At 35.4% G+C, this 288,358-nt stretch overlaps 1 protein-coding gene and 1 pseudogene across 2 annotated transcripts; one reads left to right on the top strand and one right to left on the bottom strand.

Annotated features, from left to right (window-relative positions):
• The first annotated feature begins 58,913 nt into the window (after positions 1–58,913).
• On the top strand, positions 58,914–254,366 carry LOC149535348 (uncharacterized). 2 transcript variants are annotated; one of them, XM_089803948.1, is made up of 6 exons: positions 58,914–59,094; positions 103,750–104,173; positions 152,002–152,079; positions 176,823–176,922; positions 252,653–252,795; positions 253,909–254,366. In XM_089803948.1, exons 2-6 carry the CDS (start codon positions 103,817–103,819, stop codon positions 254,110–254,112), a joined length of 882 nt encoding a protein of 293 aa, XP_089660074.1. In that variant the 5' UTR covers positions 58,914–59,094; positions 103,750–103,816; the 3' UTR covers positions 254,113–254,366. The 2 variants fall into 2 exon arrangements, with proteins under 2 accessions (XP_089660074.1, XP_089660073.1); XM_089803947.1 differs by lacking the exon at positions 58,914–59,094 and adding an exon at positions 59,157–59,269.
• On the bottom strand, positions 220,292–220,423 carry LOC149535349 (U6atac minor spliceosomal RNA; annotated as a pseudogene).
• Positions 254,367–288,358: the final 33,992 nt, after the last annotated feature.

Below are 288,358 nucleotides of genomic sequence, written 5' to 3'. Positions count from 1 at the left end.
ATTGCATGAAAGGATTTAATTACATGTAATGTGATTTGCATAAGCAGTTGCATTTAACCCAATAATTTATCTTTTAGTTAGACTAGGTCAAAGTTGGTTGAGTTGGTCCCACTTTTTCCTCCATCTTTTTCTCAACTCCTTTGCCTATATAAAGGAGTTCCCCCTTATTGTAAAAATAATCTTATATTGTACACAAGAGAGCTCTGGAGAAATTGTGCAAGCATAACTTTGATTGTGCATAGCCTTTTTTAAAGAAAGTGAATATAGAGATTCAATTGAGACTTAACTTTGATTGAGTGAGATTGTTACTTGTGCAAGTTAGCAGCTTTGTCTACAATTTGCATATGCTATCTTTGGTTTATGTGATCTTGTGTTCTTGATAATTGAGTATAAAAAGAGTTAAGAAGTTGGAGCTTTGACTAGGAGCAATTGTAGAGATATATAGACTAGAAGCTTTGTCTATAGCTTATATCTCTTTCTTGATTCACAAAATAATTAGGATATCTTTACTTTTGGAAGTCTTTGTGCACTATTAGTAAAGCTTATTCATATAGAAATATGATCGGACTTAGAGTCAAACTGGTATGCTTTTAGCTAGCCTTTCAGTTAGTGTTGGTTTATCGGTATCACCATTTACAATTTTAGATAGAAGTTTAGTTAGAGATTTCACCCTACCCATTACTCACTCCATGGGTATGTGGATTCTTTCCTAAAATTTAAGAGGAAAGAATATTGGTAACACCCTTTTACAAAAAAAATCTCAAACTACTTCCTTAAATTGACTTCATCCAAGGAACGGTGAGAAGGGGGAGCCTTCCCTTTAAGGTAGGAGATACTTTGTCTCACACATTGTGGCTGGTCATCCTATTTTGAGACCAGATTTTACCCAAGATTGTTGGTTACAAAATATCCACCCAATAGTTTTTTGTGACTCTACTGGGGATCGAATGCATTTGGAAGCCTCTTACTTTCGTTTGAAGTTTAGTTCCTTGTTCGAATTGGCATTACAAGTTATCACACTAGAAATATTTGAGCATGTGTATTCAAGGAGAAAGAAGGGTGATAGTTCATCAAGTTATGTTGGATATTTTTGGGCACAACAAGCTCGTTTTGATTTTCTTACCAAAACTCCTTCTCTCTCTTGTACTACAAGTTATGCCCCATCTAAAAAGAAGATTGTTATACCGAGTGAAGATTCCTATTTTTTCCTCAAACACCTTGTTTCCACAACACAATTATATCTTGCTACTCATACTACTTATACTCTACTCATCAATATGGTTTTTGGTCCATGGGGAGCAACTTTTGGTTCATTAAATCTTGCAGCACCAGTGCATGCATTACCTCAAGGTTCTCGTAAGATTTTTTCCAAATTCGACAAGGATGGCAAGCAACACCCAGATGAACACATTAAATATTTCTACATTGTTGTATGAGTTTTTGGTGTTAAACATGAAGATATATCTGTAAGGATTTTTATTGAGACCTTACAAGGTATAGTAGCTGACTGGTTCTCTAATTTAGAACCTAATTCCATCATAGATTGGGTGTCTTTGCATACTAATTTTCTTGAAAGGTTCAAGCCTATAGACGATGAGCATGCTCTCCTAGCACAACTTACACAAATAAAGAAGGAAGAAAATGACAGAATGCAAGATTTTATTGTTAAATTCAATAAATTAGCTAATTGAATTCCTGCTACTTCTCCGCCCACTAACATGAATTTGAAGTATTTTTTCATTATCACTTAGCTTCCTAGAGTTAGATTTTGGTTGAGAAGAGTTGCTCTTATAATGTTTGCTCTCACAAAATCTTCGGTAATTGAGATTGAAGATGATCTGATTCTTGCGAGAAAGATTCGTAAAGATTCCAACTAATTTAAGAATAATTCCTTCCTATAATCTTCTTCATTGGTTACATATGATTCACTAGTTCAGAAGTTAGCAAATGAATTTCTTTCTCTTAAGAAGCAAATATCTCAAGGTTCATTTGTGGCACCATAGAAGGATGTTCCAAGGTGACCCTATCGTAATGTTACAAATAATTATGCAGCTAAAAATTAAAATAAGCTTCCTCCTCCTTAGGAGAGGCTTGCGCTTGAAGCACCACCAAGTAACACAACTACTATTTACTTTGAAGTTGATCTAATGAATGATAATCAAGATGAAAATCCTTCTGAGGATGTTGCTACCCTATATCATGATGATCATCAAGTAGTTGATGACTCTACTATTGGTTATGTACAATACAATGATCTAGATCATGAAATTAATTTTGCAAAAACTTATGCGGTTATGACATGTTCACAAACCAAGCTAGCTCAACAACAAGAAGAGGCTAATAAGAAATTGGATATTCCTCAAATTCCTGTGATCATTGCAAAGAGAGAAACAAAATTACCTAGCCTACCTAATGATCAAGCTAAAAATCAAGTAAGTGTTGATCAAACTACTCCTGCATCTAGTATTTTGAAATCTAGTATGCCTAATACTAATGTTAGAACCTAGGATGAAAATTTCAATTCTTCTTTAGCAACTTATTTCCAAGCTTTTCATATCATAGATCATGCTAAGAAGACTAAAATTTAGATGTATGATGTAGACTATCTACAGGCTTATTTGGATTAGCTGGATAGACTTACTAAATTTGTCAAAGAATCTTAGCCTACCCAAACTCATTTGGTTTCTTCTGAAGTTAAAAAAATTTCGAATAACCTAGTTACCATTCCATCCTCAGTTCAAGGAAAGATGAAAATTTATATCTTTCTCTTTTGATCAATGGTTTCAAGTTAAGAAATTGTGTCATAGATTCTAATGCCTATGATAATGTTATGCAAACCAAGGTTGCAGATGCTTTAGGGTTGAATTTAGCTAAGTATTTTGGTAGTTGCTATTCTATGGAAAACAAACAAGTGCCTCTGAAAGGACAAATCAAAGATGCTCAGTCTTCCTTTGCATCTTTCCCAGACAAAAAGATCGAGATGATCGTCTTAGTTTTTGATGTACCAAACTCCTATCGTATGTTTTTTATTAGGAAAATAGGTTTTACAGGGATCCTGAAACCCAAAGTTTTACAGCAAAAAACAACTTAAAGCAGAAAAGACAGAAAAAAGCTACCTCAAAAGGCCAGAAACAAAAGGGCCCGAAGCCTGAGAAACAAAGGCCAAGAACAGAGCCTGGCAGGCAGACTAGTGTCTCTTCTTTTCCATTGCCTACAGGGTTTCTACAGCGTCACTTTCCTTCTGTTTGGCCTCTTCCTCCTAGATCATGGGGAGGAAATGCATCTGGTCCCCCTGACTTTCTTGGATTCCGGTCTCTTTCTGAGGATCTTCCCAACTGGTTTTGTGCTCTGTACTCTGCTCCATGTTCCCTACAAGACCGACATTGGTCAGATAGTCCCCCAGATTAACAATGTTTTCATTCAAGGTATGGAGGGTATCCACAATCTGTTTAGTCACAATCTGGTGGATGAAATCCAGCCTTTGGACCTTCTGCTCGAGCCGGGTGATTCTGTCCTCCTGATTGTCTCTGGGGTCCTGGCTTCTATCTTTTTCCTAGTTGCCCACCTGGTCTTTACTACCTCTGGCCTCATGATCCTTGACATCCCACCTATTGTTGGTCTAGTTGGACTTGTCCTTCAGAGTTTCAATTTCCTAAAAAAGCCACTTAATGGAGCAAAAATTGTCAATCAGGTTGTTCTTTGCATTGTTGAGAAAGTTGAAACCTGTTTCACGAACATTTTTAGAGAGAACCAGAAGAGTCAGGTCAAGGAGCTCGTCATAGTGGGTGCTACTGTCAAGATCCCCCAACACCTGGATTTTAGTAGGTTCTCTGACAATGCCCATACTGACCCTATCCACATTGAAATTGCTCTAGGCTCTTCTCTTATTTTTCTTGATGGCCTCCCCCCCTTTTCAACCATGATTTCTATCATCTCTTCTAGGGGCGAAATGGGGACCTCCAAGGGGGAGGTGGGCGCAGTAGAGCTGGGGGGAAAATTAGCATGGTCACTGAGATGATCATGGGTTGGGGTCTAGTCCAATTTTCTTTTCTTGGGGTTATCTTGGGTTACCAAGGGGGTCACCTCCTTCTTGTCATTATCTTTCTCCTTGTAGTCTTCCCACTCACTTTCCTTCTTTGCCATCGAATCCGCCTCCTCCGACTCTGTATCCGACTCATCACTAGAATCCTTAGGATGAGGGGAAGGGGGGTTAGGGGGAGGGCACCTGGGGCTCTTCCTGCTAGGGAAGCAGGGAGAGGGATTGGCTTTTGGGGTTTCAGACTTGACAGATTTCACAATGCACACTTCCCCTGAGTCTGAGTTGGCGGTGTCCTTCGAGGAGCCACCCGAAACCCTAATGGACTTGACTCTTGTCTGAGTTTTTAGAAACTCAAAAATGAGGATTAGAAGACCTTCGTGAAGGGCAGGGTTCTTGATAGGACATTTCTTGTAACTCTCTATATTCTTAGTCATAGAAGTATAAATATAGAAAGGAAAGGAGATTTTCACTTTATCTCTAAAATGATTAAGCAGAACAAAATGATGGGTCCTGACTCTATCAAACCTGGGCTCCAAAGTGACATACTCTATGATGATCCTCAGAACATGCCCCCAGATCTTCTTGATGGATTCAATGTCATAGTAGGTGTCAATCTTTACCAGTTTTCTTTTCTCCTTGTCATTCTTGATGAAAGCGTTGACAGCATTAGCAGACATCTTCTTATCCCTAAAGAAGCTCGTGCCTTCCTGGGAGAAGCCTATCACCTCCGCAATGAGACCCTCTATGATTTGGTGGGAGACACAATCAATTTTTTTCCTTTCTGTTGTGCCAGGTTTCAACCATAATCTTGGTAACCCCCGCGTTGAAACCATGGAGCCTCTCCATGAAGCTGGTTATGCTGCCCTTCTAGAGTTTTTTACAAACCTTCCCTTTTTCTTTCTAGCTCTCTGTTTCTCCCCATGGCTCTCTTCTAATCCTTTCTCCCACCATTGGGATATTATGCCTCTCTAACCCTAAACCCTTAATAGAATTGCAGAGCTCAAAGATGAAAAATTGCTAAGGACGAGAGCTTTAATGCGCATGTTATTGGGTTTAACTCTGGCTTTCTTCTACTCGTGTAATCTGTACACGTTATTATGAAACGGTGGGGGTTCCGCATAACTCCAAATGATTCCCTTTTTAAAACATGATTTAGCATGTCTCATCATCATAAAAAAGATTTTGAGTTGGTACCTTGAATTTGCTCCTTTCAAATGAGCTCCATAGCCGCCGCCAGAAAATGATTATTGTTTCCCCATGTCATCACTGAATTGAATGTGACCACTACGTTTGCAAACCAATCAGCAACCATGTTAGCTTCACAGTAGACATGGCTAACGTGGTAATTTTTAAATTTTCTCAAATCCATTTTTAGGTCCTCAATTATGCTTTCAATGGTCCATGATGGTTCGGTAACTCCTAAAATACAATTTATTATATTTAGGGAGTCTCCTTCAAGCCACAGTTGTTCAATCCCTGAGTCCAGGGCCAGCTTAACAGTGAGTCTGGCCGCACTGGCTTCAGCCAAATGGTTGGTTTGGTGACCAATAGGGGAGGAGATAGCAGAAATTCCCCCTCCCAAGCTATTTCTTATGATTCCACCGCATCCAGCGGGACCAGGGTTTCCCTTAGCCGCCCCATCAAAAATTGGCTTTATGCCAGTTTTGGGGGGGGAAGGACCAAGTAGCCTACTTTCTTCTTTTGATCCTGTCTTCTTTCCTGGTCGTAATTTTCCCTCCATACTTTATGTTTCCATCTCTTGTTGTGGAATAGTTCTCTTTCATGAGGCCATCAATTTTCTTTGCTATAATACCCTCAGGAGCTTCTCTGTCTCTGAATATCCTATTGTTGCGCTCCTTCCAGTTTCCCCAGCAAAAGTGTGGGATAATCCAGGAACTCAAAATTTGGGAGTTTAGGCCTTTGTGGTTGCTACTCCACTGTATGAAGAATTCCTGGATACTGGCTGGTGGGCACCAGTAGAAGTTCATATTGGAACTCAAAAGACTCCACACTCTAGAGGAAAAGGGGCAGTGAATGAAAATGTGATTAACCGTTTCCAGGTCATGCTTACAGAGGCAACATCTACTTGGAATAATTTGGCCTCTCTTGGCTAAATTATCCAGGGTAAGGATTTTGTCTTGCAAGAAGAGCCAAAAGAAAATGTTGATTTTGGGTGTTAATCCAGGGGTCCAAGCCTTGGCCCAAATAGGTTTCTCCCCTGTGCCCACAAGGAAAAGATAGCCTGAGGCTACAGTATAATGGCCTCCGGAAGAGTCTCCCCAGACTAAGGCATCGCCTATCTAGTTGATGTTGATAGCATTCAAAAAGGCCATCAAAGGCTTGAGATCCTACGAAAGCTCTACTAGATTGTGCCATTCATTCCCATTTATGTAGTTCCTAACCAACATACCATATCTGCCTATTGCTTGATCAGCCCACCTGTCGAATGAAGGATGGTTATTGAGAGGTTCCTGAAAAAGCCAGCTGTCCTGCCAAAAAAGGATTTTATCTCCCATTCCAGCTTTCCATTTGGCCCTAGATTTAGTAAGGGGAAGGGCCTTCAAGATACCATTCCAAATGTTAGAACCCAATTGTAGCTCGGCCCCCTAGAAAATGGAGGAGAGAGACAGGCCTCCCAGGTACTTCTCAGCCAAGATGTCCCTCCAAACCCCTGTGCCATGAAAGATGAGCCAAGGGAGTTTAGCTAAGAGGGATTGATTGAGGTGAGAAATTTTTCTGATTCCAAGACCTCCTTGGCTTTTTGGCAAGCAAACCTGGTCCCAAGTTACTAGGTGGTATCTCTCATGGTCATCAGTTCCAGTCTAGAGAAAGTCCCTCTGAATCCTCTCCATTCTGTTTGCAAACTTAACCAGAATCCCAAAGAGACTGAGGGCATAAGTGGGGAGGTTCTGGAGAATCGAGTTAACTAGGGTGCATTTACCTGCCTGACTGAGGGTGGCCCCTTTCCAACTAGCAAGTTTCTTGATGAAGTTGTCGATAATGCTTGTCCAAAAGGAGTCTGGGGGTTTGGAGACTAGAGGAAGCCCAAGATAAGTCGTTGGTAGGGACCCAATGCCACAGCCCAGAATTCAAGCAATTTTCCTCTGCCTCTCCAGAGGAGTGTTGAGGAAGAAGACAGAGCTCTTGTCTAAGTTAATAGCTTGTCAAGTACCCCTGGTGTAGGAATTAAGAATGCTTTTGAAGGTCCTGGCCTCTCAAACTGAAGCTTCACCCCCCAAAATCATGTAATCCACAAATTGCTGATGAGTGAAAGTGGATGGACTCGAAGAAGGCCTTAAACCCACTAAATACCTATCCCTGATCTTCTTCTAGATGAGTCTGCCAAGGCATTCTGCCATGATAACAAACAGGACCGGAGAGATAGGGTCTCCTTGCCTTAGACCACTAGAGGGGGAGAAGAAAGGAGAGGGGTGGTCGTTGACTAGAACCAACAAAGAGGGTGAAGACACAAGCTGGGAGATGAGCTTGCAAACCTGATCATCGAGGCCAAAGGCATGAAGAATAGCAAAGAGGAACTTCCAATCAACCTTGTCGTAAGCTTTTGACAGGTCCAGCTTAAGAAGGAAGCCTTCCTTTTTGCTCGCCTCAAGAGAGTGGATAACCTCATGAACCAAAACAATTGAATCAAGGATCTGCCTGCCTGGGACAAAGCCGGTTTGCTGAGGAGAGATAATCAGAGGTAGAACTCTGAGGAGCTTGGAAGTGAGAACCTTGGCAATGATCTTATAGAAGGAATTGCAGAGGCTAATGGGCCTGAATTTATCAAGAGAATCAGCACTCGGGATTTTAGGGATGAGGACCAGAAAGGTAGCATTAAGTTCTTTAAGCAAATTCCTGGCTCCAAAGAACTCCTGAACCACTTTAACCACATCCTTTTTCACTACATTCCAAAAGATCTGAAAGAAAAAAGTTGGGAAACCATCCAGGCCAGGAGCTTTATCCCCCGGGAGAGAGAAGATGGCCTGATGGATTTCCTCCAAGGAGGGGATTGCCTTCAGCATGGAGTTGTGGTGAACTTGAAGAATGGGGGGAATGGTCACTAGGATTTCCTCTTGTTCAAACCCAGAGAGGGAAGGATCAACTGAGAGGAGATATGAGAAGTAGCAGACAACTTCCTTCTCAATTTCATCCTCTTTGGTAACCTGAACCTGGCCCTTAACAATGTTGGTTATTCTATTATTAGCCTGGTGCTTAAGGGTGGTCAGGTGAAAAAATCTAGTGTTGTGATCTCCTTCCTTCAACCAACTGACTCTTGATCTCCGTTTCCAGAAAAGCTCTTCCTTAGATATGATGTTGTGCAGATCTGAAAGGATGGCCTTTTCTTGCTGGCTATTATGAGCATTGTATCCTGAATACTGGATCTCATCCTGAATAGAAGAGAGCTGATTAGATATCTCGTCTTTCTCCTGGAAGATGTGGCCAAAGTCAGTTCTATTCCATGATTTGATGTTTCTTTTCACATTTTTCAGCTTCTAGGAAACTCTGTACATTGCAGTGCCTTCAACCTCAATGCTCCACCAATGGGAAATATTACCTTCCAGCGCAGGGTGTGAGAGCCACATTTTCTCAAAGTGGAAAGGGAAGGCCTTGTTGCTGGAAAGGGGGGAGGCAGAAAGAGAAATTGAGGATTGATCAGAGCCCACCCTGGGGAGGAGGGATAATCTATAGGAGTGGGAGAGGAGCCATTTGGGGGAGATGATGGCTCTATCAAGGCGAACCTGAATACTATCACCCTCGATTCTTCTTTTAGACCAAGTGAAGCTTCCACCTTGAAGGTCCAAATCCAGGAAGGTGAGATGCTGAATGAACGAAGCAAGGTCGCATTTACTATCTTGATCCGAGGCATGACCCCCCTTTTGTCTACATCAGATAGAGGCAAGTTGAAGTCCCCCATTATAATCCCTTTATTCAAGTTACAATTAGATAAGATGCCAAGGAGCTTGGTCTAGAAGCAGTTCCTTTCTTTCTTGGTATTGGGGGCATACAGGTTAAGGATTAACCAAGATTCATTGCTTTGGAAGTGAAAAACCTAACAAAGAAGAACATTAGTAGAGCTGAAAAGAGTAGTTAACTTGAAAGCTTTGGTGTTATACAAGGTTAGGACACCACATGAAGCTCCATCTGAATCAAAAGCTTCACAGCAAAAATTTTTACTGAAAGATATCCTTCTTACCAGGTCCCTTTTCATCTTAGTTTCCTATAACATCAGAAATTCGGGTCTTTGGTCTCTAATCATATTTCTAATGAGTTCCTGTTTGTGAGCCCCATTAAGGCCCCTTATGTTCCATGAGATAACTTTCATTTCTTACTTCCTGAGAAATCCTTGATGGACCTCTAGCTTCCATCTGCCAGGTTCCTTCTTGTTTCTTTTTGTAGAATCTAATTTAAGTCCTTTCTTCCTGCTCCCTTGGGGGGTGACCCAATATCAGCTTTAACCCTACTTCTGGTTGAAGCAGGAGATAAGGGGGGAAATTTTTTTTCTGGTTCTTCTTTTTCTTCTTGACCATGCACCAATCATCAAGGCTATCCGTCGCATTGTTATCTAACCTATCTTCCCATAGGGTGAGTTGTGTTGGGTCAGTGTTCTTAATGAGGAGATGAAGCTTGGCCTCAATTCCTATAGGGGTAGAAGGATCTCCCCCCTTGCCAATGATGACCCTCGGAGAAGCCAGAGTGTCCTCAAGGAGAAGACACTTAGCTTGACTATCCTTTTCCCGAGCCGGGGATTCCCATTCCAAGCGATTCAGCACTATTGCTCCCAAAAGAGGGACTTCCTCCACTGCGGGAGAAGACTGCACTATAGTTTCCAGAGGGAGATCCTGCTCCATAAGGGGACCCATGGCTATGGAGGGGGAGCTTACCTGCACCTTTGGGTCCTCCAACGGGTCTAATATTGTCTTTTCCAAAATAGGGCCCTGTTCAAGGGGGGAGGAACTAGCCTTCTCCTTGGGGGGATCCTTCTTAATAGTGTCCTTTGCTGTTGTGTCTTTTAGGCTAATAGCCTTTCTCCCCTGCACCATAGAAATTTTGTGCCTCCAGAGCAGCTTCATCTTTCCCTTTCTAGAAGGGCGTGTAGCAAGCTTCATGGTATGATCCGGGATGACTAGTTTCGTGATCTTCTTCTTTGCCTCATTGGGGCACTGGTGGGCCTTATGACCAGCCTTCAGGCAGAGGAAGCACGCAAAGGGGATCATTTCATAGATGATTTTCTGGTTGTGCACTCCAAGTTTGGAATGAAGTTCAACGAACTCAGGCATGTCTATTCCTTCTCTCACCCCAATGCAGATGCGTGCAAAATTGAGGCGACACTTGGAAGCAGTAATTGGATCCATTGAGAGGAGTTCCCCAAAGGTCCTAGCTATTCCACTAAAGACATCCTCATTCCAGTATTCAAGTGACAATTCTGGCAGTCTTTCCCACACAGGAGCTTGGGCGAAAAAAGAATCATTCAAGCTCATGCCAGGTGACCACTTCTGGAGCACAAGGGAAGAACGACCCATGGCCCATCGCCCTTCACTCAGAATGCTAGCAAGGTCTTCCGAGCATGTGAAATTGAAAGACATAAAGCCTTTCTCCATAGTCGTGACCGAGACCTGGCCCTTGAGAGCCCATTTTTGTTTTACGAGCTGCCTAACTTCGTCAATGCTCGGTCTAGGCCCCAAAAATTTCCCAACCAAAGTAGAAGCCATAGTCTGAATATTGTGGTCAACAATCTCATCTAGGATGGCTATCACACAAGAACCTTTCACCAAATCCTGAATAGTTTTAACAGGCGGGAAAGAGAACTTACCAGAAGGTTTTACCCCAAAAAGTGAGGACCATTTTGTATTTCCTTGCACATTTTTTTTGGAAACCAAAGGAACTCCTATGGTATGTTACTTGGTCACAATTTTTGCAAAGATGTGGGAGGAGAACTCAATATGGATATGACTAAAGATAGAATACCAGTTAAAGGTGTCATGCAAAAAGTTGTACCTTGAAAGAGAAATAAAGTATGTGGCAGTCAAGTCCAATAATCCACATTCTCAAATTCTTTTTGAGTCAGCCGGAATGGGTATTACTACCTACATGCCAATGAAGTATCCGAATTTTCCAAAGATTAGATTGATTCTGAAAGTTCTTCATCACTATCAAACACTAAAAGATTTGTTAATGCTCTTGAAATCATAGAAGAAGATGTTATTCCTAAGGAAGGAGTTGTTCTTGAAGATGATCCTATGGATTGTTTTAAAGATGAATAAATTCTTTCCAAAAGTGATTCTACTTATTCTCTTGAAGAGAAAATCATTCTGAATGATTCTGGAGCAAGTTTTAGTAGTTTTACTATATTTGAATTATGGAATTTGATGGTAGTTGTGCTTCTATGGGATCCAGTGTTGGAATTGTGCTTATTTCATTTGATGGTGAATCTTTCTCTTTTTCTTACAAGTTACAATTTCCTAACACCAATAACTCGACTGAATATGAAGCCTTGATATTGGGATTGAACATGGCGCAAGCTAGAGGAATTCAAAATTTGCATGTAAAAGGAGATGTTGAGTTGGTAATATGTCAAGTCAAGGGTCAATATCAAGCAAGAAATGATTCACTTAGACATTATTGTGATTTAGATTGGGATAACATCAAATTTTTCAATGCTTTCAATATTTCAGTGATTCCTAGGGAGTTGAATGATAGGGATGACTCGCTTGTTATTTCAGCTACTTTGTTAATTCCACACCAAGATTTTAAAGACTATATATATGACATACAATTGGCTTATCGACCAAATATTACAGATAATTATAAACATTGGCAAGTGTTCAATGATGATACTTAGATCATTAATTTCTTGAAAAAAATGAGGGTTTTGATGAGATGTACTTTGAAGGAAGTGAAAATGCCTTGAATGAAGTAATTTCTGAAATAGATCCTGAAACTGGCCATGAAGTTATTCAGCTTAAAGGAAATAAGATTCTTAAGGGTTTGGTTTCCTTGGAAAAGCTTTTTGACAAGCATGATAGATATGTTAAGGAACAAAAAAAGACAAGGATGAGATCTTTAGAACAGTATGAGAAATACAACATTGGGACTAAAGAAGATCCAAAGCTGGTTAACATTGGTAATTGGTGCACAGAGGAAGAGAAGGAAAAGTTTATCACCTTGTTTTGTGAATACAAAGATGTTCTAGCTTATTCTTATGAAGATCTCAATTCTTTTTGTCCAAAAGAAGTACAACATGATATTCCTCTTAAGTTTGATATAGTTCCTTTCTACCAAAAGCAGAGGTAATACAATCCCAAGATTTCAGGTATCATTTTGGGTGAAATTCAAAAGATGCTCAAAGAAGGTATTATTTTTTCCTATTCATCATTCATCTTCGGTAGCTAATATAGTTCCTATTGGGAAAAATAATGGAGAGATTTGCATAAGTGTGGATTTTCGTAATCTCAATCAGGCATCTCTCAAGGATAAATATCCACTACCAGTTATGGATCAAGTTTTACAAGTTGTTACTGGTTCCAAAATGTTATCTATGTTAGATGGATTTTTAGGTTATAAGCAAATTGAGGTTCATGAAGATTATTAGTATAAGACATCATTAACTACTGCATGGGGAAATTTTGCATATAGGCATATGCCTTTTGCTCTTATCAATGCTAGAGAAACTTTTCAACAAACAATGGGTGTCACTTTTGATGGTCTGATCAATGGCAGTATTGTCATATACGTAGATGATCTAACTATTTATTCCAAGAAACGTCAAGATGATTTCTTTCATCTCTGACAAGTTCTAGAAAGAAGCAGACAACATGGTGTGTCTTTGGTCCAATGGAGGGAAAACTCCTAGGACATATTGTGTCAAATAAAGGTATTAAGATTGATCTAAAAAGGGTACAAGCAATACAAAGTTTATCTTTACCATCAATTAAAACCATAGTTCATTCTTTCTTTAGAAAGGTAAATTTTCTGAGAAGGTCTATACCAGATTTTGTTGAATAGAGTTGTCATATTGTTGAAAAGATGAAAAGAATGAATGATTTCCATTGCAACCAAGAAGGAAGAAAATAATTTGCATAAATCAAGGATGTTGTAGCACATGCTCCTGTGTTGGTATGTCCTGATTATACAAAAAGCTTTATTAGATACAATTATGCTTCTAAACATACTCTTTTTTCCATTCTAATGCAAAGAAATGATGAAGGTATTGAGTCACCCATTTCATTCATGATTTATCCTCTGAAGGCTCATGAATTGAAATATAGTCAAATGGAGAAACATGCTTATGTTTTTGTTAAAGCAATAAAGTGTTTCATGTTCTATATTTTGAATTCTCATATCATTGCTCTAGTTCTAGATATGACTATCAAAACTATTTTGACTCCATAGGATTTTGGTACTAAAAGAGGAAATTGGATAGCTAAGATTCAAGAGTATGATATGGAGATATGACCTACCAAATTAGTTCATGGTAAAGGACTTTATCAGCTAATGGCTGAAAATGAACTCTTGTAGGTAGAAGATGAGAATTCATCTTCTCTTCCTACTGTCTTGTTCATTACTACTATTAATGATTGGTACTTTGATATGGAATATTATTTGAGTTATGGTAAATTTCCTCCATATTTGACATACAAAGAACAAAGGATTCTCAATTTAAAAGCTCTGAGTTTCATTCTTTGGGAAAATGGTCTTTACAAGTGAGCAATGGATGGAACATTTCTTAGATGTGTTGATAAAAGTTAGCAAGTGTGACTTTTGGATTCTTTTCATAATCAGGTATGTGGTGGACACTTATCAACACTTGTCACTATACATAAGATTTTGAGAGCACAATACTATTGGCCCACACTTTTTTAGGGTGCTTATCAATGGGTAAAGAAATGTGAATTATGTCAGCAATTTATTGGTAAGTAGAAACTTGTTGCTCTTTCATTAAAACTAGTTCTGATTGATGAGCCATTTTAACAATGGGGAATTGATTTATTGGTACTATTAATCCATCTTAATGCAAGGATCATACTCATATTTTGACAGCAATAGATTACTTCACCATGTGGGTCAAAGCAATTCCAGTGAAAGGTTCTACATCTAAAATAATTTGTGACTTTCTGAAGTAGAACATCATTTCACGCTTTAGTGTTCCAAATAAGATTTTTGCAGATAATGCAACTACTTTCTCTTCCAAGGAGGTCATTGAATTATTTTTCAATCATGGGATTACTTTGGCACATGCATCTGATTGTTATCCACAAGGCAATGGTCAAGCAAAATCAAACAACAAGAATCTAATAACTATCATTAAGAAGTTGGTTGATTCAAATCAAAGAACCTGGCAAAAGGCTTTGTTTAATGCTTTATGGGCAAATCAGATTACTCAAAAGTGAGCAATTGGAATGTCACATTTTCAGTTGCTATACAGGATCAATGCTGAGATTCAAATAATATTAGAGCTTCCATCTCTCAAATTGGTACGAGCCATTAAGGATAAAACTTATCCAGATGCACTAGATAAGAGGATTATGTTTCTTCAACAGTTGGATGAACAAAGGAAAGAAGTGGTTGACATGCTTGTTGCTCATCAGCAATAAGTAAAAGTTCTTTTTGATAAAAAGGCCAAGTATCAAGAATTTTAAATTGGTGATCTTGTTCAACTCTAGGACAAAGGTGAGAACCAAAAGGAATGCATGGAAATTTTGATTCTCTTTGGATAGGACCTTTTACAATTCATCAGATTGCCAGAAAAAATGGTTTCTGGCTTGCATATTGTAATGGGACACCAATGTCACTGCCTATAATGGACAACATCTGAAACATTAGTTTTAGTAATTATCAGATAAGTACCTCTTGTACATAGTTTTTTTTAGTTGTACTTTAGTTTTTGTTTTCTTTTGTCACTTGACTCTATTACGCAATGGAATGGATAAAGGCACTTAGAGAACTAGATTTTATGTCACTCTTTCTTTCCAAGAACAAATGAGTACCATTCCCCAGACAAAGCCAACAAAATAGTTTTTGGCTTGTATATCGTGATGGAACACCAATGTCATTGCCCTATAGTGGACAACATCTAAAACATTACTTTTAGTAATTATCAAATAAGTACTTCTTGTACATAATTTTTGTTTTTGAGTCGTAGTTTAGTTTTTGTTTTCTTTTGTCACCTAATAGTATTATCCAATTGAGTGGATAAAGGCACTTAGAGAAATGAATTCTATATCACTTTCTATTTTTGAGAACAAATGAGTACCATTCCCCAAATAGAGCCAGCTATTGTCCTGCATTTTGTCACCACAAAATGTAGGTAATAGTACGAAACTTTTTCAAACTAGTTTCACATTTCTCTTATTTGAATTTTTTATTCAATTGGTCAATATTGATCGATCAATCAACTCCAATTCATGTACCAAATTCTTTTATTGAAAGCTTTCTTCAAGTCTTTTTTGTTTTTCATTTTGTCAAGCCTATGCTTGATTTTTGAAGACTTTATCGTCCTTTCCTTCTTTTTTTAGTGTGTGTTTGTTGGTTTTTAGCCCTTTGGTTTTGCTCAAGTCATTTATTTTGGTTTTCCCTTTGATTTGATTTATCTTATGGCTTAATCAAAGTTGGCAATCAAAAGATATGGACCAATTTAGTTTTGAAAACAATTGACTAATTGTATATTATCTTTGATATTACACAAAATGTCATATCATTGCCAGTCAATGTATGCGGAGTTCACTCAGGTGATGAAGACAATTTCCTATGTCTACTAAGCATTCAAGAGTTTGCCAAGTTTGGAAGACAATGTCTATTGAGTTCATTCAGTCGTCAAAGGAAAATTTGTAGAAGTTGAGTGTTAACTGAGCTCACTCAGTTAATGAAGAAAAATGTTGGATGGAACCAATGTTAATCAAGCTTGCTCAGTTACCAAAGGAACTTTGTGAATATGCAGTGTTAACCAAGTTCACTTGGTTAACACAGAAAAATCATTTCTAAGTTAGTGTCTACCAAGCATGCTTGGCTAACGAAGGATTTTCTTGTTTTGGCATATTGAGTTCAATTGATTTAGTTATTGGTTCTAGCCAACTGAGGAGATGAATATTAAGTATTCTAAGTTTTCTTCAAGCTGAATTGACAATGTATAAGATATAAATATAAGGTCAAGTTGAGTATTGAATGTGTGGAACATAACACAAAATTTGATGATGCTTAAAGGTAGCGAATTAGAAGGATAAGCAGAATATTCTTATCGAGCTGCAAAGACACATTCGATCAAGAAGGATCAAGTATTCAAGCCATAATTGAGATTTGTAATAAAAAATTTAGTTGCATCAGAAATCAAATTATCTCATTGTTACTCTCTAACTATTGTAATAGTGAGCTAAATCTCTTAACAGAGTTGGCTTAACAGCTATTTGTAAATCCTCTAACAAGGTGGTATTTCTAGATTGAAGTGTCTAAAGACCTTTAAAAAGGTCATTCCTAATAGGGTAATTAAATCCTCTAATAGGGTCACACCTAATAATGTGTTTTGTAACCTTTAACAGGGTTGGCTCCTAACAAGGCTCACTTCAGAAAAGTGAAAATTAGTAACTAGTTACAATTGGTGGTTTTTTCCAAATTGGGTTTCCACGTTAAATCTTGGTGTCGCTTGTGTTCATGCTATTTATTTTATGTGTGTGCAACTAAGTTAATCTTAAGGTTAATCACATTAAGATTAGTATATTCACTTATTATCAAGTTACAGTATTTTCTAATGTAAACTGAGTGCATGTATGTTTGCCAAGTTACAACATAATACAATTTAATCGGAGTTTTGATTTGTATTGACATCTAAGGGAACTAGAAAAAAAATTGTAGTAACTAATTCTCCCCTCCCCTCTCATTTACTCCTCTTATATATATTTTGAATAATTGGTATCAAAGCTTTTGGTGCTTGCAGAAAAGGTTTCAAGGACCTAAGCTAAAGATCAGGATTGTCTTAGAGAAGGGAGATCCCAAAGCTGAACAGAGATAGCTTCAAGGCATGGCAAGAAATCATGATGCTACACTTGGAAACCATTGGAGATTCAGGGCTAAAGTATCTAGATGCCAAATATAAGGCTCCTATTGAACTATGACTGTTGAAGAAATTGCAGAGAAGAAGAGTCATAATATCATGATGATTGATATTGCTTCATCTCTCAACTATGTCAAATTTGATGAGGTCAAAGATTATGGAATTGTTTATGAAATGTGGATCAAGCTAAAAGCCATCTATGGAGGAGATGACAATGTAAGGAGAACCAAAGTATAAAGTCTTAGAGGATAGTTTGATCAAATGAAAATGAGAGAGGATGAAAACATTGCAAAATATGTTGAAAGAATCAAAGCCAGTGTCAATGCTATCAAAGCCTCTAGAGGAACAATTGAAGATGTAACAGTGGTAAGCAAGGTACTCAAAACCCTTCTTCATATCTATGCAATTGAAAGTATCTGCTATTCAAGACATTATATGTGATCCAAATAACAATATAAGTTTGGATGCTCTAGTTGGAAGATTGACAAAACTTGAACTAGATAACTATGACAATTATACTCCTAGTTCTAACAATCTTGAGTCTGCATTTGAAGCCAAGGTGTCACTCAAGAAGAAAGCTAAAAGATCTTAAAGGAAAAAATTTAAAAGTGAAGAGGAAGACAATTTTGACAGTGATCTTGAAGTTATTGAAGCATTGCTTGCAAGAAGGTATCCCAAAGGCAAAGAAAAGTATAAAGGTAAGATTCCTCTAATCTATTTCTCTTGTGAAGAAGTTGGACACATTAATGCAAGGTGGCCAAACAGAGAAAAAAAAGATGAAAAGAAGCACAAAAAGTACAAAGAAAAAGAAGGATTTCAAAAACTACAAAGACTACAAGGACAAAGGTAAGAAATATTGTTTTATGGCTAAAGATTCAGATAGCAGTGAAGATGATGAAATGGTTTATATTGTTGTAAAAGATGAATCTGATGATGAAGGAGATAAAATGACACTTATCTCTCATGTTAGCAAAAATGATACATGGATTATTCATAGTGCCTACTCACATTATATGACTAGTGATAAAACAAAATTTAAACACATGGAACACTATGATGGTGGTAGTGTGAGATTTGGAAACAATGAACCTTGTTGCATAAAGGGAAAAGGTTGTATGTCACTAACCAATGAACTTATATGTGAAAATTTTTATTGGGTTGAAGGACTAAAGCATAATCTACTAAGTGTGGCACAGTTGAATAACATTAGATTCAATGTGGAATTCATGAATGGGAAGGCCAAGCTATTGGATGGAAAAGGAAATCTGGTTGGGTCTGGAAAACAAACAAAAGGTAACCTATTCTATCTAGATCTCAATGAAATTTCATGTTTTATTGCTAAAGTAGAAGAAATATGGTTATGGCATAAAAGGTTGTGTCATGTGAACTTTGATAATCTGGTCAAGATAAGCAAAAATAGAAGTGTAAGAGGTATTCCTAGTCTGAGGAAACCTGATATGGGTCTATGCAAAAATTGACAAATCGGTAAGATGGGAAAGACAAGTTTCAAAAGAAAAGACTATCATTCAGAAGAAACCTTGGAGTTGGTTCATACAAACTTATGTGGACCTATTGGAATAGAGAGTTATAGTGAAGATAAGTATTCTATTCTATTTTGTGATGATTATTCTAGAATTATAGTTTCAAAAATATAAGTAGTATCTAGCAAGAGTAGAGAAAAAAACTGGAAAGAAGCTAAAGTATTTGAGATCAGACAGAGGTGGTGAATTCATTTCCAATGATTTCAATGAATTATGCATTGTAAAAAGAATTAAGAGACAGGTATCAACCCCTAGTACACCACAATAGAATGGTATAGCTGAAAGAAGGAACACATCCATCACGGATTGTGCAAGAACCTTAATGATAGAAAAGAGTGTTGCAATCAAATATTGGAAGGAAGCAATCAGTACTGCAGTGCATACCTTGAGCAGAGTACAGTTGAAAAAAGACTCAAATAAAACTCCTTATGAAATATGGTATGGCTACAAACTTAATGTAAGTTACTTGAAAGTATTTGGTAGCAAATGTTATATTTTGAAGGAATCTAGGAAAGGTAAATTTGATGTCATTCCTAGGATAATCCTATAGAAGTAAAGCATATAAATGTTTGAATATAACAACTCATATGATCATAGAAAGTGCACATGTGAGAAATGATGAATTTGTACAAAAGAGTGAAGAAGAAAGCAACAGAGAACCTAAGGATTACAGAAGGTTTGTTTATTATGAACCTAATACATTGCCAAATCTATTTGGAAGTTAGGAAAGCTCACCTCTTGAGTCCCCAAAATATTCAAAAGCTAACAAGTTGCAACTAATGCAACCCAAGTCATAGTCTGAAGGACCTGAATCATAGTTCGAAGCTATCGAGCTAGTGCCAAAATAAATCGAGTCTGATGGACCCAAGTCACAAACAGTGGGACCTGACTTGATATAAAAAATCATGAAGAGGTTTGGGGAACATATTCTAAATCCAAAGTGTCTGTGTTAGCAAGATATGTTAGAAGGCACCATGCACCTAATCAAATCATTGGAGACAAGTCAGATGGAACAATGACAAAAAATAAATTAAAAGGTACATGTTTGCTTGTTGAATTTGAACCTAGAAATGTTAAATATGCTTTGGATAATGAAAGTTGGAGTGAAGCTATGAATGAAGAAATAGAATAGATAGAGAATAATAAGACTTGGACTCTTGTTTCTAGACCCAACAATAAAAATGTAATTGGCACAAAGTGGGTATTCAGAAATAAGTTAAATAAAGATGCAAAAGTTTCAAGAAACAAAGCAAGGTTAACTTTTGTAAAGGTTATTCTCAAGAAGAAGGTATTGATTATGGTGAAACTTTTGGTCTTATTGTAAGATTAGAAGGTGTTAGAACTTTACTAGCATATGTTGCACACAGAGGATTTAAATTTTATCAAATGGATGTAAAATCTGCATTCTTGAATGGAATTCTTGATGAGGAAGTCTACATAGAACAACCTAAAGGTTTTGCAGATCTAGCAAAAGAGTTATGGTCTACAAATTACACAAAGCATTGATTGGTCTGAACCAAGCTCCTAGAGCTTAGTATGAAAGACTTCATAACTACTTGATAAAAATTGACTTTCAAAGAACAAATGATAACAACAGTTTGTATATCAAGGAAGGACCAAACAAGAAGATTGTGTTGGCAGAAATATTTGTGGATGACACTGTATTTACAGGAAATGATGACTTATGCAAGGCATTTTTAGAAGAGATGTGTAAAGAATTTGAGATGTCCATGTTTGGAGAGATAAAATTCTTTGTTGGATTGCAGATCCAACGGAAGAAAAATGGCATCTATATTACTCAATCCAAATATATCAAGGAGATACTAAAGAAGTTTGGAATGGAAGATTCAAAACCTATTGGAACACCTATGTTTACTGGACATAAGCTTTCCAAAAATGATGATTCCAAAAAGGTAGATCAAACCACATATAGATCAATGATTGGAAAATTGTAGTATGTAGTGCATAGAAGGCCTAATATTGCATTAGCAGTTGGTATGGTGGCAAGATTCTAAACAAATCTCAAAGAAAATCACATGATGGCAATCAAGAGAATCATGAGATATCTAAGAGGTACTAAAGACTATGGATTATGGTACAAAAAAGGAGGCAATTTGGGCTTGAAAGCATTCACAGATGTTGGTTGGGTAGGAAGTGTTGATGACAAAAAGAGCACAAGTGGTGGAGCATTCTTTCTTAGTAAAAGACTAGTATCTTGGACAAGCAAGAAGCATAATTGTATTTCTCAATCCACAACAAAAGTTGAATATGTGGCAGCAACAATTAATTGTTCCAAATTTTTTTGGTTCAATCTATTGAGATCTACTTGAAAAGGTCATTTTTGAGAGAGATTATTGAAAGAGGGAGATTGTTGAAGAAGACTATTTGTTTCAATCATTAATTTGTCACTGATGTCAAACCTACTATTTGTTGGTAAGATAACTGCTTATAAGATTCAAGTACTATCACTTAATTGATTGATGAAGAGGATTTGATTAATAAGATGTAACAAAAGCACCTAGAGGAAAGGTTGAGTTATGATTATGTAATAAAGTACAAGGATCAATTAAGACAACGATGACATGATGTATTGATAATCTACTTAAGGTTACAAAGGTTGGCTACACTAAAAAAATTTAGAACAAGTTACACAAAGTCTGCCAAGCTTGATCGAGTGAATAGTAGATGCCGAGAAAAGTCAGTGCAAGTCGAACAAAAAATCAGTTGGAGCTGAGTAAAAGCAAATTCTAGTGGATGTCAAGCAAGATTGTTGATGTCGAGTAAAGTTTAGTTAACGTCGAGCATTAGTAAACTTTAGTTGATGTTGACTGATTTTATAAAAGATGTCGAGCAATGCAGTATGTGTCGAGCATCAAAAGGTTGATAATGCCAAGCTGCTGCATTATTTTAAAGATTGAATCTAAGTCAACAAGTTTTTTTTTTCTTAAATTTTGTGAACCGGGTGGAAGATAAGGTTGATGAGCTTATGGCACATAATTTGAGGTAAACCATTTTTAGGCGAATTCAAATGGATTCTAAAAGAGATATGAGATATGGGGTAGATACATTGTATCCTACCTAATCCATCCAAACCCTAAATTTGGACAATGGAAAATGAGCAGGAAAATATCCTAATTTCCTATTTATAGGAATCTCTAGTCATGAAGCAAAGTTTGCATGTGCAAGAAACTAAGGAAGAGAAGGAGTCAAGGGTTTTGCTTCATCGAGTGACCTAAGAGAAGAGTCTGTAATGGTATGTTAAGAAAAAAGGCTTAAAGAGATGAAGGCTTGAAGGGTGAACAAGCTATTAGAGCTACAAAGTAAGAAGGTCAAGCATAATTGAGGACTGAATAGAGATTTGTAATCTACAAGAGAAGTTGTAAGTTGTATTAGATCAAAGCTCTACTATTACTCTCTAACAATTGTAGCAGTCTAGGTTAAATCCTTTGGATTAAGGTTGACCTAACAGTCATTTGTAAATCTTTTAACTGGGTGGCATTCCAAGTGAATGGCCTAAAGTCCTCTAACAAGGCTCACTCCTAACAAGGTGATTGAAATCCCTTAACCGGGTCATATTTAACAGTATGTATTGTAACATTTAATAGGGTTGGCCTTTCACAAGGCATCACTTCAAAAGAGTGAAAAGGAGTAGCATGTTACTAGTGGTTTTTCCCAAAATGGGTTTCCACATAAATCATTGTGTCAAGTGTGTTGATGAATCTATTATGTTTCATGCTTTACATTCCTACAAGTTGATTTGACAATAACCTACAAGTTTTAGTGATTGCATAATCTTTTGGATGCATGCATGGATATGAATATTTTATGGGTTCACTAAGTTGTGAAAACTTGTATTTATACATCTGGACCTTGGATAACTGATTCACCCCGTCCCCCCCCCCCTCAATTATTCTAAAAGTATTCCAACACAATCAACTATTGGCAAGTATGAAGATATAGATAAAAGATATAGTGGTTATCTTTTGTGATAACACTAGTGCAATTAATATATCCAAAAATTCTGTGGTGTATACCAAAACCAAGCACATTGTTATAAAATATCATTTTTTGAGAGAATTGGTACAAGATAAAGAGGTAAGATTCGAATATGTGAATACTAAAGAGCAAATTGTAGATATATTCATTAAGCCATTATCTAAGGATGCATTTTTTGTATCTAAGAGGTAAGTTAGGGGTCATTCCCCTATCTGAAGCTCACTAAATGCAATTTAGTGATGCATCAATCAGAGCATGTTGAAGATTAGACAGTTGATGCAGTATTGTCAAGGCACATTACAAATGAATTAGTACATGAGGTACATTGATATCAACTGAATATTGTCTTTGGCATGAGATGTCAAAGAGGGAGAAGTTTGATGTCATATCTCACAAAGTTTTTATTACTTTAGAGATGTCAAAGGAGAACTTGGTCTAATATAAAAGAAGGAAAGATTGATATCATAAGAAGATGTTGAAGTCAGAGTTTTGCTGACAAAGAGAGAAACTAAAGGTAGAGGGAGTTCACACTGATAAAGGGAGTTCTCATGAATGAGAATCAAAATGAAAACTAAGGATATGTTCCTTACTTCATTATTGCTCTAAAAATTTCATTGTATTATGACATGTTGTGTTGTCATCAATGCCAAAGAGGGAGATTGCTGAAAAAAATTGACTAATTGTGTATTGTCTTTGATGTTACACAAAATGTTATATCATTAACAGACAGTATATGTCGAGCTCACTTGGGAAATGAAGATAGTTTCCTATGTCTGTCGAGCATTCTAGAGTTTTCCAAGTTCAGAAGATAGTGTCTACCAAGTTCACTTGGTCATCAAAGGAAAATTTGCAGAAGTTGAGTGTTAACCAAGCTCACTTAGTTAATGAAGAAATGTTGGATGGAACTAGTGTTAACCGAGCTCACTTGGTTACGAAAGGAACATTTTGAATATGCAGTGTTAACCGAGTTCACTTGGTTAACATAGGAAAATTGTTTCTGATTTAGTGTCTACAGAGCATGGTCAACTAATGAAGGATTTTTTGTTTTGGCATATTGAGTTCAATTGATTTAGTTGTTGGTTCTAGCTGACTAAGGAGATGAATATTAAGTATTCTAAGATGTATTCAAGCCGACTTGGCAATGTGTAAGATATAAATATAAGGTCAAGTTGAGGATTGAAGTGTGGAACATAACAGAAGATTTGATGATGCTTAGAGGAAGTGAATTAGAAGGATAAGCAGAATATTCTTGTTGAGCTGCAAAGATACATTCGATCAGGAAGGACTATGTATTCAAGCTAGAATTGAGATCTGTAATCAACAATTCAATTGCATTAGAAATCAAGTCATCTCATTTGTACTCTCTAACCATTGTAACAATGATCTAAATCTCTTAACAGAGTTGGCTTACCAGTTATTTGTAAATCCTCTAACAAGGTGGCATTCCTAGAGTGAAGTGTCTAAAGACCTCTAATAAGGCCACTCCTAACAAAGTGATTAAATACTCTAACAGGGTCACACCTAACAGTTTGTTTTGTAACCTTTACAAGGGTTGGCTCCTAACAGAGCTCACTTCAAAAGAGTGAAAATTAGTAACTAGTTGCAATTGGTGGTTTTTCCCAAATTGAGTTTCCACGTTAAATCTTGGTGTCACTTGTGTTCATGTTATTTCTTTTATGTGTATGCAACTAAGTTAATCTTAAGGTTAATCACATTAAGATCAATATATTCAGTTATTTCCAAGTTACAATATTTTCTAGTGCAAACTGAGTGCATGTGTGTTTGCTGAGTTACAACAAAATACAACTTGATCAGAGTTTTGAATTGTATTGACATCTAAGGGATCTAGGATTTATTTTTGTAGTAACTAATTCACCCCTCCCCTCTCAGTTGCTCCTCTTATATTTCCAACATTTAGTGCCCAAAAAGTGAACCTTTTTAATGCAACTACATGAATTAAAAATATCATGTTATATTTTTAATTTGACTTTCACTTTGTGAAAAATATAACTTAAATTCACTTTATGTTATGTTTTTAAGTTACTTTATCATTTAAATTTTCACTAGAAGTAACTATAGTGCACTTTATCTTATATTTTTCAGTTTAGTTTTATTTTTAATTTTTCACTAAAGTGACTATATTAACTATATAATCCAATTTAATTTTTGGTTTTTAAATCAAATGCTCTAGAAAATATTACTCATTAGATGATATTTGTACATTGTATTTTTTATATAATAATGCAAATAGTATTTATGTCCCATTTGTGAGGCCTCACCCAATTCATCAGAGTACCAATGAGATAATTGCATTATGGTGATTTTAATCCTATGTTTGATACACTTTTAAGACTATAGGGTTATGTCATTTTAATATCTGCATTTTGATGATCCGCAATTACCTCTGTATATTATGACCTAATTGATGCATTTAATGATTCTATTTCATGTTGTAAGCTATTGACATTGCTTTAATAGAAATTGAATGGTAGAAAAGCTTGTAATATAAGAAGGTAATGTTGAAGTGGAAATTAGAGTTAAAAGATAATTTTTGTTATACATTGAGACCTAACCCGCATACCTAGGGATTCAATAGTTATGGATTCAGCATCTTGTCATAGAATATGAAGTTATTTAGAATATTAAATTGACCATTTTATGTTGATAAGTAAAGTTTAGTTTTATAGTATTTTGAACATTTTACATGGAAATTGTTAGAAGAAGTAATGTAATTATAAGGAATGAAGTATGGAACTCAAATGTCGAATGTGATATGTAAGTTTTGATATTTTAATATTTTGAAGGTTATATTTGAAATGATTAAGAAAGGGAAAGTTAATTTGAGACGATGAAATATATGCAAGTCTAATGTTGAATGAGATAATGATTTATTTTACATATGCTTATATGATTTTCTTGGACTACTGATGCTCGAGTTTAGTGTGCAGGAATTTGACCATGGGTTAAAGGGGAATTAAGGCTCAAACTACTACAAACATGACATAACCAAGGTTGAATAAGTGGAAAAGATTCAAACCTAATTGTAATGTGTTTTATTTCGTATATGTGAATTGTATGTGTGCATAGTAGCCTAGTTCATGTATTATTGTAAAACAAGTCATTTTTTTTAATATAATGTGTGTGTCACTTGACACTTGTGCTTGTTATGTGATATGACATGTTATTCGTCATTGGATCATGTGACCACCTTATTTCATGATAAATGCCTCAATTGAGGAAATTGATTATTGCCTTAGTCAGTAAAAGGACAAGGTCATCACCTTGGGGAATTTGAAGTTTAAATCACCTAGCTTTGGGAGGGTCATAAAGTAACTTTAAGGTAAGTTGGGATTAAAATTAACCCCACCCATGTTAGTACTATAGGCTAGGGAGCTATTAATGACCTCTAGGGTGTCTAGTGGACCTAGGAGACCCCATGAAAATGACATTCTTTATGGAATCCGAAAATGAGAAGGATATATATATAGAGGTATGGCTAAATGAGAAACCACTTGGCCACTCTCTAATTTTAGAGACAGTTAGGTTTTGGAGAAAGAGGAGGGGAGCTCTACTGCAACCATCCTTACCCTAGCTTGGACCAAGGTTGGTATCTCAAACTTGCTTCCTTTCCATTTTCTTTCTTTTAGCATGGTTAAGCCAATCTGCAAGTGTGGAGTTTATCAATGAGGTATGCATTGCATTGCATTGTGGAGTAGCATTCATGTGAGTGTTTGAATGGTGTTCATTCCATGTAGATTAGTGTGACACCATTGTGCATCTTGTTGTATTGTGTGGAGTATTGTGAGTATGAGGTTTGGATTTCCTCTATTTCCTTGTTGCATTATGGGTGTTGATATTGTGTTGTGATAATGTAATGTGCTCTTGAAAATCTATTGTTTTATTGCTACTTGGTTTTGTTTTCTTGTTGTGATTGAGTGTTCTTATGGGTGTGGGACTTTCACTCACCCTTTTGGGAAGGGAAGAGAAGTCCAGGGTGAACTGGCAGCAGTTGGATTGCATAGTTGAGGACCTTGGAGTATGGGCTCCATTGTATGCCATCGTCATATTCATATTTTGCCTTGGGGGAGGATAAGAACAAAAAAAAAGAAATGGTGAGGAAGGAAGTAATTGAAGTATGGGTTTGTAGGAAGCTAAAGCTGTTGGTTGTGTGTGGTGGAGGATGTTGTATTGGTAGTGTGTGTGGTGGAAGATATTTATGAAGCCCCGAAAGGGCCTTGTATTTTGTTGATTTAGCCCCAAAAGGGCATGAGTTTTATGGAAAATATTATATGAAATGGTAAACCTCCTTGTGTTTCCACCTTCACCCTATGTTCAAGGTTCCAATGGTGAGCCTTTGTGAAATACCCTTGGGATGGGATTTGTTGCAGTTTTGTTATGTGGTGTATATGTTTCTTACAAGTGTGTATGTGGATTTTGTTTGAGCCTTGTTCCCCTAGCGCGAGGGTGGTCTCTTTGAGGCCTATGGTTGGGTGGAAAGCACCCATGGTCCTTGTTGTTTTGTTGTGATGCATTTGCAGGTTCTTAGAGAAAGATCTTGGAAACTAGAGTCCTTGTTATCTTCCATGTGCGTAGGAGGAGGAGACAATATTGTATTGAGATGAGATAGGGAGAAAACTCCATCTTGTTATGTGAGCCTAAATGTATTGTAAGAGAAAGCTACTATCTTAGTTTGATTGTCTATGGAAAGGTTGTGAGTGCTCATGTGTAGTAAAAGTATTTCCATTGTGTATATTATGATGTGTTGATTTCACCACCTTTTGTGTATCATGAGAGTATCACTGAAGATAAATTCATTGTAATAATATTGTGGATTTATGGATAGTAACACCAATCAGGGACTCAAAATACTTGATGCTCTTAAGTGGAATGCAAAAGAAATTTGATATCATAGAAGAGATATATTGATAGGGATATTATCCTTGTCAAGTGTTATTATCATCTCAAGTTCTATAGCATATTAATTGAGTTCTAGTTAAATCTTGCATGAGAATACTCTAGTTGCTTGAAGTCTAGTGTTGAAATAAGCGTAGTTATAAAGTTGCAATTGGTAGAAATAGTTTTGAAGATAGCTTACTATCATGGAGATTGATGACATGAAGTATTTGATTAGTTGATATAATAAAATTCTAGAGATCCATTTTAAAATATGATTTCATTAGCAATATGGTGGTTTGATTTATGAAAGATTATTTATTAGATTAGGAAATGTTAATGTATGGTGCATTTATAAACCAACACCAATTCAATTTTTTTTAACAGTGATTGAGAATGCATGGAAAAAGCTAGTCAAATAGAAAAGTTTAAATGGAACCTGTAGGTGCATGTTTACATTCTGGAAAATGTATGGGCAACTTAAGAAAAGACTCTTTTGATTACAGACAATAAAAAAAAATAGACTTGAAATAAAATAATAAATTTGAATTGGCAAGCTAAAGAAAGGAAATCAATTTTTAAATCTTTCATAATAAATGAATGTCAGACTGGGTCCTGGTCCATGATATGACCCTATGTAAGAAATATATGCATATAATAATCAAGCAAAGAAAAAACAAAGTTACAAACTTCTAAATTAACCTAACCCAATAAATGGAAAAAAATTATATTTTATCCAAGCTATTACCTATTATCTAAGCTTTGGAGCTAATGAATAGAATAAATTCATTATTTAACCCACCTAGTCGTTCACTCCTTTCATCTACCACCAAGCAAGAAATGACTAAGACAAGAATATAATAAATAAAAAAAACACCTAGGTGATTATATGCCTTAGAAAACATATATAAACTATACCTATGCAAATCTCATCATGATTCAGACAAGTGTCAGAAAATACCCACCATGTACTATAGGCGCCTTGTCCTCATGCAATTTTCAACATGGTATTATTTATACTTTTTTTTTACCCATGATATCTCGCCTAGGCAAGAGCCCCAACTGCAGCAATTTATGAGTTTTTCTGGAAGTTGACTTGGATGGGAATTGGTGTAGTGTCTAAGTTGTACGAAATATCTATTTGTGTTGGCTTGAGAGGCTTGCGTGGATTTGAAAGGGTTTCTTGATGTCTCATCAACTCCAATCTGCACGTAACCCCAAACATGAAGTAATTCAAATGTCAGGGAGGGTAGACATGTTGCAAGGGGTTTTGTAATAAAGACTTTAATAAGTTAAGTCTTGTCATCACCTACATCTTCATAGGCACCTAGTATGAGCTAGGAATATGCTAAGGGAGGGCAGACATGTTGCAAGGGGTTTTGTAATAAAGACTTTAATAAGTTAAGTCTTGTCATCACCTACATCTTCATAGGTGCCTAGTATGAGCTACGAATATATATAGCATATTTGATAGATTTTCCCACCCACGCCTAGATATGTGTATAGGAATTAAGATAACATTTAGAGTTCAGGTTTAAGTTTAGTATAGGATTAGATTGGATAGGATATGGTAGTTATAATAATTGTGATAAGCAAAATTTTTAGCATTTGTATTTTTTTTAGGATATAGAAAGTAGAAGATATCTTTGTATATTGATTAAATATAGAATGGGTTTTGCCCCTTAGATATACCTATTGTAGATTAAATTCAATATTGAGTAATTTTAGAAGATAACATGTTCATAAGTGTGCCCTAGTATGGATTGTTATGCATAGGAATAATATGTATATATAAATATATTTGTCTTAGTAAATGCTTAAAAAGGTAATAACTATGGCTTAGGCTATGAGTCACATTTGATATTAATGTTAAGTGATGAATATTTCTATGGAATATGTCCAACTCATAATATTAGACGATTGAAGTTATATTAGAATATAGGTAGTTTTTCTGATGGAATTAAGATGGTTAGTTAGGATTTAACATACTTAAATGATAGGTAGTCAAAAAAAAATTGTGTGCATTTTTGTCCATATATTTTGGGCATGACACCATTTAATTGATATTTCATCAAAATTAAATTAACATGTGCTTGATTATAAACCACTTAAGTTGTGTCCAACATGTTTACATGTGAAATATGTAATCACCTCCAAAAGGAGCGATTTTGATGAAGAATACGTGTATTTGCAACTTAAATATGCAAAGACATCAAAAAGTTGAGATGTTTATGTCTTGTGCATTTGCACCCAAAAGGTGTGTTTTAGGCTTTATAACATGCAAATGCACCCAAAAGGTGTGTTCTGGCCTATGGATTACAAGTGAAAGTTTTAAATATATGTAATTATACCCAAAAGGTGTGTTTGGCCAATAAGACATACAAGTGCATCTCCTAAACCCGTTTTTCGGCAAAAGCATACTTTTGAAACATGCAATAGCACCCAAAAGGTGTGTTTTGGTGTTGGGAAAGCCCATTGCATGATTTTAAAACATGTAATGGCTTCTAAAATGTGTGTTTGGGTCTATGTTGCATATTTAAAACATGCAATCACACAAAAAAGGTTTGTTTTGCATTCAACTTCATACATTTTCCTCTCTAGAACTTGTTTTTGAAGATTGAGAGAAAAACTCCATGCAAGTTCTTCCTAAGAACACATTTTTGCATAGAAATCTTAGATTTCTTCATGAAATATCCCCCCAAATTGTCTCCTTTAGGGATGTTTTTGCAAATCCAATCTTCTCCATACAAAAATGTTGGATCTCTTTGCAAAAAACATGTGTTTTCAGCTCTATTTGAAGCCACATTTTGAGTGAAAATGCCCAAATATGGGCCTTCAAAATGCACATTTTCACCCAATAAGAAGTCATTTTGGAGTCTTGGCCATTATAGATGATATTGGAGGGTATGTTTTTGCATTCAAAGATGAAAATTGATTCATGTAATGCCCGTTTGGAATCACATTTTTATCAAAACTAGGTTTTCTTTCATCTTTTGTCAAAAATGTAGGAGTTAAGAGCAATTTTAGGGCACATTTTGGCCTCTTTTGCTGTTCATTGTGGATTGCTCATTGCAAGGTTGAAGAAATCCGAGTTTTTTTGAGAAATTTTCAACATTGGAGTTTCTTTCTCCTTCATATTTGGCACACAATCATCATCTAAGTGGACATTTTCCTTCTTACTAATTAATTTGTGCTTATCTTGTTGATTTTATGCATGTTTTAGCTTGATGATTTACATTTTTTGATTTTGATGTCATGGAAAGTGTATTTTTCCTTTGAAAATGATGAAATGGTTCATTTTCATATTTTTGGTTTTTTCCCAAACTCCAAATTTGAATTTGCATGTTGAAGTAGTTTTCTTGTTGACATGTTTGAGTCTTTTGCCAAAGGTACATTTATCTTTTGTGTTTGTGTTTTTCTTGTTTTCTTTTTAGTTTTTCTTCATTTTGAAGAAGTTGCAAGTTCTTTCCCAAGAACTTGAACATGTTTTATTTCACTCCACCTTCCATTTCAAGAACAAGGTCATCTTTCCATTTCACCTCCATCATTCCATGTCGTAATGCTTCACATCTCATTCTTCACATGTGATTACATGTATTTCTATCCATCATCTGTGCATACATGTAATCTCATTATCCATTTCCATTTTCACACATCTCACTCTCCACATCCAATCACATGTCATGATTACATGAAAATTCCTTACATGTAATTGCACCTTGAAAACCCTTTTTTGATTGAAAATTTACTTTTTTAAAGTCAAAAAATGTCATGTGCAAGCATTCTTATACACTTTGATTTCACCTTTCCTCAAAGATGTCTATAAAGCTCACTTTTCTTCAAGGCACATTGCATTCATTCCTTCCATATGCACTTACACCTCCATGAGAAAAATACATGTCATTCCATTTTCTATGTCATAATGCATTTCATCTCATCCTTCACACGCACTTACATGTAAGCTCATCCTCCAACCACATTTGCATATCATCTCACTTTTTGTTTCTCATTACATAAGCATATACATGAAATCCACTTTTCATGCAATGACATCATGAGAACCCATTGGCATGCATTCCCATGCACCTGACCTTCATTCCTCAAGGCATCTTTATAAGAAGTCATTCTTTTCCCATACCCATTTACATGTCATCCATCTTCCTAAGTCCCATTTTATCCCTCTGCATGTACTTTCCATATCACATCCAATTCATTACATATGTTCCATGAATATCTAATCAATACTCCACGTATATTGTTCCTTAGAGATCCATTTTGCCAATATTCTCATGGATTCAAAATCCATATCTTCCAATGATGGATTCAATCCCATTGAAACTTTCATGTTGCAGCAGTCAAGATATGCCATAATTCTATCAAGAATGAAGCAATCAAGTGAAGAAGACATGCTTTGGTTCTCAAGAAGTAGTAATTCATTTGATATTTATTTTCCTAATGGTTTTCTGAGAACCTGAGTTTGTGTGAGAATGTGCCAAGCACTTTGCTTCAAAGCTTAAAAAGAGAGAGTTAAAGATTTCAATGGAAAGTTATTCTGAGTTTACATCCAGACGTCATTGAGAAGGTTTTCAAAGTGTCAGAGACTCCAGTTTGTGTTGATCTACAAACGAGAATTTACAACTTGAACGAGAAAAAGCTTGATCGCATTAAGTTTTCAAATGAAAATGGACAATTCTTCAAAGAGAGTCAAAGGTTATCAAAAGACACATCATCATGATTATCAAGAAATATGTAGTGGCATGAAAGACGGTAACTCTCAATCCTATTATCATCTAGGATTGCATCGCTAAGTACAAGGTCCTTGAGAACAATCCCTAGAATTGTTTCAATTGTGTTATGTCTTTCTTCTTCTTCTTCTTCTTTCATGTTTGTAGTTGGAGAGGATGAATTACATGAAAGGATATAATTATATGTAATACGAGTTGCGTATGTTGTAGCATGGAACCCAATAATTTCTCTATTATTTAGACTAGGCCAAAGTTGGTTGAGTTGTTCCCACTTTCTCCTCCATATTTTTCTCAACTGCTTTGCCTATATAAAGGGGTTCCCCCTTATTGAAAAAATAATCTTTTATTGTATGCAAGAGAGCTTTGGAGAAATTGTGCAAGCATAACTTTGATTGTATAACACTTTTTTGAAAAAAAGTGAATACAAAGAATCCATTAAGACTTAACTTTGATTGAATGAGATTGTTACTTGTGCAAGTTAGCAGCTTTGTCTATGATTTGCATATGTTATCTTTGGTTTATGTGATCTTGTGTTCTTGATAATTGAGTATAAAAATATTTAAGAAGCAATTGGAGCCGAAGCTTTGACTAGGAGCAATTGTAGAGATATATAGAATAGAAGCTTTTTATGTAGCTTATATCTCTTTCTTGATTCACAAAATAATTAGGATATCTTACTTTTGGAAGTCTTTGTGCCCTATTAGTAAAGCTTATACATATATAATTATGACTAGACTTAGATCCAAACTGGTACGCTTTCAACTAGCCTTTGAGTTAGTGTTGGTTTATCGGTATCAATGTTAACAACTTTAGATAGAAGTGCAGTTAGAGATTTCACCCTGCCCATTACTTGCTCCACAGGTAAGTGGATTCTTTCCTGAAAGTTAAAAGAAAATAATATTTGTAACACCCGTTTACAAAAAATATCTCAAACTTCTTGCTTACCTTGACTTGATCCAAGGAACGGTGATAAGGGGGAGCCTTCCCTTTAATGTAGGAGAGACTTTATCTCACATGTTGTGGCTGGACATCGTATTTTGCAACTAGATTTTACCCAAAAATGTTTGTTGCAAAATATCCACCCAAAAAAATATAAATGTTAACTATTTGATTTCTGTCCATAACTGAAATATTCGATTGTGGTTGGTATTCTATTGTTGTTGCTGGTGGTTGCAAGACACCAGGCTCTCTCAACACTTGGTAGAATTCCTTTTCTATCTCTTCCCTTACCTCTTCATGAAGTCCACTAATTATTCTTATTACCCTCATTTTATCTCTCAAATATGGATTTAAATTATGTTTAATCGTTTCTAATTGTTCTTCATTATCTACTATACATCATTTGTTAATAGATAGCTCTCTTAAATTTTTCTCTTCCTTAATTGCCCTCGACCTTGATTTGTTTAATTTTTCATACATCTCATTAGGTAAAGTTCTTTGTAGACTAATTAGGGGTGTCTTAAACTTGATCAAGTATTTAATGACATGTACTTCTAAATTCCTCTTTTGCATAGCATCATAGTTGTCGTAAAATTTCTTTAACATTGCTCAGTTCCCACCATTCATGATCATTTCATTCATCTTACCAATTTATGGGTTCTATTCCCTCTTCTTACTACTACTTCCTTTATTTGTTACTTCCTTTCTTTGATTGATCTTCCTTCTTTGGATGTTGATATTTTCCCTCTTATTCTAGGTATCTCTATTGATCTAACATTTTCTTCACTCTGATTCTTTTCCCTTTGTAAATAGTTTCAATCTTTGATTTCTTCTTCAATACAGGTCTAGTTTCCATCTCTTTCACTCTCTTTGACCTTTTAGGTGCTTATTTTTCTTGTTTAACCTCTATCTTCACAATAACTAGTAGTTTCTCTACAAGTGAGGTCCTTGTAGACCTTCTAGTAGGTGAGGATGGTGTTAATTGAACACAAGTTATTCTTACTTCTTCTTTAGGTGGTATTTGTTCTTCTACTATTGTAGGTATCACTAATGCTACAACGATGCTAGGGGTGTCATCAATAGAAAGTGGTTTGACAAATAGAATCTTGGATTAACCACTAGCCCTCATTTCAAATGTTGTTTTCTTTCATCTTCAAACTCTTCCCCAAGCATTCCTAATTCTTTGAGCATTTGATGTACTTTCTTTTTAACTCTCTTCTTAATTTCTTTACTATAGAGTTTATCTCTAACTTCTACATAAGTTTGTTCATATGCCCCCCATCTAGGAAACTTCTCATCTTTTTCATACTCAAGAATCAACTTTTTATAGCCTTCGACTATTTATTTAGTAACTTCATATCACATAGGGTCTATATACTTCACTCTAGGTTCAACTGCCTCCGTGCAAGTGAAATATGTTTCTACCATAAAGAAATTGATGTCCTTGTATTTATTCACAACTAAAGTGGCTATCCACATTCATTTTTCATTTCAAATTGGAAGGATTTATCATTTTAGAATTGTCGCTAGTTATTCTCTCCATAGGATGCTTCCTAAAATAGTGAGTGATTAGTTCCATTGTGCGTTCAAAATTCCACTCAAATTTTGGCATACTAGGGAATCTTCCCAAAACTGGAAAGAAAAATGTATGAATACTTCAATTCAAATTTGAATAGTGTATACTTTCCTTTCTTTATCCTTTTAAAATATTGTCAATTAGTTGCTATCGGAATATTTCACACATTAACATTTTCTTTCTCAATTGTCATCTTGTAGGTTGCATGAATGAATCTAGCTAATACAGAGTTAGGTCTAGATCCATAATTCACTTTGTATCCAAATATCTTATTGATTAGCCTTACATATATCTTCTTAACTAGATTAACTCTCATGCCTCTACCATCCCATGTTGCTTTAGTGTTTGTTTCAAACCAAATTCTTAACTTTTTTTTCTCATTTATAGGCATGTTTCCTTCATTACTTAGATTAGTTAACTTGTGAATCATTTCATTTGTGATCATTACAAGAATATCACCAACCCAAAACATTTCATCATGAATTATGCTCAATATAACCCTAGTCCATTCATGTTGATCAAAATCCTCATAAAACATATGCTTTGAAATGTTCAATTATCCCAAATGTTCATACCCTTATCTGAATGATAGATCATTTTTGTACTCTTTACTCATATCCTCATGAATATCAAAGTCCCTATTTAAAAAAAAAAAAAAATCAATGTATATAAGCGTGGACATCCTCTACATGAAAAACCCTACAAGGAATTTGAGAAAATGCTCTTGTTAGATAATCTCCCAAAAACATGAAAGGATGCTTCTTGAATTTATACCTAGGCCTTTCTCTAACATCACATATTATTGGAATCACCATTGCACCAAATTAACATCAAATATACTTCAATATACAATTGCACAAATCTAATAGCTAGCTTTAGAAATCACAAATTAGGGCTTTCATGCAAATTCACTCAAATCTCATAAAAAATCTTTAAAATCACCTTTGAACTACTTTGCTAACTCTTTATAATCTTGAATCAATCAAATGGTTAACTTGAGTCTAACACTTAAAATCGTTTCAAAATTGCATCTACATTAATTGTGCAAGTACACATACTTTAAAAAAGTTGATATCAATCCAATAATCTTGATTTCCTCCATGAATTCACATATGAGCAAATTTCTTTTTGCAGACTTAACCATAGCTTCATCTTATCCATTCCAAGCTTGTATTAACTCCATATAACTTAATTATTCAATAAAAGGGTCTAATGTATATCTAATCTATTATCTCTTGTTTTAATCATGTAAAGTGATTGATTAAGTTGACAAGACGGATTTCAATTGTAATTATTGATTTCATCTTATTCTTTGATGTGTCTTTTACCTTTTTAATCCAAACCTTAGTGCTTGTAGGTGTTCCTTCTCAAACAATTTTTTTATTAAGACTATTACTAGCTTTCATTTTACACTTTCATTCCTTCTTGCATTTTTGTTCACATTTCTTCTAGGATTCATATTCTTTGTTCTCATGTTGTTCATTCTACAAAATCTTATTGTATATCCCAAATTGTTGTAATCGACATGCTATAACTTTATCCCACATCTAGGTACAAATTGATTAGTTTGTAGTTTGTGATCTCTAGCAATATGCCCAAAATTGTTGCATTGATAACACATAATTCCATTTCTTATGACATTTATTTCTCCCAAAGCATTACTAGATATAGGGTTAGTACTTCCATGCATTCTATTATCATTATTAAAATTAGGTTTCCTGAATTCATTAGATCAATATCCATAAATAAGGCAGTTATAACAATCACCAAAAAATGGTTTAGAATAATTACATGTGTAGTCCTTCTCCATGCTTCCAATTCAGTTACATGAAAAGAATCTTCCATTGAACTGTTTATTTTCATCTTTATATTATTTAGGTTGATTAGATACTTCTTTGTTCATATCTTCTTGTTGATTATGTTGTTGGTTTACTAGATCTTGTTCCTCTGTAACTTCATATCCTTTAGATGATTCTCCTTCAATATATCCAAACCCTATTTTATCTCCACAAAGTCTTTGTGCCATAATCTGCTCATCAAGATTCTCAGTGCTTGAATATAACTTCTCAAGCTATTTCTTTTTTTGCGTGAGTTCTTCTTTAATAATGATTTTATACTTCTCAAGTTTTGTATACTCTAACTTTGTAGTCTCAAGTTTAGGTGTCACCTTAGTAATTTTGGATTTTAGATCTACATTCTCAAATCTCAAATCTGACAAACTTTTCTTTTCTTCTTCCATCATACTCATCTTCAAATTTTGTAATTTTAAGTTCATGTTTCAGAATTTCATTCTCCTTCTTAACCCTTGAAAGTGCTTCATAATCCTTGATCTGATCACCTGACTCTTTCTTTTTTGATCTAAAGGTTTCAATTTTCTCTTTCAATTTTTGAATAAAATTTTGTGCACCTTTAAGTTTGATCTTTAGTTTATTTATTTCCTCTATAACTATATCAAATTTCTCAAGAGCTTCTCCAAGATTCTTTTGTAATTGTTCCATATCCATAGTGATCTACTCAAGATATTAGGCCTCCTCTGAGTAATTGTTCTTTGATACCAACTGTTAGAAATAAGAAACAATGACAGGGGGGGAATCAGTGTTCCACAAACTTTTGCCTAACTATGGATATTATTAATAATCTTCAAACTTGCATAGATGATCAAACTAAAAAGTAAGCATAATTATAACACAATGCAATTCGTAACACCATTATTTCTTAACTAGGAAAACCCTGGCCAAGGAAAAACCCTGATGGAGAAGGTACCCACAAAATGATTCACTAATCAAAAGTATCTTGTGAAAGATATTGACCCTATTAGGAGTCTATTACATCTGTATAATGTATAAGTCATTGTTAGAGGAAAAGACCTTATTAGAAGCCTCAACCCTATTAGGAGTTGTTATTACAATACAAAAGAGTGCAAGATGAGCCCATTGCTCAATCATACATATACAACTATACAATGTTATCAATAAAGATAGATACAAAAACCTTTTACAGTGTTGATTTCTTCAATATATGATCCATCTTTGTAGTTCATTCTTCAAAACTATGCACAACACCTGCTCTATTCTAGCATCAAATTCCCATCTATACCAATCACATAAAGTGTACATATAAACATTATATCATTACAATACAATGTCACACTCCACTTAACAAAGTTCCTTTCCTTTATACCAAATTTCTTAGTCCTGTTAGCCTTGTTGCTCGATACCTTGCTAAATATTTTGAATAATCTTTTTCCACATGTGGGTTAACATCTAGGATATTGTCCCAATTTTTTAAGTAATTTTTTTGGTAAACCAAAAGAATTCCTTAACCAAAAATCCATTATTCTGCATTTTACTCTATTTTTCCATGTTAACCACTTACTCGTAAATCCTTCATAACTCATACAAAACTAAGTATTATCTTCAATGGTCTTAGACATATGTCATGTGATATTTGTACTATCTTCCTTCAAGTGTATGAAACCTCATGTTCCTTCACTGAAGTTTACCAAACATAATAAGTCTTCTGAAGCCTATTTTAATACGTACTTAGTCAATTTTCTAAATATTGTGCCTCTAGTCTTCACCAAAAAAATTTCCATCTTCAAGTAGACTATATGTTACCATAAATGACAATCATAATACATTACCATACTGAATTTCCAACACTATCATCCTATGTTGGAGACACCTTATACTCTACATCTCACAGTGAATGAACACCATGCTCTACATCCCAAGCTATAGACACATAGTACTCGCAATATAAGAAGTTGAAGGAACACCATTAACAATTAAAGATGATGAGATTCCATCTTTAACATCTCAGTTCTAAGGCACATAATCTTTGGTTGAAGGTACTCAATCCATACCTATTATTATTTATGTTCATAATATTGTGTACACTCAATATTGAGAAAACCTAGAATTTAGTATAGAAGACCAAAATATTTGATACATATTGAACTATTAATTTCAAATCATTGTCTCATAAGATTCTCAAGAATACTTTTCAAAGATCATAGGGGCTTTACTTAGTGAGAATGAATCATAGCATGCGCACTCGTGGCATAATAAATAATCCCCCTATTTTCAAAAAAACATTTCCTCAAAACTCCTTTTTTTACTCAATGACCCAATACCCAACCAATAATTTACACACCCATTTACTTATATAAATCCCCACCCACCACCCCAAAATAGATCCCCTCCCCACTTTTTAGAAAATATGTTACCCCCTTTTTTGGCTCATTCTAAACCTTCCAAATATGAATTTATGTGATATTTTATTGCCTCTTTAATGAAGACCCCATGTGAAAGATATGCTAACCACATTTGGATATTAATCAATTGAGAATTTTAATGTGGCAAGAAGATGTTGACTATTTTTTGAACTAATGATAAATTTGAAATTTGGGCCCATCATGAATATTCATGGGCCAAAACTTATGGACGAGTCAAGTGAACAACATATTGTAAAGAATATAATAATTGTATATGAGAGTGTGGGTTCTACATTATTTACAAAATATAGTATTTTCACTTAAGATATACTAACATCAATGATAGTAAGAACTCAAATAAAGATATCTTGACTCATTAGGAAGACAAGTAAATAACCCTATAGAGTTGTGGTCATTGTCCAATAGAGTACCAAAAAAACATAAACTAGTATTTCAAGCTTTGAAATACTTGGTCATATTTTTTTTGAAGAATAACACAAAGGTATCTCCTAATTAAAGAGATGTTGTAAGGATGATTAGTAGTTGGTTATATGATCCATGTTCAAAACATTTTTTGGATTCAACTCATACATAATTCTTCACTGCATTTATAGAAATGTGTCCTCGAATCAAAAATATTCAATGATATTTTTAAATGGCTAAAACTTTTTATGTCAAGTTAAATCACACATCCAAAAATCCCTATTGTAAGATAAAAACTAAAATCCCATTCCTAAAAATTATGATGCTTATCAACAAATGCATAGATTTGCATTCTAACATTATTTGTAGGAGTGCAGCATAAAGGATCGACCTAGAGCTTTAAGGGATTTAATATCTACCATTTTATGTAAAAGAGTGCATGGTCAATAATTTCACAAGATCTCATTCTTTAATTAGACATGCATTAATACCAGTGACTTGTAATGTTTTCCAATTTATCAATACATGGAGAGTACACTTGTAATTGTGAATGGAATAGTGGAATTTGGAAAATTTAAAGTTTTTACAATCAATTTTAGGATTGAAAAGAACCAAAAGAATGTGATTTTCTAATTGAAAATATTCCAATGTTCAAGTTCTTTGACATTTTTCATGAGAAATATTCATGAGTTCACAACACATACACATAGATATTGATGGTGAGATTTGTAATTCAAGTTGTGTAAGGACACATTCCCACTTTATATAATCATTTCAATTGTGGAATCCACAAAGAAATGCACACTACAATCAAAAAATGAGATGCAAGAAAATTATTAAAGCTCTTAATAGTTTTCTATATTTTTTTATTTTTCATTCATGAATTCATGTGATAGTACAAAGGAGAATAGGAAGATATTGAGGGAATAGAATTTTTACATTAGTGATAATCACTTACATTCTACAAAGTTTTTACATGGTTCCAATATTTTTTTATGGTCATCTAACTAAAAGGGGTGTATCATACTATCATATGTCAGATAATTGTGCATCACAATTCAAGAATTATCATATATTTTATTGGTTGAATAAGATGAATAAAATTATTGATATTCATTAAATGTGGAATTTTATAGAGGATGAGGATTGAAAGGGGGAGCATTGTGATGCCCCACCCGAGAATCCTTGAAAACAAGGATAAAATAATATTTTAACATATTTTTTTATTAATTGAAGTATAAATACATACATATATTGATCAAACAATAGCAAGCGAAGGACTTAACCAACTCACCAAAGATTCTAAAGTGCTCCATTACTTTAAAAAAAAGCATACATTACTATCTAAGTGATTAATCATGCAAGGTTAGTGTCATTATCCAAGTTAGCATTAGATACAACATTCTTTTTAGAGCCCAAATATAAATTCCTAAATGATTAAGCATATAAGTTCATTTCTAGCTAAAATGCAAGAATAATGTAACAACCTTTCTAACCCACCCAAAGTGTTTGATAATCAACTATTCTTAGTTTGTCATGTATAGAGGAACTAACTGCTCATAGAATGAATTTCAATCTATATAGTAGATACAAATATTATACCAAAACTGACTTTATTGTTATCTTCAATATCTAATTAGTCCTTATGTGTTCCTCACATGTGATTGTACCCATGTAATATCAACTCACATCTAATTACCAAAACGTCAATATTTCAACATACATAATAAAGCTTACATAACATAATTATTGGACAATATTACTTTTAATATCCAAAATGCCTTCTTATATACCTTTATCTTTATCCTATCTAGTCGACCTGAATTAGAAAAATGTGTAAACACTTATCCAAAACTCATTATCAGAACATGTTAATTGATAGTTAAAATATAGGATGTCATCCCTACATTTCCAAGTAATTGAATCGTCAAGAAAATTCAATTCCTTACCCAAAATATCTAATCTCTACCTAATATTCTAACACTATGATAACAACCTGTTATCATTCTTTCCAATAGAAAATCATGCCAATTATTATACTGGTATTGGAAAACATGATTACATATTATAAAACCTTCATTCTAACATAATAGAAAATCATGGTTATTACTATTGATCTTGTGAAGTTCACTAGCTAAAATTGTACCTCTACTATTAGTAGTCCTCTATTATATATAGACAATTTTCTTATCAAACAAATCCAAAACTGAACTTAAACTTCATGCAACCTTACCTTATGATAGTATTTCCATAAATGAAAAAAATACATGCATTCATACTAGCCAACTTGCCAACAAGAGCGTAGTCTCTACTCTTTGAACCTAGAAGTATAGGCGTCAGGAAAGCCTTCAGTATCACTGACAACCTTAGTGAGATCTCTAGACCTATAGGGAAAGAGATATATTTTCCAACTCAAATAACTAGTAGGTAGTATATATTACTAGAAAAGGATCTTTGTTTAATTTTCATCTCTATCACCTCATAAAGGATCAATGGTATGACCTTGTCTAAGTCCAAAGCCTAATACTTAGCAGTCTGCAGGACATTAATGTTGGGCTCCTTACCATGGTTGTCTAGTTCAGAGAATATAGAATCCTCCTTTTTTGTGTCCTTATCGACATTAGTATTTACATCAATATTGTGTGTGTGTGTGTGAGAGAGAGAGAGAAGGAGGAAACCACCTCCCATTATATACTTCAACATGCTATCCCCACCCATCACATCTTTTAGTGCACTAACCTTGAGATCAATGTTGGGAGAGAGGGGAGCAGAAGGGCCAACTATATCCTTGAGGTTCAAATTCCCTAGGTTGAGAGGGGATCTGGGAGGGGAAGATGTGGTATGTGTGTATCATAGTTTGATATCTAGTTCTCCTAGCTAGGAGGTGGCCTTGTAAAAGTGTAGGTTGGGAGGTGAGCTTTCCATGGCATACTCTTTCTTCTTGTATTGCAGGTTTGGCTTGACAAGTCATTTTAAAGATTAGAAGGGAAGATTATAGTTGTTATTATTTTCTATTGTGTTGTAGTAATTTTCCTTCTCGTAACAAGTGTGGGAGAGTCTCCCAACTAATTTTATTCTCTTGTGTTTGTTATTAGTTTAAGGCAAGTTTAGATTTCAAAATGTTGAGAGAAAAATGCATTTTTACTTTCAATTCTATGTTCTGAAGAATAATTAAAAAGAAATTAGTTTGTAGAAGTTGCAGTTGTAAATGTAATTAAATAATGGCTCTATATTCAGTTTTAGAGTTGGATTGTTAAGATGTCATTTAAAATTTGACTGTTATATTTCCTTTTTCTCTATTTTATAGAAATAAAAATATACATAGTTTTTACCAAAGGATACAAATTGTATACCTAGTATTTATTTCTATAATGGAAAGGAAAAGACTAACATTGGTTTATAGCTATAGATTAATAATAGATTTGGTTACTAGCTGTATTTATAACTGAATAGAGATATTTTTAAAAAAGGTGGTTTTGGCAAAGAAAATATGGGCATGAGAATTAAGAATCATTCAACATCACTAACAAACCAAAGACCCTTCATTCATTCAAATGAGAGATGAGTTCTTGTGAACCACTACTCATAAATCATGGGTTAGTGATTTTGATTCAAAAGCTACACATTTATATCTTGCTAGAAACATCACAAACTAAAGGCCTATTGACAAAATCGTATCTAACATTATAACTATTTTCTTTTTGAATTTCCATATAACATAATGTTTATGATATTAAAAGTATCCAAAAACAAGGGGGTTGCCACTTTACACATACTACTAGGGTGTTGTTAGCAAACTACTATTACCAACGTATTCACATCAAAATGACAACCACCTAAATTTACCTCTATCAAAAATAACATAAGTTTTAACCATACTAATATCAACGTAAGTTAAACTATCAATACTATTAAGAGTCACAGTAATACTCAAAGTATGCCACATAGGGCTCTAATTATAGATATAGTCTGGAATAAACTATATAAACATATAAGAAATTAAAATAACTACTAAAGCCACAAAGGTCACCAAGCATAAAAAAATTATAAAAATGTGTATCGACCAATATTATCTTTTTTCTTTCTATTTCTAAGCTTAGAAAGCATCATCCTTGCCAGTCTTCAATAAGGAACTTAGAAGGTTCATTATAATCATCCTCTCACTAAGATTTCCCTTGTAATCCTCCTTCATTATCAAATAAAGGGAAATTGTGGAGGTGTACATGGATTTCAATGCAAATTGGGAAAACATTTGAATCCTCTTATCCAATGCAAAAACATCATGAACAATATTCTATAGTTTCACACCCAGATAGACCATGGAACTCTAAATAGCATCCAACTTGATATTTACCTCACCCTTCATTCTAAATTCCTCTTCCACAAGTTTCTTATTCAAACCCAAGGTAGGGGATGGATAATTGACTCTAGATGAGGGAGTAAGAGCAAGATTGATGAATTTTTTAGGCTTTCAGAGATCTATGAGAGGAAATTTGACATTGGTTGAGGAAACACCTCTCTTTGAGATCCCTTCCTCCCCCTCATCACTCTCTATCTCCTCCATGTCCACAAAAGAAAAGGGTTCCTTTAGGTTTATCTATTTGCCAACATATAAGTGACAAGTCAAATTGATCAATGGGGAGTATTGGGTTCATCGATAATTTCAACATCTTAGTCGATTTGTTGGATGTTGAATTTCAATTTTTTTGGCTTCATGAATTTAGGTTTCTTGGGGGGCTAGCTCTCTTCTTTTCTTTTCTTTTCTCTTATCAATTACTTAAGGTGGAGGGTTGGTGAGAAGGGTTGGGTCCAAGTTTGAGGGCACTTTTTTTAAGTTTTAGCTTCTTAGCATGCCTTGAGTTGAAAATTACACTATCAAAAGGGGGACTGATACTCTAGAGCATTTTAAATAGATATGGTATGGGGAGGGCATAATGAAAGATAGAAATTGTACACGTGCTAAATTAAACCTTGGTGAAGGATAGTGTAATTCTTCTATTGGTTCTTAGCTTCAACTATATCATTGACATTTGAGTCCATAGAATAAAAAATGAAGATTGGAATTAAAATGAGGTCCATATTTATATGATGATTAAGCAAGGGGAGACAATACTAATATTAAATTCCAAAGTAGTCCTCAAGAGTAAACTATTTCACTATCACAACAGAAAACTGGTCCCATGAAAACAATAATTTCTTGCAGTTAAATCTACTCCTTCGCTTGATAGACTACTTGTCACCATGAAATAACTAGATAAGGTTTGTAGTATTACAAATTTAGTTGATTTTCTTCTATTCCCTCTCATCCATTAAGGGGTCTATTACCTAGGATATGACCTCTTCATTCACCTTGAAGTAGATTCTGCCAACAAAAACCCTCCTACTTGTTGAGATAATGGGTGTTGCACACATTGCATGATATTGTTATATTGTATTATTTTATTTTATTATGTAATGTTGCACCTAGATGGATGTGCAACATGCAAAGATTCTCATGGGATATACTTAATGAGTTGTATTGTAACATTGTACTAATATTTCATGTAAGTATTTAATAGTGGGGAAAAGAATTAAATTTCTAATATTAAATGTGGGGTCAAGGGGTTAGGTAGCACATGGTTTATGTAATACCACTTGGTGGTTTTGTGGGACTTGCTACTATATAAGAAGCCATAAGGGTAGTTGTTGGTGTGAGAAGACAAAAGGGCAAAAAATAAGAGTCAAGTGGGACAAGGCTTGACAAGTTAGCCAAGGGAGCATTTGTTGAGGTTGGAAGCATGGCATGGGATGTGTGGATTCATGTTTGTTCACACGGCTTTGAAGGCTTCCATGGTTGTATTGCAATAGTGTTTTTGCTGAATAATACATGGAGATGGATGCTTTTGGAGGCTAGGTTTTTTGTCTCAATGAGGGTTTCCCAGGGTATATCTCGTGTCACAATTTTTATAAGTATGTTGTTTATTCTCTTGCACGTGGATTTCAATTGCATATTTATTTTAGATCTATTATGGATTATGTGGAAACAATTATATTCTTTGTTCCAAGTTTTCTTTCAAGTGGTATTAGAGCTATGGGTTTTATTATTGTAACCCTAGATTGAATCCATGTGAATGCATGAGAAGTTAAAAGAGAGGGCAAGATATATGAATTGTTTATTGTAGATCTGAGGGTTTTGGATTTGTTGTTATGATGAGATGTTGGTAGATTTTGGGCATGTGAAATTTTTGGACAAAAGGGTTTTTTCTAGATGTTTCATTTAAATGGGGTTTTAGGGGGAGCTTGCAGAAATGACCTCCTGGGTAAAAAAACCTCGCCATTGGATTCGGGTCAACGTTTCCATAAATTTTGATATATAATATGCCTTAGTTTGGCCATGTTCACAAGAAATGAAAGCATTTTTTTAGTTTCAACTCATGATGGCCGTCAAGTTTAATCCTGTCAGAAATTTTCATCACAAAAAAAAATCACAAGGAAAATGGTAAAAAGACTGTCTTAGTAAAACAACCATAACTTTCTCTCAGTATATTAGATTTCAGACTTCTTATAGGTGTTGGAAAGCTAATTCAAAGCACTATAACTTGATGTAGGTTTGATTCTATGATTTTGATATTTGTCAAGTTTTAAGGGCCCAAGAGTTGGATGTTATTTATTTTGAGCACAGATTATGACATAACTTGGGCATATAGAGTCAAATTTTGGACTTCGAATAGTTAATGGAAAGCTCTTGGAGAGCTCTACACATTAGTTCAGATTTGGTGTAGGTTTGGCATGGTTTATTTTGTGATATATTAATTTGAATAATTTATGATATAAATTGACTATGGTAACATTGTGAGTTTATGACATTGTCTATTTTGAAGATTTAAGATTTGATGTCATTGTATGCTCAGATCATCTTTTAGATTGGTCTCATGATGATATGGTTATCAGTATTTGGTTTGGATATGTATGATGACTTGTTAGGTCTACAAGTTATGCAATGTTGTAAGCGTTTTATACTTACATGTTGCATTTATGGCTTAGTTATGGGTTGTCTCTGCCCATTGATCTTTCATTTTTTATGCATATTTAGATTAGTGGCTTGGATTTGGGTTGTCTATGTACTAAGTCACATAATTTGCTAAATTTTTCTTCATGTAGAAGGGATGAGATATTATTATCAGGTATAGTCATGGTGGAGGATTGTGGTTGACTATTTTATGCTGACATGTTGGACACTTTGAGACTCAAATGCTCAGTTCATAGATGTGATCATGGTGCCATAGATTTTGGAATGACATGATTGGATATACAGGTACATCCTTGATGTTCATTGGTTTGGATTCCTGATTTGGTAACGGTGGTATATCTTCTTGGTTGAGGATCATGATTATTTGGTTTCTTTTGAGGAGCTCATGATGTGCACTTTGAGTTCTTTGATGGCTTGATGCCTTGGTTGATTCTCATGGTTAGAGGATGGTTTTTAATCATGATGTCATGGATAGCTTGGATACATATTTTAGTGGGAGCTTGTGATAGTGATGAAGTGACAATGTAGGATTAGTTCCTAGTTTGGTTTGGAGATCTTGGTTTCACTTGGTATTGACACTTTGGTTGTGTGAGTGGAGACCTAGAGGATCTTCATGTAGGAGATAGATTTTATGATGCCTTGGTACCATAGTTGAGTGGGAGTATTTTGACATTGATATATTTATTGAGTGTTTGCACATGTTGGAGGTTTGTCTTACATCCTATTGTTGTAGAAGCATCCTTGACATTTGCATGGTGCACTTGTTATCTTCATGGAATATGAAGATGATTAGATCTAGAGGACTCATGGGGTTCTTGGTTATCTTCATGGTGTGTGGAGATGGTTCTTCATGGTATGTGGAGATGATTTTCTTCATGGTGTGTGGAGATGGTTGCATCTAGAGGACTCATAGGGTTCTTGGTAAAGGTGTGGTTTATGCTTTCATTTGGCATGTTATCCTTGGTGTAAGGATGGTTTCATTATTATGTCATGGTATACTCTTGATACGCATTTAGAGTTTTGACATGTTATGGTATGTTCATATGGAACATGTTATCTCTTTAGTTGAGATGGTTTAGATCATGTTGTCATGTTTATGTTCCTGAGGCCATGGTTGGAACTTTGACATTGATCTTGGTTTAGTTTCTTGGTATTGAGTACATTGATCATTTTCTGGATACTTCATGGTATATTGCTATGTTGCATTTGGAGTTGGCATGGATTAATTGGTTAAATGTACTCATGGATACTTAGAGATGGTGGTGATACTTATTTCTCTTGGATTAGAGAAGTATTTGTTGGGATGGTTGATGATTTTAGCAGGAAGTTTGAGGGGCATTCACCTGATATGGACTTGAGAGGAGATTGTTCTTAGATGAGTCTTGGTTGGAGACTTGGATATCTTGATAAGCATTCTCATTCCCCACTCTTGGTCTACTTAGCAGATTGCTATTTGTGAGGTATGGCCACTTGTTTCTCTTAGGTGCATTATGTTTATGCGTGTCTTTCATGAATATGGATCTTGAGCTTCGATACATGAGTTAGTTCTAGAGGGTTCATTTGAGAGATGGTTTAGCATTTGTTATCTCCATTTGAATATGTTTTTATGCTGGTTGAGTTTGGGAGATAGGTTTATATTGGGCATATTCCTTATATTAGGAACAGTTATTCTTTGGTTTAGAAATGGTTTATGAGTTTGATCTTCTTGTGAGAGGCTTACATCCATGATTTGTTAAATGGTATGGTTTGGGTGTTTTTGGGGCTTCTTGGTTGGGGTTTTATGGAGGAGATCATACTTGCACAGTTTACATCTAGAGGTGTGTGTAGAAGGACATGATACAGGTTATCATTTGCATGGTTTCTCTTGGGTCTTAGTTATCTTCCTAGATGTTCAATTTTTCTTACATTTTTTTTTTTTGATGGAGGGTTCAGACCTGTGAGGCAGCCCAGTGAGGCACGAAGCTTGCGAGCTACCAACCAGCGAAGGCCATCATTAACTTTTAGGTACCCGATACGGGCCCACACGTGCTTGAATACTGAACACCTCTTTGGCTAAGAGCCAAGGACTGAGGAGCATCCATGCTGCCAAATTCGCCCGGGGCACGATCTCGGCCTCATCCCTTATGATGTCTATGGGCCTTGCACTTAGCAAGACTTGATCCCTGGTGGGCTCTTTGTGAGCCATTCAACTTCACCAATAGACCAAGGGCCCGTTGACATTTTTTTGTTGCTTACATTGGATTTGAGATTGGTTAGAGATTGTGATCACTAGTTTGTGCTCATGTATGTCATGTGAGAGATGACATGGTTATTCCTTTATCTCTTTCCTTTGTTGGTTGTTGAGAGCTTGGGAGATTGTTGGAGATTTTTTATGAGAGTTATTCTTGTAGGTTATTGGTTTATGTATTGTGGATGTCCTTGAGACTACATGGATTCACTTCTTTGAGATGTTGTGAGTGGATTGGTTATCGATTTGACATTATATTTTGCAGTGGGAGCTTCTTGGTATATATGTGTCAAGTATTGCTCTTGAGGCTTGTGATTGCAAGTTATAGATTGGATATGTTGATGATGTGAGATTCACTTGGTATACCTTTGGAGGTATGGATAGTTGGATGGGATGGCACTTACTGTGGGTGCTATTTGAACTATGGATATTTTGACAACTACAGATACATGTGATTACCTTTGGATCAGGTTTTTTGTGCTTGGCATTTCAGTTGGTACAAGATTTTATGGTCTTCTAATGCGACAGGTTGGGTGGTTTTCTCTTTGGATGGCTTCTATGCATGTTCAGTGATAGTGGCATAATAGGAGGTGCCTTCATTCATGTTTGAGATGTTGGATACTTTGATTTTGTTGTGGGTACTAGGATCAAACACTTCATGTACTTTGATCCATGATGGTGGATGTGCTAGGAGGGATTGTTCCCTTGTTCATTTATGTGGCTACAGATTGACCCTATGCAATGCATACAAGAAGTGGGAGATTGATGAGATAATGGGTGTTGCACACATTGCATAATATTTTTACAGTGTATTATTTTATTTTATTATGTAATGTTGCACCCAAATGAACATGCAACATGCAAAGATTCCCATGGGATATACTTGATGAGTTGTATTGTAACATTGTGATAGTATTTCATGTAATTATTTAATATTGGGGAAAAGAATTAAACTTTCAATATTAAATGTAGGGTCAAAGGGTTAGGTAACACATGGTTTTAGCACATGGTTTATGTAATACCACTTGGTGGTTTTGTGGGAATTGTTACTATATAAGCATCCACAAGGGTAGTTGTTGGTGTGAGAAGACAAAAGGGCAAAAATAAAGAGTCGAGCAGGACAAGGTTTGATAGGTTAGCCAAGGGAGCATTTGTGAAGGTCAGAAGCATGACATGGGATCCATGGATTGCTTGGTAGTGGCTATGGCTTTGAAGGCTTCCATGATTGTATTGTAATGGTGGTTTTTTGCTGAATAATACATGGAGATGGATGCTTTTGGAGGCTGGATTTTTTTTCCCTCAATGAGGGTTTCCTAGGGTATATCTCGTGTCACAATTTTTGTGGGTATGTTGTCTATTCTCTTGCATGTGGATTTCAATTGCATATTCATTTTCAATCTATTATGGGTTATGTGGAAACAATTATATTCTTTGTTGCAAGATTCCTTACACTATCCACCCAAGATGAGTCAAATTATATGGAGAACCTCTCATCAAATCTAGTCACGTTATCCATAAACTTGTCAATGCCACCCTGGAATGCTAAAGATAACAAAACAAATATATCTTTGGGAATTAGAAAAGAAAAGCTAAATAAAACATAGAATAGAAATGTCTAGATAAACACCCACAAATCTTCGCAAGATATCAAGGAAACACATATCATGATGGTTATAAGGAGTGCTTTCTCTAATCCACCATATCAAATAGATTTTTTTTATCTGTGTGATCCTTCTATCTCTCGTATAGAAAAAAGGCTATCAAAGCCTTTACAAGCACCATATATACTCAAAGGTTAACCTATTTGAGGTAACTATTACACTAAGTTCCAAACTGGGCAATTTGCGATAGGGGAAAACGATCTTGGAAATAGGCATGATGACTAGGATGAAATTGACCACGTGAAAAACCTTCCCTTGTGAACTTCAAATTTAAATCCAAAATTTCTAAAAAATCTCGCGATGTTATTTATCCCCAACACCTTAAAAATTTATCAATAGTGATAAAAATGACAAGTTTATCAATCATTATTAACCAAATTTCTTTTTTTTTTCCCTCTCAAGAATCACTATGATATTATTTAGCAACTGAGTGACACTTCTCTAGCATCACAAGACATCTTGCAACATACTATAAGTTTTTATTGAGTCAACAACAACATTCCCTTCTCTGTAAGTATGTCAAAGGGTGAAGTTGTCTAAACTAGCCAAGAGTAATTTGATATCCTTCAGAGTCAAGTCAAACTTCCCTTCCATTGAAATCATTCCACATGTTGCATCCATGACTAATTTAGAGTCACCCTTAATCTCCAAGTTTTTTATGCCAATTGTAAGAGAAAATTTAATTCCTCACAAAAAGAGTCATTCCTTAGGATTGATTGGCAATATGGTTTCCCAACTTGCTAGTGTAAGAAATGGTTAGTTTGTCATTGTGGTCCTTGATAACTCCCCTCTTGCTTGCCACACACTTTTTGTTGATTCATCAAAATTTAGATTGTCCCAAGATGAGCTTAGGACCTTCCACTTAGTATTTTATCTATTAAGATTTTTGGTGTTACTAAAGATCCTAAACTTTGTGGGGGGAGGGGTGGGGGTTCCATTGATCAATAATCCACTATTCAACAATAATAGGTGGGTTGGTGGGAGTTTTCTTCTTGGAAATAAAATTTTGTTCCAAGAGCAATTTGATGCAAGTGTTAAAGACATTTTCTATCGAGTTTTTTAAGTCCCTGAAAATTTGATTGTGTCTTTCCTTCTAGACCATCTAGCATATTTGAGGAGGTATTTGTATCCAAAGTTTTCATGATTAGGGGATGGTCAGTGGAGGCCAACTGGTAATAAATGACTGGATATCATTATTAAAACCCATCATAGGTTGGATTTATGTAGGACCTTATTCCATATATGGGAAGCAAAAGGGTAGTGAATGAAGAGGTGATGAATGGTTTCTTCCTCCATTTTACACAAGATACATGTCTTGGGTAGGTGGCATCCCCTCTTCTACAAATTATCTTGTGTTATCAATTTCCCATGCATAACCACCCACTAGAAAAAATAAATCTTTGGTAACAACTGTGGGTTCCAAAAAAATTCTAGAAATTCAAATCCCCATTAAATTTTATCAATTAATTATAGGTTGATTTAATAGTGAATTTACCAAATTGGGTCTTTAGTTGTCCTTGCAATCGAAAAAAAGAATTCTCATATCTTATAATAGGGATTGCAGTTGAGAAGCTTTAGGTGTAAGGGAAGTCACCAAGATATTATGTAATGCATTTCCACCTTCCTCAAGCCAACCTTTCATGATATTCATTAGTTGGTTGAAGTATCCCTCAATAAGGGGCTTATCCTCAATCCAAGAATCCTCCCAAAAACCAATTCTTCTACCATTTCTTAATTGTCATCTCAATCCTCCCCTTACAAGAGATCTATATTTAAGGATGTTATTTCAAATCATAGAACCAATAGGTAATCCTTTTAAGTCTAATTTGTTATAGAAATGTCCTTTCCCTAAGTATCTAGTTTGTATGATCTTACACCAATCAACTACACCAGTAACAAGGTTCCAACCATTCTTAGCAATTAGGGCTTATTCAAATTGGTTAACTTCCTAGTTCCAAGACCTTCCAGTCTTTGAAAGATTAATTAAATCCTAGTTGACCAAGGACAAACATTTTTTCTATTTCATCCTAGTCTAGAGGAGGTTTCTCTAGATTTTCTTCTGTTTGTCAGCCATAGTACTAGATGTTTTGAACAAAGAGAGGAATATGACTAGGAATCCTTGGAGGGAGGTCGCAAGGAATTGAAGTTTCTCAACGTTGCTTAAAATTTCTCCTTTCCACCCAGTCAATATTTTTTTGAATTCTTTACAAGATAGGTTCAGGAAGGTTGGGATCACATCTCTAACATTGAGGGGGAGTCCCAAGTAGGTCCTTGGGAGGCTAGCCAATTAAGAATCTTAGACTGTAGATCAACATGAGTGTTAAGGAAATATATTTTGCTTTTCATGTAATTTATGCATCATCCCAACACATTAGCATAACTAGTTAACATTCATTTCCATTGCTTGGCCCCAATCATAGAGGATTCTTTGAACAAAAATGTGTTATCCACCAACTATTGCAACACAGGGGAGATAGAGGAGGTTTTCCTTATTCCCCATTTTCTCCTGGTTGAGGCCAAATAAAAATATTTCCTTCTCAAAACCTCAACAATTGTTATAAAAAAAGTATGGGGAAGGGGATCCCCTGCATAATCCATATCTTTGTTTTGAAGAAGCCCCAAGGAAACTATTAATTAACTTATCATATGCTTTGGAGATGTCAAGCTTAAAGACCATAACTAGAGTTATGCTTTTGTCCATGGAATGAATAATCTTATGTGTAGCAATTAAAGCATCAAGGATTTATCTTCTTGGAATAAAACCTTTTTATTATTATTAGGGTTGATAAACTTGTCAAGTAAAGGCTTGATCCTATTCATCAAGACCTTCAAGAAGACCTTCTAAATTGTGTTACACAAGCTAATTGGCCTGCATGCACTTTAGGTGTTGGGATTTAGGAACAAGAACGAGATGAATGTTGTTCAACTTCTTCATTAGTTTGATAGTTCTAAAGAAATCTCTTACAACTTGTTGCCCCACTTTTTACCCTTGAACCATTTTGAAAAAGTGGAGAATTTTGTGTCTTAGTCAGGTTTAGGAATGTCTGAGTCTAGTTTAAGTTCCCTTAGGTAGAAGGAGTCTTCATCAGAATTTTCATCTTTCCCTTCCCCCACATCTCATAGCCAGGTGGTTTTCTTTTATGTTGTGAGTCTTGCGGGTAGCTCAGTACCTAATCTAATGAAGATCCTTGCAACATGCAATAATTATTCACAAGGCTGAGCTTGCTTGCGACTTATCATATTTTTAATGAAAAGGAGAAGCTCGCGGAAAATCGAGCATCACCTTCTCCTCGGTGGGTTTTCAACCCATGAAGGCGATTTCTCGTGAAGAGAAATAAACAATGCTTATGGATCCATGTAAGAAAATAATGAGATATCTTATGGAAAATTCCTATTTTCACTTTGATATACTACCTTGGGAAGCACTCAGGATTCATCACAATGCTCAGAATCATCTTAAGTGGAAAACTCAAAACTGAATTCTCCTTGGCGAGTTTTCAACCCATGAAGTCTGTTTTCCGCCAAAGGTAATTGTAAACGAAAAGAAGCGAGGAAGTGGGTCCCTTTCGACTTTCACAGTCCTTTTAAACTTCTCTGAAACCAAAGGAAATGTTCACTCAAAGGATAAAGCTTAAAAGAAAGCTTGGGCGGAGAATTGAAAACTGTCTTCTCCTCGATGGTTTTTAACCCATGAGGACAATTTTCTGCATTTAAAAGAAAATCAACTTTGTAAGCGGATTGGACCCACAAATTGTACAAAAAACATCTTAAGATGATAATGGAAACTATCTGACCATTGCAGGAAAGGTATATTGAGTAGAATTCAACTTGGCAAATATTTCCTTATGGGGTACTCTGTTCATAAATTTTCAAAACTTAAAGGGAAACAAAAAATAAAGTATGAAAGAATGGAAAGTTACCATTGGGCCAATGAAAATAGTGAAAAGACATTGAAAAATCAATTAGAGCTCCCACATTTACTATATCAATGGATTCATCCTATAATTCATTCGTATGGCATGAATCCTGAAGATCAATGGGTGAATTGAAGCTCCTACATAGATGGAAACATAACAGTTATTCAAACTACTGCTTTTCCTTGAACTATTATTCTGTTAAATTGCACAACTTTTTCAAATAGCCTATAATTGTGAATTCAATATCTTGTTCTTCTTCTAGATTCAAAATTTCAACTCATTTCATTTTCAGACAGAATGGCAACCTTGTGGGTTTTGATGGATTGAATGGAATCAAGTCCACATTGCAGAATTTCATGGACACTTCACTCCATTTTTATGATATGCAAGATTTTCAAAAGAGGCTGAAATTAGAGTCGATTCATCCCATAACTGAAAAGCTCTGAGGATGTGGATTAGTAGAAGTAGTTGGTTTCCTAGTGGCAGTCCAAGCTCCAATATTGATTTATGAATGCATAAATCATTATAATCTAGATACTAGATAGATTGTGTTATCAGATGATACAATATTGATCTCCATTAATAGGTAGACTGTGGTGAATTGCCTTCGAGTTCTAGAACGGGATGAGTTTTCAGATTTGATAGTGGGAGGAGTAGTTCCTAAGTTCTCTGCCAAGAAGATGGTATGGAGGAAGGAGATTATGCAGTCTTGGTTTGAAAAGCCACGGAGTGCCAAGAGTAAGGTCCCCAAAACTCTATTTGGTACTAATCTCAAACCCGAGATTGTAGACATTCTGGTTCTCCTACACAGATTGAAAGGTGAGGTAGAAGCTCTATATTTCATTGAAAAATATTTCTTTTGGGTACAAGTTATTTGTTCAGATACGCAATATATAGACTGGGCTCATGAGGTAAGTGAAAATCTTTCCAATGCTCTCAGTGCCACGAAGTTCTACAACACCTTCTATATTTCTTCCTTTCTGATTTACATGCTAGCATCTCTACAATTATGGCTGGGTCTGCCAAGGATAGAAAATTTTCTCGATGATGTGAAGTATTATGAGTTCTATCCATGTTTGCAATTACAAAATAGTTATACGGAGTATGTCAAAGTTAATGATGCATTCACTATGAGAATTTGCAGGGAGCTCCAAGGATGCCTAGAGAGGAGATTCAACCCAGAAGCAATGGTGGCTATTAGCTAGTTCAAAAGTTATTTTATCCAGTTCTCATCTTTCTCGTATTTGCGTCTTGCAACTTTCAATGGATTTCCCTTGAAGCTACCCAGATATCCAAGTGACATGATCGTGCTAATAGAGATCATGAGGTAGGCAATCCAAGTGAATGTGCTAAGTGGGAGCTTGAAGAAGAAGGGATATGAGTTCCCTATGAAAATAGGAGCTTTCAATTGTGAGTCTCGATCAGATGCAAAGAATATGCTTAAAGTGTTCGAGATGCAGTACAAATTGGAGATGTATGAGGTCCTAAGACCTATGTTTGATCTGAACAGATATGCTAGGGAGGTGTTGCAGATCGGGAGTGTGATCAAACACATTACCACTATTGAGGATTATTGGGTAGGTTGTAGAGATGAATTTGAAAGTCAAGATCGTGCTTTCGCCATGCTCATAGTGGAGCAAATAAAACATATAATATCAATTTTGATGTTGAATAACTGGAGGATGATGGGAAAAATATGTATAGTAATACATATCTGACTGAGTTAAGAAACACTCCTATCAATTTGGAGCCTTACAAGGATGCTGAGGAGTACTTAGATATCATGATGACCCGAATCATCAAAAGAACTAGAAAGTGGGTTGAATCGACTACTGCAAGGAGGAGTAGAAGTAAAAGCACATCAGCTCAAGCTTCTCCAACAGCTATAGCTCCTTCCTCCTCTCAAGGTGGCACAATAGGTGTAACCTTGGCTATTACTCAAGGACCAACTCAACCATAAGGGGGAGTTGACCAACCTCTAGACAAGAACATCCCCATAGATAAGACTTGTCATGATGGCTCTCTCCCAATTATTGGAACCCAAATTGAGGATGAGAAGAAGAAGACAGAGGAGCCAAAGGATAGTGTCGTCACCTCAGTTCCCTCTCCTCATACCACCCCAATTTCCTTCCCTCATGTCACTCCAGTTCCCTCACCTCATCATAGTCCAGTTCTACAAGTAAGTGCTACACTTCTGCAACCAAGTAGCTCCCCAGTGTAGATAGTGGATTTAGGAGATGGAAAGAGCAGTAGTAGTGAGTCTACTGAATCAGACAAGGCAACTAAGAAAACCTCAGAGGTGGAGAAAGGCCAAAACTTGTCCAAGCTCATTTCTCAGGCCTCGAAGAATCCCTTCTCTTTGACTACAGTGGCAATCACTCTAGTCAGGAAGAAGATGTTTAGCATAGACTCACTTGGCACGACCTCCAAGGTGATAGACACAGATTCCTGGTTGGAAGACACTTTGGAGAAGAAGAGGAAGAGGAAGGATGAAGGTGCTCCAAACAAAGATGTCTTATCTCTTGCAGTTCACTTTGGGTCTACTTTGAGTAAGGTTAAGAAGCAAAAGACTTTGTCTATCCTTGGACAAGATCCTGAAACCGGGCACTTAACAATGGAGATTGCAAAGTCCACCAAGGATGGACGAATGGAAGACATGACCGTAGATGATTTCACTTTATACTTGGTAGATCTTCGAGAGGCTAGACATGACACCAAGTTTGGCTTGTGGAAGTCAACCAATGAAGTAATTGAAGGACAACTAGAAAGCCTCAAGTTGTTAAAGGTTAGGATAAAGGTAGAGATAGAGGAACTAAATAGATTTATTAGACAATTGGTCAGTCCACTGGCAAGTATCTCCGAAATGTCAGTAACAAGTAATCCCATTATTGCCGAAGTTCAAGCCCTTATCTCTCAGCTTCAGGAAGATAGGCACTTTGGTCAAATTGGTAAGGATTGGACTGGGAAGCTCAAATTGGAGCGAGTCTTCATTATAGAACAAATTGGCAATGTTATCTTTAGATTAGAAACAAAGAAGGATAACATCTCAGCAAATAGAAATACTTTGGCCAAAGAAAGAGTGAAGAGTGATGATTGTATCTCTCTTCTGAAGATGATTATTCAGATGAAGGCAAAGGAAGCCGTTGAAGCAAAAATCTTGCCAAAGAGAGATGAATCTCTATTTGAATGGCTTCAGAGCATGTAGTTCAAATTAGAGATGATCCTGTTAGCAGAGAAAGGACTTAAGGAAACATAGGAGAAAGTAAAGAAGGACCAAGACAAAAGTTTTAAGCTCATGAGGGGACTGCATATGGATTCACAGACTAGCAGAACCGTCATGTAGGAGAATTTCTCCAAATTCATTGATAGTTTGATAGATGTATCCTTTGGTAATCAAAACAGAGTTGCAAAAATCCAAAAACTCAGCGGATGCATACATGTGGCCACAAAGGAACTGCAAGATCGATTGAATGTTGTGAAGGAGTTGGCTAGGGAGCATTCTAAGTGGCTCTTGAGATACATCAACATACACATGCCTAGGCATGAAGAGCTAATCCCAATCATTGTTGCTGCTAAGGCATATAGGGCAAAAGTTGAAAAGGGAAAGAAGGCGAAGTGATTCATATTCCGCCTCTTTATTTTCTGATGTAATAATTGTAATACGACAAACTAGTTTCTTGCCATTTGTCATTCTTTTGAGAAGATGAACCGATTGAACTTCTATTGTAATGGTCATCTCAGAATCCTATATGTATGAAATTGAAATATTAATAAAAGGTCGGCTAATTTTTGGCATGAAATACTTGATGTTGCAGAGTCAATTGAATGTTATCTTGTATCAATTATTCTTTGTTCCATTTCTGTTAGTTGTTAATTACATGTTTTCTCTTTAATCTAAGTTGAAGAAAGGAACAAACGAAGTTTCATTCCCTTGTTTTGAAGTAGTAAATGGATGTGATAAGTAGTGTCATGGCATGTTCAAAGAAAAACCTCTTAGATGTATTTCCTTCCAGTTAATTTTTCTTTCCTTGTAGCTTAGATTTGAATTGAATAAGATAATATTAGCTATTATAACATTTTTAGTTATTAAGCTTTGTGAGTTCATAGGATGTGTGCGTTCACGAACTTAACCAATTGTTTAGAAATTACTTCTTGCCTAAGTTAGATCCTGTTTAGGCTTGACTCAGTTTTACCTCTCCTGTTCTCAGGTCAAGAACACACCCCATATCAGTTTTAGGAACAAAACATAATTCATTGCAAATCCATAACAGGGAGTTGTAACTGCTAATTCAGAGAAAAGTTAGCCTTTTGAAGCAACTTTTCAACTATTAGTAATCAGATATTGTTCATAATTTGGGCATTTAAGAGTTAGAATAAAAAAGAACAATTTGTTTACCAACACAACTCTTGCAACATCAAAGTTGATCATGTCCCATAATTCATAGAAGAAGGCCATAGGGAATCCATGAGGAACTTTATAGGCACCCATAATAATAAAGACAAATTTGTGACAAACTATAGACATTGTTATTTTAAAAGCCAATATTTTCTGTTTTTAGAAAAAAATAAAAATAAGAATGGAAGTGCAAAAGGTCAATTTGCAAGTGTGACCCTCATTATTCACTATACATCACAGTTTTTAAAGGAAACACCCACCATTCCATGTGACATATATTTTCCCTTCATTAGGTGAAAAGCAAAATCATGAGGTCGAGGATTCTCGACATATCATCCAGACGGGAGACTCCGCTGCAGTGGCCTGTTATTCCACCGGCAACAGCCGGTAGCGCGCAGCTTTCAAGATATTTGCTTCCCGCTACGACTCTTCTATGGCGAAAATAGACAGCAAGTTCATCTTCGACAGTCGATTGTGCGTCGCTTTCATATCTTCCATTTGCGATATAAGTACTTGCTATTATCAAACACACATTTATGCCAGAGTTTTCTCTCGGAAATGTTTATGAATTAAATTTGTAGAGGCTCATAAGACTCACCAAATGGTTTCTATTCAAATTTTGCAATCCCAAATACAAGAGATTGACGACGTAAGGAGTTTGAATTGCATATAATCACTTCATGTTTCAATTTAGATTTTTTGATATTTATTTGAAAATTTGTCCAATTTCTCGTGTAGAAAGAAAATGTCATACTCTGAACAATTTGTATTTTCACTGACCAAATTTTGAATCATCAGGCTTCTTTTTAAACTTAGCACTTCATAGTCAATTGCCTGTTGCGTCTATCTAGGGTTTGTTATACTTTTGCCACGGAAAATATAGTTTCATTATGTATTATGCATTTTATAAGTGAGCTTTGAGTTTCTTTTTCTATTTTGATGCAAATTTATTGAATTCTAAGTAATTATTTTTTTAATAAGAAATGTGAAGGATAAATGTGGAAATTTGGAATTTTAAATATTGTTTTTGAAGAGTCGGAGCTAAATAATGTTATTTTCTATGATTTGGAGCGAATATCATCTGTTCTACAAATTGTAGTTAACTTGGCACATTATGAGGTCGTCTGAGCAATTTCAAAAAGATATTTGAAGATTCAGAGTTGCATACTATTTGTTCAAATGTGTTATAAATTTTAAACAATGCGAGGTTTTCTGAGGAATCTTAAAATATATTTTCAATAACCAGGCTTATTTTTGTGTTAAAACATTTTCAATAAATTTAGGAGTTAGATCCACATCACTTCCATCGGCTGCTGTGTTTCTCCAATTTTTGTGCATGGCATTATATCCCCGGATTTTATGGACTATGTGAATGGCCATTAAAATAACATGTAAAGTTAATAGCCCACACAGGTAGACGATTTGGCTTGAGGTTGTGCATATTTCCCCATGGTCTCGGCTTCAAATCTCTCGAGTTTAAGAGGTGAGACATCTTGGCAGTGGTTGATCTCACCCGTGGGGGACTAGTCTCACGCTAGCTTGCACGGTTCACTAGTCATTGGTTGCTGGGCTAGGTCGTGGGAATACTCCCATGTATTAAAACAAACATATAAGGTTAATGTTTGACTTCTTAAATTACAAATAAATCATAAATGCTTAAAATACCATCAAGAAACCTATAGAAGCTTAGAAAGAAGACTCCATAAATGTTTCACTTTCATCGGGTGGACTGACAATCTTAGACATAATATGAAATGTGAACTTTATTGAGAGATGCGAATCATGGTACAGGGGTATGTTGAACAACAAGCTTAGAAAGAAGACTCGATATTCAATTGATATCTTAAAAACTGCTTGTCTTTCTCTCTCTTCCCCTGTCTATTATTTTGGTTAATAGTAAATGACAATGGAGTCTCTTTGGGCTGGCTTTGGGGAACTCCCTTTTATAGTTTGATTAATTTTAGACTTAGAATGCTTCAAAGAATATGATATTCTTTATTTGTTTGATGTGGGAGGCTAACTCAATTCTTGGGGACAGCGATGAGATATTGGGAAGTCCCAACAATGGTCACAGGAATCTAGCAAGATCTAGAAAATCCCAATAAAAAGGTTGAGATCTACAAAACTTCACAGAAAGGGAGACGATTGGAGGCCTCTCCAAGTCCCTTAGACATCCGAGACATCATTGATCTAGAGGACATATACTTGTGAAACTTTGATCTGTACTATGTAGTCATGTGATAACTAGTTGTATGTAAGAACACCAATGCTACAGAAGCAACATACTAATTATACTGTAGATTCCGTTGCATTTGCATTTTAGAGAGAAGCCAACTCCTTTTGAGGGTGGGCCTGATATATTTTTTGCTCAGGGAGGAGGGAGAGGATGCCTTACCAGAAGTATGAGAGAGGGCAGGAAGCAGAACAATGCCAATGTTCAAAGGTTCTTTTTTAATGGAGAAACAAAGCCCTTTCATACCATCTATGTTTCCAAGCTCCTAACTCATCCTCAAGCTCAAGCCCATGACTATAAATTCTGAAGTAGTTATTTGCGGTAAGAGCCACAATTGTTGGGGTTGACTTAGGCAGGAAAATGTGGCAAAGAAGTTGAAGGCTGTAGGCATTTTAAATTTTTCCTTATGACTGAGATGCAGGGTAAAGGCCTCCTAGAGAGTCTTGGTGAGTAATACTATTTCAGAACAGCCTGACCCAAAATATATTGAATAATGCTTTGAGAATGAGAATTTGAACTTTCAATGCTTTGGGGACATCATTTGAAAATGAAGCATAAAGACAATATAAACCCCAAGCACATTAGAGGCAAAAGTAAAATGAATTGAAGAGACCCCATCTTTACATAGGCAAATCAGGTTTGAATAAGACATTGGCAAGATTAAAAATAGAATTGTAAAGTTTCTGAAGTGCTAGAAATTGTGAGAGTAGTTGCATGCGATAAAATTGAGCAAGTGCATGAGTGAAAAGACACACAAGTAATGAACACAAGGAATTACCTTAGAGAAATTGGGAAAAAAGCTGCAAGTTTAAGTCATGACTCTGACATCAACCAATCAGAAGAAGAAATACAAACCAATTGCTCCAATGGAGCCTCCCAATCCATTGTGGGACTATATTGGCACTATTGCAATGCAATTACAAGCTAGCCTTGTATGCAAATTACTTAAGACAAACTTTTTTGTTCCTAAACTTGGTTTTACAAGATTTAAAAAAAACTCTAGATCATTTTATATAAGCTCAATAGGTATATTTCTGCTTCAACATAAGTAGCCAGGAAACAGAAAAGTTCTACTTAGGAATAATTAGGCAGCACTTAATATGTCTGCTTGGTCCTCTTTGTTCCTTCTGTAAATGGGTAAAGGCCTCCTAGAGAGTCTCGGTGAGTAATACTATTGCAGAAAAGCCTGACCCAAAATATATTGAATAATGCTTTGAGAATGAGAGTTTGAACATTCAATGCTTTGGGGACATCATTTGAAGATGAAGCATAAAGACAATATAAACCCCAAGCACATTACAGGCAAAAATAAAATGAATGGAAGAGACCCCATCTTTACATAGGCAAATGAGGTTTGAATAAGACATTGGCAAGATTAAAAATAGAATTGTAAAGTTTCTGGAGTGCTAGAAATTGTGAGCGTAGTTGCATGTGATGAAATTGAGCAAGTGCATGAGTGAAAAGACACACAAGTAATGAACACAAGGAATTACCTTAGAGAATTTGGGAAAAAGCTGCAAGTTTAACTCATGACTTTGAGCATGCAATTTACTTAAGACAACTTTTTTTCGTTCGTAAACTTGGTCTTACAAGCTTTAAAAAAAACTCTAGATCATTTTATATAAGCTCAATAGGTATATTTCTGCTTCAACATAAGTAGCCAGGAAACAAAAAAGTTCTACTTAGGAATAATTAGGCACCCCTTATTGTCTGCTTGGTCCGCTTTGGTCCTGTAAATTGGATGTATTCTGCAGCGCTGATTATGTTTGTGTGATCTTTATTCCGTGTCTGCAACTACTATTGACCCTTAGGTATCTGGAGCACCTTAGATCCTTCTTGTTCTTTTCTGGTCAGTTCTCTGCACTTTCTATTGATCAACTTCTGTCCTACAAGTGTGGCTAGAAAAATGTCCCGAGTTCTGAATTGTTCAGACTTCAACAATTCACGAAGGAAGATGATTTATTGGCAAAAACTGTATTATAACAATTGTGAATGGTTCATCTGGGTTTGTAGTATGTACTGCACCGATATGAAGGATTTTTATCCCCAAAACCTTAAGGACTCTTGTGGCTCTCATTTTGTCTTTCGCATATCGCCTAGTTTATTATGGCAACTAGCTCTTCAATCCAATCTGCCAATTTTCCCACTCTCTCTTTCTTGTTTTCCTTGCTTCCTATTCAAGGTAAGATAATTCTCCAACTCGTATTTTACATTGGGTACAAAGTCTTGAAGAAGTCAACAATGGGTCTTGTTCTTCATCATTGAGCATGATTGGCTCAACATTCACAACTGAATACATTGCCATATAAAATGGCATTCCTAATCTAAATGCTTTATTTCCTCCTTGCTCAACAAGTCTAATGGGACCATGCTTAAGTGGTGGCATTTTCTCGCTTTGTGTTCTTTCAATCAATTTTTCCTGGCTCCCTTTTGGCTCTCTCATCGTAAAATTAAATAGATTAGGAAGAAAGCAACCAAAGGTATGTTTCAAAAGGATATTGTTTTGCAGAATTTTGCATTTTCCTATTGTATGACTGTTGAATAAATGCCAAATTATCATCCCCAGTCCGTGGAATACTTCCTATTGTACTCCCTTAAGACTTGCATCAATTTTGTGTATGCAACAAGATTTCGATCATCTTTTTGGGGATGGAAAGTAGCTGGCCTCCTCGTCAATCTTGTATCAATTCTCCTTGACTAAGGATCTGAAATCTGACCAAGAACATCACATACTGTCTGAAGTAATAGAACAAGACAAACCAAATGTATCCAAACATTAGTGAAAAATAAATAACTTCATTGACCTTTTTAAATTTCTTGTATGGAATTAGTGGAGACATTTTTCTGAATTTCACTCCCTTTGGTCTTTTTTATACAAAGGTGAATTGGTAAGCTATTCAACCATCATCTATTGCCAGGTCATAGGTTCAATTGTTGAGTGCTACTCCTATAAATCCTCCCACGCTTGGTGTAAATACAGCATGAAGTGGACTGCTAACCCCCAAGGGAATTAAACTGAGGTTGCCCAGTGATAAACACTCAGCTGTGAGCAATCAGCTTATGCACCAGGGACACCCCCTTATGAATTGAAAAACATGTAAAACCATCTTGCATTTTTTATGGTACACTTAACCATGCAGATATGCCACTGTATTTGCTATACCACCCCTTATGAACTGAGAAACATGAAACATCATCTTTTTTTGTTGGTGGTATACATAGCCATGCAAATACAGTACTGTACTTGCTACATCAAAGGGACATGCAACTTTGAGCTGTGTGCTTCTCTCACAAGCAGAATATTTTATTTCATCTGAACAGAAAGACTTCCCAACTTGTAGAGATGCCCATATTTGAGATGACAGTCTTCCTAATGCTTAATTTGTACTTTTTGTCCCTTTCAAGAGTGAAATTGTTCCTCCAAATATCCTTAATGTTCATAGTCTTCAGCATTTGCCTCATCTTGACAACAGATTAGCCAACTTGTACACCTTTTGTTAATTGACGATCAAATTAAATTATTGTATGAAATCCATCTATCTGTAATACCGTGTTGCTATATGTCTGATTCTTTTTACATATACTGAAGTAGTTAGTGACCCGTATAAAAATAGTTCCCATGCCCCATCAAATAGTAAACTGCCCCATGGAAAAGTCTAGATTGATAGCATTCTGGCTTTCTTTCAGTAGAATCACACTTACGGTGTGATCATCTGCATCTGCTAAATTTCAATCAATAGTTGCAAATTAGCTGCTGCGAAACTCATTGCTTTGCTGATTGCACATTTGAATTCTTGTAATCTACATTGTTGATAATTGCACCTAGTAAAAGGCTTAATACTTCGGTTATCAAATGCCAGGGTGCTTCAAATGTGGAGAATGGTTATATGAACTGCAAATCTGTTTGATAGCTCTTACAAAAACTTCTTGTCTTGCTTGGGTTGATAGCTAGCCCTCTTCATCCTTATCTTTGTATGGTTGATCATAACCTCTCCTCATCTAATCACATGTCCCAAGTAGAGTAGTGAATGTTGTACAAAATAACATGTCGTCTCATTTTGTGAAGCAGTTTGTTCTCCTTTAGTACTTGCAACTTGCAAAAATTGTCTTAATTGCATTTGATGCTCATCATATATATTGCCAAATGCAATTGCAGCCTTTGATCGTTAATCTCATGGAAGTCATAAGAGCAATAAAAAAATGAATGGGAAGTGAGCCATTCATATTGACCTCAGCTTGCCTTGGCAGTTGTTTTACCCATGTTTATATTTGTTGATACCTTACTTAAAGTTCATCTTAAGGAATCACTTGGAATGTTGGAGTTGATGTAACAAGTCTTCAATTGGTGGAAGACGATACTTTTTCTTGATGGTATATTGTTCAAGGGTCTACACCAAATACATGTTGTTTGTTTTGGTACCATGACAACGGGAGAATCACATGGAGATGTGCTAGGACAGATTATCCCCCGCCCTAATAAAAATTGAAGTTGTTTGTTTACCTCCTTTTCATCCATAATTGATAGACAATACAAGCCAAGGTTGGGAAGAGAGCAATTTTGTTCCAAATGGATCTCTTGCAGTACTACTCTCTCAGGTGGAAGTCCTCTGGGCTTTTGGTATACTTCTTTCAAGTGCTGAAACAACTTGCTTATAAGTATTTCTCTTTGCTGGCATATATGCTATAAGATGCCTTACTTGAACAAGCTCATTGTCTTGGTTACAAACTTACAAGTAAACTTTTCCATTCAATTTTACTTCAGCCACATCTTAAATAAATAAATTAAACCTCTCTCTTGCACAAACCATTTTTTAAAATTTAATTGTATTATCTTGGGTAGCATTTACTAAAGAGAGCTTGGATTTACTTTTATTGCATTAATGGTGAAATTATGGTTGGCCTTGACCAAGCAGTATTTGTCGTTTCTTTTCACAAAGATAGCATATCAGGTATACAAATGGGCTACCAATTGCTACACAATTATCTAGGGGAACAACATTGTTGATGGGGGTTTTGCACACCGCCAACAAAGAATAAAATCCACCGAGTTTATCCTACTCTCACTTGAACAAAGAACTCTCAAGTGCTTTTAGATATGATGAAATGAGATATCTCCAAGGTTCCTATTGTTAGTCTTGACTGTGCATGGATAGACTTAGTGGATATGATGTGATATTGCTGGAAATCATAAGGGGATTTATGTGAATTATTCCTGGAATGTGGTGGCAAATCTCTCTCATTGTGGATGATTCCACCTAATCTAACTTGATTGATTCAAAAGAAATAGCAAAAAGGATTAGGGTTCATAGAGACTAAAGTTGGAATTCCTAAGGACAATGACAATGATGGGTAATGGTTTAGACTGATGGATCCCACCAAACTGATTTCTTCTTAACTAGAATATCACAGTGCTGCAAAAATAGTGCAATCTTCTAGGGAGGCAAAGGATTTTCATAGTGCAAATATATATTCAAATACCCAACAATGGTGCAATTCAAACATGCATTTACAATTGAACTTAATGCTATAATTGTGTTCAATTTAACTGTGCACTGCACCTTACATCAGCAAGATGCAAATGGTATGTACTATAAACTAGAAACCCATCATGCATCTTTGCATATAACCATTAAAACCATTGAACTGCAATTAACTTTGAAGAATGAAAACCATGCAAACATTAAAGTAACACATAGAAGACACCATAACTTCAATGCTCAACTTGTATTAACTTCATATATCATGTATAACAATTTTTGTCCTTCAGCTCCTATAACATCAGCAGCTGCTTCTGCCAAAACTAACTACTTAACTGTACAAATGAGAGATGCGTTGCTTTTATAGAGAAGGCTTGCTAGATCAATGATGGAGAGTTGCTCAACACCAAGGGCTGAGATTTGCGTTCTATAAACATCTCAACATTAAAGTATTATATCTTTCACCTACTTTCACCTGAAGATGAAATTTCACATTTCCCAAGTAGAATAGGACAAAACTATGTGGCGGAATATTATTTGAGTTTTCTTCATTATATCTGCCTTGATTTTCATTAGGAATTTTCATTCCTTTTCAAAATATGTTTTCAAACATTTCGTCTAAGAAATATTCATTCCCCGACTGACATTCTCCTGATGTTATCTTAAATTTCCAGAAATTTTTAATGTACTTCTCGAATCTCTATGACGTTCTCCAGTGAGTTGGGGAGTTCATATGGCCTTGTCGTCTTGCTTTGTTTTGAGCATTCTTTTAAACTTCTTCCGATATTTGAATTTTCGTCCAACATTCCTTGTTCCATCCTGGGGCATTCTCCACATTCGTATGCTGGCATCTGCATAAACACATTACACAACTATTATTGTTCATAGTGCTATTGTCATAATCAAGAACATCCCAAAATCCAACCCATCACTATCATCAATTGTTGTAGCATCAGATCCTCCTCATCAATTGTGGACCAAGTTAATCAAGATCATGTGTGGATTGGCGTTAAAGTATATGTAACATCCCCTTTTTCCCAGCCTTAAACAACAACTATCATAAGTTTGAACACAGTCACTTTTTCATATTCATGAGCATTAGATGGCAGTTATAACAGCTATTTAGATGTTCATATGAAAGAGTTAAACAGCAATAGAAGATTATCCCAAAATCCAACCTCATCAGTATCATCAATTGTTGTAGCATCAGATCCTCCTCATCAATTGTGGATCAAGTTAATCAAGATCACGTGTGGATTGGCATTAAAGTATCTGTAACATCCCGTTTTTTCCCAGCCTTAACCAACAACTATCATAACATTGAACACAATCACTTTTTCATATTCATGAGCATGAGATGGCAGTTATAACAGCTATTTAGATGTTCACATGAAAGAGTTAAACAACAATAGCAGATTAAAGAAGCATTCAATGAACAAATATATATATATAACTGCCATCATAACTAACCATCACTGTAATAAGCTATTTTTTCATAACAATTTAAATATAGATAAAAGATACATTACTTTTCATAATCATATGAAGGACAATTATAACTATTACGATAATAGACAATCCTCTATTATTAGTTAATGGTAATCTATTGTAAATATCTAGTTAGTTATAGCTAGCTGTAGCTTTTTTACCTTTTTCAGCTAGAATAGAATGTTTCTATTCTTTACGATTGTTTTCTAAGGAAACATCATTTTATTCTTTTGTATATAATGACCTTTCGGTCTCTGTTAGTAACAAGCAAATATTTTTCAATTTCTTCGTAATATGGTATCAAAGCCAATACTCTAAATTTTTTTGGAAATAATTATAATTTCTTGGTTGAAATTATCTGCCTTTTATTTTTGAAATTATTTACATGCATATTTGCTTCCAACTCTCTCTGTAATTTGACTAGGGTTTCCGTTTAGAGAGATTTGAATTTGTCGACTTTTGGTTCGGATCTGCAACCCATTTTTGTCCAAATCCGTCTGTTTTTTTTGCACATTTCTGCCATTTTTTGTACTTTTTTTTGAATATTAAAAATGCTTAGCTACACAATCTAAGCAATCAGGTTCGCTGCCCAAAGTGATCAATGCAAAGCACACTGAGCAAATAGAGTCTGCCTTTTATGCCTTCATGGCTAAAAGACTTGCAGATCATGTGAAGTCGTCTGCCTAGTACATTGATTCAGGTGCCTCTTGTCATTTCACTCATTGCAGAGATTGGTTTGCTGACTACCAACCTTATTCAGACTCTTTTATTTTTGGTGGCGGAGAAGAGTACACAGTTGTCGACAAAGGCAACATTCATATTCAGTCTGCTGGGAGAAATCTCATTTTTCTCGATGTGTACTACGTTGCAGGGATGGAACTAAATCTACTCTCAGTCAGTTCGCTGTTGCGCCATTCTCTACACTTGGATGTCACCTTCAGTTCACATCAGTGCACCATCATTGATCGGGTGACATAGTCTACTGTTGCAATGGGTCTTGAGAATCATGGTCTTTTCAAACTTACTGATTTTGGTGATTCTCAAGACTTAGCTAAGGCTTGCTCGGCGGTCTTCTGTTAGCACACTTTGGCTTCAGCGATATGGACACTTGAATGTGTATTATCTCTCATAGCTTGCTCGGGATGAGCTTGTTCTTGGATTGGCAGAGATTCAGACTCAATAGCTTGGAGTTTGTGATGCATGCTAGGCTGGGAAGCAACATCGCACACCTTTCACCAATGGCGATTCATGACCCACTTCTCAAATACTTCAGCTTGTTCATGCCGATACCTGCAGGCCTATGGCCACTCCTATTCTTGGGTCCAAGTATTTTCTATTGTTTGTTGATGATTTCAGTAGAAAAATGTGGGTGTATTTCCTTAAAAAGAAATCAGATGCATTTTCTGTATTTTAGAAGTTTAAACCTTTAGTTGAAAAAGAGTCTAGGAAATCTATTATTACTCTTAGATCAGACAATGGGGGGGAACTTTGTTCTAATGTTTTCTCTAGCTTCTTGGATACACATGGCATCAAATGCTAGTTAACCACACCCCACATGCCACAATAGAACAATGTAGTTGACCGTTGAAATTAGATAATCACCGAGATGGCTCGATCCATGCTCGAATATAGACATGTTCCAAAGAAGTTTTGTGCAGAAGCAGTTAAAACTACAGATTATCTATTGAACTGATCATCCACAGTGGTAGTCAAATGTAAAACTCTGGAAGAGGCTTGGTTAGGTCGTAAGCCCAGAATTAGCCACTTGAAGGTTTTTGGCTCCCTTGCTTTTGTTTGGATCCCTGATGCATTACGCACCGAGTTGGATGCCAAGAGTCAGAAACTCATGCTTGCGGGATACAAACTCTTCACAAAGCCTACTGCGTGATCGATGTTGAGACATCTCGTCTCATCTATATTTGTGACGTAGTCTTTGATGAGCAACGATGACCATTCATGCATGTTTCTCCTGTTTCTGATCCAGTAGACCAGCCTATGAAGGCTTATGATTTGGGAGTTCGACTTCTATTAGGTCCTCTTGATGGGAGGGCTCCAGTACCTCTTATAGCTCCAGTTATACCAGTGATTGCTGTACAGAACCTCCAGCTTCTCCTTCAGGATCACCTCGATTTGTAGATGCTTCGCTTGAGTTTTATCCAGATTCTTCTGATGAGGAACCTGATCACCAAGCATCTCCTGATACTAATGTTGGTCATTGTCCTCTTCGGCCTAACTGGTGTGCTAAGACACATGTTGATCTTCATGATGATGAGCTCATTGATGGGAGAATTGCTCGGAAAAAGAGTAAATCTACAGAGTCTATTAACTTTGCTTTCATGGCCAACATCATAGTGTGTTTGAACCTCAAACATATTCCGAGGCTAAAGGAATTCCAGAGTGGGAGCTCATTTAGTTGCGAAGGGCTTTTCTCAACATTAGGGCATCGATTATGAGGAGACCTTTGCTCCTGTAAAGATGAGCACCATCAAATTAGTCCTAGCCATGATAACATAGTTTGGCTAGAAAGTCCATCAAATGGACATCAAGAGTGCTTTCTTAAATGACGATCTCCATGAAGAGGTCTACATAATGCAACCTCTTGGTTTGAAGGTTGCTGGTAAAGACCATCAGGTTCTCAAATTGGTAAAAGGTCTCTATGGCTTGAAGTAGGGCCCTCGGGCATAGTGCATAAAAAATGATAAGTACCTCAGTGATTAAGGCTTCAAGAAGCCAATAGTGGCATGTTGTGATGGTTAAGTTGTTGAGTTGTTATTCTTGCCATCAAAGTTCAAATCTAATGGGGATGAGGTCCCTCGTTTGTGGCCTCACTAGTTCATAGCTCCAGGTCAAAAGTGTTTACCCCTCTTTAAAAAAAAAAGGCTTTAAGAAGAGTTCTTCAGACTCAAATTTTTACATCAAGACTACTAACAACGACATCATCCTTCTAGTTATTTATGTGGATGATTTGGCCATCACTAGCAGTTTGACATCTTTGATTCAGGGAATCAAATAGAAATTATGCCAGTCTTTTGATATGACTGACCTTGGGCTCATGCATTATTGCCTAGGTGTTGAGGTTTGGTAACAGTCTTTTGGTATATTCATCTCTCAGTGCAACTATGCCAGGGCCTTGTTAGATAAATTTTGTATGCAAGATTGCAAGCTTGCATCTACACCTACGGAGAAAGGTCTCAAGTTATCCGCAAAGTCTGATTTTCCTTTCGTTGATGATATTACATACATGCAACTAGTAGGCAGCCTCATCTACCTCTCTCCTACTAGGCCTGATATCAGCTTCGCAGTAAGCTATATCTCACACTTTATGACAGCTCAAGGCTGATTATTGGATGGCAACAAAGCGTGTGCTTCATTATGTGAAGGGCACTTCCGATTATGGACTTATGTACTCTCGAAGTTCTAATCTTAAACTTAGTGGGTTCACCGATTCAGATTGGATAGGCTCGGTTGATGATAAAAAGTCAACTTTTGGATGTGTGTTCAGTTTGGGATTCGGTGTAGTCACATGGACCAGTACGAAGCAGCAGGCAGTTTCCCTCTCCTCTAGAGAGGCCGAATATAGAGGGATTGTTAAGGCATGATGTGAAGCTGTTTGGCTTCGTTAGATGGGATATGCAGATGTTACTAGTAGGATCGACAACTCTATTTGTTGATAATGAAGGCGTTATCACGTTAGCCTGAAATCTAGGCTTCCATGAACGAACCAAGCATGTGGACATTCACTATCACTACATACGCCAGCTAGTTGAAGACAGGATGATAGACTTGTAGTATGTTTCTACCACAGATCAGACTGCAAACATTCTCACTAAGCCTCTTGGTCCTGATAAGTTTTTCATATTCAGAGGACAGCTTGGTGTTCTAGATAGATTAACCATTAAGGGAGGGTATTACGATAATAGATAATTGTCTATTATTAGTTAATGGTAATCTATTGTAAATATCTAGTTAGTTGTAGCTTTTTTAGCTTTCTCAGCTAGAATAGAATGTTTGTATTCTTTACGATCGTTTCTTAAGGAAACATTGTTTTATTCTTTTGTATATAATGACCTTTCGGTCTCTGTTAATAACAAGCAAATATTTTCTAATTACTTCGTAATAATAACTACACATATTCCAATCATAGGGATCCACAGTTATAACAGATTAATTGAATCCTAGTCAATTGAAAAGAGAGTAGCTACTTTAATCATATGAACCATCTAAACATATCTTCAACTGAACTTGCAAGAACATAAAAGTAAAATACCCGTTAAAGAAGATAACTTGAATGCAAATAATGTCTCTGTCTTGTACAAGTCTTGGCATCTGGTGGAGAGGATAAGCATTGTCACGGGTTTAACCTTCCAATCGTGGACCCTTAACTATTCCCATACGGTCTCAACTAAGAAAGACCCTCCCTACTCGGGATTAGGCATGGGACACCGATGTCTTGCCATTGAGCATCCTAGTGTTAGAGTGTCAGCTAGGCTATGGAGTCCTTCTCATCAACCCATTTCCCAACAACTAAAAACCTTGCCTTGTAGTGATCACAGCAACAAGCATGCCACTAAACCTACCTTGGCCCAAAACAAGACTTATACCTATTGACCACCATGAGATGACTCAGTCTAAATTACTTACTTATGTTCAATGCATATTTGTTTAGTGCTGATTGTTCTTTTTGTCTTGCAGGTTCTTTCACATAATCTTAATTATTAGACCACACCCTTCATCTTGACCTTACTAGTCAACTTAGATGAATCTCGGTGGGGCTGTCCACTAAACTCTGACTTATAACAAATGTACGAAGGAGAAGTTCCTTGGTATTTTCATGTATCTTATCTTTATCTCAATGAGGATGTCCTCATTATCTCAGATGGCATATGGATAATGCCTTTGTATAAAATTAGCACAAAATTGTATTTTTCCTCTCTAATTTAACTTTTGAAAGTAACACTCATTTGTGTATAGCATTTAACTAAGTATAATTAATTTCTAGTACTTAAGGAAATCAGCTTGCAAATATGACATTCCATTTCGGATTCTTGTCCCTCTGACTCCAATTCATGACATTACCAATTGCTTATTCTACGTACTTAATCTCAGAATTAATAAACATAATTTAAGAACAGAAATGTGAAGAAGAAGGCACAACCTGATCTGCTAGTAGGTGTGATCACTTTCGATTGCTAGAAATGCTTGTACGGCTCCTTGATTGTAGTATATCAACCTCAGGTGATGTGGGAGCAATCACAGAGGGAAATAATCATGATATGAATGGAAACCACTGGTGGATATATCAGCAAGAGCATTGTAAACCTAGTTATGAACCATGGAAAAAATGAATACAATACTCAATATGATCAACGACAGTTTATATGTAATACTCAAATGGGCTCAATGGTAATATGAATGTAATTCTCAATACAAAAATGTGAATAAAATCTCAGAGACGACGATATGGAAACACAGATAGCAATTGATACTCAAAACATTGATGTGTGGAATGTTGTTGGTAAGAATGAAATCTCAATAAAAAAAAAGAAAATATCAAATAGGCCGCTGAAAATAAAGAGAGCCGATGACATGAAATAATATTATTAAATCATTGCCAAAGGTCAGAAATAATAATTTTACTCCCAATGTGTTAATATAATGATACCATCCTATATCTACTTATTCTTGTATATGCATGTACACATGTATATATGTGATATTCTAAGCATATGTATCTTGTGTGCTTCTTATTTTAAGTGGGCGTATACGTTCATGTATGTCTCATTTGAATTTATGCATATATATGTATATACATGTACAAGTACATGTAGGTACCATGGTACCGTTGTGTTAGGATATGGCAGTTATCACATGAAGCTCTGAGTTCAAAAATATATCTATATACAATTGTATTCCACTTTAATTATTTTGTCATCTTATTAGATGCGTAGACCAATTTAGCTCATGGTGATCACATGGTATACCCTTGCTTGCTTAGTCTAGTTTTCCCTTGACCAAGGTGGTTTAGGTTCCATACCTGTTAGCTCAATGGTAGAAGGTGCCCACATGCCCTTTTCCTTTTTTTGGCAATGCTTCTCCCCTTCTGTTGTGTTCCTGCAAAAGAAGTTTATCAAGGTAATAACGTATATCCAAGTTGTTTAGTCAAAATTAAATATCATATTAGCTAAACCACTTGCTATTCATATAACATCACAACGAAAACCATTATTTCAATTTCTCATGAAACATAACGATTATCCAACTCTTCAATTTTACATGAAGCCATAACGAATAACTGATTTTCACCAATCAATTCATGTTTGCATGAAGTCTCAACGACTATATAGAATATTTTAACATTGAGCAAAATAGGGGATGTAACATACCTCCATCTTGTGTTTCATCGTCCTTGATGAACTTTGCAATTTAAAATACTAAAGGATTTATAGGAACAACACCAAAACATCGGTCCATGGCATACTGTAACCCAATTCAAATATTAAATAATGTATCAAATCAAATATTTGTTCCTCAATGATTTTGCAAAATTAAATTGCATACAACCTTAAAATCACATGATAGCACACACATACGTGTGCTTAAGTACCATACTTTGGTATCACATGATTTTGACTCCACTAGTAGATACTTCATGTCTACTTCCTGTCATTCTCATACATATACACTCATAATACTTTTAGTGCATTCAAAATGTCAATAACTCAAGAAGATAATATTTCAATTTAATATCAAGAGTCAACATTTTTCTTTTAAACTTATGATTTATTAACTCATTTTTGATCGCATTGTGATCATGAGTAAAAAATAAATATAATCAGTCATACGTATCATCAAACATAGGGTTCTCTTTGGTAAGTATATCATCTAGGCATGCTTGCCAATTACTTTTATAGGTTAGGGAATCCACTTTTCCCATTCATATGACCTAGGTCCTCATGCCCATTTTGTCACAATAATATTTCGATAGAAGTTTTTAAGTCCTTTAAAACAATATATCCTTCGAGTCTTAATATGATTAAGCAATCAATGTAATACAAGTGTGCTCAATATATACATATGCATCCCATTACATCATGATAATTCATTACCATATGGAATCATTACAACATGTATATTATACATCTATAACATTGCATCCAAAAGTATAACCATAATACACTATGGAATATCACAACACATCCAATCAAGACCATCGAGGTCATAATATACATGGTACCATACTATCTTCATCCCAGTCTCCTAAGCCATTGGACTACATGTCCACATGCAAATCTTGTGATGGGACTGGAGCCCATATGCTTTGCATGTTCTATCCACAAATCATTCCTGTTGTGGCTCAGACCCTAGATCCAATCTTTCCTCAAAAAATTTCATTTCCTTGGGATTCTACCTCTAGAAAGCCTAGCCATAGGGTGGTTAGTTTCCCTCGCTTATCCATAATCAAGTTCATAATAATGTGCTTTGCTAAGAAACAGGTTTCATGCAATGTCTCTTATATAATCACTTGTATTAGTAATATTATAAAAAGTTTCACAGAGATGTATTTTCCACAAATTTCATCTTTCCATAATGATCCATCAAATGCTTCTCATAGCATCTGCTTTCCTATATCTTGTTCAATATGCATTATTTCGCATAATGCATTTCCAATTTATGCACCTACGTTCATACTAATTTAGTTCGATCATTTTATGACAATTGGGACATATGTAAAATAATATCTAATTGCAAAATCTCAACTACCATTTCATATGAACAAAAATGTAATTGCATAAAGCATAATACAAAAACTGAGATAATCATGCAACTAAAAGAAATATCTGTTTACTAACAAGGTTTTTATCACACCACATCAAGAGAAGTAGAAATTGGTTTGTATTGTGCAAGTCTAGGCATTTGGACCTAGTGTAATACCCACCCATTCTCTACTAAGAAAGACCCCACCTTGTAAGGAAAAAGATGTGTACACAATCTCATCTTGCCACCTGAGCATCCTAGTGTTAGAGTTGTCAACTACACATCCGACTAGACTGCGGGTACCTCCCAATAGTCCATCCATCCGACTATGAGTTATCCTGACCTCTAGTGATCATAGCAGCATCATTCACAACTAAACCTACCTTGGCTAGGGATTTTCGTGGGACACTATGTGCCTGATCACCCACTACTCGACTTGACAGATTGACTAGATTTCAATTATTTTATTTTTCATAGATTTGATTCATCTTATTGATTTTGCAGGTTTACCCAATTGTCCAATTCGTATGGATTACACTACTCATCTTAGCTCTTCTTGGCTATCCTTGGCGATCTTTGTTTTTTTTTTAAATCTTGCTTTATAAAATATTTGGTTATGTAAAGTAAATCGAACATAGCTCTTTAAGGAAAATCAGACACCTATCCCTGCACATCCTGTTCGTTTCCTTAGGCTTATCCTGCTCTTTACAAACAAGATTCATGATAAATCATTTGTGGATAAGTTTGTCTAGCATTCCAAGTTGTGATAAGTTGGGTTCTCATATTCGTTCTCCTGGCAGGAGTCTGTTAAGGTTGTAGCTTCAATCGGATTGATTCGATCTGAGATACATTATTGTTATTGATAAATCATCATTTCCTATATATACTTATCCATGTTAAATAGTATATTCTTGTATATAATATATATTTGTTATACTTATTTCTTTTTTTGTTAATATATTACTATTATTAAATGATGATTAACCCATAGAGACATGTCTCTCATATTTATATGAGATTCAAATCTGCATTTGGAACACACTTATAACAATGGTAATGTTAGCACATTTGCAGAATACGATCTTTGAACATCAACATGGTATCAGAGCCAAACTGCAAATGTACCATGAGAAATGAAGACAAATAATTTGATAGATCGAAGGGAAAAATACATACGATCCCAGGAAACTATATCAAGCAGATAAAATTCACGAAAGAGCAGGAGGAAGTGTTGGGAGCCATATGGAAGGAATTATAGTGTTGAAAACCTTTTACCATAAACAAACAAGCATCATCGTCATCAGCATTATAGTTGGGAAGGAGGCAATTGAAAATTGCAGGAGAAGAGGAATCGGGAAGTGGTTATTTGACTTGGTAAACCAGATACGAACATGGGACATAGAATAACTGCGAAGATTATTATATAAACCTATAATCATTAGTGCTAAGAAATCGATAGCAAAAGGAACATTACAGAGAGAGGTTGACAACATAGGCCAGACTAAATGGAACGAGACATTTCTGCACAGTCAGAGGAAGAGGAATATCGTCTCAGTGAAGGCAGTAGCTATGCATGCACAAGAAATTATATTATGGCAAAAGCATCAGCAATGTAGTCAGGGGAGATCCAAAAATATTACAAGGGTGGTGTTTTAATATGATGGAGAAACTGACGAGGAAGATTATAGTAAGGACTATGTCATGTCTGATAAACAAAGGTGGTGACCAAGCATTTCCAAAGATGTCAAATATGTAGTGAACAAATTATATATATATATCTGAATCCATCTCAACGCTAATACCATTTGACATAAACAATCAACAATTACAGATATCGAATCAGAAGGATGGATTAAGGAGAATCAAAACCAATAGAGTGGGCACCCAATATTTAGTATTTTATTCGGAAAGCCATACAAATATAGAGAATAAACAGTCAGTGAGCAATGCAATGGGATTATTATGAATGTTAAGAAATATAGATGTTCAGTACCTTATATCAGATAGACGAGAGATTGCAGATAGTAAACATAATTGGAAACTGGCAGTCAACAGATAAAAACAAAAGATATACAGGAATCCTTGACTGTGAATTTAGTATATTGAATACTTAACATACGACCACCTCATAAGTCTGTGCAGACCAGATGTACCAATATGAGAATGTATTGAATGTTACGATTATCGAGTTCAACTTTATAAGATATTAGAGGTTAATAATTGTATTTGAGATAGTAATTCCTCTTAGAGAATTCAAGGATTGTGAGTCACTTACTAGAGTGAAGATTACCGACAACTTCCATCTCTGTAGTATAAAACCAGATTTGCATATATTGAGGTTGTTAACACAACTCCAATAATAAAGAATTTGAAGAGAGATCAGTAATAATAAATAATCCATTGAGGAAAGTCGACACTAAACTCTACATCGGAAATATAAGAAATGCATGGTAAGGCAGAAAAAAAAGGAAATAAAAAGGAAGCATTATTCAGTTGGGGAATTCGAGGATTGTGAGTCACTTACTAGAGTGAAGATTAGTGACAACTTCCATCTCTGTAGTATAAAACCAGATTTGCATATATTGAGGTTGTTAGCACAACTCCAATAATAAAGAATGTGAAAAGAGATTAGTAATAATAAATAATCCGTTGAGGAAAGTTGACACTAAACTCTACATCAGAAATATAAGAAATGCATGGTAAGGCAGGAAAAAAAAGGAAAAAAAGAGGAGATCATTATTCAGTTGGAAACAAATAATTATAAATCACAACTGACACCATTGATTGTAAGTAAGGAAGACACATATCGGGCACAATAAAAAATTGAGTAGACAAAATCTGCAGACTTCGACAATGATTCTTTCCATATTAAATATGGAGTACCAGACGGAAATCTAGTCCAATGTGGAGTCATAGATAATAACAGATGAATCGCACCATATGGGGTGGAAGTCAGTGTTAACAGAACATGGTGATAGGAAGAAGATACACATAGGTAACAAAGACAGGAGAGTTAGTGATAGCAAATTAGATAAGAAGAGGAAGGTAGATATAACTGATGAGTATTATGCATCTACACATATGAGGGATGTTATCAATGCTAAAGGCATCAACTAGAATATTAACTAGTTGACTATATTAATCAATATCTTTGCCATGGATTCATTAGCAACAATAGATCAGAAACCTGTATATTGGATATCAATTAATGTTGGCAAATAGAAATATCTAAGAAGGATGAGACATGCTCACACAAATAAGAGGCAGTCATTCTAAGAGCTAGTGAAATGCCATTACACAGGCTTGTCAAAACTATCAATATTTTGCCTGTAGGTTGAAGCTTGCTTCGACACCATCAAAAACCTGTTTACACAATAAATATTTTGCTTGAACACCATCAATACCCTCGATTAGATAGTGAGACTGCTAAATATGTTTAGATGTGCTAAACCGAAGCTTGCGACTACTAGTTATAAGGATTTTGCTACGAATTGGAAGCTACTCCCACTACGCGGGTAGAAGGTTATCATTATTAATGTCTATTTGAATGATTGTCAATGAAAATAAAGACAGGGCTGCTAGCTTCTCTGAAGGCATTAGAAAGTTGTGCCCTTCCCTCCACACAACTTCCTAGTACAATTAATTTGACCGGGCATTATGAGTAAATGGTGGTTTATGCCCATGTCTTCACAACAAGACTGACACATGGAGCAGTTGATTAACATTATTCTCATTTGAAGAGATATTGATGATCCAAACCCACGTTTAGTAATGTTTGCATTCCAGTGTACAAGGTTGATTGAATTGCCACAACATTAGACACACACATCAGTGCAATCATGGACCTTGTCTATTATTCTATATGCATGTAGGAATATAATAGAGTTGTTCCTGAATACCTGCTGAATACACACAAGAGACAAAGATTGTATTAAACTAGATTAAACATGGTATATAATGTGATCCATATTGATATCGTCGCCTCCAATAATGTAGAGGCAACTCATGATGAATTGTGTGAAGTGGGCCACCATAAATTGTGGGTGTTAAAAGGAAGATATCAAATAATTCAAGTTTTGATAACACCTGTGAAATAATATTCTTTAATAAAAAGACTATAATTGGTGAATTACATACTTAGTGGCCTTCATTCGAAGGATAGGGAAGCATGTGACTAATACACGAGCTTAGAATGACATTTAAAGATTTAGTCTAGAGGCTTTGGAAATAGAATTCACAACTCCCTACTTTGACAAAATGGTGCAATTGTTGCAAAGACTCGTGCAAAGTTAAATTAATCAAGAGACGATCCAAAACATTCTTATAACCACATGGAAATCTAGAGTGGGAACATCACATTGTGGGGAGGGAAAATGATAAACAATGTTCCATTCCCACTTGAACCATCTTTAGAGGGGAGATGTTTCGTCTATCTATAGATAAGTATTTCATATCTTTGAGTATTATATTATCTATTTGTGTTTCTATACATACAATTAAGAGCTATTTGCCTTGATCTTTTCCTTTATGTCTAAGGTTGTTCTTGCAGGAAAAGAAGGATGGTACTTTACACATTCTACCAAAATATTGTGTAGACTTAGTCTTATGACAATAGCTCGAAAGAAGCTGCGATCTAGAATTCATTCGTCATTTGATGACCAAATTGGATAAAGTAAGGTTTTTGAAGTGAATATTCTTGATGATTGAGATTAAGAGTATTCTTCTACATAAAGAGGGATTATGACACTTATTCAAAGGCAACGCAGGAGCTTAGAAGATTGATACTTAGAGGGTGTTTAGAAATACATGTGTGTGACTGCTTGATGATTGGAATAATGAGTATTCTTCTACATTAAGAGGGAGTATGACACTTCTTCAAAGGCAACGTAGGAGCTTAGAAGATTGATACTTAGAGGGGGTCTAGAAATACATGACTGTGACTGCTTGAGATTATGAGCCTACTCTTGTGTACATCATGAGGAAGTTATGACTTATCACCAGAAAGTCAGGAAGATCGATATTAGATTCAGAGGGAGTTTGATAGGCATCCTTAGGCGAAGAGAGCTCTAAGGGAGTAACTAGAGGACTTGACTTCCCAAGATTGTTGGTTAGAGGGAGAAATTTGATGTGTGATCTCTTCTCTATAAGGGAAAAGTTCGAAGTGAAATTTGAAATTCCTTTTAATGCATTCTTCTCTGTGAGAGAGAATTGAGGTGAAAACCTTGTACCACCCTCTGACTTGGTTCATGGTGGGTACTATTTTTCGCATATGATATGTAATGAAAGATGACGATCTTTCATTGACATATATAAATAGAAGGTAACCATTGTAAGGTGACAATCTTATAAATAGTAGACCTGTTATCATGACAAACTTCATTAAGTTGTTGTCCCAGAGTGTTGGAAGTCATGATAACGAACGCATCATGATCGGATTTCATTAAGTTGTTGTCTCGGAGTGCCAGAGATCTTGATACTTGTCATGATAGAGACCATGACATTGTGGTTTCTTGTTAAGTTGTCCCAGAGTGTCTGTAATGTCCCTATTTTTGTCAATATCAAAGTTTGAGGGATTAGCCTATTATTGTGATCCTTTTAGGCGAATTATTGTAGATAGAGGGTCTTCTAAGGTAGTGGCTTGGCTTGGGAGGGTCTTATCTTCTCCACAATTTCAGTAAGCTATAGGTTGGTCTTTGTTTGGTTCTAATTGGACTTCGTTTGGGCGTAGTTTTGTGTACTTACTATTTGTGGTAAGATGGGTGTTGATAGAGATGGACCCTTTCTATTTTTGGAAAGTGCATATGGTCACATGGAGAAATAATAGGTATGACTCCTATTTCAAATGACATATTTAAATGATGAGTATTTTGTGAGTTATTATATTTGTAGTGGCCAAATTATTATTAATTTATTAAATGACTAATTATAAAGTTATAATTTAACTTTATAATTTTACTTAAGTTGAGGGTTGAGTTATCATTGGAAAGAGCCATTTATTAATTAGTTAAGCCTAGTGAAAGAATCTAATGGAAGCTTCTAATTAATGTTGTCTGGTAAAGCTTCTTGAGTGAAGCTACATTTTGGCAATAAAAAGAGCATCTGGAGGTTATAAATACAAAGCCCATTTGTTGAGAAAAGAATGCTTGAACATTTTATTTGCTTTTGTTGCCTTTGTGGCTTTTTTTGAGTTCTGATTTTTTGCGCCCTTGCTGAAGTATAAGGGTTTGTAGCTGATTGTGCATTCCACTGCTGAGGTATAGTGGTTTGATCGGAGGGTCTGGATTTAGAGCTTCCTCTTTCTAGAGCAATTGTGGTTGAGGAGTGATTGTCTATTGAAGGGATTTAGTGTCTTCTCTTACTGTATCAACTGTGGCTAAGAGGGCAAGCCCTTCCTGGAGAGATTTGATGTTCGAGGTGTTGGAAATTTACTGAGTCTCAATGCCAACTTGACCTCTTGGTTGACGTGGGGAATATTCAGAATTGTTGGCTTCTTGTTAACTAGTTTGGCAGGTCAAACAATTAGATTACATCAGGTTTGGATGTCCATTACTGTGGATGTGGCTGCTTGGGATTACTTGCTGAAGCACATTTGCTAGTATATTTCGAGCATATATAATTAGAGCTGCTGTAACTATGCTATGGGTGATTTACTGTCAGGTTCTTTCTTGTAATTAATAAAACCTTTGCAGCCTTATTGTAATCAAATAGGAACTCAGTATTATCAGTTTGAGAATACTTGCAACTCTGAATTTTAAATGGAAAATACACAAGGCATAATTCATGTGTTTGGTATTTGTCAAATGCAAATTTCTTGAAGTCTGATTTATTTGACAATTGTGAGTAGTTCACTACACTTCCTAGTATTGTGTTTAGAATTTAAAAACATCGTACATACAGTGATATCAGAATGCTTGCCAAGTGTTTGACGAAATGTCAAACCTTAATTATGAAAGAAACTAATGTTTGATTAAGCTATAACTTGGAACTGGGTTATTACAGTGTTGGAAATCAAATAACTCATATCCTTCTAGGATATAACATATTCTTTTGGTCGGCATCAAGGATTTGATGCCAGTGCACATACCAAAAGAATATACGTATGATGAATATCATATGATTGATATTTCTTGTTAAATCATACTTCCAATTATATTGAAAGATAACATCTAAGTTGATGGATTTATGTTGATAGCCTTAAATATTCCATTCCAAGAATATCATACTAAGATGACATCTCTTCATATACTTGACAGCATAATGTGTTCTAAATAATCCTCCCTAGCTTAGAGGGAGTGTTAAGGTCGTAGCTTTAGTCAGATTGATTCGATCTGAGATACATTATTGTTATTGGTAAATCATCATTTCCTATATATACTTATCCATGTTAAATAATGTATATTATTGTATATATATATCGTTATACATACTATTATTTTTGTTAATATATTATAATTATTAAATGATGATTAAACCTTAGAGACATGTTTCTTCATGAGACATGTCTCCTCTCATATTTATATCAGATTGAAATCTGCATTTGGAACACACCTATAACAATGGTAATGTTAGTACATTTGTAGAATACGATCTTTAAACATCAACAGAGTCCACCTGACTCTTTCCTTCTTGATCTAGAGTAAGGTGTGGGCTAGAGTTCCATCATCTTTAGGTACAAAACAATAGGAGTAATCATATTTTGGCATGTTCTTTATCAAAAAATAAATAATGGATGCCGGGGTTTCTTTTGGGGAGTAATTCAGGTGTGCATCTTGTTTCCATTTTAACATTAAATTTTCAATTTACTAAGCAAGACAATGATGAGCCCAAGGTTGAATGTCAAATCCAATGCTTTGATACCATATGTAACATCCCGTTTTTCCCAACCTTAACTAACAACTATCATAACATTGAACACAATTACTTTTTCATATTCGTGAGCATGAGAAGTTAGTTACATCAGCTATTTAGATGTTCATATGAAAGCATTTAATGACAATAGCAGATTAAAGAAGCATTCAATCAACAAATGCAATATATATAATTGCCATCATAACTAACCATCACTGTGACAAGCTATTTTTCCATAACAAAATATACATTACTTTTTATAATCATATGAAAGGCAATTATAACAACTACTTCACATAGTCAATGATAGGGATCCACGGCTATAATAGATTAACTAAATTCTAGTCAATTGAAAAGAGAGTAACTACTTCAACCATATTAACCAATTAAACATATCTTCAACTGAACTTGCAAGAACATAAAAGTAAAATACCTATTAAACAAGATAACTTGAATGCAGATCATGTCTTTGTCTTGTACAAGTGCTGGTGTCTGGTAGAGAGGAGAAGCATTGTTAGGGGCTTAACCTCCCAACTGTGGACCCTTAACTATCACCACACAATCTCAACTAGGGAAGGTCCTCCCTACTCGTGATTAGGCATGAGACACCCATGTCCTGCCATCGAGCATCTTGGTGTTAGAGTGTCGACTAGGCAGTTAGCTAGGCTATGGAGTCCTTCCCATCATCCCATCTCCCAATAGCTAGCAACCCTGACCTCTAGTGTTCACAGTGACAAGCATGCCACTAAATCTACCTTGGTCCAAAACAAGACTTTTAAGTTTTACCTATTGACCACCATGGGACGATTCAGTCTAAATTACTTGCTTATGTTCAATGCCAATTTGTTTAGTGTTGATTATTCTTTGTGTCTTGCTGGTTGTTTCACATGATCTTGATTATCATACCGCAACCCTCATCTCGACCTTACTGGTCATCCTGAATGAATCTCGGTGTGGCTATCCACTAAATTTTAGCTTATAACATATCTATAAAGGAGAAGTTCCTTCGTATTCTCATATACCTATTGACCACCATGGGACGATTCAGTCTAAATTACTTGCTTATATTCAATGCCAATTTGTTTAGTGTTGATTATTCTTTGTGTCTTGCTGGTTGTTTCACATGATCTTGATTATCATACCGCAACCCTCATCTCGACCTTACTGGTCATCTTGAATGAATCTCGGTGTGGCTATCCACTAAATTTTAGCTTATAACATATCTATAAAGGAGAAGTTCCTTCGTATTTTCATATATCTTATCTTAATCTCAATAAGGATGCCCTCCTTATCTCAGAGGACATATGGTTAATGCCTTTGTATAAGATTAGCACAAAACTGTATTCTTCCTCTTTAATTGAACTTCTGAAAGTAAGACTCATTTTTGTATAACAATTGAAGAAAACAAAATTAATTTCTTGTACTTAAGGAAATCAGCTTGCAGACATGACATTTCATTCCAGACTCTTGTCCGTCTAACTCCAATTTATGACATTATCAATTGCTTATTCTACGTTCTTAGTCTCATAATCAATAAACATAATTTAAGAATAGAATGTGCAGAAGAAGGCATGACTTGGTCTGCTAGCAGGAGTGATTAGTTTCGATTGTTGGAAATGCCTGTATGACTCCTTGGCTGTAGTGTATCAACCTTAGGTGATGTGGGAGCAATCATAGAGTAAAACAATGGCAATATGAATAGAAATCCGTGGTAGGTATATCGGCAAGAGGATTGCAAACCCAGTTATGAACCACGGGAAAAATGAATGCAATACTCAATATAATTAACGACAGTTAAGATGCAACACTTAAATGGGCTCAATGACAATATGAATGTAATTCTCAATATGACAGTATGAATAAAGTCTCTGAGATGACAATATGGAAACACAGATAGCAATTGATACTCAAAACACTGATGTGTGGAATGTTGTTGGTAAGTATGAAGTTGCAAATATAGAGTTTGTCTTGCTGCTCATATGCATGCTCGGTTACGACCAAGATGAAGAGAGGTGGCCATAAGATGAGTTACATTCAAGAGCCACTAAAAGATTGATAACACATGTGGCTATATAAAAAACAAAAATATCAAATAGGTCACTGGAAATAAAGAGGGCTGATGACATGAAATAATATTATTAAATCATTGCCAAAGGTTGGAAATAATAACTTTATTCACAATGTGTTAATATAAGGATACCATCCTATATCTACCTATACTTGTATATGCATGTACACATGTATATATGTGTGTGTGTGTGTGATATTCTAAGCATACGTATCTTGTGTAGATGTCTTATTTTAAGTGGGCGTATATGTTCATGTACGTCTCATTTGAATTTATGCATATATACATATATATGTATGTACATGTACAAGTACGTGTAGGTACCATGATATTGTTATATTAAGATATGGCAATCTTCATAGGAAGCTCTGAGTTCATTCCAATATATATATATATATTTTGTTCCACTTTAATTATTTTATCATCTTATTAAATGCGTAGACCAATTTAGCTCATGGTGATTACATGCTATACCCTTGCTTGCCTAATCCGGTTTTCCCTTGAGCAAGGTGGTTTACGTTTATACTTGTTAGCTCAATGGTAGGAGGTGCCCACATGCCCGTTCCTTTTTTCGACAATGCGTTGCTCGTCGCATTCCTACAAAATAAGTTTATCAAGGTAATAACATATATCCAAGTTTTTAAATTAAAATCAAATAATTATATTAGCTAAACCACTTGCCATTGATATAACATCATAACGAAAACCATTATTTTAAATTCTCATGAAACCACAATGAATAACCGATTTTCACCAATCAATTCATGTTCGCATGAAGTCTCAACGGTTATACAGAATATTTCAAATTGAGCAAAATAGGGGATGCAACAGTATCATTTCAGTTCTTGAAGAAATTTTAACTCACTATGAGGGAATACAGACTTGGATCAGGAATGTGGTTGTTCAGATCTTCCATTAGCTTAGGATTGGCATCACTTGCTCTTGCGATCCTAGGAATAGAAGTTTGATTTGAAACCAGATTATAGAAATTGGAAGTGGAATTTTGATTTTCAGACTCTTGGAATAGGAGATCCTCAATTTTTGATTTTGGCCCTCCGAATATGAAATTTGTATTCTGATTTTTATAGGATTTGGACTTGGAATGGGAATTCCATGATCAGACATTTGAATTTTCCTTCCTGATTTAGATCAGATTTCACATTTAGAACTCCAAATTTTGATTGCAATCTTTGAAATGAAAGTTCAGAATTAGAAGCCTGATTTGGGAAATTCAGAATTAGAACTTATGATATGGGGTTATTATTCTGAAACTAAATCTGATTTTGAATGAGAGTCTGAAATTTAGATCTAAAACTTGGAAATAGGAATCAGACCTTAAGTTTGGATTCTCGGATTGTTGAATCTGCAATTTGGATTTGGACTTCTGAATCCGCATCTTAAGATCAGGAGTTTTTTTTGCACTTGGAATTGGAATTTCACACTCTAAAAATTGAAATTCTGAATTGGCAACTTGGATTTGTGATTTGGATTGGGACTTCAGATTGGAAAGCCCAAGATTTGGACGAGGGAAGATGGCGGGATGAGAATAGCATTCTAGAGAATTCTGGCACACTTGATGGTATGAATTGGACTAAAGACAAAATTGAACTGCTTGAAGAGATGGCAGATCTAGGAGGGAAATTTGGAATTTTCCGATTTCATGCTTATCGCTGCTTCTGTGCTAAGTGTGTCATGTCTCATTTATACACTTTGGTGTTCATCATGATGTTGAGGCGCATATGGAGTGGTTTGCAGGAATGGTGCGTAGGAATGAATATTTGGAAATTCCTCATTTCAACCTTCTCCCTGCCATGGACTCATAGGCACCCTTCTTCTCTGCATTGTTCCATTTGCTTTGTTTGGAATTGAGGTGCAGTAGGACCAGTCGCATAGAGGGGTGTCTTTGAAATTTTTACATTTGTACCTACTTCTTGCCACATGTCCAAAGCCACCTCATTTTTGCTCATTTTCATTTTCCTTGACTGCTGTTCTGGGTGCATAGAAGCATGGCACATGGAGAAGAGAAACTTGAAATTTCCAAGTTGTGGCTCTTTGCCCACCATCATGTTTAGCGTGCCTCCTTTCTTTGATTTAACTTTTCTCTATCTTCTTTCCTTGCATTGTTGTCACTTGTCTTCAAGCGTTAGTATTCTTTCTTGACTTCTTTTATAGTTGCATCCTTCTCCACCATTCCTTGTAATCATTCTTTCACCATTCCGCACCAAGTCTCAGGAAATTGAACTCTAATGCATTCTGATTTCTCCTTTACTTTGGAATGATTTAGAAAAATCCCTAAAACTAACTTGAACACTCCACTTTCAGATTTGAATGATGTTTTCCTACTTTAAAGTCTGGGAATGGTCAACTGAACAAAGGAATTTGCTCTTCACCATGAAATTTTGCACTTCTTTATTGGAAGTCCATCTTGATTATGATTTAAATTTTCATCTCTGCTGAAATTTGCCAAGATTTACCTTGAATTTGTGCCTCCACTTGATGGAATGTCACACCTTTTGTGCTCTGATTAGATGTAAACTTGTACTTAGATCTGATCTGGTTTACATCTTTCTAATCTGATTTCACCTGAGAATCACACCACTGCCTTTCATTCATCTTGACTTCCTTGCTTCCTGCTAGAGTCTTCTCTACACGTGATGTAGTTTGCTTTAAACTAGGGAAGGAATAGGCCTTGGTTCGCTCTGATTTACACCTTTATTTAGAAATTTGGTCAGAAATCTCCTTGTTTGTGGAAATTCTCCTCTCCAAATCTGGCTTTCTGACCTGATTTCGATCTTGTTATCCTCAAGTTTGACATCACAAAATTGAGGCAACCCTGCACAATATTCTCATGAATTCATATGCTTTTCCTCTGATTTTTGGTGTTCTAAATGATGTCGCTATCCATTGAATTCTCTCGAGTTTAATTTCTACAGAACATTGTTTTGGAAGGTTTACGTCAAGCTTATCACCATTTTTCTTGTAAGAAAGAGTTTCTTTTCTCTGACTCAAAGCACTTGACTTTCAACAACCTTCAAGTCTTTTCTTAGTTTTTCTTTGTCATGTGCTTTGTTTTCACCATAGGATCATAGCATTTTCAATTGCGCTCATTTCAAGCTATCTTAGGTCTCAATTGGAGTTGCCTATCAAAATTTACTAAAGAATTAAGCATTCAGCAGGTGGACTTTTTAAGCCTAATTGCATGGCATTATTCTTTAATTAAAATCTTGCCTAAATGGACTTTTCCTTGATCATTGCATAACATGTTTGGTGTATTTACATGTAAAATGGAAATAAAACTCCATCTTCGTATGTTCACATAAAGATAGCTTTAAATGAGTTTCTAATGTTAAAGTGGGTTTTTAAACCCTGATTACATGTTATCTCTTTTAAAGTTTGCTTGTAAATACACATGAGATTGATCATAAGTGTTTAAAGGTGATAATTTCTGTGTCTATTACATGTCTTAAAATCATGTTTTTACATGTGTTTTATTTTAAAACCATTATAAATCATAAGTAGTGATTTTAAATACATTTACATGTATTTAAACACATGTAAATGGACGAAAACAGCTCATCATTAGTCTAAAGGTGGCGATTTTTCATCTCATTGCATATAAAAACATATTTATATGTATGCATTTTTCTTTTTAAGGTCCCGGTTAAATCAAAAGTGGCAATTTTTATAACCATTAGATGCTTTGATATACGTCCAAACATAGCATTGAATGATCCAAAATACGCTATGATATTAGGGCATGTAAAGTGTAGTTAAAACTTAAAATCTAATTTTTAATGTTGTTTTGACACAATATTGAAGGTGGCAATTTTTTTTATCACTTACACATTTTTGCCTTTGTATTGTATGCATTTGACAATATAAAGCATGTTATGACTTCAAATGCATGTAACGTGCCTCCTAAAGCTGGATTTTAGCTATTATATGCCAGGTTTCCTTACTAAACCCAAGGTCGCCGATTTTGAATGCCAATGCATGTCTTGCAAATGCCAAATTACATGTAGAATGCATACTAGAGCACGTTTTAAAGACATGTGTAGCTGCATTTCATCTTCTAAGTCCCACGACGACGATTTTTATAGCTATTGCATGGTCTAAAATACATGTAATCATATGTGATTGACATTGAGAAGTCTGTTTTAGGGCATTTTAATCAAAACGTGGGATATATGTATATGCGAAAGGCCTTCTAATGCATGTTCTGATCTATTATGAGGTTGCATTTGGTATGGTAAACCCATCTCAGACTAAAAATGATGATTTTTATGACTTTCACATTGGGGATTTCAAAGCCCAGTTTTAGCAGAAGACTCCATCAACAACAACATATTGATGAGTTCTTAACTTCAAGAAGCCTGTCATTATTCAGATTTTGGAGTAATCATCTGCATTTTAGAGTTAGAAGCTTGCCTAGGGGCAAAAATGACATTTTACAGCTTGTATTCATCATCCAAAGTTGTGTTTCTCTCCTCTAGGGCACCGTTTTTGTTTGCCATTGTATCTTCATTGCAATTCCCATCAAACACAAGTCTTTGCAGGCTTGAATCATTCTTCTTGTGCTATCTTTGTGCATTATAAAACAAAATTATAAATATTATAACACATGTTTTTTCTTAATAACATTTAATACATAAAATAATAATTTATTACTTTAATAAATATTAACTAGGTTAATAATATTATTAAGTGGTTAACTTATCACTTAATAAATATTACTAATATAGTTAACTATATTAATAATAATAATTTACGAAATATGTTATAAATATTCTTAATTCAGTAAAAATATTTAAAATTAAGCAAGAGCCTACAGCACAATGGTAAAGTTGTGAGCCTCTCATCTAGGAGCCCTTGGGTTCAAATCTACTCGAGCTTAACACATAATAATAATTAATCTTAACTTGTAATAATAATAAATAAATAACCTAGGCTTTGGCTCATTACCTATAAAAAAAGAAGAAAAATGTATTAAAAATCCAAATTCATTTATCTCTGGCATTGATTAGATAAGTGAATTACTGATTATTTGATATTTGTGATAAAAAATCAGATATTTATTTTTACCCTTAGAAAGTCAAGAAGGGGATATTTTGTTAAGAGTTATGACAAAGTACAAGGGTTATTGTGTTTGAAAGTCAGAAAGTTACTGCATTTCAAAGACTTTTTGTTGGATATTTTGAGAGATGAGAGTGCATCTATTAGGTGCTTTTGGGATGATATTTTGGGGCCATGACTTTTGGGTCACTATTACACTTTTTTGAAGACTTTTTAGGGGCTCAAAATTGACTTTGAAAGCTGAATTCAACCAAGGAGTTATGACTTGCATTAACGATGCAATTGGATAGAAAAAACATAAGTTCGAGCTGAATGTTCATTTCTAACGGGTTATGGTTTTATGCATATTTGGGACTTGTGATTTTTTCAGTCCTTTTCCTCATTTGTTGCATATTTCTTGTAACTCATTTTGAGATATGCAGATTTGTAACACCTTTGGGCAGTAATACATAGTTTGTGCCTTCTCAATTTTTCTGATATTGCGTATCTTTGTTAATACAAGTTCTTGTGATGTTTTGTGTCCTTGGAGTTGTATTGCTTGTTGGTGCCTTTATGTAGAAAGATACAGTTCTTTGTAGGTTGTGAGTTGGTTTGATCTTAAGAACAGTCTTAATTTGCGAGAAAGGATCTTTCAACCTTCTTACAAATTGTTTATGCAAAAATCAAGTTATTGGGTTGTGTACTAAGGTTCTTGTATTACTGGTTTCAGTTGTGTGTTGGTTATTTTTTGAGGCTCAATGTTTTGGTGCATCGCCATAGTTTTAGATTTCAATTATGTTATCCTCTTATCCCTTTTCCTCAAAAAAGTCTAGTTTTGGGACTTAAGGTGAAGTATCATATGGGAACTAGCCTAGAATTCAGAGATTCACTCCAATTTTGGGTAACCCATAGACCCAGGAGTGATTCCATGTTTCTTGAAGTGACCGAGCTCTTGGAACTTAATCAGGGTGCAACTTTTCGAGATAGCAATATGATGTAGGGGTTGGAGAAGTTCTGTGGAATAAGCAATTGATTCATGATCTTTTTGTGCAATTTTCTTGTTTTCAACATCTGTAGCATTTGTCTGTGCATTGTTTGATCTCTAGAACTAATAGTGTAAGCAAATAGACTGGGTTAACTTTCTTTTGCATGTGGTTCCATTGAATTTGGTTAAGAAACAAAGGAGGAATCATAGCTGATTTGGAGAGGATGAAGCTGAAGATGATGTGGAGAGGATACACTCAATCTTGGAAACACTTGTAGATCAAAAGGCATGTGTGAAAGAAATCAAGGATGAACATAGGAAAGGTATAGGAAAGTTCAATAGACCATGGAAAACTATTTTGACTACCAAGAAATGGAAGAACACAAGAAGGTCAGGTCAGCAAAAACCAAATTGAAAGACTCTGACTTGGTTTGGTGGAACTATCTGCAAAATGACAGGGAAAGACAAGGTAAGAATATAATTACCAAGTGGAGTAGGATGGTAACCTTATTGAAGGGTAAGTTCACACCCACAGACTAAAAAATACAGACAATCAAAAGGTATCATAACTAAATGCAAAAGGATATGGACGTGGCAACTTACACTGAAGAGTTCCATAGATTGAGCATAAGTGCCAAACAAAATGAGGATGAACAGGAGAAGGTAACCAAATATTTGAATGGATTGAGATATACCATTCAAATTGAGATAAGCATGGTGATACCCAAGACAATGCATGAATGTTTTTTGTTAGCCGCAACAACTGAGGAGAAAATTAGGAGATAAGATAATAATATTAATGTCCAACAAAAAACCACAAGGGTTTATGGGACTAAGCATACAAACAAAAGAGCCAACCAAAGTAGGAGCACCAAATGGTGTCTGAGAAGAAACAAAACAAGACATGAAACCGAAAAAATCAAGGCAAGGACTAGGGATCCTTCCTTGGTACAAAGAAATCGGTCATAGAAGGGTATAACTGTGGATGATCCAGAGTCTTAGATCATCACCAAGAACCGCTGGAGGAGTGTTGTTGCCTAGAAAGACTGGTGCAATGTGTGATCGATGTGGAGTGAGTGATACTGGATGGCTTTTTCGTGCCTCGTGGTGGAGACAGGGGGGAGAAAAAGGTGGTGATGAGCTGGTCTGAAATATGGCCCTGAGGTATGAGTGACTGCAGGGTATGCTCACGGAGCTGGCTGGAGTGCAAGGCAGCACTAGTCAATATAGTTGAAGAACACTGAAAGAGAAAAACAATCTCTGAATAGGCAATAAAATTCCCCCTCTGATTTCATAGTAGATAGGATAGCGAAATATAAAGTGAGTCTCAGTCTCAACCTTCACTAAAGTACACGGCCGACAAATCTGGTCCTCTCTATCCATATGGTGATCGATCTGGACCCGAAGATGGTGGGAGCCAACTCTGAAGGAGCCCAAAGAGAACCACAGGGCGTGACTCCAACACCGATAAAGATAAGCAGGGCAGGCAATAATACCATTCTGAATCTCAAGAAAATGCTCAGCATAAAAGACCATCTTTGGATGTAATCCACTTGGAGGATTAGGCCAGGTAGTGATAATGTACTGTCTACAGATATCTTGTTTGACATGCTCAAATTGGAAGATAAAGAGGTGCAAGAAACAATAGAGGAAGAGGTAGATTCTGGAGGGAGAGATTCATCAATCAAATTAGCTGAGTCAAATCATTAAGAATCTGTTGGAGATTAGAATACAAAGACGGAAGTTTCAGAGGAGGAAGGAGACCCAATGATAGAGGAAAGAATGGAGGAATAGCAAGAGGACCTAGTGTATTCATAGGAAGATGCTACAAGTGCAACCAAGTGAGACATACTAGTAGTAAATGTGCCTGAGAGGGCTACAAACTCTCATTGAGGGCAAAGCAAAAACAATTTGGTGATTGATGAAGATTGTTAGAGCATCAACATGCCTATGGGTAGTGTTGCTCTTGTCCTAAAAGGAGAGAGTATGATGATGAGAACTCTATTGAAGATACCTATGTATTAAGAACCACCTCAAAGGAAAAATTTGTTCAAAACCCAAGGTACGTCTCAAGGTAAATTGTGGAAGATTATAGTAGATTTTGCTTCCACTGAATGTGTTGTTTCAACTACAATGGTCAAAAAAATGAATTTGAAAAGATTACCCCATGTTAACCCTCATAAGATCTCATGGTTAAACAAAAGTCTGAATTTCATGATTAATGACCAAACTTGGGTAGATTTCAAGATTGGTGATTACGAAGATAGGATTTTGTGTGAAATCATCCCTATGGATGCTTGTCATCTCTTATTGGGTAGACCCCGACAATTTGATGTGAAAGCTCAACATGATGGAGAAAAGGACATATATGTGAGAACAAAAAATGGGAGAAAGTATAAGATGAACCCTTTACCTGAGAACATGGAGGATAAAGATGCAATGGTGAATGAAAATGAATTCTTGGAACTAATGAAGGAGGAGGGTGAACAAGGGTATGCCTTGGTGTTGAAGCCTTGTGATAACCCTGATTCCAAAGGCAAAGGAAAAAGGTGAAGTTCCTAGGCAAGTTCAAGAACTATTCCACAGCTTTAAGGGTATAATGGTGGAGGACGTGCCAAATACCTTGCCACCTGTGAGGGATATCCATCATTAAATAGATCTAATCCCTAGAGCTACCCTTCCTAACAAGCTTGCATACAAGATGACACCTCAATAAAATGAGGAGATAATAAAACAAGCCCAAGGACTTTTGGACAAGGGGTTAATAAGGAAAAGTCTTAGTCCCTGTGTTGTACCTAGCGTTTTTGCACCAAAGAAAGATGGTAAGTGGAGATTATGTACTAATTCAAGGGTAATTAACAAGATATTAATTAGGTATAGGTTCCCTATGCCTAGGATTGAAGATTTGATGGTTTGCTAGTAGGTTTATATTACTTTTCCAATATTTACTTGAAGTCAGACTACCATTAGATTAGGATCAAACAAGGGGATGAGTGGAAGACAACTTTCAAAACAAATGAGGGACTGTATGAATGACTAGTAACGCCATTTGGTCTGAGCAATGCCCCAAATACTTTTATGCACCTAATGAATGAGGTATTGGTTGACTTCACTAGGAAATTTGATGTTGTTTAGCTTGATGACATTTTGTTGTTTAGCAGGACCAAGGAGGAGCATATCAAGCATCTTGAACAGGTGTTGAAGAGATTGCATGAAGAAAAGTTGATGATCAACTTGGAAAAGTGTGAGTTTATGAAGATTGAATTGGTCTACCTTGGTTTTGTGGTGTCCAAAGGATGTTTGAAGATGGATCCCTTAAAGGTAGAAGCTATCCGTAACTGGCCTACACCTAAGTTTGTTGGTGATGTTAGGAGTTTTCATCATGGATTAGCTATTGTTTATAAAAGGGTTCAGTCATATATGTACACTCATACTTGATACCATAAAGGGGGGAATGAAGTGTTAGTTCGCTTAGACAAAGAAAACAAATAAAGGATTTGAATATCTGAAGAAAAAAGTGGTAGAGTTATCCACTTTTATACTCCTTGACTTCAATAAGTTGTTCACTGTTGAATGTCATGTTAGTAAACAAGCAATAGAGGCAGCTCCCAGTCAGGAGGGACACTTTCTAGCATTTTTCTTAGAAAGGTTGAATGAGGCCAAGTAGAATGGTTCAACCTATGACTTAGAGCTTTATGCAATGGTGTAAGCTCTCAAGAAATGGAGGCACCATTTGTTACCTAAGGAATTCATAGTGTTTACTGATAACCATGCTCCCAATTTCTTGAATGGGTAGGAGAAGTTGAACCATAAATGCTTAAAATGGGTGAAACAATTACAAGCATATATGTTCACTATTAAGTACAAGAAGGGAGTTACTCACAAGGTGGAAAATGCCTTGAGTAGGAGGGTTCTTACTCTTCAGGTAGTCCAATTGCAGAGTGTGGGAGTTGACTCTTTGAAGGAGATGTACAAGGATGATGTTGATTTTAAGGAGATTTATGATGTTTGTTCTAACCCGACTAACACTATTCATTTTGAGTATTCTGATTATGCGTTGCAGGAAGGACTATTATTCAACTGTAGTTTGTTGTGTATTTCTAAATGCTCAATGAAGGAAACCATCATCATGGAGAAACACAATGACACCTTAGGGGGTCATTTTGGACTTGATAAGACATTGGAGAAAGTGACTAGGTTTTATTATCAGCATAGGGTACAAATTGATGTTAGGAACTTTGTGGCAAGTTGTCCTATCTGTCAAAGGCCCAAGGGATTTTCAAGCAATGCAAGATTATACTAACCACTACCAATTCCTAATAGACCTTGAGAAATTGTGAGCATGGATTGTATACTTCGATTGCCAAAGCCATCTAGGGGATTTAATAATGTGTGTGATTGTGGACAAATTTAGTAAAATGACTCATTTTGTGCCATGCAAATGCATAAATGATGCATCACATACAACAAGGCTCTTTTTCAAGGAAGTTGTATAGATTCATGGCTTACTTTTGAATATTGTCACAGATAGAGACTCAAAATTTGTTGGGCTCTTCTGGAGGACCTAATGGAAGAAGCTTGGGACTTAGTTATCTTTCTGTTTAGCCTACCATCCTCTGATAGATGGTCAAATTGAAGTGGTTAATAGGTCTTTGGGAAACCTATTGTGATCTCTCACTAGACAACATTGTGTGGCTTGGGACTTGGTCATTAGACAAGCAAAATATGCTTACAACAATTCAGTAAACAAGAGTATAGGCAGAAGTCAGTTTGAGATAGTCTATGGGTTTCACCCCAGGGGTATACTGGAACTTAGAGATCTACATGGTTTGGAGAACAGAAGTGCACAAGGTGAATTTGCCATTACTATGAAGGAAGTTTTTGATAGTGTTAGGGCTACATTGGAGAAGAATGTGGCAAAGTATAAATAGAGAGCAGATCTAAAGAGGAGAGATGACTTATCTCAAGGAGGGATTGCCAAAAGGGCAGCCAACCAAGTTGTTCATGAAAAAGATTGGACCTTGAAGGATAGTGCACAAATTTGGTCCTAATCCATATGAGATTTAGCTACCATGTGATCTTGGTATCTCACCCATCTTCAATGTATCATATTTGTTTCCTTTTCGGAGTTCAGAGGCTATAGGTGACAATACACTTGATGGTGCTGTGGTGACAGAGGATACTTGGGTGCAAGATCTTCCTCCAAGCAAACCTTTACGGTTGGAATGCATCATTGACACCAAGGTGGTCAAGAAAACTAGGAAATGTACTTCAAGGAGTACTTGGTCAAATGGATAGGCTTACTGGACTCAGAGGCAACATGGATGTTTGAGAGTGATATCTTGAAGCATGATATCAATTTACAACAATTGGCAACTCAAGGGACTTGATTTTTGTTTGTCTTGGGGAGTATGGTATAGGGGCACCTATGAGGATGACCAACTTGTTCATATGGTCCTATTTATGTTTTGTTTTCATGGCCATGTAATAATGTCTTCTTAGACCAAGTGTTGTGTGAGTCTTTTGGTTTGATAGGGTTGTCAAATTAGAAGGCACAATGAGACCATGCTTGGTCAACATGTCTATGATTGTTGTTTTGGTGTTTAGGAACATATCTTCATGTTTCAAGGTCATACAAGTTGCAATAAAGATCTCCTATTGTCAAAATAATGTATCATCCTCATTTCACAAGAGAGAGCATAGGCTACTTGCAAAATATCAAAAGTTTCGTTCTTTCGCAAGGCTGCCAGAATGTACTTTGCCAATCTATGAAATGTTATTCCCCAATGGTCATTTGGTTCAAATGTCTGTTATGATTGGTTGGAATGTAGTTAGACACATGGGGTATGGCCTATATGGTCGATTGGTGTTTTCGGCAAATCATTCATAAGATCAAGCATTGAAGGGACGAACTGCATCAGTTTGAAACCTTTTGTTTGGATTTATAGAACAAACTGTAAGAAATCAGCAAGTTAAGTACAAGCAATATGAAACTCTGCAACAATGGGCAGCTAGCATCAAGGAAAGAGTTTCAGTTTAAAAGTATTAACAGCATATAAAGGGCAAAGTTTCTAAGCAAGTTGAGTATGGTAAATCAGAAGGGTTGAATTATAGCACAAGAATGAAATATTGAAAATTGCTGTATCCATACAACTCAAAGAGAAATGAAGACTCAACTGTGAAATAAAGTCATACAATATGGCAAATAAGCTTATATAAATTCTACAGGAGACAGATGGATGAATAGGAAGCATGGTACGAAATGACAAGGGGTTTTGCGAGAGCCAAGGGTTCCTGTTTTAAATAGATATCGAACATTTTGTTTATATTTGTGAACAGAGTTAGAACTTTGTGAGTAAATGATAGTTCAGAATCTAACTTTCTGTAAGATTGAAACAAGAATCTCTATGGGAGTTATACAGTAAGATGAAACAAGAAATGGGTTTACTCAGATAGTATCTTTGCATTTACAGTCATTTCCTACATGCAAAGTCATAAGGAGAAATATGATGCGAGGTCATAGATTCTTCAGTTTTACAAGGGAAATTGCAGGTAAAATCAGTAAGGAAAAAAAATGAATCAATTTCAGACAAAGGGTTCTCTGTAATGGTTATCCAACAAGCAAAAGAAGAGTAAGTCCAGTTGCAAAGAACATTGAGTTCGTTGTAACAGTAAAAGCCTTGTATTGGCAGCATATCATCAATGATCTCATGTTGCATAGTAAATATTTGCAAAATCAAAGTGATGGAGGCACAAGTGTGATGAGGAAAATTAAATGACAAGCTCTCAGAAGAAACCCGTGTTGTTGCATACCCAGTTCGGGTTGTGATATTCAACAAAGCACCCAGCATATTGATTGAAAATCAGAGAACCATAGTATAAAAGTAGTACAGAGGTAAAAGAGCCGGCTATTAGCAAGTTTTTTATGAAAACTGTATTCAGAAAATGACACCTGTTAGAAAAGTAAAAACCCTTGTAATAGCGCTCACAGATGTTTCAGAATGGAGACAAGAAATCTTGTAACCCGTCTTCAAATAGAAGTGAAGTAAGAGAGGAAAAATCAGGAATACCCAGATGCAATATCGCAAAGAGCAAATGTCAAAGTGAACAGCAAGTCACAAAAAGAGAAGCCGCTGGAGGAGACATGAGAGATCTACGCAAAAAAAAAAAAAAAAAAAAACTGTTCCAGCAAACACCCATGAATCCATAATCAAATATGAGAACCTCAAAATGAAGAATCACATTACTATTATACTCCATCAAAAGAAATGGCAATATCTACCCAGTTCACGGCATCAGCATCAGAAGAAATCAAAAGAAATGGCAAATCACTTGTATCTAAGCCACGGCTTGTTCCAGAAAGAAACTCATCCATAGCAGGCAAAAAGAACTTCAAAACGACTTCCAAAAATAAAGGAAAGTACCTTTGAAGTATTAGAACTCACACCATAAGAGCTTTCCCTTCATGTTGCCCAAGCAGCACTACAACAGACTCTAGGGCCACGGTTTGCAGAAAATGCAATATTCAAAAAACATGCCTAGAAATCTCACAAACACCTCATCCTTGGCGGCTCAGAGCAGAAAAATGACAGTAGAAAAGAGCAATGCTGTTACAAATGCTAATTAAACTCCAAATCCATCCATGAACTGAATACCAGAGAAGTATACAGAGAATGCCATGAAACTGTATGAATTAGCCGCAAGTATTCAAAGTTCAAAACCCTGCAAACGCCTCTTGTCTCTCAGTTTCGAGAGCATTCGATGAACAAAATGAATGCTTAGGGTTAAATTCAATGCCATATATGCTTTTAAACTAAAACATAATATGTTTGGAGTCCGATGCATTTTTGATGGGGTCATTGTTTTTCTAATATTTCCTTAAGCTGAAGCTTAATGTATGCTGTGAACTTGAGGAGGTTTTTAAGTTCTAAGTTTTTGAAACTTTTTATTTGCATAAGGTCTATATTGTAAAACAATATATATAAAACGGTATGTTATAAACCATTTAATATGTTTGTTATTTTCAAAAAATGAAAATGGAGGGAATTTAAGCATATTCTTATGGAATTTGACATGTGCCATAATACTTAGTCTTGAGAGTCATAGAGATATTATGAGGAGACTTAGTGTTGTAAATCAGTTGGAGTTATAAGGAGTGATTCTGGTAGCCAGTTTGGGTCGGATTTGACTTTGCCTAGTCAGTTTGGGGGCCTTTATGGCCAGTTTTGAGTATTATATGGACTGTTCAGCATGAGTCATTGGTTTCTTAATGACTTAGTGGTGGTTATGTAGTAGTTAGTCATCATTTTTGGTGATTATGACTCCTATTTCAGAGGCTCGTAGACTCTTATTGTTTTGGGCAGTTCTGATTATGCAGAGGATACATTTTGTGGCATTTCTTCGGTCTTGAGTGTGATTCTGAGATTATTCTGTAACTCATTTTTGAATTCTGAATTTATTTTGACTGGTTTTTGTGACAGAATTTCCCATGAAATCTGGCCTTCTTTTCTTTCTGCATCTTTGTGTAGATACATGATTGATGAAGTTAATTAAGTGAATATTATGATTCCTTATTATTTTGTCTCTTTTTTACCTAGTTGCACAAGTTTACTTTTGTTTGCGGGTTACAGTTCGTATCCCTCATTCTGAGATAGTTATGTGAATGGTTTTAATCTTTCCTTAACTCTCTTGTTCAGGACCCCACAGTGAAATATTTATGCAAACCTGTATAGGATTGAAGTGTTCTTGTCTACAAGGAGATATTTTACTAGTAAAGATCAGTTGTGTGTTCAATATTCACAAGATTTGGTGTATCACCTGTTAGTTCAAATTCAATTTAAGTATTTCTTTCTACATTTCTTCCCCTTTTCTGTCAAGTCCAGTTTGTTTCAGGAATCAGAGCTTAGGTGATTATCATAAGGAGCCGGTCTATAACCCGGAGATTCACTCAATTCAATAGGAAAATGCCACAACCTATGAGTGATTCAATGTTGACTGAATTTCCAGTTCAGTTTTGTGAATTTGGTTGGGTGCAAATTTCAGGCCCCAACAGGAAGGATTAAATTAAAAAATTAAAGCTGGCAGGTGGGGCCCATTTTTTGGCATCCATAGCCTTGGGCGCCTGTGGGTTTCCCCAAGGTTCTGCTTAGGTCCTTCCTGGGTGGCTGGGTTCCCTGTGGATCCTGTAGAGTAGTACCTATAGGAAGCGCGACTACCCAGGAGGGACCCTGCCAAAACCCAGCAAGAACACAGAAAGAACGAGGACCAGAATGGAACTGAAATTAAATTTTGGACCATTTTAGAAGAATCTGGTGTCTAGAATTTCTAAGTGTTATGCTGAAAAATAGAACTGTGCATAAATTGTGAAGCTACTTAAGTGCCTTAAATTGTGACAGCAGTTGTTTATAAAATTGAGCAAGTCAACAAGTGAGAGCACGCAAATGGATATAAACACAAGTAATTTACATGAAACCTATCAGGCGAAATTCCAGCAAGGTGGGGTTGCCTTTCCTTATGTCAACCAAAATCAGCAAGAATTACAAGGCTCCCATGATGCCTTCAAAAACACTTTTGAGATTATTTTGAGTTTCAACACAACTGCAATGTTGGATAATGAATGTTTCTGGATTTGACTGCGTAAATGCTTTTCATTGATGTTTTGGATCACATTCTGTGATTCATTATGAGGATGTAGAGACTAGGGAGCAAGATAAGAGATGTGATCCAAAATGCTGTTGGAAAAGTTTTATGCAGTCAAATCTAAAAGCATTCATTATCCAATATTATGGACTCTGGAAATTAAATATTTTTAATTATTGTAATGTCCTTACAATCTTTCTATGCCTGGCAACATGCTCAAACTTGCTCAAGATGGCTAGATGTTTTCCTACAACTTTAGATCATTTTACAAGAGACCGTTTAGTAGATTAATTGATGAAGATGAGTAGCCAGGTGATGCAAAAGGCTCAAACTGCTAATTTTCTCAACAGTTGGAAGGCGGAATGCCATGCTTCCTTTATGAGTGGTTGAGTTGTTGAGAGACGAATTTGGCAGTGAGGGATGTTTCTGTTTGGCTCTGTTTCCTGCTTCTGTAGATTGGTTGAGTATGGCATCGCTGGAAATGTTTGTCACAAGGGTATGATGAGATGATGAATTTTTTTCTTGTTCCTTATTTTTAAAATGGCTCCTGGCGCTAGGGTATCAGGCTTACCATGAAACTTCTTGATCTAGCTCTCCCTCCAGTTATTCCTTTGCACATTCTGTTTCTCCAGTTACTGCATTATTAACTGAGTGGAAACATGTCTTGAGCCTTCCATTTGGCATGTAAACCATTAGTGAGTCGATTTTTTGAAACAATTGTATCACAAGAGTTGTGAGTGATTCAATTTTGATAACACTTTGTAAGGTTTCACAAACAATTTTAAATGAACAGTTGATGATTTGGAAATAAGCTTGTGATTGATTTCATAAAATTAAATCAAATTAAGGATAGTAATTAAGAGCATTTAAAATTTAATGTTAGAAGATTTGTCTAATGTGAAATCTAGAGTAGTTATTTTTTCTTTAAATTATTTTGAAGTAAAATATGCAAGTGCAGTAATAATTTTGTGTTTATAAGGTAGTAATGGTAATTTGGGATTTGATTGTTTGCCTGCATTCTCTATGGAAATTTACACATTATGAGGTTATTTGAACAATTTCAAGGTTGAAGATCCGGTGTTGAAGCTTGCTTCTAATTGGAAAACGATGAAACTATGAAATAATAATAATGGATGTGATCTTGTGTATATTAAAGAATAGAAGGATTGTATTGAAGGTTCATAAACAATACATAGTCATGCATGGTTGTTGTCGGTAAAATGTATAGTGTAGCCGACGGGTAGAGTAGTATCCGAACGGGCGCGTGACGCTTGAGTCACCCCTTCGGAAAGGTATATGTACACGTCTGAGTTGGACTTTGGAAGGGGGAGTTATAATCGATAGATCATTGTAGTCATTGTAATCGGATTGTAATCCGCAAGTGCATACATGAATAAAGTATCTATTCTGAATTGAATCATGTTATACATGTGTTGAACTTCTTACCCTATGCGGTAAACATTTGGCGCCGTTGCCAGACGAACCTGGAACGAAGGAATGATATGAAGATTGATGCCGAATTTGCCAAACAAAGATCGGAATAAGGTGAAAGATAAGAATGAACTAAGTACAACAAAAGAAATTTTAATTTTAACACAGCAAGCAGAACGCAGACAGAGACTTCAGCAGATTGCCGAGGAGCACTGAAGGGGTGAAGAGGCACAGCCGGAGGGAGTGCACTCACCTAGTAGGCTGAGGAATGCCGAGGAATTGCCGGAAGAAACTTGACAATGCTTGAATTTGGTGGAGGAAACAAGGGAAGAATTCCTTAACCTGTATACGCCGAGGGGAGAGTGTCCGAACGGAAGGGAAGCAACTCGCATGGCTTGGAGTGCCGAGGGAGCACGAGTGTGGAGGGATCTCTTCGTTCCTGATACACCGGACGAACGGATATAGGCGGAGAATAAAACATCACTTGAAGACTTTTCACCAGACAATGCAGTTGTCGGGAACAAGACTGTTGTCCAAAACAGCGTGGAAGTTCAGAACAGATACTTTATTCATGTATGCACTTGCAGATTACAATCCGATTACAATGACTACAATGATCTATCGATTATAACTCCCCCTTCCAAAGTCCATCTCGGATGTGTACATATACCTTTCCAAAGGGGTGACTCAAGCGTCACGCGCCCGTTCGGATACTACTCTACCCGTCGGCTACACTACACTATGGAAATTTACACATTATGAGGTTTTTTGAACAATTTCAAGGTTGAAGTTCCGGTGTTGAAGCTTGCTTCTAATTGGAAAACGATGAAACTATGAAATAATAATAATGGATGTGATCTTGTGTATATTAAAGAATAGAAGGATTGTACTGAGGGTTCATAAACAATACATAGCCATGCATGGTGATAGATCATTGACTTTCTGGCAACTAAATTAAAAGTAATGTGATAGTGCGTAGTGGTTTTGTTTGCCTGCATTCTTTTGATAGCTGGAATAGTGCTGTTTTGGAAATTGTGTAATAAGTCCTTGCATCTATACATCATTTTATTTTCAAATGTTGATAATTGGTAGGCACTAAATGAATTCAACAGCATTCAAGCTTTCTAATATACATTACTCTGCTTTTTGGTAGGTTGAAGATACCTTCTTCAGGTATTTTTCTTATTAATTAAAAATCTGGCAGTCGAAAGTGTAATTCAATGGCATTGCCTGCAAAATTCTCAGGTGGAGTTTTGTGTGCTCTTCATAATCCAAGAGTTACAACTGCTATGCAACATAGTCCTCTGTTAACTGCATCAGTTTCTCATACTAAACGCAGTACCATTATAGTACGTGGTTCTCAGGATGGTTATGCCATCACAGGATCAAGTAAAAGTGTAAAATCCGGTTCATTGTCCAATATCCATACAGATAATACTGGCAAGGGCTCTGCTGTGGCGGACTCCAAAAGGTTTAAGTTCATTGAAAGTTTTAGATTGCCAGAATTCCTGTTACAAATTATATCTGGAGAATTACCCAAGGGTTTTGTTAGTCAGGCTGAACAATCAATTGAACGTGTAAGTTTCAGGCAGTGATGTTTTTCTTTGAAATTTCAATTTGGTGGTTCTGTGGATTATTTGATCTTGTTTCCATTACCAGTTTGTTAAATTTTTGAACTGGTTAATGATTCATTGTTTTTCATGTGTAGAAAGCTCTAGCATTTTGGGCTAGGTGATAGTTATGTGGATTATTTTATCCTGTTTTCATTACCTGTTTGTTAATTTTTTAACTGATTAATGATGTATTTTTTTTCATATGTAGGAAGCTGTACTATCTTAGGCTAGGTTACTAGAATATGATGTGCTTTAATCTTGTTTCACTTTCTCATCTATAAAAAGTTTACAGAGATGTCCAGTAAAGTTTGTATGTGTAGAAGTATCCTGATGAAGAGTGTATTTCTGCTATAATTACAAAAATAAAAAGCATTTCAAAGTGGGATATTTGTGCATTGGGTAAATAGAATCTTTAATAAGCCTACTAAATAGATAACTATAATGGATGGATCAACATTTTTCTCATAGTAATGGAAACAAAATACACTCATACATCAGATTTATAGATCTTGAGAATTCTATATCCATGTGTCTTGACTTATTGATGGTCGACAAAGTTTATACGAAATAGTGAGAACAAATGGGGAATTTAAAAGGGACATGCTCAATGTTCTGCATTGAGGCAATTTTTTAATGCTTTTGCCTTATTTGATTTACAACAATAGATGTCATATATCATCATTGTATGTTACATGTAGTGGAATGCTAGCCATGCCCTTCAAACTGCATAATTATTGGATTCTCCACATTGATGTATTGAGCATCCTGCAATTTCACATCCAATTTTTATTGGTACCTGCCATCAGTTTGGAGTCTTCTTTGTTTGTATACAAAGGCTGCTGCTACCAATATATCCTATCTTAGAAAGAACAAAAAGACCCAGATACCAGGGAAAGACACATGAAAAGCCAATTTTTCTGTGGGAGTTTTTGTTGAATTTTGAACCAGAAAACAAATATGAAAACTATCAAACAATTACCCTGGGAAAAACCCTCTTGGCAGATGTGATAACCCCAACTGGTTATAACTTCATCAAACACCAAATTCTTTTATAATTCAGTTGTTTGACATTTCGCCAAACACTTTACAAGCAAGCTCCGATGCAATTGTAATAATTCTGTTTGGTTATAGCTAAATCAAGTATCAATTTCTTTCACTTTTCAATTTTTTGACATTTTGTCAAACACTTGGCAAGCAACCCAATTACCACTGAATATATGATGTCTTAAATTTTCAAACACAATATCAGAATGTACAACAAACTGATCTCAAATTTATTTAATTTTGGCCTAATAAGTTTTGCATAAATAAATACCAAATGACAATAAACAATTCTGAAATGATTCACATCAGCCTCTTAATTCATTCATTGACAAACCATACACAATAATAATGAAAAGGGAATTTAGTTTTTGAGTGATTGCTATAAATTAGAATTTGAAGCCAGCTTGTTGTACTTTCAAACTATGTAATATAAAGTGGATTTTACAAATTAAGAACTTGGTCTTTGCTGTAGAATGTAATTGCAAAGTCAAACTAAAAGCTGCCTAGTCCAATTTCAATCTAGCGTTCATAGTCTACCCTTACAAATGCTGCCCAAAACTGATATAAAAATTACGTCAAATACAAGAACCTTTGGCATTCAAGCTGTAAATCTAACAAACTAAGTCTGATGCAAATCGAACAAATTGGGATATCTTGAATTACCAAACTCCAATTTGCACATTAAACCCTTGCCCAATAACAAAGAAATTATAATATTCAATTGTATAAATGCTCCTCAGCTCTAGTTAATACATAAAGAGGAGACTAAAACTCAAAAGTTCTCAATACCTCAGCTGTGGATTCTCAAAATTAAATCTACAATACTTCAGCAGTAGATCCCAAACCCTTATACTTCAGCAAGGGCACAAACTTCAGACTCAAAAATGTCACAAAGACAACAAGAGCAAAATAAGATAATCAAATAATTGGATGCTTTTTTATCAAATGTCGTCATATTTATAATCTTCAAATGGCACCAATTTTTCAAAGGACTCCACTTAGACAACATTAAAATATAATAAAGTGCCATTAATATAATTTATTAATTGCTTTTGGCTCCAAAAATGACCTTTTCCACCATAACTTAATATTTTGACACGCAAGGTCATTATTTCTTTTCTCATGAACCTTTCGTCCCTGTTCCAATGAGCTATGATATTTGAGGTGACCAACCAACAACACCAACAAAAATAGCAACCTTAGCGTATTTAGATGAATAATAATTCAACCGTCTTGCAAAAACAACTGAATAAGCATCAAAATCGAAATCTAATAACACCAAAGTGATCTTGATGATGAAAGATGATGAATGAACCTAACAAGGTGACTTACTATAAATATATGCTCCCTCCAAGATTCGTGGAGCCCAAACCAGAAGTTTTAAATAAAAACTAAGAGCATCACTCAACTCTTCTAACTCAACTGAGCTCATCAGAACCAACACATTGACTTACTATAAATAGTAAGTCCCTCAAATGGAGCCAAAACACACCATAGGTTATTAGAAAGCCTATAACCATACAACTGAGACCCTCAAATCCCATTGTCAGCTCACAAGGGTTGCGATGGTGAACTGACCTAGCCAACTGCAGGAGCCTGCTAAAAATGGGAACATTACAACAGAGGGAAACAACACATCTCACAAATTTTAAGACTTTATTGATTTAAAGAAAGATAACAGAGCTTCAAAACAAAGTTCTTTAATTCCAAAAGAATTGACTAAAACCAACACAAAGTTTTTGATTGATTATACAACCCAATCGATATAATTACAGAGAATTCAATGACTACTTGCAGGATGCATACTCAATGAACATTAAAACACAGAGAGCATCAAGACTCTGCCGCACATTAAAAACCTAAGACAGCTATTGTTGAGAATATTAGCTTCATGGAAATTGAAGCAAATATAATATGTGATTTTATATGACTGATAATAAATTTGTATATTAAAGTTTGATTATACACACACACACATATACATATATATACTTACATATATAAATATTCATATCTACATTCTTATACACTCACACATATACATTCTTATACACACACACACACACACACATATAAAACATCATAATATTATTATATCCTGAAGTTACCGATCATCTTAATTAATCTTTATATCTATACCGATCATTAGTATTGGGCATTATAAAGTGCTGAGTGCATTGTTTAAATGAATTGGTGATTACTTGAGTTTCACCGATGTTGTGTGTCGGTGTCTTCTTTAGACACATTACATATGCATTGAAGCATGACCACATAGGGTCATGCCCCTACGTGACCATGTTCCAATGCATATATAATGTGCATCTAAATCTGTTGAATGATATCAATAAAAATCTGCAATATCATCTCAGTCAAATAAAACAGAACTGCAATAATATACGTGAAGTAAATCTGCCCAATACATTAAACGAAGCTTGCACATATTTACAAGTTACTGTTATATATATATATATATATATATATATATATTTCTGAATCAGAGTTGTGAATCACTCAAGTGTTGAAAATAAAATTTATTTAGTCTCCTCCAATAAACGATCTTATAAACTTTACATGGTACCAGAGCCTAGTTGGTAGAGAGACTGCTAAAACTAAATTAAAAGAGACATCATGTCAAACAATGTTAGAGTCGAGGAAGGAGCAACAAACTTTTTCTCAAGAATTGAAATTAGAATCATTCATTAAATCAAATGTTTCAATACCTGAAGATGAGGCAGAAAAGGCCACTTGGAAAAGGCAAAATAATAAAGCTAGGAAAATCATTGTTGATTTAGAAAAGATCATATTTTTCCATCCATCTCAAATCTCAAGAATATTCATATTTTTATTATTATGAATATTTTTCATATTCAAAACAATTAAGGATACATTTGAGATCAACAACTCAAGTAGATTGATTACATTTAAAAAATCAACTGATGAATACAAAAATGAATAAAGGAGAGTCAATTTCATCCTACTTTGGAAGAATTTCCGAAATAAAGAATCAACTATCTTCTATTGGAAACAAAGTAGAAGACCAAGAATTATCCATAATAGCACTTAGAGGATTACTTATATCTTGGGAAGCATTCATCTAGGTCGTCAGCAAACCTTCAACACTAGCTTTTCATCAATTGAAAAATGACTGCGCATCAGAAGAATCAAGACTAATTTATAGAGGGATCATTTCAAATCAAGAGGGAGAAAATCAAGCTCTTTTCTTTGTCTCTAATAACAAAGGGAAGAAGAGGAAATTCAAAGGAAAGAAAAATGATAAAATAAAAGGAAATAATAATTACAAAAGAAATGATTTCTTCAAAGTTCAATGTTATAAGTGTGAGAAATTTGGACATACTTTCAGAAATTGTCCAAAAAGGGAAAATATCCTAGCTTCCTTAGCCGAAACAAAAAGGGATGAAAATCTATTATTCTACTCAGCTCTATCAAGTGAGATGAAATCCAACGAAAATGTGTGGATAATAGACAATGGTGCTTCCAGCCACATAACAAGATTCAAAGATAAGTTTGAAACTTTTGAAAATTATCTCACTGAAGGAGTCACCATTGGAGATAACTCCACCTATCCAGTAAAAGGAATTGGGACCTGTTCTATACAACTAAAAACTGGGGTTACTCTAAAATTAAAAGATGTTCTTTTCGTATCTGGCATAAAAAGAAATCCAGTATCCATCTCTGGAATTGTGATGAAGGGTACCAAGTCACCTTTAATGAAGACAAGGTGTTGTACTTGCCTAAAAACACTAATCTCAAGAATGCTATCACCATTGGGCCTAGAGATGGAACCCTATATAAATTATGTAACATTCAAAAGCAAGCCATAAGTCACGAAGTGACAAATCCTAATGAAATATGAAATAGAAGGCTCTGACATATTGGATTCAGTTCACTACCAAAAGTAGAAAAAATCACCACTGGAACACCTAACTTAAATTCAAACCGTATAGGCATTTGTAAAGGATGTGCTCTAGGAAAGAATATAAAAAGACCTTTTCCTCCTAGCGAACACAAGTCTAAATTAGTTATGGAACTAGTTTACTCTAATTTATGTGAACCTATGCCAACACTTTCTCTAGGAGGATTCTCATACTACATAATATTTATTGATGATTTCTCTAGGAAAACTTGGATCTATTTCCTAAAGGTAAAACAATCAAACGATGTCTCATCAAAATTTAAAGAGTTCAAAGAAATTGTGAAAAATCAAACATAAAAAAGAATAAAAACTCTAAGATTAGACAATGGAGGAGAATATACCTTTGAAAATTTCAAAGATTTTTGCACCTCTGTTGGGATTAAGAGGGAGTATATTGTACCTTATAATTCTCAACAAAATGGGGTAGCAAAAAGGAAAAATAGAACCATTGTTGAAGTAGCAAAAATCGTGCTTCATGATCATAATTTACACTTCTCATTCTGGGCGGAGGCCACTAATACTGTTGTATATATTCAAAATAGATGCCCATACTCAATCCTAGAAAACATAACTCCTGAAGAAGTCTTTACAAGAATTAAACCTGACTTAAGTCATCTCGGAATATTTGGTTGCCTTCTTTACATTCACATACCTAAAGAAAGGAGAACCAAGTTAGAACCATCTGAGAAGAAAGGGATATTTGTTGGGTACAGTGAGAACTTCAAAGGGTATAGAGTCTATGTACGTGGACAAAGATCAGTTGAAGTCAACAAAGATGTCATATTTGAAAAAAAAACTTCTTTAAAACTATCAACAAGTATAGAAGATGAGCCCATCGCAGACTTAGATGAAAATCTACAAACTAAAAAATCAGAGGGAGAACATATCAGAGGAGAATGTACCATTACCAGATTCAGAAAATAGAGACATCTCTAACATCAAGAAAATGCCATTATGGGCAAGGAAAATGATTGAAGAAAATAATGTTGAGCCAGATGAAATTTCCAGGGAGAGCAAGAAAACTAGAAATAAATCTTGTTATACTGCTCTAGTAATTGAGCTTACTAAATCTAAACCATCAATTGTTGAAGAAGCTCTAACTTGTCAAGCTTGGAAAGATACCATGGTCGAAGAATATCAATCCATATTACAAAATGATGTTTGGGATATTGTACCTAGGCCTAAAGACAAATCAGTTGTTTCATCAAAGTGGTTATACAAAATCAAATATGCTTCAGATGATAGTATTGAAAAACATAAAGCAAGATTTGTAGCTTGAGGCTTTTCCTAGAAGGCAGGTATTGATTATGAGGAAACCTTTGCTCCAATTGCTCGATACACTTATGTAAGAACAATTAATGGAATTGCAGCATCCAAAGGATGGAAGATACATCAAATGGATGTCAAGACCACATTTTTGAATGGTGTCATTAATGAAGAAGTATATATCGAACAACCTAAAGGGTTTGTTATGAAAGATAAGAATATATATATGTATGTAAACTAAAGAAAGTTCTTTATGGCCTCAAACAAGCACCACGAGCTTGGTATGAAAGAATAGATAGCTACCTCTCCAAACTAGGATACTCCAAAAATGAAGTTAATCTTAATATATATTTCAAAATCTCTAATGGTGACATGTAAATACTTGTTTGATATGTTCATGACCTATTGATAACAGGTGAAGATCACTTAATTGAACAATGCAAACAAGATCTTATAGCTGAATTTGAAATGAAGGATCTAGGCATACTACACTATTTTTTTTGGGTCTAGAAGTATGTCAAAAGAAATATCATATTTTTCTAAATCAAGGGAAGTACACGCTTGACATCTTGGCCAGATTTGGGATGATGGACAGAAAATCTCTAGGAACTCCGATGGAAACAAATCTACAAAGCTAAAAGAAGAAGCTATGAATTCAGAGGCTATTGACCCCACTCTCTATAGACAGATCATTGGATCTCTTATGTATCTAGTAAATACTAAGCCTGATACATGTTTTAAGTCATTTTATGTGTGAACCAAAGAAGATTCATTTGATGACTGCTAAACTTATTTTGAGATATCTACGTGGCACTATTGGTCTTGGTTTGAAGTACAAGAATGTTGATATTAAACTTGAAGGATATATTGATTCTGATTGGGCTGGTTGCTCCATAAACCGCAAGAGTACTACAGGATGTTGCTTCAATCGTGGGTCAACAATGATTTCATGATTCAGTAGCAAACAGCCTACAGGTGCCTTGAGTTCCACCGAAGCTGAATATATGGCAGCCTCCATGGGAGCTTGCGAAGAAGTATGGTTGAGAAAGCTATTATTTGGACTCTTTGGAAAACAACTAGGTCCCATAGTGATTCATTGTGATAACTAGAGCTATATCAAACTTTCTGCTAATCCTATCTTCCACAATTGATCAAAGCACATCGAGACTCCTTACCATTACATAAGAAACATGGTGGACAGAAATGTCATCAAGCTGATTTACATCATCACTAATGAGCAAAATGTTGACATTTTCACTAAGCCTCTTGCAAGGTTGAAAATAGAGTTCTTCAGAGATAAACTTGGTATGACAAATTTGTAAACACATTTGTAAGTTATGTATATTTATGAATAAATTGAAAAATTAGGTGTTTGCAAACTTGTGTTACGAAAGGTGACGATCTTTCATATGCGTAAGGTCACTATTGTAAGGTAATGGCCTTATCAATAGTTGATCTATCTTCTAGCACCAAAAGTGTTTGAAGCAAAGTGTTATAATTGTTCTTTGGGCAGGATTTTGCCGGACACCTTGATAACCATCATGGTTCTTCGGGCCGGACTTTGCCGAACACCATAACTTGATTAACCACATTTTATGTGGTGTTTAAATCTTGTATTATACATTCTTCAATTCCCTCCTTGCTAAAGAGGGAGTGTTGAGAATATTAGCTTAATGAAAATTGAAGCAAATATAATATATGTGATTTTATATGACTGATAATAAATTGTGATATTGCTATCTGGATTTAATTGTGTAATTTTGAGTCAAATTCATTGACCCATGTTTCATGATTAGTGATTCAACACGAATCCATCTCTCATGAGAATAAATGGAACACTTAGCACTCATTGGATCTAGGTGATGCTCACAAGGGTGAAGCATCGAGACTTCCTGGGAGGTCACCCATCCCAGTAATACTCCAGCCCGAGCGCGCTTAACTACGAAGTTTCCTCCATGGTTAAACCCAAAGCTTGCAACCCCATTTGCAAAACTTTCACCAAGTGTTGTGCCTTATGAACCATTCATTAGAAATCCCCTTAAGCTCATCAATTGATAAGTAGGAGATAATTTCCATAGCAAGTCAAATTGTGATATTGCTATCAAGATTTAACTGTGTAATTTTGAGTCAAAATCATTGACCCATGTTTCATGAGTAGTGATTCAACACGAATCCATCTGTCATGAGAATAAATGGAACACTTAGCACTCATTGGATCTAGGGTGATGTTCACAGGGGTGAAGCATCGAGACTTCTCGGGAGGTCACCCATCCCAGTACTACTCCAGCCTGAGTGCGCTTAACTACGGAGTTTCCTCCATGGTTAAACCCAAAGCTTGCAACCCCATTTGCAAAACCTTCACCAAGTGGGCTTTCTAATGAATGGTTCATAAGGCACAACACTTGGTGAAGGTTTTGCAAATGGGGTTGCAAGCTTTGGGTTTAGCCATGGAGGAAACTCCGTAGTTAAGCGCGCTCAGGTTGGAGTAGTACTGGGATGGGTGACCTCCAGGGAAGTCCCAGTGCTTCACCCCTGTGAACATCACTTAGATCCAATGAGTGCTAAGTGTTCCATTTATTCTCATGAGAGATGGATTCATGTTGAATCACTACCCATGAAACATGGGTCAATGAGTTTGACTCAAAATTACACAGTTAAATCTTGATAGCAATATCATAATTTGACTTGCTGTGGAAATTATCTCCTACTTATCAATTGATGAACTTAAGGGGCTTTCTAATGAATGGTTCATAAGGTACAACACTTGGTGAAGTTTTTGCAAATGGGTTGCAAGCCTTGGGTTTAACCTTGGAGGAAACTCCGTAGTTAAGCGCGCTCAAGCTGAAGTAGTACTAGGATGGGTGACCTCTCGGGAAGTCCCGGTGCTTCACCCCTGTGAGCATCACCTAGATCCAATGAGTGCTAAGTGTTCCATTTATTCTCATGAGGGATGGATTCGTGTTGAATCACTACTCATGAAACATGGGTCAATGAGTTTGACTCAAAATTACAATCTTGATAGCAATATCACAATTTGACTTGCTGTGGAAGTTATCTCCTACTGATAATAAATTTGTCTATTAAAGTTTGATTATACATACATACATACATACATATATATATATATTCATATCTACATTCTTATACATTCATATATATATATATATATATATATCATCATAATATTATTATATCCTAAGTTACCAATCATCTTTATATCAATACCGATTGTTAGTATCGGGCATTATAAAGTCTGGATTGCATTGTTTAAATGAATTGGTGATTACTTGAGTTTGACCGATGTTGTGAATCGGTGTCTTCTTTAGACACATTACATATGCATTGAAGCATGACCATGTAGGGTCATGCCCCTATGTAACCATGTTCCAATGCAAAAATAATGTGCATCTAAATCTGTTGAATGATATCAATAAAAATCGGCAATCTCATCTCAGTTAATAAAATAGAACTGTAATAATATACTTGAAGTAAATCTGCTCAATACATTAAAGAAAGTCTGAATATATTTACAAGTTACTGTTATCAATACAAAATACATATATATATATATATATATACACACGTATATAGAATTCAGAATCAGAGTTGTGAATCACTCAAGTATTGAAAATAAACTTTAGTTAGTCTCCTCCAGTAACCAATCTTATAAACTTTACAACTATTCAACGTGAATCTCATATTGTTCTAGACATGAGAGGAAAACAATGACCTGTCTCTTGAGAGATCTCGCGTGAATAATATAACTGGACACCATACCTTCTTTGAAGTAACTGAACCCCAGCTATATGTCTGAACAGAATGGAGCATAATACTTATTAACCAATTTGATATAGCGTTCCACTACAGTTAATCATTCTAAAACACAATGCCTTTTCCTAATACATGCCTCACAAACAATAGAATTGATTGTCCGTAAAAATAAAAAACAATAATAACATTTCTTGAACTTCCCTTCATCGTTTTTAATTTCCAGGCATTCAGTATAGAGAAATAATTGCCGTTCACTGTTCTCCTTCCAAACATCATGTCTCTTGATTTTGCGGTAACACAACTAAACTTACTACAGTTATGCATGGTGTCCATAACTGCCAAGTTGGTAATTTCACACCTAGAGGGACATATCAGATGCCAGCGTAGCAGTATAGTAGTGCTTGGGTTGCTATATATTAATCGAAGCATGCTTACTCCTGTATGATGCTATTGAATTGAAACTCAACATGAACAAAGTTCTAAGCCAAATAAAGCATTAGAGTTAATATCCAAATGTTCTGAAATAATAATTTAATCAACAGAGATAGCAACAATCTTATATATAAGTTCCATTAGTAAGAACTTAGCTTTAATACAAAGCTAACAAAATTTAACGCTCCCTCTTTAAAAATATGAAAATAGCTAAGTAGTCATGGACTCAATCAACATGACGACACAAGAAAGACTTTATTCATAATTTAAAATCATGGGATCACTCAACATGATAGCTTTGTAAGAATTACAGCCGAGCCTTTAATCACGGAATTGCTCAATGTGGACTGTCATGGAATCTCTCAACATGACATCCAGCTCCCATCACGGAATCTCTCAACGTAATGTCATCATGGACTCTCTCAACATGATGTTCACTCCTAGAGCGAAAGAGTTATCATAGCTGATTCTAACAATCTTATTCATTCACCCAAGAACAGAAATAAGCACAACAAAAATAGGACTTATTTCCATTTAAGCCTCAAGATTGACCACACCTAGTTTATCCGTAAAATAAGAGAATTTTACGATAAAGGCTTAGTGAGAATATCAGCTCTTATTTTACGATAAATGCTTAGTGAGAATATCAGTAGTCTGTTCATCAGTGCTCATATATTTCAGCTGCACAACCTTTCGTTGTACCATGTCCCTTAAGTAATGATACTTAATTTCTATATGCTTGGACTTGTCATGGAAGACATGATTTATAGAAATCTTTATGCAACTTTGATTATCACAAAGAATTATGGTAGGTTCAGAAGATGCTTCAAGTAATCCACTAAGAAGTTTTTGAAGCCAAACAGCCTCTTGTGCTGCTGTACAGGCTGCCACAGATTCAGCCTCTACTGTGATTTGAGCCACACATTTTTGCTTTCTGCTGTACCAAGAAAGCTTAGCAGATCCATTGCTGAAACAAAAACCTGAAGTACTCTTCCCATCCACAATGCATCCAGCCCAATCAGAATCTGTGAACCCACGAAGTTGAAGATTATTAGAACAAGAGAATTTCAATCCATACTATAAGGTCCCCTTTGGGATATCTTAGAATATGTATGGCAGCAATGATGAAATTTCCTTGCCTAACTCATAAATTGACTCAAGGTGTTAACAACATAGCATATGTCAGGCCTTGTGTTGACAAGGTACATGCCAGAACCAATCAACTGCCTATAAGGAGTACAATCAATCAATTCTGAATCAGCAACAACTTCTTGAAGTTTCTTCAGATTGTCCTCCGTAGGAGTCACATTTCGTTTACAATCAAGCATGCCAAATTTCTTACGTATATCTAGTGCATACTTACCTTGGCTAAGAATAATTTCATTAGACTTTTACCAAATTTCCAATCCAAGATAGTAATGCATTAAGCCAAGATCTTTAATCTCAAATTTAGAAGTCAAGTCTTTCTTACATTTGCTAATCTATTCATCATCACCCGTAATAAAAAGATCATCATCATAAAGAACTAGGATCCGCATAAGACCATTATACCTTTTGAGATAAAGATTTGGATCAGCTTCATTTTTCACAAAACCCAAGCTTAGGAGATAACCATCAATACGATCATGCCATGCTCGCGAAGCTTGTTTAAGGTCATTCAATGCCTTTTTCAGTTTACATACATGAGTTTCTTTGTCATGAATGATGAATCCATTAGACTGCTCTACATAAACTTTTTCATCAATAGCTCTATTAAGGAAGGCTGTTTTGACATCCATTTGATGTAACTTCCATCTTTTAACAGCAGCTATTGCAATGATGGTTCTAATAGAAGTGTATCTAGCTATGGGAGTGAAAGTTTCATCATTATCTACTTCCTTTTGACTGAAACCTCTTGCCACAAACCTAGCTTTGAATTTCTTTACACTCCCATCAACAACATGTTTTATCTTGTATAATCACTTAGAAGAGATGACTAATTTACCTTTTGGACGAGGAATGATTACCCAAACATCATTTTTCATTCATATTCCTTTAACATATCATCTTTCCAAACCTGCTGTTCTATTGTTGTTTCAAAACAAGAAGGTTCAGAGTCAATAATATTGCACATCAATGCAACATAACCATCAAATCTTTGAGGTCTTTTACTTTCCCGAAAGGTTCCACGAGGAGTTGAATAATTTTCAGCATCTTGCATGGTGTTCTTTGCCCACAATGGTTTTTTCTTAACATTCATTTGAACACTCGGACCTGCACTTGAACCAAACTGATTTTTAGGAAGACACATAGAAGGAAAATCTTCCCTCTCAGAGAGGCTAAAGACAATGGATCAGCAAGAGGAATATCTTGAGAGATTGCTGGAACTTCCAATTCAATATCTAGTGGGGGATCAACAGATCTTCTACATTCAATATTTTCTTTAAAGGAAACATCTCTACTTAGCTCAATCATCTTTTGACCCGTAATGTAAATCTTGTAAGCTTTCGATGATTCACTTTAACCAACAAAAATTCCCTTCTTACTTGAAGGTTCTCATTTCGATCTTATATCTTTAGGATCATGAATGAAAACTGAGAAACCAAAAACTTTAAGCTGACTTACGTCAGGTTTGGAACTAGAAAAGGTTTCTTCCGGGGTCATGTTATCTAGAATTTTGTGAGACTTCTGTTTTGAACATATACTGCTGTTCTGCAAGCCTCTGCCCAAAGGAAAATCTGCAAACCTTGATCATGTAGCATGGCTTTTGCAGCCTCAACTACTTCCCTCTTTTTCCTTTCAGCAACACCATTCTGTGAAGGATTGTAAGGGACACAAAACTCTCTCTTAATTCTTGCTTCCACACAAAAGGACTGAAATGTACTTGAGATGAACTCACCTCGATTATCAGATCTGAAAGTCCTAATTTTCTTCTCTGAAATGTTTTCAGCTAAAGCTTTAAACTCCTTGAACTTAGATAAAACTTCATTTGATTCTTTGGATTTAAGAAAGTAAATCCATGTCTTGCAAGAGAAATCATCAATAAATGTGACATAATACCAAAAATCATTTAAAGGAGATGAAGACATATGCCCACACAAATCAGAATGAATCAGCTCTAACACTTGCTTGGCCCTACTTTCATTGGAATGAAAAGGACTCTTAGAAAACTTTCCCAAGGCACAACCTTTGCAAATATTGTCATGTGCAGCACTGAGTTTAGGAAGACTTACAACCAAATTGTCCATAGAAGAAAGAGATTTGAAGTTGAGGCAACCAAACCTTTTATGCCATAACAAGTTATTATTGGAAGCATCATGATTTAAAACTTGAACTTGATTTGCTAACAGCTTATAAAGGCTTTCATGATGCACTCCAATCACTTGAGCAGAGCTGAAATCAGAATCTTTCTTCCAAGAAACCACTTTCTTATTAGTGAAAGCAACATTAAAATCTTTATCTATTAAGGCTGAAATGGAAATTAAATTCCTCTTGATTCCAGGGACAAATAAAACATTACTAAGATGAAGAGGGATATCGGAGTTTAAGTTGAAAGAAGTGTTACCAGCTCCTTTTACACAATAAGATGCATCGTCACCAATGATAACTTGGAGGTGGGAATCATTTTCAACCAGATTTGAGAGGTGCTGCTTATATCTTAAAATGTGACGAGAAGCACCACTATCTATCAACTAGGGATTGCAATCAGCTGGAACATTACTAGATAATGCTGAAATGAATAGGAACCCTTCTGATTGAATGTTAGAATCCTTGGATGGAGAAGTATATTTTACATATGAAACAATCACATGATGGTTAAGCTTTACTATACAATTTCTAGCAAAGTGACCAAACTTTTCACATTTGAAGCATTTTTTCCTTGAAAGATCTCTTTTCCTTTTAAAATCAGAAGGTGAGGAGGAAGGATTCTTATTATCAAATATTTTAATGTTCCTTTTCGTCCCTCTTTTACTATAAGAGTGAGTAGCAAGAACTTGGTCCTCCACATAATGTGATTTACGAGAGCTTCCTTCATCTACCAATCTGTATTCCTCTTGAATGCAGTCTGATTTCAATCTATCAAAGTTTGGTAGCTTGTTTCTCCCACAAATGCCTTGAATGAATGATTCCCATGAGTGTGGGAGACCATTCATGGCAAGCATGACAAGTTCTTTGTCATTAACAGACTCTCCAATCGCACTTAACTGATCCTTTAGCTCAGAACTTTAAGAAAAATGATACTGAGTCACCTTTACTCATTTTGATATGGAGAAGTTGCATACGAAGTGCTAAAGCGCTGCTAGTGTTATTGATCTCATACATGCTGTGAAAATAATCATGCATCTCCTTAACAGACTTTAGCTTAGAGATTCCAGGAACTAGATGGTCTTTCATTGAATCATTGATGATTCTTTTTGCCAAGATTTTATTCTTCCTCCAGGTTGTTTTCTTTGCATTGTCAGTTGGCTCTGAAACTTCAGATTTCATGCCGAGAAGATCATTTTCCTCAAGAACCAATAAGATTCTAGATTTCCAGGAAATGAAGTTTGAGGCTCCTTCCAACCTATCTTCAACCTTCAGACCAAGCACCATCATGAAGATTGATTGATTGCAGATAGTTAGATTCTGGTTCAAGTTTGAATTCACGAACTTGTCTCTGATACCATGTTGAGTTTTGAACGAGAAAAAAAAAAAGAAAATTGAACAAGCAATTACACTGAGAAAAACCCTCTTGGCAGAGGGAAACAATGGTGCCCACAAATTTATAGACTTAATTGATTTAAAGAAAGATAACATAGCTCCAAAACAGAGTTCTTCAATTCCAAAAGAATTGACTAAAACCAGTGCAAAGTATTCGATAGATTATATGATCCAATCGATATAATTACAGAGAATTTAATGACTACAAATTACTCCTCACTGTAGGATGCATACTCAATGAACATCAAAATAAAGACAGCATCAAGACTCTATTGTGCACATTAAAAACCTAAGATAACTATTCAGCATGAATCTCATATTTTTCTAGGACCAGTCTCTTGAAAGATCTTACGTGAAATAATATAATTCAATACCACACCTTCGAAGTATCTGAACCCCAGCTATATGTCTAAACAGAAGGGAGCATAATAATTATTAACTAATTCGATATAGTGTTCCACTGTCATCAATTATTCTAAAACACGATGCCTTTTCCCAATACATGCCTCATGAACAATAGAATTGACTGCCCATAAAAAAAAAAAAAACAATGATAACATTTCTTGAACTTTCGTTCATCATTTTTAATCTCGAGGCGTTCAATATAGAGAAATAATTGTTGTTCACTATAGAGAAATAGTTGGCATTTAGTATAGAGAAATATTCTTGAATTGTTGTTCATTGTTCTCCTTCCGAACATCATGTCTCTTGATTTTGTGGTCACACAATTAAACTTATTACAGTTACGCATAGTGTCCATAACTGCCAAGTCGGTAATTACACTTGGAGGGACACGCTAGATGCTAGCATAGCAGTAAAGTATCACTTGGGTTGCTATATTGTGATAGCCCTATCTGTAATCATTATTTATTAAATGTATTCGTAATAGTTCTTTATTACATGTATTTGTGATAATTATTTACAAATCAAACGATTAGTTAAATAGAAGTATATTGATTATTAGATAAATAAACATTTTAATTATATAAAAAAAGAATTATCAATACCCTATAAAAAAAGTTAAATAAATAAATAAAAAATCGAATCATACTTTAAAACACGGGAAACTAATCTAATATGTAACCTAGTCTTATATCTAACCCCTATCACCCAAGCGCAGCAAACAATGCACGGGCAAACTAAACAGTGGTGGGCCACCTTTACACGTGGCATGACATGACCTTAGGTAGGGTCGCGACCGGTCAGGTGAAGTAGGATATCAATACCTACCACACGGAGTACCAAGGGCATCGAAAAGAGTTTAATGAACAAAAATCGAATGCAAAGTTCATAAATAAATTGTACCGCGCACTAGAAGTGGAAAAGACCTTCGTTGGATATTCCTTGGTTGAGATCACGTGGCTAGGTTAGCATGACTGCCCAATCCACAATTGCAATGATAATGTACTGAATCATGCATGTTTTTATCATTATAAACATAGTGAAATTCATCACTGCCCATTTTGATAGTATATAATATAGTAATTATGAATGATTAAACATTTAAAAGTTAGTAAATATATAAATATAATCAGTCTTATGTTTTATGCTCCAAGATAAATTGTCAATACTATTTGCATTTAATTTAGGGAAAGGTAAGAGTACATTGTTACCAAGGAGGGGCTTGTGTAAGTTCAAGCAATTAGATCTTTGTCCCAAGATAGGGTAGGGGCTAGCGACTTGTGATCCTTCGGGACATGGGCTTGGACTTGTAAACTTTGAGGGAATCCATTTGCATATTTGGCATCTAGGCAACTTGGATAACAATACTTTCCGATCCCCAAATTAAATGATAATAATATTGACATATTAGAAGAATAATTATTCCTTACTTGAGGACAATTGATTATAAGAACCTAAATTGAAATAATTATCTTTAATCCTATCAGGGGATATTACATATATATTAATTGAACCATGCTTACCCCTGTATGATGCTATCGAATTGAAACTCAACATGAACAAAGGTCTAAGCCAAATAAAACATTGAGTTAATATCCTAATGTTCTGAAATGATAATTTAATCAATAGAGATAGCAACAAACTTATATATAAGTTCCATTAGTAAGAACTTAGCATTTCATATGAAGCTAACAGAATTCAACAGGTTCTTCATGTTGACTTTGATCGTCTACTTGTATATTGTTATTTAGGTTTGAAGCTTTTGACTTGGTGTTATTCGCTTATGTTCATTTGATGTCGGTCCCGAATTGTATGTGGATTTGTGATGCTCACTTTCGGATAATTTGGTGGGTTTTTGGTGTGTTGTTTGGGCTTATGGTTTCCTTTTTTAATAAAAAATAAAGGTAAGTGGGGTGAAAAGGTGGTCTTGAGGTAAACAAATGTAAAAACCCCAACATGGCTTCCAAATTACACTATTTAATGTTTTTGCAATTCTTTTAAAAGTTTTATAGTTTTCTGTATTTCTTCCCTTTGCAGACATAAATCAACAACCTCAAGACATTTAAATTGGAAATGTAGGAAATCAGACTGTGACGGAAAAGATATACTTCGCACTTTATTTGAACAAACATCAATCAAAGAACAAATTATTTTTCAATGGCACTTGGAAATGCAAGTATTTGGCTAGCCAACCATTCAATCTCCTCACTCTGAGAGGAATCACAACTCCCAACAATGCAGACTTCACAATAGTATTTAGCCCCAAAACACAAGTTGCAGATTCCACAGACTCGATTCCCCGTGTATTTCTCACTGCTAGGGAACAAGCTCACGACCGATCTGAATGCCACTCCAGGAGGGCGTTAAAAATTAATCTGCAATAGACATCTAGCTATAGCTCATGATCAGGAAACTGATTGGATTTAGACCCTGCCCAATGAGACATGGAAATACATGCCATAGATAGGTAAGGATGGGTGTTAGTGTTTAGACCAGCAGAGTCTCCTATCATGCCAATTTTCAGAAGGTAATGTTGTCACTTTCACACAACCATGCACTGATCTAATGCAATCCAATTATCGCTTATGAACAGAGATTTGGGTGCTCGATTCAGTATGAATATGCAGGGGAAAACAACACCCACGAACAAGAGATTTGGGATCTCCAAAAACCAGACATAAACTAGAACTCAAGTTCAAATGCAACCACCCAGACAATTAGACTTGTATACACCAGCTAGCACTTCAGATTTCAGAACTTCTCCACATACAATTTCTCCAATGCCTAAAATGCATACATATCCCTTGCTCGGAATAGCTTCTCAGACAAATAAAAATGAGAAGCTAATGCAGTGTTTGCATACAATTTCCAGAATTATCTTCAATCTCAGTAGCGACTGTAAAGAATCTTCAGGAATGGAATTCACAATACCTCAGCTGTGAATTACCCAAGACTTCTCAGAACTCCAGATCAAGATTAATCTCCTTGGCCATAGAAGATACAGTAGGAGAATGTTGGCCAATTGTATACTTCAGCACAATTGCTCAGAACTTCTTCAGCCGAGACCCTTATACTTCAGCAAGGGCTCACAATTCAGAAATCAGGGAAAAGCCACAAAGGCACAAAAGCAAATAAATATTCAAGCGTGCTTTTCCCAATGAAATGAGCTCTCATTTATAACCTTTCACTGGCCAAAGTTTCCTAAAAAACTCCACTTCAAAAATTGTGGAAGTTTCCCAAAAGAACTCAACACTAGAAACTTTCCAACATGCTTTTTAGAAATATCTTTTAAAGTCATTATTATTATAATAATATAAACATTATTATAATAATGCAACTCAATGAAAAATAATTAAATAAGAGCTCATGTAATTATTAACCCAATCAATTGCAGGTGACAACCAACTGCTAGAGCCACCCGCTGCATTGCCAAAAATAGCAACTGCAAAAAATAAACTTACTAAAGATAGTAAGTTCACAACTGGGACCCCCAAAACACCTTGTTAGCTCATGAGGGTCGTTGTGATGAGCTAACTCCATCAACTGCATAGATTTGCCAAAAACGGGGACATTACAACAAATGCCCAAAAGGTGTTCACAAACTTTGGATTATATTTTGTTTTAAGTAGGAATTGAATGAAGAAGGAAACTATTGTATCAAAAAGTATTGACAAACTCGAGGGGATAAGGTAATATCATTTTATTAATGCCCAACAAAAGACCAACAAGAGGGTCCAATGGACTACAGAAACATGACCAAGAAAAAGCCTACGACAAGATCACCAAATAATGTCTGGAGAAGGAAAATAGAACAACAAAAGCAAGAGCCTGCAAATTGAAAAGAAACCAGAACACCCTACTGGCTGCTCCAAGCAACCGAGGAGAAATCCATGATAGATGGATAGGCCTTAGTGATGCCGAGGTAAGGGTGGTGGATGATTAGCCCATGGTAAACTCACCAATTTTTGAAGGTTAACTAGCCTTCCCCCAACCCTCTATAAGGTAAAATAGTACTCAAACAACTCCAAGGCTTCCCTAATGTTTAGGATGGGTGACCTAGGCCAAAACAAGGTGGATTCAAAAGGTTTTAAACTATTTTTTGTCCTCAAGCACCTTCCAACACCTAAATCTTTTCAAATTGCCTTCTAGGCCTAGTTACCCCTATTAGGTCTCTGACAAGATAGAAGCTAGGACTACGCTCAATTTTTCCAAAGCACTAACCTAACTCTATAGGTTTTCAGACACACTTTTGGTCATACTACAACATATCAAAAGGATTCCATGGGTTACTTTGGACCATACCCTATTGTTACTATACCGTGGCTCTAAAATGCATAAAAAGAGGGCGATTTAACAAAGCAACTATAAGTTCCTTACACTCCCAAGACTCTAGACTCTAGACAATCTCTTCTCAGTTCAGAAATGTCACAAATGCAAGAGGAATTAAACCCAAAACTTCTGTAACACCAAAAGCCCCAAATTACTCCTCAAACCCTCTTAAACTAGGGCTTCCGAATTAAGTGCTGTCCCCACACTTCTGGGATCAAACAAGGGTGGATTCACCTTGTCCCCAACATACCCAATCACTTCCAATCATTAAACATTGACCTTGAATGGCTAGAACTTCTACTGCTGCTCCATAGCGATAAATTTAATGCCTTTTACTTGACAAACTTCATTGGTGATCACCAGTCCTTAGACTTCCCTGTCAAAACCTTATTAGATATGATTTTTACATACTGTTACAAGATCATTCCATGAGAATCAGACTCCTACATCCATGGAATGATCAACATTTCAAATAGAAACTCAAACTTGACAATGAAAACAATGAAATCCCTCAAAATAGCAACAACAAACTTGAAAGGAATGAGTTTCACATGTCTAAGTGTATTAGCAATTGATCAAACATCATGTAGATATGCTTAAGAGATCTCAAGACTACAAGAAATCAATGAGAATCAAACTACCATCCCTCAAATGCTTGAAAAATGAAGTTTTTATTGGCTTTCTTCGCACAGTTCGTACAAAATGATCAATCCCAGGTGCTTCTCTCCATACAATGCCTCAAACCTGACTTAATAACACCCCTTACAACTATCCCAACCAATTTGGATTGGTTTCCATGCTTAGTTATGCCTACAACTCCTTAAAACTAATTTCCCCCTGTTACTCAATTTTCACACATGTTCGAATGGAGTAAAGCATACATGTTTACCACTTTCAAGTCATACTCAGAATTGCATTAAAGGAGAGCATTTTATTCATATTGAAATAAGATACAATGTTTGTATGATGGAACAATTCATATTTATAAGTATGGAAGAAGATGCTGAAAGTAAATTTCTCCCACACATTTGGCTATGAGAGTAGTGTCTCTTTGCTGATTTATATCCGTACTCTACTGAAATGAATAACATGAAAGAAGAATAAAAAAGAGAAAAAGGTCATGGGCACCAGTCATTGCCTGTAATGACTGGTCAAGTTGTATCCATCTGCATCTATCTGTTTGCTGCCCCAAATCTTGTCCTTTCCATGCATCAAATTCCTGCATTCACAAAAAGATAGGTTAGATCCAGTGGATCTAAGCAATGTTGGTAACTCACTTCACCTCACATTCATCATCCTAACATGCTACTCATCTCAGCAAAATAAAGACGTACATCAGCGGATGGAGAAGCCAATCAGGAAAAGTAAAAGTATTAAAGGGACAAGTCACTTCAATTTGAAACCTTTTGCTGATAATAATTGGAGAAAACAAAATAAATGTAGCAAGTGGGATTGGTATGTATATCAGGATGAAGAAAATGAAATGTCAAAGGGACGAACTTAAAAGTTTTGAAACCTTTTGTTTCACATATTCAAAAAGAAAATGAAAGCTACAGGGGGAGTTACGTGACCAATAAACTACTGAATGCTACAGTGGAGGTATGGCAGAATAATGCAGTTTGAGAAGACAGATACAGCTATATTTATCAAAGGAAAAAGTCAATAGAACTTTTAGAGCAGCAGACTGGTTATATTCAAAACATCAGAACTGAATATGAGTACGATATATGTAGAACAGAGAAAGTAATCAGATCCATATGATAAATTTTCTCAAAGATTAATAAGACTGGAATACTGAAATGCAATGATATTGCAGATAAATAACCAATTTCAGCCTGCAGGGCTCACGAATTTTCTAGAACCAGTGACAAATATGTTTAATAAAGGTAGCAAATACCAGTCATAACAATGACAGAAACAAATAATGTTGATCAGTATCAGTTCATGAAGGAATTATCAGTCATAGCAAATAAGAAAATTCATAGCATTATATGGAGCTTTAAAAGTGACTTCTGAATGTGCAAGGAAAAGGCAGCAAGTTGGAGATAGCAAAGACATAACAGCTACTAGTAAAACCACAACAAGCATGAAGTAGATACAGGAAAGTCATGAATTTCATAGCAGTTATTATCAAAATTTTCTCATGAAAAAACTTTAAATCTGAAATAATGGTAACTCATGGTATTTACCCAGAAATAATGCAGATAGAAACATAATATCATACATCAGCAATTTTAAAAGCATACAGCAGTCACAGCTAGAGTGAGCAAAATTGATTGAAACCTGTGAGAAAATTTTCACTTCATGGCATCCAAATGATAACCGCTCAGTATGCAAGAAAATGGAGATATAGATAATAATGGCTAGTCGACATTTACCTGAAACTCCATAACGTAAGCTAAAGATGTAATGATGGCGTCCAAAACTCAGCTATAGGAGGAGCCACGAAATGATGAATAAAAGGAGTCGTACGGCTATAATCAAGACCCAAGAAAAAGACATGGAGAGCCTCAAAGAGGAGCCAACGCATTTACAGCTCAAAACAGTAAGAAAAACATTTAGCTCATGGCGTCCGAACAAGAGATCATGACAGTGATGGCGTCAAGTTATAACCCATAATGAAATATCAAGCTTGGCGTTCAAATTCCACAAATCTGCAAAGAAAAGAGCCAATAAGAGGAGATTCACGACTTCCAGCAAAATCACGACTTCTAGCAGAAGGCAAAGACAAGGAAATGGCGTCCACCATGATGGAGAAAGCAAAAAAAAAATAGTAGCAACAAACCTTCATGGTCACTAGGATTTCAAAGGAACTCTTCCCATGTTTTGTTTTTGAGAATAAAACACTCAAAATGGCCAAAAGACTCTTGCCGTTTCTTTTTATTCATTCCTTAAGCATCTTTTATAACATTTCGGTCCATGAAACAATAATAAGGATTGTGTTATAAGTTATATTTTATTAAATAAATAATTTAGATTTTATGCTTTTAAGGTCTATGTTATTATTTTAATAACTTATTATTATTGCATTTTAATTCAATTGTAAATATTATTGTTTTTAGTTGATAAATTATAAATCAACCACTTAATGATAATAATTTTAAATGCAATTAAATAATAAGTAATAAAAAAAAGGGAGAGTTTGAATTAAAAGAGAGTTTGCATTGTAATTTCAAGTTTAACTAGAAGTGTCAAACAGTTGAGAGGGGTTAACGTTTTTAATGCCAAATTTCAAGGGGGTGTCTCAGTTGCTATTTTTGGAAGCATAGTTCGGACTCAGGAGTTTGGAGTCAATTATGGAGCTATTTGTGACAGTTTTGGAGTCTTTTTTAGACTTTTTATATGCATGGGTGGTCAAGGCTCAGTTTGGGGTGTATGAGACATTATTTTGGAGTTGTTAGGCTATCTTTATAAACAGTTAACTCATAATTTCGACACTGACTTCTTGATTTTATCGAAGGTGGTGTTGTTTTTTGAGATTGTTATATACCCCTCTTGTTTATCAAGAAACAGGGAAGATTTTGAGAGAAGAGGGATGCGCATGTGATATTCGTCCTTAGTATCTTTTTTTCCATTATTCTGAGTTATTATGCAGAGATATTGTTATTTGGGCCTTTGATCGGAATATAGTCTTCATTGGAATGAGCTTTGGAGTAAAGGATTTGGTTGTATGCTTTGTGGTGATTGATGTTATTCAATCGTGTTTTATTGATAAACCTCTTAAATTATGTCTCATTTTGCATCTTCCATGTCTGATATCTGTTTTCATAGGTTTTGAGTTGTGTTTTCTTTATTGATATATTCGACTGTGATTGATTTTCTTTCGTATATATTTAAATTCTAACCTTCTCTTATAATATTGATATGAATTAGCAGTTCTTTCAAGTTGTGTTTTTTGTGATTATTTGTCAAAATCTTTCATTGTGTTTCAAGTATAGCAATGTTTTGCATTATCAATTCTGGTGTATCACCTTATTTTCCATCTATTAATTTTTCATGTTTAAGTTTAACTCTTTACCTTTTTGCATACAAGTTTTCACGTCTGCATTAGCATAGGTGAGGTATCAGATATATCAGATAGGAACCGGCCTAGAATTCAGAGGTTCAATCAGGTTACAGGTTACCCACAACCTCTGGTTGACCTAATGTTTTTCCAAAATCGTTGAGGGTTTCAGGACTTAAAGCAAATTAGGGTGCAGATTTTGGAGATAACAGTTTTTGGCATACTTGGTGGGACACTTGCCTTATATTTTAAGGAAGTTACTGCTGTTTTTGATATGCGAACAGTATGGTTTAATTATTGTTTGCTCAAGAAATTTAAATTCTGCATATCTTGCGACTTTTTGGGAAAGAAAAGTGTAGATCAATTCTGTTAATGAAAAAGGTACAAACTAGAAGCTCAAATACATTTGAATATTTGCAGCTTGAAACACCTAAAAGACGTGGGAGAACTCTTGCTAGGACAAAATCAGGAAAGAGAAATCAGAAATCAGCACAGGGTACTCGAGTTTATCAAAGGAAAAGTCGTACCAGGCTTTCAACAAGTCCCAATTGGAGAATTGAGCCTTTTGAATAAAAAATTTCTACCTTTTTTGCAAATACAATAGCACGCTCAAGTTCAACAACAAATTTGTTTTCAAAACCAGCTGTAGTTTCAATACATCAACAACAGATCAATTATTAGCCACTATTAATGCTTTTGTTCCCTTTAATCAGGGGAGTCCTTTAAATCTTCAACAACATAACGACATTCCTTTGGCAGCCTTAAAAGGAGTACCATATTTCACTGGAGAGGGCCAAACCACAGCTTTTGAGCATGTTAAAGATGTAGCAACTCTATGCAATGTTCATCATGTGACACAAAAAATGTAGCAATCAGATTATTCACAACTTCATTCAAAGGGAAAGCATTGGAATGGTTCAGAAGTTTACCGGTGGCTTCAATAAGCACATGGGATGAATTGGTTGATGCATTCACCAAGTTTTTTGAAGATAAGTCTGATCACTTATCATTGGTAGAACAATTGACAACTATAAAAAGGGCTCCATAAGAAAAAATCACTGATTTCAATACACGTTTTCAAAAGACGTGGGATAGGATACCTATTGTTGTTAGGCCAAGTGCTGATTACGCATTTTTGTATTAACTAAAGAGCTTGAACAACGATATTTTTGTCATGATTCAGTCTATGGGAGGTACTACGCTGCCACAATCATTTGCTATATCAGTAAGGGCAAAAAATAGCCTCATACAAGCAGGTAAAATTGCTCCTAGGCCTCTTATGCCTATTTTTCTGAATATACAGCCTAATATGCCTTTACAAATGCCATCATTCTATCCATTACCAGCTGCTTCTAGCCAAGAAATAGTGGTTGCAAGACCTTCTCAGGAGCTGCAAGAGATTAAAAAAGTCAGCTAAAGATCGAAAACTTAATGCAAACATTTGAGAATGAATTGATCAATCTCAAAAAAAGCAGTTTCAGCCAAGGCAACCTTTTCAAGCACAAAATTTTGATGCAAATCAAGGATATCAGCAGTAGAAGTAAGGTTATCAACAGTAGAATCAAGGTTATCAACAACAGAACCAAGGTCAGTCTCAGAATAGGGAAAATATTCAAGGTTATAATGCTGGAAATAAACAGAATATAAATCAGAGACCATACAGGGCTTACAATCTAGCACCCCTAAATGTTGCAAATCCGGTAAAGGATATGGTACCCGTACCTATGCAAAACAATATGGTTGCTGAATACGAGTGGTGTTTTCCATGCAATCAACTTCGTAGTCAAACTACATGTTCAAATGGTGTCATTAATCAAGCTTTGATGATACAAAACACTACAAGTATGTAGCATGCACCTGAGGCTGAAATAGAGCAACAACAAGATATACCTTCCGTGGACGCTTCATTCCTAAACTGGCAAGGGGATGAGTTCTGTGGTTATATGGTGATGATCCTAAGATTGCTGTTTATTCCAGAAACAAAAAGAGAGCTTTAGACAACCAAAATATTAGTAATAACAACAATTCAATTAATGCATCCATTGTCGGACCATCTAAGCCAACTAATCGACAAGTTCCATCAGCAACTCTTCCACATACCAACATGGAACAGCAACAACAAACACAACTTGCTGTTACAAACTCGTAACCTAAGGTACATACATCAATTCCTTTTAATGTGTTTGAAAATATGAAGAAAATTTGCATATCTATTAGTATGTGGATTCTTTGGCAATTCCTGGTCAAGTTGATATCTTGCAATCTGAATTATCAAAAAGGGGTAGTGCTGGTTAGCAAGTGCTGTATTTACAAATAATGAAGAAAATAATAGCAAACCAGCAATCCCAACTGTCTAACCTCCTCCTTTTTATATGTCATTGATTATAAGTAACAATTTGGTTCACGATTGCATGATTGATAGTGGAGCTACAAGCTTAGTTATGCCTAAAAAGGTAGTAGACCAGCTAGAACTGAAATATCAACCTTTGAAGAAAGGTGTGGTACAATTTAATGGGTCATCTGTCAGCACAATAGGTGTCATTAAGGATGCTAGTCTAACCTTGCATGCATGTCCAAAATTTTCAATACCTCAGGATGTTTACGTCATAGATCTTCCGCCACATTTTGCATTATGTTTATCTAGAGATTTCATAGCAAAGATTGGTGGTTATTTTTATCAGATTGGTCTCATATGCTCTTTAGGTCAAGATATGGTACAAAAATCACGATTAAGTCTGAAAAGTTAGCTAAAGACCATATAGATCCTTATGTCCTTGCTGCCATTAATGCAAATCTGATGTCATTTGATAGTGATGAATCTGATGTAATAGATTCTAAAACATGTCTCAATGGTATTCTGGATATTTTACTTGATGAATGGGCCGCCAAAAATGCATTTAATTATCCATGATGCTGGTTTTGGTAATTATATGATACTAGATCGAAGTTCTGAAATTCCAAATCTGGTCAAAGATACAAATCAGATTAGTGAGCAGAAAAAACAAGTGTGGAAGATGTATTTCGATGGTTCACGAAGTAAGAATGGTGCTGGTGGGGGTGTGATGCTAGTATCACCTCATGAGGATAAATATTTTGCTGCTTTTCTTTTTTCGTTTGCATGTTCTAACAATGTGGTTGGGTATGAAGGGCTAGTTCAAGGTTTGGAATGGGCAAGAAAGAGGAAAATAACGTGCTTACAGGTTTTTGGGGACAACGAGCTCATTGTGTACCAAGTTAGAGGTCTGATTTTTGTCAAAAATGATACTCTAAAGCTGTATAAAAATAGGGTATGGGATATTATCAAAGAATTCAAAGCTTTTAATATAATATCCATACCTAGAGCAAATAATCAGTTTGCTGATAGACTTGCAGCAGTAGGTGCATAGTTCGATATTATTGAAAATGTCACAAAAAAGAATGAACAACATCATGCGCAGGTGGTAGTTAGACCTTCAATACCAGATAACAACATAAATTGGCAGGTCTTTGATTTAGATGAGCAGATTTTGAACTTCTTATTACAAGAAGATGTGTTTTCAGCTTTTAATCAGGATAGATTCAATCAATAGTAAGGTGATCAGGTTATACAGCTGAAAACAAACAAGTTACCAAAAGGTTTGGTTACCCTAGAGACTATCTTTAATCCGGATGATCAAGTGAAGAAAGATAAAACCAGTTTACTCGTGAAGGAAGAACATTATGAAGAGCTGAAATTTTTTGAAAGAAAACGACTAAAGGTTGGTAAGGTAAACTCACCACAAAAAAAACAGTCTTTTATTGAATTATTTCAGGAGTTTAATGATGTTTTTGCATGGGATTATTCTGATCTGAAAGGTTTTGATCCTAAGTTAACCCAACATACTATCGAGCTTGAGCCAAACACTAAACCTATAAGACAATAACGGAGACCTGTGAATCCTAAGCTAGAATCTTTAATGCTAAAAGAGTTGAATAAGCTTTTAGAGGGAGGGATTGGTTTTCCTATAAAACATACTTCTTGGGTCTCTAACCTAGTCCCCATAAGGAAGAAAAATGGAGAGATACACTTGTGTATCGATTTTAGAGACTTAAACAGAGCTTCACTAAAAGATAGGCACCCCTTACCTTCCATGGAACAAATTTTACAGTATGTTTCAGGTTCTAAAAGGTTTTCTTTGTTGGATATTCTAGTTATAATCAGATTTTGGTAAAGGATGAGGATCAGTTCAAAACAACATTCACTAAGGATGCCTTTCGGATTAGCTAATGCTAGAGCTACGTTTCAGAAAGCTATGGATATGACATTTAGAAATTTAATGTATAAAATGGTGCTGGTATATTTAGATGATATTACTGTCTTCTGCAAGGAGGCTAAAGACCATATTTTTCATCTCAAACAAGTGCTAGAAAGATGCAGAGAATTCGGTATTTCCCTTAATCCAAAAAAATCTGTATTTGTTGTTCATGAAGGAAGGCTTCTTGGATATATTGTTTAAAAACATGGCACTACTATAGATTTGGAGAGAGTACAAGCAATTTTAGAATTACTGTTACCTAGCCATAAAAAGGCGCTGCAAAGTTTTATTGGTAGGATCAATTTTGTAAGGCGTTTCATACTTGATATTGCCAATTTTTTAAAGAAAAATATTGTTTTCTGTTGGACCAAAGAAGGGAAGCACTGTTTTGAAGCAATTAAAGAAGCCTTGTCCACTGCCCCTGCTTTGGTTAACCTAGATTTTACCAAAGATTTTATATTATATGCTTATGGCAGTTTGGGCACCATTTCAGCAATGCTGGTGCAAAAGAATGTTGAAAGATTTGAGCAACTTGTTGCATTTTTCAGCAAAGGTTTGCAAGATTATGAACAAAGGTACAACTTTTTTGAGAAGCATGTTTTTGCTGTTACTAAAAGTCTAAAAAAGTTCAAACACTTGCTTTTCTAACAGCTAGATTCATTTAATGGTAGCCCATCCAAGTGTGAAAGAATTTTTATTAAGCAAAGATTTAAATAAAAAAAGGGCAGGCTAGATAACTCGTGTCATGGAATATGACATTGATATCCATATCAACAAACTTGTTAGAGGTAAAGGATTATATGAACAGTTGATAGATGACAACATTCAGGAGGTGGAAAACAGTCAAAATTTGATGTTGTTTAATAATAATCAAGCTGGGAATGATCAACCAACATGTTGGTTGACTGAAATGAATCATTATTTGCGAACAGGGGAGTGTCCTTTGAGGTTGGATAGAGCAAAACGTAGGTATTTCAGACTTCAGTCAATTCCTTATGTTTTGGTTAATGATGTTTTGTTCAGAAAAGATCATAGTGATATATTATTGCGTTGTATAAGTGCTGATCAGACCAGCAAGATTCTGGAACAATTCCATGATGAAGGGGGTCACTTTTCCCCAAAGACAACAGCTTATAAAGTATTGAGGGCAGGATTCTATTGGCCTAATTTGTTCAAAAATGTTCGTACTTGGTCAAGAAAATGTCAAAAATGTGCGTTATTTGCCGGCAAAGAAAGGCCAGCAGCCTTACCTTTGCAACCAATCTTGGTTGAGTAACCATTCATGAAATGTGGAATTGATTTTGTGTGCCCCATCAATCCAAGCTCTAGTGCAGGTCACAAATGGATACTTACAACTACTAATTACTTTACATGATGGACTGAAGCAGTAGTGCTGAGAGAGGCAAATGAATCACCCGTACCAAATTTTTATGATGATTTAACCACAAGGTTTGGGATTCTTGATTCAATCATTTCTAATAATGCATTAACCTTTGTGGGAGCTAGAGTGACTGAATGGGCATTAAACAAAGGTATATAGCTGAATACCTCATCAAGTTATTACCTCCAAGGTAATTGTTTAGCGGAAAACACGAATTAAAATCTTTTAAGGATCATCAAAAGAAAACTAGAGGAGAACAAGCGAGATTGGCATTCAAAGTTAAAATCTGCCTTATGGTTGGATAGGACTACCTCTAAACGAATCATTGGAACATCTCCTTATGTTTTGGTATATGGGAAAGAGGCTAAATTGCCCATTACTACTGAATTTCCTTCCCTACAATTTGCTGATCAGCTGATATTATTTGAAGAACAGGATCCTCTCAAGCTAAGGTTTGCTAAATTGCTGTAGTTAGAAGAAGAAAGGAGCGAAGTGTTACAGAAAATGGAATATCAGCAGTTATAGATAAAAAAGACATTTGATAAAAAGGCAAAGGATCGTCATTTTAAAGAAAGAGATATGGTGCTGAAGTGGGATGTCCTTAAAAAAAGACCAGGGTAGCATGCTAAATTTGACCATTTTTGGGCATGCCCTTTTCAGATTATCGAATGCAAGGAACACAATGCGTTTCAACCTGCCACTCTTCAAGGAGATGTTCTACCAATTCCTGTTAACGGGATACACCTCAAGGCTTGCTTTGAGGAATGATTTTTCTTTATTTGTTTTTCTAGGATAGATTTCATGCTTTCAATAAATGCATTTGCATATTAGTTTAGGTTTTTCCTAAGTGCTGTCCAAGCGCATGTCGGTTTTTGTTTTCTTTCTTAGAGTAGTTTCCTGTTTTTGTTCCTTAAATTTTTAGTTTTGTCATGTTGTTAGTTTGAGTTGTTTAATTTCATTTCATACCCACTCATCTCACTCATACATATGAATGCATGGATTGAATGCATACATATAAGTCATTACACGCATGCATATGCATACACCTAGAATTGCAGTCTTTTCATGTCACACTATCAGTTTCACACTCTCATACATGGCTGTCAACCCTAACCATATGCATACACATATGTCTACTAACCACCTGCATCCATACAATTCATACATTTTCATGCATGTTCAAGATGGATAACTATGAAATTTCGACTTCTAGTTGATACTAAGGTCTGATCATGCATGAAAATCAGTCTAACAATAATTTTTTAGATCTCATTAGACTCATTTGCATACATCCCAAACCCAACCAGCAACTTTAGAAGTCGTGTTAGGTCTGGTCTAGGTCCAAAGGAATGCATAAATTTCAGACTCTTGTGCCTAATGGATGTTAACAGCCACTGATCAAGTGTCTAGCCAGCACACAATCAACAAAGGTCGCCAAAAATATTACTTAATTTTCACACATGTTCGAATGGAGTAAAGCATACATGTTTACCACTTTCAAGTCATATTCAGAATTGCATTAAAGGAAAGCATTTTATTCTTATTGGAATAAGATACAATGTTTGTATGATGGAACAATTCATATTTATAAGTATGGAAAGAAGATGCTGAAAGTAAATTTCTCCCACACATTTGACTGTGAGAGTAGTCTCTATTTGCTGATATACTCTACTAAAATGAATAACATGAAAGAAGAATAAAAAAGAGAAAAAGGTCATGGGCACCAGTCATTGCCTGTAATGACTGGTCAAGTTGTATCAATCCGTATCCATCTATTTGCTGCCCCAAATCTTGTCCTTTCCATGCATCAAATTCCTGCATTCACAAAAAGATAGGTTATATCCAATGGATCTAAGTAATGCTGGTAACTCACTTCATCTCACATTCATCATCCTAACATGCTACTCATCTAAGAAAAATGAAGACGTACATCAGCGGATAGAGAAGCCAATCACGAAAAGTAAAAGTATTAAAGGGACAAGTCACTTCAATTTGAAACCTTTTGCTGATAATAACTGGAGAAAATAGAATAAACGTAGCAAGTGGGATTGGTATGTATATGAGGATGAAGAAAATGAAATGTCAAAGGGACGAAATTAAAAGTTTTGAAACCTTTTGTTTCACATATGCAAAAGGAATGGAAGCTACAAGGGGAGTTATGCTATCAATAAACTACTGAATGCTACAGTGAAGGTATGGCAGAATAATGCAGTTTGAGAAGACAGATACAACTATATTTATCAAAGGAAAAAGTTAATAAAACTTTTAGAGCAGCATACTGGTTCTATTCAAAACATCAGAACCGAATATGAGTACGCTATATGTAGAACGAAGAAAGTAATCAGATCCATACGATAAATTTTCTTAAAGATTAATAAGACTGGAATACTAAAATGCAATGATATTGCAGATAAATAACCATTTTCAGCCTGCAGATGAGTCACGAATTTTCTAGAACCAATGACAAATATGCTTCATAAAGGTAGCAAATACCAGTCATAACAATGACAGAAACAAATAATGTTCATCTGTATCAGTTCATGAAGTAATTATCAGTCATAGCAAATAAGAAAATTCATAGCATTATATGGAGCTTTAAAAATGACTTCTGAATGTGCAAGGAAAAGGCAGCAAGTCGGAGATAGCAAAGACATAACAACTACTAGTGGAACCACAACAAGCATGAAGTAGATACAGGAAAGTCATGAATTTCATAGCAGTTATTATCAAAATTTTCTCATGAAAAACCTTAAATCTGAAATAATGGTAACTCATGGTATTCACCCAGAAATAATGTAGATAGAAACATAATATCATACATCAACAATTTTAAAAACATACAACAGTCAGAGCTAGAGGGAGCAAAATTGATTGAAACCCATGAGAAAATTTTCAGTTCATGGTGTCCAAATAATAAGCACTCAGTATGCAAGAAAATGGAGATATAGATAATAATGGCCAGTCGGCATTTACCTAAAACTCCATAATGTGAGCTAAAGATGTAATAATGACATCCAAAATGTAGTGTCCCATTTTTCTAGGACATTATAATTCTGTGCCTTGGCTCACTTTGCCTAGGTTTCAGGGGTGGAAAGGTTCTTTGCAGGGTTCAGTTCAAGGTTTGGCTTAGGCATTTCCAGTTTCAGACTCATCGGAGCAGTTTGGCAGGTTGTCTGGATACTTACTATTTTTAGTAAGTAAACAAAGCGCAATATTTACGGTACCTCAGTGTTGGTTTGAAAGCGTCTCGCCGAGAGCTTTCCAACGAGCTATTGCATGCGATTATCTGAGTTCATTTGGTCAGCTATTTTAATGCCTGATGATTATATGGTTTCCTGGCTAAGGGACTATTAAAGTCATTTAATTTGTCACTTTATTTTAAAAGTTACTATGTTCACTTAAGTGACTAAAGGACGAAAAAGGTGCTTTATCCCAGATTGCTTAAAAGAGCGTGCATCACTTTGGGAAAAGTTATAAAGGGACAACAAGCTCCACACGTGAGGATATATGAAGATTATAATATTCAAAGCAAATATTAATCTGGGAGCTGGAAACAATTGCTGGTTACTTCTTCTATGACGCAAACCCTTGAAGAAGCTTTTGGAGGTTGAACACAAACCTAACCTTCTAACAGGTTCAATTTATATTTCCAATCTGATTGTCTTTCTTGTTTATAAGATTGGATTATTGGGATTGTAGCATGTTATTGTATTGCTGTTGTATAATACAGTAACGTTACTGGGCAGTTATTTGTAGTAATCTGCTGGTTATGTATAAACTTCTTAATATTGGAGAAATAAATTAATCTCTTCTGAGTTTACTCGTATGCAAATGTGCTGGTTCGAAATCAGTTTAAATTCTGAAATTTATATTGGATGCTGATTTACTGTTCGGTTTTAAATCTACATTTTAAATATTACGGGTTTTTGGGGAAATATCCAGAAGGGGATATTATAGTGTTATTAGAGCTGGTGTATTTTGCCAGCCTGTAGGGTTATCAATTTACAGGTTATCCAGCTTGAAGAAATCCTCAGCCTTTCAGTCACAATATTTTACAGATAAATTTTGTGGGTTCCATGAGAGGGATTTTGAAAAGTATATACATAAGGATTGTTGAAATTCTGGAAGCTTGATAAATTGTTTACAAACATCTTTATAGGAAAGACATAGCTCAGCAAAATGAAACTATAGATGTCAATTAGGAGATTGAAATTAAAAATCAGTTCATAATAGAAAAGGCAGGAGTTAGAAGATTGTGGTGTTCACATGAATCAGTGAGTTCTGTTCTGTTTACTAATGTGAGCAGATTAGGACTGTGGAGTCGGGTTTTTGAATAAACGACAGGATAGTTGTTGGTTTGGCAGTGTTTGGAGTAGTGAATACCAGTGGTCGAGTTTTTGAACACAATCTGATTCTCTACAGGCAGTCGAGTTTATATGATAGTAGGATTATTGTCATTGGTTTGAGAAAGCAAGAGCTAGATTCTCTCCAATCTACGTTTCAGAGAAACATAACCAGCAAAGTATTCACGTATTATTATGGAGGGAAAATCGACTGGTGCAAACTAATGGTTGGACGTCAGTAACCAAGGGCCTTTCAAACGTTGATAGACATATATTTCTTTAGCTAAACGTCGCCATTATTGGAAAAAGCAAGGACACAGGAAGTCAGAGGTATCATTCAGAGAAGACGCGGGCAGTATTTAACTAGTGCTAGGTATAGCTGTGTGGGCACATCACCACGAATACCTCTCACGATGGTAGCATATCTACGTGGGTCTGGTTCCCGTCGGGGTCAAGGTTGTTGGAACATGAGCTGCAAACCACGACACCATTACAGGCGACATTACCTTTCCACAGGCAGGCAGATAATGGTTGAGTTGAGCTTGTTTTTGGCCAGTATGCATGACGCGAATGGTGGAAGGAGGTCTTCAAACGCGGAAAGACAAATGTGAGGAAGGCACAGTCGGAAGTGTAGCGTGAGTGACGCCATTTACCATTGCTTGCGAGTGGAGATCTATTCATATTACCTGCGCGCCGAACACATTCCTTCCACTCGAGTGTCCTTATTATCACTTTCAGGCACGGGAGTCAGGTGTTCAGCTCTCACGCGGCAGGGTGGATGTTAACGCGAAGAAGGTTGGGCCAGTTGGACGTCGGGTATAGGAGAAATAGCCTTTTGAGTGGATTGAAGTATCAAGGCAGCAGGCACTTGAATTATTTTTTGGAAATCCTTCTAAGGTTGAAATTATAAATAAATTGCCCGAAGATAAGACTATTATAGTTTATAGATGCGGGCCTTTGATTGACCTTTGTCGTGGTCCACACATTCCAAACAGATCTCATGTTAAGGCCTTTGCTTGTTTAAAGGCTTCATCATCGTATTGGAGAGGTAAATTTGATTGTGAAACCCTGCAAAGAGTTTATGGGATTTCCTATCCAGATTCAAAAAAAGCTTAAAGAATACCTTACCTAGTCAGAAGAAGCTATTCTGATGTTGGTGACAATGGGTTTTGATAGAAATCTTGCAACTCAAGCACTTCTTCAGGTCGACAATGACATCAATGTAGCAACCAATATACTAAGTGAGATGCAGTCCCATTGATGTTATTTACATCATAGCATTATGATTATTTCCACTATCACCAATTTGTGTACATTTCAAGCTTCAGTTTGGCAACGATATTATCAAAAATATGTATCCAATTTATAGGTCCATTTTTTCGGTGGGTAATTACTTCAGAGTAGATTCGGTTTTCTAAAACACGGCTGACAATTGATGACTAATATTAATGACATTTCAGGCTACGTAGAGTATGTTAGATTTCCGCGGGGAAACAATTTGAGTAGTATGTTGAATGAAGTTGTATTTTAGCCTTCCTAAAGATTCTGAGACGAGAAGAAGGTATAGGATAGTGGTAAGAGCTCAGTACAACATCCATAGTCACCAATAGTCCAGCATTAACTTTCAGGAAAGGCTATGATTGACTCTTGGAGTTCCCCATTTTGGAAGCCTGCAAACTGTTTGATAAATTGTCTCCGTATATAACAAAGGGAAAGCTAATCTCTCAGTAGGGGCAAAGAATTAAAATTTTGATAATAGCCAAGCAGGGGTCAATACAACGGTTTTAGCCAAGCAAGTGAGAGCAAATTTCCGTGTGGTTAATCTGACTCTAGTAATGATGCTTATGATGAGTTAAGTGCTTATGAGTTGGGGAATAATTTATTCACAGGGGCTGATTGTGGATGCTGATACGTACTATTGCAAGTAGATTTACTTTCTTTGGTCACCATTTGAAGCTGAGATTAAGTAGTTTGAGGGTTATTTCCTTCCTTACCAATCCAATTCATTCTTGTGTTCGGGTTGTAGTTAACATCTGCTAAACAAATTTGCAAATGGGGAAAATATATGGTGACAAAAAGGTCAAGAAAGACACTGTTAAGTCACAATAGCATTTAGCCCAAAATTTCTGATCTGATATGAGGATTGAAATAATGAGCATATATCATGAGTACAACAAATTCCCTCCACAGATTCAAAAAGAATTACCCTTCATGGAATATGTGGACTTTCAGCTAGAGTTGCAAAACAAAACGGATATGATGAGAAACAAATACCATGCATTGGCTCAAGATCTCCTTGCAGAGGACAGTTACAGAAATTTGCATAGGGCCGATATCAATCAACTTGACAATAGTACTAATGGCACAAAAATACTAACATGTTGGATACAATTGTTCAATTGTGTGTTGTCTTTGATGTCACACAAATGTCATATCAGTCATCAGATAGAGTCTACCGAGCTCAGAAGGTCAGCAAGGCAAAGGATAGAGTCTACCGAGCTCAGAAGGTCAGCAAGGCAAAAGGATAGAATCTACCGAGCCCAGGAGGTTAGTAAAGAAAACTTGTAGTATCTACCGAGTAAAGAGTTCTTACCGAGATAACTCGGTCATCAAAAGAAATGTGGCAAAAACAGTTCTTACCGAGCTCACTTGGTCATCAAAGGAAATGTGGCAGAAGCAGTTCTTACCGAGCTCTCATGAAGGAATTCAGTTCTTATCGAGTAAACTCGGCAGTCAAAAGATTTTACAGATATTGCAATGTTAACTGAGTCAAGAAGGTTAACTTAGGAAATTTCTGGAAGCAGTATTTATCGAGCAGGGTCGGCCAGTAAAGGATTTCATTGTTTTATGAAATAACGTTTATTTGTTTAGAGTAGTATTTGTAGCCGACTGATGTATGGTTTATTGGTAAATGTAACATGTAAATGGGCCGACTTGACAATCTGGATGGTATAATTAAGAGGTCAAGTTACGAATTCTAAGTGTGTGAGAAGTGTGTGGAATTAATGTAATATGAAGACTGATTATTGTGGAAGCGAATTGGAAGGATGATCGGAGATCATTGAGGAGCAGCAAAACCATACTTGATCAAGGAGGATCTAATAATGCTGAACAGAGACCTATAGTAAGCAAATTCAGTTGCATATTGCTCAGGTCAATTCATTGTTGCTTTCTAACCATTGTAGCAGTGATTTCAAATCTCTTAACAGAGTTGGTTTAATAGCCATTTTGTAAATCCTCTAACAAGGTGACAGTTCTGTTGAATTGTTCTAAAGACCTCTAGCAAGGCCACTCCTAATAGAGTGATTAAATCCTCTAATAGAGTCACACCTAACAGTGTGTATTGTAACTTTTAACAGGGTTGGCTTCTAACAGGGCTCACTTCGGAAGAGTGAAAAATTGGTGACTAGTTACTTGGTGGTTTTTCCCATATTGGGTTTTTACGTTAAATCTGGTGTCTCTTGTGTTCATTTTGTTTTCAGTTGCATGCATGTTTGCTTGAAGATAAGTAACAGTTTAATTTACCGAGTTACAACATTTTTGTTATGTTTACCGAGTATTAGCAGTAACTAGATCTTTAAGACATCTAAGGGATTTGTGGATTAATTTTTGTACGTAACTGATTCACCCCCCTCTTAGTTACTCTACCTTTAATTCCAACATAACAGGTATTGGGGAGACAAAAGTATCTTATGGAGTTGTTTACACTAGTCCTTCTGATGAGCAGGTTAATGGCCCAAGTAGTAGAGTTGACCAAACCTCCAATGTTGGCAACTCTAGCATCTTATTTGGTGACATGGAAATTAACTTGGATGAATTTTATGATGATACCAGGCTAGAAATTATGTCAAGTTTTGAGGGGGAGAAAATGGACCGCAATGTTGGCAGGATTGATAATCTAGCACACATCGAGTTATAGGGTATATCTAAAAAAGTTGTTTCCCCAGGTGATGAAAAATCAGAAAACTCTATGGAGAACAACCCATTTGTGTTTGAAGGAGATGGTCAAAAACCATTATCACTCCTTGACTTATTGGATATGCTTTTCATCAAAGAGGACAAGATTGTCCAAGTGTTGATGTAAGGAAACTCAGGTGCGGAAACAGCTTCCTACACTAATCTCATAAAGAAAGTATGATGCAAATCCTATTAAAATCTTCTACACTTACAGATTTAATATCATGTAAACAACAATATTGCAGCCAACCATGCATACCGAAAATAGACAGAGAAAGGAACACATAACACAAGGATTTGGCGGTGGGGAAAAACCTTTCGGTAAAACAACCCAACCCCTTCAGAACCTGCACAATGTATTATCTTCAACACGAGGTTACAATACACTTGCAATGCAAGTTCAACATCAACAACCGAAGACTTCAGTAGCTACTCGTAGTACCAACAATACACCCTTTTCGCATTGCATCTCTTTGCAACCCTAAAAAACGCTTATAACATGCGCTTCACTTTAGGGCTACTCCCAAAGGTAAACCGTATTAGGGTTTTACCATTCTCCGAGAAAATAGGAACCCCAAAATTTTTTTCGGGGCCCGAACCCCACTATTGGGGTAGAGTGTATAGTACTCAAATATCTTAGTTGCCACATGTTTTCACCTGTCATTGAATCTTCCTAACATAGCTCTTACGTGTCATAGAAATCCGTCATAACCGTTTTAGTCATGATCTCCTTACACACAATTCAAGATGTCGACACATCAACATTATTTGCAAGAAATACATTTTACAAAACAAATAATAAGAATATGAATTATACAAGGTTGAGACACCTTATTCCTAACAGTTGACGAGGTTGGATGATTCTTCCAATTTGATTGAGGATCTCTTGCGGAAGATTGTGATGGAAGAGAGGCATGGGAATGTTTGCGGTATCACAAGTCCTTTTTTACATACTATTTTTGAAACTTTGAAAATGATAAAATATGAGTATGTGCAACTACTAATGAATAGAGATCTAGCAATAAATTTTGGAAGAGACAAGGAGAGTGAGGTAGATGAGCTATGTCTTCAATTGAGCTTAACACATTATTCCATCCACAAAGCTGAAAATCAAGCAAGTGGGGCAGCCACTTATGAAGAAGATGACAATGGTTCAAGGGCACATGAAATCACACAAATCATTGAAGGAATTCATAAAGTGGGTAGATGTGAAGGCAAACAATGTGATTCAATCACGTGTTCCCTGTTTGAGATCTTCTATGGTGAAAATTTTTATGGATCAGCAATTTGATGAGTCTAAAAATTCTGAGTTTTATGACAGCAGCTATACATTTTCACAGGAGGACATGGTTAGTGATACAATAAGTGGAGATAATTCAGAGTTTTCAGCTAATGGTGAACCATCCTTTTATGAAGACCTTGACACGAGCGAGAGTACTTATGGTGAAGTGGGAAGTTCAGATTTATCCTTTGCATGCATTGAGGGATTTTTCAGCTTACCCAGAGTTTTATCACCTAGCTCTTATGAGATGGTCACGGGTACTTGTTGATTGGTGATTTCACTTGTTGGTATATTCCAGCTATTAGTGGTGTGCCTGTGTATGATGGTAGTATATCTGCTGATTCTATTTGGCCTTCAGGGGTCAATGAGTTATTTGTAGCTGTGTGGGGAGAGCATACATTACCCTACATACCACATGAGGTGTTTACCTTTTTTTTTCAGCAGTATACTGGAGACAGTGTTAGCATTCATGATGTTGGTGATTCACCAACCACTCTTTCCTTTACCCAGGATCATGTTGATTGGGTGATCGGGGAGCCAGGTGCTAATAGTATCTTACATCTGGTGGTTTATGCTGTGTTGTTACACAGTCACAGGGTTATGATCTGTGTGTTTCAGCCTTCTGACATATCAGAGATCCAGAGATCAGGATTACTTCGTTTTCACCTGGGTGGTATAGTGATTGAGTTAGATGGGCCGGATCTATCATTACCATTGGTACAGATATTGCAGAGGTGGTACAGTGGTACAATGGTGCAGATATTATAGGAGTTGGTTAGAGGTATCTCAAACAGCCTGCCAGTTCTCACTTGGGATCCAGGGGGAGCGTCCCTAGGTATTGCTTTTCATCGGGGAGCTAGGAGGAGAGTTTGGTTGTTATCATCTTGGGGTAGATATTGGTATATTGTTGAGCTCCAATCTTCACTTGACAGTCGATACTCGCAGAGTCACTCATGGAGTGAGGCCCTTATGTTGACTGAGGGTTTTGGCACACAAAGCAGCAGAACACGACAGTTGGTGTACCTTTATGGTGAGATTTGGGATCTTGGCACTCAGTTATTTGGCACATCGATTCCTATTATACTGCTTAGCCATTTGGGCATTGGGATGATGCATGCCAGGTTACATTGACTAAGGAGTAGAATCTCTTTCTCAAGGCGAGTATGGGATCCTGGCATTTGGTTTCTGCGGATGAGAAGATTGCTTGAGGGCAAGCAATCTTTGAGAGGAGAGGCTTTGTAATGTCCCATTTTTTTGGGACATTATAATTCTGTGCTCTGACTCGCTTTGCCTAGGTTTCAGGGGTGGAAAGGTTCTTTGTAGGGTTCAGTTCGAGGTTTGGCCTAGGCATTTCCAGTTTCAGACTCATCGGAGCAGTTTGGCAGATTGTCCGGATACTTACTATTTTTAGTAAGTAAACAAAGCGCAATATTTACTGTACCTCAGTGTTGGTTTGGAAGCGTCTCGCCGAGAGCTTTCCAACGAGCTATTGCATGCGATTATCTGAATTCATTTGGTCAGCTATTTTAATGCCTGATGATTATATGGTTTCCTGGCTAAAGGACTATTAAAGTCATTTAATTTGTCACTTTATTTTAAACGCTACTATGTTCACTTAAGTGACTAAAGGACGAAAAAGGTGCTTTATCCCAGATTGCTTAAAAGAGCGTGCATCACTTTGGGAAAAGTTATAAAGGGACAACAAGCTCCACACGTGAGGATATATGAAGATTATAATATTCAAAGCAAATATTAATTTGGGAGCTGGAAACAGTTGCTGGTTACTTCTTCTAGGACGCATACCCTTGAAGAAGCTTTTGGAGGTTGGACACAAACCTAGTCTTCTAACAGGTTCAATTTATATTTCCAATCTGATTGTCTTTCTTGTTTATAAGATTGGATTATTGGGATTGTAGCATGTTATTGTATTGCTGTTGTATAATACAGTAACGTTATTGGGTAGTTATTTGTAATAATCTGTTGGTTATGTATAAACTTCTAAATATTGGAGAAATAAATTAATCTCTTCTGAGTTTACTCGTATGCAAATGTGCTGGTTAGAAATTGGTTTAAATTCTGAAATTTATATTGGATGCTGGTTTACTGTTCGGTTTTAAATCTGCTCTTTAAATATTATGGGTTTTTGGGAAAATATTTGGAAGGAGATATCACACAAAACTCAGCTATAGGAGGAGCCACGAAATGATGAATAAAAGGAGTCATGCGGCTATAATCAAGACCCAAGAAAAAGACATGGAGAGCCTCAAAGAGGAGCCAACGCATTTACAGCTGAAACCAGTAAGAAAAATGTTCAGCTCATGGCGTCCGAACAAGAGATCATGACAGTAATGGTGTCAAGTTAAAACCCATAATGAAATATCAAGCTTGGCGTCCAAACTCCACAAATCTGCAAAGAAAAGAGCCAATAAGAGGAGATTCATGACTTCCAGCAAAATCACGACTTCCAGCAGAAGGGAAAGGCAAGGAAATGGCGTCCACCATGATGGAGAAAGCAAAAAAAAAATAGCAGCAACAAACCTTCATGGCGGCTAGGGTTTCAAAGGAACTCTTCTTGTGTTTTGTTTTCAGAATAAAACACTCAAAATGACCAAAAGACTCTTGCGGTTTCTTTTTATTCATTCCTTAAGCATCTTTTATAACATTTCAGGTCCATGAAACAATAATAAGAATTGTGTTATAAGTTATATTGTATTAAAATAATAATTTAGATTTTATTCTTTTAAGGTCTATGTTATTATTTTAATAACTTATTATTATTGCTTTTTAATTAAGTTGTAAATATTATTGATTTTAGTTGATAAATTATAAATCAACTACTTAATGATAATAATTTTAAATGCAATTACATAATAAGTAATAAATAAAAGGGAGAGTTTGAATTAAAAAAGAGTTTGCATTGTAATTTCAAGTTTAACTAGAAGTGTCAAACAGTTGAGAGGGGTTAATGTTTTTAATGCCAAATTTCAAGGGGGAGTCTTAGTTGCTATTTTTGGAAGCATAGTTCGGACTCTGGAGTTTGGAGTCAATTATGGAGCTATTTGTGACAGTTTTGGAGTCTTTTTTAGACTGTTTATATGCATGGGTGGTCAAGGCTCAGTTTGGGGTGTATGAGACATATTTTTGGAGTTGTTAGGCTATCTTTATAAACAGTTAACTCATAATTTTGACCTTGACTTCTTGATTTTATGGAAGGTGGTGTTGTTTTTTGAGATTGTTATATTACCCTCTTGTTTATCAAGAAATAGGGGAGATTTTGAGAGAAGAGGGATGCGCATGTGATATTCGTCCTTAGTATCTTTTTCTCCATTATTCTGAGCTATTATGCAGAGATATTGATATTTGGGCCTTTGATCGGAATACAGTTTTCATTGGAATCAGCTTTGGAGTAAAGGATTTGGTTGTATGCTTTGTGGTGATTGATGTTATTCAATTGTGTTTTATTGATAAACCTCTTGAATTATGTCTCGTTTTGCATCTTCTATGTCTGATATCTGTTTTCATAGGTTTTGAGTTGTGTTTTCTTTATTGATATATTCGATTGTGATTGATTTCCTTTTGTATATTTTCAAATTCTAGCCTTCTCTTAAAATATTGATGTGAATTAGCAATTCTTTGAAGCCGTGTTTTTTGTGACTATCTGTCAAAATCTTTCACTGTGTTTCAAGTATAGTAGTGTTTTGCATTATCAATTCTGGTGTATCACCTTATTTTCCATCTATTAATTTTTCATGTTTAAGTTTAAGTCTTTACCTTTTTCCATGCAAGTTTTCACCTCTCCATTAGCATAGGTGAGGTATCAGATATATTAGATAGGAACTGGCCTAGAATCTGGAGGTTTTTATTAGGTTATAGGTTACCCACAACCTGTGGTTGACCTAATGTTTTTCCAAAATCCCTGAGGGTTTCAGGACTTAAAGCAAATTAGGTTGCAGATTTTGGAGATAACACCCACCAAAATGGACTAATCGTCGGGATTCAAATATTTGAATTCACCAACTTACAAATTATTGCAAAGATCAACTATTTAACCCATTAAACTTTCCTAGTAGGTCCTCAAGACCAATTTAACCAATCCTAAATCTTCCTAAGACTCGTTAGGACTTATTTGAATGTATATTTCCTTTCTACACCTATTTCATAATTAAAGATCCTAAGGTCCTTAATAGGGCCTTTAGGGATTCATTACATTTTTAACATCCATAAAGCCTCCTAAGGCCATGATTGGCTTCAAAACATGCCAATTTATTGGTTCACACTCTTCCTCGCCTTTAACCCATCCTTTGTCTTCTTTGGGGATCCGTGCATGTCCTAATTCTCCTGCGTCATACTCCCTTCCTCCAATGAAACTCTTGTCTCAAGAGTTGATCTTCTTAGGCCAAGCATTGATCTTTGGTGACTTTTGGTATGTAGGGGTGATTTTTGGTTTCCTATTCTTTCATCTCTTTGCTTGAACACAATCCCACCATAGTAGAGCGTGTCCACTTTGCTATCTTCAAGTTTTGTACCCGTTCAATATCCTCACATTCAAAGAATTTCTTGATGGTATTAAACCAATCTATCAATTTCTCATCATCAATGTTTCCTCCAAACATAGGCAAATCTGCTCTTGCCCTTGTATCTCCACTCTTTATAACTTTTACAAACATAGCCTTCCTTATATCTTCGGGATCTAATTGTTCTTCCTCCTATGGTACTTCTTCCTCTTCTTCCATTTCTACTTCCTCATCCTGTCTTTTGCTTTTATCCCTTTTCTCTAATGCCAAGATTCTCTCCATCATAATCTCCAGTGTCTTATCCTTCTCATGGCTCTCCTTCTCTCTTTGTTCTAATGCTGCCTTCAACTTCTTGTTATTTGCCAACTGTTCTTTGTCTATCCTTGCTAACTCAGAGTTTTTCATCCTTGTGGGTAAATCTCCTTGCCCTTTAGACATGGTTCCTAATCTCCTTGACATGTTAGATCAACTCAAGTGCTTCTCCTCAATGGATACTTGAACTCTAAGGGCTAACTGAAATGTCCTTTTACTGGTTTTGTATGATATTTCCAACCTCTAATCAGATCTTTAAGATCAAACAACCAATATTTCAAAGATCCACCAATTTCTCAATAAACCCCAAATCGGGTATGCCAGAAATAGTGCCAAAAGCTTCACAACTTCACTTATTATTAATAAATCTGAAAGTGGACATTTTTACAGAAATTTGAGCAGCATAACAGCCTATAAAATGACATTTCCAGATCTGTATAACATGCACACAATAGATCCCAAGCGGAGGACAAAAACAATGCTCATCGGGCTCTCGAAAATAGCACAAAATAGCCCGGAATCACCACAAAAACTTAATAATCTATCACAAAAGTATAATCATATCCAAATACATATTTTCAGCTCTATTTTAACATTTAAAAGTCTGATATACAGCAGCAACCCAAACTGATATGAAATACTCAACTGGAAACACCAAACTCTTACAAAATATACACCCGAAAACCCACAAATCTGCACTGTTCAGCACAAAGGCAAACTTTGCATGAGCATGCACATGGAATGGCTTCAAACTCCCGTCCTTAGCCTTCCTGGAAACCTGCAAACTCCCGTTCTTGGGTCTCCTTCTCCACAAGTTTGGCAGCCTCTGAAGAATAACAAAGAAATGAGCAAAAATCAAGTTTTGGAATAAGCCCAAAATGCCTCCAAACCCCTTAAAAGAGGGCATAACCCTAACTCACGTTCAAGAGGGGTTAATAAAATATATTTTAATAATAATTTTCATTTATTAGTCCATTAGCTTCCAAAGATTATCCCCTTTTTCCGAAACTTCACCTTTTTGGGCCTGCCTGCCTTAGGAAAGATTATTATTTTTAATTATTTGAAAAAGGGACATGACACTAACTAAGGATCCAAACTATCAATGTTCTTAAGACCACTTCCCCAACTTCCAAAGGATTCTTACTATCCTCTGATTCCACTTGATGTAGAGGTAAGGGTGGTGGATGATTAGCCCCACCAATTTTCAAAGGTTAACTAGCCTTCCCCAAACCTTCTATAAGGAAAAATAGTACTCAAACAAATCCTAGGCTTCCCAAATGTTTAGGATGGGTGGCCTAGGCCAAAACAAGGTGGATTCAAAAGGTTTCAAACTATTTTTTGTCCTGAAGCACCTTCTAACACCTAAATCTTTTCAAACTGCCTTCTAGGCCTAGTTGTCCCTATTAGGTCTCCAGTGAGATACATGCTAGGATTACTCTCAATTTTTCCAAAGCACTAACCTAATAGGTTTTCAGATACCCTTTTGGCCATACTACAACATATCAAAAGAATTCCATGGGTTCCTTTGGACCATACCCTATTGTTCCTATACTGTGGCTCTAAAGTGCATAAAAAGAGGGCGATTTAAGAAAGCAACTATAAGTTCCTTACACTCCCAAGACTCTAGACTCTAGATAGTCTCTTCTCTGGTCAAAAATGTCACAAATCCAAGAGGAATTAAACCTAAAACTTCTATAACACCAAAAGCCCCAGATTTTTCCTCAAAACCCTTTTAAACTAGAGTAATATTGAAATTTGTAGAACAAGAAGATATTAGGTTTAGAAAACAAGGTTCTTTCTTTGTTTGCTTGAATTTTGAAGAGCTGCCTTCTAGGATTTCTTTTGATGAATCCATTTTCAATGTGGGTAATATATTGTGATATTGCTATCAACTATCAATATTCAATTGTGTAGTTTTTGAGTCAAAGGTTTACAAGAACCCATCTCTCGTTAGAATAAATGAACACTTAGCACTGATTGCATCCAAGTGCTTCTCATAGAGGTGAAGCACTGAGACTTCCAAGGAGGTCACCCATCCCATTATTACTCCAACAAAAGCACACTTCTATGGATTTTCCTTTATGGTTAAGCCCACTCTGCATGCAGCCCCATTTGCAAAACCTTTAACAAATGTTGTGCCTTATAAACAATTCATTAGAAAATCTGTTAAGTTCATCAATTAACTAATAGGAGATGTTTTCCACAACAAGCCCAATTGTCATGTTGCTATTAGGATTCTATTGTCTAGTTTTTGTGTCAAATTCATTGACCCATGTTTCATGAGTAGTGATTCACAAGAACCCATCTATCATGAGAATGAATGGAACACTTATCACTCATTGCATCTAGGTGATGCTTGTAGAGGTGAAGCATTGCGACTTTTTGGAAGGTCAACCACCCTAGTACTATCCAGCTCAGGTGCTTTTAACCACATAGTTTCTTCCATGGCTAATCCCACTTTGCTTGCAAATTCCATTTGCAAAAATCTGTAACAAGTGTTGTGCCTTATGAAACATTTATCAGAAATCTCCTTAAGCTCATCAATTGATAAGGAGGTAGCTTTTGAGTCAAACTCATTGACCCATGTTTCATAAGTAGTGATTCACAAGAACCCATCTCATGAGAATGAATGGGATAGTTAACACTCGTGTCTCCATAGATGCAATTATTGGACTTCTGTGTTTACTGATTAGTAGTTTAGTTATAGACTTTTAGTATGTTTTCTATTGTTTATGTCTTTTCATGCATAGAACTTGGAGCCTTTTGGGCATTTTCGCTATATGTAGGCATATTTTGACAATGAAAGCACTTTAATTTTGTTAATTTTCTATGTATTAAGCTTCACGGTGAATGGATTATCAATGTTATGCATATTTGAAATCTCTCTCTCTCTCTCTCTCTGTATATATATATATATATACTCCCTTATTTTTTTAATAGCAGTCCCCTAAGAATTGGCCTTAAACCCCACCCATTCTGAAAATATGACTGGTTGTCCCCTGCAGTCCCTATCCCAAGAACTCTGTGGAGCATAGTTTCTTACTATTTTCCGTGGCAAGGATATTTGGCAGTGTGTCTTAACCTCATAGAATGTTGTAATACTTTTCAATACTTATGCCTCCATAATTTTGGTTATTGTTGCTGCAGTTTATAAGGACTAAAGTGGTAGTCATAAGGTTCTATGTAATATATAAAATGATTTTCTAGGATTCCTAGGACTATGAAATACATGGTTCCTTAGTATTTTCTTAACACGAAAAACTATAAAACTTTGCTAGAATTTATCAGCACATTTTGTGGCATAATTATTCTTAAATACTCATCATAAAAATCTTGAGAAAGAAAAGTTCTCTTTTTATTGGAATCTTTTGAAGCAAACACTTTTTTTGATTAATGTTTCATTTAAACAGTCTAGGGAATACATTAATTAATGTAGTAAAATTTCTGTATCATCTGTGGAGTATTTTTTATAGCATAAAAATATTGAAATATTTTGTCACTCATATTTAAGAGGAAAAATATGTATTTTCAGTTATTCTGCAGTGAAATCCCTGCCTTTTATCTTATAACCTTTTTAAATCTTCTGAGCTGAAAATAATCCTATATGTTGAAGCTTTTTTGGAGAATATATGTTGGCAATGAAATTGTTGATTTTTGCGATTTGGGAGACATTTTCCTTAGCTGCAAATTTATCCTTTCAATAATGTGATTTCTTTTTTGTTCCAGGATACATGGTTCACTATCCACAATAATTTTGAATTTATTTTATTTCTTTCTTGAAAATTTAAATTGGTTGCTGCCTTGATTTTAAATATTCACTCCAGCGAACAATATTTTTTGACTTTGTTGTTTCTTGTTTGGTATGCAGGCTATATTTGACTTCAGGTTTCTAACTCTTCTAGCCATTGCTGGATCTCTTGCTGGTTCTCTTCTTTGTTTCTTAAATGTAAGTCTTTCTCTTATCTTGTCATTACTGATGTAAGGATCTTCAAATGGGAAGATTATATATATATATAAAATAATGCAATTATCTACATCGGCAATGGATTTGCAGATATCAAATGCAATGTAAGAGTTTATTTCAAATAGGGAATGATAAATTTTGTCATATCTCACTTAAAACTTGACAGTTACATAACACATTCAAGACAGATTCATGTCACACACGTGCTTAAAGGAAAGATTGCCCTGCTAGAATTACTGAATAAAACCATAACTATCAAATCCCTGATTGTGCAGTTCTCTGTAGCTGGCATCTTATAAAATCTTAATCATTTTCATGTAAAGTAATTGATTTTGTTTTATTTCCCTCATTTGCAGGTTGGTTTCTACTTTTGAATCAACTTAATTCCTAGTTATTCCTTTAGTCTAATATTTAAGCCACTCCTTCCAATTCATTTTTGTTGGAATGTGTAATTTCCCCTCAAATGAAATGCAAAGGCGTAATAGAGGATTCTAGAAATTGCTGGATTACCGAATAGGGTTAGGTAAAATTAATATTTAATTCTGTAAAGTTCTAGAAGTCATTTATGTGTAGATAGGTCTAGAAAAGTCTATTTGTATTATGTCGGTTAATTTAGATGTTTCCGGATACAATTGAAGACTTCTATAAAAGAGAGGCACAATGTAATGTTTTCTATCGATTAGGCAATGAAATGATTCTATAATTTCTATAAGCTCCTGTAGTGTGTATTTTGTGTTTAATTATCATTGTGGATCCAATCCATCCACCTCCTACAAATTTGGTATTAGAGCAGATTTAAGATCTTGGTCTACCTCCATCAGATTGGTATCAGAGCCGGTTGAACAGAATTGCTGACTGTGATAAAAGAGCAAGCAATATTTTGGTGCAGTCAACGTGTGAAGGTCATATAGTGAAGATCATATCTGCTGAAATAGAGAAATGTCGGATTGTTGTTTTCCGACAATGGGTCAGATCATGTGGAAGTTGTGAGTAGGAAAGATGTCAATTCAGATTTCATTGAAGAAAAGAAATGTATTGTGTATGTTTAAGGATATCATGTCACCTTCTTTGATAGAAGGAAGCTGATCAAAATTGCATCATTGGAGGGAGAAAGATCATTATTTTCTGCAGTAAGCAGACATGTGTATGGCATTCATTGATATTAGTTTTGACTAAGGAGTATTGACATCGCAGCTGAAGAATTGTTGGTGTATGGGAAGAAAGAGCGAGCATTGCTTTGGAGCCACCAGTTTGTGGAAGAGACCTTTGTTGTGAAGAAAGCATTGGAGTGTTTGCAGAGTGCATTGAGTCTAAGAAAAGGGATGACAGTAGCTGTCATTGAGGAGTGTCGATATGAATAATGGTAAGTATGAAATTTGATGTTGATAGTTGATGTTGACAAAGGTTTTCAGATTTGTGTTTTAAGAAGGGGCTTGGATTTTCATTTGATAGATTTGAGTTTATTAAAATGGGAAAACAAGGTAAAAGAGTGTTAAAGGAAAATATAAATTTGATTCTTGAGATGGATTGTATAAAAGAAAAATGATTAACACTAGAGATAGAAAAGTTTGCAATGATTAGAGAGAGGTCAGAAGAAAAATGTAGACTTTTAAATGAAATTAGTAAATATAAAGAGAGAATGAAAGAGTTAGAGGATAGGCTAAAAATCGTGGAAGAAGTGCATAATTGGCAAGTGAAGGAAACATGCAAACTTAGAGAGCAAAATAAAGAATTAGAAGAAAAGTTAAATTTGTTTGATGATGCTGAGAAAAAGAACAAAGTTTTAGCTGAAAATGTGAAGAAATTGGAAGAGGAAAATAGTATGTTAAAAAAGGAATTGTCTACTTTGAAACAAGAGAAAGAATGTTTGAATGTGAAACCATTTGTATGCAATGTATCATGTGACACAAATGATTTGAGTCATTATGGGATTGAGAAATGTGATCTTGCTAAAGTTGTTTGCAAAAAGGAGTGTAAAGATGAACATGAAAATTGTAATGACAATATTGGTTTGAAGATTATAGAAAGAATGGGTTTCAAAGGTAAAGGTCTAGGAAAGGATGAATAGGGATTAAAGAATTTGATTGAGACTACAGTCAGGTCGAAATATGCAGGTCTTGGATCTGATGTAGGCGGTGGAAAGATAAATAAAGGTTCAAGAGAATCAATTGAAGGCATAAAGATTGTGCAATGTTCACATTGTAACAGGAAAGGGCATACAAAGGATAGATGTTGGGATATACATCCTTGTTAGGTGAAGGAAACATGCAAGCTTAGAGAGCAAAATAAAGAATTAGAAGAAAAGTTAAATTTGTTTGATGATGTTGAGAAAAAGAACAAAGTTTTAGAAGAAAATGTGAAGAAATAAGAAGAGGAAAATAGTAAGTTAAAGAAGGAATTGTCTACTTTGAAACAAGAGAAAGAATGTTTGAATGTGAAACCATTTGTATGCGATGTATCATGTGACACAAATGATTTGAGTGATTATGGGATTGAGAAATGTGATTTTGCTAAAGTTCTTTGCAAAAAGGAGTGTAAAGATGAACATGAAAATTGTAATGACAATATTGGTTTGAAGATTATAGAAAGAATGGGTTTCAAAGGTAAAGGTCTAGGAAAGGATGAATAGGGATTAAGGGATCCAATTGAGACTATAGTCAAGCCAAAATATGTAGGTCTTGGATATGATGTAGGTAGTGGAAAGATGAATAAAGGTTCAAGAGAATTTATTGAAGGCAAAAAGATTCTGCAATGTTCACATTGTACCAAGAAAGGGCATACAAAGGATAGATTTTGGGATATACATCCTTGTAATATTTGTGGCTTGAAAAATCATTGTGATAAAAACATGTTGTAATAGAGATTGCAAAAAGGATTCTATGGCAGGTTGTATAAAAATGGATTCTGGATATGGATCAAATTGGCAAAGAATTTCAGAAATGATTAGAGCTTTATTCAGGTACAAATGTTCAAGTGTAAGAAGGAATGCAATAGCATTGGGAAACAGATTAGAGCAAGGCATCAAAGAGGCAAAAGGTTATTGGTAAACTTTGTGACAGATGAAGCAATCAAGGGTAGCTGAAAGAAGACATGAATTTGATCAAGGTTATTAGTGGATCCTGTCACCGGCATTTGTGACAGATGAGGCAAAATTATCAGTGGATCCTGTGAAAAGAGGAAATCGTTGGGAGCCAATTGCTTACAAAATGTTTGTAGAAATTAAAGGCTGCAGCCTTGGGAGACACTATTAATGGAGAAATTAATAGATACGAAGATTATCAGAAAATGACATTTTGACATTAGGCAAAAGAAAGGATTTGGATTTGGATACAACAACATTTGAGGTTGAAATTAGGGGGGAGTGTTCGAATGTGTAATTTCCCCTCAAATGAAATGTAAAGGCATAATAGAGGATTCTAAAAATTGATGGATTACCGAATAGGGTTAGGTAAAGTTAATATTTAATTTTGTAAAGTTCTAGAAGTCATTTATGTGTAGATAGCTCTAGAAAAGTCTATTTGTATCATGTCGGTTAATTTAGATGTTTTCGGATACAATTGAAGACCTCTATAAAAGAGAGGCACAATGTAATGTTTTCTATCGATCAGGCAATGAAATGATTCTATAATTTCTATAAGTGCCTGTAGTGTGTATTTTGTGTTTAATTATCATTGTGGATCCAATTCATCCACCTCCTACAATTTTCTACCACCCAAGAGATATTATATGATTCTTTGAACTCATGTTCTTTCTCCATGGTTGTCTCTATTGACGATGTGCTAGTTTTTATTGGAATACTTGATTTTGTTTTTTGTTATCTGATTCACCTTGGTTGTAAAACTTGGGAGATTAAATTGATAGTGCTTGAATTTTTTATTATGCTAAGTAATTGGTAAAATATTTGATGTATTAACAAACGATCGAAGAGATCATTAATGTTTTTAAATAAATGTACAAAATAGAAAGTTTCTAATAAGAAATTGAAGATCATAGAAAGTTACTGGAAACCATCTTATATATCTACTTTACATTATATACAAAAGATGACCTTTAAAGTAATAAAATAATAATATTCTAATACCCTCCCTTAATAGTCAATTTGTCCACAACACCAAGCTGTCCGTTGAACTTAGCAAACTTATATGAACCAAGAAGGTTGGTGAGAATCTATGTAGTCTGATTTGTTGTTGGAACATACACAAGTGCACTGTCCCATCTTCAACGAACTACCAAATGTAACGACAATGAATGTCCACATGTCTGGTCCTTTCATGGAAGACCAGGTCCTTGGCAAGTTTGAGAACTCTCTGATTATCATAGAGCAAGGGAGTCGGACCTACTTGAGATAAATGCATATCCGCAGGCATCTGGTGAAGCCAAACTACCTTGACAGCTCTGCGATACCTTTTCTTCTGTGGAGGAGAGTGAGACTGCATGTTGTTTCTTACAAGTCTAAGTGATTGCACCAGATCCCAAACTGAACACATCTAGAATTTGATGTCTTATCATGAACCAAACCTATCCAATCTAAATCTGTGAAGCCCCTGAGTTTGGAATAATGACTCCTAGTGTAAAGAAGTCCATAATTAGAGGTGCCCTTCACATAACGAAGAACACGCTTTGCTGCTACCCAATAATCGACCCTGGGGGCTGTTATGAAGAGTGAAATGTAGCTCATTGCAAAATTGAGATTAGGTCTAGTGCTAATGGGATAGATGAGATTGCCCACTAGTTGCCTGTAAGTGGTTTCATCAACAGGAGAAGCAGACTTGGTTGATAACTTCAATCCTTTCTCCAAAGGCGTGCAAGCAGACTTACAATCCTGTATACAAAACATGTCAAGCAAGTTCCTGCAATACATAGTCTGTGAAATAAAAATTCTACCATTAATTTGCCAAACTTCAACACCTAAACAATAATAAAGAAGCCCCGAATTTGTCATATCAAAATTCTTGCACGTCTTGTTTGATTTCTACAATCAAATGTGTTGAACGACCAATAATGATCAAGTCATCCAAATAGACAATAAGGAAGATAATATCATCACCAAAGCATTTGATATAGAAATTACCCCATCATAAGGATAACATTGAAAACCATGAGCAACCAAGTATTGATCAATCTTGATGTACCATGCTTGAGGGGTTTGTTTGAGTCCCTTGAGTGCTTTCTTGAGTTGACATACTTGGTGGTCTTTGCCAACAACCTTAAAACAAGGAGGCTGTGTTATGTAGACTTCTTCCTACAACTCACTATTGCGGAAGGACCTCTTAACATCCATTTGATGGACTTTCCATCCAAACTGAGTTGCAATGGCGAGAGGACGACGAATTGTACTCATCTTGGTAGTAGGAGCAAAAATCCCCACATAACCAATGCTCTCTCGTTGTGTGAACCCTCAAGCAACTAATCTGGCTTTGTATTTATCTAAGGTACTATTTGCATTATACTTGACCTTATACACCCATTTGTAGCTAATGGGCTTCTTTGTTGGAGGAAGATCAAAGAGAACCTAGGTGTTGTTCTTCATAATACTCTGGTATTCTGTATCCATAGCCTATTCCCACTCTAGAATCCCTTTGTTCTCTTTATATGTACAAGGCTAATAAATTCTATGAAGCTTGGCCATGAGAGAAAAGTTAATTGTATTTTGTTGCTTTCCCTTATTTGTAGAAGATCAACCCTCAATGAGTTCATCAGGACGAAGATCACTAATAGTCTAGGTCGAAGTGTAGATGTGCCTACATCATATGGAGTAATAACTAGAGCTAGAGGTGGAAGAGGATCTGCAATAGGTGGAAGATTAGCATCATGCGAAGGAAAGTTAGGTAGTGAATCATCAAATTCAAATTATGCATCATCCCTCCGAATCAGAGGCCTTCAAAGCTTGATCCTCATAATTTTTCTTAGACAAGGAAGAGAGAAACAACCATATTTTCTTTATCAAAGACAATATCTCGACTGAAGATAAGACGATCACTATCTACATCAATTAGTCGGTAAGCCTCATGGTTATCAATATATACTCTCAATATGAGCTTCTTACTCTTAGAATCCAACTTGGAGTGCTGGGCATCTAGAATCCAAACATATGCTAAAGAGCCAAAAACTTTCAGATGGCTGATCCTAGGTTTGCGACCAGTCCAGGCTGACTCGGGAGTCTTCCCCTTAATAGCATGTGTGGGAGATCGATGAAGGAGATGGAGCATAGTAAGCATTGCTTTTGACTAATAATTCTTAGGAACATTTTTGTGTTCCATCATGGATCTAGTCAACTCTACGATGTTGTTTTGTTGCGGGGTGTATGGTGTGGTTAATTGACATTTTATGCCATGTGTCTCACATAAATTGGAGAAAGTGATAGAGCCAAACTCCCACCCCCACCCCCCTCTCCCCCATTATCAAACCTAAGAGATATAATAGAACAAACTTTTTTTCTACTAAGGCCTTAAATTTCTGAAATACAAAAAGTACACCGACATCTTCTAAGGCCTTAAATTTCTGAAATACAGAAAGTACACCCACATTTTTTTGCTGAAATTATCAACAAAAACTAAGAAATATCTGTAGCCAGTAATAGGAGCATTCATTGGACTACATACATCAACATGGACCAACGATATTGCATTAGAGGCCCTCCTTGGGACACCATCATTAAACGACATCCTGTGTTGCTTTCCAATCTGACAAGCTCCACAAACTCGTTGATTCCGAGTTTGAATTTCAGGTAGGCCACGCATTAAATGATCTCGAACATGTTGAGCAAGATAGTGGATGTTCAGGTGACCATATCGTTGATGCTAGAGACGACTGCTAGAAGATGATTTTGTTGTAAAGTCATGCTCAAGAGAACCACTAGTATCCACAAGTCTAAATAGACAATGATCCTCAATGCCAATAACTACTATAGTGCGTGTCACATGATCAACAATTGAACACTTGTGTGTACTTAATACCACATCAAGTTGATGAGAATGTTGCATGGCCTAACTCACGATGAGTAGGTTTAGTTCCATGCCAGGAAAATAGTAATCATTTAGGAAAATGAGATTCCTTTACAAGACTATTTCTGAACGTTGCCCTTGCCGATGATAGTATACTCTCCACCTCCTCCAAATATAACTGAATTAGTAAAGGGAGAAAAAATCATAAACCAATCACGCTTGTGACTGAAATGTTGAGAAGCACCATATCTATATACCAAGTAGAAGATCTCACATGACTGTAGGTCTTTTAGCCGTGAAGGCGTAAAAGGAAGACATTTTCTTCGCTGTGTGCTTAGCAATATTCGCTCTAGGCTGAGACCCTCCTTTCTTTTGCTTTCAAAAGCTAACTCATTTCGACAATCCTTGAGCAAATGGCCATGTTACTAAAATTTTGCACGTGTAAAATTTAAGTATGAAGACAAGGAAAGTACATGAATGTCATTCATTTCGAAAAAGAATGTCCTTGTAATATTCATTTCTCGAATATACAACTGATATGTACAATTTTCAGTTTTACAAAGTATGAAATGAATAGAAAATGCTGGAAATGAAAAATCTCACACAAGCCGTGAGTCTAACTACTGTCTTTCATAGATATTGACAATGAGAAAAGCATAACACAGGAAGATAGAGTTAGAGGTAACCAGTCATTGCCTTTTCAGCATTTGACTAGTTATATAAGCTTCGATGCTGCTCTTGGTCCATCTCTCGATCTAACAGTTTCGGGTCTACGTCCTCCTACACAGGGAAAAAAGTGGGGTTAGATCTTAAAAAGATTTAAAGCAATGACTGATTACCTACAACTACATACCCACATGCAATCCTTTCTTATTCTGAATACATATCAAAAACAGTATTTTAAGTGCTCAGATGACAAAAGTTAACTATGATATGAAACCTTTCATTATAATCAAGTACAAGCAGCTGTTGATGTTGTTCAAAAGAGCAAGCTTCAAATTTGCATAAAAAAATCAATGTCCAAATCAGCAGAATTGATCAAGTTCAAACAATTTGATCGGGGCGAGTACCTTGCCAAAGAGGGCGAAGCAGATGATGGCGTTTATTTCATTTGAAACAGGAAGGCATGCATATCAAAGGAAGCTATATTAGACCCAACAGCAGTCTTTGCCATGTTATTTGAAAGTGAGTTGTTTGAAGATTACATAAGACAGCTTGCAATGGCCTTGTTGGCTTCATCTGAAATGAAGGAGAAGAAGTTGATATGAGGAAAGTACAGGAAAAGCTGAAGGTTGTTCGAAAGGAAAGAGAAGAAAAACTTGCTCCTATATTGAAGGGCTTTCTTAGACAGTACCGAAGAGGTGATAAGGAGGGTTTTATTTGTTGTGCTAAATGTGAAGCTCAGCGACTTTCCAAAGCAGACAAGCTTCCATATGATTATCTCATTCCATTACAAGCAGCTGTTGATGTTGTTCAAAAGAGTCTGCGCCCTACCATACCTAAAAGTACACATTCAAGACTTGCAGAGCTACTAGAAAAGTGCTGGCAGCAACATCCAACACTTAGGCCAGATTTTTGTGAAATCACTGAGATTCTTCAGCATATCCTCAAAAGTGGTTTAATATGTAGTTTATTTAATGAATTAGCTGTCATGGGACAGCTTACTTTTCTGAAGTTGCTATTTCAATGTCTTGCTGATTGTGCTATAGCCTTGATTATGCTTTCTTGCATAATCAACTGAAATATAAACAATGAAGAGGAAAAGTTTTTTTAGAAGAAAAGAGCCAGCCGGAAAGCTCCGCACAGCAAGATGAAATAAAACATGTCAAATGGTCATGCAAGATGGCGCACTCAAGAAAGGAAGAAAAACTTAACTTGGATCTTAATTAAAAAATTGAAATCGAGGGAGATTTGTTTGACATTCCTTCTCAAAGAGCCGCATATGATACGAACAGGAAGATATGCATGCATATCATGTAGTTTCTGCTCGCACAGGTATCAAAAAGACATTCATGTTATAAATTTGAAAATATATATGAACAGAGTAAGCGGCAGAAACATAACAACAATGAATTATTTACTGGTGAGAGAAAAGTCCAGGACCATAATCAGACAAGTGAAAATATAAGTACTTCAAAGAAGATACAAGATGGTAGTGATTTTAATGGAGTCAATTCATTAAGCTCCAGCTATTTGACACCACATCTGAAAAACAGTGCAAGCCATGTTCCAACAAAAACTCTCATCTTCTTTGTAGGTATGGACAAGGTGGATGCTTTCAAGGGTGTTATTAATAATGGTAAAATTTCAGCAAAAAAAAGCAGGAAGACCATTTAAATCAACAAGAACTATTTCAACAAAGTCGCAATTGCCAAATTTGAAGCTCTAGCTCGCACAATGGCGCCAACAAAGCAAAAATATCCAGCAACAGTAAAACCTTTTAAACAAAATGGCATACCTTTCATGTTCATGCATGGCGGCTTCAAGACTGTCGTTATTCAAATTCGAAGTTCCAGCAAATCTCCTTCACAATGGCGGCAAAAAACCAGAGGAAAAAAAAACTATGACTACCAGCTAGGGTTTCAAAAAAATTTCTTTCCCTTCTTCCTAGTTGCCATTTGAATGGCACAATGCCTTTTACCTTTGTTTTTATTTTGCCCCTTAATGATTTTGAAATCTCATATCGGGTCCGCCCATAAGGGTTTGTAAAAGGTATTTCATATTTATTAGCATATTTTGTATGTGTTATCAAATATGTTTTATTTTATTTTGTTGTATTTATTTCAAATTTGTAATTATTATTATTTAGTTGATATATTATAAATCAACTAAATAATAAAAAATTCTAATACAACAAAATAATGATTAGGAGGAAGATTTGAATTTAAAATCCAAATTAAATGCATCTTGTGAATATGATTTTTGTAAGGGGAAGTCAAATTTGTTTGAGGACAAGTGGAGGGAATCTAGGAGATAGTTGAGTCAATTTAGGAGTGGTTTTGACCCAGTTTGAAGACTTTAATGACATTTTAAAAAGCGTTCATGATGGATGATGAGGTTTCTGGACTTTGTCATCAAGCACATGTCTTTCGGAGTCATTTTAGGTGCTATTTTTGGGGCTATATTCTTGATTTCGACCAAGTTGGTTGAATTAGCATGTACTTAATGGGTTGGTTGCTCATTTGAAAAGGGAGTTCTGATTATGCATAGAAGTTTTTGTGACTGTTTTGAGTCCTTAACTTTTATTTGCAGAAGTTCGTAATTCACTGTGGAAGTTTAATACAGGTGACAACAGTTGTGTTTATGCTATTTTGTGTTTTTTTTTGAACCTTCTTTCTTTCTGCAATTCTATGTGTAGTATCAAAATGATTTGATAAATCAATTAGTGAATTGTTCTTGTTCCTTATTCTTTTGTCTCATTCCAGCACCTAGATGTAGAGGAGTAAGTCTATTTGCAGGTTGTAATTTGTGTTTCTAAAAGTGAAATTGGTAAGAGAGAGGCATCTGTATTCCTCTTTTTGCTTATTCATTCCTGAAACCTTATTGCAAATTATTTATGCAAATCTTTACAGAAAAGAAGTGTTCTGTTTGTACTTCAAGTAGCTGAATAGTCCTTCTTTGTCATTTGTCCCCAAACTTTCATATCACTTTTGGTGTATCACCCATCTCTTAGTTTAAACTATAGGTTTTAGGTTTATTTTCAGTAATTTCTCTCGTTTTTCCCACAAGTTTAGATTAGGTTTGTGGAAATGTTACTGAATATTCAATAGGAGCCGGCCTAGAAAATAGAGGTTTCACTTCAATTGCTTGTCCCACCAAGAAGTGATTCCCATGTTATGCCAGGATTACTAAACTTTTTTAGTTCAGTATTGGATGCAAATTTTGGTACTTAACAGGCCATATTTGTGACATTAGTTACAATGTACCTTCTTCTTTAAACCATCCTGAGACCAATTGGAGACCTTTTGCTAAGATGACTGAGGGTGTCGAGATTTTCCTTTATCATTGGGAAAGGATTTGGCTAAAAAAGCTTGCTCAGGACAAGGTGGCATTGCTACCAAATTGTTGTTTCCATCAATCCTTTTGTAGAAGTCTGGTGCATAATTTTGGAAATTTCAGATCAACATTAATGAAAGTAATATCGAGTCTCTATAATGTGTTCATAATATTTAGGTAGACTCTTGAAGTCGATGACTACCATATTTTCTTTCTCCATTTTCCGACCAATAGCTTCCAGCTGATCTGGAATGCTCTTAATTTTTGCAAGATGCTCCTATAAGGATGTGTTCATCCATTATGATGAAGAACAACTAGTTCTTTAGAAAGAACTCTCAACTATGGTTAGATGATTCATGCAACTCCTTCAGATGCTTCTAGAAAAGTGTTGTAGACTTGACAGAAGAAATTTGAGGCAACTAATCATTTGTTAGATTGCTTGAGAAGCATGACAGCTTCTTGATTTCAGTCATCAAACTTGTCCTGGTTCGCTTGGATTGTGGTAGGACCAGTCTCTACCCAAAAAAATTATATTAAGGTGGCGATATTCAAAGATTGTCAGCATGCACTACTTTCAGGTGTTATAATGTTTGTTTTGGAATATTTGATTGCCCTCCAACATGAAGTTGATCAATGACGCCGTCTTGTACGTTTCCCAATGCATAGAAAATGAAAAAATAAAGAAAAGGCAATAGCACAGATCTTGAATCACGAATCGTAATGGAAAAATTAAAGACAAATACATGTACAAACTTCAAATTTCAAGAAGAAATTCCAGTTGACCCAAAAAATTATGACAGACCCAGATGAGATCTCAAAAAACCCAGGAAGGATCTGAAATCAAACTAAAATTCTTATAACTCAATGGTTCAAGACATGGAAAATGAAGCACACAAAAAAGCTAATGATGACCTAGATGAGATCTCAGAAAACCCACAAGCAATCTACAATCAAAATACTTCTACGATTTGAAATAAAGGGTAAAAACCCTAGTTGAATTTGCAGAGCCCTAGGTAGCCATGAATGACCAAGGAAGCTTTATATAGGAAAAAACTAGTAAAAAATGAGTTGAAGATGGCATAAAAGAATTGATGACTGTCAGATTTGCAGAGGAGGCCGCCGATTTGGAGAAAAAATGAGCCAAAAAAATTGTAGAAGGGCCATCGTTTGCAAAAAAGGGGCCAATAAATGATGCAATTTACTGGATAAATGATCACAAAATGTGGAAAAACCCCCATAATTCTGTTAAAAGTCACGCAATTGTGCTGTTTAGTTTGTGAGAGTTGCAAACTTAAGCAAATTATTGCTTGAGGATTAGTCGTCGGAGCTTGAAAGCCCAGAAAGAAAGCCGCAAGCAGGATTATTTCCTAGAAAAAGCAATAGGAAATTCCTAGCCATGATCCTGCAAAAACAACCTAACAGATTTTTTTTTTCCAAATCTTAAAAAATTTAAAATATCAAAGTTTTTAGAAAATAATAAATTTCTTAATCCTCACGCTTTCATACCATATTACACTAAGTAATTGGTAAAATATTTGATTTATTAACAAATGATTGAATATCATTATAAAGAATTCTACAAATGTGCAAAATAGAAAGTTTCTAATAAGAAACTGAAGAAGATTGTAGAATTGATCTTATCTATCTAAATTACTTCATATACATATGATGACCATTAAATTAATAAAATAATAATATTCTAATATATTTTATACCATAGTTCTCAACTCTGTTATCCTTGCTTCTTTGTTTTATACTGTTTTTCTCCACATATTCACTAGACTGTTTGTCAGATTTCTTTTCTATATTACTTCCATATTTTCTAGCTTCATTACAGCCTTCATCTTCAATCATTTGAGGAGTTTAGGCAAGCTTTTTCCAGATGTCTATATACAGAGTAAAATTTGCAATGAGGTAGCATGTTCTCTTTCTCATTGCTCCTAAATAAGGGCCAAGGACTTTGATTTGTTTCAGACAAGAGATGTTTCTTCAGGTCAATATCCATGTGTACCTCATGATTCCACATTAGGTTACTGCCTTTGAGTTCACGACATGTCTAGACTAGGATTGCAATTAGGCTGCTAAATTTAACCATGATAAAGCTCCGTTTGTTAATTTTGTTAATAGTACTACGAACTGTGAAAAAAAATTCACAAAATTCCTATAGTAATTGCAAAGGAAAAATAAATCTCCCAATCTTGTCAAAGTCTTTGGAGGAGGCTAATCTAAGATCACTTGTGATTTTTGTTGGTCCATTTAGACACCTTGGGCATTGATGATAGTCCCCAAGTGCAAAATCTGTCATACAAAACTCGCTTGGATACCTTTGCGAAGAACAGGTGTTGTTCAAGAATGCCTTGTACTTTATGCAGTTTTCTTATGTGATATTATGAAGTTTTAACTAGGGCAAGTTTTGTCAATTGTTTGATGAATATTTTGCAATATCAGAAAGTGACAAGTGCATTTGTCAAGCTAAAGGGCATGACCCAAAATAAAACTAATAGTGCCACTAATGACATTTCATTACTATCTTGGGCACATCCTCTTCTCTTACTCTTATTTGATGGTACCCTGATTTGAGATCAATTTTGGAGAAGTATTCTTCCCCATGAAGGTCATTTATCAATTCATCAATCATAGAGAGGAGGCACCATTTTTTGATTTCCTTCTTGTTGAGGGCCTTGTAATCAATGTATGTCCTCATTGTGGCATCCTTTTCCTTACCTAGGATCATCAAAGAAGCAAAGAAACTAGAGGTCAGTTTGACTTGTCCCATATTCAAGAGCTTTGAGTAATTTCTCTTCTTTCTTGTGCCTTTTGTGACGATGATAAAGAGTAGTAATGATACGAACCTATCTCAAGCTCCACTATGTGCTGAAGTATCTATCACGGAGCTATCATTGAGGTATGTTACTAATCACCATACTTTGCTGATCCATAATAGACTATATTTCAACATGATAATATGATATTAACTGTATACTTTGCACACTCATACAAGAATATTTTATTAACATATAGTGTTAACAAACCTAACAAATACGTCAGTTATCACAACAACTCACCTCACCTCTAGTGCACAACACAAACTGAAACTATAATCACATAATTTTATGTCTGCATACTGCTATATGGATCCTGTTGCATATTATCATTTCCATATGAGAAGTTATCACACTTTCACTGGAGTGGACTTATCACTGACCGACCCCACTTCTAAGAAGTTTGACAATCAGAGGATCTCTATAGCCAGCCAGTCTTCGAAACAATTGTTTACAATATTGATGATGTCTATATTCTTCTTCTTTCAAATTTAACACTTTTAATTGCAGTAAGCCAAACTCTTGTGGCTCATAGTCTTTCAATGAAAAGAACCTCTCACTAATCTTTCGTGGTTTTCACATAACTTTACCACAAATCTGGATATGAACAGGAACACACTCATTCGTTCACCTCATGTGGTTTTCTGGATTACCACTAACCTTTTCAAGATCCATGAACTACATTACATTAGTTCTTTTGTTCATTACAATATTTTACAATAAGATTTTACATAAGGAACAAGGCATACATAAATATTAATAGCAACTCTTGTTTATTGTGCCACTTGATCTCCAATGACATAGGATATATTCATTGCCATTGGAGATGGAATATTGGTGTTATATTCCTCCCATGTTGTGGAATTCTACTATTAGAAAAATTGTAGCACACACCAGAATAGAAAACAAAATGCCATCAAAGTTGATAGGTGACCACATCATTGGTAGCTGACACATGGCTGATAGGACGATGCTGAGTGTCCTTACTCCATTGCTTCTTTCTTCCAAAATGTTGGCTACCTAGAAAATCTAGCTTTAAAGATTTATTTTAAGATGCCCCTCATAAGATGGACATCACAAGTAAGCCACAGTGCCTCAATTGTAACATCAATTTACAGTTGAAGCAATGTTTTGTTTTAGACATTTTTAAAATTTTAATAGGCATACTTTTTGATGACACAACAATAACTAAACATAAATAATACCAACCTATCAATACTGAATTTGGGACATGTAAGCAACTTTTGAAAAGATTAAAAGTTGAAGATACAAATATGGGCTCTATCACAAACGTACTCTGTAATTTTCTAGCAACTTCTATCTTTTCTATTGCATGCCTATTGCTCTGCAACATTCCCATTGAAAGACTATGTTTTCCTTTTGAAACGCATGTAAGTGGTGGTTCAAAAATTCAGGGACCTTCAAATAATCTACAATCCTTTTTAATGGGGTTGGCAAATTAATTTCAAATGCTTCAAACTCCTGTTTTGCTTAGAATGGCTATTCAATAAAGCCTTTCTCTAGTGGTCTTTTCAAACGAAAACTGCAAACAAAAGAAGACTGTTTTTCATTGGTATCATGCAGGTTGGAGTTTCAATATAGTGATCTCCCAAAATAAATGGTAGGTCTTACAGATTCCTTGTCGGCAGATTTTGATTTGGTAGGTTCTGCTGCCAATTTTTCTAGCCGGCAGTTACTTTTTCACAAACAACCTACCAAGAAGCACATCTGTTGCTTTCTTTGTTTCAATAACACCTTCATTTTTTTGAGGAATCTGGGCATGATTATCAGCAACATAAACCCAAAAATGCAAAGCCACAATGTTTCAATAGAAAATGATTGACAGCAGAAAATCACTCTCCTAAAAGCTTCACCTACTAACATCTTAGAGAGTACACTATATCTCACATACTTTTATCTTCCTGGGTATTCCAGTGAGGGAATTGTACTTTGTCTAGTTCTGATACCATATTAAATTTCAAAATGCTATCTTATAGCAGCAAATATTACACATCAATAATATTATATTTCATTTTAGTTTCATTCAATACATATTACATATTAATAGTTTTGGCATATATCAGGACAAAGATCCTATAGTAACTCTTTTATATAGAAGTCATTTTAGCAACTCAAATCCTTTTGAACACACAGAAGAATATTCTACCTAGACACGATATTTAACAAACCTTAACAAATCTATCAACACACCTAATGAATATGTTAGTTATTAGTACAACTGACCTTACCTCTAATACTTTGTTGGTAAACAGTTTGTCCCTCACCTTGATTTTGTTTTACACTGACTCCTTATGCCCAAAGTGATGAGAAACAAGCTATCTCTAACAGATTGGATTAGTGCACTCCTGTGTCACTAATCCCTGAATTGAAGGGTACAATTCCCCTATGTGTAAGATATACTTGGAATTATGTGATTAAAATGGTAACTAGGGGTATGCTCTTAACCTGAGAGCATAATAGGCTAACCAGGATGCTCATAGACATAAGCAACCTAGGTGAGGTTTTAGGTCTAACACTAACTCTACTCCTACTCTTAAATGCATCTAAGACTATGGGATGCAAGGGGATGCAATGGAAGAAGAACATCCATGGCCCTAAGTGGCTCTCTAACCAGTCAAGGTTTCCCAGTGGCAAACTCCTAGCACACTTTAATCCTAACTTAACATTACAGATGCAAAATGTTATGCACCTCTGGAAAAGAGCAGAAATACCTATGAAAGATAGCACTCTGACTATCCATACTACTAACACTGCACTGACACTCTAATTAGCCCAAATACTAGTAGCTTCACAAGCACTTGTCCTACAATTCTAGAAAGACTAACCTACATGCATGTTAGCTCGACAAACAAGAGACAATGATAGGAAAAACAGTCACCAGACATCATCAAATCCCTCCCTATAACCCTTTGAGTCACACTCAATAGTCTCTGCTATGGGGGAAGAATAGTAGTATGTGTCGATCCCTTCTATTGATTTTCCAAAGAATACATATAGAAACTAGAGATGGAGCGTTACAAAAAAAAACCGAATTGATTCATCTTCTTTACTAGAATGACCCACAACAAGAAGCCATTTATCGGTTACAAAACACAGCAACAACTGTTGGGCTGAACTCTGTGTTTGTTAATATGGACCTTTGTGTATCTCATGAGCCATTGAGGAAGACTTTGGCAACGTTCTTGGCTATATCTATCCGTTGCTACAGTTCTTCGACACCTCGGAATGTTGTTTGTTGAGCTCTGCCATCCTTTTATGATTTATATCAATTCATCTCTGAGCTTAAATGTTGAACACCGATCTTGTACAATGTGGCAACAAATCTCGGGTGATTGTTGAGGGTCTTCATGTTCTTGCTTGAAATCTCTTGAAATGAAAATAGTGTTTTGCTGGTTTATTGCTATAACACATAGCGATGTCTCATTTTCATCCCTCATCGCCACAACCTCTTACTACTCAATCTGGCCTTCGATAGGATCATCACTATAGGACATAGCGATACCCTCGCTTTTGTGTACTGCGAGCTCGATCTCCACATCGCTATGACCTATGTCGAAAACTTCATCGTCCATCGATATAATTAAGTTTTACTCATTTGACTTGTTGATGATCGCTGAAGGTTGTGGCAATGGACATTTCTCATCGCTCATCGGTGCAACTGAGTTTTGTCTCCTGCGCTTAGCGATAAGCTTGATCGCTAACACTTATGGCGATATTTCCTTTGCATTGTAAATAGCCTCCTTGCCGTCACCATATGACACATCGAAGCAACAACCTTCATTGTGGTAGCTATAGCGGTAAGAAGAAAAACTTAAAGTCATGCGTGATTGACCAATTTCTATGAGTTGCCAGGTATATTTCCAGCTTAGTGGACATTGCTTGATGCAAGAAACTATAATATGACAACAACTTGTGTACGTGGCTTCGCTGTTGACCTTTCAACTACTCCACGGTTTACATCTTCATGTAGAGCATCATCCGTCGATTGGAGCTTAAGTGGATGCTCGAGATGGATTGTCAGACTAAGCCCCTCCTCTGTAAGCCTGGGGAAATGTATGGCTCCCATCACGCAGTGAACATTATCTAATGAGCATCTTCCTTCGGGGGGATACGGGCACCGTCAGATCTGCAGGATCTTTAGCTTCACACTTAGGGCACTTTAAGTTAGATCTTTAAATCATATCCATCGATCTGCATCCCATCTGACGGTCCAGACTTAATCTCCAAGGGCAATTGACTTTTCAACCTATGACGTGGACCTCCAGAGGTATTCTGCGCCGTTGATTCGATTTCAACCTTCGTTCTTGCCACCTTTGACTAGGATATTCACCATTGTTAAACAAATTGAGCATTTCTAAAGGTTTACACTGCTTACTCTGCATTGATCGAATTTCTTTCACTTCAACTTGCTTCCATGGCCTTGTGTGTGATTCCAGTGAGCTTGGTTTTGTTTCCTTTAGTCTTAGAGATGAACTTGTTTGCTTAGATCGTGCCATTCTTGTGCCATATGCTTTTGCGTTAATGTGATCTTTCCTCCAACTAAACATGTTAGGATAAGAGTCTTTGAACATACATTGGAGCTTTATCAAATAGATGGTTTTCATCTCATGTGTGGGGTATGCTTAACACTTACCCACCCATCTAGACACACCTAGAAGACAAATAAGCATTGACTTCCTGCTTGGTTAAGCTCTGAACGGGGGGAGATGAGATAAAAAAGCCTTCCTAGCCATCACCTAGACATGAATATTGACTTGATTGGACTTGACTTGACAACAAATTGAAGCTTAAAACTAGGGAACTAAAAGTTTCTCTAACATACTTATCAAAATTAATATCTATTTCTAACATTGCTTCTTTCTTGAGACAACTCTTGTGGCTCCATTTGCAATGCTTCATAGCACTACTTCCATTCTTTGAGATTTGAACTTCAACTTCATAGTTTTGTGTTTTCGAGTAAATTTTGCACAAAGTAATGTAATTAGTGCACACTAAGATCATTTTTTGTGTCTGCTTGACCCACCGCATAGAAGTCAATATGCACCTGATGACTACCTAGTTCAATGCCAAGCTTTTATATCCTCTTGTTGCAAGCAATAATGAAGCCGTTGACTACAATGACATGGAATGCTTCAAAGTCATTCATTCCTATTTCTCTTTTGGCTTCCGATTCCTCATACACAAATTTGTATGTTTCCCTGCTATCAATCAACACTACAATCCTTTGCCATGTAGAACTCCATGAATTTTGAAAGGTTGATACTTGGGAGCACTAGAAAGTGTGGCAAGCCTCAAAGTTTCTTCTTGCTTTGTTTTAGGTTACATTCTTTTTCTGTAATCTCTAGTTCATGTTCGTTTATATTTTATTCCTTATTTGATATCACTTTAATTTCGACTTTGACAAAGATATTAGTGCATAGGTTCTCATGGCTTATTGTGGGAAGCACAGTCTCTTCCTTTTGAGCTTATTTTTGGTTTCTTATTTTTTACTTGATCTTTGTGGCATCTCTCTGATGAGATAACCACATAACTTTCCATGGTGTTATATTGCCTTAACCAAGCCAACTCCTTGAAATGAATCTTAAGTCAAACACATCAACTTTGGTCAAAATTAACTTTGGTCAAAATTATTTTGTGTTAATGAGATTGTACTCTTGGAGAATTTCTCCATGGTATCAGTAGTGATGAGCTACACCTGCAAGAAGCAACAGAGTGAATTTTATAGTTTCTTCTTCATACATAGGCTTTAGTGAAAATTGTGTAGGTAAATTTTGAACCTAAGCATGTGTTCGACATTTATTTGAACCATTAAAAGAAAAGAATCCTTAGCTTACTCAATTTGCACTTAGATCTTTGTGACGTTGATTTGCATTTTATCTTCTTTAATTCTTTTGCCCTCTCTTTATCTGTAGATTGCAATAAATGGTGTGAGACATTTTGTGATGACCCCTTCTACTAGGTTGGCTTAAAATGATCCCAAAAAGAATATGAGATTCTCTAGAAGTCAAATCGTGATATAATTAATCATATTTAAATCAACTTGTAAGTATTATCATTAAACTCTATTAGTAATTCTGGATCACGTTCATATTCCACATGTATTAGATCATGTAATGGATGGTAGATTTACAACTGCTCAAGTTCAGATACGATCTACATAGGCTTCTCTTGTCCCAACGTGATCAATTTACTCCTCCCCCTATGCATACTCCCTATCCATTACATAACTGATATAATGGTTCTTACAGACTTATCCATCATTTGTCATTATACTAGACTCCTTGCAAAAGAACAATTTATAGTCACATTAAAGAATAATCATTTTATCAATATGTACTTAGACTCATTTTGATTGTTATAATGATATTTCATAACAATGTTATAAATTATTATAATATTAAGGATTAGTTGATTATAATATGGCCCTTCTCAATAATAATCTAATCCTTCATCTCTTTATAAAATGAATAACCTAATTATGAAATGAAATAACAACATATAGAATTTAAATACACTTTCTCATGCCTTATAACTTCTGCGAGTGGTGTTACCCTTCACAATATGTAATTGAGGGTCAAATAGTCTTCATACCTTTTTAGTTTATGCTCAATTGGTGGGTATCACTCCCTTGGCTCCCACCGCATTTGTATTTACCTATGTGGATGGCCCGGTCAAAGTGATGCAGAAATACCTCTCGTGTAGGTACATTTCCCTTGTCACAGACCAACCAATCAAATCGACCTTTGATTTTTGCTCAGATTGAAGTTTGAACTTTCCTTCATTTATTAATTGTCTCGTATTCCAGGACCCTTTTCTAATGATGATTGGTAGTCAATGCATAGTCACTCATTTTTGACCCTTTACATTGATTGATCCTAATTGGTGTTTTTTCCTCCTAAATCACTGACATGATATTCACATTGCCTATAAATAGGGTAACATGGATATAGAAGACCACACCCATTCTTGCAGCAATCGTGACACTTGAGGGGGGGCGTCTATTAGTATTTCACTTAATTTAGGGATTTAGTAAATGATATTTAGTATTAATAGTTAATTCATTTATCGGTTATCTTTAGATGTTGTTATCTCTCATAAGTTATAACAATTATAGCATTGATTAAATATATATATTAATTATGATATTACATATTCTTCTAGACATTTGAACAACTATATATATATATATATATATTTGTGTAGGTATTTATATATCTACATTTATGTAGTTATATTGAATATATACATGGTCATCTCTCACCATATGGTTATTTTATTTATTAGTTAATGTGTATTTAATAAGTAATTAGTCATTCCAATTTACTTTATCAAATGCTTATCATAAGTAGAGTTGTTGATTATAATTTAATGGTCAATTTCCTCATTAGAGAAGTGGAGAAATATGTTTGTCTATTATTTGTTTATCTATTATATTGGGCTCATGACACATTTTTGCATAAAATTCAAGTCCAAGAATTCTATATCATTGAAAATAAGTTGCAAAGTTATATCCATTTTAATTTTTTTCTCAGTTTTCTACTTGTTTTTCTTCTCTTTGTAAAAATTTGGATTTGCAAGGCCTATATGGTGCTCCCTTAACTTGTAGGGGTTTTAATTGGCATTGGAATAGTTATATTCTACATTGTGTGTAATAATTTTCCCATGGAATTTGTCATTTGTTGTTGGCATTAACTTTTACTAATAATGGGATTATATTGGATTTCCTTCTTCCCTTCATCAATCAAAACCTTCTTACTATTTCCCCTCATCTCCATCTCTATTGTCTTCTTTGATTTAATAACTTACTTCATTTTCTCTAATTAAATTAAATTTCTATTTCACGGGTTTCTATTGAATATGTTACCTTTAACTCATAGGCTGTCAAGATCAAATGCTCTGACGCCACTCTAATGTCTCATTTTACATTATTCCTAAAATCTACATTTTTGTTGCGTTTCTTGACTCATGCAATGCTTGAATATTAAGGGATAGACTATAACATGCATGTAAAAACCAAAAACTAATAACTCAAACCCTTTGCACTTCAATCATACTATTGTAATGGCTGTAATATGAATATTTATAAAATACTGATGCGAAAAGTAATGCTACAGCTAGTTTCCAATTAAGACCATGATGCTTATAAAATATTGAAATGAACAGTAACATTCAATTCATATGAGCACTGATATCCCAGGAAAATCATATCCAATTACAGCAATCAACTTACAAGGCTGCAATTGGTAGATAGTGACATGGTGTGGCTGAAAGCATGTTGTAAAAGTTAAAACCATTGACCAAATGATGGCGTGGAAAGAAAATTTAACCCTAACTTGTATGGCCTGGTCAAAGACAGAAGTTGCAGACTTAGCAATTTGTAATTGCTGTAATTTGGATGTAGATTAATATGGAAGCTACTAGAGTTGGTACACCACTCACAAAAGGTACAACTGGGTATAGTCAGAAAGGTTACAATCGATGCATAGCAATAAATTCCTTGAGATATCAAGATAGTAAGATTGAAATCCACACAAAATTCGGAAATTGTTTTGCAATCTTTGACACAATTGGAACTTTTAAAAAACCAAATTGAGACTAGAATAACCTTCATTCTTTTAGCACCAATGTGATCCTTCAGTGGACAAGATGGTTTTTGTCCTGCAATGCTAATTAGAATTCAAAAGTTAAGAGTTTTCAATTTTTGGATTAAGTGAACAATTTTTTTTCATTAATGTTTTGTATCACACTACATGATATATCATTAGAATGATAAGAAAGAGAAGAGAATTGATAGTTATTTAGTAGTAGACTAGATGGCTAAATATGTGAGGGATGGGTGGCTCTAGAACCAAAACAATTAATTTGTTGGAAGACAATATAAAATTAGGTTCAATTATTAATTAGTGAGATATTGGAATGTTGAAATGTTAAAAACTTAAATTAATAAATATTAAGTAGCAATATAATAAAAGCAAGCAAATAGATAAAGAAGAATAACTAATGAAGAACAAAAATTGGGGAATATAAGGGATGATAATGTAGTAAAGGAATTTTCATGCTATAATATATAAACCCTTCTATTATTCCTTTTTTTCCTTTCTAATTTTCTAGTTGTTCTCCCTTCATTCATTATTCTTATTTTTTATATGCATTTTCACTTAGTTTAATATGGTTTCTTGATATTACTAATTTAGATTTTATGTTTTCACCATTTTCAAATCTCAATAATTTATAACTTAACCGAGTTTATACATTCTCCCAACAAAACAATTGCCCTGGCTTTAAAGACGTCCCCCCTCTCATCTATTTATATTGATGAAATTCTTATTTTTAGTTAGATTGTGGATGACCATTATAGTCATCTTAAAACATTTTATTATTTGGCTGGAATGGTTCTTATTTCTTTTTTAATATAAATCAAATAAATGGTGTAGTAGAAGCTATAATTTCTGGCATGACAGTGAACACTCATATCCTTGAGGTCAGCCTCGTATAAAGGATAAAGTGTGAGGATTTTAATGTCTTTCAGATTTGAAGAAACTTCAGGACTTCTTTGGAATGTTCAATTATGTCAATTGCTTCTATCCTGGATTAGGGTATTACATTTTACTTGAGAGCTTTCAAGTAGTTGTAAGAAAAATAAGTTCAACTTCAAATGGGATTAAGCTAATATTGAATAATACTGTTATATTTAGTTATAATGGTCAATTAAGTTGTTTTTGGTTAGGATAGATTTAAGGAATATTATTTATCCTTTCAGTTGTCCTATGGTTTTCTTAGTTGTCATCGGTTTCCTATGTTGGTTTAAAACTTCACAATGAATTTTGGTTTGGGTTGTATATTGGATCAATGTTATCTATAGTTAAGGGTTGAATTTTAATTAGTGGTATCTTTAGCTGAGGGTTGAGTCTTGAAGTAGTGGTATCTATATTTAGAGGATTGAATATTGAAGGAATGGTATCTATAACAAAGGATTTAATTAGTGGTAGATGTAGAGATAACACTAATTGAAGAATCAACCCATGTCAAGATGGTTAGGTAGTGGTGCATGTAGACATAGCGCTAATTGAAGATTAAAACCAAGCAAAGATGGGTACCCCTAGTGGCTAGCTAGGTCAAGCTAAATATTGATTAAACTTTAAAGTCTCATCAACAAGAAGTTGGGATGGGCAAATCATGAGATCAAAAGGAGGTAAGCATAAACTCTTCTACAAAGGCTGATATCTTAATGTCTTTAAAAACATCTTATTGCATATCTATTTTCTAGGGGTCCATGGATCCTCAATCATAGTTAATGTTAGTTTCTTGTTGTTGCCCTGGACTAGTTTCTTGGTATGGACTTGAGCAGCATTCTTAAACTTGGACATTTAATTCTTCCTAATGAATGAAAACTTTGTGACACTCTCAATGTGTGTTTTCACTATGGTCTCTGTCAAGTGGCTCTTTAAGTTTACTACTTGGAAGTTAAAGAAAACTTTAATTTGTAGGTTAAAAAAATCTAGGAAGAAGAACAAATACCTAATAAAATATCTGAAAGCTTAAGGTCTTTTTTGTTAATTTGCCTGTTTTTATATTTTATTACTGATAAATGGCATGTATGCTTTGCATTTGAGGCTCAACATTTTCCCAAAAAAGAAATCTCCTAGAAAAGACTGTCATTTTTTTTAAAGATATTCTATGTTTTTAGGGAAGACATTCCTTGTGACTTGTGGACTGATCTCAACATTTGTTTCCTAAAATAATGTAACTTGTATTTCTCAAAATGTAACTTCTATTTCTCAAAAAAAAAACTAAAAAAAAATAAAAATAGTTTGCATTCTTACCTATGAGACTTATTAATATTTGATTACACTTATTATGTCTGGTGATTGTTCGTGTATTGATAACTGATATGATTAAGGATAACAAGATTAGGATAATTAGTTATTGTGTGATGGAACAGGGTTGTGTGTACATTGTTGATTCATTCAAGGTTTATTGGGCAAACTGTGTCAAAGGAGTTCATACAGGACAAATGGTTTTGTGCCTGGTTGAAGCTGTTGGTAAGAATTATCTTTGAACCAAGTAACTCAGGTTCAAAAGCTTTTATTGTCTGTGTTTGCAGTGGTCTACTATTAATGAGCTATTTGATTTTTTCTCATGACAGCTATCTATTTTTCTTGTATATAATATAGCTTGACAAGTAACCACCCACAGTGGGTTTTATATCCATTATGAGACAAGTCACAATTATCAAAAGATAAGTTTTCTTAACTGCGTTGAGTAAATTGTTAGTTTTGTCAAGTGCAGGTGTTGGTTTGAATGTTTATAAAATACATGCAAAATAACTCAAGTTACTGCCCTTCCATTATTTTTGCCTCGATTTTGAAATAGTCAACTATAACTATTTACATTCTATTTGATATAAATTACATTCTCTTTGATGTCTTATATATTTCAAAAATATTTATTCATTTGGCTCTAATGTTGTCATTTGAATGGCTGAGTTGGAAATAGAAGACACAAACAGGATTTTTTTTTGTCATTATGGGCCTATTCATGTCCAGTGCAATTTGAGTGCATCGTGTGTTGCTCCCTCTTTCATGTTGTTCACCACGAAAATACATTGTTTATTTATTGCATATGGTGGCCTTGTAAACAGAGTCATGATAGTCCTCATGATGTAATGGAATAACAGATATTTGTATGTCGATATGTTTGAGAGTGAAGTGAGGATTATCAAAATGCTTTGCACAGGCATGCTTCCTATAGGGGAGGGGCCTCATAATTATAAGAAATTACCAAATTACAATAAACTTTGCTAGAATTGGCTTATGCCTTATAGATTTTTGACTATGTGAAACTGTAATGTCCCCAACTTTGTACCTTCTAAGCATCAATTATGTTCAGAGGTCAGCCTATTATTAGTGGTCCCCATAGGCTAGTGTGGTGATTTGGGGGGCCTTTGAGGGTGAGTCAGGGTTATTCAGCTAACCATTTGGGCATCAATTTCAGTAACTCCTCATCTCAATGCATTGGTTTATTGTGGTTTGCCTTCTATGTTGATGTTTAGCGTCAGAAGAAGCAAAACATGAATCTCTTATGTTACCACTATCTGCTATGCATCACAGAGATATAAGCATCAGAATCACAGAGATATAAGCATCAGAATCACAGAGATATAAGCATCAGAATTATGTTACCACTGTCTGCTATGCACCACAGAGATATAAACATACGTACATATATCCATATTGATGTATGCATACATATACGTATACTTACACCTCTGTCATGCATCAGAATTATTGATAGTGTAGAGAGCATATTATTGACCAACTTGTAATGGTCGGGCTTCATATTATCAGCAACTTTAATGTCTTGCTTGTATCGGGTTTCATACCCTTGTGCTTTGCCTTTATCATGTGTTGATCATTATCGAACCGTTGATTTATTATCGGGCGGTGGCTTATGAATTTATTTTGGTAGTTATTCTTAACTAACATGCCTCTGAAGAGGCATGTCTCTACGTGGCTCAAGAGCCACGTAGGGACATGCCTCTTCGGAGTCATGTCTTTCCACTGCCTATATATACTTGCTCACTGCCGCAGGGAAAAGCATCAATCTAAGGCATCCAAGTACCTGCAGAGAAACATCAGTATTGTTTAATATTATTGTTATCACCTTCATCTCTTTTGTTATACAGCGATCCAGCACATTAACCATTGCTGAAGGAGGAAGACTATCAAAGATTTTGCTGCAAGTCACAGTTAGAGATAAGTACTTATATTCTGCATAATTTAAATCAGAACTTATCTGCAAGCATTCTTTTGTAATTGTTTATCTAGCAGAGATCCACTATAATTAACATGGTATCAGAGCTGTTCTGATAAGAAAACTCTTACAAAATACTCATTCTAAACTGATTCAAAAGTTAAGGGAAGGAAAAGTTTTTTAAACAAAGCATTAAAATGGTGAATCGCATAAGAATAGAAGATAGGCTAGATGGAGCATCAAACTTCTCATATTGGAAAACCAGAGACTATTAATAGCTCTAAGAGAGATGAAATTAGAAAATTACATTGAAACAAATTTACCTATGCCTGAAAATGAATCCGAGAAAGTAACATGGAAAAGGCATAAAAATAAAGTAATGAAAATCATCATAGATTCAGTGAAGGATCATATACTTCCATCTATAGCTAATCTTAAAACTGCATTTGAAATGTTCTCCACCATTCAAAATACATTTGAAATTAACAATACAAGTAGATTATCAACTCTAAAACAAGATCTACTTCACATAAAGATGAAAAATGGAGAATCCATAACCTCTTACTTCCTAAGAATCACTGAATTAAAAGATCAACTTGCTACTATGCAAAGTCAATTGGATGATAAGGAACTAAGCATGATTGCTCTTAGAGGTCTTCCTCTGTCATTGGAAACCTTCGTACAAGGTTTAAGTTCACGCCCTGAACTTCCAAAATTTGATCAACTAAAGAATGAATGCACTCAAGATGTAATAACCTGCCTTGTTCTGCTATTTTAATGTCTATTTTCTTCCACTGGAATTTTGTCAAACAATTGGCTTGCAACTAATTTTTTAGTTTTCAGCTTGATGTTGATTAATGGTTTCTCAAGATTATGTGTGTTTCATATGAGATGCAAATAGGAGGCAACATAAAACCAAATGCAGCTAATAACATTGGCCATTCATTTATTTCTTTTTTCCAGATTTTTCGAAAGTTACAACTACCATAACAAGCATATCGTCTATTAAACTCAACACATTATATCAATTATAGAGTTCAATAATGGCCCATACCAATTGCGGCTACAACAATGTTAATAGTTTTTGAAGTTGCTACAGTAACTTGTAGCTACAGTGATCCGTACTGCTACAGTAACTTGCTGCTACAGTGACTTGCTGGTATAGGAACTCGTTGCTACAGTACCCCACTGCTACAGTAAACTCGCTGCTACAGTGCCGCGCTACAGTGACTCGATGCTACAGGAACTCGCTGCTACAGTACCCACTGCTATAGGAACTCGCTGCTAGAGGAACTCGCTGCTACAATAACTCGTTGCTACAGGAACTCACTGCTACAGTAACTCGCTGCTACAGGACCTTGCTGTTTCAATGTTTGAACCTCAAGACCATATCTTTCAATGACCTCAAGATTTTCAGCTTGAAGGGATTTCGTCCTTCAAACTATTGAGACATAATCTCCCGAATATAACCAAATTTCTTGATATTTCCAAGCATGCTTAAAAGAAGTTCTTCCATTTATTTTATAGTGTTCTCACAAGGGCTCCATCCTTCGTTTTCTCAATGTGGGATAAAACATAACTCCCTTTATGTAACTTATGTCTCCAATGTGTTATAAAATAAAGGGGACTCTTTTAATTTAAATATTTTCCACAAACTATAGTCTATGCATTAATAAAGTTAAATATTTAAATTTAACTTTATAAAATAGCTTTATCAATGCATAACAAATCTTATCAATGATAAACAAGTCTTCTTGTCGATTTTAAACAATTACCATCGACATACCGTTGCCACTGGATGTCCACCCAACTCCAAGATGACTTACTATGAATAGTAAGTATGCCCAAAGTTGCCTCAAAACCCCTCAGAAAGACTTGCAACTGAAACTATCTAGGCCAAATGGCCTCTAAGTCCCTTTAATGTCCTGGTTAGCCTACGAGACCGTGGGGAAATAAGTTAACGACAACATCATGCTATGAATGCTAAAAAAGGGACATTACACAAGAGGAGTCTAGGCTAGTTTCCAGAGGTCTAAGTTCAAATAAAAAAGGTGACATCCAAGCATTATATACCAAATCAAATAAGAAAAGAAAGTTCAAGAATAACAAGAAGGATTTCAACAAAAATCACAAATCTCACACACAACGTGACTGGTCCAAAGTAAGATGCTTTAAATGTGATAAACTTGGTCACTCCTATTATGTATGTCCAGAAAAATAGAAAATCCAAGCAGCTTTAGCAGAAGTTAAAGAAGAAAATAATGAGAAAATGGATAAAGAAAATTATGCATTTTTAGTAGCTCTCTCAAGCGAATTAAACACTAATCACAACACCTGGATCATAGATAGTGGAGCTTCTCATAATATCACCGGATTTAAGGATAAGTTTGAAACCTTCTCAAATCATGAATTAGAAGAAGTAACTATTGGAGATAATTCCTCTCACCCTATTAAAGGAATTGGAACTTGTTCTATTCAACTGAATTCTGGAATCACACTTCAACTCAAGAATGTCTTATATGTGGCAGGGATTAAAAGAAATCTTGTCTCCATCTCCGGACTTGCTGATCAAGGGTACAGAATTGCATTTCATGAAGATAGAGTTCTATCTTGGACTAATTAACTCATCTATTAAGAAAGCCATCTCCATTGGAGTCAGGGATGGAAGTCTTTATAAGCTTTGTAATAATCAAAATCCAAAGTTAAACTTAACCCTTAGTAATGATAAGTCAAATTCTACTGAAATCTGGCATAGAAGACTAGGTCATCTTAACTTTTGAGCTTTATCATCTATAGGTAAAATTGTAAAAGGCCTACCAAATCTAAAAGCAGATCATTCAAATATTTGTAAAGGGTGTGCTTTAGGTAAAAATACTAAACATTCCTTTCCCAAAAGTGATTATAAATCTAAATTCATTCTTGAATTGATTCATACAGATCTTTGTGGTCCTATGTGAGCCCCCTCCCTTAATGGATGTCTTTTCTATATAATTTTCATTGATGATTACTGTAGGAGAACTTGGATTTATTTTCTGAAACAAAAGGAGTCATCTGAGGTCTTATCCAAGTTTAAAGAGTTTAAAGCTTTAGTTGAAAATCAATCAGGTCAAAAGATCAAAACCCTAAGGTCTGACAATGGGGGTGAATCCACATCTGATATCTTTAAAAACTTCTGTATTTCTGTTAGGATTAAGAGGGAGTTTTCTGTACCTTATAATCCTCAACAGAATGGAATAGCTGAAAGGAAAAATAGATCTATTGTTGAATCAGCCAGAGCCACGTTACATGATCAAAATCTTCATTACTCTTTTTGGGCTAAAGCATCCAATATTGCTGTCTACATTCAAAATCATTGCCCTCACTCCATATTAGAAAACACCACTCCAGAAGAAGTATTTATAGGTGTTAAACCAGATTTAAGCCACCTGAGAATATTCAAATGTCCAGTTTATATTCACATACCAAAAGAAAAGAGAACCAAATTGGAGCCTTCCGGGAAAAAGGGAATATTTATTGGTTATAGGGAAACTACAAAAGGGTACAGGATCTACATTCCTGGGCAAAGAACAATTGAGATTAGCAGAGATGTAATATTTGAAGAAGATAGAACCTTTAAAATTTCTAGTAATAGTGATGAATCCATTTCAGAAAAAGATCAAACTACAGAAATTGAGAGGGAGGAAAATTCTAACATCTCTTCCATGTCTAATCATACAGAATTAGAAAACATCAACCATACCAATTAGAAGAGACCCCTTTGGGCTAGAAAAATGTTAGCAGAAAATCAAGTTGAACCAAATGATGTAATTCAGGAAAGCAAAAGGACTAGAAATCAATCTTGTTATGTTGCACTACTATCTGAACTCATAAAATTTGGACCTACTAATGTTAAAGAAGCACTTTCCCATCAATCTTGGAAGGAAGCTATGATTGAAAAATGATGTATGGGACATAGTACCAAGACCTAAGAACAAATCAGTTGTTTCTTCCAAATGGTTGTTTAAGATTAAACATGCTGCAGATGGTAGTATTGAAAAATGCAAGACGAGATTTGTAGCCCAAGGTTTCTTTCAAAAAGAAGGTATTGATTATGAAGAAACCTTTGCCCCTGTTGTCAGGTACACTTCAATCAGAACAATCCTAGCTATTGCAGCATCCAAAAGATGGAAAGTACATCAGATGGATGTCAAAACAACATTTCTCAATGGTAAGATTGAAGAAGTTTACATTGAACAACTAGAAGGGTTCAATACCTATGACTGCAAGACTCATGTTTGTAAATTAAAGAAAGCACTTTATGGTCTTAAATAGGCTCCCAGAGCTTGGTATGAAAGAATAGATAATTACCTACTGAAATTAGGATATGCCAAAAATGAAGTTGACCCAAATCTATACTTCAAAACTAAAAGTGATGATATGGTTATCCTTGTATTTTATGTTGATGATTTGCTAATTACAGGTGATGAACATCTCATAGAGAAATGTAAGCAAGATCTCACTGTAGAATTTGAAATGAAGGACCTAGGGTTACTTCACTACTTTTTAGGATTAGATATCTGGCAGCTGAACAACTGTATTATAATAAATCAAGGAAAATATACAATTGATATATTAACCAAGTTTGGAATGATGGAATGTAAATTGGCTGCTACCCCTATGGAAATAAACCTACGCAAACCAAAAGATGATATGAATGAATCTAAGGCTATAGATCCTACTTACTACAGACAAATTATTGGATCCCTGATGTATCTGGGTAATACTCGTCCATACATATGCTATGCAACTCACACATTGAGTCAGTTTATGTGTGCTCCTAAGAAGATACATTTGCATGCAGCTAAATACATATTGAGGTATCTGAAGGGTACTATTGGAATGAGAATCAAATATGACAAAGTCGACCTTGAACTAATTGGATACTCAGATTCTGATTGGGCTGGAAGTTCTATTGAGCGAAAGAGCACTTTAGGATATTGTTTCAGTCTTGGATCTAGTATGATTTCCTGGTCTAGTCGGAAACAAACTTCAGTAGCATTAAGCTCTATCGAAGCCGACTACATTGCGTCTTCCTTGGGTGCTAGAGAAGCTGTATGGCTACGAAAGTTGCTTTCAGATCTCTTCAAAAGACCTTTGAAACCCACAATGATTTATTGTAATAATCAAAGTTGTATTAAGCTTTCTTCTAATCCTGTGTTTCACAATTGCTCCAAACATATTGAAATTCCATTACATCAGAGATATGGTTAATCGAGGAGTCATTCAATTGGAATATATATGTACAAATGATCAAACGACTGATATCCTTACCAAACCTCTTGCTAAAGTGAAACTGAAATACTTCAAAGAAAAACTTGGTATGATTAATTGTAATGACAAATTTTTGAAATAAAAGGTTTATTTCGTTTGAGATTATGTTTCCATTGGTTACTTGATAGTATTCGATATGTAATGAAAGGTGATGATCTTTCATGGACATATTCATTTATAGAAAAATTATTTACAAGGTGACGATCTTGTAAATAATAAATCTATTTCTTTTGACCTTCTCTAGACATTGCTTAAGTGCAAGTAGAGATTATTTTTGGGCTTCTCTAGACATTGCTTAAGTGCAAGTAGAGATTATTCTTGGGCTTCTCTAGACATTGCTTAAGTGCAAGTAGAGATTATTTTTGGGCTTCTCTAGACATTGCTTAAGTGCAAGTAGAGACTGTGTGCTATCTCTAGACATTGCTTAAGTGCAAGTAGAGATTTTATATGCTATCTCTAGACATTGCTTAAGTGCAAGTAGAGATCATTTACTATTCATATTGTGTTGCTTAAATGATGACTTTGATTTAATTAATGTTTTACTTCTCCCTAGCTAAAGAGGTAGTGTTGATGTTCAGCGTCAGAAGAAGCAAAACATGAATCTCTTATGTTACCACTGTCTGATATGCATCACAGAGATATAAGCATCAGAATTATGTTACCACTGTTTGCTATGCACCACAGAGATATAAGCATACGTACATATATCCATATTGACGTATGCATACATATACGTATACTTACACCTCTGTCATGCATCAGAATTATTGACAGTGTAGAGAGCATATTATTGACCAACTTATAATGGTCGGGCTTCATATTATCAGCGACTTTAATGTCTTGCTTGTATCGGGTTTCATACCCTCGTGCTTTGCCTTTATCATGTGTTGATCATTATCGGGCCCTTGATTTATTATCGGGCGGTGGCTTATGAATTTGTTTTGGTAGTTATTCTTAACTAACATGCCTCCGAAGAGGCATGTCCCTACATGGCTCTTGGGCCACTTAGAGACATGACTCGTCGGAGTCATGTCTTTCCACTGCCTATATATACTTGCTCACTGCCGTAGGGAAAAGCATCAATCTAAGGCATCCGAGTACCTGCAGAGAAACATCAGTATTGTTTAATATTATTGTTATCACCTTCATCTCTTTTGTTATACAGTGATCCAGTGCATTAACCATTGCTGAAGGAGGAAGACTATCAAAGATTTTGCTGCAAGTCACAATTAGAGATAAGTACTTATATTCTGCATAATTTAAATCAGAACTTATCTGCAAGCATTCTTTTGTAATTGTTTATCTAGCAGAGATCCACTATAATTAACATTCCAGAGGTCTTTTACGATACGCTTGTACACATTATTTTTAGTAAGTAGCTTGGCTGTAAGTCATCTCGATGGTCAGAGGGTACAATGGTTATATCCAAAAAGTTTGCAGGATTATTTGTTGGCTTAATATTTCCATTTAATAGAGTTTTGTGATTTAACTTAAGTAAGTCTAATCTAGCATTGACTTTAATATAATTACTTAAATTATCTTTATGATTAAAGGAAATATAATGGGTCAAATGTGTATTTAATGTATGATTGTTGTAAAGTATTTAATTGTTATGCCAAACAGGGTGCTAACTTATGGAGTTAGAAGGATATTAAAGTGACTTTATTTAATAAAGGAATTATATAAGTATGTGAGTCAAAGACTAAATTATAAAGAATTTTAAATAGGGTTTTCGGATACTTCATGAGAGGATTATAAAAGGGGGTTTGAGGAAGTCATTTGATATACTTGGATAATTTTAATTTCTCTTTAAGAAGCTTGAGAGTTTTGGCCTTCATTTTTAGGAAATTTGAAAATGGAAACGTTTGGAGTTTCTTGGTTGTGTAGACGAATGCCCACTCAGCCTATTGGGTGGATTCATCCCAGAATTCACATGGAGCTTATTGCAGGTTGAAGGTAATAAATTTCAGTTTGGGACACCTTTGGACATATTTTATCATGAAGTTTGTAAGCAAGCATGTGAGATTTTTTGGTACAGGTTTGAAGGGTTTTCATAGGGAAAATCACTTCATAAAAGTGGCTGAAATTCATATCAGAGGTTTGCAATTTCATTACAGTTAAAGGTTAATGTTTTCTTTGTCACTTTTTGGGAGCTACAAGTTTATCGGTTCATTCATACGGGGAACCGTAGCAACCTCATTCTAGGGTCTAGCCATTTGAATTTGTGGAGTTTTGATCAACATTTAAGAAGGGCTTAATCTACAGACCTCCGGGGCAGTGCTTCTAGTTCTACATCAGTCATTAATCCATCATTATTGGGACAGACTACATGTGAGTTTACTCATTGCAAGTACTTAGCAATATTGGTTGGGGTTTGGATGAGTTGAGGACTTAGTTCACTGTATGCAAAAGTATGAAAATATAAATATCAGTTCATTGTATGCAAAGGTATGAAATATAAACACCAGACTGCCATTTTGTGATTAGACTTCATCACTTTAATGTGTTTGCCACCTTGCTCTAATCCAGACATTCCCGAAGTGTTTTATGATTTAATCTGGGTTATATTTGTTGGCTAAAAAGTTTTGTAAGTCATTGTGAGCACAACATGCAAAATTGCAACTTTAAACAACGTCACATGAGATTACTCTCTCCTCTCAGCAATAAGGGAGGCTTCTTTCTTACCGTCCAATTCCTCTTTTTCAGGAATGATTTTACAAATAATAAGGAATAACACTAAAATTTATCAAAATAACTCCTCTCGCTATGATAATATCGATGGCTCATGAGTTGATGTAAGAACAACATAAAAGACACCGATCTACTTTATATGGGTGGAATAGTTGCAGAAACCCAAAGTCTTCTACACTTATCCTAAATGAAGATTTAATAACTTGAACAAATGGTAAGGCACAAAGTCTCTTATCGAATATTCATTAATTTTTATGAGAGTACTTAACATTGAAGAACAAAGTCTTTCAGCCTAAGTATTTGAAGCCATTATTAACTTTATCAATTTGCCCTTTTGTAGCACAAAGTCTCTAGAAACTCAAATTGAATTATAACTCTGAATGCAATATGCAACTCAAAGTCTGCAAGGTTGAATTCAAATCCCTCTTGAACAAAGCATAAAAGACATAATCAATATTTAGAAAATATTGTCACATAACACCTTGGATCAACACAAAGTTTGATAGCAAGTTGCTGCTTTTTTGAAAGCAATTTAATCTCATCCAAGCACAAAGTCTTAAGAGTGTATATACAAACTGGTAAAGTTTTTCTTGCATTGCAAAAAGATAAAAATGACAATGAGCACCCTCATCTATTTATAGGTGAGGGGCTAATAGAGAAAGGTGAGAGAAACCCAACAAACTTTGACTTATTCCCTAACTCTAAGTTATTCATTATTGCAAGTGTCGTTGCCCTACAATGCAATTAAATGTTATAACTTTGTAGAGATACTATCACATGCAATTACATCTTGTTTTCACATGACATGTAATTTGTCAAATTCGAATAACAAACTGCATGATGAAAATAAATTAAGCGTCTAACAAGACATGACTTATAATTTATTACATCATCCTTTGTCAGTCTTCATGTTGCTACAAGATGCTTCGTGATTGAAGTACTGTGAGTTTGTGTAAGCATTTTTATTGGAACATGAATCTACATCCTTTTTTGTAAAGTATCATAATGGTAGTTACTGGGAAAATACTTTTTCATGACCATTTTTGTCTTAAAAGCATCCTTCATTCTTGTCGCTCATTCACCTCGTGTATGGCCTCATCATGTGATTGTTATTGCCTTTTGTCATTCTTTAGTTACCAGAAAAATCATTACACGATCTTTCAAGCTATAACTTTCCAGATTTGAAAGAGTATGCGATAGGATGTCGGCGGAAGGCCTTTGAGCAAAAAAAGGTGGAGAAAAGTGAATGAAATCAGCTTTTTGAATGGGAGAAAAGTTGAAAAACAGGGTTTTTCTAGAGCAGTACAATTAGATGAAATGCAAGCATTTGGTATGGAGATGAAATGCAAGTGCGTATATATACAAGTGGGGGTGCTTTTCGCTCATAAGTGGGGTTTTTAATTCCCATTGCAATTCATTTAGAAGGAATTTTGCTTGCTGCAAATGGGTTTTTAAAGTCCATTTGTAGGTTGGAAGAGACTTAAAATGCACTTGGAAAATACTTGCATTTGGGATTTTTGGTTCCAAATGCAAACGGGGGTAGAACTTACAGATTGGGTTTTTGATTCCACTTTCAAGTGGGGGAAATATTTACTCTTGAAGTTCTTTCTTTATGGGAAGTTCTTTGCATTGCAACTTGCACCATTTGGGGAAAAGCTCATATCGTTAACTTGCATTATTTTTGGGGAAGAGCATGCATTGCTTGTGAGAAAATTACTACTCAAATCTCTTTTGCAAAATCAAAATGTGCATGTGCATTGACTACAAAATGTTGTCTATGTGAATTTTGTCTTAAATTGGTTTTCGCAAAGAAATTAAATTCAGTTAGACTAGGGGTTCTGTTGCCAATTGGAGCTTTAGTCTATAAAGTAGTGGATGGTATAACATTGTCTCTTAGGGTCGAATATAAGGCTCTGGATAAAGTTTGATTCTATTTACCCAAGGTTGGATAAGGGATTGGTCTTGCAATTTATTTTGTGAAAGTGGGTTAATGTTTGAGGCTTTGAAGTTCAATATTTTGCCTTATCCATTCATAAACAATATTGCTTTCATTTAAATAATATTTATTTTACAAGTAAACATCTCAAAGCATTCATAACTTTTATTTTTATTGAGTTTATGGATTTTGCCAACTAAAAAACTCACAAAGTCTAATTCGCTATAGAAAAGCTTTGAACCAAATGATCAGGGTTTAAGGTGAAGCTTTTACCCGCCTAGGTTTGGCGAAGCCTAAAGTGCAGGGGAATTGAATTAGGAGATTATTCCCCTTAGTTGGCCAAAATTGATTGAGTAATCCTATTAGAGAATTGGCAAAACTCTTGGATTTCCAATCTATGGTTTTAAGAACCAATAGATCCAAGACCGGTAGCTCAAGAACATAAGTTGTTCATTCTCTAACTCGATTTGTTTTTGAGATCCTCACTTACCAATCATTATTTTGATTTGTGATCCTATCCATAGTCCTTTATGATCATGTACATATTATACTTATGATCTCACCACTTGATTCTTACTAAACACCGATTGCTATCACAATTGCCTTGTATTGTATATCTTCCTAGTTGTCGATCACTAGAATTATCCTTTTTTGCTTCATCCGATCAGGTTCATTGCTTACCAATCATCTACTTGTCTTACCATTTGCTCCATTTACTTGCTATAACTAGGATGCAATCAATGACAACAAAATACACCTTTGCATTTGACCACTTTACTAATCTGACCACCGCTCATCATAATGTCAATAATCTCCTCATCAAAATGCCAACAATATCCCCTGTTTGGCCTTGATGGATAACTCTAATGTGAAAATAGGTGAGGTAGCTATAAACACCATTCTCCAATTTCTCCACCAGATTAGAACAAAACTACCCCTACATTGTGTACCATTCAACTGAACTCGATCTCTTTTGTTCTCCTTAGCTGCCTCTTTACGACACCTTTATTTTCACATCACACTTCTTCTCCCCCTTTTGTCAACAATGAAAAAGGTAATAGGCTTTACTCCCCCTTTGCTGACTCTTGCATCCTATCAAGTACTTCCTTGTAGTTTGTCTTGGCTGAATCTTTTCATCCCTTCCTTAACCACCTGCAAATTTGAGAATTCCTCCTTAGTCCTTTTTGTAGCCTCTCTAATTGTTCCCTCCAAAAATGCTTTTCAACAATCTTACATATGTTATCAAAATGTGACAAACCGGCAACAAATTTATTTTAAGTTACTTTCATTTGACTCTCCAAATAAGGTTAACGAACAAGTGTATGAGAGGAGTTAAATGCACACATGGGGGGAGAATGTGTTTCATCACGCATATCCACATCATAAATGCCATCTTTCATATCCGACTATGTATAGAAATTATGGGCAACATTATGTTCAAAAACAAATTCACAAGAAGAACCCATACCTTAAGTAGAGACCATAAAGTCTTGGATCATGATCAAGATCAACACTCATAAAAGGTGTGGTGCCATCATCATTGGCTGATTGCACAATCTTCTCCAATGCGTTATCAACACGCGCATTGAGAGCACTAGTGTAGGCAGCCCTGTAGGAAACCTTACCTCCCTACTACCTACGAATAGACCTGAGCCAAATTTAATATCTTCTAGAGAACCCTAGGATGGCTGCAAATGGCTGTAGGCTAACAACTTACTATTGAAATCTCCTCATGCAATTCTTTGCAAGCTCCTTGTGCCAAAAGCTAATGAGCTATCTCAAGCTATTATCTCTTTGCCACGTTATTCTTGTTTTGTAACTTTGTCCATATAATCAATGAAGGGTAAATCATTCTGAACCTGTGGAGGAAGTTTATTATGTATCTTTGTTCCTACTTCGAGTCTTGAATTTCAAGCTAACTATTGTAATTTAACAAGATCTGTTCTGACTTTTCCCAAGCCATGTATTTTACCCATTTGAAATATCCCGGACACTTTTTGATATTGAAATTTCCATGATTCACTGAAAAGGTTGCAGTAGCACTAATGTTTCAAAAGAAAGTGATGCCTATGATTCCACTATTGCATCGACAACAATGAAGATTTTCCAAACAAATATCCCAAATCAAGTTTTGACTGCAACTTTTCTCTAGAAATAGTGTTTAGTGTCTACCTTCATAATAAATGTTGTCCTGCATTTTGTCACCACAAAATATTGGTAGCAGCATGAAACCTTTTCAATCTAGTTTTGCATATCTCTAAGTTGAATTTGATATTCAATTGTTTAATGTTGATTGATCAATCGACTTCAATTTGTATATCAAATTGTTTTACTGAAGGCTTTTGTCAAGTCTTTTTCGTTTTGCTTTCTGTGGAGCCTTTTCTTGATTTTTGAGGCCTTCATTGTACCTTTCTTTGCTTTTGAGTTTGCGTTTGTTGGTTTTTAGTCCTTTGGTTTTGGTCATGTGATGGCTTTCGGTTTCTCTTTCGATTTGGTCTAACCTAGAGCGTAGTCAGAGTTGTCAATCAAGAGTTATGGTCGTTTTAGTGCCTCAAAAGTGGACCTTTTGATGCAACAACACGAATTAAAAATAACATGTTATATTTTTAATTTGACATTCACTTTTTGAAAAATATAATTTAAATTCACTTTATGTTATGTTTTTAAGTTACTTCATCATTTAAATTTTTACTTAAAGTAACTATAGTGCACTTTATGTTATAATTTTAAGTTGAGTTACTTTTTGATTTTTCACTTAAAGTGACTATATAAACTATATAATTTCAGTTTAATTTTTGAAATTTAAATCAAATGCTCATTTAAATGTTACTTTTTAAATGATATTTATATGTTATATTTTTTATATGATATATAAATATGGTTAATGTCCAATTAAAGTAACATTTTAATAAAATTAAACTGATATATGTTTTTTTAATGACTTTAAGTTATCAAAAGTGGACATTTTATATGCTGTTACATGTAAAATCCATCAAAAGTGGACATTTTACATGTCACTGCATTTAAAGTTCAACTTAAAAAGCATAAGACTATCAAAAGTGGACCTTTTTGGTGTCATTACATCAAAAAGTGAGTTTTATGTGTCATTGCATCAAAAACATGAGATTTCACTAAAATATGCAATCCTCCCCAAAAGGTTTGATTTTAACCAAGTGCATGTTTTAAAATGTGTTATGCCTCCCAAAAGGTGTGATTTGCCTTGTGGGGAGTTTTAAAATATGTAATCCATTATAAAAGATCCGATTTATGACTTTTGCATATTTTAAAACATTTTATGGACACTAAAAGGTTCGATTTTAACCATTTTTCTTGCATTTGCCTCCAAGAAGTCCAATTTTGGAAGAACACATGTATTGGGCCTCCAAGAACCTGATTTTGGAGATTGTGAGAGATTTTCTTGATGGTTATGCATGAGACCTTCTCCAATAGGGTCGTTTTTGCTTGGCAATGGATTTTCCAACATTAAAAATGGATTCATCTTGCAAAAAGACGTTTTTCTAAGCTCTATCCTAGGGCATGTTTTTGGTGAAAACTCCAAATAGATCCATTTTTGGCCCACGGTTTTACTCAAGGGGGAATCGATTTTGCATGTTTTGATTATTACATTGCATCTTGGCACTTGTTTTGATGTTCAATGATCAAAACGTTTTGATCATATGCTTGGTGAAAAACATTTTTATTCAAAAACGTCCCATAGCACATGCAACTAAAAAACGTTAAATCTTGGAGCAATAATAGGGCACGTTTTGGCATCTTCAATCCAAAATGCCTTGTTTGCTGCCCTCTCCCATTCGAATTTGCAAAGTTGGAAAAAGTCAAGGTGTTTTTGAAGAAATTCTCAATATCGGAGCATCTTTTTCCTTCTTTTTTGGCACTTACTCTTCATGTAAGTGGACTTATTCTTTCTTGCTATTTAATTTGTGCTTATTTTGCTGATTTTATGCACATTATTGGTTGATAATTGCCACTTGTTGAAATCAATGCCACAGAAATTGCATTTTTCCTTTAAAAGTGAAGAAATTGTTCATTTTCTTGTTTTTGGTTTTTCCCCAATTTCCAAATTCAAATTTGTGTTGAAGTGCTTTGCATCTTGACATGTTTGAGTCACTTTCCAAAGGTACATTTTTCTTTTGAGTTTTTGTGTTGTGTGCTTTCTTACTAGTTTTTCTCCACTTTGGAGAAGTTACAAGTTCTTTCCCAAGAACTTATTGTTGTTCCACTTCATGCAAAAGCATCATCATGTTTCACGTCCATCTTCCATGTTAGAACACTTTGCATCTCATCTGACAAATGTGATTACATGCTTTCCATCTCATTCACCATACGCACATGCATGTAATCCCATTTTCCGCTTCCATTTTCACTATCTCGCTTTTCGCATCCACTTGCACAATATGATTACACGGAAAACCTTGTGTAATAGTATCTCAAAACCCCGATTTTGACTAAAAGTCACTTTTTGAAAAGTAAAAAGGATGTCATTTTCATCTTCCATGTACTTTGACTTCACCTTTTTACCAAAGATGACTATAAAGTTCATTATCCCTCTTCCATTTTCCATTTCCGTCTCTCCATATGCATTCGAGTCTTCATTAGCAAATACATGTTTTCGAATCTTTCCATGCTTTGCACCTCATCTTCCATTCACACTTACATGTAAAAGCTCATCCACCATCCGCTTTCGCATTCCATTTCATCCTTCATCCCTTGTTGCATGTTGCATGTTGCATTTAATCCATTTTCAATGCAATGACATCTTGAAAGCCCAAGTCACTTTTTAAAAGTAAAAATTTCTCATTTGCACGCATTCCCATGCTCCAAGCACTTAAAAAAGAAGAAGAGTTAAAGGTGCTGATGGAAAGTTATTCCGAGTTTACATTTGGACATCGTCAAGAAAGTTTTCAAAATGTCAGAGAATCCAGAATTTGCCAACGAGAAAAGCTTGATCACATCAGGATTTTAAATGACAACGGACAATTCATCAAAGAGAGTCAGAGGTTATCAAAAGATGCAAGACCATGGTTATCAAGCTGAATGCAGTGGTGCAAAATGCAGGAACTCCCAATCTTGTGATCCTCCAGGATATCATCGTCAAATTCAAGGCACTGAGAATTTTTTTAAAAAATTGTTGTTTTTGTTTTTATTTTCTGTTTGTAGGTCTAAGAGGATTCATTACATGAAAATTTGTAATTACATGTAATGCGAGTTACATGTGCATGTAAAGATGTAATGCGAGTTGCATTGAACCCTATATTTTTTGTTTTAGTTAGACTAGGTCAAAGTTGGTTGAGTTGCTCCCACTTTTTCCTCCACTTTTTTCTCAACTCATGTGCCTATATAAAGGAATGACCCCTCACTGTAAAAAATATCTTTATCTTTATGCAAGAGAGCTTTGGAGAAATTGTGCCAGCAGAATTTTGTTTATGTAGCACTAGTTTGAGAGAAAGTGAATACAAAGGAGCATTTGAGACTTGAGTTTGGTAAAGTGAGATTGTTACTTGTGTGAGTTATAAGCTTTTTCCATAATTCATCTAAGTTATCTTTGATTCATGTTATCTTGTGTTTTGGGTAATTGTATCTTGTGAATTGAATATAAAAGAGTTGAGAGCACTTGGAGCCAGAGCTTTGACCAGGAGCAATTGTGGAAATATATAGCTAGAAGCTTTGTCTGTAGCTTATACTTCTTTTTAATTCGTAAAATAGTTAAATTATTCTTACTTTTAGGAGTCTTTGTGCCCTAACTGTAAAGCTTTTCCATATAGAAGTATGACCGGACTTAGAGCCAAATCGGTACATTTTCAGCTAGCCTTTGAGTTAGTGAAGGTTTATCAGTATCACTGTTTCCAACTCTTGATAGAAGTTTAGTTAGAGATTCATTGTGCCGATTACTCGCTTCACGAGTAAGTGGATTCTTTTTTGAAAGTTAAGAAGAAAGGATATTGGTAACACCCATTTTGCAAAATCTCTCAAGTTCTTTCTTTCCTTGAGTTGATCCAAGAAACGGTGAGAAAGGGGAGCCTTTCCTTTAAGGTAGGAGAGACTTTGTCTCACATGCTGTGGCTGGTCATCCTATTTTGCGACTAGATTTTTACCCAAAACTGTTGGTTGCAAAATATCCACCCAACAATAAACACATTATTTTCCTTCAAACCTTAATATCTTATGTCCAGAGCATAGCTATTGTTTAACTCTAGCATCGTATTAGCTCCTTGCAATGTAAATTCCCATCTTTTAATAGGAAAAATGCTTCAAGATTCATATGTGGCTTATGCTCAATAAACCTTCACGAGAACTTCTATAGCAAAAAAATATTAAAGCTTCCAAATAATATAATCACAGTAAATATTTGCATCAATGCGAACGCCCAACATCAAGCAATATACTATAATATGCACGAACAAAATTCGTCACCTTGGCTTTGTACAAATATCAAGGCATCAACCATAAGTATATTGTAGGGATATATCTATAGGGCACATTAGTATTTTGAGACCCCACTTTGGTATTGACTAATTATGAGTTTGGTACTATAATTATATTACTCCATATGTTTTATACTCCTATTTAGTGGTAAAATGAAAACACTTTAATAAGATGTAGGTTTCCACTTTACGAGCTTACTAAGCCATTCAAATATTTGTGCGAGGGAAAGAGGGGAATTTCCAAGTATGATTCCACTTATGATCCAAGTTAGATTAGCTAGGACCCAATAGAAGAAGGGAGCTAATACTAAATTCAAATTATAAAGAGGAATGCAATACTAGGAAATGTAGTCTCTTTGGCTCTTAATAGGATAATGTGAATGTGGAATTGAACTATTTGCTTAAATAATGTGAATCTAGATGCTATGTAAAGACAATTAGCCCAATTAAGATGTAAATCTAGGGTAAAGATATGAAAGGAAATCAAATATAAATGACTCACATTGAAATGCGTAGAGAAAGATGTATTATTGCTCCAAACACGGGGGAAAACACAACACGAGAACACAAACTGCTATAATGAATAAAGTGCACATCAAGTGTTTTGCGTGCACGCCCCATCTCAGTCCAAAATGCTAGGGGAAGGATGGCAATTTGTGAGAGGAACAATATCCATTATAGTAGGAATCACAATGAGTTCTAAGCAAGGACTTTGAGATTCACTATGCTCGTTACTAGGAGTGATTGTAAGCTGCATAGAAAGCATGTTAGGGAAATCATTATCCATATCAATTAAATTTTCATCACTACTGTCTAAAGTATCTTCCATATCTAGATTAACAGAATCTAAAATACCGTTGGCTAACATTTTTGTAAGCCATTGTGACCACAACTTACAAAATGGAAACTTTTAGGCATCGATGTAGTGAGATAAATCTCTCTTCTCAACAATAGGGAAGGCTTCCTTCTTACCGTAGCTGGCTACAACAAAGACCTAACTGGAATTGACAAAGGGATATTTCATTGAATCAATTCCTCCTTTTTCAGGAATGATTTTCTATTACCACCTACTACTTGCAATTAAACAAAATGAATCTATTGCTATGGTAATACCGGTGTCTTAAGTATCAACGTAAGAACGACCTAAAGACAACAGTTATACTTGACTTATGTGGTTAGTTACAAGAACCCAAAGTCTCCTACAAGCAACCTTCTTGAAACAAAAGGGCGAACAGCTAACAAAGCCCAAAGTCTTTGTTCAACAATCTAGATACAAAATAATATACCAAGGAATCAAGCTCAAAGTCTTCAAATCTCAATACTTGCCGCCACTAACAAACTAGAGTAATCTCGTTCAAGAAAGCTCAAAGTCTTCCAAAACAACATCAAATTTATAAATGCCTTGAAAGAGAGAAGTGACAAAGATGAATGAATCAAAGTAACATAAGAAACAATGATCAATTCCAAGTATCTTAACACAAAGTTTGGGAAAAACTTGCTTCTTTATTCACTTCAGAGATTTGTAACAAGAAATACAAAGCCTTCAAGTTACAAGCCCAACCTTCTCCAACAAAGCAAAAGATGGTTATTTACAATGAATTCTCTCCTTTATATAGGAAATACGAAGAGAGAAAGGTGGAGCAAAAAATGGAACAACCTCAACCACCAATACTTATCCTAACTAACTACTATGACTTTATTCAAAGTTGCATACCTAATGCAATTGCAACTTAACTACATGAGCTGATTGTACATGTTATCCTATACTTACAACAAAGATGCTCTTTACATGTAGTTTTCCTATCACTAATCTACTCAAAGCATGTAAAACATGATTTGGAGTTTTCACATGGTATTAACCAACTCTCCAAACTTTTGTAGGGACTCTCATACAATTGCAACATCTGGTTCTCTAGTGTGTTGTAAAATCATGATAAATTTTCTGAGTGCGTTGCTGCCCTAGATGTTTCCTTGTTAGAATCCTCCACTTGATTATGCAAATTCTTGAATGAAAACTTCCAATTTGCAAATGTATCAAGCACACTATGTTGAAGTCATCCAACTCAAGCTATAGGCTAATAGCTTTTGCAAACTCTGTGAAAATTTCTTGTTGACTTCTTACTCCATTGTCCTCATTGATGATTTCACATGGCAACTCTCTTAAAACTCCCTAGATCTTATCTTCTTGAGTAGATACCATGAGTAGTGCTTCCTTTATCTCTTCAATATGCTTTTGGAGAACTTGTTTCTTGTTTTCCATGACTTGCATGAAATCATGGTACATTTCAACGGATGTAATGACATTATACTCACATAAGGAGTCTAAATCACCTTACATCATGATGTTCCAAGCACCAAAATCCTTGTTCAGTAACTCAAATTGACAGTTAAGTGATTTTACCATGTCATCAAGTTTAGCAGAGATTTCTCTTTCTTTCCTCAACTCCCGATACACTTCTAGAATCACTTGAATTCCATCTTTTTCAATATTGCTGCCCCATTGATCAACAATATGTGCTTTCACTTCTCCCTTTTTGTGCACACAATTGAAGCAAGTTCACTGCCTACAAAAAACGTCTTCATCTCTTCAATGGTTCTCAACAAATGAGCATTCTCTTTGTTGAGTTTCACTTTCTTTTCCTTTAATTCATCATTCTTTCGAGAAAGAAATTTTACTGCCTCATGTGCATTCTGTTGATAACTTAGCATTGTTTGCTTACCAAGTTCGATCCTTGTGATTCCGTAATCAGTAGGCTGCATGTCTTCGGTAGATTTCTCAACAAGTGTTTCAGCTACTTCAGCATTTTTGATGTGATTATCATCAACCGCCACTCGAGAAATTGTTTTAGCTTTCTTATTCTTTGAAACCCTTGGTTTGCTTATTTGTCTCTCATCTTCTTCAACAAGAATTTCTTCTTTCTTTCTTGTCTGTGTAACAACGCTCAACCATGGAGGAAGATTGAAAGAAGATGCACTAGCTGAAGCAGTAGTTACCATAGTTAACTTAGGATTACCTTGCATAATAGTAGTAACTATAGCTAGTGTCTCAGTTTGAATTGCTACAAGAGGAGTGCTATGTGTGACCTCAGTCATAAATTGTTCAAATTGAGTTGAAGTTATAACAAGTAATGTTGTAGACCGAACAGTGGCAAAAGGAATAGACAAGGAATATACATTTAAAACATTTTCAAAATCATACTGATCTCCTTGTGCTTAAATGCAGGAGCGGCTGAGGATGCATGCAATGCTGGTATAATAGTCACAAAATCTTCAAAAGATGAATGCTTAGTGGAGAATGCACCCATAGCAACACCTAAAGGCGAATCATGAGATTCATCTGATATTGGAGTCGAATCCGGAAGAGAGGTTGTAGTGAGAACTTCAAGAGGAAATGAAGCAAGAGGTGACGAATCTTTTGATTTCCCTGTTTCACCATCACTTGAATCAACTCGAATTGATTGAGATTCAATCTCTTTCACCTCAAGTACTCTTGAATCCTTTCCTCCTTTGATAAACAGCTTAGGCAAACTTTGAACAAGAGGTTCAAATGTAGATGAGGATGTGTCATCTTTACCTTTACCCTTTATTTATGATCTTAGACCAATTGAACCAGCAGGATCAAAATCTTTGCCAGGCTTTATCTTTATGCATTTAAGACCTCTTCTCTTCATCCATGTGTTGGTATTAGCGAGAATAGACTAGAATCTATCCCAAATGGATACATTTTCTTTGAATGACTATGTAGAAGGAAAAATGGGTAACTTGTCCACCTCACGCTGAAAATATCTAGGATCCAAAATTTGATCATCATCTTCAAAACTAGGAGGAATTGAAGCCAAGTTGAAATCTACAATTTGCTTCACAGTTAATCGAGTGTAATCCATACACCGTATATCCACCTCAGTACGTACATTAATCCAAAGATCTTCTAGACGATGTATGTGCAAGAACTGCTTTCTCATCTTGTCATGCAACCCCTTCCAATCAAAACAACTCCTGGCTGCAAACTTTTTTAGCGTGATCCTTTGGAGTTCAAACTCCATATTCTTGGCCTTAGGCATAGTGTCTATTGAGTATCCTTCAATCTTCAATGGGTTTCGAGATGAGATCTCCACTCCAGGCTGATGCAAACTAGACTAATAAGCCTGAACTTCCATAAGCTGTCTTGCTAACTCCATCAGTATAATTCTATCAATGGGATACCTTGGTAATGTGTATGACTCTCCCTTGAAGCTCCCAACTCGCAAATATGTGAAGTTGGGAAATCGTAAAAACATGCAACCATACCCATTGACCTTATTCCATGCCTCATCAGATACTGCTTATTAGGAAGCTCTTTATCAAACAAGTACATAAAATGCCCAAAGAAGGCACCTTGAACTCTTTTGAAGTGTATCCGACTTTGTTTCGAAGGCAGTTGTTCATAATATTCCCATATATGAAATGTAGACTTGTCATGCTTGGTTGATAAACCAGAAAAGGTGCCTAGAGCAGCAACAATGTATACCATATAGGAGTTCATGTTGAACACAACAGTCGACATAACATTCACCAATTATTCACATATTGAGTCACTCACCAATTCAACCCAAAACACTTTCTTATTTGATCGTATTATGAGTGAGATGTACTTATACATCCAAGGGTCAAAGGTGTTTGAATCCTTGAGTCCTGCCAAGCGGCTGAGAAGTGTGATGAGGTCATTGATTTCTTCTTTGAAATCACATGTGCGAACTCCCTTAACTGACCATCTGACAAGATTTGGTCTCATAGTAATTAGCCATATATCATTTACAAACTTGGTACATGATGGAGTATCCTCATTCCATAGCTCCATAGCCTTCTTGTGATATTCATAACAACTGGAGTACGAGGAACATGAAATATACAATCAGTAGTCTCGGGATTAAGACTATTGATAGTTTTGTCATCTTAATCTTTGATGGTTCGTGAAGCCGCATCAAAATGTCTCGCACATGCGAGGATGAATTCTGGTTCATGAGCTACCAAGGGGAAAGTGGATGGATGATGAATATGATTTCGCTTGATCCACATCATATCCTCAGTAGCTGCAACCTCAACTCTTGTAAGAAAGTCTCAAATGTTCATATGAGAAATATCAGTATCCTATTCTTCATCACAATATGAGGTAACTTGTGATGAAGGGATGGAGTTATGATATTGATTATACTAGTACTTCATCTTCTTTTTGTCTTTGCCCTTTGCTGGAGTAGATTCTCTTGACATTGCAAAATGGTACACTTGCACAACTGTTACATGAAAATCGGATCCATAGCAAGATTTTGATGAATTTTGAACAAGGTATCAATGGGGAAAATGGATGGAATGAATGAGAATAGATAATGAACAAATGGGTCTATCTCAGAATGGCTAAATTGTGAGTAAAATAGCCTTAAATGGGTTTTTTAGGGCGAATTACATTTTTGACCAGCAAGCTTGGATCTAAGTGAACAAGGAGAAAAACGAATAACACATCGGGCACGTCGTATTTAAATAAGTGCACAATGTGAGATTCTACCTGGCAAGCATTTGAGAAAGACTTCAGCCATAGGGCAGCCATATGGAGGTACATGAAATGCATAATGGTGGGGTTTTAACTCACATTTGCATGTAAGGGAAGGGAAAACTTATCTTTCTTTTTAGAACGAGATTTTACACCCGACTGCATATGCAAGTAAGATGAGATCTTGCATATGCAACTTGGAGAAGAAGATGGAAGATGGAAGGAACAACTTCTAGGATGGAAATCATGCAAATCTGAAAATGGAAATGTCAATGACTTCCAAGGTCATTCAAACAAATATATACAAATGCCTTAGAGAAAATAACCAAGGAAATCTTACCTCAACTTCATAAAAAATGAGAAAGACTAAAACCTTGTCCAAATCTTGAGCAAATCTGAAAAAAATCCAAGAGATGTTCAAATTTTAGATTTGCCCAAACCAAGACTTAAATAGATTTTAATATCTTTATATTATGGTTTGAATTTGGACAAATGGATATGGTTAGAGAAATGCAATGCCCAAAATGTGGAACAAATTTTGACTTAGCAACTCCAAATGCAAAGACACATAAAAAATTGTCTAGGGCATCAAAATGACTTGCAAAATGATGAAAGACAAGCTTAAAAACGAAAACCCTTACCTTAGAAAGCTTCTTGATGAGATTCAAAGCAAAAACACCTCAAAATGGAGCATTTACATGATGAAAATCATGCCCAAAATGGGCTGTTTTATGCAAATCGCATATGAGGAAAACTCGTGCTTTTCCCTCAAAAACTGCCGCTTAGCTCCTTAGACTTCAAACACATTTTTAAAAGGCACAAACATGTGTTTGAAACCCATGTATTGTCGCCAAAAAATTGCCACTTATAATCAATGAAGGTCTTGGAGTTGAAAACGATCCTTAGAAAAGGAAAACAACTTTTAGAAGCGCATTAGCATGTATTAGAATGCATGCATTCTTCCCAAAAATCGCCACCTAGGAAGAAAATGATATTGCCAAGCCAAAACGAGTTTCTTGAAAGTCATAACACATTGAGGAATGTGCATATCCTTCCAAAATCACCACTTAGCCCTAAGCAAGCGTTTTAGATAAGCAAATGCATGCTTGATATTAATGCATTCTCAAAGGAAACCACCCCTTTTTCTCTTTAGGACTTAATGTCAAACACACATTTTGAAGGCAAATACTTCTGCTCTATTAAAACATATGCTATTGACTTAAAAATCGCCACTTTTGCTTGAGGTGGGATTTAAAAGTCAAAACGCATTCTTTATTAGCATTTTTACATATGTCCAAAACATATACAGTTGGCTCAAAAATCGCCACATTTGCCTTTGGTTTAAAGGAAAACACATTTTGCAATTAAAAACATATGAAAAATTAAAATGAGTAAAGAACTCATTTTAATTCATCATTTGCATGTAAATGGGTTTCAAAAACCCACTTTAAATGGTGATTTAAAACACATGCATTTAATTATTTAAAATGGACTTTAAACACATGCAATCGCATTTTAAAAGCACACTTTTAATGATGTTTGGACTTAGAAATTATTGAAAGTGGATTTTTATGAAGTATTTTGCATGTGGATTTATGCAATATGAAATAAAAATCCCACTTATGCACTCAAGTTATCTCATGGAATTATATTTAATATTTAACTATAGTTATTTGTAAAGTAAAATGAAAAATAGTCTTGAAAAAGACTATTTTCATAAAACATAAAAAAATATGGTCAAATCAACTTAGAATGAGCTGAAATTTTGAAATGGATCACAAAATTCATTTGAAATATCAAATATAACTTTATATCGTGCAATTGCCAATAAAAAGCCCACTTTTATGAGGTTTTTAAAATAAAGATATGCGGTTGTCATGAAAAACCTCACTTTTTCCCTTGTAACTTAAGCTAGACAACTCCGATTTCAACCTAAAGTGGCTCAAATTGAGTGGAATTCTAAGGGCTATTCACCTAAGGCAAAGAAAAGAAGCAAAAAATATTTACAATACAAAGAAAAACAACGAAAAGACGAGAAAGTTAACCAAAAATTGAGTGTTTGCAGTGAGAGAAGGAAAACTATTCCTTCCAAACAATCAGGGATAATCTCGACGAATAACTTTTAAAAGAACACATAAATAAGACTACACAAAGAACAATTCGTGGATAATGAATTGTTTTTGTGATGTCTCATTAATGTGTTAAAACAAAAAGGATGCATCTTCAAATCCATGACAAAATTGTATAGGGTTGCCTCAATTTTGTGATATCAAAATTGAGGACAACAAATACGAACACAATCGTCATGTTTATCCAAATGCATAATATTACCTTGTTTAACTTCCTCTAAAGACTCACACATGGTTTGATCAAAGGAAGTTAAAGGTTGAGAAGCAAGAGAACGAGCTATAGCCTTAGCTTTAGCTCGACGATTCTTGCAATGTTGATGAGCATGTTGATTAAGAATTGTCTTCCAAGACACAGTAGAAGGATTAGGATCCACTACAGGTTCCAAAGAAGGAACACCAACGGGTTCAACAGATGTAGAGGGTAAAACAGGTTCAGAAGAAGGATCAGTAGGCAAGACAAGTGTAGGTGAACAACCCTTAGGAAGACTCAACTCCATGATCTAGGCTACTTTATATCTTTGATAATTTTTATAGAGATGATCAGGATGAGATGACCAATAAAAATCAATCTCAGCACAATCAGGACGTGATGATTTATAAAGAAAATGATTAATAGTAATAATGTTTCCATCACAAGGAAATTTAAGACATTTATGAATAGGAGAAGCTACGTCTTACATGGAAGAAAGCCATGGAATACCAAGCTTAACTTGAAATTGATCAGAAGTAGGAATAACAACAAAGTTTGCAAAAACAAATTTCCCTAATAAAGTAACAGTCAAAGTAATAGAACCTTGAGGATGATAGATAAAACCATTACAAGCTTGAATCCACATAGTAGTATTGTAAGTATCTCTATGCAGACCTTTGTTAAAAAGTTGTTCTTCGGTGATAACATTCATCGAAGAGGAAGGAATATGGGCAACTCTAGCGATGATGTAAAGAGAACCATTAGGTGCCTTAAACATATCAGATTGACTAAAGGTAATAATAGGTGTATGTTTGGGTTCATGTGGAGAAGAAATTGAAGGTTAAGGTGGTAACTCAACATGATTAACCACGTGATTCGCTTCTTGTATGTTCTCGTCATAATCAATATGGTGATCGAAAGAAGGTTGATTAATAACATTCGTTGAGTGAGAAGGAAAAGAATTAGTGTAAATCTGCATATTTTGATTAGGTGGCACAACAGATTTATTCGTTTTATTAACTTGAGCATCAACAGATCTAGCCTTTAGAATCAATAAGGTCCTGGATAGCATTATTCAAACCATGACACTTTTGAGTATCATGATCTGGTTGATAGTGATATTGACAGAAAGCATTTGAATCAAAAGCTTTAGGCAACGGTTTACTAGGATCAATAGGACGAATAGAAAGAAGGTTAAGAACACAAGCATGGATCAACTTAGTCATCACCTCAGACAAAGGCTCAGATAGTTGAGTATACTGATGCTCAGGACAAAATACAGGAAAAAGTAGCTGTACCTCGGGATGTAGTAGCCACTTGATCATCAACTATATTTGTAGATTTGTTTTTGATGAAATCGTTAGGTTTAGAAAACTTGTTTGAATTTTCGATGGCATTACTCTTATCACTAGAAGCAGGAGCCATCGCAGTAGAGCTCTCGAGTTGACTCACTTCTAACTAGTAATGGTGAAGCACTGCACATAGGTGTGAAAAGGAGGTATACTTAGTAAGGAGACTCTTATCCCTAATGTCTTTTTGTAAATTAGAAATGAAGATACATTGAATATCATGATCTGAAACAGGATAAGAAATTTGAGCATATAAATGTTTAAATCTACCAATAAATTCAGTATCTTTCTTTTTAACATTCTGCTTAGAATGCATTAAATTAGTTAAAGAAATTCGGGTTCCAATATTATTCTAAAACTATTGAATAAAAGCATTAGCAAAAGAGTTTGAAAAGAATTTATGAAAAAATTTAGGTAGAGATCAGTACCAATGCAAGGCTTTATCCCTAAAAGCACATGGGAACAACTTAGCCATAAGCCTATAGTCATGAGCAAAATCACTACATATAGTCAAAAAAGTTTTAACATGAATTACAGGATCTCTCTTACTATTATAAGTCTCAAGACAAGGTACCTCAACATGTTGCGGAATAACAACATGAAGGATATTTAAGGGGATTAGCAACATCACATGTAGGAATATTGTACTTAGATTGAGTTAATTGAGCAAGTTGTTGTAAAGTAGTGACGGTTTGAACCAATGTACTAACGATAGGATCAAAAGAAACACTAGTAGGCATAGGTATGCTAGATAGATTAAGAAAATTGTAAGAAGCAAAAGAAATATGTAAAGATGTTGGTGGAGGGTGAGAAGGAATAGGTAAAGGGTTCAAATAAGTAAAAGGAACCGCATTATATGAAGGTAATGAAGAAGGAACAAAAGAAGGAGGAACACTCTTAGGAAGTGAAAGGCTAGGAAGACCAACACTTAAAAGAGTGGACACTTGTGTAGAAGTAGTCATAAGAGGCAGAGCATATGTAGGTATGCTAGAAAGAGTGGTAGAAATCGGGATAGAATGTTCAACGGTTGTGGAAGGAAGAGGATATCCTAACTCTTGAGCACATTTCGTCGAAGTCTTCACATGAGTATTAATAAAGTGAGATATACCACATAAAATAGAAAGATTATTGTCATCATTATTAACAAGCTTCTTAAGAGCTTCAATAGAAGCAATGCTATCGGGATTTTGATTTTCTTGAGCAAGCCAAGTTTCCAATTTATCAAATTCACTAGAAAGCTTATCAACTTGCAAAGGAGGAACTCTTAAAATGTCATCATCATAATGGGATGAGTGAGAAGGATTATGCTCCATTATAGGATTAAGATTATGAGTAAAGATGTGAGTGTCATCATGAGTCCTAGGAAGAAAAGAGGAATCATGATCAAAGGAGCCCATGAGTCTACGGTTTCACCTAACATGAATGCCATAGGTTGGACTTCGTGTAATTAAGCTCATAAAAGAAGAGATTACAAAAGGAAACCCTAATGAGATCTAACCATGCAAATGTAATAAAGAGCATAAAAGCCATGCAAATGTAATAAAGAGCATAAAAGAAGGATCTAACCACACACAAGATAGCCAAATCTAACTCTATGAAAGAGAGATAAGAAAGATACCAAAAGGAGGAGACGAGCTCGTCGGGTTCACCAAAAGAAGGTAAACATCTAGAATAACTAATCTAACTCCAAAAAGAAAGGGGCACAAGGTTGGTTCACCAAAATGTTTAGTGGTAAAATGGAAGCACATTAATAAGATGTAGGTCTACACTTAATGGGGTCATTAAGCCATTCAAATATGTGTGTGAGTGAAAGGGGAATTTCCAAGTATGATTCCACGTATGATCCAAATTAGATTAGCTAGGACCCAATGGAAGATGGAAGCTAATACTAAATTTAAATTATAAAGAGGAATGCAATACAAGAAAATGTACTCTCTTTGGCCCTTAATAGGATAATGTGAATCTGGAATTGAACTAATTGCTTAAATAATGTAAATCTAGATGCTATTAAAACACAATTAGCCCAATTAGGATGTAAATCTAGGGTAAAGATATGAAAGGAAATAAAATATAAATGACTCACCTTGAAATGTGTAGAGAATTTTTTGCTTTGAAACTCGCAGATCTGAACTATATTTGAATATTTGTCCATGGATCTCAGAAGGAAACAATGCAAGGAACAAAACCCAGAAATCTCCCCAGAATCTGAGACTGAAGGACTAGGTTGACTTGGGAAGATCTCCTACAACTTCGTTGACATAGTCTGACGATCTACAACTGACGGCTCCTGAAAGCTTGCAAATAGTAGGTTCCAAATCTGTAATCCCTTTTGCTCCCAACTTGTGAATTAACACAAAAAATAAAGGTTTTGGGGTTGGGGTTTGATGAGGGATTGCCTTGGTCACGCCTTACGTTAAGGAATTAATCGTAATGGAGAAATGTAATTGTAAATGACTGAAAGACAAAAGATAAATGTTAGGTTTTACCTTGCTTGTATGTATGTATGTAAATGTATTGTAGATCTTGAATTAGGAATGTAGGGTATCTCCACTCTTTGCAACGAATCTACCATAACCCCATTAATGTGCCATGGATATAAAAGTGCATCAATGAAGAAGATGATGAATGCTTCAATGTAGATCTCCTCCCTTGATGAGCAACAATCAGCTAGATCTTGAAGGGGAAATGCTCACAAAGGATTCTTTAATGCTAGATAGAAATCTCCTTGTTAAAATGCTTAAATACTTGAACTCCTTGAATGCAAAAGGCAAAAATCTTCAATTGAGAGCAAGAGCTTGGAATCTTGGAATTGAATTATGAATATGAATATGAAAATAAAGCCTCAAAGTCTCCTTATATATGAGTTTTCAAGTGGGAAAACCAAAGTAACGAGACTCGAAGCCGGCTCAGACTCGACAAGAGTAACTTGACTCGTGACTCACCTTAGACTCGCCTATGACTCGGTAGTGACTCGACAAAGTGATAAAACCTTTGAAATTTAGAGAATTTTTTGGATTTAAATTAGTTCCATGCATCGATTATTGAATAAAGATTAAAGACACAATAACATCATAAAATGGAAGGTAATTTGATCACATACATAACATATGCTGCAAAAAAATTAAAAATCAGCCAAGTCAGATGAGTCAGCCGAGTCACCTAGCCGAGTTAGCCAAGTCACCCAGCCAAGTTAGCTTAGTTGATCTGCCAAGCCAGGGTCACGGGTCATTTTGAACCAGTTGAGGTAACTTAACTCGCTGACTCGGACGACTCATCCGACTCGCAGCGAGTCTTGTTACTATGGGGAAAACAATACAAGTTGACTGGATAACGGTAAAAAGCTAATTAAACCCCTGAGGGCTTTCGGGCCCTTAGCTCTGAAACTGCCCAGGACGATGCTGACTTGGGTCAATCTAGTCTAGACTAGGTCAACCTGGTCCTGGAGGTCAAGTCCCAGATGCCATAGAAAGAAGGGGTAGGTGCTAGAAAGAATAGGGTGGAAAGAGGAAGAAGATAGGAGAAAAAGGAGATCAAGCACATGCATATCCATGGTACGAAGAGGGAGCTAAAAGGTCTTAAAAGACAAGTGTGTCCATTTTAGGATGGTACAAACCCAATACCTGCAAATAGCCAAGTAAATCTTTGGAAGTAGTGTAAGGAAACTAAGGTGTGGAAACAACTTCCTACACTAATCTCTTAAGGAAAGTATTGTGCAAATTCTTTTAAAATTCTTACAATTATAGATTCGATATTATGTAAACAATAATATTGCAGTCAACCATGAATACAAAAACAGATAGAGAAATAATAAAACATACACAAAGATATGCCGGTGGGGGAAAACCTTTCGGTAAAACAACCCCACCCCTCCAAAACCTTCACAATGTATTATCTTCAACTCAAAGGTTACAACACACTTGCAGTGCAAACTCTTTCAGGACATGGAAGACTTATCCAGTAGCTACCAACAATACACTACTCACACACTCTTTCACATACTATCTACAGCCTTCAAAGTGCTTATATAATGCGCTTTCTATTTTTAGCGCATCTTCCAAAGATAGCTCTTATGCGTCATAAGAATCTGTCATAACCGTTTCAGTCATGATTTCTTTACACAATTAAATCTTCCAAAGATAGCTCTTACGTGTCATAGGAATCTGTCATAACTGTTTTTAGTCATGATCTCCTTACAATTAAATATTCCAAAGATAGCTCTTACGTGTTATAGGAATCCGTCATAGTTCAAGATGACGACACATGCAAGTGGAGTGACACATCAACATGCCAACTAGACATGTACACTCACACTAAATTATATTATTTGCAAAAAATACATTTACAAAACAAATAATAAGAATAGGAATTATCCAAGGTTGAGACACCTTATTCCTAACATTCTCCTACTTGTCGAACACCTTGTAAGAGCAACAGGAACATAACAAGAACTTACTGCTATGGGCTGAAAGGCCCATAGGCTCTGAACACCATCTAAACTTCTCTGTGCCCACTGGTTTTGCCAATGCATCCCAATGTACTTGTCTAGGATTAGCCATAAACTGGCTCAGAATTCCCATTGCTTGGGCAATGTTTGGTCTAGTACAGACCATAGCATACATAAGATTGCCAATTGCACTAGCATAAGGTACTCTACTCATGTCCTCCAGCTCACTAGGAGATTTTGGACAATCCTCTATAGAGAACTTTGTTCCCATAGAAACAGGGACACACAATGGTTTACAATTTGCCATGTTGAATCTTTCCAACACAGACTTCACATACTTACTCTAACTCAACCAAGGTTTTCTGTTAGACCTATCTCTACTGATTTGCATACCCAAGATGTACCTTGCTGCCCCAAGATCTTTCATCTCAAACTGTGCTGACAACTGAGATTTAAAATTAGAAATCATACCCTTACCCTTCCCAAACAGCAACATATCATCAACATATAATGCAACAATAAGAAGGCGATCATTTTCAACTCTGAAATAAACACAATGATCTGATTTTGATCTTTCAAATCCAATTGACAATACAAAGGCATTAAAACTTAAGGTACCATATCCTAGGAGATTGTTTCAAACCATACAGAGACTTCTTTAATCTGCAAACCAAAGATTCTTTACCTTTAACAATGTAGTGCTTAAGTTGTGACATATAAATCTCTTCCTCCAAATCACCATGAAGGAAAGCTGTCTTCACATCCATTTGTTCTATCTCTAAATCATATGATGCAGCAAGAGATAACAGAAATCTAATGGATGTCAACTTTACAACAAGAGAGAATATTTCACCATAATCTATTCCCTCTACCTATGAATATCTCTTCACAACCAATTTAGCATTGTACCTTTCAACACTGCCATTTGCACAAAATTTCTTCTTGAACACCCATTTGTTAACAACAGGTTTTCGTCCTTTAGGTAAAGGTACAAGGTCCCAAGTTTTATTTTTATCCAATGAAGCCATCTCATCATCCATGGCCTCAATCCAGGAACCTGCATCTTCTGTGTCCAAAACCCGTTTCACAGATCTAGGCTCATCAGTGTTAGTAATCAAAGCAAAGGCACAACTAGAATCTAACATAGAATAACCAAACCTTTTTGGTTGCTTACTTACTCTCGTGGATCTCCTCAAGGGCCAAGGTTGAGGTTGTTCTTCCTCTTCTTCTGAACTATCAGAGCTGCTAGAGCTCTCCTCATCATTAGACCCAACATGGTCTTTCTGTTCAGTCTTCTCAGGGGTAGGAGGCAATTGAACAACATCTTCCTTCTTTTCTTTTTCATCTGGTTGTAGCACAATAGGAGAAGATGTTAGCTCTTTAAAAATAACATTTCTGCTATACAACACCTTACTAGTCACAGGGTCCCAAAGCTTGTATCCTTTCATACCAACTCCATATCCAATGAAAATACATTTGACAACTTTGTTTTCCAACTTGGATCTTTTCTCCTTTGGAACATGTGCATAAGCTTCACAACCAAAAACACAAAGATGTCTAATTGAAGGCTTCTTACCAGACCACACCTCCATGGGTGTCTTACCAACAAGAGCTGATGTAGGAGATCTGTTAACCAGATAGCAAGCAGTGGCCATAGCTTCAGCCCAAAATTTTTGTTCAAGACCAGCTCCACTAAGCATACTCCTAGCCTTCTCCATCAGTGTCCTGTTCATTCTTTCTACAACTCCATTTGGCTGTGGCGTATAAGGAGTTGTCTTATGCCTCTCGATACCTCATTCTTTATAGAACTGTTCAAACTCTGTTGAGCAAAACTCACGACCATTGTCAGTTCTCACACACTTAATCTTCTTACTAGTCTGATTCTCTACAAGGGCTTTAAATTCCTTGAACCGACTAAAGACTTGTGTCTTACTTTTCAAAAAATAAATCCATGTCCTACTGTAATCATCTATAAAAGATACAAAAAATACAGACTTGGAAATTGAAGGAACTTTTACAGGACCAAATACATCGGAATGAATTAAGATCCAAAACATTAGAAGATTTGTGAGAACCAGAGTAAAATTGAACACGATTTTGTTTACCGTAGACACAATGTTCGCAAAAGTCGAACTCAAGATTACAATCATTTAACCCCTCAACGAAGTTCTTGTTCTTCAAGGTTCTGAGACCCTTCTTACCAATGTGGCCAAATCTCATATGCCACAACATTATATTTTCTACTAGAAGCTTTCCTTTCAATGTGTTTGCACCCTTAGGTAAACATGCTGCACTGCCATCAGAACCAATAACCACAGTCTTCTTTATTGGTCGTTCAAATGGTGGGGATGAAGTGATAGCTGCTCTCTTCTTTGAAACAAAAGAACTATTGCACTGAGAAATGCATGCATCAAGCTGAAGCAGTGTACCTCTTGTAGTACCCTTAGGAAGCACCATAGCTCCTCTCATCATCTTGCATCCATCTTTAGAGAAAACAACTTCCATACCTACATCATTCAACATACTTATAGATAATAGGTTTCGTGCCAAACTAGGGATGTGCATCACCTCGTTGATCCCCTTTACTCGTCCATCAGGGAATCTGATAGTGACCCGTCTTTGTCCAACTATCTTTAGGTGAGAATCATCACCCAAGTACACCTTTCCACCATCAAAAACTTCATACTTTGAGAACTAGCTTCGATGAGAGGTCATGTGGAAAGAAGCACTCGAGTCTATCAACCACACATCATCAGATGCATGCACTGCCAAGGCTGCAATGAAAGCATCACCATCTTCTTGAGATTTTTTTGAACCTGAATCTGAGGCCTTCTTCTTTGGCTCTTTACAGTCTTTACAGAATTGCCCAATCTTATTACAGTTCCAACTTTTTGCCTTGGACTTTCCAGGAGTCTTTGATTTTCCATGAGATTTGGATCTACCCTTTCTAGACTTGTCATTTTGCTTGCCTCTATTGTTGGATCTACTGTGAACAACAAGAGCTTCCTTAGCCGAATCTGATGACTTTCTCCTCGTCTCCTCAGATAACAGTGAAGACACCACATCATCCATTCTGAAAGTGACTAAAGTACTTCCAAGAGCCATCACAATATGGTCCCATGAATTCGACAAGGAACATAACAGGGTCATACATCGATCCTCCTCTATCTTGACACCAGATGATGTCAACTGCGCATTCAACAAATTGAAAGCATTTAGATGATCTATAATAGTTCCTCCTTCCTCCATTCTTAGAGAATACAATTTTTTCCTTAGGAACAACTTGTTCACCAGAGATTTGGCCTGATACGCAGACCCAAGCTATGTCCACAAACTGTTTGCGGTCTTCTCATCAAGAACATTCAGGAGAATTGAATCAGCTAGACAGTCTAATGAGACCATTAGCTTTCCGATCCTTGAGATCCCAATTTGCTTGAGATATTGTTGTGGGTCTAACATCAAGTGAAGTCAATTCCCATAGATCACGATCTTCAAGCAAGTCTTCCATCTTGAGTTTCCACAACTCAAAATTACTGCCATTAAATTACTCCACCTCCATTTTTCCGTATGATGAACTAGCCATCTCAATCTACAAATAAGGTTCATAATACTTTGCAGAAAACTCCCACTCAAACTTGAGATTAGCGCAAAAAACCCTACCCAACAACTAGGATCGAAAGTTGATCAAGCTCTGATACCACTTGTAAGGAAACTCAGGTGCAGAAACAACTTCCTACACTAATCTCTTAAGGAAAGTATTGTGCAAATTCTTTTAAAATCCTTACAATTACAGATTCGATATTATGTGAACAATAATATTGTAGTCAACCATGAATACGAAAATAGATAGAGAAATAATAACACAGACATAGATATTCTGGTGGGGAATTTTTTTTCGGTAAAACAACCCCACCCCTCCAAAACCTGCACAATGTATTATCTTCAACTCAAAGGTTACGACACACTTGCAGTGCAAGCTCTTTTAGGACATGGAAGACTTATCCAGTAGCTACCAACAATACGCTACTCACACACTATCTACAGCCCTCAAAGTGCTTATATAATGCGCTTTCCCTTTTTAGGGCATCTTCCAAAGATAGCTTTTATGTGTCATAGGAATCTATTATAACTGTTTCAGTCATGATTTCCTTACACATAATTAAATCTTCCAAAGATAGCTCTTATGTGTAATAGAAATTCGTCACAACCGTTTTTAGTCATGATCTCCTTATACACAATTAAATATTCCAAAGATAGCTCTTACACGTCATAGGAATCCGTCATAGTTCAAGATGCCGACACATGCAAGTGGAGTGACACATCAATATGCCAACTAGATATGTACACTCACACTTAATTACATTATTTGCAAAAAATACATTTACAAAACAAATAATAAGAATAGGAATTATCCAAGGTTGAGACACCTTATTCCTAACAAGTACATGAACTAATAGGCACGTGGCCTTTCAACAATTTCGTTCCCACTTTAGCGCAAATATTATATTTCCTGCCGAGAATCTTATTAAATGTTTTCTCCTAAAAAATCCCGATAATAATCTTTATCTTTTTGCAAATAATAATAATCAAATTTCCATCCCAAAATTTAATCGTTCTGAACATTAATATAAATAATTAACCATGGACCATATATTTAACACCCAACTTTACTATTTTTTAGTTGCATAAAAAAATAGTGATCTTTTAAACAATAATATTGACGACAATAGTCTTTATCAATTTGTTCACAAATGCAAAATACTCAATCTACCCAATTGGACGACAGGTCTGATGCTTTGATACCAATGTAATATCTCGAACCTAGTATTTGTCCCAAATCCCTTATTAGAATCTCAGAAACTTTAAACAAATAATTTCATACAACACATTTCAGATTTTATCCTCAAAACCCCATTAAATAACCATATAAGAAGAAGTCTCAAAATGTTATTGCAATAAATCTCGAGCAGAAACAAATTTTCAAAAATAATATTTCATTTAAGTTTTCTAACAAACGACCAAGAAATCCAATCGTAGTTATAGAAAACACAAGAAGATTGGATATGAAGAATATGAACCTGAAGCACAATGTGAAACACTTGCTTGACGTCTCCTACTGACAATGGGTTTTCGTCCTCTTGCCTACTAAAATCTGAAGCTTTTTAAAACTCTCATAGAGAGGTGACTCTTTGCATCCCCTTCTCTATTTCTTTATTTCCTTTTTAAAACAATATTTTTTTCCCCACTTAAGGAAATAAAATGCTCATATATAATAAAGTGACAATAGCAATATGAACTTAAGTTATAAAGTCACTCTATGATAAATCAATTAAATCTCTGGATATTAAAATTACTAATCATATAGACTCGGATATGCATGTGTTGTAGCTTTTCGAAAAAGTCTTGACAAGACACTCTTAGTCCAACCTTGAAATGTCGAGAATGATAAGCATGCTGACTTACTAAAAATACTAAGTGTCTAGAAATCCCACAAAAATGCCCTTAATTGGCTGGCAATTGGAATTGCATAGGCAGAAACTCAATCTAATCTTAGAGAAAACCTGGTTAGCCCACGGGCCCATGGCAAAACGGGTTAACAATACAACACAATTCACTACCCTGGAAAAGGGGACATGACAGGTGATGACATTGACTATACAGGTTATGTGCTAGTATTTACTGAAAATCTTAGCTAAGGTGGTATTATGCCATGTGTAGTATATGGTTGGCGCTAGAACCTATAGTGCAATGTTTAGCTAGGAAGATTGCCTACAGGAAAGGATGTGTTTAGGTTTAGAACTCCATTTTAAAATATCACATGATTTCGATGAGATTTAGATAATAGTTTTTAATGAATTTCTTATGTGAAAGTGGACTTTTACAGTCCCATCACATATCACTTCAATTAAACTATGGTTACAAGTAAATTTAAAATATGAGAAGCTTTTTCTACAATATTGTGGAGCTTTTATCTAGTAATGCATGTTATCACATATGTAAGTCATTTCTAAAACTCCAATATTTTTAACACAAGTCATAAAAGGGGGGTTTTAAAATACAAATATGGGTAATCAAAATTGTATGCACATGTAAAAGGGTCATAACAACCCGTCATCACTATGGGTGCAATTTTAAAACTTGATTGCATATATTAAAACACTTTGATATGCATGCATATTTAGTCTAAAAGCACGTTATAACTTCTCATATATGTAAAAGATATTAAAACCTGTAATAAAGTGTTATAGACTTGTATTTTGTATTCCTAAACTCAAAGGTGGTGGTTTTTAGTGGGATCGCATGTGATATGATGTCTTAAAAATAACATATGTATTCTCATTTAAAATCCCGTTATGACTCCCAAAGCATATTATAAGAGCCTTTTAAATATATGCACTTGGCCATTAAAAGTGCTTTTTAAAGTTTTTGTTTGCTTCCAAGTTTTGGGTGACAATTTTTTCGGCCATTGCATGTTTTAAAACACATGCAATTCAAAAACCCGTTTAAGTCTCTATGTGCTAGGGCAATAATTTTGGGTCACTTTGCATATGTTATAACATATGTATTTGGCTCTTTAAAACCCATTTTTACATTCATATGTAGCATCTAAATCTAGGATGACGTGTTTTGACCATTTTGCATGCATTTTTCTCATGCATTTCCTTTCAAACAGCTCATCTAGGGCAGCGTTTTAACCAAAACAACTCATATAAGTGCATATCCAAGAATTTTATAGCTGTGTTTGGAGTTTGGAAGCCCGTCTAGGGCATGTTTTATGCAAAACCAGACTTTAGTGAGGAGAATGCAAGGATTTGAACTTGTAACTTGAAGTTTAAACATCTCCAGGGCACAAAATTGGGATGCCAGCTTGTGTCCTTCATCCAAATCCATGTTTTTTACCTTAGAGGGCATTTTTTTTGTTTCCCATTGCATCTTGTACCAAGCATAAACATTTTTAGGTTTGACTCTTTTAATCTTGTTGCTAAACTTAATGCATTTTGTTTCTCTGTGATTGAAACTTGTCAAGCATTCATTTCTCAAGAAGATTGAGTCATATTTTTGTCTATATAACATCTTTTTGGATCTTTCTTTAATTCGAAAATCATTTGGATTTATTTTTAGATTTTCTGAAAGATTTTGAGAAGAACTTTTCTCTTGTGCAAAATTTTAGGGTCTTTTCTTGTGTATATTTTTGTTCATGTATATAAATGCAAGTCTTTTATTTCTTTTTCAGATCTGCATGCTTTTTATTTGTTGTTGATTCTTCTACTTATATCTAAATTCGCCAAGTTGCATATGCAAGAGCTTCATCTCACTTGCATATGCAATCAGGATTAAAAATCCCGTTCTAAGATTATGAGGTATTCGATGGATACAAGCTATTTTTCCATGATGCAAATGCAAGTGAAAAACCCACATTTTAAGTGTTCTGCATGCACTTTTCCCCTCTTTGCCAAGGCTGTAAATGGACTTAAAAATCTCGTTTATGCATCAAGCTCGCTCCGAGTAACTTGTAAGGGAACATAAAAACACCACTTATGAGTATATAACTTTCCCATTTGTATATACATGCATATGCACCTTATTTCCTTCTCAAAGCTTGTTGTCCATTCATATGTAGTGCTCCTAGAAAATCTCGTTTATGAGTTTTTCCCTCATTTGAAGAGCTGTTTTTTCCTAAAATCCTTCAGCCTTTGTTGTTCAAAGGCCTTCCACTTATATCCTTTATGCATACTCTTTCAGATTTGTAAAGATTGAACTTGAAAGACGTTGTTATGGCTTTTAATGGTAACTAAAGAATGACAACATACAAAGAAAGGGATGAAAGATGGAATGATTTCAGATATAGTATGCTTTAAAGATAGAGATGAAAAGAAACAAAGGTACTTTCCAAGGAACAACCATTATGATACAAGACAACCAAGTATGTGGGTTCTTTTTCTAGATCAAGATGCTTTCACCGAACTAGACACATCAACCATTCAGCATCCTGTAGTAACATGGGGAGCCATAAAGGATGATGTAATAGAAGTCGTATCTTGTCAGGCACTAAGAATATTTTCATCATGTATTTGTAATTTATATTTAATGGATTACATGTAATTTAATAATAAGATGTAATTGCATGTGATAGTATTGTGTGCAAAGTTGTTTCATGTAAGCATGTTGCAAGTTCTATATGCCTTGTAGTGTTGAATATGCTTTCCTTCTCTGCCTTTTTGTTCACTCTTTTCCTATATAAAGGAGGAAGCTCATTGTAATTTTCATCTTTTGACAATGCAAGAAGATTCTACCAGTTTGTATTTGTACTCAAAGACTTTGACCTTAGATGTAAATTGAATTGCTTTCAATAAAAGGAGCAACTTTATTTCAAACTTTGTGTTGATTCAAGGTGTTATGTGACGACATTATCTGGATATTGATTATGAGTTTTGGAGCTTTTCTCAAGATGGTTCTAAATTCAATTTTGTAGACTTTGAGCTACTTATTGCATTCAAAGCCAATTTGAAATTTTGAAGACTGTGTGTTGTAGGAGAACAAATTATTATAGTTGGTAGTAGTTGCAATTACTTAGAGATGAAGACTTTGGGCTGCAGTTGTAAGTGTTTTTTAATTAAATTTGAGAGTATCCGGTAATAGACTTTGTGCCTTACTAGTATTCTATTTGAATCCTAATATGGGATATTCGTAGGAGGCTTTGGGTTCCTATACTTATTCGACAAAACATAAAAAGTAAACAACTGCCTTAGATGTTGTTCTTATGTCAATCCTAGGGCATCGGTATTATTGTAGTAACAAGTCCTTCTTGTTTTACTGTTGCTTGTAAGTTGTTTATTGGATCATTCCTAGAAAATGAGGAATAGATTGAGAGAACTGCCCTATTTTGTCAATTTTAGTTAAGTCCTTGTTGAAGTCACTTTCGTTAAGAAGGGAGCCTCCCCTATTCTTGAAGGCTGAGATGAGAGAAATTTCATGAGTTGATTGCCTAAAGTCACAGTTTTGTAAGTTGTGGTATTAGTTACTTACAAAAATTTTAGCCAACACACTTTAAGACCGTTGAGTTCAAAATTTTAACATTCATTAGATGTTCTGTCTTCCATATGGAGATAGTGACTTGTATGATTTGGAGCCTTTGGGTATTTGAGCCTAAGTTTCGTAGGATGTGCCTTTAGCCTGTTATATTTTGTGCCTTTAGCCTGTTATATTTTGATGTTTGAAACTTTTGGATATATGTTTGAGACATTTTGATTCGGATATTTATATTGATAGACCACGATTTTGATGTTTGAGACTATTGTTATAGTGTTTCTGTACAGATTTATATTGTTCCTATTACCATATATGTTGTTATCCTATTGTTGTAACTCATGAGTTAGTGATTTATTCACATATTGTCTTCTTAATAATCAATTATTGACATATCTCTATTTCCCTTCCTCTATCCATAATATATTTTTAAAAATTCAGACGTGCGTGTTTCTGTACCCAAAATGTTGTGTAACATTGATGTTTAGAAACTTCGTATTGTAGGTGGTCTTGAATATGTAGCTTGTGGCTTTTATAAGTGCTAATTTTAAATAATTGATAGCATTCATGTTTGTGTTAGTCTATTCAATTGTGTACGTGGCCACATTTATCTTGTTATAAGTGGATAGGATAGTGTGTAGTCATTGTAAAGTTTCTACAAATTCTGAAGTGAATCAAACTTAGATTGTATCTTTTATAGTCTGCTGTAGATGATCTTCAATAAACAGTCTTGTTTGAATGAAATCATATAATTTTGGAAATGCTTATAATTCCTTCAATTCATCTTGGGGAAGTATTGATTTTAGGAGCAGACTTCAATGTGTTGTGTGTCCTTAAACTTCAATCACACCCAACTCTTATACCATGACCAAAGGGCATGTCCCTTAAAGGGACATGACCCTCTCTAGGTTGGCCCACACTTCATTTATAGAAATTGGCACTCAAAGGAGATAGCAAATGAATTAACTAACTAAATAGTTATAGTTAGTGCATAACAAAGTTATTGCCAAGGATCGCCACCCATTCTATTGCCAAGTGTAATTTATTTGATGCCTTAGAATGGTATACAAGGAGAGAAGAGTAATGTGCGGTCTGCACACTCAGACCAGTATGAATATCAATTTTAGAAATTTAACACTTCCTTTTAACTTGATAATCATACTGAGAGATAACATATCTAGTATCATCAATTATGATGAATAAGCATAGACTGATACTCTATATCTATCTGAATCTTCTAAGCAAGTGGTATCATGGAACACACAATACTATGTTATATAACCATCTTGTGATATGACTTATCTCTTATACTAGTGATGTCAGTATTGCACGTAATGCAATACATAGGATAAAATCCGAAGAATGATTAAATTCTTCATTCATCCAGGTTGTGACTCATAGGTACTGGCAATCCTATATCACAACTTGATCCTGAGTTAAGATCTACCAGAACACAAGATAAAGTCTAAAGAATAAATTCTTCCTTTATCCAAGTTGTGATTCATAGGCATAGAAATGTTTATGTCACAAATGATCTTGAACTCACCTAGATCTAATAGTAGTTCTCTACTGTTCAACACATCATCTAAGAAATTTTCATCTCTCATAATGTCTTTTATACAAGTATTCATTATCTCAGAGATCGTCACCTCTTAGATAATGAATATAGATGGTGGAGCCCATAACAGTCAATAGCCTGACAATAAAATTATTATATTAATAATTTAAAGAATACAATATCTCATAATTCAATCATACCAAGTCTTTTTCTGAAGTGATCTATCTTCACTTGAGAGAGAGGTTTGGTAAGAATATCTGTTGTCTGATTTGCAATACAAATGTATTCTAATTTTATAGTGTTCCTATCTACCATGTCTCGTACATAATGTTAGGGTCCGTTTGGTTGCGAGAATTGGTCAATGCGGAATTCAACTATGCTGGAATAAGCTCTTTTTTGGAATTCGCACATTCTAAAAATAAATTTTGGAATATCATTTGGAGGTGTTTGGTTGTCCCAGAAGAGGAATTGGTAGATGACTATTCCGTGTTTGGTTGCATCAATAAAAATAGGAATTAGAATAAGTTTTTTTTTAAAATCTTAATATGAATTTATAAAAAATATTTTTTTGTTAAGTTTTTAAAAGTCAAATAATTTACTACCCTCTTCATTATAAATTGATTTTATAGTAAGAAAGGTATATCACATATTTCACTAATACTGAGTTAAACATGTTTCAAAATTTAAAAAGTTTAAATATTTAGACCTCTCTTATCCACAAATATATTTGCTTGCTTAGCCCACTGTAAGCAACCAAGTTTAATCAATTTGCTTTGTCATACCCACGTTTTTGGATAAATTCATTGGATTTTAATCTAGTTATTTTAAAAGTATATTCAATATTGCCTAAAATTGTTTCCATTATAAGCGTGGTTTTTTAATATATATGTTTATTGCTAAATAAGTCAAAAGTTACAATTTTTAATTATAAATATTTGACAACATTTTTTAAAATTTTAATTATTTTTAAAGAATCCGATTATAAATACTATTGTATGCATAAAGAATAAAAAAAATTATGTTAAATATAACTATAAATTTGAATATAATATCAAAACTAAAATTATTTTATTTTTGGGTAAGAACCGTCAATGACTAATAGCCTTAAACTGTGTTTGAAGGAAAGTCAAAAGATTATTCTCGTCCTTATCAAGGGAGATGCCACCTGTCTCTCCTTTTCGACGAATACAAACATTTTTGCTTTAAATATATATAAAAAGTAAAATATATGATATTTGAACCTAGTTTTATTTCGAAGGCTAAAGATAAGATTGATTCTAAAATTTAATTTTAACAAAAGTTTTGATTAGATAAAAACAGGTTTTGAAAGGTCTCAAAACCTTGTACATCAAATCTAAAAATATTGCAATATAAGGCCCAAATAGCAGTGTGATTCGCCAAACAAAGATAGGGAACAACCAACAAAAGTTTATAATAAATATCCAGTTTGATATTAGACATATTGTTATCGATAAAAATCCTTATACAAATTAGAGCTATGCATTTTTTTGCATATGTTCCCAACAAATAAATGCAATTAAAATACAAACAAGACATCGTAAAAAGTAAATTTCAGTCTTCTGACTATTGCAACACTTGTAGCCTACTCCAGCCTTCTAACTATTGCAACACTTGCACTCTACTTCATCATCAAGCATTGTACTTGTTTGTACTTCACTAGCCTATTGAAAGAATCCACATCCATTGTATCCCTACAATAGCAAATCTTCATTAGTTCCTAGTATAATAATTACTTATTCATTACACTAATTTCTAAGAAAATTAATGACGACCTTTTTCTTATTTGGGCAAGACCAAAATTTACGCCTAGGATTTTTTTGTGTGTTGGAGATTTTCAACAAACATGGGCCAACACCACATCGACATGTTGGCACATTGATTAAAGCCATCAACCCTACAATGTAAAAAACACATTAGTTATATGAAAATACACATACTATAATAAAAGTCTTTTAAATCACTATACAAAATCTTTATAATCATTATTAAAAGCCTATTTAAATATCAATTTATATAGCCGAGCATTGAAATGCAATTGGATCATTATATCAAGTGATATGAAATCCTAAAAATGGTAAGTATAGCATCTCCTACTGCTGCATTATTAATGGGAGTGAACAATCAAACAATAGGTTGCTGAAAAAGAGAAAAAACGTGACTAGAAAGAAGATATCAACATTGTCCAAATTAAGACATTATCCATAGGAGCCAAACAACACAAGAGTTAGTAATGTTGATGTAGATATTACTAAACAGCACAAGAGTTAGTAATGCTGATAGGAGTCAAACAGCACAACAACCGAGAATTAGAAGACATGTAAAATGGCAAGATTAGGTCACAGCAACGACCATTGAATACAGTTACAACATATATAATACTAAGGCATCTACAATGTACCAGGTCCTTAGGGTGCCAACATGAGGAATCAAGGTAGACGGGCAATTACAAATTATATAATACTGCTCTACAAAACAAGACCATAATTAGATTACTTGTGCCTCATCAAGTGTATACAGCAGACTTGTGCCTCACCAAGTGTATACATCAATGTGATATTTATTAAGAATGCAATAACACTAAATGCATTTATCGAAGAATAAAATACAGATATTAGCTGTTTACCGCATAGGTTAATTAAGAAATGCAAACAGCTAATGAACACGAAGACTAGTACTCCTTTATTCGCATAAGCCAACAGATTACATAATTGGTGATAAGATGCTTTACAATGACCCAAGAGGGTGTATAAATACTTTTCGCCGAACCTTCCAAAAGAGGTCCGTCGGCTACAAAACAATCCTAAGCTACCTGTTGGCCCGTCAGCTACAAAATCTTTACCGACGACAACACCCTGTCGGCTACAGTTTCTATCGACGACATCATCCCCCCAAAAGAAAAGTCATCTCCTGACAACTAACAAAATAGGAGACAACCACATACAATAAAAACACTAGAGAGAAGGTGGTGCCCCTGAAGAATGCTGTTGCCGATGCAACTCATAGACCTGCTCTGTCCGGATGCTCAAATCCACAGTATCCGTGAATTAACCTCGACAACCTCCTTCAGAAGAAGCGCCGCATCCATAGCCTGCTTCCTTGCTAATTGCAATTCTTGTTTTGTTGCATCCTTATCCCGTACAACCGCTTCCTTATCCTGCAACAACGCTGCTCTTTCAGCTGCCCATGCTGCCTATTGAGTGGCCAAATCTGTTGCTAACTTCTCTCTAGCCTCCCTCTCCACCGCCAGAGATCTCTTGATCGCAATCTTGTCTGCCGCCCTGTCCGCCTCTGCGCGCTTGTGGGCATAATAAATCTCCTTATACAGTGCCACGATCTCATGTGCCAGCTTCTCCAGCGGAGTGTTGCACAACCCCAACTCCGGCTCACTGGTCCAATCCGCCAACATCTCTGGTGTCTCGATTGCTGGCCAACCCTTCTCAAAACATGAACGAAACCGCTGCAGATTGATCTCCCTGATGAAAGCTTAAACCAAATGCCACTCCCTCCATCGAGTCATAGCCTGTAGTGCCACATCATGTCCCTTCCTTAGTGCAACCTTCATAGCCTTGAGGTAGTCTCTGCACCTGTCCTCATTCGACCCATAATCCTCCTTTGCAAAGCCCTCCATCGTCCATTCGGCATCACTATTTTGTTCCTCATCTGCGGGGAGCATGCCCACATCCGGTGTGGCCTCCTCTGCTCTCGGCGTGACCACGGCCTGTGACACCCCCACCTCCTGAGGCTCTGGTCCTATAGCTGATATGCCTAGGTGCCCGGGGGACTGGATGGACGGACCAACTTCGGCAAGGATAAGTCGGAACTGCTGCCTCAAGAAAGCGCTAGCTCTATCCATCACCTCCGGTTGCTTTAATTGTGCGGACTCCATGCCCTGCTCCTGCCGTGCTGGTTGGGCTGATTGTACTGGCTTGGCGGATGCTAACAAGGAAGATGAAACAGTGATATGACTGCATCACAATCAATCACCTCCAAGCGAACCTGGGGCTCAAGCTCCAACGCTGGTAATTCGACACTCTGCGAGGCTGGCTCCACTGGAACAACATCTGCTATGGCCACGGAAAAAGTCTCTCTTGGAGTGGTTGCTAGTGTAACGACAACTGTTGCCAATGGGACACGCTCCGCTACTGCCTAAGGGACATCTACTATAGCCGGCGGGCCATCACAACCGGTGCATGACGCTGACCAAAAGGGGGAATGTGTGACATGGGAGCAGACAAGTGCGCCAAAGTTGACAATTGTGGCGGGGTGAAAAATGTGGACTCACTATTTGCTGGTTTGCTGCCAACCTCTGCGGAAGTACTCTCTTCCTCATACCCCGCCCTACTGTTTTCGAAGTCTCCTCCCGTTCGCTGTCAGTGTCCTCGCGTGTCGCCTGCAATCCCCGAAATACCTTTTTCTGTCCCTCGGCTGTCCCACATGTGTCCAGATGTCTCCAATAAAATATCGGAGGCTCTCCCTGTGCCAACTTCCCTCGGGGTGGTGCTTCAAAATCATCCATGGGTATCTGATTAATCGCTGCCTCTAGAAACAGGCCAATCGCATGATATGGCATAAAGAATGTGCGGTGCTGAAGCGTCATGAATTCCTCCATCCTGTCGGCAAGGACCGAAGCCCAATCATACACCGTACCCTGCATGATACCATTCATGAATCAACCTGTGGCAATGCAATATCTAAAGCCTGAGTCGCACCCGTCAACCTACTCTTGATCACATCCATAATGCACCTCCAGTGACCCTCTCGAATGAAATCTTTGCGGAGCCCTCTGCATTTCGACCCCTTAAGCACTGAGCCCACTGGCCGTATCCAATGTTCCTTCCGTTCCTGAGAGAGCTTGTGGTTCTTAATTTCCACCTTGTTACCACCAGGGCCAGGAATGCCAAAAACCCTCGTGAAATCCCTAGGCTTAAAAGAAACTGTCATCCGGTGCTTTTTATACAAAAATGTGCTCGTTCGGGTGTGCTGATTATATCCTTCTATCATTGTCCTCAATACTAATTCGAATAATCGAGTGGAAAAAATTGGAAGCTAGATGGCCCAATGTACTTGTGCCCGTATCAAAATCTGCTTAATCTGGTCTGCCTCCGGAATCTCCTTCCACCATCTCCGGCATTCACTGCCATTAAGTCCCTCAAATTGGACGGTGAGATGAGTGAGTTCTTCCTTGACTTTTTGTTTCTTGCTACTGGAACTCGACGGCCCAGCAACTTGGATCCTAGATGCCAAAACCCTTGCATTCTTTTCCATATTTGCTGCCGGCTGACTCTTCCACTGCTTCCTTTTGCCTGCCGATTCCATGCAGTAGCGGCTTATTTCTCCTTATATAATCAATAGTTCCTCCTTTTGCATGTAGGCCAACAAAATGAAGTGCTAGCTAAACAATCCTCTGCGGAAGAATTAAAAAACACTCCACACAACATGTTCCGTGGGAAAGCCTCAATTTGAGGGAAGTAGAAGACAGTAAACCCGTGGGAATCCCACACCACACGCCAATTCACACCTAATTTCACAGTCCACGTAGTACTGCAACTATTTTTGAAAGATATAGAGGAACTTGGAAACTTGGAATTTGTTCAACACTCAGAAGTAATATTTGTGGCCAATATGCCCCATGTAGGATGAGTGAAAGTTCCCTACTGATGAAAGGCTCCTTGCAAGCAGTTGGCACAAAGGCTGCAAGAAATTCTACGTCGGCTATAGGAGGAGTGAAGAAGCCGCACAGATGAATACAATCTGCCCGAACAAAGGAGTGGAGTCGCGTGAAGGGTATGAAAGATGCGTGGAAGAAACCTGAAATACTTCATAAATTTTTGTGGTTGATTTAGCTTGAGCGACCAACAATGGAGTTAGGAGCTAAAGCAGGAAAGGGAGGAAGATGGACAAATTGCATGCCAGAAGAACACACGTGGAAGAAAAGAAAAAAGAATGCGGGAGGTTTGAAAAAATTTAAAAACAAAAAAAAATTTAAAACAAGAAGAAAATTGATTTGCCCGCGGACTACGTTCCGTGGATAGTCTGCCTGCGGGACGTGTTCGTGGGACAGTCTGCCCACGGGACAGTCCACAGATAGCTATCCACGAGGGAATCAATTTTCTTATTTATTAATTTTTTTTTTAATTTTTTTTTTTTGAACAATATACAGTTCTTTCGATTTTGCCTCGGGGCGTCGCCGTTCAAGAAAGTCATTTGGTCCTTCTGCGACAACGGTGAAGTCTTTTTGGCACGATAGATTTTCAATTTGGACCCGTTGACTGCTTGAGGTACCTCTTGCCCGTCCAAGGTTGACAATTTGATCGCTCCATTGTCGCCGACCTCTCGTATCTGGTAGGGTCCAATCCATCTAATCTTTAACTTCCCCGATTTGATCTCATTGTGACCATTGTACTTCAACACCAACTGCCCCGGCTGGAGCCTGCTGAGTTTCAGATGCTTATCATGCCAGACCTTGCATCTGTTGTATGTCACTTCTGTTACCCACTATGCCAACAGTCGCTTTTCCTCGAGCTTATTCAAATTATGCAGTCCCTCCGTTAAGCTTTCAACGTCACCTAGCTTGTTTTCCAGTGCTATTCGCAGGCTCAGAATCATGAATTCCGTTGGTACCACTGCCTCTGTCCGAACATTAACTGGAATGGCGTGTGCCCTGTCGTCACCTTATACGCTGTGCGATAAGCCCAAAGGGTGACAGGTAAGTTTTCCTCCCAATCTGCACCTTCAACCGCGCAGGACTTGTAGATGATTGATACTAGAATTTTATTTGTAGCCTCGGCCTGTCCGTTTGCTCTCGGGTAGTACGGACTCGACAATGAATGACAAATCTTGAATTGGGTGGTGAGCAGTTGAATGACATGATTAACAAAATGTCCTCCCCTATCACTTGTTAACTGTAATGGAATTCCATACTTGGTAATGATTTGCTCGTAAATAAACTTTGCTGTGGTCACGGTCGAGTTATCTGGTAATGCGCGTGCCTGCGCCCACTTGGTCAAGTACTGCGTTGCAACAATGATGTATCGGTACCGCCTAGCCTTGCTCACCTTCAGGGGTCCAATGAAATCCAATCCCCACCGCTCAAAGAGTTCTTGCGCGTGTGAGGGGTTAAGTGGCATGAAGTCTCGTTTGAGCAGCTTCCCGACCTGTTGGCAAGTGTCACATCGGACAACCCATTCCCGCACGTTGTTGTACATCGTCGGCCACCAGAGTCCTGCGAGCAATATCTTCCACGCAGTGGTGTTGGGTCCCATGTGTCCTCCCGCGGGACCCTCATGTGCTTTTAACATCCGCAGTATCTCCTCTTCTAACACACACCGCCGAAGAATATGATCCAGTCCCATTTTGTAGAGCAATCCGTTGATCAACTGAAAAGTATGGCTCCTGATTATCAACTTGCGCCTCTCATTTGCTGGCATCTCACTAGGAAACTGTCCTATTGACAGGTATTCTCCAATAGTCCTGTACCATTCCAGCAGTACTGCAATCTGAAACAACTGTGCATTTGGAAAGTCATCATTCACCCTGTTTGCTGGTTCCCCTGTTTTGATCCACGACAGGTGGTCGGCGCTGACATGTTTCTTCCCCGGCTGGGCAATGATTTTGAAAGTAAACTCTTGCAAAAGAAGTAGCCATCTTCTGATTCTCCCTTGAATGACAGGTTTGTTGATCATCTACAATAGAGCCTGGTGATCAACATAGAATACGAACGATGTGGCGAGCAAGTAATGACGAAATTTTTGCACGGCGTAGACCATTCTCAATGCTTCCTATTCAGTCGTATTGTAGTTCTGCTTTGCTTTTGATAACAATCAACTGGCAAAGTATATCGGGTGGTCTAACTTGTGGCTGCCCGTCTGTGCCAGGGTTGCTCCGATCACATAATTTGAGGCATCAACATGCATGTGAAATTCCTTATTCCAGTCCGGATATGCCAAGATGGGTGCAGTAGCCAGTCGTACTTTCAACCCTTCAAACGCCTCATCCTGTTCTCTGTCCCATTTGAATGATTCTCCTTTGCAGGTTAACTTGTCCAATGGGTATGACACCTTGGCAAATTTTTTGATAAATCTCTTGTAATAGTCTATATGTCTGAGAAAAGACTTTACCTCCATCACATTAGTAGATGGCTGCATTTCTAGGATGACTCTCACTTTGTTTGCGTCAGTCTTCAATCCTTCCTTACAGACGATGTGTCTGAGCAGTCTTCCCTGCGGGACCATGAATCTGCACTTCTTGGGGTTCAACGCCAGCTGCACCCTGCGACATCTCTCCATACATTCACTGAGTGCTGCTAGGTGTCTGTCTTCTACACTAAATACTGACCAATCTTCGAGGAACGCTTTGAAGTTTCCCATTGACATCTTGTCAAAGATGTGTAGTATAATCCGTTGGAAAGTTGCGGGCGCGTTGCACAAACCGAATGGCATCCGATTGTATGCATAGACCCCATCTTCGACGACAAATGTAGTCTTTAATTTGTCCTCCTCCGCTATAGAAATCTGATTGTATCCAAAGAAGCCATCCATAAAGGAGTAAATTTCATGTCCGGCGACCTCCTCCAGAATGCTGTCTGCAAAAGGGAATCAGAAAAGGATCCTTGACCGTGACTGCATTGAGGCATCGGAAATCCATGCATATCCGGATCTAGGTGGTGTCTTTCTTTAGTGAGATAACTATAGGTGACACCCATTCACTTGTTTGCACCTTGAAAATAATTTCGGCTTCCAACATCTTGTTGATTTCCTCTGTGACACATGCTGCGTAGTTCTTGTTCGTCCTGTAAGGTCGCTTCCGTACAGGTATCGCTCCTTCGATCAGTGGAATGCGGTGCACACACAACTCCGGCGGTACACCCTTCAAATCCTTGTATGTCCATGCAAATACATCATTGTATTCCAGGAATATCTTGAATGCTGCCGCTTTGAGTACTGGATCCCAATTATCTCCTACTAGAATGTTCTTCGGTGCTACTTCATCCCTGAAATTCATTGCTTGTAGTGTAGCTTCATTATACTTGATTGTCTCCCCCTCACTGAATGCATGGGTGGGTGTAACATCCAACGGTGCATCCCCCTCGTTTACCTTAGTGAACTCCTTCGAGAATTCATCCCCCCTCTGACCTTCCTCAATTGTTAGTACATTGCAACTCTAGAATATTTTGTAATCCTCTATTTGCCAGTGGTAGAGATTGTTGATCGAATCCAAGTCATCATCTGTCGATCCTCCATCCAATTGCAGGACTCCCTCTTGATCTGGTTCCAGAGGTTGTCTTCCTTCATCCTACTCTTCCTCGGAATCTGATGATAGGGCCTCTTCCTCAACCATTTGAGTGTGTAGATCAATAAAAAATCGCCGGCCTTTACTTTCGAGTGACAAGGTGTTCTTCTTCCAATCGTGTCTTACTCTAGCTTGAATAAGCCATCCGCGACCAAGGATAGTGTCATACGCTTTTCTCTTCAATGGGATGACGACAAAGTCCAATAGGAACTATTGTGTGCCAATCGCCATCGGCTGTGCCATGAGTACGCCTAGAGGTTTAATGCCATGCTGGTCCACTGTGAGCAACTGAAATGTAGGGGGCCACAATGTCGGCTGCCCCAGCTTTTTCCAGGTCTCCTCGGGTAAGACATTTACGCCGGACCCTCCGTTGACTATTGTGTTTGTGAGAACATGTCCGAGGATCCCCATCTCGACAACTGCGGAATGCCGACCAAATGTGAGGGCTAGCAACATTTGGTCTTCTCGGCCTGCAGCAATTTCTTTCCCTCTACCTTGTTTTTCGGGTATCCTCGGAGCTAACGCAATATTTGTGAGGACGGATCGGAGCTAGGGCATTGTAAGAAACAAATCATTTATCTTGACAGGTATCTCCGTTTGCAAAATTTGCCATACAATGTTTTGTTCTGCGGAATTCCTTGCCAAAGTGCTGGTGGTGTCCCTCAATTGAGATGTTTCCGCCTGCAATGCCTTTTCAATCTCCGCTTGTGCTTCCCCAAATTTCCTCTTTTCTTCCGCCGGGTTCGGGTACTCTTTTGCTTGCCTCCGTGTAATCACCAACACCTCTTCTTCAGCTGTTCTGACAGTGATCAAGTTGACTCCAGATTTTGGACATTTCGCATCGTCATGGTCGCCAGGTCCGCACCATTTGCATAATAGTTGGGCTGTATTTGTAGTTGGACATTCCCCTAGCAAAGTGCCCCCACAAGTTACATGTGTGGCATTGTACCGTCGGCCGTTCGTTCGCATCATATTGCATTCAGCTTCTGTTGGTATTGTTAGTGTTATTGTTTGCATTGTTATTATTATTTTGCTCACGTCTATTATTCCTACATCCTCTGGATGTAGCACTAGCATTATTGGTATTTCGACTACTGCCTGACGAGAACGCCTCCTGTGTAAAAGTACCTGTGGAGATCCTCTGGTCTTCATGTTAAAGCGACATTCCTTGGTCGAATGGCCCATGTTTTGACAAATGTCGTAGAATTGGTTCTTTGGACAGGATCCTTTAATATGACAGTCGGTCTTACACTCCGTGCACCACAGCTCACTGCCCTTCGTCTCCTTCTGCATATTTTTAAACTCCATCATGTGGATCATGTCTTTTTGTAGGGCGCAAATCTTCGTGCTACTGCCTTCATCGTCGTTGCTATCTTCTCCGGAAGGCTCATCATCATCAGAATCAGATGAGCTAGTCTTCTTCTTCTTCTTTGTCTTCTACTCACTTTCGAGGTTCAATGCTCTGTTATAGGCTTCCGTGTATGACGACTGCGACACAATTTTCATTTTCTTCCGCAGCTTTGGGCGTAGGCCTTCCACAAACCACCTTTTTTGAAGTCCATCCACCGGCTTATTTTCCATTTTGTTTATCAAATCTTTTAATTTCCTGGCATAGACGCGGATAGTTTCGTTCTTTCCTTGCTTAGTATTGAAGATCTTTGTTATTGTCGCGCAACAGTTGAAATTTAGCCAGAAACTCCTTTTTGATGTTATTCCAACTGTCTAGCTTCTACGGATCTGTACTAGTAAACCAGTCAATTGCCATGCCCCGTAGGGTGGCCGAAAATTGCCTCATCTAGTCGTCTTCATCAATTATCCCATTTGCCCTCCAGATCGTTTAACATGTTTTGCAATGTCGAATGGGATCGGCCGTACCATCTCCATCAAACTTTGGCAGTTTTTCTTTTGGTCCCGCCATCAAACTTTGGCAGTTTTTCTTTTGGTCCCGCCATCACAATTGGTTTTCTTAAACAGGCGCTGCTTACTCCCACACCGTGGCTTTGCACTCTCACACCGGCAGTCTGCACTCCCGCACCGGCGGACTGGTCTCCTACATCGGCGAACGGGTCTCCCACACCGGCGAACGGGTCTCCCACATCGGTAGACTATACTCCCACACCGGCGGAATGTTCTCCCACACTGGCAGTCTCAACAGCTATGAACCTTGGTGAAGAAGGATCTTCTAAAGTTGTCCCCTCTGGAAGTATATCCCGGACGAAGAGTTCACTCCACGCTCTTGCTCCGTCGGCACTTCGAGCCGTGCGAGTTGATGCTCTTCTGTCTGGATTCTCTTCCCTTGGTGAACACAAATTCAAAAACTCCTCCCGTGCCTCTTCCACCAATTCCACTTGCTGCCGAGTTTCTTCCAGTAAGTCTTCCGTGCTCCGGTTTCCATCGGCAATCGTCTAGAATCTCCTTCAGCGTTCAGCTTGCTGTGCCAGAATTAAATTTTCTTGCGCAGTACGGATTCCATCTTTTCCCTTGGCCTTATTTCGATCCTTGTTAAGCTGATTTGGCATTAATCTTCATTCCTCCCACCTTCTAGGTTCATAGGGCAACAACGCCAAATGTTTACTGCATAGGTTAATTAAGAAATGCACATAGATAATGAACACAAACAACAATACTCCTTTATTCGCATAAGCCAACAGATTACATAGTAGGTGATAAGATGCTTTACAATGACCCAAGAGGGTGTATAAATACTTTCCACCGAACCTTCCATAAGAGGTCCGTCGGCTACAAAACAATCCTATGCTACCCATCGGCCCGTCGGCTACAAAATCTTTACCGACGACAACACCCTATCGGCTATAGTTTCTATTGACGACATTAGCCTTGAAGCAACGATCTAATAGGTTCCCATCTCTCAGCATCTTAGAATATATGTATTTAAAATATCTATGCTACCATACATTTTCATTTTCAAGATGTAAATAATCAAATTAGTAAAAAAGCCTTTACAACCGGCACAAACGCAAGGGAGGGGTATTGTCATAAAGTCATAAGTAATTTTCCATATACGGATGTCATAAAGTCATAAAGAAGCTGATAAAAATGTTTTCAGCTGATAAAAATATGTTTTGCAGCTAATAATATCATAAGGCATGCATAAGGCATGCTATGAAGCAGTCAAATATAAAGGTCACTATAATTTGAAATAGTTTCAATAAAAACTCTATAGTCCTCCATACTTGAGTTGTATGTATTTGACTCTCTTCCCCTCGGTCATTCTCAAGAAGCCTTTTGCTCTTTTGGTTTCAACCAAAAAATCATCATAGGCCTTTATCATTGAATCTTCACTAATCCTAGAAATGCCTTTGAGGGCATCATATATTTTCTCTCCAACACATTCAGAATCCTCTTCATCCACTTTGACAACGTAAGGCTTTAACATGCCCTCGTGGATCTTATTCATGGCTTCACAAATGGTATTCATCGAACCAGCCATGCTCGCCTTCTTTCTCTTTCCCCTCCTTGATTAAGATGGTGATATTCTCTGACTACCACTTCCACTTGATTGGTTGGATTGAGCGAAGTCTTCATCCAAATGACTATCAGCATCAACTGGTATACTGAAATCCCTAACATCATCAAGATTAATGGCCTTGTCCATAATGTTCCCTTCCTCCGTCTCTTGAGCCGTGGCAGCTACATTACCTTCTGCCATGTCATTTCCCACAATGAAAGCTAACTCATTATAGTATTGGAATGGCTGTCTTTTATACACTTTTGCGTTTTTGAATTCTTTCCTCTGCACATTGGGAAACAACTGAAATGGTTAGTTGTCTTTCAATACGAAATTTACTTAAACAAAATGAATATTAAATACCATTTTACCTTCAACAACTCATTCCAAACACTGTCTTCAGCATCCATGCATTGTGTACCTTCATTCCAAGCAAAGCCGCTTGTATTTCTTAAATCTTTCATTACTCAAAATCCTGCTTTCCATTTTTTCAATTTATTCTTCAAATTATCTTTGCTCAAATTTTGCTTCAGCTAATCATTAAACTGCCTTACAATGGCAGTCCACGCTTCCTTTTTGAAACCACCTTCACCTTTTCGACCCAGCTGTACTTGCTCTTGAAGCAACTCAAGGAATTTGTGCTCCATATCCCTACTCCATAACACCCTATTCGTACAAGGTGCATTGCTGACTTGTGTTTCTTGATCCATGCTAAGGAACATAACAAAAATGGGTAAAAAATACTCAACCATATAATATTAGACTATGTACAAAATCATGAAATCAGACCACTTTAAAAGGACAATTGAGTGCAGCATATAAATCATTACCAAGAAAGAACGCTTTTTATTTTAACATAATGTAAAGATGTCGATGTTATACTTCCAAGCAAGAGAACCTTTCATTAAATCAAACCCTGTAGGACATTTTTCCATAGTTCAACATAAAAACAAATTATTGGAATCACATGTGATGAGTGGCCTGCCATAAAATATACATATTTTATGTAAACAAGTAGCACTTTATATGCAGATTGGTATGCTGTTACAGAACAAATCACAAAAAGGAAGAAGAAATATTAGATGGATCAATATTTCGATCTGACAGCTGAGATCTGTTCCAATTTTTTTGGCTTCTGAATTTAAACCAGATTTTATATGCAGATAGGTATGCTGACAGCTGAGATCTACAAAAGACTTTGTTTGATGTTTAGATGATTTTTAGGGAATGAATCTTCCTACTGAACAGCAATCCTGACTCCCACAAATATTGCATATTCCGAAGAAAAAGATTTAGGAAGCAGCCCCAAACCAATTATACAACATTCAATGTTAATAACTGACACCATGCTGTAGTGCAAATACAGTTGGGCATGACTCACAATCATAAAGGGCCAGTTGATTGGCAGTGATACATTGATTTTAAAGCTTGAATAACGTGAAGTATTATCGATCAAACAAGGCATACAACATGGCTAAATAACCAGTTAAATAAATCAATCAAAAACTGTATTTAGATTTATTTATTTTTACTGGATGAGTTAAACTTCTTCTCAAATCATTAAACTAGGTTATCTGGGGTTACCCCAGTCTCAGATTTTTACCGAAAAACCTGTATATAAAAAGTAACTTTTTCCATGATGTTTCTTAAATAGAGCCTAATGTTCAAACCCTGCCCAGTTGATCCCAGGAATAATGGGTGAAGAAGAAATTGTTTAGATGATTTTTGAAAACTATCATGTTAACTAACTTCAATATACTGACTTTTGTTTGCTAATTCTAATTTTATTTTTCTAAGATTATTTGACACTGCTTATTCTAATTCTTTTTTGTTTTACATCTGCTTGTTTTTTATAACAAAGACCTGAGAAAACTGAGAATAATTTTTTTATTATATTTTCATTTGTCCCATGCACCTGTGCCTGAATACTGAATCAAAACGTTGATGTGTGCATGCTCCACAAACCATATAATTTTTTTACAGTACTTAGTAGAAGATTTTAGAACAAGCTTAGTGCCCTGGATCAACTATTGCAATAAAATTGATATTCTGGTCAATAACATCCAAGTAGTGGATCAATTAAGCTGACGAACATTTTATCAAAAGAAGGTTTTGCCCTTGTGATGCCTTGTACCACATTGCAGTTGTCGTTCACTATTAATATTTAATAGTGCTAATATGATTCCATGGCATTTGCATTCAGCTGTGCAGTTGTTGATAACTTGTATATATATGCGAAGACAATAGTACTAACTACTAAGGCCAAGTTATCTCTTGTTGAAGTTGAAATTGGGAACTGTTTTGGAAACGACATAAAATACAGATTGCAAGGCTCATTATGAAAATTATAACATTGAAGGGAACATATTATCCTTGTCTGAAGAGAACATATTATCCTTGGCCAAATCAGTAATATGAGCATCATTTCGGGGGAATCATCATAAACTTGTGATTAGAGGAAGGGTTGAAAGCTAGTCAAAATGGGATATTAACAAGTAACATTTATGTTTTATTACCATGGACATTTGATTATTTACTAAAACTGGTTAAAATGGATGGTTCTAGACAATATTTATATTTTTATGAATGAGATTTGAATATTTTATTAAGTAATTTTAAAAAGTGCTTGTGAAAGGGTGTATGTGAGACTTGAAAGAGGGTATGGAGCTACATGTATTATTGGTGGACTGGTTTGGTGGGATGAGAGGGGCCATAGAATGCTATCTTAACTAGGACTAATGCTCGGGAGTCATGCATGTTGGTTTTGTAAAACTTTGACTGATGTTGCTTGCCAGGATAATGTGTAGAATTTAGTTTGGATCTGTGTTAACTAGCTGATTAATGAAGCCAATTTAAAAACCCATGGTTAGACGGTGCTATGGATGATGAATGAGAGATGTTACATATTGTATCTAGCATTACAAGTATTATATAAGCAATTCAGTTGTACTTACGAGTCATGAAATAAATAAATTTAAATAATAATGAAGACATAAGCATTCACATAATATATTATCTGAAGTACTTAAAAACAATTCAAACAATGCTAAAGTAAGGATTTCATCATCTTCCCCTTGTTTGAGCTTGATGCAACGAAACTAAAATTCTCCTCTTCCCTTGACTCAGATCAAACAGATCAGCGAGTTAAATTAAAAGGAAACAAGAAATAATCATTTCTCTAAAAAGAAAAACAGTTATTCAGACCAAGTCTTTCACAAATAAGAAAATGAATTATGCATATGCAATGTAGAATCATGCATATGAAAATGAAATAAAGAAAGCAAACGTAATTCTGTATCATCACTCAATAAGCCACAAAATGTTGACAACCCCAACTCTAATACAAAGTCAGGGTATTCTAAATAAAATTCCACTTATCAAGTGGATTCTGCAAACAACTTATTCCTGGCAGCAGGACTCTCTATGGCAGTGATAAACTTCACTGAAAGCGTCAATTACTACATTAGTTTTACTGTTTGCTAAACAAGAAAGAGATGACTTCAGAAGCTGTTTGGGATACATGCTTCTCAACCATGTTCTCAACTAGATTTTAATCAGAGCAGTGTGGCATGAAGACAGTTTGATGGTGAATAAGGTATTAGAGTGTGGGGCCCAGCCTGAAGCAGACTTGTGCCACGATAGAAAGAATATGGCTCTATATTATGCTATACTGAGTCTTAAAGGGAAGCTTAAGAAGAATATGTAAATAATGTGATTAAATAATTGTAGTCCATGACTTTTTCACAATATGTTGAAACCCCATGACCGGATTACAGTAGGTTTAATTATAATTCTCGAGATTAGATCTCAGAACAATAAATATATCATTCTTTAACGAGTTTCAAGTAACTGACTGTTGGAAGCTCCATTTGTCATTGTATTTGTAAGGACAAGAAAGCCATCACGATTCATTTTATATCAGTTAAACTAAATGACTGTTCATAGTGCAAACACTCCAAGACTATTGTGAACTCCATCTGCAAATCAATTTATAATGACAAGTAAGTCATTACAATTCATCCGATGTTGCATTGGCAGGACTTATAATAGTGGTTTATGAAGATGACTTGACTGCATACTCTTTCTATCTACCGTTAACAAGAACAATAGAGCTACTAAAGAAAATTTGTGTTAAAGATGATTTGGATCAGCATTTGGAGCCATCATCTGGAACTCACATGCTCAAAGATATAAAATCTTTGGCAAAATTGATCTTGATGTTTCTCATTCAAGTAGAGTGATTTAAATTATCAAAGTAGTAGAAAGGAGCACATGAGACTCACCTCATAGCTCAAGAGATTACAACTTAAAAAGTTTGTAAACTTCAAACATTGCCATAGCCAAATGCCCTTAAACCCTCAGTGCAAATCAAGTTTCAAACTTATACAAATTAAAATATCAATGGTCAGAATCTCTGAATAAAACTACTCACAAATTGACTTATATGTTAAAAAAGGTTTCCTAAAATGGAATGTAATGTGAAATATTTTTGACATAAACTTTGAAAAATGTTAACGAAAACAAAAATAAGCTTATTTAATTTTCTTTTCCTTTTATCCATTTGTTCTATTATAATTCATTTAAACCAGTTTTATAGCTTTGACCGTATAGACATAGATGGCATATTGTAAGAATCCCATCATTCACATGTGGATACATAAGCCTGTGGTAGGAAATGGTCAGAGAGCTCACTGATTCTAGGCAAATTACAAAGAGCAACCTGAAGTTACTTGGGGTTGTCTTCAGAATGGTTTTGAACGATATTTTCTTTTACTTACATAGAGATACCCAAGGATGGTAATGGTGAATTCAGAGCACAACCTTACTATAATATTGATTTTAGTTGGTGGTTTCTTTGAAATTGATAACTTAAGTAATCAGCTATATGAAATATAATAACTTAATAAGGCTAAGTTCAAAATCAACTCTGATCCAAAAAGATGTCTATGTAAATAGCTGGCTCATTATCTTGAAAATCAGGTTTGTATATGAATGGCACTGGAAAAAAAGTGTTGCTTTTACATAATCTTAATCAATAAATTGTATTCCAAACAGAATGGACCTTTTCGTTGTAACAAAACATTGGAAATTGGGAAAGAGAAAGTACCGAACCAGAAGACCGTGGCGTGAGGAACATGCCTTCCCCACTATTAGCCTAAAAATGTCAAATGCGTACATGTAACCCTATTTAACTTTAAAATGGGAAATCATAAGTTTCGTGCAAGTTAATACAAAAATACCCAAGGATAAATACCGCATAACAGTATTGAAATGGTGAGAAGCAAACTTTGCTTGCTTAAATCTTGCGTCGGCTCTCCTTGCGTCGCCTCTGCTATGGCGAAAACCCTGCTCAGAGAAGAAAACAAACCGTTAGAGATTTTTTTTGGAGCGTGCGGATATATGATGCTATTAAACCCTAGCAAAGTCGCCATGTATACACCTTTGCTTGCGAAAACCTTGCGTCGGCGTCGACTCTGCTATGGTAAAAGAAAACCCTATGAAAAAGCAGCAAACAAAATGTGTCGGACGGCAAACAAAATGCGTAGGGTGGGAATAACGTCGCATTTCTTTTTCACGGGTACGACAGAACATAAAATCAAGTTTATAAAAATATGGAATAAGCATAGCTTATGCTTATTCCATGTTTTTTTTAGGAATTCCGCTCTTCCCAGTTTGAGGTCAAATGAGGAGAGCTGAATTCTAATTCTGATTTGGAGGCTCGCAAACAAACGCGCTATTGGTGAATGCAAGAATTGGTGTTTTCTTATTCCACCCCTATTCCTGCAACCAAATGGGGCCTTAAGGAATTTCAATATGCTTGGATTTGTCAGGAAAAACTGGATTCACAAAACGCTTGATGGAAACTCTGATTATCACAATGAATAATCGTAGAATTCATGGCTTGACCAAGTAGTCCCACAAGTAACTTCCTAAGCCAAATTGCTTCCCGAAAGGCCATCGTTGTTGCAATGTATTCGACTTCTATGGAACTTTGTGCTACTAAAGATTTTTTTTTGCATATCCATGATATCATTGCTGATCCTAAATTGAAACAACATCTGGAAGTACTTTTTCTATCCTTAACACTTCCACCCCAATCCGAGTCTGTGAATCCATGTAAATCCAAGTCAAATTTCTCATATTTGAGCCCAAGGTTAAGAGTGCCTTATAAGTATCTCATAATGTGTTTGACTGCAACTAGGTGAATCTCTTTTGGCTTACACATAAACTGACTTAAGGCATCAGTATCTTAGCAAATATCAGGTCTTGTATTTACCAAGTACATAAGGGACCCAATCATCTGTCTGTAGAGTAGAATCTATGGAAGGTGATTCTACTGCCGCTTTTTTATGTAAATTAGTCTCCATTGGAGAAGACATAGACTTGCAGTAACAAATTCCAAATCTCTTCAAGATATCTAATGTATACTTCCCTTGATTAAGTATAATCGTGTCAAAATTCTGCCTTACTTCTAGTCCTAGGAAGTAATGAAGGAGTCCCAAATCTTTCATCTCGAATTCTCTAATTAGATCTTTCTTGCATTGATCTTTGAGATAATCATTACCTATTATTAGTAAATTATCAACATACAATATCAAAATTACCATATCATCTTTACCATTTTTATAATATAGATTTGGATCAGCTTCGTTCTTGGAGAATCGTAAGCCGGTGAGATACTTATCAATTCTTTCGTACCAAGCCCTTGGAGCTTGTTTAAGTCCATAGAGAGCTTTCTTGAGCTTGCAAACAAAAACTTTAGGATCACGAGTTTCAAATCCTTCGGGTTGCTCCAAATATACCTCTTCTATAATCTTACATTCAGGAATGTTGTTTTTACATCCATTTGATGTACTTTCCAACCCTTGGATGCTGCAATAGCTAGGATTGCTCTTACAGAGGGGTATTTGGCAATAGGTGCAAAAGTTTCTTCATAATCAATCCCTTCTTTTCGAGAGAATCCCTTGGCTACAAATCTGGCTTTATATTTTTCAATGCTATCGTCAACAACATGCTTTATTTTAAATATCCACTTGGAAGAGACAACAAATTTTCCTTCAGGTCTAGGAACAATTTCCCAAACATCATTCTTCATAATGGATTGGTATTCTTCTGTCATAGCACCCTTCCAAGCTATATGTTTAATAGCATCTGAAACATTAGTTGGTTCTGGTTTAGACACGTCATTCATGTTTGCTATATAATTAGAAAATCTTTTGGGTCATTTGCTTTCTCTGACTGTTCCAAATGGTGCACGAAGTCTTGTGCTTCCTCTATTGTCTTAATGGCCCAAAGTGGTCTTTTCTTGGAATTTTGAGTTTCTTCACGATTAAGATTTTGAATTTCATCTTCAATTTCTTCAATGTTCTCCCTCTGATACTCAGATTCAATACCTTTTCAGAACTAGGCAAAGGAGAGGGTTCTTCAAAATTTAGGGCTCTTCTGAATGCTAAATCTTCTTCAAAATTTATATCTTTACTAAGTTCAATATTTTTCTAACCAGGTATGAAAATCCTATATGCTTTAGATGTTTCACTATACCCTACAAAATAACCTTTCCTTCTGGAGGGTTCTAACTTAGTTGTCTTTTCTTTTGGAACATGTATAAAAACTGGGCACCCAAAAATCCTAAGATGACTTATATTGGGTTTAACCTTAGTAAAGACTTCTTTAGGGGTTTTATCTCTAAGGTAGGAGTGAGGACTTCTGTTTTGAATATAGAGAGCGGTACAAGAGGCTTCTGCCCAAAGATAATATTCTAGATTTTGATCAAATATCATAGCTCTTGCAGCTTCTATAATTGTTCTATTCTTCCTTTCTGCTACCCTGTTTTATTGTGGGTTATAAGGAATGGTATACTCCCTCTTAATTCCTGTTTCTTTACAAAGCCTTTTAAACAAATCTGAGGTGTATTCCCCCCTATTATCAATCCTAAGGGTTTTAATTTTATGCCCTGATAAGTTTTCAGTTAAGGTTTTAAATTCTTTAAATCTCTTTAGGATTTCTTCTGATTCTTTGCATTTTAAGAAGTAAATCCAAGTTTTCCTAAAAAAGTCATCTATAAAAAGTATATAGTACTAGAATCCTCCAAGAGAAGGAACAAACATAGGTCCACATAAATCTGAGTGGATTAATTCCAAAACATTGTTAGTTTTTCTAGTGCTATCATGAAATGGACTTTTGGTGTTCTTACCTAGAGCGCATCCTTTGCATATGCTTGAGTGATCTTTATTCAGTGTAGGTAAACCAATAACCATCTTCTCCATAGTTGATAAAGTTTTCAAATTTAGATGTCCTAACCTTCTATGCCATATTTCATTTGTATCCGCAGCTTCATAAATTAAGGCTTGAATAGCTTGACTAGGTTCTGAATTTAATTCATACAAATACCCTTTTCTTTGACCAATCAGTGTTGCTTTCTTAATTGAGGAGTTCTTAGCCTAGGTTATTACTTTATTGTCCATGAATGCAACATTATGTCCATCATCTTTAAGTGCTGTAACCGAGATTAGATTTCTTTTTATTCCTGGTACATAAAGTACCCCTTTGAAAAGAAGAGAACTACCCGACTTTAGTTTCAAGGTGCAATTTCTAATTCCTTTGACGAAATGTGCTGAATTATCACTGATGGTGACTTCGCCATTAACCTTTTCTAATATAAAGTCTAGTGCTTCTTTGTATCTTGTAATATGTTGAGAAGATCCACTATCAATTACCCATGCTTTACTTGAGACTTCATTTGATAGTGCCGAATACAATACACGATTCTCAGGATCATAGTTATCTTCTTCCCTAGTGATGTTTGTACAGTTCACTTGCTGTTTAGAATTCTTAGGGCAATTAGATTTAATGTGTCCAAACTTTTCGCATCTAAAGCATTTTATTTTTGATAGATCCTTCTTAGGTTTGTCATTCTTTTGATTACCCCTTTTCTTCTTGAAGTGTTTCTTCTTGCCTTAATAGGAATTTGTATTAAGAACATGAAGTTATTCATCTTTCGTTTTCAATTTCCCTCCTTTCTTAAGTTTTCTGGATTCTTTCTGAAGACAATCTCCCTTAAGTTTATTGAAGTCAGGAAGATTATCTCTGGCACTTACTCCTTGTGTGAATGTTTCCCAAGAATCTAGTAATCCATCTATGGCCATTTGTATTAGTTCCATGTCATTAATGATGTTTTCTATATTTGCAAGTCTATCTCTTAGGTTGGTAACCCTTAGGAAGTAAGAATTCAGCGATTCTCCCTTCTTTATTTGTATGTGATTTAGTTGCTTTTTAGAGTGAGAACTCTAGTTGCATCGTTAAACTCATATGCATTTAGTAATGCATTCATCATATCAAATGTTGTTTGATGTTTCATTAGCATGGGTACTATATGATTTTTCACTCCATCTAATATCATTTTAATGGCTTTCCTGTTTCCTTTACTCCAAATAGTTTTATGAGGTTCAACAACAGGTTGTCTGGATGTTGAATCAACAATTTGTTTTACATCATTTTCTTCAAGAATCATCATGATTCTAAATTTCTAAGCATCGAAGTGTTCTTTCCCATCAAACCTGTCGTTGGGTCTGATTGTGTATGCCATTGAAGATAAGAGAATGATGCTAGATATATATCAAGTCTGATTATTTAATTGCAGAGCCCAGGTTCAACTACTAGAACTCTGATACCATGTAAAGTTTTTGCAAATTCTGAAGTGAATCAAACTTAGATTGTATCTTTCTTAGTCTACTGTAAATGATCTTACAATAAACAGTCTTGTTTGAATGAAATAATATAATTTTGGAAATGCGTATAACTCCTGCAATTCGTCTTGGGGCAGTATTGATTTTAGGAGCAGACTTCAATGTGTTGTGTGTTCTTAAACTTCAATCACACGCCCCTCTTATACCATAACCAAAGGGCATGTCCCTTAAAGGGACATGACCCTCTCTAGGTAGGCCCACACTTCATTTATAGAAATCGGCACTCAAAGGAGATAACAAATGAATTAACTAACATAACTAAATAGTTATAGTTAGTGCATAACAAAGTTATAGCCAAGGATCGTCGCCCATTCTATTGCCAAATGTAATGTATTTAATGCCTTAGAATGGTATACAAGTAGAGAAGAGTAATGTGTGGTCTACACACTTAGACCAGTATGAATATCAATGTTAGAAATTCAACAGTCATAGGATTGGTTTCAAGTCAAAAAAACATCAAATCCTTTTCCTAGTGTTGAAAATTGTCTTAGCCTTTTACTCTAGGCAAATACCAAAAAGATAAATATCTTCATTTTTTTGCGATGAATGTGAACCACTCCAAAATCATGTTATAGATTGTGAGCAGCAAGTACATATTGCCTAGGTTTTAATTTACAAGGAGCTTCTTCTAATTTGATTTAACCACACATCCACTCCATTTTATATTACATTAAAAGATGAAATCTAAAATGCTAAAGACATGTTAAAAGAGAGAGATGTACTTCAGTTAAGGGTCTCTCGATAATATGGACCAACTAAATGTATGATTTTTTTCTTTTCTCTAACTTCTTAGATAGGGTAATTGTTACATCTCCTATTTTGCTCAATTTTAAATATTCTATATAGCCGTTGAGACTTTATGTGAACTTGAGTTGATTGGTGAAAACTAATTATTCATTATGTTTCATGTGAAATTGAAGTATTGGTTATTTGATATGATTTCACAAGAATAAGAAATATTGGTTAATCGTTATGATGTCATATGAATTGGAAATAGTTAGTTAACATGGGTAATTGATTTCATTAAAATGATTTGGGAGATATGTTATTACCATGATAAACTTCTTTTGTAGGAATGCGACAAAAGGGAAAAGCATTGCTGGAAAAGGAAAGGGCATGAGGGCATCACCTATGACTGAGCTAACAGGTATGGGTCCTAAACCACCTTGCTCAAGGGAAAACTGGACTAGGCAAGCAGGGGCTTCCCAAGTGATCATCATGAGCTAATTGGTCAACACACCTAATAAGATAATAAAATAATCAAGCTAAGAACAAATTGTTACCTTTATAATTTGGGATGATCCCAGAGTTTCCTATTATGACTGATGTCTTATTATAATGATACCATGGTACCAGCATGTACCTATACCTGTACAGACATATTATGCACAACTTCAAATATGACGTACATGAACGTATACACTTACTTAAAATATGACGTATACACACGTAAATATATTTAGAATATTACGTACATATACTTATGTGTATATGCATATACAAGTAAAGGTGGATAGAAGATGATATCTTTAAATTAACACATTGAGAGCAAATTAATAATTCCACCTTTGATAATATTTTGAGTCATCTGCATTTATATTTCCAGAGGCCTATTTTTGATAGTGTTAAATTAGCCATTTGTATTATCAATGACACTTGGAGGTAACTCTAATTTCCACCACATGCCTCATCTTGTTTGTATCTCCAACCGAGAGTGTCTTGTTTGTATCTCCAACCGAGAGTGCATATCTTGGAACCAGGCATGCATTTGAAGGAGAAAAGGCATTCTTTATTTATGCGATTTGCATTCTAATTTAGTAGAATATATTCACTCCCAATCTCAACAATTGTTTTTACCATTCACGCTCTGCATTCATACTGTTACATATCTGAGATTTCATTTATACTAGCCATTGTTATTATCCGTGATTACATTCCATGAGCCGTTGTTTTATTTTTGAGATAACATTCGTATTAGCCAATTGTTTCTCATTTGTGATCTGCACATATAGAGTCGTTGATTCACCCACGAGTTGAATCCATTGTTAGCCAATGAGCTGTGCCGTGCATACTAGTTCTTACCAACGTTGAAGGTGACTAGGCTTCTATTTGGAAGTCAGATCGTGCTTCTTTTCTGCCCATATTTTACCATTTCTTTTAATGAGAATGGGTTTTGAGTTAGGCATGTAGCATGAGTAAATAATAATGTCATGAGTAGAGCCCGATGGACAAGAATCCATGTTGATGAATTGTTCATTTTTGTTCAGCCATTGTCATGAATTGCTCTTATGAAAACAGTTTGAATTGTCTACTGTATACTTACATGTTTCATATTAGAACTTAAATAGTTTGGAAGATTACATTACACTGCAATCCCTATATAGTGGCATTACTCGTATGTCTCTGAGATAGGGAAGGGCACCACCATAGATGTTATTAATTATGATAACAAAATGTCAAAGAACCTTCTATTGCAAATCTGTTATACGTCCAAGTTGGGCTAGGAAACCATGTTTGTAATAAGCAAAGCTAATCAAGAATGAAGGCACAACCACATGGAGATTCATCAAGGATGACCAGTAAGGTCGAGATGAAGGGTGTGGCCTAAAATCAAAGATTATGTGAAATAACCTACAAGACAAAAAGAATAATCAACACTACCTACAAAATTAGGAAGATGAATCAAAACTATGAGAAGTAACATAAATGGAATCTAGCCAATCTATCAAGTCAAGTAGTGGGTGATCAAGCACGTAGTGTCCATGTAAACTACTGGCCAAGATAGAATTAGTGGGTCATGATTTCTACTATGATCACTAGAGGTCAGGATAACTCATAGTCGGATGCATAGACTGTTGGGAGGTATCCGCAGTCTAGCTGGTTGTGTAGTTGACAACTCTAACACCAGGATGCCCAATTGGCAGGATGAGATGGTGTATAGGTGCCTTATCCCATGTAGGGTGGGGCTATTCTTAGTAGAGAATGAGTGGGGATTACACTAGGTCCAGATGCCTAGACTTGCACAATTCAAACCAGTTTATACTTCTCTTGATGTGGTGTGATCAAAACCTTGTTAGTAATCAGTCATTTCTTTCAATTGCATGTTTATCTCAGTTTTTGCATTATACTTTATGCAATTACATCCTATTCATATGAAATGGTTGTCAAGATTTTGCAATTAGATATTATTTTACATATGTCCCAATTGTTATAAAATGATCGAACTAAATCAGTATGCACATAGGTGCATAAATTGGAAATGCATTATGGGAAATAATTAATATTGAACAAGATATATGATATTGGAAGCATTTTATGGATCTTTATGGAAAGATGAAATTTGTGGAAAATACATCTCTATGAACCTTTTTATGATATTACTAACACGCGGATGATTATGTATGAGACATTGCATGAAACCTGTTTCTTAGCAAAGCACATTATTGTGAACTTGATTGTGGATAAGCGAGGAAGCTAACCACCCTATGGTTGTGATTTCTATAGGAAGAATCCCAAGGAAATGTAAAGTTTTGTGGAAAGATCAGATCTGGGGTCTGAGCCACAATCAGAATGTTTTGTGGATAGAACATACAAGCGCCAATGCCATACTCCCATCTTAGGATCTGCATGTGGACGTGTTGTCCAATGGCTTAGGAGGCTGGGATGAAGATAGTGTGGTATTATGTATATTATGACCTCAATGGTCTTGATTGGATGTATTATGATCTCCCATAGTATATTATGGTTATACCTTTGGATGCATTGTTATAGATGTATAATACACATGCTGTATGGATTCCATATGGTAAAAAATTATTATGATGTAATGGGATGCATATGCATATATTTAGCACACTTGTATTAGATTTATTGGTTAATCATGTTAAAATGAAAGACTCGAAGGACTTATATTGTTTAAGAGCTGAAATATATTTCTATCATGAAATGACTTAAAAAAAACTTTTGTCGAAATATTCATGTGACAAGATGGGCATGGGAGCCTAGGATACATGAACGGGAAAGTGGATTCCTTAACCTTTACAAATGATTGACAAGCATGCGTAGATGATCTACTCACCGAAGATAACCCTATGTTAGATGGTATATATGACTCTTATTTGTTTTACTCATGATCAAGATGTGATTAAAAATGAGTTAAGAAATCATAAGTTTAAAGGAAAAATGTTGACTCTTGATGTTAAAGTGAAATGTTATCTTATTGAGCCATTGACATTTTGAATGAACTAAATGTATTGTGAGTGTACATGCATTAGAATGACGGGAAGTAGATATGAAGTATCTACTAGTGGGGTCAAATCCATGTGATACCAAGGTATGGTACATAAGCACAGGTATGAGTGTGCTATCATGTGATTTTAAGGTTGTATGTAATTTAATTTTGGAAAATCATTGAGGAAGGAAATATTTGATTTGATATATTATTTGGTATTTGATTGATTTATGGTATGCCGTGGACCAATGTTTTGATATTGTTCCTACAAATTCTTTAGGGTTTTAAATTGCAAAGTTCATCAAGGATGATTAATCGACAAGGGGGAGGGTATGTTACATACCCTATTTTGCTTAATTCTAAATATTCTAATTAGTCGTCGAGATTTCATGCAAACTTGAGTTGATTGGTGAAAATCAGTTATTCGTTATGGTTTCATGTGAAATTGAAGTATTGGTTATTCGTTATGCTTTCATGGGAATAAGAAATATTAGTTAATCATTATGATGTCGTATGAATTGGAAATGGTTAGTTGACATAGGTAATTGAGTTCATTAAAATGATTTGGGAAATATGTTATTATCATGATAAATTTCTTTTCTAGGAACACGACGAAGGGGGGAAAGCATTGCCAAAAAAGGAAAGGGCATGAGGGCACCACCTACCATTGAGATAACAGGTATGGGTCCTAAACCACCTTGGTCAAGGGAAAACTGGAATAGGCAAGCAAGGGTTTACCAAGTGACCACCACGAGCTAACTAGTCAATGCACCAAATAAGATAATAAAATAATCAAGCTAAGTATAAATTGTTAGCTTTATAATCTGGGATGATCTCAGAGATTCTTGTTATGACTGATATGTCTTAATATAATGATACCATGGTACCTACAACTGGTACATACATATATTATTCGCAAATTCAAATATGACATACATGAACATATAGGCTTACTTAAAATATGACATATACATGAGTACGTATATATAGAATATTACGTACATATATGTATATGTGTATATGCATATACAAGTAAAGGTGGATACAAGATGGTATCTTTATATTAACACAATGAGAGAAAATTAATAATTCCACCTTTGGCAATGTTTTAATTTAATTATTTTGAGTCATCGGCCTTTATATATCCAACGGCCTATTATTTATATTGTTAAATTTAGGGAGGAAGGATGAACTTGGTGGCAACATATCTAACAAGAAGAATCCCTTCAAACTCAATGTGTTGTTGCTTAAGGATTTTGATGTCATTTGTGATGTTCAAATGTTGTCTTGCATCTCTAGCTTCAAGAACAAGGGGCTCTCCCCTATTGAATTATGGAATCAAAAGGTCTCTAATTGGAAGTAGCTCTTTCAAGTTGTTGGCAAGAAAAAAACTATGGATAGGAATTCACATATTACTCATTGTTAAAAAGCTCTAATTTAAGCTATTCAAAATAAAGGCCTGAAGAAGGATTTAGATTTGAACCTGGCATATGTTAAGAATGAACTAAGGAGACATCAAAACTATGAGATTCAAGGGCAAAAGTAAGGGCCTAAATGAACTAGTTATGGGAAGGGGATAGAGGATCAAAATACTTCTTTAACATAATTAGAGCTAAGAAAGAAAGAGAAATGATTGATGAGATCAAGATCAACAATGAGATTATTAAGGATAACTCTTAACATTTTGAAGGCATTTTTCAATTTCTACAAGGATCTGTTTTCTATAAAAGAAATTGACAAGAACCAAAATGACCTTAACTTTTGTTTCAAGCTTATTCCTAAGAAAATCTCCTCTAAAGAAGCTAAGACCCTAAGTAACAACATTGATGTTAGAGAGGTTGAGGAGCTTTTGTCTATGTATAGCCATGCTTTTCACAATGGTTCCTTGGGTGTGTTGAGTAATAAAGGCCTAATCAAATTGCGTCCTAAGAGTGGTGACAAAACCCTTGTAAAGAATTGGAGGCGTATTACCTTGATAAACTTATCCTACAAAATTCTTGCTAGAAGAATTTCATATATTTTGAGCAGGATCATTTCAGCGACTCAAATTGGTTTTTTGAAATGTAGATATATTCTCAAGAATCTTATCACTAGCTGGGCAGCTCTACATTGGGCTAAGCCGTTTGGTCAAAATAATGGCATGATTCTTCTTGATTTTTAAAAGGTCTATTACAGAATTGAATGACCATTTATTCTGGGCATGCTTGAGGCTTTTGCTTTCCCTCCTGAGTTTTGCAGATGGATTTCTATTCTTTTCAAATATTCCTCTATGATTATAGATGTTAATGGTGAGCTTTCTGATACCATTTACCTGTAGAGATCCATAAGGCAAGGTTGCCCCATTGCTCGTTGTTTGTCATTGCAGCAGATGCTACGTTTTATAATTTATGAGCATCTGACCTTGGGCCTCATGTTGAAGGTATCACCCTTCCTAATAATGAAGAGCTCATTAATACTCAGTTTGCAGATGACACTTCCTTGTTCTTGGAATTAGAGATGAATAATTTTGATAATGTGATTAAAAGGCTCCAAATCTTTTGCTTTGCTTCTGGCTCTAAAATTGCTCCTCACAAATCCACTGTGCTTGGGTAGCATGAGAACCTCCTAATTGGATTACTCAAAATGGCTGGTTATGGAGTGTCCCTAAAAACATTGACAGGTATTTAGGTATCCCTTTCTCCATTGCCCATCTGGTAAAGACGTGTGGCAATGGATCTACAATAAGATTGAAAGAAAACATACTAAATGAATAACTCACTTGTTATCTCTTATAGACAGAGTTCAAGTTGTCCAAAAGGTTCTTGCCTCTCACGCTGTCTACTATTCTTCTTCTTCTCTATTTGCTAATTACCAGCTTAACAAATTGGAAAAAAACCTTATTTGGTCTGATGGCTTTGGGAATAGTAAGAGACACTGTGTGAAGTGGGAGTGGTGTTGCATGCCTAGAAGCATTGGAGGACTTGGTATTAGAGATCTCTAAGTCCAAGGTGTGGCTCTTGCTGCCAAATGGATTATTAAATGCATTGAAGGAAATGAGCCATGGAAGGTGCTCATCAAAAGTAATATTATTAAATCTAAAGTTAAAAAAGGCAAATATTGGAAAGATATCCCCTTCCATGATCTCTTGTTTGGGCAATTTGAGCTAAAAGTGTTTGGCTCTAACATATTTGTTTCTCTTTGGAAGGCATAGTCTCAGGTAAGACCCCTACTTTGTTCTAGGGATGCTATTGGTAGGTCTCCTATGTTCTCTGTTGCTGATAGGTCTATTTGGTGGGGCATCTACCTTAATCTTAAACCCCTTGCTTTAACTCAATGTTGCTCGGCTAAGATCTAGTTTGAAAAGGGTATTAGTTGCAATAGGGACCTATTGGTTGACAACCAGCTAGGTGATTGGGAGATACTAAAGGCTAATTACAATATTCTGACCACCCAGAAGAAAACTTATATTCTTATTTATAAAGTTGTTGGGCCATTCTTCCCTGGCTAATCAATTCATTCAACAACTAAAATCGAAAGATGGTAATTTGTTTTTTGATGGTTCTTCTAAAAGCATTTATAACATGTTGAAAGATTCTAATGTTATTCTCAATTAGATTAATCATAGTTGGAATTTTGGTTGGTCTCTCTCTAGATGGCACCTAATTCTGGACTGGTTTTGGCATAATCCCTGTGAACCTAAGAAGGTTTGTTTTAGATGGATCCTTTTGCTTAAAAAGCTTGCTGTTGGAAACAAATTGGAAGCCTTGGGGCTTGAGTTCAGTGTTTGTTCTTCTTGCAGCCAACCTGAGTATTTTGAACACCTGTATTTTTAATGCAATTATGCTAGTAAAATTTGGTCTATCTTTCTTGGTAAGACTCCTTTTTGGAATAGTAAAAATGGTATCTCTTGGCATGAAGTTCTTGCATGATTTGTTAGACCTTTCACACTGAGTTTGAACACGTTTTGTTTTGTGCTTACTATGGAAATCCTCTGGTTTCTTTGGAAGAGGAGAAATGAAGATATTTTCCCGCACAAAAAGAGGGATCTTACTGGGTTTAACATTAACCTCACCCATTTTTATATCATGGCTTAGGTTTCTGCTGTCCTGGAGATCCCCAAAGATAGATTTATGATTTTGATCTGGGAGGGCTCTATGGTGTTATTCAAAGAGGATGTGCATTCCATCCTATATTTTGATTCATTCTCAGATTCGCTCAATTCAAAAGAGAGGGACAGACTGAACACTTTACTTCATGAAAACAATCTCAACAATACCACTGGAGAACAAACAGGGCAGGAGCTGCAAGCCACTACCAGTCATGCTGGGCAAGGTCCAGAGAACAACGAAAGGAATGAAGAAGAGGTGCTAGATTCTGTAACTAATCAGTTAGCTGTTATCAATCTTAAGTAGATGTTTCCTTTGGATAGTTTTGATCTTAGTCAAAACTATGATATTAGTTGGCTAAGTAGCCTGAACTGTTAGTAGTTGCTCCTAAATTTTTGTTGCTGTATTTCCAATTTATAAACTATTGTAAGAATTTTATTTTTGTTGAATTAGCCATTTGTATTATTGATGACTCTTGGAGGTAACTCTTGTTTCCGCCACCTTCCTCATCTTGTTTGTAACTCCAATCGAGAGTGCATAGCTTGGAACCGAGCATGCATTTGAAGGAGAAAAGTCATTCTTTATTTATACGATTTGCATTCTTATTTAGTAGAACAAATTCACTCCCAATCTCGTCGATTGTTTTTACCATCCACGCTCTGCATTCACAGTCTTACATATATGAGATTTCATTTATACTAGCCATCATTATTATATGCGACTACATTCCGTGAGCCGTTGATTTATTTCTGAGATAACATTCATATTAGCCAATTGTTTCTCATCTGTGATCTACACATAGTTTTGTTGATTCACCTACGAGTTGAATCCATTGTGAGCCAAGGAGTTGTGTCGGGCATACCGGTTCTTACTAGTGTTGAGGTTGACCAGACCTCTGTTTGCAAGTCAGGTTGTGCTTCCTTCCTGCCCATCTTTTTCCATTTCTATTTATGAGAATGGGTTCTGAGTTAGGCATGTAGCACGAGTAAATACTAATGTCTTGAGCAGAGCCCGATGGAGTAGAATCCGTGTTGATGAATTGTTCATTTTTGCTCAGCCATTGCCATGAATTGCTCTTATGAAAACAGTTTGATCTGTCTGTTGTATATTTACATGTTTCATATCAGAACTTAAATAGTTTGGAAGATTACATCACTGTGCAATCCCTATATAGTGGCATTACTCGTATGTCTCTGAGATAGGGAAGGGCACCACCATAGATGTTATTAATTATGATAACAAAATGTCAAAGAACTTTCTGTTACAAATCTGTTATACGCCCAGGTTGGGCTGGGAAACCATGTCTGTAATAAACAGAGCTAATCAAGAATGAAGGCACAACCACACGGAGATTCATCGAGGATGACCAGCAAGGTCGAGATGAAGGGTGTGGCCTAAAATCAAAGATTATGTGAAATAACCTGCAAGACAAAAAGAATAATCAACACTAAACAATCAGTATTGAACATAGACAAGTAATTTAGACTAAGTCAGCTCATGGTGATCAATGGGTATAATCTCGTTGTCAAGTCGAGCGGTGGGTGATTGGGCACATAATGTCCATGTAAATCTTTGGCCAGGGTAGGTTTAATGGCATGCTTGCTGCTGTAATCACTAGAGGTCAGGTTTGCTAGCAGTTGGATAGATGGGTTGATGGGAAGGACTCCATTGCCTAGCTGGCTGCATAGCAGACACTCTAACACCAGGATGCTCAGTAGTATGACAGGGGTATCCCATGCCTAATCCCGGGTAGGTAGGGCCTTTCTCAGTTGAGATTGTGTGGGAATACTAAAGGGTCTGCGGTTGGGAGGTTAAGCCCTTGACAATGCTTTTGCTCTCCACCAGATGCTAGGATTTGCACAAGACAGAGTTATGATATGCATTCAAGTTATCTTCTTTCATTGGGTATTTTTACTTTTATGTGCTTGCAAGTTCAGTTGAAGATATGTTTAGATAGTTGATATTGTTATATTTATTCAAGAAGTTAATTAGTTATTCTCCTTTCAATTATCCAAGATTCAGTTAATCCCTTATAACTGTTGATCTCTTTCATATGAACATGTATAATAGCTATTATAATAGCCTTCTCATGGTCATGAATATGAAAAAGTAACTGTGTTCAATGTTATGATAGTTAAGGCTGGGAAAAACTGGATGTTACAGTATTTTCAAAGAAACGTTTATATCCCTTGTAGCTTTTCATATTAGCCCAATAAATTCCTAACATATTGGCAGTGTCTTAATCACTATGCTTAGTGTGTAAACCACGTAGAGTGATTAAACATGCATATCAATGTAATTACATTAAATGCAAACTTTCAATGATATATTTTAATTGAGTCATTCACATTCTTTGATGTCTATGGAAATATGATGTTTGGCTTTTACTTTTAATTAATCTGAGCATGAATTTCCATTTCTTATAAATTTTGTTATACTGTAGAAATGTCTCTTTGTGATATTAAATACTATTTTGATGATTCTCTAGATATTTAAAACATTTGGATTTCTATTTTATTCTGATTAAATTGTATATTTCCATGTGAAATTAGAAATATAAATTTCTGTGTTGTTTCAGATGTCTATCTTGCAGGAACTGTCATGTTGATATTTGGAATGGGCTTATATGAGCTATTCATTAGCAACGTACCTCGCAATATTCCTCCTAGTGAAGATAGAGCTCTTTTAAGTTCTTCTTTGTTTGGGATGTTTATACTCAAGGTATTTGATTTGATTATCTATAAAAAACTCATCTTGATTCTTGTGTAGTTGTTAGATATATTGAAACTCAAGATTCTTTAGCTTTACTTTTGTATGAGATGGATCAAGGTAGTTCAATCCTTTAAGAACAATTAAAATATTTACGTTTCAGGCAGTTCACATATATGGCTGGTGTTGGATTAAAGAAAGATACATAGAACATTCCACCTTGTAAAAAACTACCGTGTATGTGTTCACTAAAATATAGCTACACTACCAATGATTACTACTTGCAGATATATCACATACGAACAACTTAATACAGAAGAACATAGAGAAGAATAGCTTGTGTTCATTAGTTAATTCTTGTGCCTGGTACAAGGATCTGTAATATCAGTATTACTGCTGTAACATTCAACTTGTTATCTGTAAAACTAATGATTGTTCTTTAAAACACAACTATCAATCCAATTTTAAATCTATCTATTACGGAGATGATTGGTGGAGAGCAACATGAAAATGGGCAGACTATGAATAGGTCTGTCAATGTCTACAATAGAAATCTGCTAGCTTGAGGAATTTAATTGTAATTGCAATTATTCAGGTATCATTGAGTGGGTCCCTCTCCAAGGTCAGCAAAGAGCTTAAAATTTCTTACTTGCATTAGTATATTGAAGTCGATATCTATTCTTAAATGGGCTATTGCATTCTAGATATTTATTGAATATTCCCTTTGTCATGGAAAAAATGTTGCTCAATTGTAAGGATTTTTTTTCTGTAGCGTGATATTCTTAACCATTTTAAAAAGGAATTCTTTGTAATTTACCAATCTTTCCTTTTCAGTTTTCTCTCTCAACTTTCTCCAGCATTCTGTTTTTTTTCAAGTTAGATGAGAGAATGTGCTATTTTAAACAATTCTAAACGTTGCAAAATTTACTCCATTTACTAAAAACAGTCATGAGAGGTAAGATTGAGATATAGAGACGACGATCATTGATAACTCAGAAGTTCATTTCAATTAAATATCAAGCTGAACTACTGTTAGATGTATTCAAATTCACGTTTTACCTCAATTCTTATGCTAAATACTGACTGGAGTCTAGTTGATAATCTTGACATGTTTGCTTACCACAGGAAAGACCACGATGGATGCGAATTACTTCATTAGATGAACTGAAAACTAAACTGGGACATGTTATTGTAATGATTCTTCTTGTCAAGATGTTCGAGAGGAGCAAAACTGTTGCTATTACAAGTGGCTTGGATCTGCTCAGCTATTCTGTGTGCATTTTTCTCTCTTCGGCTTCGTTATATGTGCTTCATAACCTTCACAAGTAGGATATTTGTGCATAGTTGTATAGATCCGGGTAACCAGTGTAAGATCAACCAAGAAGCAGGGCTCCTTCTGATAGATATTTGTTATAACTAACGAGGAAATAGTTTCCAAGCAGGAAGAACAAGTTCACTTTACAAATGTTCCATGATGTGGTGAACTTTTAAATGATGTAATTTTCACATTATATGACATTCGTTAGTCCCCAGTTACATTCATATAGGTTTTAAATAAAAGAAAATTTTAATTTTTTTGCACATATTTATTGCTTTGTATAATTAGAAATTGCATAATGATTGTCATATAAATCCATTGTAGGACGACAATTCCCTGGCTACACCAGTTTTTTGGCATTTTAGCTAGCAACATTATATAGATTGTGTGTCTCTTTGATACTTAGATAACTTGATTTCTGTGTGGCAGCAGTTTTCATCTATATTAAAATACACAACTAATTTCATTTGTAGCTATCCATTGTTATGATTCAATGATCATACCAAACAGTTTCAGATATGGGATGATCTCAATTAAATTTTAAGTTGTGCAACTTCTGAGTACCATTGTACTTTACCAGCAATGTATTATATGATTATATCAATGCACGCCATTCTCTATGTCATGGCCAGCTACTTTTGAGCAAAAATGGAGTGGGCCTAGAAATTAGAGAGATTGGCCATTCTCCTGTAGTAAACTTTTTCTTCTTCATAGGTCTTCTTGTTCCTGGAAAATAGAATCTTCGCCCCCCTCACAGGCCCCCAGCCTAAGATGTGTGTTAATGAATGAAAATGGTGTTTCAGTTATCCAATATTAGATGGCCGTTATAGATTTTTTCTACCACTTTCAAAAGGAGGATAATAGGAATTTCCAAGGATTTTTCTTAGTTTATATGTTGAAGATACAAAGTTTGATTTAAGGTTGGGTTTTATCCAAAATTAGAGGAAGAATGTTTTCAGCCTTTGCATTTATGGTTGGAAACAACAGCGTATGATATTCTGAGCTGGGATCTGAGAACAATTACATTTGATAAATTTGGATAGATTTGGATAACAATCGTCTTTATCGAACTCGATATCAACATCACTTTTAAGGATTTTAAGGCTTCAATTGAAAATCACCTTCCTTTTTTAATAAAAATTATAAATGGAATTGTTAAGATATGATAGCGTCGGTCAGAATCCAAGGATATACCAACATTGACAACTGTATGCTAATGTGTGTGCATGTATGTGTAGTAGTTGACCATGAGAACTGATTTACATGCATACACACACATATGCATAGACATTAAAATTAACTTGCCATAAATTTCTTTGAGATCATCCTTCCATTAAACTGATATTATCCATGTCACTCTTAATGAATGAAAATCTGAATGATCAGATTTATCTATCTCTTGGATCGGGCAGTAAATCCCTGATCAAATATCGATCATGTACTCTTCAGAATTGATTGAGTAAATGATCCATTACTCAAAATAGATTGGAGGATATATTAATGATTTGTTTAATAACCAAACTTGCCTGCTTAGGATCGGGACTTTTAAGGAAGTTCTTAATATATGTTTGTGGATTTTTAGAGATACTTGTAATGAATATACATGTCCATCTAACTCATGTCTCTTGATGTGAATATATATAGGGACCAAAGCCGAGAGATAAATCATCAAAACCAATAAATGATTATATCTCTTCGGATCGGGACTATAGTACAGTGATCAAATCACATTCAGAGTTTACGGTCAGTGTTCAGAATTGAATTAATTCATTTCCATTCTATATTGACCAGCACCTGCAAGCAAAGTATATAGATTAGTATCCATCAAATCTGAAATCAAGCCATAACCATAACAGTCTGATCATAAGTTTAATTATCATTTACATGGTATCAGAGCAAAGCCCAGGAGCAAAATCAAATGGTAAAGGTTATTAGAAGTCTTCCATTTCATAATCAACATTACTTTCTTCTTCATGGATATCAACACCGAAGATATCATTACACATTGGAGATTAACTGATACCCTGAAGATCGATAAACATAACTGCAGCAATCATATATATATCAAAGTGCAGATTAAAACATCAAAGACTATATACAATAGATACACAGCAACTATAATTTGTATTGCAAAAAATAGTATATAAATGGCAGATTACATACAGAAGAATATAACATATATCACATAACCGATATAATAGCAGAGATTATATATACAACACATATCCTTGAAGATCAATGCTATCTATTGAAGCAGATTGAGCACATAGTCGAGGGTTTATATATCTACAGTGAGATACTTATCTACAACAATATTCATTTGTTGGCAGATTAGCCTACGGGGATATTTCCTAAGTGAATGTTGAAAGCCAATCGAAAAGTAAACCGAGAGAAGATGGTTGTGCCTATCAATGGAATTTTTGTGCACCGGTGTTTAATCCTAGAAGATTATTCATTCGACTCCTTCGGGGAGGAGACCAATAATTATTATTGCGTGATGATATGAATAACTCTGGAGATAGATATTAGAGCTTCCAGGGTTAATAATCAGTCACGAGAATCATTTTCTTACTGGGTGAGCTCTGTCCCAAAAAGGTTCAATAGACTTTATCATATCATGGAATTTCCACTATTATTGAAGATAAAAATTTTGCAATTTTTTTAACTAGGCATATAATAGTTATATCAAGCGTAATAAATTTCAATGCATTCTAAGCAAGGACCAGGCTTGATTATAGGGTTTTCCTTTAACGACAATCTCTATATATGTGATTACGAATGGTGATCAGATTTATATCTGAAAGCTTCGGGTTGTATGCTGAGAATTATTCTCCAGACGTGAATGCCCTCATTGTGTGAATTCTTATATTTCATTATGCTGAATACCTACTCCTGTGTGTTGTACTTACGAAAGTAATTGTTTAGAGATACAAGCATAAGCAAAGTGGAGATCTCATCCTCCAAATCGACAATTTTTGTACAAACTGATAAGTGAAATACAGTTGATTTCTTTCTCAAAATATTGGGTGAATATGGGTGAAGTTACAAAATTGGCATTTCTTTTTAGCCACTCATGACAAAGGAATGAAATTTTGAAATATTTAAATCTGAAAATGTGTCTTCTAAATAATCATTTTACTTTTGTAGAGATTGAATTCTGAGGTTGCATGTGCGTGTAAATATGAAGCATAACCAGTTGGAGCTATCTAAATACATTGGTCGTAAAAATCTAGAGATATAGACATGCTTACATTTGTCTTTATCACGGTTTGGTAATAACAAAATAGACGATTCAAGGATTAAGCAGCACCAGGTTATTTGACTAGTGAATGTATGGAAAGTGGTTGACTATATGCGACTATAGAAATCAGTGAATACCCGTGTTGAAGCCTTCAGTTTGAGATAACCATCAAAATGCTTGACGAAACGTCATAATATATTTGTGAGATTTATGATACAAATTTTGAGATGAAAGATATTTATATCCATCAAGCTGAAACACCATCTTTTGGGATACTAAGGGAGCACGATTTTGGAAAGTGATTCATCATTGATATGGAAAACAACTACTGTTCTCGGTTGTAGACTTTGTCTAGACAACTTCCTTAGTATCAGGGTTTAATACAACGGGTTTGACTTCATTAGTCCCAAAATTGTCGAACATTACATGATACGACATGCTCAACATATTGATGTGAGTTTGATATGAATTAACAAGAGTATCACACACAAAGATAAGTATTTCATAATGTTCATGAATGTGATATGCAATAAATTCACGCTCTAACATTAGGACGGTAAATATTGTATGCTTCTATCTTTGGTATATCCCGTTGGGATCATTTACTTTTGGAAAATACTTGTTATCTCTTGCTGAAATGCTTTCAGGACGGATCAAGAAGCACAAGAGATTGCATTCAAGGGAGAAAGAGTTTGAGGGCTATCATGAGACTGAGTTGATGACTCTTTTAGTAGAAAAAAATAACATTTAGAGGGAGTCTAGTGAATCCACCTAAGGCAACCTTGAACGAGGACATTGAATGCTTGATGCCTACGTTTAAAGCTTCAAATGGGAGCCACATTACTCTAAATGTTTGGAAAATGTTTGGTGTTGCTATGCCTGAAGATAAATCCAAAAATTTATTACATTCACTCATGTTACTATGGAATCAAACAAGTACATATGTGCACGGAAGTTGCTCTTGTGAACAATATTGTGATTACTAAACTAATAAATCATGTGCCTGATGATGAGTCCCTTGGAAGAAGATATTTTCATGATTGAAATATGTGAACAAGACATGCCTTTGGAATAGAGTGAGCAGCTTAAGGATCTACATCTGTTGACATCCAATCATATTTTTTCAGAAGGAGTGGGCCATGTCGAGATGGTTCCTCTAACTTTCAGCTGAGGTACGTTATCACCGAAGAACAAACGACCACCATTCTTGCCAAGCCTCATGCTAGAGAGAAGTTGTGTGTACTTCTAGGACAAGCTTGATACATTGGAGAATGGAGTCTTAGTTGAAAAGGAACTTCAACATCAGTGATCTTTTATCTATCCTTGCACATTTCTTGCTTAGAGAGAGAAGTTTGAGGTGAAAAAGCCATTGTTTTAAACCTTGTAGATTGAGCCCTAGTGGATGTCATGTATGTGATGCCGTGACAACACCGCATAAGAGAATCTGTGGTGTCTTTGAGTAAAATCTTTTATTGCCATGTGTGACTATGACTTTATGGGGCCCTTGTGTACATTACTAAAAGGTGACAATTTTTTTGATAATTTACACTTTTATTCAACATTGTAAGGTGGCGACTTGACAATGTACACTATCATGACAAATATCATGTTGACCTGATATTCATGGAAATTTCTTGATAGTTAATATCTCTTGAACTTAGTGATAGATATCATACTAATTTGATATCGGTTGTGTATCAACACATTTTTAATTAGATAATCATGGTGGATATTATGCGACATAATATCCATGGACATGCCATGAAATGTTATGGTAGACATCATGTGACATGATGTCAATGCACATACCATAACTGGGATATACAAATGTCATGTGACTTGATGATCTGTATACTCCTTGATATCACGTGTTAGGTGATATCTAAATTGGTTCATACTTAGTTATCTTCCCAACATTGGATAGAATCCAAGGATATACCAACGTTGGCAATTGTATGCACGTGAGTGCATGTATGTATCCATTTCACCATTTGAATTCACACACACGCACGCACGCACGCACACACACGCACACACGCACACGCACACGCACACGCACGCACATGCACCTACACACGCACACATGCGCACGCACGCACGCACATGCACACGCGCACACGCACGCACGCACGCGCGGGCACGCACGCACGCGCGCACACACACAAATTAACTTGACATAAATTTTTGTGAGACTGTCCTTGCATTAAACTAATATTATCCATATCACTCTAGGTATGAGAGTTTGAGTGGTTGGATTTATCTCTCTTGGATCATGTACTCTTCAGAATGGACTGAGTAAATGATCCATTATTCAAAGACAAATCAGAGGATATATTAATGATGTGTTTAACAACTAAACTTTCCCAATTAGGATCGAGACTGTTAAGGAAGTTCTTAATATATGTTTGGGTCTTTCATAGAGATACTTGTAATGAGTAGACATGTCCATCTAACTCATGTCTCTTGATTTGAATATATAGAGGGACCAAGGCTAAGAGATAAATCATCGAAATAAATAAATGATTATATCTCTTCAAATCGAGACTGTGGTATAGTGATCAAATCATATTCAGACTTTATGTTTAGTGTTCATAGTTGAATTGATTCATATCCATTCTATATTGATCAACACTTGCAAGTAAAGTATACAGATTAGTATCCATTAAATCTGAAATCAAGCCATAACCATAGCAGTTTCATCATTAGTTTAATTATCATTTACAAGAATGATAAATAATTGAAAGTTGTAGGATCTAAATGCAAAGCTTAAATATGTGGAATTTTTATGTTCTAAATAAAATTTGTATTTCAAAAATAACAAGCTGTGGAACTAAGGAGGTCCATTGTCAATAATTTCAAAGAGTGTAAATCAATTGAATAAATTAATTTTTTTTAGATTTCTTTTGGGATCGATTGTGTGACTGTTTTTAGCATCAATGTTTTAGATCACACTACATGATCCATATTCAGGATACCATGTTTTTTTCCTTTGTTCTCCTCCATTCTGATGATAGATCACACAATTTGATTTGAAACGTTGATTCTAAAAACGATTACACCATCAATCCTAGAAATAATCTAACATTTACCATGGATTGTGGACATCTTGTAGATTTAAAATAAACATTTTCATTTTTTTTTTTTCTGTTTAATAAATATAATAAAAAATTAATAATGTTTGATGATGATGATCACAATTAAGTGAATGATTCTAGCCATTTTTTGAAATTTAGAAGTAATAATGATAAAATAAATGTGTACTTCAATTTGTTTATAGGCAACTTTAAGGTAGAATTTAAAATGTAGGTTTTAGGTAGATGTAAAACTGTGTTAGAGCTAGTTCAGAATGATGCCTCTTATGCTAGTAATGAGTGGGTATTGGTATCAACACCAATGCACATCAAAATAAACAATACAAACTTGTACATGGGACTTTGTGACATAAAAAATGCTAGGTAGATGATAGTCGCACTTTGTTTGACTTTGGTGACATGATGTGACCTCTTTTTTTTTTTTTTTTTTTGTATTGTAGAACATTTCAATTTTCCTTGGTCTTATGAAAACCATAATTGCGGCCAATTTTGAATTTCACACATCTCATAGCTTTGCACTGAATACTCAAGGTAGCAAACAAGACAAAGGGGCAACCAAAATTTGTTAATATTAGGTGTATCATGGATTAATGAGATACTAGTCAAAAGTATATAAAGAAATGAATCTTGTAGCACAAAATTATATATAGTTTTAAGGAAATATATTGCAACATACAAAAAATGTGAAGTAATGCTAATAGGTTGTTTCAACACTTGAACAATAACTGCTACAACTTGAAATAGGGATGACACATATAATAGCTTGATATTGCTATAGGAAGATGAGGAGTGTAGGTAGGAAGCGAAATTAACAAATTATATATAGAATACAACTTATTTAGGAAAACTACTGGGCTTACACACATACACAACCTTATCGTTTACAATTGCATGAGGGATATGGTCAATGTTTAGAAGTATGGTGTAACGCCCCGCTCGGGAACCCAAGAGAAATAAACCTAACATGTTACAATGTTTACTGAACTTTTTTAATTTTTATTTTAAAGTTTAAACAACATCAAGATAACATTAATGCGGAAGCAACATGAACATACACATCAAATACACAAAATCAATTATAGATATAGTTTCAATTCTTCAAGAGTTCCTTTACGTTGAGTCACCTTTAATAATTTTAAATTAATTAGTTTAAGTTCCAAGTACAATGTCTCAAGATCATAAAGAGATAACAGATACATAATCGCATAAGCAAAGCATAAGTATAACTAATACAATGAAAGTACATCCAATCAATAACATCCACTGCACATGTCATAGGGTATGTGAGAAAAGGTACAATACATCAAAATACATGATAACATATATACATCATCTGAAAAGAAGTCTCTGAGATAAGAATGATAAAGGTACATCTTCTGCGACGAACATCCAACAGCTAGCAATGTGAAGGGGAACCCAAATGGTAAGAAGGCATTACCTCCCGACCGCGTGGTTACCTAGTCAGGCTTCCACTCCCACCATGTAGGGAAGATAATGAACGAACCACATACGGCTAATCAAACATAAAACATTCCTAGGAAAGGTACCCCTAATAGCCAAAACTACCTCAAAGGTAACACATGCTACTCAAGAAGATAAAATAATCCAAAAGTAAGATCACTCAATCCAATACCAACAACTCATAACCAAACATCATACACAAACCAAGTATAAACCAAATACCAAGATCACAAGATAAAGTCAACAAAAGACAATCACCTCAAGTCAAAAGCCACATGTCAAAAGTACATCATCCATGAATCACCAATCATCATCAATGAAAGTAAATAACCATAATAAACACATCCGACAATAGATATAGCACCAAAGGTACACAAATCTACAGAGGAGACTCGGGCTACATACTAGGGAGTGTCATCAAATGGCTGCTTGAGTTACCCTGGATTGGTTACTCTGAACCCCAGACCCTCAACATCACACATATGGAAACTAGAAAGCCCTCTCAAGAAGACGAGGCACTCATCTCATTCCCATCCTTAGTCTATACAAGCACTCAAGGCATGGGTAGATCAAAAATCTCTAACTTATCTTTTTAGTGTGTTTCCCCCCCATAAATTTTAATTACTAGATTATCACTTATTACATAACTTGCATTAGGTTACCCTGGTACTGACCACTTTGGGTCCCAGACCCCTATGCAAGCCACTCCCAAGTCACGTACCTAGACAACCTCTCCTAAGCACATAAAAACACAGTTGTGTCCCATACCACAACACCCATAAAGATCAAACTTAGTTCCTTAATAAGCAACCTGATAATAAGATGGTTCTCCCATCCAAGAACACATAAATGCTCCACAAAATAAACCTCATAAACATAATTTTCAATTCGAATCACAAAACACATCATGACATCCAGCCATGTAGATGGTATAAAAGAAATCCGACAAAGCCTCTGGTGTACATCCTAGACTGGTCAAACTAGGTCAACCCCAAAATCCACAAGATAAAGACAATACATGGAAAACAGTACAATTTCATAGTTTGGGTTTGATTTGAAAAGACACAATAGGGTCATAGGTAAAGTTTTAGTTTACGTTTTAATGTATGTTTCAAGTTATAAGACTTTCAGTATCACCCTTATAATATACCCGTTCTTAGATCAAATTTTACCCTTATTGATTTTAGAACGGTTTTCTAAAAATAGCCCCATAGGTAATTATTTAAATGATTAAAAATAATGCTTGTTATTTTCCAAGAAAATAATTTATAATTTTATTAAAATTTAGTATTATGATAACCCAATTAAACAACTTTCGTTATTAATTAATGCTAATTAAATTCTATTTAATTAAATTAATTAATATTAAAAAAATCAATTCATGATGATAAATTACTATGATAATAATTTAATTGACTTAAATTAATCATTATCATAATTTTAGTCAATTAATTAATACAAATAATTTATTTAAACATAATTTATATTATTATAATTTGTAACTCATTAATATTTTATAAATTAAAACCTAATTAATATTTAATACACATTAAATATCATTTAATATTTATTAAATAATATATATATATACTAATAAATAGATATATATTATTAAATACAAAATAATGTTAAAACTTTAATAATGTTAAAACAAAATCAAACTTTGAATAAGCGATTTAATCACATGCTCCAACCCTTTAAGGGTGGCCGCTGCAGCGATTCTGCTGCTGCCGCAGCAGGGTACACTGCATCAGCAGTCGTACCTGCTGCGTCAGCAGCCGTGTTGCTGCGCGGCAACATTATTAAAGAGGGGAGGGTGTGGGGTTTCCCCCACCCGACCCATACATATTAATATATGTATAATTTTTTTTTTTAAAATTTAAAATGCTTCCCCAATATATCTTAAAAACCCTTTGTTTAAGAATTATAGATTTTATTTCTTAAAACAATTCATTTTAAAATTATAACATATGTTTTAAAACATTTTCCCTCCTTACAAGAATATATATATATATATATATATATATATATATATATATATATATATATATATATATATATATATATATATATATATATATATATATATATATATATTTAAATACCTTTTTCAATTTCAAGAATCATTCGAATTAAATACAATAAGTTCTTTAATCTAGAGAACGAATTTCTTATCCTCTTTAAATTTTCTTCTGTAAAAATAATGAGAGACTAATTTTCAATCAATCAGGAAAACAATCAAGATGACAGACAAAATTCCAACCACCCATCAAGCACGGAGCAAACAGATATTTTCCAATTGAAAGTGCATTTATGAGATTTCAAACCCTACCTCGCACTGATGCTAAACTCTGACAGCTAGATGAAAATTCCTACGCAAGCGAAATCCTTCAAGCTACGAAAATTTCCTTTCTTTTCCAAACCTTCCGAGTTGCTCTCCCAAAACCTGTGTGTGCCCTGAAAGCCTGTGTCTGTAATAATGACCTGAAAACTCTCTAATATAGAATTTAATTACCTTTTAGGGTTTCTATCACCACCAGTCTAAAATTATAATTATTTTATTTAATTAATTCTTTCATGCACAATTAATTTTCTTTTTAAATTAAAATATTCTTTTATTATTCCTTCATGCACTTTAAATGAATTGTTAAATTACTTTATTTAACTTTCCACTTTACTTTACTTTTAAGTTAATTTAATAACCTTTTAAAATCTCATGCACACTTTCTTAGAATATCTTTATTAAGTTCACATATTTTATCTTTTAATTAATTTCCTATATTTTAAACTCATTCATGCAAACTTAAATCATTTTCATAATTTAATATCTTTCAACTTCTTAATTTATTTTTGAACGTTTTAATTTGATAAATATTTATTAACTTAAATAACAATAATATTTAGCATTTGTTTAAAAATGAACTCTAAATATATTATTATTAAATTAAATAAATATTATCACATTCTAAATTTATTCTTAAAACTTTTATCTTCGAATTCCATTCTTTATATTTAATTAATTTCTCAATTAATTAAATATAATTAAATATTAAAATGTCATAATAATTTCCATTAAATTAAGTTATTAATTTAATCTTTTAATTAGACTTAATTAACAAAAAATTCATCAAAGACTCACAAAACAACATACGCACAAAATACTCACGGGTTTAAAAAAGGTAGACAGTCTGTTACGAGTCCTCCTTGCAGGACAAGTATTATAGGCTTATGGCTAGGATTGGACCTGATCATTATCTTCCCATTCTCACCATTTGAGTATTTGTAATAGGGCATGCTCATCCTGGCAATTCAGGGAAGTCGATGCCCGGTACCTGCATCTTGCATAAAAGACGAGCATGTACATGTATATGATATATCTAAACTAAACAGACAATGGTGGGGAGTGGTTCATTGTGTAGATCCCGACTAGCAGGTGACTACGACTCCCTCCCTTAACCACATCAAACACTTCAGACAGAAAGATAAAATAAACACGTGCACCATACACATGCAAGTATGGGGTAAGTATCGTAAAAATCACAAGTCTAATATCAAATGCGCACATGTAATAATGCATCTCTATCAATACAACATAATCATCATTAAAGACATCGCTTTAACATTGTTACAAAAGAAACCACATTTACTAATTAGGAATCATTAAGACATCATTAACGACACATGAATGAAATCAACTAAGCAACAATAACTAATACATTTGTAATCAAAGTCATGAAATAATATCATGATATTACAAATCTAGTATCTCTAAAACTAATCAATGCATAAAATCAACCTAAAGCAAATTGACAATGATAACAGAAATGCGAACTAGGGGCAGGCACTACATATGGGGGTATACAATATACAATATATCCATAAAATGGGTTGCTATGTGATACTCTTAACACATTAGAACACAAATTCAATGAGTACCATACTAGCTATATCACATATGCATATGCATGCAACACAAGATTAATTTGGAGAAATTATCCATTTTGCCTTATGTCAATGAGGCTTCCTACAATGATATACCCATTAGCTTGAAGATTGTGTGACTCGTAACAAATCTACTTACAATTATCCCAAACTTAGACACAACTAGTTTATGTTCAACTCTTGAAGAACTAACATTTTAAGTTACATTAACATTTGATGGTCCACCATGTAACTTCTAGAGGAGTTCATAGCATTGCCAAAAGCCATAATAATTGCTTGCATATTTCCACTATTAGTGAATGAATTGGAAACTTTTATGCCAAGCTTAGCTTCTTCAAGGTCTAGCTTAGTTTTTTAAGCTTATAACACTTACAAAAATGATAGTTGCACCTAAAATTTGTGCAATAACTATAACAAATTTAATGATGTCCTAAACCCAATTAGTAGTAGAAACTCCCATTTTAGATTCCCTTTCAAGCTTTGAACTCCTTGTCCTTTCTAAATTATTATTTGACTTAATATTTTAGATCCATCGACAAAGCTATAGTCATCGGAGGGGACAAAAATGAGTGGTTTGACTGTGTAAGTTCTTCAAATGGGATTTTATATCGGTAAAATTCTTGTTGATATCCAACAGCTGTAGCAATTTTCAACTAACCTTCTACTTTTTTTTGGCTGAAAAAGATCCTTCTCGATGTAATTACAATGTTCCCTATAATCTATAGTTTTGTTCCATCGACAATCTAACTTTCATCAATGAGATATTTTTTTCATTGACGATTTTTTTCGACTAAACCTTGCATTCTATGAAAGATCCAGGGGTCTAATTGTGTGCTCGTTTCTTTGATATGATTGGTTTTCGAGATCTACTTTATTTCATTGACAACAGGTTTTGATAAGGAATGGGGTTTCATTGTGTGCTTGTTTCTTTAATATGTTGATTATCGTGGTAAACATTTATAGATAGAGTTTCTTAGCAGCAATTCATCTAGGGGACTATTAGCAATAAAGAACATCAAAAGTTTGAGCATTAACTCTTTTAGTTGTCCCAGTGATTTGATGCTTCTAGTGGCGGTGCCATTATGTGTTCTTTGTTGATTCACCATATTGTACCATTCCCATTTATGCTTACAGATAGCCCTTTGAGTCATGTTTTTAGGATGTGGCCATCTTTCAAACAAAATGCACCTTGGATCAAAATTTTAAACATCGAAAATAGAATGGATTTTTCTAAAATTTTCAACATTTGTTTTTCATGATCTACATGTTTTATAATAAAAAATAACAAAAAATTGAGAAAAAGTCATTGTATTTTCAGAGATATGAAGAAAAAAAGTTTGACTTTTGGTACATTCTATTTGGACGATAGTGGGCACCATATTTTTATACTATTAGAGGGTAGTCATTGTGTACTTTACAATGGGCCATTTTTGTGCTTACAAGGGCATTTATTTGACCATCTTCCTATCACTTCTAAAATCAACTCGTAGGATCTATTTCCTTTTGGTCTTATACTTCCTTTTGTAACTCAGTCTTGGTTAGGGTTTTTGTGCTCAATGCTCAATTATAAGTTATATCGGCTCTTTAAAAGGTAATTTATTGTGCATATCTTGGGTTTTCCTTTTTTCTCTTGCAATGGCCATGCTTTGCATCTGCAAATATTCCTTTACCTTATATCAATGAAAAATCCTCTATTTTACCTTGCTTCACCATTTTGTAGTTTATGCTTGTATTTTTCCTTGGGTTGGGTGTTTCTCTTTTGTTTCTCAAGTTTATATGTTGTCTAATTTTCTCATAAGTTTTGTAGAGTGAATGTTTATTTCTTTGTAGCATCTCATTAGTTTAGACCTATATATGAGCCACTGGAGAGTATATTAGACTAAAATTTGTGTATGTTTGGGAGGCTTTGTTAGTACTATGAGTAGCTGTAGGAAGGGAGCAACCACAGTCAGTCTGGCGTATCACCCCCTTTCCCTTTTATGCAATCCTTATTCATTTTTTCCTCAAAAATCAATAGTTAAGGTGCACCCTAATTGTAAAGGAAGGTGACATTCTCTAAAGATTCAACCTTGCATATCGAGACTTACACTTGTGGTTTCCATTTTTCACAAGTTTTTTAGGTCACTAACCATCATCTAAACTAGGGTTCAAACTTTTTTGACAATAAGAACCATGTTGCTAAGGAGGTGAATGGTCATTTTCCCTTAAATATTGGCTCCCAAACTACTTATGGGGACCCATACAGTCTTAGGTCTAAATTTAAAACCTCAGTCTGATGTCTACTAGGCCAACCATAATATTGTTTTTGAAATATGAAGTGGTAAGTAAAAAACCATAGCAGCTAAAATACTAAAATTTATTCTTTATCTCTATATAGAACCTTATTTCTTAGTTGTACACTAATGTCAATAATTCTTTTCTCTTTGGTGTACCTTCTAATGAGCTTAAATAATGGTTCTATGATTATGAATGGTTACTATTTTTTTTAATCATAGGCTTGGGTCATTGACATAGTTATGAAACTTGTTTAATAGGTGTCTTTTGGACGTTTTTGTGAACTTGTTATCATGGAAATGAACTTATCTCTTAATACCTCTTTAGATAATGAGAATTCATGTAAGGTTATAACTATGCAATCTATCTATATTAATCATAATTATGATTTGATAATAGTTTTTATTAACAAAACAGGTTTTGAAGGGGTCCTAAAACCCAGATACAAATAGGTGAAAAGTCAAAACGCATGTGAACCAAACCTAAAGGATAAACAATACGCACAACAAAGTGACATAGGGCAAAGGAACGACAAGACAAAAATAGAAAGGGGCTAAAAAACAACTCACAAACCCCACAAAACAAATTGGTGGTCGAAGAAAAAACAAACACTTAGTAATTTGACCACCGCTCATGACAAAAAAAATTAAGATCTCCCCTTAACCCCCAACTTGTGGGGTTTAGAAGAAAAAAGAGAGATTTTTTTCCTTTAATCGTGGCCCATCCCTCCTCGATCTTAGCTACCATAGAATGCTAGGTCAACGAATCAGTAGAACCACCAAAACAAACAAAACCAACATTAGAAGCAACTTCAACATCACATGAACTGCCCAAAAGAACAGGCTAACTGCATTACTCCTATCCTTGGAATCCACCATACAGTCTCTACCACACACAATAGCCTGTTGGGATGAGCCAACCGAAGTAATCATAATATGATCAACCGTAATAGAAACATTAGCATCTATAGTGACATGATCAACCACAAAAACATCCTTATGGTCAAGCTCAACAACCTATCTATTAGAAGGGATAACATCAATGTCCTGACACTAAGAAACATCAATATCTTGGGTATCAACCACTTCAGGATCAAGCAATTTAACCACTATATAATGTTGCCACTAAACTCCCAACCACAAACTAGGCTTCTTGGATTTGGCTTTAACAACCTCACAATATGTTACAACATGTCTGGTATTAAAACATTTCTTGCATCCAAATGGGTGATCCTGATAATTGAACAACTGGATCCAAAAGCAAATAGGGCTACCAAGTTTAACCTTCGCTGGAAGGCTTTTAGAAGCATTTATATCAACAAGTATCCTTGCATTGGTAGAGTGCAATATATTAGATGAATCTAAATCCACCATTAAGAAATCAATTAAAGCATCTCCAACTTCCTCAAGAACATAATCACACCATAGGTAAAGAGGGAGATTAGAAAGATGAACCCAGATGGGCATTTTGCAAAAAGATTCAATGATAGGATTAAAGTTCTTCTGCTAAGGTTTAACCATCAAAGGGAAACAGTTATCCCAAGTGAAAAAATGATCGCCTAGAATCACTTGCCTATCTTTCAAAGTATCAAATCTAGAAATAAAGAAACCTCTTACCAAAGGAAAGATTTGAACAAAGTTGGTCAGGTATTGATCCCAGTGCTTTGAGATCCAAGCATCAAGCTCCTTGAGATAGGACCAAAAACCCCTAAATTGGCAAATAAGTGCATCCACTTCAAGAGCCTTAGTGTGTTTCTCTATCTCTGAAAAAATATCTTTATTCAGATTGACAAAAATAGATTTTCAAGTAGGAAAGGTTTTACAGACTGGCAGCTTATAAATAACCCCAAACCATCGCCATTGTGCTGAGTTTTGGTGTAAGAGGGCCCAACCGAACCCCCCAGATCCTCCCTCCAAGCCCCAACCTCTTGCAAGATAGAAGCATTTGTAGCAAAATGAGATCCAAAAAAACCCCCTCTTGAAAAGACGGCATCCTGGACACATGCCAAACCATATCACCAGCCAAAATGAGCACCACAATCTATGGAACCCCAGTCCATAGATCCTTGGCATGTGTCACATCATACTTAGAAATAGACATATTGCTCAAGCTAAAAGACACGTTGACACCAATGGGGCAATAGAGGTTGGCGTAGCACTAGGGAGATCGTGTGTGGTCACAATGGATTTCAAAAGTTCAGCAGAGCGAGAGCCCATCCTTGTCAACTTTTTTATTATGATTTGATGAATGTTATTCTAATGATAAATGAATATATGTATTGTATGTCTCAATGCATACTAACATTATGATGCAGGGATAATTAATGAAGGAGTACAATCAAGTTGGCACTCAAGAATGATCATGTCATGAAGACCAAGTCAAGATAGTTGAGAAAGTGATACCGTTAAAGTGATCAATAGTGAATTTTGGCTTTATCTCATTTAGAGAAGGTTATGGGACTTTGATGGTCATTCCTAATGTGGAATAAATCTAGGAAGTGAGTGTATAAGCTCTGCTTTCTCTCTATATAACCAAACAATTAGTTCCTAATTTGTTGGATAGCTTTCCTTCTTTCATCATGTGTAATAACTATTGTCTACCTATTCCTTTGGGAGTGGACTAGTTAATTGCTAGTCATCAGTAGTCTTTTTCTATAAATAAATTTCTAAAACTTCCATGGATATTGGACAAAAGAAGAACTAAAAATAATATAGAAATCCAATTTTCAGTTGAGAATAGCTTTAGTATAGTTTCAAAATTATGATGTGTAACAATATTTTTTAATGAAAATGATGATGTTTTGAGATTACAAAGTTCAGTTGAGCTTTGGATATACTCATCCAAGGGGGTACACTTGGTGAGTAGTCCCTTTTCATTTAAGAGTTAGTTTTCTTTCAATTGTAGTTTACTATGACTAGGTAGAGAAGACTATAATCTACATGAGTGCCCTTAAAATGACACTACTCAAATCAAGAGGAAAACAATTGAAAACAACTGATATCGAAGATATAGATGGCATAAATCACCAAAGCCTGAAGAGTTGATCAATTGAACATGGAAGGATTCCTCCAAAATAGGAATGAAATAAAACAATGTCCATATAGTAAATGATCCATCTCATTGGAATGCATAGGTACCTAGCTACTACATCTTCCTAGCACATAGTAAAATATACCATATACATAGCTCACTCCATCAAACAAAGGATACATAAGAACCAATAGGTGAAATCCCTTCTAATGCAGGCAAGGGAGAGGTGACAGGTAATTGAGAAAGTGGACCACCCAAAACTGTGGATTAAGGAACCAAGACCAACAAGATGCACATAAGATACATAATAGTGTCTAGAGGTGGTCATGCTTTGGACATGAAACATGAGGATAATGTCATGGAAAGAACACTTGACAAAAGTAGATGATACTTAAAGGAAAACATCAACCCCCCCATGTCACTTTATCAATAGTGCATGTACAAATAAGGAACAAGATGTTACAAGATGTTATAGATCCCAAGAAGATAGAGAAGTGACACTTTATCTTAGTGTATTTGCATAAACATGCTTATAAAATGGGTCAACAAAGATCAAAAGAGACATAAGGTTGATATAATAGATAGTACAACCCAAGATAAATCATCCCATGTGACAAAAATGATCCTCAAATCCAAAACAAAGAAGCTATCCACTAGAGTGCTAAAATGCAAAAAATTGAAAAGGATGAACACGAAGCAGAATCTTAAAGAAAAGCCAACATCACTAGAAAAATAATGGAACAAGCTTTCCAGTGATATAATATTTTCAAACAATAGAGGTCAAATATTCAAAATATGCCTCCCATAGTGTAAAATAGAATGTCAGACTTTGACTGCCAAGAATAGGAAACCAAACTACATCAAAATGCCAAACAACCTACACCATCATGATGGGCTTGAAACTAGATTTCTGATGATATCTTGTTTGCAAAAAACAAAGTCTATATGCTCAAGATAAGCCCAAAAAATCCAAGGATGGTCCAAAAAGGGGCCTAGAAGGCACACAAAAGGGTGATGTAGTACTGGCATCATGTTGATGTCATCACTTTATGCTATTGAAATTGATGACATGGTTAGCCATTATGGAAAAAATGATTTCCAATGCAATCAAATCAACCCAAGATCATGCCTCTCTAAATTTACTAAAACAGAAGTCACCCCTGCCCCTCGTCCCCCCCAAAAAAAGAAGAAGAAAAAAGAAAAGTTTTGGCACGTTATAATAGAGTGAGTACAATTGCTAGTTGCAAAAAAGAAAAGTAGGCCTTTTTTTTTGTTATTATTACAACTTCCAATCTAAAGTAATATTAGATTTATACAAATAAACATGTAGATCACAAAAGGATCTAATGGAGGATAAGTTCCAAAGACGCCAAATAAGGTCACTTTCTTAAAGTGAAATTTTTACTCAAAGAAGACTATCATTTGATAGTGTATCTCGATAGATCTCAAAAAATTAGGCACTTTCAAAACAAAAAACTTAAAAATGTGCCCATATCAGCCTGTACAGAACTCTAGAAGTTGAAAAACTGACGATTAAGTAGGTATAGTCATAAACAAACTATTAATGCCTCAAAATCTGTGAATCATATTGAAAAACTAATTTCACCATTATCAAATTTGGGAGTTCCTACCCCGAATCAAAAAACATTGCATGTGATTTGGAGTTTAGATAACTGAGTTATGGCCTTCCAAAGTTTGACTACCAAATCAAAATTCAAAAGCATTATTTTAAGAGGAATATTCCCTACATAATATATCAAAAGTGCTATAGGATGCCTCATATTCTCTATGCAATATATCAGATGTGCTAAAATAGAATTAAAAGTGCCAAAGTGTTGTGAGGTTGCACTACAACATAATTTAAATGCACTAAAATAGAGCGTAAAAGCGTTGAAACGACATAATTTTCTAGATTCATTGTTTAGAAGTACATAAGCTTCAAAAAAAATCAAATAGGAATCAGAAGCTACAGATTTGAAGCTTTGATACCATGTAGGAGTCAATAATAGCATAACTTCATAGTTCATAGAAATAATCTGCAAGAAAATACCCTTTACAAGGAAGATGAAGAAAATTTTTCTCTCAAAATGGAAATATTATATTCATGAGTGAAAATGAGAATAGAGTTCTCAAGATATAAAATACAAGAGAGATGATCTCTATATAAAGGAGATCATGCAATCTCTAAGGAGGATAAGGTGATAAGGGAATCCTTGTCATCCACTCCTAAAGAGATAAGGGGACCATGCAATCCTATCATGGATTCCCTAAAGAGATAAGGGTATTCCTTGTCATCCATCTCTAAGAGATAAGCCACTCCCAAAGGGATAGTGGCATTTAATAATGTAAACATTATTAAATGTCAAGTGCACTCAAAGAGGATAAATATACATTTAATAAGTACAATCAATTATTGAATGTCAAATGCATAAAGCAAATGGTAAAAGGTAACTTAGCAAAAAAGTTAAGTTAAATACCTTTTACTCTAATAGGATATACCTCCACCTCCTACCCTCACATTTCCTATCATTGTTTAGAACGATAGAAATGTCCTTAGGAACATCCCTTCCTCAATCCTTCTCAAGTTATATGGCCTGATGATAGAAGAACCATATAGATTTGTGTTCAAGTTTGACATTCCTTGTAGAATCCATGAATACACCACAATGCTCATATGCCATAGTTTATCCCTACTGCTTTGAAGAAATCAACATTGAGATGATTTATAGGGAAAGATTCTATAAGTACTTTGGAAAAGATGAAAAGAATGTTCCTCCAAAATCACAAAGAATACTGTAGGCAAAGTGATATGAGTGAGATGAATTTTTTAGAATATAGGAAAAGGAGAATAAGAGCTTGGGGGACTATATTTCAAGGTTCTTCAATATGAAAAATCCACCACATCATGTACTTAATTAATAATATCATTAATTTTTTTTTCTAAGGGGAATCAATGAAGGTTGTATTGAAGCTTTAAACTTGATGGAGTTTCAAGCATAGAAATCAAACACCTATTACCAAACTTCAAGAAAGATGTAATCAACAATTTGGCTACCCAATTGGATACAATGCAAGCCAAGAAGAAATACGAGGAGCAAAGTCAAGGCTAGTAGAACACTTCCCTTGCTCTAGACATAAGGATAAGTAATTCAAATGCAAGATAGTGGCTAATATGGAGAGAAATAAGATTCCTTCTCAATTCAATCAAGTAGAGGGAGATGATGGCCAAATTTTCTTTAGTTCTCAAATAAGGCTATAAGATCCAAGACAAGGTATGCCACAAGACCCCTTAACTTTTAGTGGTCCTTATTCAAGTACATATGCTCCTAATAATCAATGGTAACCTCTATATAATACAAATTTGGGAGGTTGTCTACCTCAGTCTTGGAATAATCCTCCAAATGCTTGGCCAAATTATCAAAACCTTGTACTCTAGTGGTAGCCTCCTCAATGGAACTGGAAATAACCTCAAGGAAGATGGCCAGAACATCAAGTTCCATTGCAACCACCTCAAGGTAATTGGAAAAAAGCCTCACATTGGAGAGGGGGTTAAAAATGTCCAAATCAATAAGTTAGTAATCTAAAACTACCTCAACAATCAACCTTAATTTCACCTCCTTCCACCAACACTAATTCCCCTATGCCTATTTAGATACTTGCACAACCTTTTCCTAACCCTAAAAATTAACTACAACATGTCTTTTTTGTAGACCCAAACCATTACCCTATGTAAGTTTTAAATAGGCATACTTTGTAGGTATGGAATAACCTTACCAACACTAGCTCAACAAATTATAACTTAGATGCCTATGAAGGATTAGAATGAGAAGTTTTTATTGATCCACTTATCCAACCAAATATGATGAAAAAATATAAGTTCCAAAATAATCCAATACAATACCTTCATTTCCCCAAAGGTTAAAAGGAGAAGTGACCAAATCAAGAGAGGAGTAATATTTGATATTAAAGACCAGTTCAAGAATATATGTGTCAAGATATCCCTTTTCCACTCTATAAATATGTCCCTCTTCATCCTAAAGAAATTAAGTAATCATATCTAAAGAAAGTTGGGAGAAAGAAGGACCCACTAACAATGCATGTCTTTGGCCAGTTAGTATACATTATGCTTGGAAAGGTGACAATACCTAAATATTTTTATCATGATAGTCATGTAGATGGAGTTATCATTAATGGTACTCAAGTTAAAAATTCCTTAATAGATTTAGGGGTATCCATTAACATGATGATGAAAGATATCATCCAACATCTTCAGATCACCAATCTTAGACTTTCACCTATTGTCCCATACCTAGATGATAGTTCTATTGTTAAGGCTAATGGACTAGTATATGATCTTGTATACACCTTGGATTCTTGAGTACACAACCTATTTTATGATAATTTCTCCTAAGGTCACATTGGGGGTTGGGGGGGGGGGGGGGGGGATCCTATCAGGCTTGCTACAACTGCTGCATATATAGGACGTTAGTCAAGAGACATGAATATTTCAAATGGTTTGACCATAAAGAAACTTGACCTTTATCCACAAGGAAAACCTCAACCTAATATTACACAACTAGTATGGCCATACTTAGGGCAATAAATAGAAGAAATTAATTTATTAATGATGCTTATTATGATAGATAGGAATCATTTCATGCAGCTTCAGGAAGAGGATGAAGTACTCTCAAAATTATTCAAAATTATTATGGAGAAGTTGAAAAACCTTTTGGGTTTTCATTAAAGGATGCATGTTGATTACAACCCATCCTTCATGCATCTAGTTCATCAAAATTTATTGCAGCCATATTTATGCTTCATACATTTTTGCTACATAAATTACAAATGCCATACCTCATGGAAGCATCTATGGTCTAGTTAACTAAACAAGTTGAGGTCTCACCTAGTTGATGTTTGAACATCAATTAAAAACTCACTTAAGAGAATCAAATGTCTTTGACAAAATTACTTTAATCTCACAGAAAATAATTTGCATGGGATCATAATGATATGAAGGATTTGAATCCTAAGTTGTGCATCCATAGAATATATAAAAAGGAGGATAGTATGATAGTAAGATAGTCATAAAGAAGATCTAACACTGCATTAAGAGAGATAGTGAAAGGGGAATTGCAAAAATTGCTAGATGAAGAGTTCATTTATCACATTTTTTGTAGTCAATGGCTATCATCCCTTGGCATAGTCCCTAAGAAAGGTGGAAATTGGAGAGTCTATGTAGATCATAGGGATTTGGATATTGCAACTAAAAGGATAATTTGTTCCTTCCCTTTATAGATTAAGTCTTAGACACTGTAGTAGGTAAGTAGTATTTCTCACTCTTTGATGATTTTAGTAAATACAACCAAATCAAGTTTGCACCAGGGGATTAGGAAAAAATAACATTTACCTATCCTCAAAGAACTTATGCTTACTTTATTCACCCATTTGGTTTGTGCAATGCTCCAATCGCTTTCTAAAGGGAAACCATCAACATGTTTTTTAGATATTTCATATGAATGCATGAAAATTTATATGGGTGACTTTACTCCATATGGTAGTACCTTTGAAGAAACATTGAGAAATTCAGGAAAGTTATTCTAGAGGTTTGAATATTAGAATCTATCTTTGAATAGTGAGAAGATTTTTATTATAATGTGGGAAGGGGTAGTGTTGGGCCACTATATTTGTCAATCTATTATTCAAGTTGATCCAACAAAATTTGAGATTATTCTCAATCTTCCTATCCCTATTAAATAAAGGATATGAGGATCTTGTTGAGACATGCAAGTTATTATAAGAGGTTTATCAAGGATTTAAACAAAAAGGTAGGACCATTATTTGCATTGTTAACAAAAGATGTTGACTTTGAGTGGACTTCATCATGTGAAGAATCTTGTGTACTACTTAAGTCAATTCTTACTTAAGCACGTGTCCTTAGAGAACCTAGCTAGTCAATGCCTTTTCATATTCACACAAATGCATCAGACAATTCCATTAGGGTATCTTTTGGGGGAAAAGAAGGTACAATACAAAATCTCATTTATTTCATTAAAAAAATATGTGAGGACTAGAGCTAAATTATTCTATCATAGAGAAGGATTTGTTAGTACTTATTTATGTACTTAACAAATTTAGATGATACATTACTAGTTATCAAATTTCTATGCACAAAAATCATGCAAACATTAAATACCTTGTAAAAAACTATAATCACAAGTAGATTGACAAGATGGTTACTTTTGAGACAAGAATTTGGCATTACCATAATTTACAAGCTAGGTGAAGCCAATGCGGTGAAAATATTTTTGCTAGAATGTAAACTAAGGGATACTTTGGAATTGTTAATGATTCTTTTTCTATATGAGCATATATTTTCCATTTTTGTTCATACACCTTGGAATGCATATATATCAATTACTTAGCTGATAACAAAATCCCTACTCATTGATGGAATGAATATTTTACCATTTTTTTTTTATAGCATTTGATGTGTTTAGTTTAGTCAATGTGTTTTATTACCTTGTTTCACCATTCCTTGTTCCATTTCCTTAAGTCTTGTCTTGTTACTTGGTTGGGTTGGTGGAATGTTTTCACATAAAATTTAGCCTTGTAGTTTGGTGTTTAAACTTTCTTGGTTGAATACTCATGGATGAACATTAAATATCTTTTATATTACTATGCAATATGCTTATATGTGCTAATCTATAGTAATGTTTCAATGGATAGTTAATATGGTGAATGAATATATGTTTCATGTTATATTAGATATGTATTGTTCCTTGTTATTGTTAATCATTTATGGTGCAAATCAATTCATAAAAGGGGGAATGACCAAGTAAACTCCTAAGCAGTTATCCATGAAGACCTAGTCCTACAACAAAAAGAATGGTTATAGAACTAGTATAATAATGTAAGTTTAAGAAGGTTGAGATTGAGTAAAGAGGAATTCCCTTAATTCCAAAAAAATCTAGGAAGTAGTAGGAGATATATCTATTCTTCATGCTCATTGAATATATTCTTGTTCTTAGCTTTATGGGTGATTTTACTCCAACTTATTAGTATGCAATAATGTAATCCACCTATTCTCTTGGTATGATCAGTTACTAGTATAAGAATGAAATTTTAAGTAGGTTGATATTATCAAGATGAATGTCCTTAATTCCAAAAAACTCTAGGAAGTAGTAGGAGATAGATCTATTCTTCATGCTCATTGAATATATTATTGTTCCTAGATTTATGGATGTTTTTACTTTAACTTATTAGCATGCACTAATGCAATCCACCTATTCTCTTTGTATGATCAATTAGTAGTTAAATTCCTTTTATAAATGAGTGCTACTCTCTTGCATGTGAAAGTAGTAAAGAGTGAGATCTTGTAATAGCACATTCAATTTTATTCAAGCTTAATTTTATGAATGTAACTAAACTTTTTTTAACATGAATATAATAATGGAGTTTCAAAGATCTATCCTTTGTAAATGGGTTTTGGATACTCACTCAAGGGGACCTACTTTGTGAGTAATCCTTAGTAGCATTGGCTTTTATTTCCTTCAACTCATAGTTTTAGTTTTGTTGTTCTTTTATTCCTATAGCCAAAGCAAGTAGAGTAATTCCTTAATGATTCAAACTGAGCTTTGTGTTGGCTAAATTTGTGATTTTTCTATTACCATTTCAATAAAAAAATAAAGTTTTAGTTGGGCTACTTTCCAAGCATTAATTACTTGCAACAACATAGGTTTACTTTTATATCTTCATTTCATACACCTTAGGAGATAACATGGCTCTAGTAGGTACTTAGTGCATATATTGTGTAGTCCCATTTCAAGTATATATCCATCGGTTGATGATTAAATGAGTCTTCATAATGAGAAAGATAGCTACTCATATATGATATGAGTTATGGACCTAGTTATTAATCCCTTTGTAAAGTCAATAAATTTTGGCATTGTTGCAAGTGATGACATTAAAATAAGGACCTAATGCAAGAATTTGTAGAAATTAATTCATTTCCATTCTTCTCTTTCCTATTATAGTCCAGTTAGAATTTATTTCCAAAAAGTTTAGCTAAAGTTTATCTACCTGCATGCATAGAAGAAGATATGAGTTAGGAAGATTCCTTCATAGTGCCCCTTTAAAATAGTTAAGAGTCCATTAAGAAGAAGAATAAAACCCCCCACTAATGCATCTAAAAAATTACCGAGTTCCCCATATTCCTCCTTAGAAGAACCTATTGGTCTAAACATCTTTCAAGAACCTATTGACTTAAATATTATTGTTGAAATCTTGGCCAACTTGCATATTCATCCTCCTGATAATCCATTCAATCAAGATCAAGTTGATAATAGGGAACCTTTAGTAGTTTTAACAACCAAGGGGGCTACCAAGAGGTCCACTAAGAATGAAAAGTCTTCCTAGTTTTCCATTTCCTATTATTGATCAACATGGCAATAAAAATCTCAAGAATAATATCTCTTTAGTCCTTTCCAAGTTTTATGGTTTAGTAATAAAGTTTTGTGATACCTTTCTATTTTATTTTTATATCCTTTTTAGAAGATATGACTACACTAGTAACACCCATAGGCTTAACTTGCTTCCTATAATTTTTAACGAGTCAACATTGAGATGGTCGATGGGCCTAGGGATACGATTTTGTGCATGAATGGAATTGAACGAAGGATGCATTCTTGAATAAGTACAAAGAGTATTGCAAAAGAAATGATTTGAGGGGAGACGACATCTTCAAGATGAAACAAAAAGAGAATGAAAGGTTAAAGGACTACACATCACAATTCCTATTTATCTTGTAGTAAAACACTCAACATGAACATAATAAAGAGTCTAAAAATTTTCTCTTTCTTAGAGGAGTAAATGAAGGATGCATATAAAATCCAAATCTATTAGAGGGAGGATACATAACTTAATAATCATCAAATGACATAAAGAAGATATGTCTCAATCATTCAGGATGTGTTGCCAAGAAAGAAAGAGGGTAGATACCTGTTATGGAAAAAACAAATGGTACTATAGTTTTAAAGATAGAAATAACCCATCTTGTATCATATTTCAAGAAATATATTATTAACAACATGTCAACCTTGTAGAACACCATGGAAGAAAAGAATAGATATTAATATGTTGAGGTTATGCTAGTAGAATACTACCCTCATTGAAGATAATAAAAGAGACTATAGTTGTAAGATGGTGGCTAATTCGAAGACCAATAAATTTCCTACTAACTTTAAGAAAAAAAAAGGAGATGATGATAAAGTGTTTGTTTTTGCACAAAAGAGGCAATTATATCCAAGAAAAGGTATTCCACAAGACCCTTAGGTTTTATTGGCCCTTGTTTTAATGCATATAGTAATCAATGACAACCTTTTTTAACTGTCAATCCCAACCTTGGAATAACCCGACCCCAACATTACTAGAAAATTTAACAAAACCCTTGGTGGAAAAATTTACCAAAACTTTCAATGGAAAAATTCTCAAGGAAGCTAGCAGCGACCTCAAGGATCATGAAAATCATCACTAGGTAATTGGAAAGAGAAACCACAATGAAAAGGAGGCTAGTAATTAAGAACCTCTTATAGATAAATGTAATCCTCTAAGACCAACTCAACTACCTAATCAACCCTAGAAAAATATTAACTATAAACCTAATTAACAACAACAACCTATATACTCAAAAAATATTAATAAATACCCTTATTATGCCTTAAATTTCAATACTATTAATTTTAGGTATGAAATTACATTACCTACACAAACTTCCCATGTTATAACCGAAATATCATCTGATGAATTAGAATTAGAAAATGTAGATCCTATTCCTACTCAAGAAGTCTTTCCTAATGCACATAAACCCCCTAAACAATTAGACACACTTTTTCCACAAATTCTAGAAGTTGAGATGCCTAATCCTATAGAAAGATATGTTTTTGACATCATTGTTAATCTTAAATACATTTGTGTTAAATTTCCACTCTTTGAAGCAATCAAAGATGTCTTTATTTATGGAAAAGATATTAAATAGTTTATCTCAAGAAAACTAGAAGAAAAATAAAGGACCCCTAGAATGTTCATGTCCTAGATCAGTTGGTAGACATTATGCTTTATAAGGTTGTCATTCCAATATAAGATGACCCTCGTAGTTCAATTTTAGAGATAATTATTAATGAAAAATTGGTAAAGAATGCCTTAATTTGCCTAGGATCAGCTATTAATGTCATGACTAAAGACCCTATGAAACAACTTAGCATTCAAACCTTCGAGCTACACCTACTATCATATAGCTTGTAGACATTTCTATATTAAATCTTGATAGGATGGTGGAAGATGTAGTTGTGACATTAAATTCTTGGGAATACTCTATAGATTTTATGATCCATCTTTAGCATAAATCCACACTTGGTAGATATCCTTTTATTATATACATACCATAAACAACTACTATATATTCTTATATTGGATCTCATTTGGGAGATATGACCATCTCTGATGGTCTAACTACATTAAAACTAGGCTTGTACCCACCTGCTCAACCATCGCCTAAACTTGTAACACATGTTTGGCTAGATATAGGGGAAGAAACCAAGGAATTAAAATCATAAATTCAACTAATAACGATAAGAAGGGGCCCTTTTCTACAACTTTAGAAAGAGGATACAATTCTTATTAGCATTGGGTAGAACAATTACAAGGTGAGGGAATAGTCCTTTGGATGTTACTTTTCCCAACAATGTTTCTTGCAACTTCTATATCCTGGAAGCTTTATTCAATGAAGAAATTTGAATCTCATGGAGAATTCATCAACGGTAGATTTTTTTGGCTACACAAATATTGGAGGAAATCATATTTGATCATCAACCTAAGTAGAACTTAACAATATACTTACTTAGAAGCAACAAATGCCTTAACTAAGTTTCTATAGGATCATAAACAAGCCTTTGCATGGGAATATGGGGATATAAAGGGACTAGATCCTAAGTTGTGTACCCATAATATTTATATCAAATAAGATAGCATGCATATAAGATAGTCTCAAAGGGGAGTTAATCCTACTCTAAGGAAAATAGTTAAAACTAAATAATAGAAGTTGCCACATGTCGGTTTCATATACCCCAATCATACACTCAGTGGATTTCACCATTAGTGATAGTTCGTAAAAAAGGAGGTAAATAGAGGGTTTCTATATACTACAAAGAGCTAAATATTACCATTATGAAAGACCATTCCTCTTTTTCATTCATCGATAAAGTTCTGGATTCAGTAGCAGGAAAGAAATAGTTTTCATTCCTAGATGGGTATAGTGAATATAACTAAATAAGGATTGCCCCTAAAGACCAAGAAAAAACTAATTTTTAGTTTCCTTTGGGGAACCTATGCATACTATGTTTTTCCCTTTTGACTTTTCAATGGTCCAACAACATTTCAAAGAGAAGTCATTGTTAGAAAGTAAAGTTCATCGAGATAACTAGGGGGGGGGGGGTGAATCAATTATGCAATTAAAACAACTCCCAGTATCCTTATTGATTCTAAAACATGTAAACAATAGATGAAACAACCATAGAAAAGATAACCATGCACAATAACACCAGATCTATTAACTAGGGAAATCCTTGATCAAAGGAAAACCCTGGTGGGGATGGTAGCCACAAGATGAATTACTAAATATAAAAGTTCCTTGTGAAAGGATGGACCTTGATATGAGTCAATGAAATATATTGAGTACATATGAGTCCCTATTAGGAGACTTCGAATTTGTGTTAGGATTTGTTCTAACCTTGTTAGGAGTTGAAAGGAAGACATATGGACCCACTATCCAAACAACTTTAGTACTATCTTGCTAAATAATACAAGTGTACATCACCAACTATCCAACATCAACTTCTCTTTCCAAATACAATTCTTTGTAAGATCACTATGCCTCAACTACACCAAACTCTGCTCTAATTCAAAAGATGTTCGCATGTAAGCTAACACAATAGTCTATCACATAAAATGGACTCACTGATGTTCACAACCAAGGAAACATCTCTCTTTTATACTAAGTTCTAGAATAAATTATTGAGTTGGCCTTGAGGCTTTCCAAATTTATAGTAGTAACATAGGACCATCTTTATATATTACAATACATGTTACATTACAATATTAAATCTTTTCACAATTACCATTAATCTATCAGCTCACACTCTTCATATCTTCATACTTGCTAATCATCTAACTATGCATAATTTCACCAAAGCATCTTTAACATTTCTTCAAGACTTGTATAAGATTTCTCGACAAATTCCATTTCTATTAAGAGAAAAAATTCAAACTTGGTACCCGCTTTTCAAAAACATTATCTCTAAGATGCCTTCACCAAATCCTTCAAAACTTTGTATAGTCTTCATATTTCCATACATAGTCTTAATTGTAGCATCTAGACATAGTTTAGAACATAATACCACATGCACATAAGCTAATCTTCAATCCTCAAACTATATGAAGCCAAACTCTATTAGATGCTTTGCCACTCTTCATAGAATAACCAATATTTTTACATTTATGACAAACTCTTTCATGAATGGAATATAACATCACTGAATCATGTCTCCAATACTGCTAGGATACCCTCCATAGGAATACCATCACCATTCATGCTAAATATCTCCCCCTTTGGCATTGATGGCAACATAGATTAAAAACATCTAAGTTCAATGAATACCAAATGTGTTACTATTGCATCTACTCCCCCATTCATGTTGTCCATGAATGTCATTTGTACTTTAAACATCTTGCACAACAAAAGTTTTAATATCCCTCATACATCAACATCTTTTCAAATCCTTGTCATCAACAAAATCATCTTCATCAATCAACATGAATATCTCCTTTAAGCATATCTCTCCCCCATTTCTCATAGGATATATCAAGTATATTGTACTTATGTCTTTCCAAAAGGATAGTCATTCATAGGATGTTTTTCATGTCCTACTCTCCCCCATTAACATCAATGAAAAATGTATCATTATTTCAATTCTCTAAGTATGATATGTAATAATCTCAAGTGTCCATCTCAAACACAGATGCTCCCCCATAGAGGAAGCATCAAGCATCCAATCCAAATAAAAGAAATAATACTCTGTTACCATTGGACTTATGCAATCTCTGCATCAATTACTCAAAATTAGGTTGGGGCATAACCCTAAGCATACCTCTTAGGCACTCAAATGTGTCCTTCGCTAAAGGTTTTGTAAATATGTCTGCTATTTTCTCCTTTGTGTTAATATAGTCTAAATATTTGATCTCTTTCTCTCCAACTTTTTTTGTAAAAAAGTAATACTTAATAGATATATGCTTTGTCTTTAAATGTAGAACTAGATTCTTTAACATACTCACTGTACTTGTATTATCACAATGTATGATAATAGGCTCTTTAAACTCAATCAAAGTGTCTTTTAGCATTTTCTTCATCCAAATAATCTGATTACAACAGTTTGCTGCTACTACATGCTCTTCCTTTGTCATAATCTATGAAATATAATCTTGTTTCTTTCTTAGCCAAGAAACCAATCTTTCTCCCAAGAAAAATTATCCACTACTGGTATTGTTTCTATCATCTATACTTCTTTCCCAATTTGCATTAGTGTGTGCACATAAAGTGAAATCATTTGATCTATCATATCATAATCCATTATCAAGTGTACCCTTCAAATATCTAAAAATTCTTTTAACTATTGCATAATGTGTCTCTTTAGGATCTATCTAAAATCTTGCCACCATTCCAACTGCATTAGCTATACTAGGTCTAGTATGTGTTAAATATTGCAATCCACCAATAATAGATTTATACTTTTCTTGTTCAACAATATGGGATTCATCTTTTGTAGAAAAATTACATCTGGTTATCATAGGTGTTCCAACAGGTTTACAACTTTCCAAACCAAATCTCTTCAATGAATTCTTAAGATACTTAGCTTGTGATATAAAAAATTCTATCCTTATTCTATTTAATTTGCAATCCCAAGAAGTACTTCATATCACCAATCAATACCCATTTCAAATTATTTCTTCATTTCTTTGAAAAATACCTTACTTGCTTCATCATTACCTCCAAAAATAATGTCATTCAAAAATACTATAGCCATCAATAATCATTTATCATCTTTTCTCAGATACAAGTTACTATCAACATTATGTTTCACAAATTTCAGATTTGTCAAGTGTTTGTACAATCTTGCATACCAGGCTCTAGGTGCTTGTTTCACTGCACAACATGCCTTATTCAATATGAAAACCTTATCATCTTCATCTATCAAAGAAAAACCATCAATTTTCTCAATGAATGTCTCTTCTTCAAGATCTCCATTTAGAAAAGTTGATTTGACATCCATGTAATAAACTTTAAAGTTCTTGTTAGCTGCATATGCCAAAAACATTCTTGTTTCTTGTAATCTAGCAATAGGTGCATAATTTTATTCAAAGTTAATTCCTTCTTGTTGTGAATAACCTTTATATACCAATCTTTCTTTTTTTCTTTCAACTTCACTTTGTTCATTCATCTTATTTTTGGATACCCATTTTGTCCAAATAACATTCTTATCCTTAGGTCTAGGAACCAGTTCTCATGTTTTGTTCTTCTCAATCTTCTCTAGTTCTTCTTTCATATATTTTATCCAATAGTCATCCTTGAAAGATTCATCAGCATTCTTATGTTTAACTTGAGAAATTAAACATATTTCTTGTACCTTGTTTCTTGTCATCACTCCTCTGTCTTTTCTTCCAATGATCTGTTCAACAGGAGGGTTCTTTACCAAATTTCTATTAGGTGTCACTATCTCAACTCTAACTTGTTCTCTAGTTTTAGATCTAGGTTCTTCTCTTTGTACTTAAATCTGAATTTCATTCCACAAATCATTTTCAAACTCGTAAAATAATTTCTGCTCAACATTCTCTCTATTAGTCCTTAAATTAATTTCTTCATCAGAATTATAATCAAGTACCCTTTCCTGAATTCTAAACTTTTCATCAACTCTCACATTATCACTCTCAACAATATTCTTAGTTCTATGATTAAAACATCTATATTCCTTTCTTTTCAATGAATATCCAAGGAACATACCTTCATCACTTCTTGAATTAAACTTTCCAACATCATCATCTCTTTTAATGTAACATTTACTTCAAAAGATTCTAAAATATTTCATAGAAGATGTATATCCAAACCAAAGTTCATAAGGTGTCTTACCAATGCCTTGTCTAATTTTTGTTGGTCTTAGAATGGTTTTGATATTTGTGTGTCAATACATTTAACCACTTTTTATATTGAAGCTGAGTACACTATGTATGTCGAACTACAATATGTGCTGAGTTAGGATTCCAACAGGTGCTGAGTGACTTTAGGTGTCGAGCATTATACAGGTGCCGGGTGATATATAGATGCTGAGTCATAGTTGATGCCGAGCAAGGCATAATGCAATAGGTGTTGAGCAAAGAAAATAGTATATGTACCGAGCACCAGTAGTCTAGTATGTGCTGAGTAACACATAATCATCATATGAGTTTGTCCCCTCACAAAATTAGATGTAAACTGTATTGGAGCCAACATATAAGGATTTCAAAGGATGATAAGGATAAGAATGAATCTTTTATATTTCCTATGCAATCAACATGCAACCAATCAGAAAAATAGAGAAGGCATGCAACCAATGAAAAAAATGCAAGGAATGAGCAGGAATTCAAGATTCAATATGGATCGTAGATCCATACCTAACCTTAAGTCTACAAAGCCTTTATAAGAAGGCTCAGACCCCACAATTTTATGCTGCTGAAGAGAAGAAAAAGGAAGTTGCTAAGAAGATAAGCAAAATTGTAGAATAGGGTAAACAACAGGGGCATCACAAACTTAGTGAATTAAGAAACAATTATACATCCAGTTGATTAGAATAGAACAAGGGCTACAAATAGATATTAGATCAAGCAAGGATCACATCATAATGAGTAGTCAAGTGCTTGAAATCAGCAATTGCAGATTGTAAGCAATTAGGTCAAAATATTTCTAATACTCTTTAGCCATTGTATTAGATAGTGAAAATCCTATGTTGATAGGTTATCCTAATAGCTATTTTGTAGATCCTTTGAAGAGGTGACTAAATCCTTTAATAGGGTGACACTTCATGTAAAGTGTTTGTAAATCCTTTAACTAGGTCACTATTGATACAATGTAAAGTCTTTAACAGGGCAAGCCTTTCATAGGGAAGACCATCAGAAGTGGTCAAACAAGTATTGCTATAGTGATTCTTGTGGGTATCATCCCCACCCTAGTTTTACCTTCTTATTCCTAGAGGGTTTCTAGGTTATCAAATCCGGTGTTATGTGTGTTGATGCATGTGTTTATTTTATGTTTATTTAATTTGTTTACATGCATGCAATTTACTTTTAGTTGTTTGTTTTAAATGATTTAAAAAGATCAAAAGTGTGGTACTTGTGATTCAACCCCCCTCTCAAAAGTACTCTTCCCATTTTGAATATTCCAAAAATTGGTATTAGAGCACAAGGTTCTCAAAAGGAGAAGCCTAATAGCTTAGAGAAAATATCTGAAGATGGAAGTTTTCAAACTTGGGAAGATCATAGACAATCAGGTGATTGATGTGTACCTCGCTCTACACAAATTGGAGGAAGCTAGAGAAGAATCAAGAAAGTCCTTAAAAAAAAAGGAAGGATATAGCCATAGCTGAAAATGACATACACTAAAAGGAGATTGATACCACACAAGTGTTTTCCAATGGATATTCCAAAGAATTTGATACAACAATAGCTGAATTGATGGAGAAAAATAGAGCACAAGCTGAAGAAATCAGATTACTCAAGCTTGAAAAAGAGTCACAAGCCATAATGCTATGTGAAGTAACTGAACAAAAGAAGAAAGCCATTGAAGACAAGGTCATGATAGAAGATGACAAGAGAAATCTTACCAATAGATTGGAGGAGAAGACAATTGAGTTTGAAAGAATCTCAAACATGTAGCTTGCCACCTTAAGCTAGATGATGAATGCTCATTATGAGTTGAATATGAAATACATTGAGATTTCATCTTGAGAATGCAAAATGAGCAATTGTAGAATGAACTAAAAAGAGAGAAGGATATAGCAGAAAGCTTCAACAAACCCAATGAGGCTATCAAATACTTTGAGCAACTACTAAAATCACCAAGGGCTAGTAATGATACTTCAG

Source organism: Cupressus sempervirens, chromosome 10, assembly GCF_028749045.1.
Source record: "Cupressus sempervirens isolate cs-2001-9-10 chromosome 10, ASM2874904v1, whole genome shotgun sequence".
In the NCBI taxonomy this organism is placed as follows: Eukaryota; Viridiplantae; Streptophyta; class Pinopsida; order Cupressales; family Cupressaceae; genus Cupressus; species Cupressus sempervirens.
Note: the sequence above shows the minus strand (reverse complement) of the source record. Positions and strands in the feature narration are given on the sequence as shown.

Coding starts and splice junctions, on each gene's coding strand:
- LOC149535348 (XM_089803948.1), top strand. CDS start 103,817: ATGGCATTGCCTGCAAAATTCTCAGGTGGAGTTTTGTGTGCTCTTCAT. Junction 104,174..152,001: donor CTGAACAATCAATTGAACGT/GTAAGTTTCAGG, acceptor TTTGGTATGCAG/GCTATATTTGACTTCAGGTT. Junction 252,796..253,908: donor TTGGGATGTTTATACTCAAG/GTATTTGATTTG, acceptor TGCTTACCACAG/GAAAGACCACGATGGATGCG.